The sequence below is a fragment of the Delphinapterus leucas genome, chromosome 21 (assembly GCF_059928025.1).
Source record: "Delphinapterus leucas isolate spDelLeu-1000000601 "Yukka" chromosome 21, BTC_Dleu_Yukka2, whole genome shotgun sequence".
Taxonomy (NCBI): Eukaryota; Metazoa; Chordata; class Mammalia; order Artiodactyla; family Monodontidae; genus Delphinapterus; species Delphinapterus leucas.
Genome location: NC_143149.1, coordinates 27,494,129 through 27,782,486, shown reverse-complemented (window position 1 = coordinate 27,782,486; position 288,358 = coordinate 27,494,129). Strand labels below are relative to the sequence as shown.

At 41.1% G+C, this 288,358-nt stretch overlaps 1 protein-coding gene and 1 pseudogene across 1 annotated transcript; both read right to left on the bottom strand.

Moving 5' to 3' along the window:
* Positions 1-79,027: 79,027 nt before the first annotated feature.
* UNC5D (unc-5 netrin receptor D) lies at positions 79,028-271,986 on the bottom strand. The gene is made up of 14 exons (XM_089903552.1): positions 271,951-271,986; positions 192,681-192,861; positions 189,671-189,911; positions 156,391-156,576; positions 155,087-155,241; positions 154,471-154,656; positions 142,555-142,932; positions 137,401-137,485; positions 114,527-114,695; positions 112,749-112,976; positions 103,861-104,010; positions 96,455-96,619; positions 82,869-83,047; positions 79,028-79,166 (listed from the first exon to the last, which is right to left on the bottom strand). The coding sequence occupies exons 1-14, from the start codon at positions 271,984-271,986 to the stop codon at positions 79,028-79,030; spliced, it is 2,478 nt and encodes an 825-aa protein (XP_089759678.1).
* A 6,798-nt stretch (positions 271,987-278,784) lies between these two features.
* On the bottom strand, positions 278,785-279,832 carry LOC111173498 (C-Jun-amino-terminal kinase-interacting protein 3 pseudogene; annotated as a pseudogene).
* Positions 279,833-288,358: the final 8,526 nt, after the last annotated feature.

Below are 288,358 nucleotides of genomic sequence, written 5' to 3'. Positions count from 1 at the left end.
AACTAATAGACCCTCTTCAAGTGATCACAGATTTCAAATTAGTAAAAATAGAGTCTATCAGAGTATTTATTCCATTGCCAGGATGATTTGTTTCTGGAGGAATAGAGTTCAGATTCCATCATGACAATTACTCATGTAAGATTTAATTTTCTGAACTTATGGAAAATGAGTTTGAAAAAATGGAGGTGCCTCTAAAATTAAACAACCTGTTTCTGCCAACCTAGAGGGAGCTCCCCCTACGTTTCCCAGTGCCAAGCCCTCCCTCATCCCAAGCAGGTTCTTCTCCAGTGCATCTGCGCTTTCTCATTTGAAGTCAAAATCAACCATCCTTTTGTCTTCATGCAAAATCCCACTAGTTCAGCCTCCTGTCCCTCCCAGGGACCACCCCTATCTCCTCCATTAGATCCACTGGGGATATTTCCCTAAGCCCAAATCCTCATCTTGATATTTCTCTACTCAGAAACCTTTAGCGGTCACCATTGCCTGAGGCGTAAACTTCCAATTCATGAACATTAAGTGAACACAGGTTGAGTAAGACAGTTACCCATCTGTGTTAGTAAAGGGGACAAAAATTGCCCTTGTTTTGGTGATTTTGCTGTGTGTTAGTATTCTCTTCTTTTAAAATGGGATACCAGCATCACCGGCTTTTCAAAATAATTGGGAACGTTAATTAAAAGTATGGAAGTGAAAGTACTCTGAAAAGTGTAACACCCTGAACACATTGGGTGGTCACTGTAAGTAGTTCCGTAAAGCCTGTTGGCTTCTTTCCTCACTGGTAGTAGCAGGTTTCTTGGATTATCAAATACAACATGAGGTGACATGCTTCCTTCACTGGTCCTTAATTTCTGTTCTGCCTCAGAGGTAAATAAGCTAAAATCAGAGCCACTTAGCCCCTTGCTGTGAAAACCATTACTACTTTTTGCATAATTATTGCGCTTACAGATTTTATAGTTCTTCCTTTGCGTTTGACATTTTACTTGGTACTCTGTATCCAATTGTCGTGTAAATCAATTCAATTTAATCTCACCATCAGCCTCTTGAAACAATGGTTTCCCAACACGAGGCTTCAAAGCCTCTCTCATTTTCTCCTTTCTCTGATTCTTTACTTGGTATTTCCAATATTCGTATGATCTCCTTGGAGATCACCGCATAAAAAGAAGGATGCAAGGGCTTCCCTGGTGGCGCAGTGGTTGAGAGTCTGCCTGCCGATGCAGGGGACATGGGTTCGTGCCCCGGTCTGGGAAGATCCCACATGCCGCGGAGCGGCTGAGCCTGCGCGTCCGGAGCCTGTGCTCCGCAACAGTGAGAGGCCCGCGTACCACAAAAAAAAAAAAAAAAAAGAAGGATGCAAAAAGGCCAACAGGAAACATTCCAAGATGCTTGTAAACCTAATTTTCTGGGTCCTTACTAAGAGTCACATTTATAAAATGTGCACTCACAAAATCTCAGTTACCTGTTATAGTGCATTAAACTTAATCCTCTGTGGACTTTTCTATTAGACCGACCTCCAATTTGATTAGGCAAAGGAGATCACGAGACATCAAAGCTGTCTAAAATGGATGGACACACACACACACACACAAAATCGAGCGGCTTGAAAACCTTGCAAAGCATTCTCAAGGTTTGAGCTTGGCAGTTTTGACCTTCTGCATTTATGTGGATTCCCATGTAGCAGGTAATTTTGTTGTATTTTATTTTTTCCCCACCCAAGAAGAAAAGATGGAAGGAAGAAAGGAGGGAGCGAGAGAGGAAGGAGGACAAGGCAAGTGAAGAAATAAGGAAGAAAAGAAAATGGCAATGAGTAAATGATAGAATTTTTTAAAATTCAAGAATGAGATAAGAGCAAAGGAAATATCTCTTTGAAGGGTCGACTTTAATGCATCCCCTTAAAAAGGACAACTTAAGCAGTCATTCATTTCCTGAGTTCAATTCAATTCTGATTTTCATTTCCATTAATGAGAAAGAGGTTCTCTCTCTCTGCGGCTGAGAAATATAAGAAAATAATAAGAAAGTGCTGTTAACATGCGTATTTGTGAATTAGAACAAGCCAACCCTGCTTTTGCATTAAGGCTCTGAGTAGTTCACCAGGTTTAAAATTTATTGAGGGCTTCCCTGGTGGCGCAGTGGTTGAGAGTCCGCCTGCCGATGCAGGGGACGCGGGTTCGTGCCCCGGTCCGGGAAGATCCCACAAGCCGCGGAGCGGCTGGGCGCATGAACCATGGCCGCTGAGCCTGTGCGTCCGGAGCCTGTGCTCCGCAATGGAAGAGGCCACAACAGTGAGAGGCCCGCGTACCGCAAAAAAAAAAAAATTATTGAAATGCAAACACTTAACCTTTGCTCCCTTCCGTTCCTCAAGTAGAGTTATTTGGTAGTTAGGCTAGAAGCATCAATATAATATATGTCTGTACTTCCTGATGTTCACCTTCTCTGGTTGCTGCTGGCACTTTCCATTGCATTACAACGTAATGACAAAATATGAGTTGTGTTCAAAGTCTTGACAGAGAACATGAAATAGAAATTTCAAAGGAAGGGAAGGGTTAGGACCATCTGTACTACTTCAAAAGGACCTTAGTAGGTGCATTTTAAAATACCTATTATTAATTTGTTTGGTCTTTGCATTTGGATGATATATTAAAAGGGAGATGCAGTGATAAACAATTATCATTAAGATAATGTATGTTTCTTCCCTAAAAAGAGTATTGAAAGTTATTCTAGTTTATTATGCACCTGAATGACACCATGAACAAAGAAACTGAAATCAACAAACAAAGGGAGGAAAGTGAAAACCTGCTGAATTGCATTATAAAATATAATCTACATTACAGCAGGAGTACATTCATTTAGGAGAAAATTAGCAAGGTTCTGTTAACAGAATAATGAAGAGTTTCAAAGGTGTACCATATCAAAAAAAGCCCTAATTGTGTTCATTAATTCCCAGCCCAACATTACTGTGGAAAAACTAAATGTGAACAAAGCAATAAGATGCCTCCTATTCTCAGAAACCTGCACAAATGCTTGCCATCCATTAAATTTACTTTGGTATGTCCCATCTTAATTATTATAGGAGTATAATGAAGGCAACAGTCTCTAAAGATGAAGACAGGCATTGATTTGAAATATGACTTTCAAGAGTTGTATGGGGAGCGGTAGGAGGGATATATGTGACCTTAGAGGTCAAGATAGAGTCACTGAGGAAAAAAAAACAGGTAGTATAAATGAAGAATTTATACCGAATAGTATATATAGATTTCAATACACTATTGAAATACCTAAAAATGCTATTGTACCCTAAATAGGAACAAGAATCTAGGCTCTCAGAGAAGAACTGAACTTATACAATTAGGTAGGAAAATAAAATCAGTCCAATTGGTAATTTAAAGACGTGGGTGAAATGTCCAGATGAGAGACTGGCTTTTTCCCTTCTCAAACTGGCTGTCTGGGCAATAGTCGATGCGATATTTATGTCTGTGTTCTGGGGGAAATCAGTTTCTCTGTTGCAATTTTTCATTTTTAATAATATTAGTATGAATTTCTCCAGTGCCTTTCATTCCATTAGCTCAAAGCACTTTTCAAACCACTAATGAATTACGCTTCCTGAGATTCCAGCAAGGCAGAAAGCATCCCATCCATTTTCGAAGCAAAAAACTTCACTTCTAGCAGCATCAGCCATTAGAGAATAGCCACAATTTTAAAAAAAATATTTTTATCACTTTCTCACTTCCCATTTTGTCTCCTGCTTAATAGGTACATCTGAGGCATTAAGAAATTTAACGAGATCACCCAAAGAGGGAGAGGTCAAGCCCTTGATTCTCACTAATGTTTTCTGTCCTACACCATAAAGTATCCACAGGAAATGGATCCACTCAAGTTTCCAGAACTCTCCACGGGAGGACAAAGAGCAAAGAGGGATGCCCTCAAATCCAGTCTCTTATAACTAGGCATCTCCATTATCTTTTCAGTATTCATCAGCCTGAACCATAAAGCGCTGAAAAGAAGAGGTTAGGTGACAAAAGTTTTTTCCCAAAACTGAGTGACTCATTGACAACATCATTCATTACACCCCGAGAGAGTAGGAAATTGCTAAAGAGAACGTTAATTTCAGGTCCATTTAAATTCCAAGTCACTTCTTTTTAGAAGTCTATCCTGAGTGAGTCCTTTTAGGCGTTTAAGCAAACAAATGAGATGATGAGAGAAACTGAATGAGTCCATTTGTTTCCACTTTAAACAATAAATTATGATAAGTTCTACCGTTACCATTTCTGAATTTTTTTATTTTTAAAACTTTTTATCAAGGGTAAAGGGTGACTTTTATCCGTTCTGTGTCTACCATATTGACCATATTAAAATATGAAAAATAACCATGATATTGGTGCCTGCGACTTACCTCCCACAATTACTGCATTAGAATATTTAATTGTATGTTTCCATCACTTGAAAAGCAGACACTGTGTTCTTTTTAAAGCACATAGGCCTTACATTTTTCCAAACGGAGTTGGGAGAGGTCAAGATATTTCTGATCTGCACAAAGTGGAGCAGAAGAGAAGAGCAGAGCGAGAGGACTCAGTGGGAAAATGGAACGACCTGCTAGAATCTTCTGAGGCAGAACTTTATGTAACATGGTCAAAATATACAATAAAATCTCAAATTATCAGTTATATCCATAGCGAAACGGTCCTTCAAACATATTCTGAAGTCAAATCTAAATCCTATAAAAATTATACCATAACATAATGAAAACAACACCAGAAAGGTACTATAACTGCCCCCAGTTTGCAGGGATAAGAAAAGGCAGGCTGTACAGACTTGTCTGGATGTGCAGAGCCCTTCTCAAAAAAACACACACGCGAAAGCAGAATGAGGTGGGAAACACATTTCCTAAGCTTCCACATAAGCCCATAGTTACTCCCTATCGACACCAGATGGCCTTCCATAGCCAAGTGTTCACTTATTTTATCCCCAACGTTAAAAAAAAAAAAAAAAAAAAGACAGGCTGCTGCAATAAATACTATATATAAATGTGCTGTAAGCATTCTTAGATAAGTATATCAGCCAAATTTAAAACTATAGAAAAGCAAAGACTGTATAAAGTTTTTTCCTTTTACATGAAGAGCTCAGCCTATTAGTTTATGGATTTAATTCTAGTACATCATTGATAGTTATAATAATTTCCTTTGGAAATAAAAAAATGGCTATAACTCTATATGACTAACATAGATCAATGAGATACATAGAAATCAAATTCAGAGCTAGAAGTCAGTAAAAGAAAAAAGAAAGAATTCGGGGGAATAAAAATTACTTGAACCTTGGAAATCTTAAAAAATGGATTAAAATAAAATAATAAAGTCACCAATATGTCATTTTCTATCTTCTTTTTGAAATCACCATTCAAAGAAAGATCAGTCTCAGGCCTCAAGCAAAATAGGTTAAGATCCCAGAACAAAGCAGACTTTTCTTTTTTAATACAGCAGGTTCTTATTAGTTATCTGTTTTATACATATTAGTGTATACATGTCAATCCCAATCTCCCAATTCATCCCGCCACCACCCACCCCCGCCCCCACCACTTTCCCGCCTTGGTGTCCATACATTTGTTCTCTACAACTGTGTCTCTATTTCTGCCTGGCAAACCAGTTCATCTGTACCATTTTTCTAGATTCCACACATATACGTTAATATACGATATTTGTTTCTCTTTCTGACTTACTTCACTCTGTATGACAGTCTCTAGGTCCATCCACGTCTCTGCAAATGACCCAATTTTGTTCCTTTTTATGGCCGAGTAACACTCCATTGTATATATGTACCACACCTTCTTTATCTATTCATCTGTCTATGGGCACTTAGGTTACTTCCGTGACCCGGCTATTGTAAATAGTGTTGCAATGAACATTGGCACGCATGTGTCTTTTTGAATTATGGTTTTCTCAGGGTACATGCCCAGTAGTGGGATTGCTGGGTCATATGGTAATTTTCTTTTTAGTTTTTTGTTTGTTTGTTTTTGCTGTACGCGGGCCTCTCACTGCTGTGGCCTCTCCCATTGCAGAGCACAGGCTCCGGACACGCAGGCTCAGCAGCCATGGCTCACGGGCCCAGCCGCTCCACGGCATGTGGGATCTTCCCGGACCGGGGCACGAACCCGTGTCCCCTGCATCGGCAGGCGGACTCTCAACCACTGCGCCACCAGGGAAGCCCTGTTGGAAGATTTTTAATCACAGTTTCAGTTTCATTACTTATGATTGGTCTGTTCATATTTTCTATTTCTTCCTGGTTCAGTCTTGGAAGGTTATACCTTTCCAAGAATTTGTCCATTTCTTCCAGGTTGTCCATTTTATTGGCATAGAATTGCTTGTAGTAGTCTCTTAGGATGCTTTGTATTTCTGTGTTGTCCATTGTAACTTCTCCTTTTTCATTTCTAATTTTACTGATTTGAGTCCCCTCCCTTTTTTTTTTGTTGAGTCTGGCTAAAGGTTTATCAATTTTGTTTATCTTCTCAAAGAACCAGGCTTTAGTTTTATTGATCTTTGCTATTGCTTTGTTTCTATTTCATTTATTTCTGCTCTGCTCTTTGTGATTTCATTCCTTTTACTAACTTTGGGTTTTGTTTCTCCTTCTTTCTCTAGTTCCTTCAGGTGTAAGATTAGATCGTTTATTTGAGATTTTTCTTGTTTCTTGAGGTACGATTGTATTGCTATAAATTCCCCTCTTAGAACTGCTTTTGCTGCATCCAATAGGTTTTGGATCATCGAGTTTTCATTGTCATTTGTCTCCAGATATTTTTTGATTTCTTCTTTGATTTCTTCAGTGATCTCTTGGTTATTTAGTAACGTATTGTTTAGCCTCCATGTGTTTGTGTGTGTTACTTTTTTTCCCTGTAATTGATTTCTAATCTCATAGCGCTGTGGTCAGAAAAGATGTTTGTTATATTTCAATTTTCTTAAATTTACTGAGGCTTGAGTTGTGACCCAAGACGTGATCTGTCTTGGAGAATGTTCCGTTCGCACTTGAGAAGAAAGGGTAATCTGCTGTTTTTGGATGGAATGTCCTTTAAATATCAATTAAATCTATCTGGTCTATTGTGTCATTTAAAGCTTCTGTTTCCTTATTAATTTTCTGTTCGGATGATCTGTCCATTGGTGTAAGTTAGGCCTTAATGTCCCCCATTATTACTGTGTTACTGTTGATTTCCTCTTTTATAGCTGTTAGTATTTACCTTATGTATTGAGGTGCTCCTATGTTGGGTGCATAAATATTTACAATTGTTATATCTTCTTCTTGGATCGATCCCTTGATCATTATGTAGTGTCCTTCTTTGTCTCTTCTAATAGCCTTTATTTTAAAGTCTATTTTGTCTGATATGAGAATTGCTACTCCAGCTTTCTTTTGGTTTCCATTTGCATGGAATATCTTTTTCCATCCCCTTACTTTCACTCTGTATGTGTCTCTAGGTCTGAGGTGAGTCTCTTGTAGACAGCATATATATGGGTCCTGTTTTTGTATCCATTCAGCCAATCTGTGTCTTTTGGTGACCGGGAGCATTTAGTCCATTTACATTTAAGGTAATTATCGATATGTATGTTCCTATTACCATTTTCTTAATTGTTTTGGGTTCGTTATTGTAGGTCTTTTCCTTCTCTTGTGTTTCTTGCCTAGAGAAGTTCCTTTAGTATTTGTTGTAAAGCTGGTTTGGTGGTGCTGAACTCTCTCAGCTTTTGCTTGTCTGTAAAGGTTTTAATTTCTCCATCAAATCTGAATGAGATCCTTGCTGGGTAGAGTAATCTTGGTTGCAGGTTTTTCTCCTTCATCACTTTAAATATGTCCTGCCAGTGCCTTTTGGCTTGCAGAGTTTGTGCTGAAAGATCAGCTGTTAACCTTACAGGGATTCCCTTATGTGTTATTTGTTGTTTTTCCCTTGCTTCTTTTAATATGTTTTCTTTGTATTTAATTTTTGACAGTTTGATTAATATGTGGCTTGGTGTATTTCTCCTTGGATTTATCCTGTATGGGACTCTCTGTGCTTCCTGGACTTGATTAACTATTTCCTTTCCCATATTAGGGAAGTTTTCAACTATAATTTCTTCAAATATTTTCAGTCCCTTTCTTTTTCTCTTCTTCTTCTGGAACCCCTATAATTTGAACGTTGGTGAGTTTAATGTTGTCCCAGAGGTCTCTGAGACTGTCCTCAGTTCTTTTCATTCTTTTTTCTTTATTCTGCTCTGCAGTAGTTATTTCCACTATTTTATCTTCCAGGTCACTTATCCGTTCTTCTGTCTCAGTTATTCTGCTATTGATCCCATCTAGAGTATTTTTAATTTCATTTATTGTGTTGTTCATCATTGCTTTTTTCATCTTTAGTTCTTCTAGGTCCTTGTTAAATGTTTCTTGCATTTTGTCTATTCTATTTCCAAGATTTTGGATCATCTTTACTATCATTATTCTGAATTCTTTTTCAGGTAGACTGCCTATTTCCTCTTCATTTGTTAAGTCTGGTGGGTTTTTATCTTGCTCCTTCATCTGCGGTGTGTTTTTCTGTCTTCTCATTTTGCTTATCTGACTGTGTTTGGGGTCTCCTTTTTGCAGGCTGCAGGTTTGTAGTTCCCTTGTTTTTGGTGTCTGTCCCCAGTGGCTAAGGTTGGTTCAGTGGGTTGTGTAGGCTTCCTGGTGGAGGGGACTAGTGCCTGTGTTCTGGTGGATGAGGCTGGATCTTGTCTTTCTGGTGGGCAGGTCCACGTCTGGTGGTGTGTTTTGGGGTGTCTGTGGCCTTATTATGATTTTAGGCAGCCTCTCTGCTAATGGGTGGGATTGTGTTCATGTCTTGCTAGTTGTTTGGCATAGGGTGTCCAGCACTGTAGCTTGCTGGTCGTTGAGTGAAGCTGGGTGCTGGTGTTGAGATGGAGATCTCTGGGAGATTTTCACCAGTTGATATTATGTGGAGCTGGGAGGTCTCTTGTGGACCAGTGTCCTGAAGTTGGCTCTCCCACCTCAGAGGCACAGCACTGACTCCTGGCTGCAGCACCAAGAGCCTTTCATCCACACAGCTCAGAATAAAAAGGAGAACAAGTAGAAAGAAAAAATTAGTAGAAGTAGAAAGAAAGAAACAAAGAAGGAAAGAAAGAAAGGAGGGAGGGAGGGAGGAAGGAAGGAGGGAAGGAAGGAAAATAAGAAAGAAAGAAAGAAGATAAAGTAAAATAAAGATAAAATATAATAAAGTTATTAAAATAAAAAATTATTAAGAAAAAAAACGGACGGATAGAACCCTAGGACAAATGGTGGAAGCAAAGCTATACAAAATCTCACACAGAAGCATACACATACACACTCACAAAAAGAGGAAAAGGGGAAAAAATCATAAATCTTGCTGTCAAAGCCCACCTCCTCAATTTGGGATGATTCGTTGTCTATTCATGTATTCCACAGATGCAGGGTACATCAAGTTGATTGTGGAGTTTTAATCCGCTGCTTCTGAGGCTGCTGCGAGAGATTTCCCTTTCTCTTCTTTGTTCGCACAGCTCCCAGGGGCTCAGCTTTGGATTTGGCCCCGCCTCTGCGTGTAGGTCGCAGGAGGGCGTCTGTTCTTCGCTCAGACAGGACGGGTTTAAAGGAGCCGCTGATTCGGGGGCTCTGGCTCACTCAGGCCGGGGGTAGGGAGGGTCACGGAGTGCAGGGCAAGCCTGTGGCGGCAGAGGCCGGCGTGTTGTTGCACCAGCCTGAGGCGTGCCGTGCATTCTCCTGGGGAAGTTGTCCCTGGATCCCAGGACCCTGGCAGTGGCGGGCTGCACAGGCTCCCCGGAAGGGAGGTGTGGAGAGTGACCTGTGCTCACACACAGGCTTCTTGGTGGCGGCAGCAGTAGCCTTACCGCCTCATGCCCGTCTCTGGGGTCCGCACTCTTAGCCACGGCTCGCGCCCGTCTCTGGAGCTCCTTTAAGCAGTGCTCTTAATCCCCTCTCCTCGCGCACCAGGAAACAAAGAGGGAAGAAAAAGTCTCTTGCCTCTTCGGCAGCTCCAGACTTTTCCCCGGACTCCCTCCTGGCCAGCCGTGGCGCACTAATCCCCTGCAGGCTGTGTTCACGCCGCCAACCCCAGTCCTCTCGCTGCGCTCCGACCGAAGTCCAAGGCTCAGCTCCTAGCCCTGCCAGCCCCAGCGGTTGAGCAGACAAGCCTCTCGGGCTGGTGAGTGCTGGTCGGCACCCATCCTCTGTGCGGGAATCTCTCCGCTTTGCCCTCCGCACCCCTGTTGCTGCGCTCTCCTCCGCGGCTCCGAAGCTTTCCCCCTCCATCTCCCGTCTCCGCCGGCGAAGGGGCTTCCTAGTATGTGCAAACCTTTCCTCCTTCACGGCTCCCTCCCACTGGTGCAGGTCCCGTCCCCATCCTTTTGTCTCTGTTTATTCTTTTTTCTTTTGCCCTACCCAGGTACGTGGGGAGTTTCTTGCCTTTTGGGAGGTCTGAGGTCTTCTGCCAGCGTTCAGTAGGTGTTCTGTAGGAGTTGTTCTACGTGTAGATGTATTTCTGGTGTATCTGTGGGGAGGAAGGTGATCTCCGTGTCTTACTCTTCCGCCATCTTCCCCTTGTCCCTAAAAAAATTTTTTTAAGATAGAGTAGCAAAATCTCTAGGACATGTTTAAAATTTTATACTATCATTCAGCATTTGTCTACCTGTTCTTTATCACCAGAGAAGTACAGTGGATTCAACCAAACCTGAGATCAAAAGCATTTGCGGGGGGAAAAAAAGAATAATTCCAGAAAGTTCCAAAAAGCAAAACTTGAATTTGCCGCATGCTGACAGCTATTTACACAGCATTTACATTGTATTAGGTATTATGAGTAATCGACAGATGATTTAAAGTATAAGAGAGAATGTGCATGTTATATGCAAATACTATGCCATTTTATAATATATAAGAGACTTGAACATCCACTGATTTTGGTATCCATAGGGGTCCAGGAACCAATCCCCTGAGGATACCCAGAGAGTATTCTTTATTCTATGGCTTTCTTTTTTTTTTTTTTTTAATTTGGCGGTACGCGGGCCTGTCACTGTTGTGGCCTCTCCCGTTGCGGAGCACAGGCTCCAGACGCGCAGGCTCAGCGGCCATGGCTCACGGGCCCAGCCGCTCCGCAGCATGTGGGATCTTCCCAGACCGGGGCACGAACCCGTGTGCCCTGCATCGGCAGGCGGACTCTCAACCACTGCGCCACCAGGGAAGCCCTATGGTTTTCTATTTTAATAAACACAGTCAAAACCTTCCTGTTAAAAGACAGCCTCCTCTCACTTACTGAAGTGAATGTGCTATGCTCTGCTTGAAAATACACCATCCTTGTACCATGATTAATGTTTACCCCTGGGCTCAGAGTGCTCATGCAGACTGCCAGGGCTTATAGGCACAAGTCAGGAAAATACAGCCACAAATCATTCTCCCTAAATAAAAAGGTCAACTGGTATTAAATTAGTTCATTTACAGAACTCATTGAAATTAGCAGCATGTTCTTAAATTGCTTCTTGTTTGAGGACATTTGCCTCATTAGTTCTAAACAACCTGAGAAGACTATTAAAGTCTCATAGAAAAAATTGACCAAAGGACAAGATTCACAGTACACTTTACCTAGAGGACAAATGGTAAATCCCAGAAAGTGTATACACAGAGGGAGAAATGCAAGGTGAGGGAGTTTAACTTCCACATTCTACATGGAAATCCTCATCTTTTTTCCATTTATTTGTGCTTTCAATTTTCCAGCCAGGGAGAACTTTCTTTTTTTTTTCGAATGGTCTCATTGACTTCATTTTTTTGTTTTTTTTACATGTCTATTCTTTTACAAATTCTTGTTACAGAATATTGAGCAGAGTTCCCTGTGCTATACAGTAGGTCCTTGTTGGTTATCTATTTTAAATATAGTAGTGTGTATATGTCAATCCCACACTCCCAGTTTATCCCTCCCCCCACCTTTCCCCTTTGGTAACTCCTAAGTTTTTTCTAAGTCTGTGAGTCTATTCCTGTTTGCAGCAACATGGATGGACCTGGAGATTATCATACTAAGTGAAGTAAGTCAGACAGGAGAAATAAATATTACATGATATCACTTACATCTGGAATCTAAAAAAAAAATGGTGCAAATGAACTTATTTACAAAACAGAGAGAACTTTCTAAAACACAAACCCAGTTATGTAATTCTCCAATTCAGTGGTTCCCCTTTGCCTTTAAATTGAAGGTGTGGATCTGGTTTCCCCTCCAGCTGCCCAGTTACTCTTCAGCATGCCAGACCCTTTCTGTTCCTTGAGTTTGCTATTCTCTGGCTCACCTTTGAGCATTTTTACAAGCTTTTCCTTCTGCTTTCTTAGCCTAGGCTAATTTCTACTCATCTTTTAGGACTCAGCTTAAGTACCCCTTTCTCTAAGAAGCCCTCCCTGAATCCATAAGCCTGCCATAGGTGCCCCTTTGCTGCACCTTACCGTAACCTGTCACCCTAACACGATTGCCGGCTAATTCTTCTGTGTCACTTACTCTAGGTTTTGTAAAGAGAGAGACTGTGTCTCATACACCATTTTATTCCCAGAAGAGTTGCCCGGGCCTTATTGGGAGCTCAATAAATAGTTAAGTGAATGAACAAATGAATGATTTGATTAGCTTGGCACTTCTTGAGCCCTTTCCCTGTACAAAGCTATGTTCTTGTGGAGGACTCGTGTATCACTCTCCTGGAACGTACCCTCAATAAGCACTCAGCATTTTCCTGGAGAAGAGTCATGCACTCAAGTTACTAGAGTGTAAGGCACGAAAAGTTTCTAATAATGAGAGTTCTAAGGAGGAAGCAGTTATTTTCACTTGGAGACACCAAGGAATCCTCTGGTGTGGGAGAAGGTGGGCAGTTCGATACAGTTCATTTGAATATCAACTGATGCTATGTAAGATTTGGATAAGAAAAGGAGGGGGCTGGGAAGGGCATTCTGATTACAGAGAAGGAACAATAGGAGGAAAGACTCAAAGGGAGAGCATTATTCATACATTCCTTCATTCATTCATAATATGCAAATATTATTCATTCTTAATAATCAATCATCAACAAATTATTAAAGGTTCTTGTTTTTTAATCCAATCTGCCACTCTGTGTCTTTTGATTGGAGCATTTAATCCATTGACATTTAAGGTTATTATTGATATATGTACTTATTTCCATTTTTTTAAACCTTGTTTTCCAGTTAATATATGCAATGGAATACTACTCAGCCATAAAAAGGAACGAGATAATGCCATTTGCAGCAACATGGATGGACCTAGAGATTATCATACTAAGTGGAGTAGACATAGAGGACAGACTTGTGGTTGCCTGGGTGGAGGGGGACATGGCTTGGGAGTTTGGGGTTAGCAGATGCAAACTATTATATACAGGATGGATAAACAACGAGGCCCTACTGTACAGCACAGGGAACTATCTTCAATATCCTGTGATAAACAATCATGGAGAAGAATATGAAAAAGAATGTATATATATGTGTAACTGAATCACTTTGCTGTACAGCAGAAATTAACAACATTATAAATCAGCTGTACTTCAATTAAAAAATTATTGAATACCTCCCTGCAATAGGTAGGACACTGTGCTAGGCACTGGATATTCAGTATTGAGTTAAACGAACTCAGTCCTTGCTCCATAAGACTTTTACTACGAGAAAAGAAAAACATTATATGACTAATTTTATAATTATTATCTACCTATAATCATAAAGATATACTATAGGTAAGAGGAATAGTGAGACTGAGGGAGGGGATTTTTATAATGGATGAAATCTAAGTGTGTTCTAATCCTGATAGCAGGGATCTAGAAGATAAAGTTAAGATACAAATGAAAGAGCGAGTAACCATAGGTTACTATCGCATAAAATGCAGAAGAGAATGGTGTCTGGAGAACGTGGATGACCTTAGATTAAAAAGCAAAAAAAACCCCCCAAAAACCCCAGGAAAGCTAAAGAAGGTGAACCTGAACATAGGGTTTGGAGGTTTCACCAGCGGTAGGTTGAAGTGACACCTGTGGTTTTTTTCTCTGTGAAATTGGAGACCAGATTGTTTCCTGATGGTAAAAAAAAAGAAAGTTAGAGAAAGGGAATGACTGAGAGGTTTGAAGAGCATGACAATGGGCACTTGTGGCAAGAAAGATGCAGTTCACTTTGGCTCAGGGTTTGAGCTGTGGGAGATTAAATTGGGAGGAGAAATCAGGGCAAAACTGTACGGGCATCGGCTATACAGCTCAGCATGCCTGCCCTTCAGCTTCTGACTGCCTTACTGGAGAAGAAGTAGGATAGGAAATGTAACCAAAAGCTACTTTTTTTAACTTAAATAAAGGAGATCCTTTTTTTTTTTTTTAACACCTTTATGCGTCTTGGTTGTGCTAGGGGAGAGGAAAAGCTCTTGTCTTTCACTCTGTGCTATTTCTGGACTTGAGAGAAATCCTTGGAAGAAAGGATATCACAGAGCACCTCTTGCTGAAAAAGTACATAGACCACCTCACATCTCTGCATCATCAGTGGATGGAGATGGCCCTTATCAATGTCCGTCACAGATGATCAGATAGTACCATCACAACAGCTGGAACAGAACTTAGAGACCATTTCATTCATTGACCGCATATCCCAGCTCGCAAAGCACTGTTGGGAAGTGAAAACCCACTGCAGCCTGCATCAGCGGATCAGGGTTCTGGAGCACTTTCTGTAGGGCATGAAAAAAGATCACTTAAATCCTGTCTTCCTCATTTGTACAAAGGAATCCTTTGATTCGTCCAATTTTGAGTACTTTAAATTGCAAACGTTGTTAAATCGCTGCTTTTATCCCCAGTGCAACCTCCAGTCAGTCATGTTTTAGCCATGACTTTCTACAATATACAGTTCAAAGAATTTTCCTTGGCCATCTTATAGCAACCTCTTAATTCTTCCAATCAATGTAGTGCCCTTCTCTTCATCCTATTAAGAGGTTATATCTATTTTGAAACATGATCAAGTACATCATCCAATCCAGGAAAGGCAAACATGGTTTGGGAGAAATGTAGGGTTCTGTTTTCTATTTTCAGGCTAACCTATCTCCATGTCTTTCAGTCTACAGAACAGCTGTAAGCTAGTGTCTTCAAGGGGCCTATCTATTATGTCTCCAAGGTATCATATTTACTGTCGTTCTTTGACATTCCCCCCACCCCCCGGGAGCCTTCCTTTAACATATGTACAACTGAAAAATACAGGTAAATAGTCAACCATATCTTTAACCTGACTTTGGGAAATCATCTCAATGTTCCTCGTCCTGAAATGCAAAGAAATAAAGTAAAAGAAAAGCACAGTCATAAGTCCAGTCAGCGTCTTGCTCTGCTCCTGAGCTTTACCTAGACCCTCGCTGACACTGACTTTGCAGGGAATCATTTGGAGAGTAACTATAGAACAGATGCCTGTTTGTTTGCACATATAAATACGTGCAAGATCATTATTAATTTTTTAAGACAACACACAGGCACACACATCCTGTGGACTGAAATATGCAAGTACATTCTGGGCAAAATTTGAATAGTGGTTGTCTCACCAACCCCTTATTTTCTGCCCCCCAACAAAAGGTGATACTTGCAATGGAATAGTCTCAAACATTTTTTTCTGTCATATCTAGTGATCCTTTTATGTCACACTACATAGTTTCAACCCTAGAGGAGACAGACTTACTGTAAAACGGCATATGCTCCGTTTGAGTTATTAATTTAGCCCCAAATTTCAATTTCAGGCAGCCTGAGGCTAGCCTCCCTAGTTTCCAATGCTCTAATCATCCAAAAGCCCTTTGCGACCCCTATAACCTTTGGCTACCTCATTACCCTCTTTTGCATAAATATGAGCATCAAGTAAATGAGTTGGAGAGAAAATGGAGCAAAGCAATGCATGAGACAGCCTGGAAGGGGTTCTCTACTCCACCACCCGCAACTTGGTGACAAACCGGTCAGCGTAACGTGAGTGCCAAGATAATAAGTGGGAACGCTCTTTGTGGCTGCATAATTTCTAGCACATCTTAAAAAATATATCTCCACCTGACACTGTGTTCCAAGGTTACTTTTTTTAATGAGCTCTTATATGTGAAATATTAATCCTGACACATAAAAATGGAACCACCGCTGACAAGCCCAGTGTGGTTTTTCAAATCTTTATTATTTTTAATTCTTAGTTTTTATACATATATCATGTGATCTGGAGACATAAAAGATGCCAAAATCCAAAACTACAAATTCAAAGTGTTCAGACCAATCGAGTGAGTTACATTTCATGGTTTAATCACAGCAGGATTTTATTCATGCACTGATTGAGAGTCTGAAAATCCCTTCCTTTTGGAGAACAACATACTTTTGCTGCCCCATAATTTCCACATTTCTTCTTGCAAAGAAGTAGAAATACGTAAAGATATGAGTCCCATCTACAGCTGGTATGTTTTCTTCTTCACATGACCCAGTCAAACTACTAATCACAAAAGACAGTTGAAAGAAAACACTGAAAAAAAGAAACTCTAAAATAGTCTTTGGATTCATTGATCTAATTCCACCTTATGGAGATGTGTCACTTGGGAATGCTTCTGGTTGTATGCCTAAGAGTGGAACAAACAGTACATATACTATATGGTCTCCTTTAAGTGATCTAGTGGTAGACACTCCTGGGCTGATTGTTACTTCACTAGGGGCAATGGGATTGTTTTCACCATTCTAGCTACCCAACCTCACGTGTGTGGTCCCTTGACTGCATGACAGCTACCAAACGCCTTCTACAGTGTAGTCAAGGCAGGACATAGGAACTGGGAAAGGCTTATTCCTAGAAAGGGTCTGTCTTTTTATCCTGGAAGTGAAGTCCCCGCATCTTCCATACCACACTCTATGTCTCGTTGGCCAGAATTGGACCTTGAGCCCATACCCAGGATGATCACTGGACCAGGGGATGGGACCGCCATGCCTGAGTTAGACCAAGCATGGTTCATCCCCAGAGCTAGGAACAGGGCTGACTTCCACTGGGATAGAGGACCTCTTTCTATCTTAAAAATACAGGAGTCTGTTGGCAGAAAATAAGAGAAGGTGGCTCTTGGGTAAATAATTGCGTCAGCCACACAGGGTAGGTATTGTGTCTCCAATCACTTGGATCGCTAGGCAGTTCTTTCCTCCGTTGCATACTGGGTGTATGCCTTCACCCAGTAACTTGAGCTTGCAGTTCGCTCCTGGCAGACCTTGGAGCTTCACAACCAGGACCCTCATTCTCAAGACTTCCATTACTTAGATTACAACATCAAACACCTTCTCACGACATGTAGCAATCCTCTCGCAAACAGCGCTCACCGATAGAGCGTCCAGGGGACGATGCTTGAGGTTCCTATCAACTATCTGTAAAGTTTTTCATAAGCGTTATTTCATTTTACCATTAAAGAAAGAAATTGCAATTTAGGCAAGACCTAAACTCAGGGGAGGAAATTGGCTTGCTTGTCCAAGGTTAAAGAGCTGTTTTGTTACAGAGGAAAAGCTGTGGTTATTGGAGAGTTCACAGCAAATAGAATGACCTTATAACTTATTATCCTGATTAGGACATTTTTAAATTTATTCGAGTATAATTGATTTACAGTGTCATGTTAATTTTGATTGGAATATTTTTTTATATTTTATTAAAGTATAGTTGACTTACAATGTTGTGTTAATTTCTGCTGTACAGCAAAGTGATTCATTTATACATATACACACATTCTTTTCCATATTCTTTTCCATGTGGTTTATCACAGGATATTGAACATAGTTCCCTGTGCTCTACAGTAGGACCCTGTTGTGTATCCATCCTATATACACTAGTTTGCGTCTGCTAATCCCAAACTCCTAATCCAACCCTCCCCCTCACCACCCCTTGGCAACCACAAGTCTGTTCTCTATGTCTGTGAGTCTGTTTCATAGGTAAGTTCATTTGTGTCATATTTTAGATTCCACATATAAGTAATACCATATGGTATTTTCCTTTCTCTTTCTGACTGACTTCAGTTAGTATGATCTGATTGGAATATTTTTGAAAATAGAAGAAAGTGCTTTACTAAATTATATCAGGATAACACGTGTAAACAAGAATTGTCCTAGGAAAATAAGGACATATGGTTGCCTGAACTACAAACTATAAAAAATAAAAGCTTACAGAAAACAAAACCTAAGAGGGACAAAATCAAGAAATATCCAATTGAAGATTCTGGCATCGATGTTCACTTTCTGTGCTCCAATTCTATCTCTAAGAAACGATTTCCACTACTGCTCCATGTACAAAGTGCATCTGAATTGCTGTTACAGAGTGTAACTCTCCTTATAAGATTTAAGTCAGGGATGTTCTGGCTTTTTTGTTCTAGCAAATCTTGTTTATCTGCCTCTCCCATCTCCCCAGCCTCATTCTGCAGGACAAGCTTTTAGGGAGGGGAGGTTCCAGGAGAGCCATAGGTTGAAAAGAGCTTTAACCACTGAAACTGTGGGAAGCATGCACCATGGATCTGAAAGAGATTTTAAGAGTTGTGTTTGTGCTGGTTCAGTGCGCTCTGGGGGAAACTCTCTGGGCAAAAAATTGGCACTTGAGCCTGACAGGATAGTGGGAAGATCTTTGTTCGACTTTATAGAGCGTGTTGAACTATTTGGGGGGCTTTAAGGAAATCCAGCTGGAAGGGAGCTAGCGAAGAGCCCCTATCAGGTGTGATTCAAGAAAGATCTAAACCCTCGGGGGTTTTTCGTTTGTTCACTTTTTGTTTTTCATTTCTCACTGACTGTGTAAGTGAAGTGAAAGCTTTCGGTCTTCTGGTTGCTGGGAAAATGGGGAGGGGATGAAAACATCTAGCGGTCTGACTTTCTGGAAATGCTGGAGAAAATCAAAGGTACCGGTGCCAAAGGCAGCTCTGAATCAGACTGTCCAGGACGGAAGTTGCTGGCTGGGGAGAGGCACATGCTCCAAAGACAGAGGGATGATTGAGCTCTCTGGTCCCGTTCACTCTTCTTACGACTGTGGTGGCATCTCATATTCACGCCAGCCCTGACTGCAGAAACGGGATGCATTGATCGGAACGGTCCAGGCCCTCCGTGGTCCTGCAGGGATGGACGAACACACTTAGGGCTCTGAACAGGCCTGCCGAATGTTCCACATGCTGCTTCCCTGCTCCTCAGCCCCTGATTGATGAGAGAAGGTGGTTGGAGGGGAGAGGGAGGTGGTGGGGAGGGCCTCAGGTGCTCCAAAATGGGCCTAATGCAGCATATTAGCCCAATGAAGTCAAAAAGTTAATTTGTAGCTGCCAGCTGTTGAAAAGAAGGTTATAAAGCTCCACAGTCCCGCGCAGCCCAGTGGGGGGAACCCTGAGGGAGAGCGAGACACACAGACTTTGAATAAACACAATCCACACAGTCAGCTGAGAAGAGCCGGCAGTGGCCAGGTGGCTTCATGGAAGAAGAGATAATGGAAATAATGACAGTAGGTGGCCAGAGCTCCAGTGCGGAGAGAAAGGAGTATTTCTCTGCCCTGGCACTGGATCAAGTCCCTGGCTTACAGCACGCTGTTGGTGCCAGGCTTAGAGGCCCTGTCACTACACGGGTAACAGTCAGCGTCAGTTCTTGGTCTCCAGCCTCCTCCGGCAATTTATATTCAGCTCTCTTATTCTCCTTCTGTTTTTTTTTTTTTTTTTTAAGTCCACCGACTCGATGCTTGTTTAAAGCTGGCTCATTCCCTGCACTGACTCAGGACATATGCATTCTAAGACAAAAGCAAATTTGCAGGTGTCTTGTAGGAAAAGAGAGTGGGTGCTTTCCTAGCTCCTTGTTAGGTCCAGGGCACTATGGCTCTTGGACTTATCATTCCCTGTCTCCGTGGAAATCCTACTGGGCATCTAGGTGGACTCCTACAGAAAGCAATTATCCACCTTATTTTTGACCCTAGAGAAAACACAAGTGGTCTAGGAAGGTAGTAAGTGCACTATGCGCGTCACAAAGTATACAGGGGAAGAAATGAAAAGAAAGCCTGCTTCATCTGTAAAGATGTATTTTAAGTCTCAGCCCCTTCACAGCATTTGGTAAATATCACTAAGAAAGCACATGGCCTATTGTATTGAGTTTATGTGTCTATGCATGTTTCCCTCTAGTAGATTACCATTTCCTCCAGGGGAGTTCCAAGTGCCTGGAATTAAAAGAGAGGTCTGAATAAATACCTACTGAAAGATTTAAAAGAATCCCTTTAGATGTCTCTGTGTGTATGAGCCATCCCAATCAACCCTAGTCCTTATTTTTTACTACCTTCGGATATGGAAAGCTGTGAAGTTGTCTAATTGCCTTGCACCCTCCCCTGCCCTGAATACTGCCCCTTAAGAGAGTTGCAGCACATTTGAATGCCTATTTAACTGTCCTGCCGACTCTGGACTGAGCTTGGGTCTTAACCTTAGATAAGAAAAATGCTTTTATTAAATCAGGGACTGGTCCTATGCAAAAAGATTACCCCCTTGCTTGTTGGAAAGTTATGTAATGTTGTGGTTGTAAAAGTGGGTCTTAATATCTGGCTGGTGATTAAGTGTATAATTGCCCACTCAGTGCAGTGATTTAGCGTAAACCTAACTGTTGAGGCTTTCTCGCTGGGGTGAGAGGCTCCACCAGCTGCACTGCTGGTAATGGCAACTGAGAGTTTCATAATGCTTAGATCTGGCCGGGACTTGGTCTGTTTCAATTCATTAAGTCCTTACCACACTCCACAGTGTTGATTTTCTCATGTGAACAGTGAGAATGATCATCATTTTACAAGAAAGAAAAATGGAGTTCAGAAAGGTTGAGTAAATTACCCATGTGTGCGTAGCCTGTAAGTCGTGAAGCTATCATTTAAGCCCAGAACTATGTAGGTTCTAAAACCCCATTATATCTATGTCTTCTAATCTGGGGCACAGGACTCCCATTCCCTCAGGCCAGTGAGATCTTTAATAAAATTTGTTAAGTTGGGGTTTAGTTATAGTGATCATCTACATGAAAAAACATAGGCCCTTTTATCATCACTTTGTCCATCTACATAACCATGTGACTTCAAAGTCTGAGTTTCTGAGCATATTCCTGCCAAGTGATAATCAAATAATGTCAGGAAACACCTTACAAATGAGTATTTTACTTTGATTTAAATAGGGAAAAGGAGTAAACAAATGGAGCCATCCCAAGCCTTGCAACTTCATACACCTGAAGCTGTACCAAAGCTGTGGGGACCACAGGCAGATGGATGGCCAACATCCTGCAAAGATGCCCATCTCTGTGTATCAGCACAGTAACGTAAGGTAGTAGTAAAAATGAAATGGTGATTATTTATGCCTAGCAAAAATTGATTATTTGAAAGTAGATTTCAATAATGCAGCAATGCTATGATTACCGGGATCTGTAATTGAATAAGACAACTCTGCAAAATCAAATTTCATTAAAATTTGCAATCCTGAATTGATTGGTGGCAGTTTTAAGTATGTGGTCTGATTAACTTGAGCTAGCCAACAATACCTTAAAGGTATTAATACTCATTTGTAAAAACACAATTACAAATTAACATTTTTTGTACTACTGAAGTAAAAACACTCAGAGAAGTTAAATTTAGGCTCAAACTTGAGGCTATATCATTCAATCATTAAACCAAATGTTAGTAATTTAGTTTCATCAAAATAGCACCATGCATCATATTAAATTAATGTTATTAATTTGAATTTTATTGATTTTACAGTGTTGCTTCTATATTTAATTTATAAACTTGCTTTGGTTTTACATGGGAGTGATAAACATAAGAAACCTATAAAGTTATACATTAGTATATATTAAGTTACATTTTAACAAAATCACTAAAGTCAGTACTCAGGTTTTACAGTAATTGTATTTTTACTTTAAAATAGGTTCATAATACTCGAGTTTGAGAGAGATTGCACTGCTTCCTTCAGGAAAAAACAAATAAGCACTGAAATCTCAACTTGAAAATGAAGCAAACTGAAGAATGTTATGGAAAACTATTATATTATATACCAGATTAATACCCTGGTTAGAGAAGTCACATTTTTATTTATTTTTAAAGAGCTCCAATGATAAAGACAGCATTTATCATGCTATCCTCTTTCTGCAAAAAAATTATAATATATGTATATACACACATACGCATACACACACATATATACAAATACATAAAGAGATACATATAAGGATGATCACCAAAATGCTGATGTGGTACCTTAGGTGGTGAGATTTTAATATCTCTTATTTTTATTTTCATATTATATATGCCGTTCATTTAGTTTTCAAGAAGCATAATGGTTGAGGGGGGGGAGAGGGGAGCCAGTTTCATTGTGGAAAAACTAAGCCAAAAAGTGAAACATAAATGTCATATCTATGTTATGTTCATGATTTTAAGATCATATCTGCATATGAATAATGGTTGGGAAGGAACCTTGGATGTTGAAATCAATATGGAAAGGTTGAGCAGGTGAGAATAGTGTTTGATTTTGTTACATATAGATTTCTATTAATTTTTCTGTGCCATTATAAAAACAAACACTTATTTCAAGGGCTATCGCAGAGAGAAAGGAAGTAAGGGAGGGAGGGAGGAAAGGAATGATTAAAAAATGAAGCAGAAATTGGATTCCAGAACAGGTTCCCCAACTGTAAGTCCAGAGTACTTTTCATAAATAACTATTATTCGTTCAATAAGCGTGTATTGAATGTCTGTGCTGTTGTAGGTATCCAGAGACCAAAATCCCTGCCCTCATGGGGCTTAACTGTAGTGGGGAGAGAGATGATAGGCAATAGTAAGTTATATAGTACATTAGAATCCAGTGTTCTACAGATGTAGAGAACAAACGTATGGACACCGGGGGGGAAAGTGGTGGGGGGTGGGTGGTGGTGGGATGAACTGGGAGATTGGGATTGACATATATACACTAATATGTATAAAATGGATAACTAATAAGAACCTGCTGTATAAAAAAATAAATAAAATTCAAAAAATAAATTCTTCTTCTGCTAAAAAAAAAAAAAGGAATCCAGTGTTCTATAAAATAAAATAGCTGGGAAAGCAGGCTTGGGAATGAAGGAGGAAGGGGGATATAAAGTCTTAAGCGGGGACCTCATCTGTTTTTTGTTTGTTTGTTTTTGCGGTACGCGGGCCTCTCACTGTTGTGGCCTCTCCTGGTTGCACAGCACAGGCTCCGGACGCGCAGGCTCAGCGGCCATGGCTCACGGGCCCAGCCGCTCCGCGGCATGTGGGATCTTCCCGGACTGGGGCACGAACCCGCGTCCCCTGCATCGGCAGGCGGACTCTCAACCACTGCGCCACCAGGGAAGCCCCCTCATCTGATTTTGAGTAAAGGTGAGACAGCAAGCCAAGTGAGGAGGGCGGGAGCCCTGTAGATATTTGGGAGAGCGTCTGGCAGGAGGCATCGCCAGTGCAAGGGCCCTATGACAGGAGAAAGCCTGATGGGTGGCAGTGTCCCTGCGGAAGCTCAGGAGCCTGGGGTGGAGTGAGGGGAGGACGGCAGGAAGTGAGGTGAGACCGATGGTAGCAGAGGGCAGGTCTCACAGACCACTGCAGGGCCTTTGGTGTTCACTCTGAGGGACACGGGAGCCACTGGAGGTTGGAGCAGTTGAGTAACATGAGTGGATGCCGCCCATCTTAGCAGGATCATTGTAGCTGCTGTGCTAAAAATAGACTGGGTGACGGAGGCAGGGTGGGCACAGGGCTACTGCTATAATCTACACGTAGCAGTCAGGATCCCAGAGGACGCTGTGGCACACTAAAGTGGGTTATTTGAAGAACAGTTTAGTAAAGGGACGATTACAGAACAATGGACTGCATGTTGGGAAACCACAAGGAATAGAATATTTGCTATTACCACCCTCAGCGTGAAGGGATGAGGGAGAAAGTTGTCACCAGGACCTCGAGATGGAGAGCGATGCCTAGAGTGAGATGCTTGATGTCAGCTGAGCCTTTGCTTGAGGGATATAGCCAGGCTGCAGTGACCCTGCAGGTGCCTGTGGAATACAGATGCCAACCTTCTCTCCACTCTCCCTCTCATTTCTTGCCAATGTTTCCCCATTGACCAAAACCAATGGAATCCATTAGGCAAGGGGAATCCTTGATACAGCCCAACCATTGGCCCAGTCTGGTCCACTACTGGTTTTCATAAAGAAAGTTTTATTGAAACACAGCCATGCTCATTCGTTTTCTTATTATCTACAGCTGCTTTCAGAGCACAACAGCAGCACTGGGTAGTTGCAACAGAGACCATCTGGCCTGTGAAGCCTTAAACATTTACCATCCAGGCCTTTACAGAAAAGGTTTGTCGACCCCTGATCACCCCCACCAATTTGCCTCCAGGGTAACAAGACAGAAAGGGTGGTAGACAGTGCATCATGAGGAGTAAAGGGAAGCTAGCTGGTGCCTCAGGCACAAGGTAATGATGGCTGAGATGTGTTCTACGTTCCAGTATATGGTCTATTTTGGTAAGTGCTTTAGGAGCAATGGAAAAGCGTCTTCTATAGTTTGGGGAAGTATCCTATAAATGTCAACTATGACAAATTGACGGTTAGCAGAGGAGATAGTGAGAAATAATGGGATTCTGGAATTATTATTATTATATTTTGTGTGTGTGTGTGTGTGTGTGTGTGTGTGGTATGCGGGCCTCTCACTGTCATGGCCTCTCCCGTTGCGGAGCACAGGCTCCGGACGCGCAGGCTCAGCGGCCATGGCTCACGGGCCCAGTCGCTCCGCGGCATGTGGGATCTTCCCGGACCAGGGCACGAACCTGTGTCCCCTGCATCGGCAGGAGGACTCTCAACCACTGCGCCACCAGGGAAGCCCTGGAATTATTTTGAAGTTGGACCCCACGTGATTACAGATGAGTTGGATCTGGAGTCTGAGGGAAAGTGAGGAGGCCAGGATGCCTCCAAGGATGTTGGCCTGAGGTATGGGAAGGCGGGCTTGCCCCAAATGAGGTTGACCACAAGAGGAAAGCGGTTGATGAAGGGGTAAATACAAAGAACTCAGTTTGGGATATGTTAAATTTTACATGCCTGCTAAACATCCAAGAGGTGGTGTCTATTGTTCAATATACAGGTCTGAAGTTCAGAGGCAAGCCCTGTATTGGAGAGATAAATTGGGACTCATCGGCATACAGATGGTATTTGAAGTCCTGAGCCTACCCAAGACCACTATGGGACTTAGTGTAGACAGAGGAGACAAGAGGTCTAAATCCCACTCCCGGCCATTTTAAGAGCTTTATACATAATTCATTCTCACAATAATCCCATGGTGTCACTAAGTTATTATCCCTACTTTATAGATAAGTCAACTATTGTTCAGAGGTCAGGCTAGTCAAGAGTCACGCTACTATGAGTATTCCAATTAGAATTGGAACTTGACTCCAAACTTCAGAGCCCATTTGTTGCCCTGTAAGGTTTGCCATTTCACAACCCCAGGCAGGACCCTCAGGGTCTGCGACTCCCCAGCCTCATTTCTTAGGTTCTCCCTGCGTCTCTTGGTGTTTTTTCTGCTCCAATACACACCTTCTGTGAGTTCTTTAGGCTGTCGACTGAAGAACTGAGTGTGAAAGGAAGCAGAATTAATGAAAAGAAACAAGGAAAGGAGGAGAAAGATAGAAAACATATATTTGGTTACAATAGCATGCTCTCTAACTTACAGTAATAATGCTAATTTTTATAAAATGACTATTAAAACATCTGTGAAGAGTGGTTCCAAAATGTGTTTGCATGGTCATTGGATGAGTGGGTAGCTTCTCAATTAAGCTATACTACAGGTGAAGTCAATTTGCATGTAAATGCCATACACACATATACACAAATATATATATATATATACTGATACCTCACCCCAAAAGGCACTGAAGGATGATGATAATACCCAACTATACATCAATACGTAGAGTCTCTATAGTTGAATTGGTAAGTGTTTAAAGTTATGACATCAGAATCAATTTCAGCACTGAACACTTTGGAGATTTTTTACTATTTAAGCTAGCAGTATAAGATCCCTCCATAACACCAGAGTGTGAGGCTAAGTATCTAACATAAATGAGATGACAAAGTAAGAAAACCAAAGGGCATTCTGTTCAAAAGCAGAAGAACCAACACAATGTCTAATACCTAGTTTTACTGCAGGATTCAGTAAAGTACAGAGACAATAAGATCTCAAAACAGAACTTTGTCAGATACTCATAAAGACATGATGTGGCTCTGAATATAACTGTCAAACTTCCTCAAAAACACCTGTGGAAATATCTAAGGAAGCCATTCATCAGTTCTGATAAACTTCTTCATTCACCTTCTTATTAACAAACAGTTTAAACTGAAAATTATTTTGGGGGGACTTCCCTGGCGATCCAGTGGATAAGACTCCGTGCTTGCACTGCAGGGGGCATGGGTTCGATCCCTGGTCGGGGAATTAAGATCCCACATGTCATGCTGCTCAGCCAAAAAAAAAAAAAATTATATTTAATAGACTGTCAACTAAAAAGAAAGCACAAACGAACAATAAGAATTGTATAGTGGTTCAGATGACCCTGTGTCTCACTGAATATAAAATTCTACAATTGCTTACGATACTTTTCTCTTTTCTCACCAATTTATATACAATGTTTGTAACCCATACAATATAATATAAATTATATATATTATATTTTTATATTATAATTGTAATATAAATGTGATTTGATGACAGTTCTGGAAACGTTGCTCCTTGGCCCCTTAGCCAGAGTAACTAAAGGCTAGTCTCACACTATATTAGAGTTTCTACAGGAAAACCATGTTGATAGAGAGCATGCTATGTGTTGGGGGCTCCTCTCTCTTTGCACAAGGGCTTCCTCGATCAGCATCGGCCTGTTGCAATAAAAGAAAGTCAGCCAGCTAAAGTCTGCCACCTCTACTACAAGGATATATGAAGACTTCTTCCTCCGGATCACCAATTTATGCTCACCAGGCACATAAGACTCCCTCCAGGGCTCTCACGCCCGGGGTCTGGGTGGGAGCAAGTGATGGCTGTGCCCCGCCAGCCAGATTGCGTGAGGAGAAATCAGTGGAACGGCTGCAGGTCCAGCTGCTTGGGCTGGTGTTGAAAAATGTTCAATAATCAAATTGCCCATTTCTGCTCAATTGCTCTAATTTATTATCCCAGGCATTGTGAATGCTAATGAAATCTGCCTATCCTGCCAGTCCATGTCACTCTACTTTATGATCTTATTAAAATCTCAGAATTCCTTAGCCCGGTGACATCAGGTAGAGAGTGGGACAGCTGCCCTCCTGACTCTGGTGTGGTTTAGACACCCGCCCTGATACCACTAACGGCTGAATGATTTAGACCCAATGAGCAGCCTTGGAGTGATATTTTTATACCCCGTGACAGGAGAAAGGCCATTAGTGAACACAAAGGAATAAGCAGGAGCGGGGAAGCAGGTGAAAAATGGGCAAGTAAATCTTTGGATTTGACTCTTCATAATAAAATGCCCTTCACATGTAGATTTAATGAGCTGGTTATCTCACCAAAAGGGAAGGGGGAAGCTGTCGCCTGGGCTTTCCAGCTTTCCTCAAGATATACCCAATTACAAAAAAAAAGGGGCTTCCCTGGTGGCGCAGTGGTTGAGAGTCCGCCTGCCGATGCAGGGGACACGCGTTTGTGTCCCCGTCCGGGAGGATCCCACATGCTGCGGAGCGGCTGGGCCCGTGAGCCATGGCCGCTGAGCCTGCGCTTCCGGAGCCTGTGCTCCGCAACGGGAGAGGCCGCAACAGTGAGAGGCCCGCGTACCAGAAAAAAAAAAAAAAGAGATACCCAATTACAAAGGGGAGATGCAGTAGACAATGGATGCCTGGCTCTTTCTAGTTCTGGGTGGCATTGTAGCCAGAACACAGCCCTGTGGGAACGTTAGCCGTCCTCGGATCTCAAGACGGTGACTGGGAGGGGACCCCGGAGTTCACGTGTGTGACCCAAATATGATATAAAGCTAATGAACTGTAGGCTGTTTAGGCTTTCACTGTGGCTGCCAGTTCTTTGTATCCGCTTCATTGAAATGGAAATAACACCATTTCCCTAGCAGCATATGGTGAGAGCTATTTGACAGAGAGTCCTAAAGCCATCTGACCCCAGGCGTGTTGCAAGGGTTCGGGGGTCCCCTCCTGACAAACCATTTCAGTATTAACTATGAAAACCATACGATGTGAAAGCTTCCAGAGAAAACGTATCACTGCCATTCAAGTATCACTTGAATGGAAAGTATCACACTTTCCATTCAGCAAGTACGTGCATTTTGTTTCCTCCTGGACGTTCTTTGTTTGTCAAAGAAAGATAATATATTTGAAATTTATGTGCACATATTACATTTCTCAAATTTCTTTGTTTTTTAGTTTTAGAGCAAACATTCGCCTTTGTTTTAGCTGAGGCTCATATATAAAGCTGTGTCGTTTTTATTGTAAATGATATCTAAGTAATATATTTATTTGTGTGTGTGTATGTATAAGTACTAGATAAAACTCTTTAATGCCCCCTAAGCTCACCGGCGTATGGGTCCTAAGTCAGATTCCTGTAGTCATCAGACCCTACGTCCATAATATTAATAATCTTCTCTTGCTGAATAAGCTGTCCATTGTATTTCTCCAGGTGTTCAAAGACAGTTGTAAATAGGACATGGAATTTGACCTTTATTTGGGCCCTGGCCTATACCTTGCTCTTCTTGCGAGCCCACTATGCTTTCGTGCTTGCCCCAGGTGATGCCACCTACACCTGCTCAAAACGGGCAGTGCCAGTCTTCTGGCTTTCCATCCCCCCGGCCATCTTCACACTCCCTATTCACAGACCTCTGGCCTTCTGTGCTCACCTCTTTACTATTTGGAATTTTTATCTCTTTTCTCCACATGTCTGACGTTCATCTCCTTCTGGCTTACAGGCAACTTCCTTCTTTTCTAGCATCGTCATTTTTACCCAGGACGTGGGCGATGGTTAAGCAGTAGGGCATCTCCCAGCACAGGTGCTTGCCACCACCTGAAAGGGATACAGTCAGAAGTTTAACACAGAGACCTCTCCTCCCAAGGGAGCTGAGTCACCTTCCGGGCGCTGAATTGAGATGCTTTCCAACGTAGTGTAGTCAGAAATACTCTTCCCTCCAAGTTGTGCCCCTGTTACTGGGCCAGGCTACTTCCTTCTTTATGCTGATGCTTCTTTCCTCAAACCCCTGTAGTGCCTCCCTGCAATCTGGTTTCTATCAGGCTCTATTTAATTTCTCATAAATATCTGTACTACACTGAATCCCGGTTGTGGTCAGGGTTTACATCCTTACCCATTGGCTCCTTGATCCCAGGCAAATCATGGGTTGTGGCTATTCTTAGGGGTGAGGCTTAAGAGAATGTTTCCTTAACTCCATCCACACTCTTGCACATCCTAGATTGAGCTGTATCCAGCTGGAAGCATTACTAGATGGGGAGAGGGCATAGAGGAAAAGCAAATAGAGCGAGTGAGTCTAGAAGTAGCTAGCCCTGAAATTAAATGTTTTATCTGGACAGTCACTAAGTGATATATTAAGATCCAAGATAAACAAGGGGAAATGTGATCATGTTAGCTGTGTGATGTTAAACCTTAACCTAATGATCATGTCAATATTGACTTTGGGGATGTTGCATTCTCAAATTTGTCAAATTTAACCAAAAACAAAGTGACCAAGGGAAATACAGGTTGTTTGTTTTCACCTGAAGATCCAACTTTGTTTTATATGTCTGAAGGTACCTAGGTGGATACCAGGAAAGCAAAACTGTTTTAATGTTAGACTTTCAGCTTTTTCATTCTACTAACTCACTACTGGAAACACTGCCACAGAAGGAGAAAGACAGGATACAGCATGAGTTCTTACTCAGTGGGCCACAATCAAGCCCCCATGTCTATTTCACCTCTCTTTGGGTGGCTCTGGTGTGTGTAGAGGTATGTTTGTGTGTGCATGCATGAGTGTATTTGTGTGTATGTGTGTGCATGTGTGCATGAATCATCATTGACATTCACCCATGAAGAGAAATCTTCAAAGAGAGATGAGACTAATAATTGTGGCCTTTAAAGTCAAAATCCATTTTATTGTGCCTTCCAGAGGATGAGGTGCCATAAATGTTACTCTCTTAAAACTGACTAATACTCCCTCCTTTGCCTGGTGCTTCAACAAGCGTATAGAATCTTATGGTAGAGCTGGGCAGGATGAGTCTGGAATAGGAGGAGCTACCTTCCCTTTTTTTTTTTTAATATCTTTATTGGAGTATAATTGCTTTACAATGGTGTGTTAGTTTCTGCTGTATAACAAAGTGAATCAGCTATACATAAACATATATTCTCATATCTCCTCCCTCTTGCATCTCCCTCCCACCCTCACTATCCCACCCCTCTAGGTGGTCACAAAGCACCAAGCTGATCTCCCTGTGCTATGCGGCTGCTTCCCACTAGCTATCTATTTGACATTTGGTAGTGTATATATGTCCGTGCCACTCTCTCATTTTGTCCCAGCTTACCCTTCCCCCTCCTGCTGTCCTCAAGTCCATTCTGTACATCTGCATCTTTATTCCTGTCCTGCCCCTAGGTTCTTCAGAACTACTTTTTTTTTAGATTCCATATATATGTGTTAGCATATGGTATATATTTTTCTCTTTCTGAGTTACTTCACCCTGTATGAGAGACTCTAGGTCCATCCACCTCACTACAAATAACTCAACTTCGTTTCTTTTTATGGCTGAGTAATATTCCATTGTATATACGTGCCACATCTTGATCCATTCACCTGTCAATGGACACTTAGGTTGCTTCCATGTCCTGGCTATTGGAAATAGAGCTGCAAAGAACATTGGGGTACATGACTCTTTGAATTTTGGTTTTCTCAGAGTATATGCCCAGTAGTGGGATTGCTGGGTCATATGGTAGTTCTGTTTGTAGTTTTTTAAGGAACCTCCATACTGTTCTCCATAGTGGCTGTACCAATTCACATTCCCACCAGCAGTGCAAGAGTGTTCCCTTTTCTCCACACCCTCTCCAGCATTTATTGTTTGTAGACTTTTTGATGATGGCCATTCTGACCAGTGTGAGGTGATACCTCACTGTAGTTTTGATTTGCATTTCTCTAATGATTAGTGATGTTGAGCATCCTTTCATGTGTTTGTTGGCAATCTGTATATCTTCTTTGGAGAGATGTCTATTTAGGTCTTTTCCCCATTTTTGGATTGGATTGTTTGTTTTCTTGATATTGAGCTGCATGAGCTGCCTGTATATTTTGGAGATAATCCTTCGTCAGTTGCTTCATTTGCAAATATTTTCTCCCATTCTGAGGGTTGTCTTTTCGCCTTGTTTATGGTTTCCTTTGCTGTGCAAAAGCTTTTAAGCTTCCTTAGGTCCTATTTGTTTATTTTCTTTTTATTTCCTTTTCTTTAGGAGGTGGGTCAAAAAGGATCTTGCTGTGATTTATGTCATAGAGTGTTCTGCCTGTGTTTTCCTCTAAGAGTTTCATAGTATCTGACCTTAAATTTAGGTCTTTAATCCATTTTGAGTTTATTTTTGTGTATGGTGATAGGGAGTGTTCTAATTTCATTCTTTTACATGTAGCTGTCCAGTTTTCCCAGCACCACTTATTGAAGAGGCTGTCTTTTCTCCATTGTATATTCTTGCCTCCTTTATCAAAGAGAAGGTGACCATATGTGCGTGAGCTTATCTCTGGGCCTTCTGTTCCATTGATCTATATTTCTGTTTTTGTGCCAGTACCATACTGTCTTGATTACTGTAGCTTTGTAGTATAGTCTGAAGTCAGGGAGTCTGATTCTTCCAGCTCCATTTTTGTTTCTCCATATTGCTTTGGCTATTCGGGGTCTTTTGTGTTTCCATGCAAATTGTGAAATTTTCTGTTCGAGTTCTGTGAAAAATGCCATTGGTAGCTTGATGGGGATTGCACTGAATCTGTAGATTGCTTTGGATAGTATAGTCATTTTCACAGTGTTGATTCTTCCAATCCAAGAACATGGTATATCTCTCCATCTGTTTGTATCATCTTTAATTTCTTTCATCAGTGTCTTATAGTTTTCTCCATACAGGTTTTTTTCTCTTAGGTAGGTTTATTCCTAGGTATTTTATTCTTTTTGTTGCAGTGGTAAAGGAGACTGTTTCCTTAATTTCGCTTTCAGAGTTTTCATCATTAGTGTATAGGAATGCAAGAGATTTCTGTGCCTTAATTTTATATCCTGCTACTTTACCAAATTCATTGATTAGCTCTAGTAGTTTTGGTAGCATCTTTGGGATTCTCTATGTATAGCATCACGTCACCTGCAAAGAGTGACAGTTTTACTTCTTCTTTTCCAATTTGTATTCCTTCTATTTCTTTGTCTTCTCTGATTGCTGTAGCTAAAACTTCCAAAACTATGTTGAATAATAGTGGTGAGAGTGGGCAGCCTTGTCTTGTTCCTGATCTTAGTGGAAATGGTTCCAGTTTTTCACCATTGAGGACGATGTTGGCTGTGGGTTTGTCATATATGGCCTTTATTATGTTAAGTTCCCTCTGTGCCTACATTCTGGAGAGTTTTTATCATAAACGGGTGTTGAATTTTGTCAAAAGCTTTTTCTGCATCTATTTAGATGATCATATGGTTTTTCTCCTTCAATTTGTTAATATGGTTTATCACATTCATTGATTTGCATATATTGAAGAATCCTTGCATTCCTGGAATAAACCCCACTTGATCAGGGTGTATGATCCTTTTAATGTGCTGTTGGATTCTGTTTGCTAGTATTTTGTTGAGGATTTTTGCATCTATGTTCATCAGTGATATTGGCCTGTAGTTTTCTTTCTTTGTGACATCTTTGTCTGGTTTTGGTATCAGGATGATGGTGGCCTCACAGAATGAGTTTGGAGTGTTCCTCCATCTGCTATATTTTGGAAGAGTTTGAGAAGGATAGGTGTTAGCTCTTCTCTAAATGTTTGATAGAATACACTCGTGAAGCCATCTGGTCCTGGGCTTTTGTTTGTTGGAAGTTTTTTGTTGTTTTTTTTTTTTGTGGTACGCGGGCCTCTCACTGTTGTGGCCTCTCCCGTTGCGGAGCACAGGCTCTGGACGCGTAGGCCCAGGGGCCACGGCTCATGGGCCCAGCTGCTCCGTGGCACGTGGGATCTTCTCAGACCGGGGCACGAACCCACGTCCCCTGCATCAGCAGGTGGACTCTCAACCACTGTGCCACCAGGGAGGCCCTGTTGGAAGATTTTTAATCACAGTTCAATTTCAGTGCTTGTGATTGGTCTGTTTATATTTTCTCTTTCTTCCTGGTTCAGTCACAGGAGGTTGTACTTTTCTAAGAATTTGTCTGTGTTTTCTAGGTTGTTCATTTTATTGACATATTGTTGCTTGTAGTAATCTCTCATGAGCCTTTGTATTTCTGCAGTGTTAGTTGTTACCTCTCCTTTTTCATTTCTAATTCTATTGATTTGAGTCTTCTCCCTTTTTTTCTTGATGAGTCTGTCTAATGGTTTATTAATTTTGTTTATCTTCTCAAAGAACCAGCTTTTAGTTTTATTGATCTTAGCTATTGTTTCCTTCATTTCTTTTTCATTTATTTCTGATCTGATCTTTATGATTTCTTTCCTTCTGCTAACTTTGGGATTTGTTTGTTCTTCTTTCTCTAATTGCTTTAGGTGTAAGGTTAGGTTGTTTATTTGAGATGTTTCTTGTTTCTTGAGGTAGGATTGTATTGCTATAAACTTCCCTCTTAGAAATGCTTTTGCTGTGTCCCATAGGTTTTGGGTCATTGTGTTTTCATTGTCGTTTGTTTCTAGGTATTTTTTGATTTCCTCTTTGATTTCTTCTGTGGTCTCTTGGTTATTTAGTAGTGTGTTGTTTAGCTTCCATGTGTTTTTATTTTTTATAGATTTTTTTCTTGTAATTGATGTCTAGTCTCATAGCCTTATGGTCAGAAAAAGATACTTGATATGATTTCAATTTTCTTAAATTTACCAAGGCTTGATTTGTGACCCAAGGTATGATCTATCCTGCAGAATGTTCCATGACCACTTGAGAAGAAAGAGTATTCTGTTGTTTTTGGATGAAGTGTTCTATAAATATCAATTAAGTACATCTTGTTTAATGTATCATTTAAAGCTTGCGTTTCCTTATTTATGTTCATTTTGGATGATCTGTCCATTGGTGAAAGTGGGATGTTAAAGTCCCCTACTATTATTGTGTTACTGTTGATTTTCCCTTTTATGGCTGTTAGCATTTGCCTTAAGTATTGAAGTGAGGAGCTACCTTCTTTACCATTGCTGCTGGCCCCTTTCTTAGCCTATCCATGCCTCCCCACTTCCTCTGCCATAGAGGAAAAGGTATGCATAATCCAGTCATGCTACCATGTGGGTTATTCAAATTGTTTCTTCTGTTAAACGTGCCCATATTTTCAAAGAAGGTCATCAGGAGAACTTAACAGCTAATAGGAGGAAAGGAAGTGTTGAAAGTAAAATCCAAAATATCAATAAAGATAGTAAGGTAGGCATCTAAAGGGGTGCAAAGAGGGACATGCTGCCATTCCTCCAAATTCCACTATGGAGGCTATCAGTTCCTTTGCCAACATCGATATGCTGGATGAAAAAAAAATGGAGCTGATAGATTGTGAGTCTGACTATACTGAGAGGTTTTCCAGTTTTGGCAGAGAGCTTAGAGATAAAGCAGTGACATATATCTTAAAACAAAACTACACAAAGGAAAAAACTAAGATGATTGTGAACTCCAGGTAAAACAAGTGGTATAAAAAGACAATGTAAAAGTTGTCTTACTCAGCTCAGCTGTAAACACCAAATACTTATTTAATTAATAAATATATTGGGAAAATAGAGGTGGTGGTAAAAGTTGTGTGGAAGTTTGGTGTAAGAGTTAAATCCTCATCTTTTATCAAGGGAATTTAAAAATGTCTAAAACTGAAAATTGAAGAAATAGCAATAATATTTAGAAACATCGAAGTAAAGAAAAGAAAATTAAATGAGTTTAAAGAAGCTGCCTCCACTGAATGAATGATTGGGAATGAGTGTGTAGGGAGCTTCTGTTTATCATTAGAATAATTGTTGCAGATCTTTTTCAAGTACCTACATGTATTTTGATAAAAACTAGATTAAAATGTTTTTGGAAGGCCTCAAGGCAGGGAAGGCAAGGGTTTCCATTTACAAAATATGCTATAGTTCCAGAAATCCAGACCAGTGGAAGAAAAAGGATTGTGTTTTCCTTGTGTCTCTTTTTAGGAGTGAGGAACGAGAAAGCCCCTTGCAGTTCTCTTCTCATATCATGGTGTCTAGAACTGGTCAGCTACCCATCTTTAAACCAGTTGCTGGCAAAGAAATGAGACACTATGATTAACTTGGACTAGTCAGTTATTAGCCTTGGGTTATGCGGGGGAAGGAGGAGGAACTCCCGGATTCAACAGATGCCCTGCAGGTAAGGAAGAACAGAGCCCAGTCAGTTGGGTTGTCAACTAAAACCATCTGTTGTCAAACAAAAAAGTTTTATAAGACCCCTCCTTCATTGCCTTTTCCTTTTTGTTTTTGTTTTAAATCAATGGAGAAATGCTGGAAGGAGTAGGATATATTTGGAATCTTACAACTGTGAGTATATAAGTATCCGATGTTGATGGGTCTTGGACCTATACTCATAATGAAGGAAAGGTGTCACATACCTAATGCCAATAGGCCTACACCTGGAACTGTGTGTTATTCAATTTTCTCTAGTTTGACAAAGGGCATCTGCCTTTTTTTTTTTTTCTGGTTATATATTGGTTCTCATTGTTTATAGAGTTAAACAGTCCTATGATTTTCACAACTAATATTAGTTCACCAACGGCTTGAGGTGTTTAAAGGATGTGTGAACCACTCATCTGTGATATGTACCTCGAGAGGATCTTGACTTTTAAAACCACACACTTCCAGGTAATGCTTTGCCAGAAATGAGGCTGAAAACTGGGCCACTGTGCATTGGTGCCAAATCGAATCTCAGAGGCAGAGTTTTGGGTGAAGTAGAAAAGCATAGCTTTATTGCTTTGCCAGGCAAATGGGAACACAGCAGGCTCCTGCCCTTGAAAACTGTGTGTCCTAACCCGGGAGGATTTGGTGAGGAGTTTTATAGCAACGGTTCCAGGGTAGAACTGCTGATAAGACTATTGTGTGTGCAGGGCCTGCACTCCTTTAATTTGGTTTCAGGTAATCTCTTGATGAGCTTCTCTGGTTCCTTTAATCTGGCCTCAGGTGGGCTTCTCTGGAATGAAGAATGCTGACATCTTCCACTTGTTGGGTTTTCCGACCTATAAAGAGCTCAAAGATATCGTTATGTGTATCCCTTGCGGTGGAACCAGGACCCTGTCCCAAGGCTGCACTATTCTTTCTTGGCTACTTCTCCCTTTTCTCTGCATTCCCTCCCTTCCCTGATTAGCAACTGTTCAAATCTGCCCTTTAGAACTCAGGGAAGGTCATGGAGGCTGGAGCCTGTTCCCTACAAACAAGGAACGAGGGACACAGAAGCGCTTCCATGCCCTGGAGCCCCACAGGGTCCTGCTCGGTTTCAGAAACCACACTTCCTAAAAGACCAGGATAGTTGTGTATGAAGTTGCATGGCTTTGGGGCATCGTTCACTGCCTAGACTACACAGCACACAACCTGTGTAGCTATGCTCAGTGGCCCATGTGAAGGCCATCTTTTAGAGACTCATTGTAACCAGTGAGTGCTAACTTGAAGGCATGCTTGACAGTTACTTCATGCAACATAGAATTTTGATAACAGGCTCAAGGTTGGGTAATAATGCACATCTCTTGTAAATATTTTGGAAAATACTGAAGAATGTCAGGAAGTATATAAAAATCAATAGGATCCCACCACCCAGAGAAGACACCATTAGTGGTATTAGCATGTTGAGGAATTCCCTCCTGGTCTTTTAACTGTGTGTGTACTGCAACACTGGAATAGGAATTTGTAACCTGCTTTTGTTTTCTCCAGAACTATATGAATAGTTTTCAAGTCGTTAAAATCTCTGACAACACAGCTTTAAAAAAATAGAGCAGAGAGGAAGACAGCCTGATAGACTGAAATTATCCAAATATAAAATAAAACTTGAAATTGAGGACACCCAAGAAATTCACCTCGTAACTCAACTCATCACGTATCAGTATTAATCGTAAAAATAATGGGGTAATGCCTCACTTAGGAAATCAGACTTCAGGTGTCATTGACCATCGGGGACAGAAGAATGACATTTTTTTGAAGAGAGAGAAATCCAAACACAATATACTGACTGTGTAAATGATTCTGTTTCATGAGGTCTGTAGAGATGCTTTTTTTTTTTATTATCATGTGTTATATGTATACTGCATTTCTTTTAGTAAACAGAAATTAACTTCTGTGTATATTATATGGTTGTCTCAGATCCTCTCAGTGTTCTCTTACACATGATGGTGGGGATATCAATGATGTCTCTAAATGTTTTTCATAGTATCTGATATATGCTAGGCATTCCATAAAGTGTATTTATTTATTTATTTTTGTATATACCATCCCAGTACTTGCAGCTGTGCTCAGTCGTCCATGTGTTTTCAGGTCTTTTAAAAAATATATTATTAATACCAAGTCCTTACAACAGTCCAATAAGCAAGGTGGATCTCCTGATGCTTCCATTTTGCTGATGGAGAAGTTGAGGTGCTAGGAGGATAAGTAGATTTTATAAGATTATATTGTTGGCAGGGCACATGGGTGTGACAATAATCCAGGTCCCATGGCCTCTAGCAGCAAGACGTGCTTGGAACTATAATGATCTCTACACGCAATACAAGACTTAGGACAAAAATTGTCCTTAGCCCTAATTTTACCCCAATATGATGCTCAATTTTATGTTATTAAAAATATAACTGTGTTAGAAAGCTCTGCCTCTACATCATAGAGGTAATAATGTCTTTAAATTATAACTTGGAGCCACCAAACAGGAGAACGACAACCATGGTGCAATTCCTGGGTATTCTGTGGGCCTCATGGTAATAACTAACATTTATTGAGTACTTGCTGGATGCCTATCACTATGCGAGGCACGCTATGCAAGGCAACATACATCCTCTTAGCAGGTCCTTAAATAAAACAAAACCTCATGGAGGCATGCACCATTATTTTCCCCAAATTGTAGAAGAGAAATAGGGCTTTTAGAAAGGTTAAATAGCTTCCCCCAGGTGAGACATTTAGCAAGTGGGATGGGATGGGAACTCAGATGGAGGTTTTTTCACTTACAAAAGCCAGGGTCTTAAAACAACTAATTTCTAGTTCTTCCTGCCTACTCTATTTCTGTAAGCAACATCCCCACTAAAAATGCTATTTAGGTTCAAATTTCTCTGCTAGATTTCCTGAACCTTGTCTTGATTTTCCACTCTTTTTGAGACACAGTCATCTAATCTTCATGGATTTGCTCTACAAAAGCTAACGAAAACACAGTTCAGGTGTTTTTAGGTGACCATCCACCTCCAAACCCACTGTCTAAAAACTCGATACTTCTTCATTTACACTGACTTTACCCTGCTTTGATCTAGTCCTGTTAAGCTGTTACTAAGGTGAAATGAGGATCTGCTTACTGTATTCCTTGTGATATTGTGAGTTAAAATAAAAATAGTATATATCAATATTCGGTCTTCCTCCTGGTTTCTGGCACAGAGCTGCTAAAACCTTTGAAATTTCCTATGATGAATGTGATAAGGTGCCTTTTGTTACGTTAATGAGGCTATCTTTGGAAAGCACCTAAGGCTGGGGGCTGGTTATCAGTGGAGCCTACCAGGTGATTAGAGCATTGGAATTATCAGCCCAGTCCCCGACCTTCTGGGGGCAGGGGTGAGGGGCGGGGAAGGGTGGGAGGGACTGGAGGTGGAGTTCAATCACTATTGGCCAATGACTTCATCAATCGTGACTACGTAATGAGGCGTCCTTAAAAACCCAAAAAGGAGCATCTGTGTTGATGAAGGCTTGAAGGCGGGGGTGGAGTGGCTTGCTCAGAGAGAACACAGAAGTTCTGCGCCCTTTCTCCAGACCTTGCCCTGTGCATCGCTTTCATTGGACTGTCCCTCTTTGTAACAGAAATAAGGTACGAAAAATGTTTCTCTAAGTTCTGTGAGATCTGGCAATTTAATAAACCCCAAGGAGGGGGTCATGGGAACCTCTAACCTATAGCCAGTTGGTCAGAAGCCCAGGCGACAATATGGGCTTGCAGTTGGCATCTGAAGTGTGTATCGGGTTGCAAGGGTGGAGGTGGGACGTCTTGTAAGACTGAGCCCTTAACCTGTGGGTTCAGCCTTGAGGTAAACTGTCGGGACACCCAGCTGGTGTCAGAGGATTGCATGGTGGTGTGAGGAAAAACCCACCCACTGGAATTGGTGTCATAATTGAATATCCCTCCGTGTTGGATATTCCTTGTCGGGCGTTGCAGCATTTTGTGTATTTTGTGTATTATCGTCCTTGGCTTAATATTGGGCTTCTTCTCTGACGGTCTGTCTTGCTCAGATAACTTGTACTGCTGGATTTTGTCTACCATGCAGCAGACAGTGTTAAATTCCTTGGAAAATCTACTTTGTTCCCCTGCTACCCCAGGTTTCCTTTACCAACTACTAAATTTAGTAATTAAAACAATCATCATTATCCTAAGGATTTCCAGGTTCGCATTGAAAGAAACCCCATGTACACAGCTTCCCCTTTTAGGTAGGAGTTCTGGCCAGAAACTTTTTAATTTTATTGAAGTATAGTTGATTTACAATGTTGTATTTCTTCTGTACAGCAAAGTGGTTCAGTTATACATATATATATATATATTCTTTTTTATATTCTTTAACATTATGGTTTGTCACAGAATACTGAATATAGTTCCCTGTGCTCTACAGTAGGACCTTGTCGTTTATCCATCCTATATATAATAGTTTGCATCTGCTAATCCCAAACTCCCATTCCTTCCCTCCCTTACCCCCTCCCCCTTCTTGCCTGAAACTTATTAACACTTAATGTCTCTGGCTGTATCTTAAGCAGATCTGAGAACCTAAACAGACCCCTAAGGCTCATACCTAAATTAGATTATCAACCTTACCTGGGCAAAGACAGGAATGAAAGTACCTGAGATACCCTGAGAGGCAGTTTGAGGGACTGTGTAGTTGAGAGAAGTCAAAATAAAAGTGACAGTGACCACAAACTCCAGGCAAGTGTTTCATAGGGTCAAGATATACTCACCCAGTTAATAAGAAAGAGATAGTGTGGGATGCCTCTCTCCAGAGCCCCTTATTTCCAGCCATCAGGAGAGTTCCATGAAGCCATTTTATTTTTATCACTTGACTAATCTTTGCACATATCTTAAAATCTCTTTTCAAATATCATAAAATTGGGTGACAGAGGGCAGAACTCTGAATCTGTATTATTTATAGACTAGCAGCAGATCAGTAGAAGTGTATCATTTTTTTTCCTGTTTAGCTGCCACCCGTTCTTAACTAATATATAGATGGTTTAAACAACAGCACATAGAATCAAAGAACAAGTGGATTGAAATGGTTCAGAGAAAGAGCTATGGTTCCTCTCTTTACTCAGCTTGTCTGATTAATCTGAAAATAGAGCTACCCGTGATTTACTTCTATAGGACTCCATGATTTCTTCCAGTTGTCTGCAAATGCCAACAGTGATTGGATTCTGGGAGAGGTCATGATGGCCCATTCGCACCTGCTAGGGTCTCAGGTCTAGCTTCTACAGAATGATCCCGCAAAAGCCCCAGCGGAGGTAGTACACATGTTGCTAATGGAAATAGCTGGACCTTGGAGAAGTGACGTTCCCAAATTGTGGTTAGTTTCCATCTATTTTGTTTAAAATTAATGGCTGAACACTCTCAATGCATTCTTGACTTTCTGACCCCCAACTTTCTCCTAGATGAGCCATTCAGTGGTGTGTTTAAGCCTGTACAGTTGACCCTTGAACGACACAGGTTTGAACTGTGGTTCCACTCATACTTGGATTTTTTTTCAGTAAATATACAGTTGGCCCTTTATATTTGCGGGCTTTGAATTCACGGATGCAACCGACCGTGGATGGAAATTTTCATCCACGGTCGGTTGAATTCACAGGTGCAGAATTCGTGGATACAGAGGGCCAACTATGGGGCTTGAGCGTTCGTGGATTTTGGTATACCTGGGGACTCCTGGAACCAATCTCTTGTGGATACAAAGAAACGAACGTATTTACAATGAGCAGTGATTTTTACTGGGGAGATGCTTTTAATATTAAAAAAATCACTGTTGCACTAAAGGAAAGTTAAAACTAAAACAACATTGACAAATGCAATGTCAACCTTGTGGCAGCTGGTGGGTATTAGGTAATTAATGCGGTCATTGTCTCCCAAATTAAAAGCTAAAGAAAGGGAAGGGAAATACATCCAAAATCTAGAGTAAATTGATAAAAATAAACATGATACACTTGATTCTGACCACTTCCCTGTTTTCCCCAATCTCTCCCCCGCCTCCCCCCACAAACAATGTAGTTGCTTCTAATTTCTGAACTACAAATTCCAGTTTCTAAACTACAAATAATTCAAGCCTTTTCCGGTTACCAGCCCAAATCCCTACCCCCTCCTCAAAGCCTCACCCAAAGCCACTTTTTCTAGGAATCCTGTTGCTCCTAATTCCCTTTCTCTGAGTCCTGTGTCATACACATTTGCCTTTGAATTTGGTTACCTCTTATTCATTAGAATTTCCAAATCCTTTCTTTACATTTCACACATTCTAGTCATGTCTCCCCTGTTAGACTGCATGCTTCTTGAGGGCAAGCACCATATCTTATATTTCCTTTGTATTTCACAAAGAACCTAGCACAGGTGGAAAGAATATAGGTGATTTTTGGTGCATGATCCAATTTCTTGCATAGCTCATGTCTCTTGATTAGACTACCTGAACATTCACCTTCTGGGTCTTGAAATACCTTTTTCAAATCACTCAGAACAGAGAGATGTTTGATGTATGATGGGATACTCGGTTGTTTTTGTTTCTGGTTTATAGCTCCATGTGATTTTAGGCAATTTATTTTTCTTGCTGCTATTCCAGCTCTTACCTGTCTCAGCTCCTACAGCCAGAAGTAATGTTACATCATTGATCTGACTTGGATTGAATCTTCTGTGTGTCGGAAAAAGCTATCTACCCCTAGAATATTTTTAATCAGGTTTAATACATGTAACAAATCCTAAGAACATCATGTAGATTGGGGATAATCCTAATTTTAATTGCATCTGTAAAAGTGGGCTTGGCATTGAGTGTGGTGGGAGAAGCATCTAAAACCTCAGCGTAAAGATGATCACACAGTTAATCTTTGGTCTCTTGCTGGTTTCTGCTTCGCTCAATCAAGATTAAGTGTATTGACATAATTGGAAAGCTCCTTTTCCCCCCAGTCTTTAAAGAGAACAAACACACATTGCGGGCATTCTACTTCAATTAGGCACTCATTCTTTCCTGCTACCATGAATTGCCTTTGCCATGGAAATCTTTTTGTTTCTATGAAAATGTCTCATGGTCTAGTCACGTATTAGTTGTTTTTCTTTTTTTCCCCTCTTTCTTTACATAGTAAAGTATAAATATAAATTTAAAAATGTTAAATAGTACTTCCAAACATATACTGAAAAAGTTTTCTTTTCCATCCTATTCACTCCTAATTCTCGCTACCCTGAGGAAACCCCTTTCAACTTTTTAAGCTATTCTTTTTTTAAATTTAAAAAAATAAATTTATTTATTTTTATTTTAGGCTGCATTGGGTCTTTGTTGCTGCGTGTAGGCTTTCTCAAGTTGTGGCGAGTGGGGGCTACTCTTCCTTGCGGTGTGTGGGCTTCTCATTGCGGTGGCTTCTCTTGTTGCGGAGCACGGGCTCTAGGCTCATGGGCTCAGTAGTTGTGGCTCACGGGCTCTAGAGCACAGGCTCAGTACTTGTGGTGCACGGGCTTTGTTGCTCTGCGGCATGTGGGATCTTCCCAGACCAGGGCTCGAACCCGTGTCCTCTGCATTAGCAGGTGGATTCTTAACCACTGTGCCACCAGGGAAGCCCCCTATTCTTTTATATTTGCTTCTGTATTTGCAAATACTGTTTCTATACTATTCTTTCTTGAATGTTTTAAAGCTGTATATGTTCTCCATTGAATGCCTAGTAGGAAGCATGAGAAACTAGTTCTCTTAAATACTTAACACACCCACTCACACACATACAGAATGATATGCACATACAGTGCAATCCCATTCACTCATAAACTATTCTCTCTATATAGTTATTCTCTTCTTCCAATATACTTACATCACATTTTTCTTGCGAGATCAGTATTATATGTTTATATTACTAAGACTATGAAACATTCACAGATGAACAGTGTCGTACATCCCAATCACATTTTCTTTCTTGGAGAGTAAGTCCTTCTTGAGATCCCCTCATTATCACAATTTAATTTTTCTTAGTTATCTCTGTATCAATTACAAATCTATCCCTACAGTCTCTAACAGATTTGACGATGTCGCCTGAATATATTCAAATATATTAGGTATTTTTTCTGTTTTGTTTTCTTACTGGAGTTATTGCTTCTGGAACCCACAGATTTTCTGCTCCACTTTTAAAAAATTGAGATATAGTTGATTTACGATATGATACTAGTTTTAGGTGTACAGCATAGTGATTCAAAAGAGATGATACTCCATTTAAAGTTATGTATAAAATATTGACTATATTCCCTGTGTTGAACAATAAATATATCCTTAAAATTTATTTTATACCTGCTAGTTTGTACCTCTTAATCCCGTACCCCTACCTTGCCCCTCCCCTCTTCCCTCTCCCCACTGCTAACCACAGGTTTGTTCTCTGTATCTGTAAGTCTGTTTCTGTTTGTTTCTATTTTTCTATTTTGCTATATTCATTCATTTTACTTTTTAGATTCCACGTGTAAGTGATAACATACAGTATTTCTCTTTCTCTGTCTGAATTACTTCACTTAGCATAATACCCTCCAGGTCCACTCATGTTGTTGCAAATGGCAAAATTTCATTAGTTTTTATGGCTGAGTAACATTCTATTTTATGGCTGAGTAACATTCTATTGTGTGTGTGTGTGTGTGTATGTGTGTATGTGTATATATATGCACACATATATATTACATCTTCTTTATCCATTCATCTGCAGATGGACACTTAGGTTGCTTCCATGTCTTGGCTATTGTAAATAATGTTGCTGTGAACATTGGGGTGCATGTATCTTTTCCAGTTAGTGTTTTTGTTTTATTTGGATATATACCCAGTGGCGGAATTGCTCAATCATATGGTAGTTCTATTTTTAGTTTTTTGAGGAACCTCCATACTGGTTTCCATAGGGGTTTCACCACTTTACATTCCCACCAATGGAGTACAAAGGTTCCCTTTTCTCCACCTTCTCCCCAACCTTCGTTATTTGTGTTCTTTTTGATGATACTCATTCTGACAGGTATGAGATGACATCTCATTGTGGTTTTGATTTGCATTTCTCTGATGATTAGCAGTGTTGAGCATCTTTTTATGCATCTTCTATGGAAAAATGTCCATTCAGGTCTTCTGCCCATGTTTTAATCAGGTTGTTGTTGTTGTTTTTAATTGAATTGTAGGAGTTGTTTATATATTTTGATATTAACCCCTTGTCAGTCATAACATTTGTAAATATTTTCTCTCATTCAGTGGGCAGTCTTTTTGTTTTGTTGATGATTTCCTTTGCCGTGCAAAAGCTCTTAAGTTTAATTAGGTCCCATTTGCTTGTTTTTGCTTTTGTTTCCTTTGCCTTAGAGACAGATCCTAAAAAATATTGCTAATGGTTTATGTCAAAGAGTGTTCTGCCTATTTTTCTTCTAGGAGTTTTATGGTCTCCTTTTCTTGCATTTAGGGCTTTAATCCACTTTGAATTTATCTTTATATATGGTGTTAGAGAATGTTTAATTTCACTCTTTTCCATGTAGCTGCCCAGTTTTCCCAGTACCACTTACTGAAGAGACTCTTTTCTCCATTGTATATTCTTGCCTCTGTTGTTGTAGATTAATTGACCATAAGTACATGGGTTTATTTCTGGGCTCTCTAGTCTGTTCCATTGATCTATGTGTCTGTTTTTGTGCCAGTACCATACTGTTTTGATTACTGTAGCTTTTTAGTATAGTCTGAAGTCAGGGAGCATGACACCTCCAGCTCTGTTCTTCTTTGTCAAGATTGCTTTGGCAATTCAGGGTCTTTTGTGCTTCCATTACAAATTTTAGAATTATTTGTTCTAGTTCTGTGAAAAATGCCATTGGTATTTTGATAGAGATTGCAGTGAATCTGTAGACTGCCTTGGGTAGTATGGTCATTTTAACAATATTGATTCTTCCAATCCAAGAACACAGTGTATCTTTCCATCTGTTTGTATCATCTTCAGTTTCTTTCATCAGTGTCTTATAGTTTTCTGAGTTCAGGTCTTTGCCTCCTTAGGTAGGTTTATTCCTAGGTATTTTATTCTTTGTCATGTGTCTGAAGCACAGCAGTCATCCTAGAAGTTTCATCATCCTGGGAATCTCTTTCACTTCTCTTTTGTTTTCTAGATTCCAGATTTTTCTCTTTCTAGTTTTCTCTCTTGTTTTCAATGTGCATATCTCCCTGGATTTCCCTAAGAATGGAAAATTTTGAGACATTTTCTGTCTGAAAATGTCTTTTTCTATCCTCTAATTTATTTATTTTAAATTTTTTATTGAATATCCTCTAATTTGTTGATAGCTTGGCTATGTATAAAATTCCAGGTTATAGGGGCTTCCCTGGTGGCGCAGTGGTTGAGAGTCCGCCTGCTGATGCAGGGGACACGGGTTCGTGCCCTGGTCCGGGAGGATCCCACATGCCGCGGAGCGGCTGGGCCTGTGAGCCATGGCCGCTGAGCCTGCACGTCCGGAGCCTGTGCTCCGCAACGGGAGAGGCCACAACAGTGAGAGGCCCGCGTACCGCAAAAAAAATGAAAATTAAAATAAATAAAAATTTAAAAAAAAAAAAAAAAAAAAAAAAAAATTCCAGGTTATAAATCATTTCCCTTATGATAGAGAAGTCCAGTGAATTCCTTTCTGATGTCCTTTTGTGTTTTTTTTACTCTGGGAACATCTAAGAACTTCTGTTTCAGGTGTTGTGAAATTTCAAAGTAATATGTCTAATTGTGGATCTTTTCTTTTATGTATGTCACAAGTCTTCTCAGTTTATTTCACAGTCTGCAATCTGAGTTGTTTTTTCTCTTTTGTTCCTTTGGCAGTTCTTTTTTAATGTTTTATCTGCTTTCTCTGGAATTGCTATTCTTTGAATACTAATTTCTAAGTTTAATTCCTTAATGTATCTCTAATTTCTTGTCTAATTTCATATGTTTTGTTTGAGATTTGATGTGTTCTTAACCAGTAGGTTGAAACTACAAATATTTCTATGGAATTATTTTAATTTTGGTGTATTTTTCATTCTCAGAACTCTTTTGTTCTCTTACTTTTTTAATAGAATCTTTTTCATGTTTCATAGTTTCATTTCTTATTTCTCTATAAAGATTAGTCATAATTTTTAAAGTTTTCTTTTTCTTTTTAGTTTTAGTCTTGATTTTCTTCTCCATAGATTGTCTTTTCTTATTGTTATTCTATACTCTCTTTGACTTTTGGTGTTCCTCTTTTGGTATCTTGAGGCTTTCATCAAATGTCTGGTCATCAGTGATTTTCTGTTCATATTTTAAAATGAGGCAGACACACACACACACACACACACAAACACACAAAACCCTACTCAAAAGCTTTCTGAATGGGCAGGGCTTGTCAACTGATAAGCTTCATGACCGGGTAATCAGGTTGCCCCTGCCTGTCTTGTTTGAGGGCCTCCAAATGTCAGTATCTAGTGTTCCTTTCTCTCAGCCTTGTCCATTTCCCCAGCAAGGAATCCACCAATTTCCTGCCTGGGTGATACAAGTATTGTAGGAGGGGAGTGGGAGGGGTATATGGCTGTCTCACTATTCAATATAGTCACTGTCATTCTCACTGTTCTAAGCATGGTGCACACTCCTTTCAGTAGCTGTACATGAACTCTTTTCTTTAAAGCTTGTTTGTTTCAGCTTCTTCAAAGTAAAAGCAACCTCTGTGTGGTGGGCACAAGGCAGCCAACTGGTGTGATGGGGAAGGTATCCAGGAGTCAACCTGCAATTGTTAAATCCTGTTTTAGGAGTTGTTTAAAGCCAATCCTGCTTGCTGATTACTCTGCATCCCCACTTTTACTCTTTGTTCACTGTGTATCAATACTCTTAGAACAGTACTTGACACATATTAAGCACTCACTAAATATTTGTTGAATTAATGAAATAAATGACTTTAAAAATGCTCAGCAATCAGGGGCAACAGTTATAATGTATTACTGTAGACTCCTACTTGATAGGTCCAGAGTTCAGCTTCTCAGATAGACTACTTCAATTACCACTCCTCTACCCAGAGTAATTTCTCCTTACTGCTCTTTGATCTTTTCTTGTTCTTCCTGTCTTTGGGGGTTTATAGCCTATTTATTCTTTTGCTGTCAGTTTTGTAGGCACTGGAGATAGGAGAGATGGAGAGTAATATGTATTTAGTCTGCCACATAGATACATAGATTTTCTGCTTTAATTTTGTCATAATTATGTATATATTTAAATATTTCAAGCATCGATAAAGTATAGAAAATAACATACGTATCCACATCTTTGAAAAGTCTTACCATAGTCATCTTTGCTTTGGATTTCTCTCTCTTTCTCTCCCTCTTTTATATATAAAGAACCAAAATATCACACAGATGTATAGTTAAAGTCTCTTAACATTCTTCAATTTCAGTCTTTTCCCTCACTCCTCAGAGGCAGATACTCTAAACTCACTTGGTATAACTTATTCCTGTCCATGTTTATATCTTAATGTCCATGTATATACCCCTAAGTAATCTGTGATTTTATTTTGCTTGTTTGAAAGTCTGTGTAAGTAGTGTCATGCTGTATTTATTGTTCCATATATTTTTTTCACTGAACATATTTTAGTGATGTATACATTTTGATGCACTCATTTTAACAGCTGTAAGGCATTCTGTGGGTATATTCTATATCCTTTATTTATTTATTAAAAAAATTTTTTTTGACCATTTTTTGTGTTGGAGTATAATTGTTTTACAATGTTGCGCTAGTTTCTGCTGTACAATGAAGCGAATCAGCTATATGTATACATACATACCCTCCCTCTTGAACCTCCCTCCCATGCTCTCCATCCCACCCATCTAGGTCATCACAGAGCACCGAGCTGAGCTCCCTGTGCTATACCACAGGTTCCCACTAGATACCTATTTTACATATTGTAAAATTCATACCACCCTCCCCTTCCACCCTGTGTCCACATGTCTTTTCTCTACATCTCTGTCTCTATTCCTGCCCTGGAAATAGGTTCATCTGTATTATTTTTCTAGATTCAACATATATGCGTTAATATACAATACTTGTTTTCCTGACTTACTTCACTCTGTATGACAGCCTCTACATCCATCCACATCTCTACAAATGACCCAATTTATTTTTTTATGGCTGAGTAATATTTCATTGTATATATGTACCACATCTTCTTTATCCATTCATCTGTTGATGATCATTTAGGCTGTTTCCATGACTTGGTTATTATAAATAGTGCTGCAATAAACATTGGGGTAATGTGTCTTTTTGCATTATGGTTTTCTCTGGGTATATGCCCAGTAGTGGGATTGCTGGGTCATATGGTAGTTCTAGTTTTAATTTTTTAAGGAACCTCCATACTGTTCTCCATAGTGGCTGTATTAATTTACATTCCCACCAACAGTGCAAGAGGGTTCCCTTTTCTCCACACATGCTCCAGCGTTTATTTTTTGTAGATTTTTTGATGATGGCTATTCTGACCAGTGTGGGGTGATAGCTCATTGTAGTTTTGATTTGCATTTCTCTAATAATTAGTGACGTTGAGCATCTTTTCATGTGCCTCTTGGCCATCTGTATATCTTCTTTGGAGAAATGTCTATTTAGGTCTTCCACCCATTTTTAATTAGGTCTCATTTAGTTTTTTTGTCTTTTATTAATTTACTTATTTTTGGCTGCATTGGGTCTTCATTGCATTGCGCAGGCTTCTCAATGTGGTGGCCTCTCTTTGTTGTGGAGCATGGGCTCTAGGCGCGTGGGCTTCAGTAGTTGTGGCACGTAGGCTCAGTAGTTGTTGTTCATGGACTCTAGAGCGCAGGCTCAGTAGTTGTGGCTCATGGGCTTAGTTGCTCCATGGCATGTGGAATCTTCCCAGACCAGGGCTCAAACCCATGTCCCCTGCATTGGCAGGCAGATTCTTAACCACTGAGGCACCAGGGAAGTCTCAGGTCTCATTGGTTTATTTTTGTTTTTATTTTCATTTCTCTAGGAGGTGAATCAAAAAAATCTTGCTGTGATTTATGTCGAAAAGTATTTTTCCTATGTTTTATAGTGTCCGGTTTTACATTTAGGTCTTCAATACATTTTGAGTTTATTTTTGTGTATGAGGTTACGTGTTCTAATTTCATTCTTCTATATGTAGCTGTCCAGTTTTCCCAGCACCACTTATTGAAGAGGCTGTCTTTTTTCCATTGTATATTCTTGCCTCCTTTGTCATAGATTAGGTGACCATAGGTGCGTGGGTTTATCTCTGAGCTTTCTATCCTGTACCATTGATCTATATTTCTGTTTTTGTGCCAGTACCATATTGTCTTGATTACTGTAGCTTTGTGTAGTATAATCTGAAGTCAGGGAGTCTGATTCCTCCAGGTCTGTTTTTTTTCCCGTGAAGACTGCTTTGGCTATTCAGGGTCTTTTGTGTTTCCATACAAATGTTAAGATGTTTTGTTCTAGTTCTGTAAAAAAAAAAAAAAAAAAAAAGGAAAGAAAGAAAATGCCACTGGTAATTTGATAGGGATTGCATTGAATCTGTAGCTTGCTTTGGGTAGTATAGTCATTTTCACAATATTGTTTCTTCCAATCCAAGAACATGGTATATTTCTCCATCTGTTTGTGTCATCTTTGATTTCTTTCATCAGTGTTTTATAGTTTTCTGTGTACAGTTCTTTTGCCTCTTTAGGTAGGTTTATTCCTAGATATTTTATTTTTGTTGCAATGGTGAATGGGATTGTTTCCTTAATTTCTGTTTCTGATCTTTAGTTATTAGTGTATAGTAAAGCAAGTGATTTCTCTGTATTAATTTTGTATCCTGCAACTTTACCAAATTCATTGATTAGCTCTAGTAGCTTTCTGGTGGCATCTTTAGGATTTTCTATGTGTAATATCATGTCATCTGCAAACAGTGACAGCTTTACTTTTTCTTTTCCAATTTGTGTTCCTTTTATTTCTTTCTTGTCTGATTACCATGGCTAGGACTTCCAAAACTATTCTGAATAATAGTGGTGGGAGTGGACATCCTTGTCTAGTTCCAGATCTTAGAGGAAATGCTTTCAGTTTTTCACCATTGAGGATGATGCTTGCTTTGTCATATATGGCCTTTATTATGTTGAGGTAGGTTCCCTCTATGCCCACTTTCTGGAGAGTTTTTATCATAAATGTGTGCTGAATTTTGTCAAAAGCTTTTTCTGCATCTGTTGAGATGATCATATGGTTTTTATTCTTCACTTTGTTAATATAGTGTTTCACATTGTTTTGATTTGCGTATATTGAAGAATCCTTGCATCCCTGGGATAAATCCCACTTGATCATGGTGTATCATCTTTTTAATGTGTTGTTGTATTCTGTTTGCTAGTATTTTGTTGAGGATTTTTGCATCTATATTCATCAGTGTTATTGGTCTGTAATTTTCCTTTTTTGTGATATGTCTTGTCTGGTTTTGGTATCAGGGTGATGGTGGCCTCGTAGAATGAGTTTGGGAGTGTTCCTCCCTCTGCTATATTTTGGAAGAGTTTGAGAAGGATGGGTGTTAGCTCTTCTCTAAATGTTTGATAGAATTCACCTGTGAAGCCATCTGGTCCTGGGCTTTTGTTTGTTGGAAGATTTTTAATCACAGTTTCAGTTTCATTACTTATGATTGGTCTGTTCATATTTTCTATTTCTTCCTGATTCAGTCTGGAATGTTTTACCTTTCCAAGAATTTGTGCCTTTATTCCAGGTTGTCCATTTTATTGGCATATAGTTGCCTGCAGTAATCTCTCACGATCCTTTGTATTTCTGCAGAGTCAGTTGTTACTTCTCCTTTTTCATTTCTAATTTTATTGATTTGAGTCCTCTCCCTCTTGATGAATCTGGTAAAAGGTTTATCAATTTTGTTTATCTTCTCAAAGAACCAACTTTTAGTTTTATTGCTCTTTGCTATTGTTTTCTTTGCTTCTATTTCATTTATTTCTGCTCTGATCTTTATATTTCTTTCCTTCTACTAACTTTGGTTTTTCTTTGTTCTTCTCTCTCTAGTTGCTTTAGGTGTAATGTTAGATTGAGGTTTTTCTTGTTTCTTGAGGTGAGATTAAATTGCTATAAACTTTCTTCTTAGAACTGCTTTTGTTGCATCCCACAGGATTTGGGTCATCGTGCTTTTGGTGTCATCTGTTTCTACGGTTTTTTAAATTTCTTCTTTGATATATTCAGTGATCTCTTGGTTATTTAGCAATGTATTGTTTAGCCTCCGTGTGTTTGTGTTTTTTAGTTTTTTTCCTGTAATTGACTTCTAGTCTCATAGCCTCGTGGTTGGAAAAGGATGCTTGATATGATTTCAGTTTTCTTAAATTTACCGAGGATTGTTTGTGACCCAAGATGTGATCTATCTTGGTGAATCTGAGGATTGCTTTGTGACCCAAGATGTGATCTATCCTGGTGAATGTTCCATGTGCACTTGAGAAGAAAGTGTAATCTGCTGCTTTTGGGTAGAATGTCTTATAAATATCAATTAAATCTATCTTGTCTGTAGTGTCACTTAAAGCTTGTGCTTCCTTATTTATTTTCTGTCTGGATAATCTGTCCATTGGTGTAAGTGGGGTGTTAATGTCCCCCACTCTTACTGGGTTACTGTTGATTTCCCCTGTTATGGCTGTTAGCATTTACCTTATGTATTGACATGCTCCTGTGTTGGTTGCATAAGTATTTATAATTGTTATATCTTCTTGGATTGATCCCTTTATCATTATGTAGTGTCCTTCCTTATCTCTTGTAACAGTCTTGATTTTAAAGTCTATTTTGTCTGATATGAATATTGCTACTCCAGCTTTCTTTTGATTTACATTTGCATTGGATATCTTTTTTGATTTCCATTTGCATGGAATATCTTTTTCCATCCCCTCACTTTCAGTCTGTCTGTGTCCCTAGGTCTGAAGTGGGTCTCTCGTAGACAGCATATATATGGGTCTTATTTTTGTATCTGTTCAGCCAGCCTGTGTCTTTTGTATCCGTTCAGCCAGTCTGTGAGCATTTAATCCATTCACGTTTAAGGTAATTATTGATATGTATATTCCTATTGCCATTTTCTTAATTGTTTTGGGTTTGTTTTTGTGGTTCTTTTTCTTCTCTTGTGTTTCCTGCCTAGAACAATTCCTTTAGCATTTGTTGTAAAGCTGGTTTGGTGGTGCTGAATTCTCTTAGCTTTTGCTTGTCTGTAAAGCTTTTGATTTCTCTGTTGATACTGAATGAGATCCTTGCTGGGTAGAGTAATCTTGGTTGTAGTTTATTCCCTTTCATCACTTTAAATATATCCTGCCATTCCCTTCTGGCCTTCAGAGTTTTTGCTGAAAAATTAGCTGATAGCCTTATGGGGATTCTCTTGTATGTTATTTGTTGCTTTTTCCTTGCTGCTTTTAATATTTTTTCTTTGAATTTAATTTTTGTTAGTTTGATTAATATGTGTCTTGGTGTGTTTCTCCTAGGGTTTATCCTGTTTGGGACTCTCTGTGCTTCCTGCACGTGGGTAGCTATGTCCTTTCCCATGTTAGGGAAGTTTTCAACTATAATCTCTTCAAATATTTTTTCAGTCCCTTTCTCTTTCTTCTCTTCTTGTGGGAGCCGTATAATTCAAATGTTGGTGCGTTTAGTTGTCCTCGAGGTCTCTGAGACTGGCCTCACTTCTTTTCATTCTTTTTTCTTTATTCTGCTCCTTGGCTATTATTTCCACCATTCTATCTTCCAGGTCACTTATTCGTTCTTCTGCCTCAGTTATTCTGCTATTGATTCCTTCTAGAGTATTTTTCATTTCAGTTACTGTGTTGTTCATCACTGTTTCTTTGTTCTTTAGTTCTTCTACATCTTTGTTAAACATTTCTTGTATTTTCTCGATACATACCTCCATTCTTTTTCCAAGATTTGGGATCATCTTTACTATCATTACTCTGAATTCTTTTTCAGGTAGGTGGCCTATTTCGTCTTCATTTGCTTGGCCTTTTAGGTTTCTGCCTGGTTCCCTTACCTGTGACATAATTTTCTGTCATCTTTTTTTTGATCAGTGGGGCTGTGTTCATGTCTTACTGGTTGTTTAGGCTGTAGCATCCAGCCCTGGAGTTTTCAGGCAGTTGGGTAGAGCTGGGTTTTGGTGCCACGATGAGAACCTCCGGGAGACCTCACTCCGATTAATATTCCCTGGGGTTGAGGTTCTCTGTTAGTCCAGCAGTTTGGACTTGGCACTCCCACCATAGGCACTCAGGCTCAACCCCCATCCCAGTCGCTTGGGGGTTCCTCTCATCCCCTTTGGTGTCCGAGGTCCCCCACCAGCACCTGGTGGGTGCCGTAGTTGTCTGATGTGGACTATTTCTAAAGTCTTTTATGAATTTCTTACAATATTTTTTTTGGTAATTTGTTTTTTTTTTAATGTTTTGGTTTTTTGGCCATGAGGCATGTGGGAACTTATCTCCCCAACCAGGGATCGAACCCACACCCCCTGCGTTGGAAAGCAAAGTCGTAACCACTGGGCCACCAGGGAAGTCCCCCGTATCCTTTATTTTTGTCTTAGATTAAAAGCTATCAGGCAGCACAAATCAAGTCCTTAAAGCTCACTGCATTCCCCCACTACAAAGAAGCAGCATAGTTTTAAGAGCCTGGACCTTGGTGTCAAGTAGATCTGGAAACAAATCTTTTGTTTACTAGCTCTGTAATTTAGGGCAAGTTACTTAACCTCATGGGTTTTGGTATCATTTATAAAGTTCAAATACTAAGTAGTGCAGATCCTGTCATTGTGAGTATTAACTAAGTATGTAGATTTCAGTACAGTATTTTACAATATTATGTAGTCAAATAATGGAGCTGCTATTATTATCATATTATATGGCTAACAATTCATTGACTCAGAATCTTAGAACTATTTTAGTTGAGTTCTCTTTACAAAATCCCCTCCAAGTAGTAGTCTGACGTCTGTATGAACACTTTCAGTGACTTGAAATTCTGAGAGTTCATCCTAGTTCTAAAGAGCTCTGTAAAAATTATGCTCACTATAAGGAATTAAAAACAAACAAACAAACAAAAAACACCTCTCCCTGGAGTTTCTGCAGAATTGGTCCTATTTCTACCACTTGGGACCAGGCAGAACAAATCTAATCCCTGTTCCATATGACAGACTTTGAAATACTTGAAGACAAATATCAAGCCCCCTTGAATCTAATTATTTTGAAAATAAAAAAAAAAATAGAAAGAAAAGGAGGGGAATTGGTTCATGTCAGTGATAGATGAAGCCTTACACATTGAAACAGGTAAAAGAAGAGATAAGTACCTTAGAACTTCCCCTCTACTAGTTGCTCCAAAATGAAAAGCTGTCTCCAGAACCTCCCTTTGAGGAAATCTTGTAAGCATTATTGCAATACTTTGTTACTACATTTTGGAGACTTACCTTGACGGTAATAACATAAGTGCTACCAAATGGTCTGGGAAATAATCTTTAAACATATCTTATTACCAGAATGTTTATTTTCATCTATTATTATACTTTAAGCCTGAAATGGATAATAATAGGAGATGCTCAGTTTTTACAAGGCAATAATGTGGTGTCTGAGCAGTCAAACTTTATTGTGAAGGAGATAGCAGAGTAGGTTAGCCCAAAGCCTGCCTCTCTGACAGATGTAGACCTGCTGACCCTCTAGAGGTGTGATCAGTCTCAAAGTTTTGTTAACAGATTTAGTTTTTCTTCCTACTTCTGTACTTGAGTTTCTGACTTTTATTCTAGGTATTGTGTTTGAAACATGCACACCTATCATCATATCTTCAACTGAAACCACCTTTAAAAGTACCCACTTAGATAAAAATGTGGAGCTATGAAGACTTATGACTGAACCCTAGGACTGCTCCTGTCCCCCAGCTCTCAGCAGATTCTCAGCCTATAGGTTCTCCTTTCAGATCTCAATGCATCTGATTGTGTCCTTCCGACAGGTAGTCCCTCCTTAGGGTCTATAATGAGAAGCTAAAGCGGGAGGTGTAAACTATAGCCCTTGGGCCAAATCCAGCTGGTTACCTGCTTATGTACAACTTGAGCTAAGAATAGTTTCTTTACTTTTTATTTATTTTTTTAAGGTTTAAACATTTTACTTACATATTTATTTACTGAAGTATAGTTGATTTACAATGTTGTGTTAATTTGTGCTGTACAGCAAAGTGATTCAGTTATATATATATGTACATATATATATTCTTTTTCATGTTCTTTTCCATTATGTTTTATCACAGGTATTGAATATAGTTCCCTGTTCTGTATAGTAGGACCTTGTTATTTATCCATCCTATATATAATAGTTTACATCTGCTAATCCCAAACTCCCAGTCCATTCCTCCCCTACCTCCGCTCCCCTTTGGCAACTACAAGTTTGTTCTCTATGTCTGTGAATCTGTTTCCGTTTTGTAGATAAGTTTATTTGTATAATATTTTAGATTCCACATATAAGTGATATCATGGTATTTGTCTTTCTCTGTTTGACTTAGTTCACTTAGTATGATAATCTCTAGGTCCATCCATGTTGCTGCAAATGGCATTATTTCCTTCTTTTTTAACTTTTAAATTTTTATTTATTTGTTTTTATTTTTGGCTGTGTCGGGTCTTCATTGCAGCATGCGGGATATTTTGCTGCAGCGTGTGGGCTTTTCCTTGTGGCGCACGGGCTTCTCTATAGTTGTGGCATGTGGGTTTTCTCTCTCTAGTTGTGGTGCATGTGCTCCAGAGCACATGGGCTCTGTAATTTGGGGTGTGCAGGCTCAGTAGTTGTGGCACATGGGCTTAGTTGCCCTGCAGCATGTGGGATCTTAGTTCCCCCACCAGAGATAGAACCTGAATTAGAAGATGGATTCTTTACCACTGGACCACCAGGGAAGTCCCATTTTGTTCTTTTTTTATGGCTGAGTAGAACTCTGTTGTATATATATGTACCACATCTTCTTTATCCATCCTTCTGTTATCGGACATTTAGGTTGTTTCCATGTCTCAGCTATTGTGAATAGTGCTGCTATGAATGTAAGGGTGCATGTATCGTTTTGAATGAGTGTTTTGTCCAGATAATATGCCCAGGAATGGGACTGCTGGCTCATGTGGAAACTCTATTTTTAGATCTTTGAGGAACCTCCATACTGTTTTCCACAGTGGCTGCACCAACTTACATTCCCACCAACAGTGTGGGAGGGTTCCCTTTTCTCCACACCCTCTCCAGCATTTGTTATTTGTAGGCTTTTTAATGATGGCCATTCTGACTGGTGTGAGGTGGTACCTCACTGTAGTTTTGATTTGCACTTTTCTAATAATTAGTGATGTTGAGCATAAGAATAGTTTTAAAATTTTTAAATGGTTGCAAAAATTTTTTAAATCATTCTTATGTGACACATAAAAATTATATGGAAATCAAGTTTCAGTGTCCATAAATAAAGTTTTATTGCAACACAGCCACACTCACTTGTTTAAACATTGTCTGTGACTGCTTTCTTGTTACAGTGGCAGAGTTGAGAAGTTTTAACAGAAACCTTGTAGCCTACAAAACCTGATGTTTACCCTCTGATTTACCAAAATGGTTTGCTCATCCCTGGACTAGGGAATGAAGATCTGGTTAGTGAGAGGAGTCAAAAGTCTCGATCTAAAGGAAAAGAGAAAAAAAATCCGAGTGTTGCCTTGGGAGGGAGGAACTTACCCCAAACAAAAAAAGTGTCAACAAAGAGAGCATGACACTATTTGCATGTTTCAATGAAAGTCATGAATAAAAAATGACCAGAATCTTTAAAGATTCCTTGAAAGCTTATCCCAAGTTTAAACAGCTCTATGAAAATTATGGTCCCTGAAAGGAATAATAATTTTAAACAGTCTCCCTGTATTTTCTGCAGAATTTATCCTATTTCTACCTCTTGGGACCAGGTAGAACAAGTCTAATCCCTCTTCTATATAACAGAGTTTCAAATATTTGAAGACAAATCTCAAGTCCCCCTGAGTCTAATTATACTGAAAATGGGGGGGGGGAATAGGAAAGAAGGAAAAGGAGGGGAATTGTACATGTCAGTGATGGATGAAGCCTCACACATTGAAAAAGACTCCTTCCCCTGCCACAGGCTCACCACTTTATATTAACTATGAAAAACAATCCTCAAATTCAGGATTGGCAACTGCTTAGATTTAGACAAGGATGGAGATAGGAGACTTCTGTTTTTCCCTAGTGGCTTCAGATGTTGAGTTATTGATGTCGGTGACAAAGAAGGGATACCGGCCTGCCAATCATTTTCTATCCTTCAGTGCAGAAATAACCGATCCTTTCTTCATGGTGAAATGTGGAGTAAGTCTTTCCAGGAGCACACAGACTATTTGTTTTAATGCAGTGGCTCTTAGATTGTATTGCTCCTAAAGATCTCAGGGTAAGGTTGTGGAAATGCAAGATCAGTATGATTATTAATCTCTAGTATTCATTCTAAAGTGATTGTGAGATTCAATCTGAGGTGTAAGACCCAGAAACCTACATTTTTAATAAACGCTCTAAGTGATTCTACTTCAGAGGGCTCATACTTTGAAAAATACTGCTAAATTGCTTAGATGAAGAAAACAAATTTAAGTTGCACCCTGGTTCCAAACTCACTGCCTATAAACTTTTGTATTAAAATGTCCCTAGGTACATTTTAACATGGTTACTCGGACCAAAACCTTGGGGTCATCATTGATTTCTTCCTTTTCTTTCCCAACATCCATCCATTGTATAAGCACGTGCTGCCAGCTGTACCTTCAGAATATATCCGTGATTCAAACTCTTCTCATCACACCTAAGCAACCGCTTTGAACCAATCCACAATCATCTCCACTCCCCATCCTGCAACTAAGTGGTAATTGTCTTGCATCTACCTTTTCGTCCCTACAATGTATTCTCAAGCCACGCCAACGCTGCTCGGATCCCTCAAGTGTCTTCTCACTTCACATGATTACAAGCCCAAACCTTGTGGGATCATATTTGATCCACCCCCTGACTTCTCTGAGCTCATCTCCTCCTACTCTTACTCAGACTGCTCCAAGCCACCCAGACTTCCTTGCTGTCCTTTGAACAGACCAGCATACTTCCGCCTCAGGACTTTGGAACTGACATTTCCCCTGTCTTCAGTCCTCTTCTCTCAGGGATGATCTTGATTCACTTGTCATCTCCTTCAGCTCTTTAATCAAAAGTTGCCTTCTCAGTGAGACCTTGCCTGACAACTGTACTTAAAAATACAACTCGAGTCTCACCCCCAGAAATCCCATTCCTCTTTCCTGTGTGTAACTTACTCTATATTTAGTTTTTATTCTTTGTCTCCGCCTCCAGAAGAATGAAACCACTGTGAGAGTGGGGTACTTAGCTTTTATTTATTGTTGTAGTCCACTGCCTAATATAGTGTTTCCCTGATAGTTGGCAATAATAAATATCTTAAATATTTTTTAAATATATATTTTTAAATAAACCCAACATTTGGGTAAAGCAGTGAGCCAGTAGAAGGTACAATTTAATGGTAAGTTGTGTTTCCTTTTTTTGCCAAGATTGTAAAGGATGATAAAAAGAAATGATAGTTTGTGCCCATAAAAGACAGAAGAGAAGTATTAACCTCTTTCAGGGATGATAATAAATGTAGAGTTGACCTTCGCATTTTATATAATTTTTCACTTATGATGTTGTCAAAATACATTCATATTGATAATCCTTCCCAAAGTATTTGGATTTTGAGAGCAGTGATGCTAGGAGAAGAGATCATCTCTGTTTTCCTGGGCATTTTAACCAAATTATTTAACCCTAGGTATCAGCAAAGACGAAGGAACAAGTATGGGTCACTTAGAATTTTTTACCTGCATGTCTAACAATAATTTGGTCTAAAAACATTCATTTCAGATCTTTTATCATTGACAGTAAGTGTGCAGTTCTCATTCTGTTAAAATACCTGCATAGCATTTACTAGAATATAAAGTTATTTTTCACATTCAGTATTTCTTTTGATCCCTGCTGTAGACATATATGGGAAGTGGGACAGGATATTCATGATGCTGATTTTACAGATGTGGAAATTGAGACTCAAAATGTAAAATGAATTGTCTGATACTCCACTGGTAGGCCTGAGAGCTAGGAGTAGAATTTTCTTCAGATAGTGCCTTTTTTTTAAAAAAATTGAAGTATAGTTGATTTACAATGTTGTGTAGTTAGCGCCTTCTTAATCTACTCTGGGCTCTGTCCATTTAACTTCACAGCATCTCATCCATGGCTGGACACCAAAAACACCTTTTTTGAAAGGAAGTATAGATTGAATTTTTCTCTGAGCTTAAAGAAACCAAGGTTATTTGATACAAACCATTTAATTGTTTGGAAAGGTGCCTCCAGCTTTTAAAAGTGGTCTTTATAAGATTGAACAAAATAGAACTCATCCCCATGAGTTTTAAGGATGCATTTTTAATTAGTTATAGAGGAACTTAGTTAAATCAAGCATTCAGAGGCAAGAATGAAAATGTTAAAAAGGTTGCCATGGGTTTATCATATGTTTGGAGATAAGAAATTTTGCAAAATGCAAAGAAATGGATTGATAGATGAGAAAAAATGAAAGATAATCTGGACTAAATTAATTTAAGATGGAGGACCCAATTCATTTCTTATATTTCTTTAGCAAAGTGGATCCCAAAATGTGAACTGTGAGGTGTTACTACATATTCATTAAATGAGTGTTAGTAGTGATATATATTTGGAAAATGTTGTAGACAATAGGCTTGGCTGAGTGATTAAAAATGCACGTTAGCATAACTTCTTTCTTCAGGTTCCCTACTTCCAAAATGTGAACAAAACTTCATTGGTTGCTAGGGGATTAAATGCATGAATCCATGTAAAGTGCCTAGCACATTGAAAGTATTCAGAAAGTGTTGATTACTATTATTATGCAAAAACCTTTGAGAGGTCTCACAATAAAGAAACATCTAAATGTGATGAACTCAGCTTTCCCCAAACATGGCTAACCATAGGGTCAGTACCTAATAACAGCATAGAAGTTTGGAAGGTGCTATTGTAGAAAATCCAGTGGGTCCTAAGGACTAGAGGCATGAAAAACTGTATGACAGCCTCCTGAATAACATGCTTATTATATATTTATCAATGCTAATCTTCCTGTTTGAAAGCTCTCCCTCCTTTATCTTTTTAATGATTTTTATTGAAGTATGTTGATTTACAATATCATGTTAGTTTCAGGTGTACAACAGTGATTGAGATATACAGTTTTTTTCAGATTCTTTTACCTTATAGGTTATTAGAAAATATTGAGTATAGTTCCCTGTGCTATACAGTAGGTCCTTGTTGATTATTTTATATGTAGTCATGTGCATATGTTAGTCCCCACCTCCTAATTTACCCCCCATCCCCAATGCCTTCCCCATTTGGTAACCATAAGTTTGGTTTCTATGTCTGTGAGTCTTTCTGTTTTGTGAATAAGTTCATTTGTATTTTTTTTATTCCACATATTGATATAAGTGATATCATATATTTGTCTTTCTCTGTCTGGCTTACTTCACTTAGTATGATAATCTCTAGGTCTATCCATGTTGCTGCAAATGGCATTATTTCATTCTTTTTAACGACTAACATTGTGTATATGTACCACATCTTCTTTATCCAGTTATCTGTCAATGGACATCTAGGTTGCTTCCATGTCTCCCCTCCTTTATTTTTTTTCCCCCTCCTTTATTTTTTGTCTGACAAATTCTTACTCATCTCTGATGGAGAAATTGAAACCATGACCCAAATTCTCCACCCCTTTCTGTATCCACACTCTTTGCACTGTGATTTTGCAGCAATTCTCATCAAGAGGCGGATTCTATTTCCCTGTCTCTTGAATGGGTTGGTCTTGTGAGTTATGTTGGCCATGAGAATATTATAGAAATGGTGGTGTTTCAAGACGGGGTCTCCAAAGACTTGACATGCTTCTCTCTCTCTGCCTTTACTGTGAGAACATAGCCAGCCTCACCTATTGGATCATGAGACACATGGAGCAGAGTTTAGTTGGTTCTATTCTAGCCAAGGCCCAGACATGTCAGGAGTCCAGTCTGGAAGAGCCAGCCCAGCTAACCTCCCTGCTAACTGCACATACATGAATGAGTCCAGCTGAGATCAGCCAAGCCGGGATCAGGTCAGTAGGACCCCCCAGCTGACACATAAACTTGGAAGAATGAGAAATGTTTATTTTAAGCCACAAATTGTAGGGATTTTACCAAGTATTATTGAAAGAGCTATATTAATACACCATCTTTAAATCTTAGCCCAGTGGCAGCTTGACCATGTAATGTTCCCTCATACAACACACCCTGGTCTCCTCCCCCATTCTCCCTTAACAATCTACACTCACCTCTTTCATCTGATGGTATGATAATCTTCTGGATTATCAGAGAGTGTGAGCTTCTTGAAGGTCGAGCCAATGTCTTTCATGTATGAATGCCCAACTTGTAGAAGAGGGGTTGGCACATACAGGTGATAGTGCCCAGGTAACTCTTGAATGTTGAAATTGTGAACACTGTCACGTTTTTAAGGCCCTTGTGTTGTTTGAAAACCAGAAAATGGGTCATCTCACTGATGGAGCATCTATTCTATGCCATATTTCTATCATTTTAAACAAAATGTTATGTCTCTTCATGATAGCTACCCTTTTAATATGGATTTGCCTCATTCTTTCCCTCCTCAAACCATTCTATATGGGTGGAAAATAGGACCTCAGTAGAGTTTTTTTTTTAAAGCTCATTGTATTAAGCCTTAACGTTTATATTTGAAAACAAATTTCATTTAACTTACTTCAGGGATAGTTTAAGACATAGTTGTTTTTTGTTTTTTTTTCTTAAATAGCTTTCAGGTATCAGAACGACACTAAAGTTGAGTACGTCTTTGGCCCTTGTTGTTACTTTACTATGTTTATGCAGTTGGTCCTCTGTATCTGTGGGTTCCCCAACTGTGGATTCACTCAATCAAGGATTAAAAAAGCTCCAAAAACCAAAACTTGAATTTGCTGCACACCAGCAACTATTTACCTAGTATTTACATTGTGCAGTTGACCCTTGCATAACGAGAGGCTCAGGGGCTCAGTTGAAAATGTTTAACTTATAGCCGGCCCTCTGCATCCATGGTTCTTCTGCATTCACGGGTTCAACCAATCATGGATCATCTAGTACTGTAGCATTTACTACTGAAAAAAAACCCGTGAATTAAGTGGGAACCACACAGTACAAACCCATATTGTCCAAGGGTCAACTGTATAGATATTATAAGTAAGCTAGAAATGATTTAAAGTATACAGGAGAGTGCTCGTAGGTTATATGCAAGTACTGTGCCATCTTATATATGGGACTTGAGCATCCACAAATTTTTGGTATCTCTGGAGGTCCTAGAACCAAGCCCCGTGGATACCGAGGGACAACTATATAATGAACACTCTAGGACATCTCTGTTCATAACCCGAACTCGCCAGTGACAGGTGGAGATGCTTTTATCACTACACTATTTCTTGAACATTTACTTTGTGTCCAATGAGCTTGATATGACCATCTCCTTTTAATGATAAGTTTCTTGATGAAGGTCATGTATCCAGAGAATGGCAGAATCCGGATTATTCCCCCAGACTGTGCTGATCTCAAAAACATTTTGTTGGGCTTCCCTAGTGGCGCAGTGGTTGAGAGTCCGCCTGCCGATGCAGGGGACGCGGGGTCGTGCCCCGGTCCGGGAAGATCCCACGTGCCGCGGAGCAGCTGGGGCCGTGAGCCATGGCCGCTGAGCCTGCGCGTCCGGAGCCTGTGCTCCGCAACGGGAGAGGCCACAGCAGTGAGAGGCCCGCGTACTACAAAACAAAACAAAACAAAAAACCCCAAAAACATTTTGTTAACTACTATGCATACTGCCTCTCTAAAATAAGACAAAACCTAACTCTCATTGGTCGCTTACTATTATGTAGTGCGCTAAGGGCTTTACATGTATTTTTTTCCTCTCATCTAATATTCAGACTTTGGAAAGAATCTAAACTTCTATTATCATCCCTGTATTATAGATAAAGTAGAAATGCCAAGTGTCTTGCTTGATATCAAATGCTAACTGGTAGAGTGAGAATTTGATCGTGGACTCTGTTATCTATAGAAAATGCTAAATATTTTTTAAATGAATGAGTAACCCCTATCAGAGTAAGTTTGATCAAATTCTAACAAATGAATGTTGGCTACATCAAACAAACCTAGATTAGCCCAAAGTAGCTTTAATCCACTCAGAATTAGTTCTTAACTAGATAAAACATTTTTATAATTTTTTAAAATTAGTTTGAACAGTTTATTACAGGTTGAAGCTGATCTGTTAAGTTTTCATCAGGACGAGCTAGTTATATCCGGATCTGTATGCCAGCCCACAGCCTCCATCTAGTTAAAACTTGTTCTGACCAACTCAAATTGGATTTATTTGCTCTAATGATACAAGTAATTCTGAAATTTTTGGTGTGGTTCTGCCTAATCATACTAATTTACCTAGGTTAAGTTAATTAGAATCACTTAACATTCTATCAGTAACTTAAATACATTTTAATCAGCTTGAAAGCGCTGCCTACCTTAAAATGGTCAGAAAGAACAGTTGAAACCACTCACAGCCACTCTGTGAATATTCATACCCATTCCTGCTAAGTCCCATCAGATGATCCCCCCAAAGCTGAGGAAATGTTGCCTGTACTCCTCCCCTCTTAGAGCTCCATCATATCCACTAGATCCATCATACACATAAAGGTGTTCAGAAATCTAGAGTAGGGAATGATATTTCATTTTATTCTGTAGATTTCCAACTTGGGGAAAAAAACTGTTACCTTTCTGTGAAAATGGTTTTAAAAAACCAAATTTGGAAAACACTTGGTTTAAGCCAACTTTTGACCTTTTCATTGATAACCAACTAGTCGAAGCAGATCAGAAACCATCTTCTAGTAAATCATACTGTTTAAAATGGCTCCAACGAGTTGTAAGTAGTTATGATCGAATTCTTGGGAACTTCTGGCATTTTAAAAACCATGCAAAACAGATTCAGTCTGTGAAGATGTATTTGAAATGTGCAGCATTGTACTTATTTTCTTAACCTTTTCCCATGGAGAGGCAGAACACTTTCTAGAGTGTCTGTAAAAATAATGCAGGCATTTTGAGGAAAAAGATGAACAGTATCCCAGTTATGGTATGGTGGGTATCTCAGAGTATATTAAACTATATCCCAAGGATAGTGGTAAGTGTGTGCATTGGAGTGGAGTAGGAATATTTAGAAGATCATCTAAAAAAAAAAATCATCCATATTTGCTTCCATTTGCCTCATTTTAAACTCCTTCTTGAGGACAGAAGGAGAAATTAGGTTCAATATATAGCAGGTATTAGGAAATTGACCTTGATGTGAAGGGCATTCCAGCCCCTGGCTGACTGTGGCAGGAGGTGTGTAGAGGGGATCCTCATTGCCAGTTCAAAGTTCCACTCGTGGAGTATCCTAAAATGTCAATAAAAGACTCTTTATTCATAAATAACTGATATGCAGTAATTTATGTCTGTACATTTATCTCGAAAAGTCTGTCATCATCCAGTTTTTTTGCAAACTCTACATAAAACATCCAAACCGTCCATTTTTGTTCGATACAATATAACACAGCTGTTTGGCATTACCAAATATATATGTATATATATTTATAGATATGTACATGTGCTGAAAAAGAAGCCAGTGCAGCCTTTTCTAAGAAGTCCATCCAAGTATTTACTGTACAACATTCAGAATTTACATTGATAATACAAGGCACAAAAAGTGTGGTATGAAGCCAAGGCCATGCTTTATTCAAACTCTCTCCTCTGGCTTGTTCACTCCTTCAGCTTCATGTCAAATTAAGTATTCAGTTCTGCTTTTTTTTTTTTTCGTCTTTGAACACATCAAATGAAAGTTGAGAGTGGAATGGGTTTGAGATATGAGTCACTTGAAAGAGCTACCCTCCACATCCCCGAGACACACACACACACACACACACACACACACACATTTCCCAAAATAAATAGAACAAAATGAAGTCTGTTTTTAAAATTCTTCCATACAGAAATGGAGGTAAACCATTGCTTATATATATATATATATATATATTTTTTTTTTTTTTTTTGAGTTTGGGTCAGGAGAATCGGCCAGTTTTCCTCTAACTGCTTATATTTGCAATATTTCTAGGTCGAGACTTACTGGATTGCATGCACCAATTAGATACAATTCTGAAGAATGGGAAATGTTAAGTCAGTCTTTATTCCAATTTAGAAAGGGAGAAAACTGTTTTCCTTACTGGAAAATTCCCACAGATGGAGTGTTTCCCACCTTCTTATAGAGAAGTTTTGAATGGGAGTGGCCAGCATCATCTAGGGCGGGCCTTGGAATGTGTTTCTGATTGAAATATTTTAGTCACCCTCTGTTAAGGCTTAAATGGAAGCCTCCTGGGAAGGGGTGAATCTCCCTTCAGTATCATCAGAGCTGCTAATGGAGGGATATTAGAATTATTAGATCTATTTCTGATTGCAATATCTGTTCCAGTAATGGGACAGCAGGCATGATATTCTGCTTACAAACTCCCCTCAAATAGCACGATTCAGTAGAATCACAGTCAAGTTTCTATCCTATATATCCAATTTTAATGGAATTGTATAATTTGTCCATTTTGGATGTAAGTAATGCTTGAGATAGGGAAATACTTTTGGGGTGAGCACAATTTGAAGCAAAAGGACATTTTCACTGTAATCATGCCTTTTGTAAAATTATTTATCCCACATTTCCATTCATGCAAAGAACTACATTACCAAATTTAGTTATGTATTTTCTAATTCAACTTTTTTTGGGGGAGAAAAAAGTACCCCTTGCTGAACTCAATAATAGGGATGGGGGGAGGACATTTTTAAGCTTAGGCTTAACCATGAAGCTTACTGCCTTTTTCATCTTTGGGTTCAGATGGAGGGTGGGTTCTAAGACTTAGAGCTTAGTGTTACTGTCTTAAATCCACCTCGTGAAGACATTCCAAATCCATGATCTTCACAGAAAAAGGAAAAATCAAAGTAGCTGCTTCAAAAACCACAATTATTCTACGTGAGTTAAATTTCCTACTTCAGATCACAGTACTACACACTAGTGACTAACGGCCAGGTCTGATTTCCATCCCCTTTTCTCTTTTGAAAAAAATCACAGCATACAAATTGTCATCTCGATTTTGTTGATGAGATCAGAGCTGGGGATGTGAAGAGTCCATGGTAGACACTGGCTCTCCTAGAATTACTTTTGCAAAAAACACCACATGCTGTCAACACAGCCAAACAGCTTTATAACTGCAGCTTTTGAAAGAGTTTGGAAAGGAAAAACACAAAAGATGCAACACATCTAAGATTAGTAACATTTTCACTTTGTGACATTTGACGAAATACATTTTTGCTTGTAGTTCAGGAAAATTCTATGCAGACGAAACAGTGGAAACGGCGGAAACGGTGGCCATTCAGCGTTTGGCTAAAGCATCGATTTTGCAAATACAGTGCTATGGTAACTAACACCAGAGGGATAATAAAATGTATCGCTATCTGTAGGACAGTATATTTTGTTCTCCCATTTGCTGTAGATGTCACCCCTAGTCCAGTCAATGGGAGTTACCAAGGATTCAGAACTCTGCAGTGTTTCATGAGGAAACTTAATGAAAATGAGCCACACAATGGGCCGGAAAAGCACGTTTCTCAGCTCCTTCACGGTTCCTGTGACCTTCAGGGTTCTGGAACAAAGACCCTCGAGAGAACGTCACCTTCAACACATCTGACTCAACACCTTTACAGAGGGATTAAGAAATTGAAGAGAAAATGGCCAAAAAGGAAAACCAAAAGCACATCAAAAGATTCTGTAATGCTTTGAAATTCACAGGTAGATTGGCCAGACGTTTGGCAAGTGGAGAATACCATCTTCAACCAACTATCTTTTTAATATTCTGCCTTTGCTTATCAATCCAGAAGTTGAGAATTTCTATCAAGGGAAACAGCTGCAATAAACCCAGAACTTTTAATCCAAAGAGAACCCTGTTTTAGTGATTGGATTTCATATCCTCTCTCAAAGTCAACTGAAAGGAAAATGACAAGGGGCGTGGCAAAGGAAAACACCTGCAGCTGAAGATAAAAATAACAAAAACAAGAGAGAAGTTCCCTTCCTTAAGGAGAACTGTGTCAATTCCTGTTCATCTCTTACAAAAAGACCCTTAAATTTTTTGTGGCAGTACATCTGAATTTTATGAGACTTCCTGCACCTGTAAGGGAAGTTTGCCTTTAAATCCATAGAGTGAGCTTCCTTTTGGCTTAAAGGATTTTTAATGTAAACTAGGAGGACTGCACAAGCGACGCCATAAAAACTATAAATTAACTTTAGAGACTGCAGTCTGGTTAAGCTGGGAAGTGCACCATTTTGGTGGCATCCTTTTAAGTCATGTTTAAAGCAGGACTATTAGACTTAAATGCTTCTGAGGATTGAAAGATTTGGCATTAAGTGGGCTATTCTGTAAAAATTTGAAGTAACCTACCAAGTATGAAAGACCACCTTTAATTTCTTTTTTCCTTTGGCACTAGGACAATAAGACTTCGAAAGTGAGCGCTTGGGCTGATGAGTGAGTAAGTAAATCTCTTTCAAGAGAGGCATCTGTGTTGTGATATGAAAATATTAAAATTGAACCAGGGTTTAGGTTACAGTGAGTAACCGCAAGTTCAAGCGACAGCTAAGTCTATCTGATCTGCAGTTTCATACTCCCTGCCCCCCCCCCCGCACACACACATACACACACACCTTGGTCTGTAAATCTCAAAAACATGGGTTCTCTTTGGAATCCTTTTGTAAAATACTGCACAATCCTGACATGCAATGGCCATAGAATCTCAAACTGTAGAAAACCTACAGAAATCCTACGTATGGTCCTAGCAGAAATAAGTGGGAGAAATGCAAAGAGGAAACAAAATGGACTGAAAGATGGATGTGAACCTTGGGCTGAGATCCGAGATGAATCATGTTCTATGCTTCCTTTATCACTCAGGTGCATTTATTTATAAAACCCAGGCCAAAAAAAAAAAAAGAAAAATAAACACACGGGAGGAAATTCTAGACAGTCAGGGATAATAAATTCTTATCTTAAAATAATCTAGATAGATTCTAGGGGAAACTTTAACATTTTTCATCTGTTTTAAAATATAAAAAATATATCAGAAATCCAAAAATGATCTGTGTGGATTCACAGAATAGATAAAAACAATTATAAGGCCAATTAGAAGGGAAGAGGAAAAAAGGATAGGATGTTTTAAAACAAAAATCCTCCAAGATGGACAACAACATATGCTCTCTACACTGTACTTTCTATAAGTTCCTATTCAACAGTTTAATGCAGATTCTTTCTGCATACCACCCATGCCAATCAACCCTCTGGTTTATTTTGGGTGGATGACCATCTACTTCCACTTCTATCTCAGAAATTATATCCCATCATTATGTTAGATGATTAACACTTAGATGCTTTCTGTCTTTTGCTCCCTAGAAGGAATAAACAAGTTGAGTATACTGGCAAAAAGGGTATTTTCCTGATCTAGTTATGGTATTTTGAAAATATGCTCAACAGTTCTAAGAGGACTTGTTCTGTATAATATGCCTTTGGTTCCTGAGAAAAGCAAGATGCTTTTTGAATTTCATGTAGCAAAGCCTTCCATCGATTACAGGGGACCTTCTGTACCACACATTCATTAGAGAGAATGGCCAACACATTCAAGAGTTACTTCTTCAATGCCTTACCCAGGATATCATAAATTCAACCTATTTTAAGTCTTTTTCACTTAGGTGGAGATTCACAACATTTTTTTAAACATGGGATCTACAAAAACATTGTTTAAGAAGTTGATCACATCCCTACTGCCAAGTACTCCCTACCTCCCCCATTCCCTGACTATATTTATTCTAATGGGGCCAACCTCTAAGCAGCTAATCAACCTTGTGGTTAATCTAGGTCCTTGACTTTGGTTGTCCTGATTCTGGACAGCTAATTAAAACATCCAACAAAAGGTATTCAGGAGTAAATCTGTTCATCTGTAGTCTACCTGGACATCTTGTCAAAAATGATTAAATAGGATAAAAGATGGAGTGAAGTGTTAAGATGGGGGTTATGTATTATCTGTGGATTTCAATTCTCCACAGTGTCACTGCCTCGCATTTAAAATGTAAAACAATATATTAATGGTCCTGGAAAGAAAGCATACTTGGTGAGGTTGAATTATCAGAGCTTGAAGGCTGCTTGAACAATGCATATGGTTTCTCAGACACTGTGGTAGAGGTATCCCTCAGGTCTATGTACTCGGATATCATTTAGAGCAAAGACCATCTGCTAATTTCCCAAGAGGCAAAAGGAGGATGGCCTATAGCCCCATGGAGAGATTTTGTGATAACATAGTACCAAAAGGCTAGAAAATTCAAGAACTGGATTGTGAAGGACAGTAAACCCCCTAATCCCTTCATAACAACTGCACTGGGGAACTAAATCAACATCTACATCCTAGAATAACAGCTTATCTGAGGCCTAAGGCGTCTGCAGTTCATGTTTCCTTGGACCTGATTTGACCTCCCTTGTCTCTAAATCTGTATGGTAAGCTGTGTTCTGATAGCTTTTGCAATTTGAGTGGCTTAGCTAGGAATAGAGATGGTCCTGCTTTGAGTTAGAAAAAAATAAATTTCCATATTGAAAAGTCTATGCTCCTTGAAACTTTCCCCCTAGTGTAATTCGTAAGGAAGGGGAAGAAAGAATGTGGATGGATTTGGTCCTTGGAGAAAATGAAGGAGGGGTAGGTACGCTGCTAGAGCTAGCTTGTGATCTCTCTGCCTCTCGATCTTGTTTCCATTAAGTGGCTAGGATAGATAGGGAATTGGTGCTGGTGTGGTGTACTCAAATTCGAAATTCTAAATGCCCTCCTTGACGTTGTTGAAGTCCTACAGATGGGTTGGCAACCGTGTTTCACTTCTAAAAGCCAGTTGACAATGATTGCTCGCATCCCGGATGCCAGTTGGTAGAAAACTCAGACAATTTGGTGCCAGAATCAGCTAGTACTTTGGGGCACATCATTAAAACTCTGTTGCAAAACACGCACTTATTCAATCTCTGCCTTCCCAGCTTTGCTGTAGCTCATCTTTTCCCACAGTTACTTTTATCTAGCTACGCCCTCGCTTTTATCCTTGCCACTCCAAATCCGAGAAGTTCCTCAACTGTGAACCTGAGTGTGGCTTCAGAGGAGACACATATATTTAAGAGAGCTTGTACTTTTCCCTATTAACATATTTTACCTATATAAAATGCAATTTCTTCAATCAGGGATGCTCACTGATTGTAAATGAAGGCTGAATTCCCCAAATGCCACTGGGCAGAAAGCAGCCTCTTTCTTTCCCCTGTAAAGCAAATGTCCCGAGGTTGGCCATCACTCTCTCATGAGAGGAAGTGGACTAGAGTCCATTTTGCCTGCTGTAGCTGAAGTCGGCTTCATCCAGCTGGGATTCCTTAATGTTCGAGAGTTTCGTGTGTGTCCTCCCAATCTCTTCAAGGGCACAGGCCAGGGAGTCAAGGTCACCATCATGCTGATGACGAGCTTCCCACAGGTTCAGAATGACAGCAGACGGGCTACTTTGTGTAGCAAAATAAGATAAATTCCTGGACAGAGAGTTAAATAAACGAAATGACAAAAATAGAAATAAAGGTACAAATCACTATAAGGGAATTAAAAATGAATTGGAACAGATATTATTAAAATAGGAATAAAGAGCTCCACGAACGCAGGTCTGGGGACAGTCCAGTTTGTATCCCAACGCTAAACTGAAACTGTACTTTGGAGGGTTACCAATGACCTTCTTAATCCTCCATGCCTTTTTTTAGTCCTCACTTTCCTTGAGTTGTGTGTGTATACATGTACGTGTGTTTCTCTCTTGAACACCCTCTTGAAAAGCTCTACTTCATTAGCTTATGTGATGATATAACTCATTCCTATTTTTTTTTTTCCAAAATATCTGACCCCTCTTTATGTCTCTCATGGTAAACCTAAGGGCTGTCAAAATTTTATCTGTGTCTTCTTGGGTTCGTATACTAAATGGAGTACTTAATCAGCTCCAAGTGGACAGTGTCTAAGTCGGCATCTCCTGTTTTATAGGTTAATAATGAGCTAGTCACAGATCTCTGAATGACCTTGGGACTGCTCCAGTTAGATATAGCTTTCCACTTCCTCAGACTCGGTGCATCAGGAATCCATTGGCCTCCATTCTAACTATAACAAATATCCCAGTAATTACAGCCATCCTTCTAATCTCTCACACTAGGACATTTATTTCTGAGTCTTCTCTTTGTTTCTTTTTGACAAACTCATCAGCTCCACTCTTCCTCTCCATTCATACTATTTGTATTTGATTTATGCTCTATCGTTTTACGACTAAATTCCAGCAGAAGCCTTATGGCTCTTTATTTCTCCAAACCCTCTAATATACCTTGCATTCTATTTCATAAATCATCATGTATCTACTCCACTTGTTTTCAGTGCCTGCCTTGGTCTGGCATCAAACTAGCTCTGGTAATATATATATTTTTTCCCTCAATATTCTTTTCTCCTTTGAGCCATTAACACTGACTTAGGTAATACTTTGTTCTTGCTTTCATCCAGTGTATTCTGTTCACTAGGAAATGCCCACTTTCCCTCTTTCTCCTCTGTTTATCAAGATCCTATACTCCTACAATGCCTGGATTATAGATAATTCTCATGTCCTCTCAAAGTAATTTATTTCTTTTCTCAACTCTTTTTACGCTTCTGCTTAAATTTTCATGTGAGTAAAATGCTTATATATTCCATGTGTGTGACCTCTGCCTTCTCAGTGTGATTGCAGACGCCTGAAAGAGAAGGGTCATAGCTAATCATTTTCTGATTCTACAACAGCACTTATAATACTATGACAGGTATTTATTCCATATCCATCAACTGAGTAGTTGATTGCTAGGAGCTTGTTTCAGATGATATGGGATCTTCAGTGAAAACAAATGATAACCCTTTGGACAATAACTTTGCTCTGATGAAGACTGAGACAACACAAAGGATTAAAAGGTCACAGCTTTTCACAGGTACTTCTGCAGCACGGATAGAAGTGTCACCTCTGGTAAAATTCTGATGAGTTGAAAAGATTTTCCAGAGTCAACCAAGAATTGCCTATTTTGAGGATGGTACAACTTTCCATCACCAGACTCAGCATATAATCACAAAGCAGACTCATGTAGCCAAGAGCAAGTAGAAGAGAAGACAAGCTTTTAAGGGCACGTTATCATTCACAAGTAACATACACACATAGTAATTCTGAGTGAATAAAGTGCTATTTTATTCAAAGGTCTTACGACACTACTTAAAGCTAGTTGGTTGCCAAATAGCACAAATATCAGGGTACGATATATGCTTTCCACTACATCTGAATCTTTAATTGAGAGAGGGAGAGGGCCAGCTTAAAACTATTCTCTCCAGTTTCTTTTCCTTTTATCTTTCCTTCCTTCTCCCCTTCGTCGCCCTCTCCATAGCTGGCCTTCGAATCGAATATAGTTATTTATTTCTACACTAATAGAAATGGCAAAGCAAATGTTGCTTCTGTAGTTGAAGGGATCCTCGTTCCTTTTATTCAAAACGTTGTTTTGAATACTGCCACTTCCTTTTAGCTGTAGGGAGCTGTTTTGGGGGGGAAGTTGCTGTATCTCCTGGTCTGTAAATAGACTGGTACACCCCAACCAATGTGCAGGCAGAATACAAACTGGAGGAATAGCTGAGAAAGAGGCAAAAACTGAGAGGCTGTGTGAGTGGATTCTGGGTGGGCTGTGTGATAATGTCTTTCCATGTAATTTATGAGAATAGACCATGGACACACATTGTTTCCTGGAGGGGGGAAATAATTCTTTATGCTCTCCCTTGTCATTTCAAAAGAAAAATAATGCTGGCAAGCACAAGAAAAAGAAGCACAGATTTCTCATAGTATTGAAGGTTTATATTTTGTATTTCCTACTGAACTACAATGGACTAGTGTCTGTTGGAGTGACTAGTTCCTTGTGATCCTACTAACCCCAAAGCTACCCTTTATTCTGTACCAGGGGTTGGCAAACTATTTCTTTAAAGTTCCAGACAGCAAGTATTTTTGACTGTAGGGGCCACATCTGGTCTCTGTAGCAGCTACTCAACTTCGCCATGGTAGTGTGAAATGGCCATAGACAATACATAAGTGAATGTGCATGTCTGTGTTCCAATAAAACTTTATTTAGAGACACTGAAATTTGAATGTCATACACTTTTCACATGTCACACCATATATATCACTCTTGTTTTGTTTATCCTCCTGAAACCGTTCTAGCTCTGGGGCTACAGAAAAGCAGGTGTGGGGCCAGATTTAGCACCTAGGTCATGGTGCTGACCACGTTCCATGTTGTCTTATAACCCAAACTAGATTTCCAGACATACTAGCAATTTCAGAGAAGATGAGATTGAACTTTCATTTTGTGCTGCATCTGAAAATAAGCACCTAGAGGGTGAAAGTTGCTGGGTCCTCAAGCTACATGTCCTGCCCCAAGCACTCTGAGACTTTTATCCTTGGTATCATTTGGGGAGCTTTGACATTTCAGGACATGAGAAGAAGATCTGGGCATGAAAATGCAAAAACAAAACTTGAGGAGAGGCATACAGACTATGTTTTGGAGGTTGTGATGAATCCTTGTCCCAACATGCTATTCAAAATATTCATGAATCCAGTTGCAGTGTGAAGGTGTTTTAAGTGCACCTGCCTAGAAGAAGAAGAGAAGAGCTGGAGGATGACTCTTGCCAGCCACTTGGTTCTGAGAAGTCCTGCAAATGCCCCGATTTGTAGACTAGGCACCCAGGCCAACAGGAAGCTAAATGATCAAAGAGGCAGAAATAGAACTCTCCCTTGGCATGGATCTCTGAACATACTGTAGCAAGTGAAATGTGCTCCCCAAAGCATGTTCCAGATTGATGCTCTGAATTTATACAAGTACACTCGGCAACACACACAAATCTCAAATTCCACTTAATGTTAGTAAATACACGTAGGAGCATATCAGCCTTATTAAAAATGATTCAGTCAGCTTTGTGATAAACAGACATCCTATCAAACTACACTTACTTGTCTACACCAGAAGAATTAATAGACAAAAGACACTAAAGGGCTAATGCTATGGGCTATTTCTCAGACACAGTAGGATTATTTTACTGCTTCCATGTGTGCAAATGCATTATGAGTTTTTTGAAAATTGGTATACCCTATATCCATTTGGTTATCTCCATACCTCCCTTTTGAAATTATTTTGACCCCAATCTGTGTGACCCATTTCTCTTCATAATAATGCTGGTGCATTTTGACACCAGCAGGTAAATGCACACACAATTCAGGGAACATTGTTAATACTAGAAAATAGAATTCATAGCAATAGTTGATTTCCTGAGTCTTTGATTATTATTATTATTTTTGAAATGAATAAAGAACATTTGGCAAAAGCAGTCATCTTGAAATTCCAGTGGATGGCTCAAAACAAAACCATTTTTTCCTTTCTCTTTGGAAAATGTTTAAAGAAGTAAATGTTTATTATGCTTGCCTTAGATGCTTCATACTGTTACTTCTTTATGCACTGAATCTTTTGTCATAGCCTTTTCAAATTCTGATCGACTGAGGTAATTCTGAAAAATAAGATTTATTTTTTTGTGGTTCATAAAGATGCTGCATACTGTGTACATAAGATTATTTACTCTCTAAATTTAAAGAATTTACTTTAGAATCATCCTATGTCTTCAGTTTATTTGTCCTAAGTCCTGTAGACTCAGTGACTCCATCTTTTTCTTTGGAACTCTCACTGAAAAAGTCCAGATGAACTAAAAAACCACATGCTAAGACAGCTGAATAGATTTATCCATGTAAATTCATTGAGTAGTAATAGTTAATTAAGTTTAATTTCGTTTTGTTGAGCCTACATGCTTTCTATTCACCTGAGCCCCTGAGGAGTTGTTTTATTACTATGATTAATTTCTTCTTTCTGAGACTTCCTTATCTGCGCTGTCCCCCAGCCCAATTAAAATTCCATTCTTTATGTGGAAGCCAGGGCAGAATTGGGAACATGAATCTAGCAATTTCACTAGCTAGACAGAGACCAACTTATAATGGTGTATATGGGTCAACCACCAAATTTTTATATAGAATCTCAGTTTTCAAAATACATCTTCAAATGAATGACCACATTAAACTAATAACAAAAATTAGGTTATTTCGAGAATTTCTGGAAATAGTTATTGTGCCATCTGTTTTCTTTTTTTGGGTACAAAGAGGAAGAGAGAATTGAGGACCATGATAAAATTCTGCCATATAAGTCTTTATATACTGTTGCAGTGCAGGGCTCATTTTATGGAAAGGAAAGGTGTCTAGGTATCCAGTGTGAATTGAAAGATACCACCCTTTCTTTAGTACTTGAAAGCAGTATTCAAATACAAATGTCTTAGGGAATAGTAACATCTAAATCCTCAGTCAGTTAACAAAAAGATTAGATAACAGTAACAGGACGGGGCACAGGTCTGAGACTCTATCTGAGCCCTGGGGACATGCACGCAGGAAGAGCTACCAAGGGCACGTGGGAGCTTAAAGCTGGAGTCGGCCTGCTTAGGGTCTTAGTTCTGTCTGACTATGTGTGGCCTATAAGGGACTTCCCTTTCATTCTGAATTCCAGATAACAAAGCTTTTATCTTAGTTACTCAGAGCCATGCTACCAGGGGGCTGACATGCCTATTTGAAAGCTGTAAGCTCTTCTTTGTAACTAATGGTGAGAATGAATTTCCTCTGTAATAAAACCTAGCAGGGGACCACATCTGCACTGCAGCCTAACATCCTTAGCACAAGAAGACGCCTCATCCCAGGTACATGCCATACTTTCATGCAGAATTTAGGATGTCACCCAGCACTTCCAAGTACAAGGGAGCACTTGCACCTGTAACATTAAGGCAGCAAGTATGTTTCTATTCTATAAGCTGTTGCCATTTATATCTAAGTCAACTATTTTTTTTTTTAAAAAAAAGCATATTTGAAAAATATCTTCCTGGTAGGTTGGCAGCATAGAAAGTGAAAACTAAGTTAAACTGCCTATAATAAATTGGGAGACATCATTACAAGAATGGTGCATAGTCCTACTGTATAGTACCAAATAGGGAACTGAAACATAGTCACAATGAAAAAAAAAATTAATATCCCCGCTATCATCGTAATTGTCTCATTTAATGAAAGCCTCTTATGTGACCAAAACCAACCCTCCCTATGGTTCTTTAAATGCAAATAGAAGAGAAAAGCCATTTATACTGGACAGCGGTAACTGGACCACAGCATAAGCATTTGGTCCATTCCTCAAGCTTTCATCCCCAAGCTTCATCCTCACTGGGTACTCAACAAACAGCAGAGAGCAGCTTTCAGGATAAAGCAAGTCTGTTTCATTTCCTAAAGAATAAGCAAAAGATGCTTGCCATTATGTCACCTCTGCCTGTTGCCCCCCTGTGCCTTCAAGTGAAATGAAGCTGGTATGGGAAACCCAAAAGGAAAAGATACAGGCAGTTGAAAACATGCTGAGTTCCACTCTGCCGTGCCCCAAAGGTGGTACATTAATTCTTTTGGACCAATGAATTTGGCAATAAAATTCCCCTCATAGTTCTTCCTTTTGCCGATTTCATTATCTGGCTCCTGAAAGGGACCAGCAAGGATTCTTCCTTCTTTGGAAAATATATGTTAGCCCTGGAGCCTTCAGAACCCGCTGTGGGTTTCCAAACAGGAATAAAACCAGTTGTAGACTCTCGTTTTCAATTCTCCAGTTTCATTCCTGATAAGGCTCTGACAGTTTCTCATATTTGGCAATGAAAGGCAATGAAAACTGCAAAATCAAAGCTCAACTTTTCTTTGAATTGGGATATAGCATAGAAAAATACGTCTCCTTTAATGTTCCTCTTCAATAACGTTGAGACATTTTCAAGAATCCTGAGGGTAAAGGAGAATGACCACTATTTGTTCCAAGAGAAAAGACCAGAGTGCTAATCCTGAAGGGGGAAAGGGAGAGATATTGATACCTTTCCTTTTGCAAAATACTCAGTGTGTTTCAATAAAACCTCACAAATAACCGCAAAGAAATAGTTAAGCACTTTATCAAAGGACTCTCTAATGAATTAGGCAAAATCCTTCCCATAATTTCATTTTCTCAAATTATGAAAACATCACATCCGGGGATTGTGACTTTGTCAGCTTTTCCGGGTCTCTTTGAGACAGACCCGTGAAGGGGATTATTTCGGCTATAAAGGGGCTTAGGCATGTCCATCTTATCTGAAAACTACATTAGCTTAAAGGAGGGAAACCTAGTCCTTCAAAGACCAATGCAAACTTGCCCCTTGTCACCACCCCTGCAACTTAGAGTGGGAGCGTGACTTTGGTTCTCTTGGAGGGATAGAAACAGCTTCTCTCCCTTATTGCCTTTAGGAGAAACACCTGCCACTTATAGTTTGTTCATGGCCAAACTGGCCCTAGGCTGTCTTCAGATTCATATTAGTAGGCAGTTTCATGAGTCCCTAACTTAAGTGGAATGAACCACTTGGCTGTGTTTGGTCCCTCTGGCTTCACACTGAGGGCTCTTCAAATCCAGACTCTGCACAAGTCCATTGGGCCAGAACCAGAAAATCTGATTTGAGCTTTATCATATTTTGCCTCCAAGGATCTGTGTAATGAATGCTATCTTCCTGTGCGTTAATTCTCCTTAGAAGAGTCATGAATATTGATTTTTGGAAATGGCAGCCTCACATCCATTTTTATTATTTAAAGGTTAGGATGTGTTTTCTAGCCTCTAGTCTGCAGAGCCCAGACAGCTTCATTTGGTGTAATCCTAGCAAATCCCAGAACACAAGAGTGAAAATATCTAGTCTCACGGGTCCCTGAGTGACCACCCTCGGCGGTCTGCCTGTGAAGCAGGCATTCTGTATATATTTTGTAATCACTTTCTCTCACTTTTTTCCTCCTCCTTCCTTCACCCCAAAAGAAAGCTGGCCCCGGGACTTCCACTTTTAGTGAATTCTCAAGAGTTACTCAGATTAGTAAACTGTCTTGCAACCTTCCTCTGTCCTTTCCCACTGTCCTCTGGCCATTCACTGTTCCTGTGTATCCAATTAAGAGGGCGGACAGAGGGAATAAAAGGATTTGACCTCAACTGAGAAGATTCTGCTTCTCATTAGAGGTCCTGTTAAAAGATTTGGTGGAAAAACAAGTTACTGTAGCACCGCTGATCAGCCATGAAGTTTGAGAAATTTCATTTGCTCATGATTTCTCTAGCATCACCCAAAAACATTAACATCCAAACTACATTTGGACTATTTTACCCAGCTGACCAATAATAAATAGGTTTCTCTGGCAGTGCTTACGCAGTTTCAAGCAAGTATACTATTACGAGAAACTGTTAATAAGGTGTGGTTCATCTACTCCTTTCCATCTCGGAATCCTTTCTTCCATTTTGGTCACTTCCCTTCTCATCCTCTTGTATCTCATGCACTTTATCCAACATCTGTTCCCACGGCAACTTGGTCAAGCTGGCTATGTTTTCACAAGGGTTTCTGGAATATGAAAATCATGAGGCCTTAAAGAAGAATGATCCAATAGTAGAATTTCAGGTGCTGAAAGATAGGAATCCTCCACAGTGTCAGCCATGTAACCTGCTCTCTTTTGAGACCAACTTTCAAAATCCTTTGACACTTAATTCAATTCTATTAGGAGACAAGTTTTTTGTTTGTTTGTTTGTTTGTTTTGCGGTACGGGGGGCCTCTCACCGTCGTGGCCTCTCCCGTTGCGGAGCACAGGCTCCGGACGCGCAGGCTCAGCGGCCATGGCTCACGGGCCCAGCCGCTCCGCGGCATGTGGGATCCTCCCGGGCCGGGGCACGAACCCGTGTCCCCTGCATCGGCAGGCGGACTCCCAACCACTGCGCCACCAGGGAAGCCCCAGGAGGCAAGTTTTTAAGGTCAAGTGTACTATCCAAAGAAAAAGTTCATGTCATTCATTCAAGACAAATTTCTTGAATTTCCCCGAACTAGACAGTACTATCTAGATATGTCTAACTGTAATTAAAAAATAAAAAAGTACCATAAAAATATAAAGCGCTATGGAAGTTTAGATATGGAAGATTACGTCTAGCTGAAGCAGTTAGTTTCTGATATTATTTAATTTGTTTAGTTCTCAGCAAAGCTCCCCACCATCTACTCCTATGTGATCAACTCTTTATTAGTCCCACCTACCTACCAATCACCTGTGACCAAGAGCATTGAAGAGGAGAGTTATTGCAGCTGGATTTGTAGAATAAATGTGCAATCTCAGCTCTAAAATGCAGCAAGTATGGACTCTGAGTAATCGTCAGTTTGCCCACAGAAACTGTAATTGCAACTGTTAACTATGACATTCTTTGCTAGGCTGTGTGGCTTATTTATCATAATCGATATGCCAAGCAAGTTGCAGAGCCACCTGCGTTGCTGCCTTAAGTGCACCCACTGACATGTCTCACATTCTAAGCCTTTAACTTCCTATTTCATGTATCTTCTCTCCTATTCAGATCTAAGTAGAAACTTGTTAGGCAAAAAGGCAAATTATCATCAGTGACATTTGCATTCACCGAAAGGAGAACATTTCCACTGGCAACACGGTAACAGTGAATGTTTCCTTCCACTCCCTTTGAAAGTGCTTCCTTCATGGTTTGAGGGCTGTTGCTTTACTAGCTTTTCACTTTTGGAAATTGAAGGGAAGGGGAGAGTCAGGTAAAGGTGCTGTCACAAGATCATGGTAGGTGAATTCCCTAATAGAAGACCGACTCTGTGCTTTGTGATCGTCTTTCTCTCGTGATCCCAGGGTTGATGAAATCTCAAGCTATCCAACAGCTTTCTTACCCAATAATACCGGCATATTGACAACGTCGGATTCCTGTGTTTTAACACACATTAATGATCACATTAGCGACTTATCATTATGTAGTATAATAAGTACTATGTTATTTGTAGCCCTAAGAGAGCAAGCCCAGTGTGAGTAGTTGCAATAGATCATATATGGCCTAAACTATTTACTGTCTCTGGTTCTTTAACAGAAAGAAGCCTGCTAACCCCTAGTTTGAATCGTTCTTACTCCATAATGAGACTCCTATTGGAGAGTTAAGCTAGAGAATAAAGAGGAAGGAAATGCCATTCACTGAAGTCGAATATGGTAACTAAACAAGGTTTAAAGATGAAACCTTATTTAACTACAAAGATTCCGTGCATTCATGCTATTCTAACTTGCTATTAATTGTGAACATTTCAAAGGGACTAACATTTATTTAAAATGGACATTTTCTTAGAACCATGTTAGAAACTTTCCATAAAGTAGGTTGTTTGAATTTTGTACACTAAGGACGTTTAGGCTTTCCTGGAGAGAGGGGTCTTAGGGAGAAACAAAAGCAAGCAAAAGCAAACAGGCACATCCAATGGTTGCCTTTTTTGACCCCTGACATTGGAGGGGACAAGCGTGCTCCTGTGTAGCTATTTACTGCTCATTAGAGCCCAGACACAAAAGGATGCTAACCTTAGTCTCCCAGTTTGAAATGCATTTTCCCTACTGTGCAAGGTCAGAAACTGATGGCTTTGGAGGCAGCCTGTGTAGTTCTCGTATGTTTACTGGAAGTGGAGAATAAAATGAACAAGGCAGGAACGTGCACACGCTTCTTTAGCAAATGAAGGCCAGCAGCCAGGAGTAGGTAGATACTTTGTGGCAATTACTTTCTTGCAAGTGGTGAATTAAAAATCATAAACTCTTATTGCCAGACTGGATTAGAGAGTTAATGTAGTTTGAATTCTATGAATTGCATCCGTAGAAAAAGTAACAGAGGGATGGTAAGTGATGTGTTTGGGCAGACTGGTATTAGCTGTAGAACCAGAACAGAGCTCCTGAGTCCCTGCCCAATGTTCACTTTCCTTTCTTTAGACCAAATTCTGTCCTCTGGCTTAGTTTTTCATTCTTGTCCCCAGGTGGGTCAGAAAGCGAACCTGACATAGTCATGGTGTTCATAGGTTATACGTGACACATCTCATCCTTCATCAAAGTTGCTGGGAAAAATTCAACCGAATTTTTTTTCCCCTATACCCTCAGACATTTTTGTATTCTCTCATTTTCACTATGTGCCTTTTTCAAGAATGTGTTCTTTTTGGGCCTGCCTGTCTGTAAATTCCATTTTCTCTTACAGCCATGCCTTCTCTCTTGATTTTCCTCTCTGAGTCTGACTGCTTTCTAGTTGGGCCCTTCGTTCTTGGCTTCTGGATCCCTTTTGAAACAGGGAGCGGCCCTCTATCCTTTCTTGGCAGACATCTACCTTCCTTTCAGAGAAGAAAGAGTCAGGTAGGATGTCTGTGAAAACAAAGAACAAAAAAAATGGAAATGACAGAGTAAGCCAGTGAGAAAAATAAGGCTTTGTCTCAAAAGACATAAAAAGTACCAAAGGAAAGGGAAGGAAAAGGGTGCTGGGAAAACTTGTTCTCTTTTCATTCTGGGGTTTGCGGGGTGGGTTAGTGAGAGAGGAGATCCTATTTGTCAATGCCTTTTCCCCACCAGTCGTCCCTCCAGCTGAGCCCTAACTGGCCTCCCCATCAGTGCCGCTCTGAATAGCATCACCCCTGCTTTTTCTCATCAAAGTACGAGCGCCCACTATGGATCTCTCTCTTCTCCTTTCAACTCAACCACAACAGTAGCCCAGTAATGAATAGTGTCGGTTTAAGCAGGAGACTTCTGCTTTTGCTTGTTTGATGCCCTCCGCCTTCAGACCTGAGAGGTGTCATCTCAAACTTCCTTTTTTATATTCACGCACCCACTTCTTCAGGCTGAGCATATCCTTATTAGGGGTTAAATAACACTTAAGGTTACCCGATGGGAGGGAGGAGGTGTGAGAAACTTGCTTCTTTGTTTCTCCATCACTCTCTCAAGACTCTGGGATCCCTCACCAGCACCAAGATGACGAAGTCTAAACCTCCATTATGGTGGCCCAATTAGCACACCTGGAGATGGGACCAGGACTAAAGTAGGACTTTTCCGTAACGTCCCCAAAGGCAGAGTGGGGTGGCAGGAAGGGCCACACACTGTGTCATATTTTTGTTCTTTTCCCACTTCCTTGTCCAGATTTCACATGAAATACAGCCAGAGAAATCCATACAGATATCAGGGCCTGGAAACCACGTAGATACACCCGCCCCATTTTAGTTTTCAAGCTCTTTCAGTAAAATCCTCTTTTTGAAGTTGCCCCCAATTACCTGTTGATGCTGTTTTTCTGTGCTAACATCTGCCAGTCTTTGCCTTTGGCATTGGGGGTGTCAAATGTAGCACAAATCCGCTGTCTGATGGAGTAGGGAATTTTGAAGGCTTTGGGGCCAGTCTGTGCAGGGAAAGTGCTGTCCTCTTGCGCAAAGAAAGTGATGGTCTCTCTTTCATTCTATAAACAAAATAAGGAAAGCAGGATCAGATCTAAGTAGAAGCCTTACTGGTCAACACTTTTATTTTTTTAAGAGAAGTTGTGTTAACACACATGCAAAAAATGCTTGCCTGTTGTGATGGAGTCTATAAAATACACTGACAAGTTCCCCTCTCTTCTAAAATAGTAAATAGTGTCTCTAGTAGCCTAGGAAACCGTGTACTGGAGCTTTACAAAAGCCTCTTCCACTCAGGGGAGTTCAGCTTCCTACATCCAAGGAGGTGTCAGGTGAGAGCAGAATTAGATTTTTTTTAATTCTCAAAAAAAAAAAAAATCTAGAATCAGTAGGAAGAAGCTACCAGATGACAGATTTCAGTTCACTGTAAGGAGACCTTCTGAGAGTCAGAGCTGATCAGAGAAGAATGCGCTGATCAAAGGAGCTGGCTGGGAAGCCACGTGTCAGGAAAACTACAAAGGGGACCTGATTGTACGTTGATCATTTTCAAGTTTGTGTTTCTCCCAGGCCTCAAGTGTGATTCTATAGGAAATATTTTGGTTTTGTTGCAGAATTAAATTGATTTTGTAAAATGGGAGGCAGCCACGAGTCAGCGACGAGACCTGGACTAGCCGGCGGAGTGCTGCAGGCTGGAGAGCTTCTGCCTGCTCTCTGCCCACTCTTCTGACTTAAGAGCTGTCCAGTGAGGATTAGTTATACATCATAACAATGAGATCATCATATCCAATGTGAAATCACACATCCGTCCATCATATCAGAATAGCTGCTGAAAGTTTATATGGACTAACAGAATTTTAAGGCTTGAAAGGGAGCTGAATCACTCCTGTGATTATGATGGGATACAAGGCAAAAGGGATTCTGCAAGTCCTTAATCAGTTGACTGTGCATTGACGAAGAGAGATTTTTCCGGGGTGGACCTGACCTAATCAAGTGGCTCCTAAAAGAGAGAAGATGCAGCTCCGATCTGGAGGTATCTCTCCTGCTGGCCTGGAAGAAAGCAAATAGCCACGCTGTGAACTGCCTATGGTTGGGGGTGGGAGGGGCTGAAGCTAGGAACTGAGGGTGAGCCCTGTCCAACAGCCAGCAAGAAACTGGGGACTTCAGTCCTGCAGCCACAAGGACCTGAATTTGTCCACGCGAATAAATCTGGGGACAGACCTCTGAGCTCCAGATGAGAATGTACTGCTGCCACCACCACCTTGACCCCCGCCTTGTGAGATCCTGATCGGGGAACCCAGTTAGGCCATGCCTAGACTTCTGCCCTCAAAAAATGTGGGACAATAAGCGGGTGTTGTTTTTTTCTGATAGATTTGTGGTAATTTGTTATGCAAGAGAAGAAAACTAACGCAAAGGGAAATTAAAACACAAACCTGAGGTCGGGTTAAGGGACTAGTCAGCACTGTTTAGACGCCAAGAAACTATCCTTTGCATTAGGAACTTGTCTACTTGGGCTGTCCTTTAAGTCAACACATGCCCTTCCTGAACTGCCCCTGTGAGCTTCCCCTGATGTTTTTCTGACCTTTTACACATCTCCTTCTGTGGACACCACAGCCATGGAAGCCCTTCTTGGCTAGGGTCCAGGCTCATGGAGCTTTAAGCCTTCAGACTTGGTGTGTCTTACATCTTCAAAAATCTGTTAACTGAGGAAACTAGTTCATACAAAGATCTTATTAATGAATGATCATGTGTTTTGTCTTTCTGTAACCATTTAACACAGTTACATAAGGGAGGATGTTTTGGAAACACAATGCCTTAACCCAGTATTCCCACAGGGTATCTCAGAAGATGTTCCAAGAAAGAGCAGTCATATGGTCAAATACTTTTTGAGAAATGCTGCACGTTGTATCTTACTCTTGGAACTTCCAAGTACATGTTATCAGATTAAACAGATTCTACTTACTGGTTTTAGTTCTATTCCCTGGACTATTATAGAACAACGCTCATCAAAATTCTTCCGGTTTTGGAGGTTAGGATGGACTAACGGAAAAAATGTGGTTTTCAGAGTCAGAAATATCTTGCTTTGGAGTGTAAGTTCACATTTCGTGGCTCAGTGACCTTGGATGCTACAGGACTTCCCTCAGCCTCAATTTCCTAATCAGTCTGACATTTTTTATAGACTCCACAGGGACATAAACTCTGGTAGAAGTTACCCAGGTAATTGGTGCCATAGCTAAAACTAGAATCCCGATACCCTAATACCTTTACCAGGACTCACTTCACTACATCACCCTGCATCAAGACAAGTACCGAAAGTCCACAGAGCAGGGTGGTTCGGAAAAATGCTCTCTGAGTGATATTAGCATTGTATTTCAAGAATTAAGAGTAGTAGAGCTTCATGGAGGAGGCATCTGAGTTGCCCTTGAAGGATAGGTAGCTACTGAGTGAACAGAAATTGTTCTGTAGTAAGCAGTTATTTTGGGCAGAGTAGTCAATTCCTTTCTTTTTTTTTTTTGCCTTTATTTTATATATTATTTTGTACAGCAAGTTCTTATTATCTATTTTATACATATTATATAATGTCAACATAATATATATGTCAACACCAGTCTCCCAATTCATCCCCCCCACTTTACACCCTTGCTGTCCATACGTTCTCTACATCTGTGTCTCTGTTTACACCTTGCAAGCCAGTTCATCTGTACCATTTTTTTAGATTCCACATATATGTGTTAGCATACAGTATTTGTTTTTCTCTTTCTGACTTACTTCACTCTGTATGACAGTCTCTAGGTCCATCCACCTCACTACACGTAACTCAATTTTGTTCCTTTTTATGGCTGCGTAATATTCCATTGTATATTTGTACCACATCTTTATCCATTCGTCTGTCGATGGGCATTTAGGTTGCTTCCATGACCTGACGATTGTAAATAGTGCTACAGTGAACACTGGGGTGCATGTGTCTTTTTGAATTATGGTTTTCACTGAGTATATGCCCAGTAGTGGGATTGCTGGGTCATATGGTAATTCTCTTTTTGGTTTAAGGAACCTCCATACTGTTCTCCATAGTGGCTGTATCAATTTACATTCCCACCAACAGTGCAAGAGGGTTCCCTTTTCTCCACACCCTCTCCAGCATTTGTTGTTTGTAGATTTTCTGATGATGCCTATTCTAACTGGTGTGAGGTGATACCTCATTGTAGTTTTGATTTGCATTTCTCTAATAATTAGTGATGTTGAGCAGCTTTTCATGTGCTTCTTGGCCATCTCTATGTCTTCTTTGGAGAAATGTCTATTTAGGTCTTCTGCCCATTTTTGGATTGGGTTGTTTGTTTTCTTAATATTGAGCTGCATGAGCTGTTTATATATTTTGGAGATTAATCCTTTGATTCATTTGCAAATATTTTCTCCCATTCTGAGGGTTGTCTTTTCGTTTTGTTTATAGTTTCCTTGACTGTGCAAAAGCTTTTAAGTTTCATTAGGTCCCATTTGGTTATTTTTGTTTTTATTTCCATTTCTCTAGGAGGTGGGTCAAAAAAGATCTTGCTGTGATTTATATAGTCAAAGAGTGTTCTTCCTATGTCTTCCTCTTAAGAGTTTTATAGTGTCTGGTCTTACATATAGGTCTTTAATCCATTTTGACTTTATTTTTGTGTATGGTGTTAGAGAGTGTTCTAATTTCTTTCTTTTACATATAGCTATCCAGTTTTCCCAGCACCACTTACTGAAGAGACTCTCTTTTCTCCATTGTATATCCTTGCCTCCTTTGTCATAGATTAGTTGACCATAGGTGCGTGGGTTTATCTCTGGGCTTTCTATCCTGTTCCATTGATCTATGTTTCTGTTTTTGTGCCAGTACCATATTGTCTTGATTACTGTAGCTTTGTAGTATAATCTGAAGCCAGGGAGTCTGATTCCTCCAGCTCCATTTATTTCCCTGAAGACTGCTTTGGCTCTTCGGGGTCTTTTGTGTCTCCATACAAATTTTAAGATTTTTTGTTCTAGTTCTGTAAAAAATGCTATTGGTAATTTGATAGGGATTGAATTGAATCTGTAGATTGCTTTTGGGAGTATAGTCATTTCACAATATTGATTCTTCCAATCCAAGAACATGGTATATCTCTCCATCTGTTTGTGTCATGTTTGATTTCTTTCATCAGTGTCTTATAGTTTTCTGAGTACAGTCTTTTACCTCCTTAGGTAGGTTTATTCCTAGGTATTTTATTTTTTTGTTGCAATGGTGAATGGGATCGTTTCCTTAATTTCTCTTTCTGATCTTTTGTTGTTAGTGTATAGAAATGCAAGAGATATCTATGCATTAATTTTGTATCCTGCAACTTTACCAAGTTCATTGATTAGCTCTAGTAGTTTTCTGGTAGCATTTTTAGGATTCTCTACGTATAGTATCATGTCATCTGCAAACAGTGACAGTTTTACTTCTTCTTTTCTGATTTGGATTCCTTTTATTTCTTTCTCTTCTCTGATTGCCATGGCTAGGACCTCAAAAGCCACGTTGAATAACAGTGGTGAGAGTGGACATCCTTGTCTTTTTCCTGATATTAGAAGAAATGCTTTCAGTTTTTCACCATTGAGAATGATGTTTGCTGTGGCTTTGTTGTATATGGCCTCTATTATGTTGAGGTAGGTTCTCTCTATGCCCACTTTCTGGAGCATTTTTTATCAAAAATGGGTGCTGAATTTTGTCAAAAGCTTTTTCTGCATCTATTGAGATGATCATATGGTTTTTATTCTTCAGTTTGTTAATATGGTGTATCACATTGATTGATTTGCGTATATTGAAGAATCTTTGCATCCCTGGGGTAAATCCCACGTGATCATGATGTATGATCCTTTTAATGTGTGATTGGATTCTGTTTGCTAGTATTTTGTTGAGGGTTTTTGAATCTATACACATCAGTGATATTGGCCTGTAATTTTCTTTTATTGTAGTATCTCTGTCTGGCTTTGGTTATCTGGGTTATGGTGGCATCATAGAATGAGTTTGGGAGTGTTCCTTCCTATGCAATTTTTTGGAAGAGTTTGAGAAGGATGGGTGTTAGCTCTTCTCTAAATGTTTGATAGAATTCACCTGTGAAGCCATCTGGTCCTGGACTTTTGTTTGTTGGAAGATTTTTAAGCACAGTTCAATTTCAGTGCGATTGGTCTGTTTATATTTTCTCTTTCTTCCTGTTTCAGTCTTGGAAGGTTATACCTTTCTAAGAATTTGTCTGTTTCTTCCAGGTTGTCCATTATATTGGCATAGAGTTGCTTGTAGTAGTGTCTTATGATGCTTTGTGTTTCTGAGGTGTCTGTTGTAACTTCTCCTTTCTCATTTCTAATTTTATTGATTTGAGTGTTCTCCCTCTTTTTCTTGATGAGTCTGGCTAATAGTTTGCCAGTTTTATCTTCTCAAAGAACCAGCCTCTAGTTTTATTGACCTTTGCTATTGCTTTCTTTGTTTCTATTTCATTTATTTCTGCTCTGATCTTTATGATTTCTTTCCTTCTACTAACTTTGGGTTTTGTTTGTTCTTCTTTCTCTAGTTCCTTTAGGTGTAAGGTTAGATTGTTTGAGATTTTTCTTGTTTCTTGAGGTAAGATTGTAGTGCTATAAAGTTCCGTTAGAACTGTTTTTGCTGCATTCCAATGAAAACGTGTTTTCATTGTCATTTGTCTGTAGGTATTTTTTAATTTCCTCTTTGATTTCTTCAGTTATCTCTTGGTTATTTAGTAATGTATTGTTTAGCCTCCATGTGTTTGTGTTTTTTATAGTTTTACCCTGTAATTGATTTCTAATCTCATAGTGTTGTGGTCAGAAAAGATGCTTGATATGATTTCAGTTTTCTTAAATTTACTGAGGCTTGCTTTGTGACCCACAGTATGATCTACCCTGGAGAATGTTCTGTGTGCACTTAAGAAGAAATGTAATCTGCTGTTTTTGGATGGAATGTCCTATAAATGTTTTTGGATCGAATGTCCTATAAATGTCCTATCAATTAAATCTATCTTGGTTTATTGTGTCATTTAAAGCATGTGGTTCCTTAAGAGTTTTCTGTCTCGATGATCTGTCCATTGGTATAAGTCAGGTCTTAATGTTCCCCACTATTATTGTGTTATTCTCGATTTCCTCTTTTATAGCTGTTAGCAGTTGTCTTATGTGTTGAGGTGCTCCTATGTTGGGTGCATATATATTTATAATTGTTATATCTTCTTCTTGGATTGATCTCTTGATCATTAGGTAGCGTCCTTCCCTGTCTCTTGTAACATTCTTTATTTTAAAGTCTGTTTTATCTGAGTATTGCCACTCCAGCTTTCTTTTGATTTCCATTTGCATGGAATATCTTTTTTCCATCCCCTCACTTTCAGTCTGTATGTGTCCCTAGGTCTGAAGTGGGTCTCTTGTAGACAGCATATATATGGGTCTTGTTTTTGTATCCATTCAGTGAGCCTGTGTCCTTTGGTTGGAGCATTTAATCCATTTACATTTAAGGTAATTATCGATATGTATGTTACTATTACCATATTCTGAATTGTTTTGCATTTGTTTTTGTAGGTGCTTTTCTTCTCTTGTGTTTCCCACTTAGAGACGTTCCTTTAGCATTTGTTGTAGAGCTGGTTTGGTGGTGCTGAATTCTCTTAGGTTTTGCTTGTCTGTAAAGCTTTTGATATCTCTATCAAATCTGAATGAGATCCTTTCTGGGTAGAGTAATCTTGCTTGTAGTTTCTTCCCTTTCATCACTTTAAATATATCATGCCACTTCCTTCTGGCTTGTAGAATTTCTGCTGAGAAATCAGCTGTTAACTTTATGGGAATTCCCTTGTATGTTGTCATTTTCCCCTTGTTTCAATTTTTCTTTGTCTTTAATTTTTGTCAATTTGATTACTATGTGTCTCAGCATGTTTGTCCTTGGGTTTATCCTGCCTGGGACTCTCTGCGCTTCCTGGACTTGGGTGGCTGTTGCCCTTCCCATGTTAGGGAAGTTTTTGACTATAATCTCTTCAAATATTTTCTTGGGTCCTTCCTCTCTCTCTCCTCATTCTGTGACCCCTATAATGCGAATGTTGGCATGTTTAATGTTCTCAGAGGTCTCTTAGGCTGTCTTCATTTCTTTTCATTCTTTTTTCTTTATTTTGTTCTGTGCAGTGAATTCCACCGTTCTGTCTTCCAGGTCACTTATCCGTTCTTCTGCCTCAGTTATTCTCCTATTGATTCCTTCTAGTGTATTTTTCATTTCAGTTATTGTATTGTTCATCTCTGTTTGTTCTTTAATTCTTCTAGATATTTGTTAAACATTTCTTGCATCTTCTCAATCTTTACCTCCATTCTTTTTCCTAGGTCCTGTATCATCTTCACTATCATTATTCTGAATTCTTTTTCTGGAAGGTTGCCTATCTCCACTTCATTTAATTGTTTTTCTGGGGTTTTACCTTGTTCCTTCATCTGGTATATAGTCCTCCGTCTTTTCATTTTGTCTTTCTGTGAATGTGGTTTTCCTTCCACAGGCTGCAGGATTGTAGTTCTTCTTGCTTCTGCTGTCTGCCCTCTGGTGGATGGGGCTATCTAAGAGACTTGTGCAAGCTTCCTGATGGGAGGGACTGGTGGTGGGTAGAGCTGGGTGTTGTTCTGGTGGCCAGAGCTCAGTAAAAGTTTAATCCATTTGTCTGCTGTTGGGTGGGGCTGGGTTCCCTCCCTGTTGGTTGTTTGGCCTGAGGCAACCCACTGGAGGCTACAGGCTCTTTGGTGGGGCTAATGGCAGGCTCTGGGAGGGCTCATGCCAAGGAGTACTTCCCAGAATTTCTCCTGCCAGTGTCCTTGTCCTCACGGTGAGACACAGCCACCCCGCCTCCCACCGTCTCTGCAGGAGACCCTCCAACACTAGCAGATAGGTCTGGTTCAGTGTCCTATGGGGTCACTGCTCCTTCCCCTGTGTCATGATGCACATACTACTTTGTGTGTGCCCTCCAAGAGTGGAGTCTCTGTTTCCCCCAGTCCTGTCAAAGTCCTACAATCAAATCTCTCTAGCCTTCCAAGTCTGATTCTCTAGGAATTCCTCCTTCTGTTACCAGACCCCCAGGTTGGGAAGCCTGACATGGGGCTCAGAACCTTCACTCCAGTGGGTGGACTTCTGTGGTATAACTGTTCTCCAGTTTGTGAGTCACCCACCCAGTGGTTATGGGATTTGATTTTATTGTGATTACGCCCCTCCTACCATCTCATTGCAGCTTCTCCCTTGTCTTTGGATGTGGGGTGTCTTTTTTGGTGAGTTCCAGTGTCTTCCTGTTGGTGACTGTTCAGCAGTTAGTTGTGAATCCAGTGCTCTAGCAAGAGGGAGTGAGCGCCTGTCCGTCTGCTCTGCCATCTTGAACCAATGAGCCCAGTGCTTTTCTGATATATAAGATGTTCATAAAATAAACCACCTCAGGCTTCTTACTGCATCAGATAGGTTACAAGATACGTCACTTTTCATCATGGTATGTAAAATTTCTTCTAGCCTTTAAAAATACAAATCAAGTAAGAATCATTTCTTTAAAAATTTTCCTGACTTAAGGCAGGGTAATGTCCTTAAAAAGAATAGTAAAAAACCATTGAGAGAGAGAATAAAAGGAATTCTGTACAGGATAACATGGTAATTGTCATTGTAAAATGGCACTAAAGGGTGTTAACATGTGAAAAGGTGGCTTGCCAATGAAACTGAAAACACAGTGTATCCATGTGAAAAGATGGCAATAGACAGAGACAGATGCCCTCATGGCATCTATGATTTGACCAACTTGACCAAGCTCTGTCTTTCGTGTTGGCAGAAGAAAGAGCACCCTGATACACAAAGTCTTCAGAAAAAAATGGACAGAGTGGTATGATTTAAAGGTGAATAAAGTATTACATGAGACTGACTTGTAAAAATATGTATTTCTTCTACTTACTGCACTTTAATAAATGGGTCCCCATGTCCCTCACAGAGTTTCCTAATTTAAATATTTCCCATGTGTAAGGATGACACTTTACATAACGTTTATTATGCATTCTAAAAGTCATCTGGGCCGAGTAATAAGAATCCAGCGGATGCATCACATCTTCTGATTGTTTAAATTAAATATGCAGAGGAACAGTAGATTTTCATGCTCTGAACACAGGAGATAAGGTGCTGCTCCCTGGTTAACGTGGGAGCTGTAAATCAGTGAGGAATTCCAAGTATTCTGTCTACTTTGTAACAGACACATCATCCCCCAACTTCTACCACTTTTGGAAGAAAGATAAGAGAATTTCTTGAAGGGAAAATTTTAACATGCAAGATTCCCATTTTAAGTTGTTTCTACCAAAAGATAGATTCTTTAATATTATTACATTAATAAGGAAGGAGGAAATAAATGACTTGGGGATTCTTCCCTTCTGCTCAACATTAGCAAACTTACTTTGCTTTAGTCCACAATACTGTTGCTTTATAGAGTATCAATTGGCTATCTTCATTAGGTAATGTAGTTGGGTTAAATTTAAGGAGAACCAACCTGCTTCCAAAGATTGACACAATAATGGCTACTCTAAAGAACAGAAAAGATATATTACCTTGATCACTGAAATAATTTTTAAATTTGAGAAGGATATGAATGATTATTTGGAAAACCATTTAGATAAGAGGCATGAAGGAATATGATGGATGTGGAGCTGAACATAAAGAACCAAATGCCTTCACTGAGGATGCTCACTGCATTAATTTAAAATCAATGTTTTGTATTTCATATATATATATATATATATATATATATATATATGTATGTATGTATACACACACACACACAGAGACACATACATATTTTACCTCTCATGGTTCCATTGCTAAAATCTCGAAATATAGTGAGACTAAGGCAATCCATTTTAAAGTAAGGTAGGAAGGGGGAGCTCTGAGCCCAGATATGTGAGGATTCTTTTTTCTTTGGTGGGTCAGATATTAAAATACATATTTCAAAGATATCTATTGAACGTTTCAAAAATTTTAGTTCTTTATTATTATTAATCAATGATACCTTATTATTAACTTATTAAAACCACCTAAAGCAGAATCTTTCAGCATAGTGGCCATGAAGTATGATGACCTTTAATAACTGATCTATTATTCTTGACTCAGTAATTGATATAGACCCATGTCTTGAATATATCCTGCCTCTTCTCTCCAGCTATTCCCAATTTCTCAGAACTTTATGTATCTTCATTTTTCTCGAAACGTCTACCATAAAAACCAAGTCAGTTTTAGGGAGAATAAGATGGTTTTTTATCACCAGATATATGCTTTTCCCAGGGATGAAACAATCCCAGGGTTGGAAGGGCCTTGAGTGATCGTTCAATCAAGACATCCTTTTGCAGGCAGATCTACATGTAGGGAATCAATTCTATTTGTGAAGATGTACAGAATGAACACTTATTCTAGCCCAACACACAAACAGGTACATCTCATCCTTCTGCAGTCTTGAGGAAAGAGCGTCCCAATTTTCATCTACTTTTAGACTCAAAGGCAAAATTGCTGATGCTGTGATGTTTGTCACTAGTGCTTAAGCCCCCAAAGAGAGGGCTTATATTATGGACAAGGCCCATGGTTAGGACGAATGAATTAAACCTCCTCGGTTGGGTTCCTGGAGTGGTATTGAACAGAAATCCAGACTTTGGTCTTAAAGTTTAGTATCTCAGCTGGGAACTCTGGCTACCCATCTTATTAGCTCTATGATCTTGGATAAGAAGGTTGACTTCCTTGAGACTGTTACATCATGTAAAACTGTGATGATATAATACTAATCCACAGAGCTCTGATGGTTATATGTGAAAGCACATGAAGTAGTGCCTGAAACATAGTGGCTTTCAAAAGTCATTAATTTTCCTCTGATGTAGAAAATGATGGCCAATGAAATTTGCCTAAGAAACAGAGTTTGGTACAAAGAAATGGGGATGCACTGGGCCAAATTTCAGCAGGGACGCTTAAAGCAATTACTTAAATGATCCTTACAGGATCAAACAAGTTAATAAAGCTTCTAAAATGCAGTAGCCTACAACTTAGATTGCTGTAGTCCACCACTGAATGTCTAAATATTATTCTGCTAACTCTGCCTCCATTTACCAAGAGGTACTGTGATGTCATGTTCTTTAAGGCTTTCCAAAGTGATCGTAAACTTTGTTAAGCATTAGAAAAGGAACTGGAGAGTAAAGAAGATTATGTTTATTAGCTCATTTTCTATTTTTTTAAATTAATTCATTTTTGGCTGTGTTGGGTCTTTGTTGCTGCGCGCGGGCTTTCTCTAGTTGTGGTGAGCAGGGGCTACTCTTCGTTGCGGTGCACGGACTTCTCATTGCGGTGGCTTCTCTTGTTGCGGAGCATGGGCTCTAGGTGTGCAGGCTTCAGTAGTTGTGGCTCGTGGGCTCTAGAGCACAGGCTCAGTAGTTGTGGTGCACAGGCTTAGTTGCTCCGCAGCATGTGGGATCTTCCCAGACCAGGGCTCGAACCTGTGTCCCCTGCATTGGCAGGCAGATTCTTAACCACTGCGCCACCAGGGCAGCCCCTATTAGCTCATTTTCTTTCCATGCACTTCAAGGGTTTATTAAGCAAGGAGCAAAGGTGCCAGGATGTGTCAACCTTATCACATTCCTTTCACACAAATATCCTGTAATAGCTGAAATTGATCCTCAATATCTGGGTGCCTTAGATAGTAAAAACCTTTTAAACCTGGAATTCTTTTGTCGACCTGTTGACAGGTATTTAGGGCAATTTTCATCAGAGGCATCTTTATGTCCTGCCTTTTCACTCTTCCTTCTGAAGTGCAGCTCTTCTTAGATTTTCTTTTTTGTTTTTATTTTAAAACTCCCATACAATTTGTATTTTACTTTGAAATAAATTGTCTTAAATATGCCATGACTGTTCAAGAAAGAGACTCTAAAAATATCTTGCCTGAGGTTTCTGGATCTACCTTCCCTGTCAGAACTATGTTAGCACATAATGCTAACTGGCAATAACAAATGCAAATATGGTAAAAACATGTCAGTTAAGACAGCTATCAATTTTGAGAGACGCTTCTTTGGAAAGCCATCCGCACTTCAGAGAAAACTATTTGGGGAATTAGCCACACTCATTTTGCATAAACAGTGAGCTGCAATGAGAAAGGAGGGAAGTGATAATGCTTGTAGGCTACAAGTTTTTGTTTGTTTGTTTGTTTGTTTTGCTGTACGCGGGCCTCTCACTGTTGTGGCCTCTCCCGTTGCGGAGCCTGTGCTCCGGAAGTGCAGGCTCAGCGGCCATGGCTCATGGGCCCAGCCGCTTCGCGGCATGTGGGATCTTCCCAGACCGGGGCACGAACCCGTGTCCCCTGCATGGGCAGGCGGACTCTCAACCACTGCGCCACCAGGGAAGCCCAAGGCTACAAGTTTTGAGAAAAAACCGCACCTGAAATTGAGTTGTACGGATACAAAATGCATTAAACCTTCTGCTGAGCTTATATATTATTTATATATGTATACGTGAATATGTATGTGTGTGTATGTATGTATATGTATATATACACATACACGTTCTAAGGTGAATGATCCAGTATGTGTGTTTTTCTAAACTAGCCAGGGATTACCTTGGAATTGCTAAACAATGCGTTACCAGCTCCCCTGATTCTCCCCCTCAGCTACTCTCTCCCTCTACCCTCAAATAACCATTCAGGAGGGAATGTCATTGTCTACTTGATAAACTCAAGTCCAGAGCCATGGAGTCATTCAGTGGTTTAGGGCCAATCAAAGCCATGGCATTTCAGGTATCTTTTTGCAAAAGTTCCCAAGTGAATTCTCCTCTGACTCCCATTCTAACCCTGCCCTTCAGTTATATGACCTTGGAGGAAGTCCTATCCCTTTTTGCACTGCTATGTCCTTACTGTGTAGAATGAGATTATTATCTACTCTGTCTTATATTATTGTATTGATGAAATCTAGGCTCAATGGAAATGAGGATGTGTAGAAACCCTGATCCTGGAGGGTAAGAGAAATTGTAAGACAATCAGGAACCAAGGCCTTGAAAATGAAATAACACAGATTGGGCAACTGACTTCTGAACAACTAGTCAGAACTGGCAGAAAAGCAGCCCACTGGTGACCTTGTGTCTTCTTAGGGTATGTGTCTCAGTTCAATAATAAATCTCAGCTGATATTCCATGTCTGCCATGAACTGTTAGATTGATTGTAGTTTTGTGTGTAAAAAGCCCTGGACAAATTCCTTCCGCAAAGGTCCCTCCACAGAGCCTATGCTCTGATGGGTTGCGTTTCCCCGCCCCAGTGGGCAGCTCAGTTCCATCCTCAGCCTGAGAAAAAGTTAATTTTCCCTTATCAGTAATGAGGATTGAAAGAGTGAGTGCCTTTCGAAGCTCTTTCATGCTATATGTATAGCCCAACTGAGACAGGTATACAATCCTTAACGTCCTTTAGAAACGGGGTCGGATGACCTGTAGACGAAGGACTCACCTCAAGGATTGACGTCTGCACTTGGAGGATCTGTTCATGGCCTTTGAGCTGCCGGATGCAGATTTTGCAGGACAGCTGGGTGGTGGTGGGCGTGTAGCGTTCCAGGGAGAAGGCACAGTGCAGGGGCTGCCGGTTACCGCACCACACGCGGGAGAATGGGACTTCCTGCGGGGGAGACGGGGGAGAGAAGAGGGCAATGGTGTGCAGAGCCCGGCTGAAGTGAGCAGAGAGCAGGAGGGACCTAATCACAGTAATTAGGATGATGACGATGGCGGTGATGGCAGGAGAGGTAATTGCCTAAGCGACTCTGGTGGAATTGTAGAAATAATGTTCCAGCATATGCCGAGCAGCACAAAAGTAATTAACGTCAATTCCAACGGATAACATTTGAATTCCAAAACCACACTGCAAGAGCTCAGCTTTCACTTGGTGACTCACACAGTTAGAAAGAATACCATCAAAAGTTAATCGTCGTGTCTTTCCATGACAGAAATATTCTAAAAGACTCCTATGGGTAGATTCCTAGGATTAGATGCCTACTCCATCCTTCTACCTAAGCCCGGGGTAGGATGACATCTTCTCACTTAAATGAAAATTATGCTGAAGAACTGACTGGCCAGAACTTATGCCCATACCACAAACAAATGCCAAATTGTATAAACATAATGTTGCTAATGTATCCGGCATAAAAATTATACCTACTGCAGAATCATACACACACACCCGAGAGAGACACACACAAACACAACAGGCTACCCCAGAACGGTCTAGTTTGCCAACTCCTCATTCATTCAATTCATCCATTCTACAGTTACGTGTACAATGCCTACTAACAACCAGACACTGTACTAGATAAACAAGAAAAGAACAGTATGAATTGAGGTCTGGTCCCCACTTTCAAGGGACTTACAGACAATTGAGTGGCAAAAGCAATTTTCACTAAATGAGGGGGGAAATTGTAAAATCTATACACATCTCCCTTTTCCCCATGACCAGCTGGTGCTTGCCACCAATTGGCTCAGGCACGTGGCTTTACACTAAAGTGAAGTAGAGGTCAGTCACTGATAATCTTCCATGTACTAAAATGTCTTTCATTCCTACTCAGATCAGGCTGTGGTCCTTGGCAATGACCTCATATTTCCAGCCTATAGTAATCTTCATTCTCCCTTCTTTCTCTTTTCCGCATCCCATTCATTTGCTCTTTCACCTGTTGCTACAAATACAATTTCCCCCGATACTGATGCTGAAAGGCAGCAAAAGATGTATCTAGTCTAGAAGTCTGAGTCTCTGAAGTGTGACTGGCGATGGGCTCAGCAGGTGTCTTAAGCCCAAAGGCCATGATCAGAAGTCAATCTACCCACTTTGAGGAACTATGAGTTACCTAGTTATCCCTGAGCTCCAATCTGTACACTTGTTGGTTTCCTCATTTTCTCTATAGGAAGTCTCACAGACCCTGATTTTGGTACTTGCTGGGGGCGGCGGGGGTGGGGGGGACCAGCAGGGAGGGACGGAGTTTAGATTGTTGCAGACTTGAGTACAAGAGAGCCAGCTTTAGGGATTATGAAGGAACGAACTCACGCATTAAACCCTACCACACATCCCAGCAAGGGATGTAAGGGTGTCGTGTTTTGGTTTTGTTTGTTCTGAAACCTGAACCAAGGGAAAGGCAGTGGATCTTTGTCTCAAGAAGTAGAGACAGGGACTCAGAGAAGGTCTATATGTTGACACTGCAGACTTTCATCGACTTTATCCCCGTGCAGAATGTGCGCTGTTAGGAGGCAACTCTCTCTCCACCATCCTCAGTTCTCCCCTACATGGCAGGGGCTGGAAGCCTGAAAACTACATTTCACAGCTCTCTCCAGCAGGGGGTTCACATTTCCATTCTGCCAGTGAGAAGTACTTGTTTTAAACTTGGAAGGAAGAGGAGGGAGCAGAAGCCTCTTCCTCGCTGCTCCTCTGACAGCAGCGAGCAAACCCAAAGGGTTCAGCTGACAGCACATGTGAGGTTTGCAGGGGCTTCCGAGAGCCATCTGCTTCAGGGGTGTTGTGTTTTCCTGAAATCACCAAACTTGCTGGTTTCCTTATATCACTAGTGGCTTTCTCTGACCTTGGCTCTCCTAGGCTTTCCAAAGGCTTTATAAGCACATAAATCCTTTGATTACATTTCCCCTTGATTGAAATATCTTTTCTTGACCCAAACCATTCTCTAATGAAACACCAGTGGCTTAGAAGAAGTTCTCTTAGAAACTAAGATGAGCTGGGCAGCGCTGGAAGGTTCACTAGTGGGTTCCACAGAGAGGCTCTCATCCAGGGGCAACTCTGGGAGAAGCATGAAGCTGATGGTCACTAAGGAAGCATGTGGCTGTAGCACAGCTTGCTCACGCCTCCAGCAAGACAGCACAGGTCCAGCCCACTTTCTTCCTAAACTGAGAGTTTTTCTTATGAGCTCTTCCCTCTCTCTCCTAGCAGCAGAAGGCACTTCGGATCGGTGTGGCCTCCCAGCAGCCTTTAGAGGAAGTCATTCCCTAAAACACTCAAAAATGCCTTTTCACCTGCCCCCAGTCCTATAGCAGATAAAACAGTAATAATACGTATTTACAAGGTCTGCCGTTTCTCCTCATTGTGTAATCTGACACTTTCCACGCTCCTCCGTGGTTTAGGAAACCACGGGTAACTCTCACTTCGTATCTCAGCCTCCAGCTCTTGTGTCTCTGTCTCCTGAACTCTTCAAAACCCCATCTGCTCACATACGCCCAACTGCCATTTCTCTGTGGAGAACTCCAACAGCTACATCTCTGGTTTTTATTTCATTATCATCCATCCCTGACATTATACCCCTAATCAATTATAAACATTATAAACAATTATAAACATTATACCCCAAATCAACCAACAATTTTAGCTGGCCTTTCCCTTCTCAGACAGGTCTACCTTTTGAAAACGGATTATCACCATCTCTCTCTCATCGTCATTCTCCAATTTTTCTACCTCCACGCGTAATCTTCTCTGATGTCATCATAGCTAACTGGGAGTAAAGTGTTCAGCAACCTTCCTATCTTCAGTCTCTACTACACGGGTTAATGAGGGGGTTGAGGCTTGACTGGGGAGGAAACAGAAAGCAGTTGATTGGTATTCTTTAGGGAAGAGCTTATGGTCTCTCTTTTACCTGTAATCATGAATTGAGGGGGGGGCACTGATGTGACCACATCACCTGGGAACTCTGCTTTCATTACATGATTCCTCTGCTTGGGGGACCAGAATGGCCCCAGGATGCCTGCGTGATAAACACAGCCCCCTGGGACTTCCCTGGTGGCCCAGTGGTTAGGACTCCGTGGTTCTGCTGCAGGGGGAACTAAGATCCCCCATGCTGTGCGGCCAACAAAACAAAACAAACACAGTCCCTTGCCTGGCCTTCAAGGGCTTCTTCCATCCTCGATCACCTCATCCTGACTCTCTCCAGTCTCAGTGTACAAGCCCTCAAGCTCACTCCCTTCCCCAAGCCAGCACATTTTGATAGAGTTACTCTGCACCATCCCCTTCAACGAAAGTAACTATAACAGAGGGCTCTACGGTTCATAGGTGTTTTTGCCTAACTAAGCTAACTAAGGAGGTTTCTGTTTTCTAAATCTGAAATTTGAGTCATTACAGTATAATATCAATGTTTGCACTTCAGGGCTCTAGACAGAGCTGAATTCAAGGTCCCGATCTTAAACAAACCTACATTTCTTCTGCAGTAGCTTTGAATCCTAGGTAATGCTTACCTTCCTTAAAAAAAAAAAAAAAAAAAAAAAGGCACTGACCACTTATTGAAAAGTATCTTCTGTGGTGTCACTTGCTAAATTTTGTATATTTTCTCCTGAGAACACTGGAAAAACCCACCACAGAGATAATGTTTTCTTGCAGAAAGACGTGAGAATCAGCAAACAAAAAAATTCTTCTCTTTTCTCTTTCCATTCTACGGCACACAATCAAAACATTTTAAAAATCTGATATTGAGACAGTGTCAAAAGAATATCTTTTAATTGTTGAGTAGCAGCTACCAGTAGTGCTCAACAAAACACTGAAAAATAACAGAATTAGAAGCACTGTGATTAGTGTGTTTTCAGGGCAATCATCTTTGCTTTCATTTATTCCCCAAAAAAAAAAAAAAAGGCAAAACACCAAGCTGCTCACTGAACTGAGAGGAATTATGTGGAAAGTAATACAAAAGGACAAAGTGTAGCAAAGTTCTGGGTGTTTAAAGAATTCCGGAAATGTTTTCATTTTGAGTCCCATTATAATTAGTTTCCTAGCAGATGGGGACCATGTAAATCATATCCTAGCAGGAGACAGACACTGGGTTCTCCGAGATACGTAGCATGCTGTAAGACAGCTGCTTTTATCCTACAGAGGTGACAGCCTGGCTTGGTGTTTTGTAGGATTTAGACAATAAATTAATATTTTATCGCATACTGTTTACTACAGCTTCTTCACCCCACAGGCAGCAAGGAATAAAGGAAACGATGATGAAGTAGCTCTCAGGTCCCAGTAACCTACTGAGAGCAGAGTTATTTCCCTCTAAAGGAGGATTGCTAAGTCTTCCAAGGGGACAATAGCATATCACTAACTGTGGTAGAGTCTTAAGAAAAGGGGGCATAATTAATTGCTTATTTTGGAAGGACTAGTGTTGTGGGCTTCATTTTTTTCTTTGAATCAAGGTTAGTGGGGGCTATGGTAACCAGATCTCCTAAGAACTCACATACCCTTCCCTTTCACCCATCATACCCGGTTTCACAAGCAATAAGGGTTGTAGCCTAGCATTTTATAAACTGTCGTCCTCCAGAATCGAAACCAACAAGATTTAAAATCTAGTTGGTCCTAATATGTAGGCTCTCATCACATAGCTCTGGACCCAGTCTTGAACTCACATCATTCTAAAAACATCTCTTGGTTGGTGTCTGATAGCACAATTATTCTATGCACTAGATACCTCCCTGAGAAATTCCACCTTTCCCGGAAGAGAAAAGGAAGGTTTTTTTTAGGAGAGTAAGCTTTGGGTACCAACTGGAATATGTCAATTCCCAGATTCCTGATTTGAAGTTAGAGAAAGGGAGAGAGGAACAAGAAGACAAGAATACCAGAGGTCTTCTACCCACTGACTTGGAAGATGACAGAAGATGACAGGGACATTTACCAGTTGAAGGAGAGACCTATAAATGATGTCAGGAGTAGTGAGGTTTTCTGTCTCCACGATAGTGCTCTGTGAGTCCTTATCCACTAAGCCTTAACAAAAAGCCATTCTCTATTATCCACACCGAGTTTGTCAGCGCACATGATGTTCTCCATGAAGTTCAAGCATTCTGAACACAAACCCTCCCCAGAGTGTTAGAATCTGATGCCTAGAGCAAACACAGCACGGCCATTAAGACAAGCACAACATGTAGGCGTACTGCTGGGGGTTCAGTGATCACAGGAGCAAAGAAATTGGTTCTAAGGGTGGTGAAGAGAAAGGAAGAATAGAGCAGAAAGCCATTTGTGGGGAAGAAAAATGAAGTGGAAATGAAAACTCAGTGGCAAGCCTCCTGGTGCAGAGAAAATTAAATTGTTTCTCAGCCGTCCAAGACTCTTTCAAATTATGCTCAATTACAGAAGGCAAACGCTTCTAGTTGTTCACAACCTCTATGTAATCCAAGCCATCCTGGCAGTAAAGCTGGTTGGGTTTTCTTGCTAGCCAGTGCCCTTTGCCTTTGGCCGGCCCTGTTGCATCCTCTGGGGTGGGCAGGCATTAACCTCCACCAAGCCTTTTCTACCTGAGGCTCTCTTTGGAATCCCTGGTGTTGGTATTGTTGTTTAAGTGCCACTGAGAGGTTATGGTTCTTTCATCTGATTTTTTTTTTTTTTTATCTCCAAGCATTAAACTTAATAGTTACTTTGGACTGAGTCACTTGTACTAGATCCAGTGAAATGATGCCCTTAAATCAATAAAGATTAATACACAGAGGAATTTGCATGACTCAGGATTTGTTTTAATAATACCCTGAAGTTCAATTTGGACTAGAAACTTTGAATACTGCTTTCTGGGAAACAGAGACACCTAGGTCTAGAACATCATAAATAATACACTTATTCATAGAAAACCTATCTCCATAAAAAGAAATATGGTAAAGTTTTCAAAAAAATTGTACAGGGCCCTGAGAGAGATTCTTGTTGCTTTGAATGTGCTAAAGTTATACATAGAGGGGGCAATTCCCAAGGTAATGAGAAATCTGAAAAGTAAATATAAAAATATGGCCTTAACCAATTTGAAAATTCTGAAGTTTAGAAGTATAAGGTGTTGGTCGTACAACTTCTTTCTAACTCTCATGGCATGGCCAAGGTTTTTCTCTTTGAGATTTGGCTTATTTCCATCCTGACAAGCCGGTATATCTTGTGCATGGTTTTTAGAAAATGAATGCTGTAAAGGTGGAAAGGTTACAAAACCACAAGGCTCTGCAGGTTATGCTGATGGGAAGAACAGAGAAGTCTGAAAGCGTCCTATGAGTCCAGATCGATGTGAGTCTCCCAGAAGCTTACCCAGAGTGAGGGAAATGTCCTGTCACTTGAAGCACAGATGACTCTAGCTTAGGAAACGGTGGTAGACCAGCTGGCTGCTTCTCATGACAATACTTATCACTGGAAATTTTCATAGAATTCAGTGACAAGATCACAAGTTGATATCTTTTCATGCTAAGCAACTACTCGAAATCCCTACAAATGATCCAAGGAGACTCGTAAGTCATCCTGCAGTTTTTTTTAAAGTCTCTAATAATGAGGTGTGTGAACAATCATACATAAATATTTTTATAGTTATAAAAAGATTCTAAGAGGCATTGACATTGCTTTGTTTTTCAATTTGTGATTTCTTCTTCCCATCTTGCTCAATTCATCTGGCAGCAAGCACTTCATATATTCAGGACAGAATCTCTTGTTCCCATCTGGTTAGCCAGAGCTCTCTACAACTCAAAATTATCACCCTTAAAAGGTTTCTCCCTGACAATCCAGTTCATCTGTACTTGAACAGGATTAAAACTGTGTCTCATAATGAACTGATCTGAATCAAAACAAACCCACAAACACATCCTGCTCTAAGTTGTTACATGACCACCTTCAACCTATCCCGAGTGGCGATTTAAGTAGGAGAGAGGAGAAATGTCACATTACCTGACACACAAGCCCCTTTTCCCCCCACGTGTTAGAAACCCAGGGATTTATGACAATAGGTTTCATCCCCTGGGTGTAGTCCAAACTGTTACATGTCTGTGACAGCTTTGAAATTAAATCCATAGTTTTAAAGGAGGAGGAAAGTCAAGAGTACCCTCACCAGGGCTTGTGATCTACTTGCTGGTTAAAGCAAAGCTATTTCTGTCAGAAACCCATTTGGCCAGTACCTGGCATGCAGTGAATGGTTTAATTCTCCAGAGGAATGGGGGGATATCAAGGACAGAGATCTGAAGACTAAAGGTATTCCCTTTGAAATGCAGCAACTTTGGTTCTTCCAGGAGTTGTCCGCCTTGATGCCTTTCATCTGAAACCACTTCCTAGAGGGCAAGAAAAAGAAAGAAGCACAACAATAAAGTACCCAATTTCCTCCACGTTTTCCTTCCACAGATACGTATACTCCCTCTCACGTGTCTCCCAGGAAGAGACAAACAGCATGATGGGCACACTCTACTTTTACACCCCACCCCCATCCTTGCAAGGTCAGGACTAAGGGGCTACATACAGGCTGCTGAGAAATGAGGATCCGGACACAAAGAAGCAATTGTTCTTCATTACTGTATTGTTGAGGCTTTTACACACACTGCGCCTGTCTTTAAAACTGGGAGACCTCGTTTGCCCCAAGCAAACTGTAATACTATTGAGCTTTCAGCACTGTGTGAACTTCATCCTGATATCGCCATAATCAAGGGATGTATTTGTACTTAACACATCATCATATTTCATGAGAAAGGGAGACGCAGCCCCTCCTCCGCTCTGGTTCCCTCGTTTGTCACTAACACAGGCATCATCCAATATTTATCCTTTAGCTCAAAATAAATGTTGCAAATGCATGTATCATGTTTATTTGTAGTAATGTTCACAGAAGTTATGCCAAAAGGCCAAGAAAAAATAAGTTGCCGAGTCAGTTTCAGCTCAGAAAAAAAAAGAAATCAAATTCCTGAGATAAATACTCCTTTATCTTTCACTGACAAATCTTTATAATTATATCTCATACAAACACAGTTCACATACATTCTATTAAGCAAACCATTTAACTGGTTTCAAATTTGTGGCGTTTAGAATCATCTCCATAAGACAAGTGAAATAATAGAACAGATATGAGTGCTATAAAATGTCAGACTACTGTAGGGGGTGAGGTTTTCAGTGTTAGTGGAGATGAAAGATTTCCCTAAATCCCCATTTAAAAAAATCACCGTTAACTGACTTATAATTTCCTTGCAGAGCTAGGATAAATAGGAAAACTGAAATCCTTTAATGATGTCCTATAATCTTCCCAGAGTTTCAAAAAGGTTGTAAGAAGCCAAGCAAATAGGTTTATAAATACAATAAAACTTACATTTCAATTATCAGGGAGTGAAAACAGCTTCAGAAGTTATCTTTCCCATCTCTTGTCTACGTATAGATTAACATTAATGAAAATGTTTCTAAGCGGCAGCTTTCCAGCTTTTATCCTTCATGTACACACAAACTGTTAACAGGCTACTAGTGTCTCTTCTCAGGACTAAACGATTCCATTCCAGTGTCATTTTGTCCAGCTCTTGGGGTGTGGAAGGGGTGTGTCTTGGGGCCCTGAGTCAGCACTGAACTTGCTGCGATGATGGAAGTGGTCCATACCTGTGCTTTCCAATATGGTGTCCACTAGCCAGAGTGGTTAGAGTGACTAAGGAACTAAGATTTTCATTTTAGTTAATTCAAATGTAGATACGCACACACGGTTGGCAATTACCGCACTGGACAGGGCGGTGCTAGATAATTCATTACCTTGTGGGTCTAAGCGTTGGACATAATAACACAGTGGTCAGTGTCTAGTGAGGGCTGCAAGCAGTGGAAGGAAAGAGGCAGGGTGGGAGGAAAGGGAATTAATGCCAGACGCTGACTTTAGGTCTTTACGGATCCTGGTCTGTTCCCTCTTTTGAGATTTAATGAGCGTCCAGTGGAGCAGTGCTTGAGCTGGGCACTGGGTGGACAGAAATGAAACGCCAAGGAGCTCAAAGTCTAGAGAGAGGGTCAGAACAGCAAGCATATGAGTATAATATAGTATCTAACTATTACAAATATGTATATTCCCAAAGGTTAAGGCAAGACAGAGGGTGCCTAACCCAGATGGGCAGAAAGGCCAGGAAATGAATTGGGAAATTAATAGAGGAAGTGATATTTGAACTGAGCCTGGAAGTAAATATAGGGGCTACTCATGGGAAAAGGAGGGAGAGTGCATTCCAGACACTGAATGGGCTCTGCACAAAGGCACGGAGGCCAGACAGAGCTGGGATAGAAGGTTAGGGTGGAAAGTGTATGGCTGGAGGTGATGAATATTATAGGGCAGGGGCCAATCACGAATTCTCCCTTACCATGCTAGGGACTTGTATTTTTGTTTAGAGTAATGTTGTTCGGGTTTCAGGGAGTATGAGAATTTCCTGAGGGTTATATATACTCAAGAGGGCACTCGTCTTGTAAACCAAAAATGGAAGCACAGGCTTCTAATCACATTTCTGCATGGTCTTGGGCAAGTCACTTAATCTTTAGGCTTCAGTTCTTTACTTGGGTTTATCCACAGCCAAGCAAAATCATTAGCATGGTAATATACTACCTGCTCTTTGCCATTCAAGGTTAGAAACAGGGACAAATAAGAAATTTGCTTATTCAAACCATATTAAAGCCATGGAATAACAACGGTGTTGACTTGTCAAAGTATATTTGACTGGGTAGGCTCTCTGAAGTGTATCCCTGTTCTTTAAATCTGACTTGCCTGAAAGTACAGAGAAATAAACCGAGGTCAGGCGATGAAGTGACTTGTTCAAGGCCATGAATTACTTTGTGTAGAGCTAGTCTATTTTAATATTTAGAAACTACATAGCATCATCACACTTGAAGGGAACTTAAGGTAGTTAGTGATTTAAAACTTGATTATTTACAGAGGAAAACATGGAGACCCTCCCCCTTACCCCCAAGAAAGTGATTTGCCTGAAGCCACATGGCTAGTGACAGAGCTACTATATCAGTACCTGTTCATGGTCTAGTATTTTTCCTACTAGATTTCCCTGCATTTTCCTATACTATGCTTGATTTTTTTAAGAGTCATGTGAAGGTCAGACTGCTATTAACACTGTCCCATAAGTAATTTTTCATTACTGCAAGATATATGTAAAGATGATATAAGTCAGTCTGTTTTTCAATAAATGCTGGAGAGGGTGTGGAGAGAAGGGAACGCCCTTGCACTGTTGGTGGGAATGTAAATTGGTGCAGCCACTATGGAGGACAGTATGGGAGGTTCCTTAAAAAACTAAAAACTGAGCTACCATATAACCCAGCAATCCCACTCCTGGGCATATATCTGGAGAAAAACATGGTCCAGAAGGAGACATGCACCCCAGTGTTCACTGTAGCACTGTTTACAATAGCCAGGACAGGGAAGCAACCTAAATGTCCATTGACAGAGGAATGGATAAAGAAGATGTTGTACATATATGCAATGGAATATTACTCAGCCATAAAAAAGAATGAAATAGTGCCATTTGCAGCAACGTGGGTGGACTTAGAGATTGTCATACTGAGTGAAGTAAGTCAGACAGAGAAAGAGAAATATCGTATGATATCACTTATATGCGGAATCTAAAAAGAAATGATCCAAATGAATGTATTTATAAAACAGAAATGGACTCACAGACTTCGAGAGTGAATTTACGGTTACCGGGGAGTGGGGGGTGGGCGGAAGGGTGGAGGGAAGGGATAGTTAGGGAGTTTGGGATTGACATGTACGCACTGCTATATTTAAAAAGGATAACCAACAAGGACCTACTATATAGCACAGGGAACTCTGCTTAATGTTATGTGGCGGTCTGGATGGGAGGGGAGTCTGGGGGAGAATGGATACGCGTACATGTACGGCTGAGTCGCTTAGCTGTGCACCTGAAACTATCACAGCATCGTTAATCGGCTATACTCCAATATAAAATAAAAAGTTAAAAAAAAGTTTTTGCCCTGTGGTTATATATACTATCTAAGCCATCCCTGAGGATATTAGGAATTTTTAAAATGGATATCCACTTACAATTATCACCGAGGAAAATGGCACCTCTTAAAGATTTCTGCTTTAGGGCCTCCAATTTAAATATAACCATGATTTATTTTTACTTTTGTTTTTTTGATTACTTTAATCTCCACATACTGAACCAGCTACATACAATTAACAGTGTCTTGTAACCTTATACAAAATATTAAGCAATTATAGCTATTTTGTAACAAACCAATTACTCATTAAAATGAAGAAGCCCAATAATGAACTCATCACTGTATTTATATATTTGTAAAGGCACAACTGGCTTCAGAGTGCAAGCTTAAATCCCTCTCCAAATAGGATAAATTGTACTTAACACAGAATTCCCGGTTACGCCCCTTAAACCTATTGTATTCCGCTCAGGGGCTGGGCCTACACATTGTATTTTTAAATACTTCTCAGATGACGCTGATGTCCGGCCAGGTTTGGGAATCAGTGGTACAAACAACTCTGCTGAGCTCCTTCGGAGTCATTCACACGGATGCATCACCCCGAGAGTGGAATCTGATATCCATTTGACTTTTTCCTATCTGCCTCCTATGTGATAAAGGCCCTTGGCTAAACCTCTGAGTCTACTGTTAAATTGATATCTGTGTTAATTAAAGTAGAAAGTAGGGTCTGGCTGGTTTCTTGTATATAAGATGTACCTAAAGGCTATGGTTGGTGGTTTTTCTGTCTCTTCTGTTTCATCATTTCACATTGGCGGTTGCTAGTCATCCAGGGCTAGGAGTTGTGGCCAGGAGAAACTTGTGCTTTGTGCCTCACTGAGCCATTTATATTGATTTAATGAGACAGGCAGCGATATTCAGGTGTGCTTCAGGGATACTAAAACAAGCAGGCTGAATTTACATATTTATGAGACAAAACTGTTTAAGTGCACACACACACACACACACACACACAGAAGTTATGTCGCTGTGGTGTTTTCCTTTAACTGCTTTACGTGAATGATATTTTCCAAGGTTGTATTATTGATAAACACAAGAGCTACATCTGGAGGAAATCCTCTGAAATTAGATTCTAAATCTCCATTAATGCCAAGTAAGTAAGGAGGACCCAGAGGTACTGAATAGGAGTGCTGGGAGAAATCGAGAAAAAAATTAGTTGTGTTTTTTTTTTCCCCCCCTAAGATAGGGCAAGTGCTTAATTCCTTGCTTTCCGTATGTTAAGGTTTGTTTGAACTGTGTGTGAGTGTGTGTGAGAGAGAGAGAGAGAGAATGTAACAAAATAACAAAAACCTAGGTCTTAACATGTTACAACTTTGAAAATATATCACCGTTCCTCAACCTTTGGTTTGAATTCATCAAAAGTGCCAATGTCAAACAAAAACATAAAATTGCAGCTCTAATTATTACAGAAATACAGGAACAGGAAGGACAAGAAGTCATTGGTCCCTTTCTCACCTTAAGGCAGATGGCATTTGTATTTTTTTTAAAAAGCCTATCTGAGCGGATTTAATTTTCCATTGAGATGGTTTTAGATGTATTTATTAGAACATAGCTTCAAAAATCTGAAACCAAATTAATTATGCCTTACCAAGGTGCATGAGGCATTTTGCTTCTGTGATTCAAAGAAATTGCTACTAGGATTCAGATGAAATATCCCCAGAGCAAATGGGAAGCAGCCCTGCAGGAGGCAAAGGAGGGCATGGCAAAAAAATGAAGAATGTTTGTTTGATTACTAAAATCCTATAAAGGAATATTTTTTGGTGAGGCCACTGTCTTGCCAGGTCCCCACCTAGTTCTAAGAGGACAGGAGAGTTGGGTCTGGAAGCTGCCCTTCTTCCAAGGATTTCCAGTGAGAAGGTGGGCTTTTGCGGGGACATAGTTTCCCAGGGAGATGGAAATGGCGTGAAAATGCAACCATGTCCTTTAACCAGGCTTCCTTCTTGGTTACAAGCCCAGGTCTAGCTGGGCTCATATGTATCATTACTTTGAGCTACGAAAGATGTACTACAATAAATACAGCAACTGTCACAGCCACGCTTGGTCTCTATTTCCAAATCATGACAAACATTTTCATTACAGTGATAACGGAACAGAGGCAAATTCCAGGGTAGGCAATTTCTGCAGAAATGCTTCATGAAAAAAAAAAACTACCTATGAATTTTGATTAAGAAGTTAGGGTTCTATTTGAGTTATAGAAGGTGAGTCATCACTGCATACAAGATGTTCAGCTCATACCACACAAGTTGGGAGGAGCGAATATTAATGTGTGAAGTCTTTTAGAGGTTCCGAAAGTGTCCTGTTGCTACGGCTTTCTTCAAGTGGAACTGTTTTAGTGGGTTAGTAACTATATAATATTTCCCTCTAATTAAATACCATATATGAAGCCATGAAAAAATATGACATAGATGATTTGGGATATGAAGGACGTTTAAATGAACCTGGGGAGGAGGTCCTGAACACATTCACTTAGCAATATAAAAATCCAGAAAGCAAGATTCCTTTCTTGCATAAAACTCAGAGACTAAGACCGCGGAGTAAACGGTTGTGTTCAGAAAAGCTACAAGTTATGTTCTAATCTTTCTGTGGGCCAGAAAAGTTATTCAGCCAAGGCTGATGGTCTCTCAGAAGCCCAGGGGAGAAGCATGCCCTTTGCTGTTCACGACAGCTGTCACATACATTCTGTCAATAACAAGTACAACCCAACTCAACTTGAAAATCAGCTTTATTTGACATAATAGGAGAGGGAAAGAATCACTGGAGGTGATCAGATTCCGATCAATGGGGCCAAAGGTATCTCCACTGGAAAAAACATTTCTCTACAGCAAAATTAAAGAATTTTAAGAAATCTCTCTCAGTGATGAAATAAAGACATTTATATTCAATACGAGGGAGTATACCAGTTTCTCGAGCATTGATTAAGAAGGGTCTACTACCCACAGGGATGGATAGTGGTTTGAAAAGCTGTGGTTTGAGCCTCACTTTCATGATTCCCACTGCAATTCAGCTGTTAACGGTTGAGCTCTTCTAGAATCTGAGAGCAGTGAATGGGAATGAAAAGACATTATCTGCAAGTCCCTTAGAAGAAACTCCTTGGGCAGATGTCTAACTCACTGGTATATACATCAGCAGTGAGACTGTTATTCAAAGGAAATCCCAGACTGGTTATGACGGCTGGCTTCCAAGGCAGTTGTGATGAACAGATCCTCAACAGTAACCCTAGTTAGCAGTGGGTTACTCATATGAGCCCGGGAGATTGGAAATCCTCCCCCCGCTCCATGTTTACTCAGCTTTCAAAATCTGGCTGAGTTACTAAACATCCAACTTGTGTGATGGTGCGTTTTACAACTCTTCAGTGGCGGTAGGAACCTCAATTTTCTTTTTGAAGTACAGTTGATTTACAGTGTTGTGTTAATTTCTGCTGTACCGCAAACTTTTTTTTCTTATTAGTTGTCTATTTTATACCTATTAGTGTATAACATGTCAATCCCCATCTCCCACTTCATCCCACCACCACCACCACCACACCCTGCTCTCCCCGCTTGGTGTCCATACATTTGTTCTCTACATCTGCGTCTCTATTTCTGCTGCCTTGCAAACCGTGTACTGCAAAGTGATTGTATATACATATATATATACACACACATTGTTTTTCATATTCTTTTCCATATGGTTTATCACAGGATATTGAATATAGTTCCCTGGGCTATAAAGTAGGACCTTGTTGTTTATCTATTCTATGTATAATAGTTTGCATCTGCTAATCCCAAACTCCCACCCCCTCCCTCCCTCCCCCCATCCTCCTGGCAACCACAAGTCTGTGAGTCTGTTTCTGTTTCGTAGATAGGTTCATTTGTGTCATATTTTTAGATTCCACATACAAGTGATATCATATGTCAATTTATTATTTTTGATTACTGAATGTCAGGTATTTTATCTTGGAGAAATCCTCTGATTAGGGGGTCTCAGAAGCAGGTGAAGAGTTTAAAATGCCATTCCTAGGAAGAGGTTTAACAGTTTGTAAAGAACAAACTGTTCTTTAAAGAATGGCACCCCTTATGAAAAAGGTCCCTTTTGTGAACAGCCAAATATGAAGCGTGCCCTTTATAATGACCTGTGCTACTGAAGAGGTAGTCAGGGAAGATGTGGGCACATAGGTTGGCACTGTGTCACCTTTATTGATTTATATTCAGGATTCAGGTCACTGTATCTCTTCTGTTGGTAAATATGAGTTTTCCAGCTCAGTGTCTTAAAAGCTAGTTCCTGAGGAAAAGCTCTGCATCATGGACTTAATGATCCAGAACTGGAATAGCTGGCATCTGGGATGTGTCAGGAGAGCTATTTATATAAGGGCAGAGCTTACACAGGCACTTCTGCATTATCTTTGCTGCTATTAATAAACTTGCACTCTTTGTGAGTAGCTAATTTAAAAGGAATCATGCATGATTAAAAGGACCAAAAATGGAAAGGAACCATCTCTGCGCTAGTAACCCTAAAAATTAATAGACTGTGTGTCCAGGATGTCACGTGACAGCCTGCTGAGAGGTATGCTTTATAATTGTTGTTCCCCCACTGCAAACTTCAGGTGACCAAGCACTTTTCTTACTGCTCGCCGTACATCAAATAACTCTTGTTCCTGTGGTTCACGCCATTCTCTTTTCTGGACATGGTATCCCTTCCTCTTTTGCTCTTAAATCTCATTCATGCAAGAAAGTACCCTGAGGGTCCTCCAGAACTCTTCTCCAATTCCTCTCTTGCAGTTGGGTCTCTGTTTTCTGAATCTCAACTATACTTCTAGTCAATTTTCTCGTTTAGCACACAGTGTTCCTTATGTGTTAATTTAACTCTTCTCTCGACTGGCAAGTATCTTGTACCCTCAGCACATTGTTGGACACATAGTAACACAGCTCTTGTTTCGAGAGAGGTTTCCCCATCTAGCCAGTGATGTGGGTTCATTTTCCAGACCCTCTGCAATCAGATTCTCTATTGATACCGATCTTCAGGAAACCCCATGCTTTCATGACACCACAGGAAGAATTATAGAGAAAAGGCTGACCTGAAATGCACAAGGGGTATTGTCCACACAGTAGACCCTCAAGTTGTAGTCCAGAGAGTTACAGGACATGCAGCCAAAAACCGCAACCTTGAGGTGCTTCACGGCACAGTCTGTGATTGGTTCTCCAGTGAGGGCGTATGTTCCAAAGCTGTCTAGGAGCACGTGGCACGCAAAGGGGTCCAAAAGGCAGTAACAGGATGTGGATTCATCCTCCACCGACATCACTTCCTGTTGGGAAAAGGTCTGTTGAATTCTCTCAGCTTGGGAAATAAGATGTGATTTAACAGTCACTTTGCAAGGACATAACATTTTTTTTCAGAATATTTTTATTGAACTCATTTTCTCAAAATAACTGCTGACATCAGGAACTGAATGAATGGCTATATTCAGGGTGTTGGGATTCGATTTAGTAGATTATAACAAACGTCACTTTCAAAGTTCTCCAATTTTCAGTTAATTTGTTCAAGGCCAAATTAAAAACAACAACAACAAAAAACAGCCCTGAACATTAATATCAATGAGCAAACTCTTATGTTTTTATAAAGGTCTATTTCTGAAAACCTCTTTCCCTATCCTTAAGGTAATATTTCTTTCAAATATTTTTTCCTCTTTCATTCCATCAAAATCATTCACGAGGGACCATTCAATAAATGGTTTGGATAAGACGTATCAGAATATTTCACCCTCCCTGAGAAGGTATGGGTGGCATGTGACAGGGCACGAATCTGACACCATCTGGATGTAAATGACAGTGCGGAAGTGCTGGGAAGAAAAACAAAGATGGTAAAAATCAAGGCAAAGCAAGACGTAATGGAAAAGAGAAAAAACCTGGTCCCTTTAGGAAACCCATGGAACTTAACACCCCGGGAAATTTGCCTGTGGATGTATCACAACTGAATAAATAGCAGAATGCATTTTCAATAAAGAATAGCGACGAGTTTCAAGACATAGCCGGGCAGGGTAAATGTCATCCACTGAAGCAACTGGGAATTTTCTTCTCCTCAAGAAACATGATTTTCCTTTGACTTCTTTTGCCTGAAGCACCGACTGGGGAGGTAGGATCCCAGGGCTGGACTAGGTCATTGTGTTCCAGCAAGATAATTCACCTACTTTCATGCATACTGACCTCAGACACCAAGGAATCCCAATCAGACAGATAAATCAGAGGTTTCCCTAAGAATAGTCATTCCGCTGCCATCTTTCTTTGCTGTGGCTGTCTCCCTCGTCCTTACTCTCCTCTTGTGGATTCTCATTCTGTCCCTTTTGTTCTCTCCTTGTACTGTTTCTTACATGTACTCATACACACAGGGCAAGACAGAATGATTTTCAATGCATTCATTAATTCATGAACATCTATTTAGCAGCTACTCTGTTTCTGAATACTTCAACATAGATTTGTTACAATCCCTATGATGGCAAAAACAGATAGAGTGATTCCTTTTATGAATCCAGCTTGCTTGCCCTGGGCCTCTTCCCTAACCCCACAGAAGCCACAGAGGAAAGTCAGCTCAGACAGGGACATGGCCTGGGAACAAAGGCGGGAGTCACAGTCTTATGTACCAAAGGCAGATACACAGGGTACATGTGCACACACACTGCCCCAAAACACTAGCCAATACCTCGAGGATACTGTGAACGCTTGCCACCAACCCTCTGAAAAACAAGTAAATGCTCACAAATTTCACGGCTGGCTTGTGTGAAGAGAGGGTAAAAGTTAAATCCATTCCACGGGTGGAACCCAAACCCCGTTTTTTAAAAAAGAAAGGCTCAGGTCTCACCTCCCACTTGCCCTGCTGGGTCCTCTTCTTCAAATGGATATTCCAGTGCTCAGAACTGACGTCTGCACAATGTGGAATGGTCAGGGCAAAGGGAGTGGTGACAATCATGTCGGGGGGACCACAGGTGACTTCCGGACTCAGGAGCACCTCAGAGCCATCTGACTGGAGGCTGTACGGTTGGGAAAGGATAAAAGAGAGAAGCATGTAAAGGAGCGGGGCATATTTGAATGAGAATTTAGTTGCAGGTTTAGCAAAATCCTTTCCCGGGACTCCCTCCTGAGTAACACCACCTCCTGGAGGATGGCTCTTCTAGACCACAGCCATCTGTCCTGAACTGCTCAAGCACACAGGCTGAGGTTGAGCCTAGATTTCAAATCTAGGTTTTGAAAAACAAAATGACAAATGCTTCTTCAGAAATACAGGGCAGAGCAGGAGAAAGCAAAGACCTGGCCGGCGGGTCACACACCAGCTGCTGAATCCTTATTCTCACTGATAACGTTATCAATGACCAAAGCCAAGGACCTCATAGAAATGACCGATCTGGTAATCTTACCATCATCACACTCCTTTCTCCCAACAACACAAAGATATATAAATATCTTTAATGCTACTTAGCAACAAAACAAATTATTTTTGTAAACAAAGCAACACTTCAAACGTACCAGGACTGAGTATGTCTCTTCTGGTTTTGAAAACATTTATTTTCTGCCAATGCACAAATACACAAGTTATATAGCAAGAGCACAGTAGACAGTTATAAACGGCATAATCAAATACATAAATATATATGATGTTTCATCTCTTTCCTATTTTAGCTCTAAATTTAAAATCATTCTACCTAAACCTGGTGTTCAGATTTTTCTGTATTGTGAATAATTTACAATACGAAGGCAGAGCCACGAAACAGATCAAAGAAATTTAACTAAAAGGAAATAATACCACCTTACTGAATGCCTCCCTCTTCCATTTTTACGTCTTTTGTTTTTACTCTCTGCCCCAAAGAGTAAATGGGGTAGTTCACAGGACAGCAATCAGTGAGAACCCAGAAGTCTCCTCATTTTCCCCAACTGCTTGTATGTTTTTGAACAAGCCAGTTGATTTTTTCCCCCTTTATTTTCACTTGTAAGAAATATACTGATACAGAATATAGTCCATAAAGCAGTTTAGGACGCTCAGATGAACAATGGAACATGAGAGCTAGGACTGGTATTATTACCTAAGCTTTCTCTCATCTCACCTAGGAAGGACATTAAAGAAATGTCATCCCTGGTCCAAAAAGCAGCCCTTTGAGCAGGATGGAATCAGTACTGAAAGATACTACCTTGTCTGTGATCTTGTGTGAACAAACAGGTTTTCTATGAGTACGCCTAACATGTTAATTTCTGAATTGCTTTTGATGACAGGACACTGCTTGTTCCCTCTCCAGTTGGTCATGGCCACACTTTAGCTCATTATCTATAATTCACTGTTACCATAAAAGGCACGGCCTATAAGCTAGAAGGAGCATCTTGTATCTACTGTATCTAAATTAGACCTGAACACCATCACAGCGTCTTCCTCCCTCCCCAAGAAGCACTGGAGCTGCCTTCCGAAAATTCAGCCTTCCACGTAGGCAAACCAAAGTTACCAATTCTTCCCATACAGGCAAAGCACAGACTAAACTGAAAATGTCTTTTATGCATTTATATGTTGAAGCAGGGCAGGCAAGTCGGGGAGGTGGGTGGGTTTGGAAAGTCCTGTATTAGCAATGACAAATGCTCTATGAACAGCCTAGAACGCTATACTTGAGGTTTGAAAAAAATGTAAAATTCCAGTGTAAACTGTACCCAGCACGAGGTGGCAGCTTGCGTGTGGATGCCTGCCAGCGGCCACTGGAGAGGGTTAAGTGCTTTCTGTGTAATTGCCGCCTGCCTCCTTCACAGACAGGGATTGCAGGGGTGCTTCTGAGTGACCAACGACAAGCTCTCCTAAAAGAACAATTTAATCGCTTTCAGAGAATGATCCCCCTTGTTGAACGTATTATTCAAACATATGGGAATTGGGGGAATTATTTAATGCCAAGTGAATGGAAAGTAGCTAATTAGGTGAACTCTCACACTCATTGTGAATAGCAGGGCTCCTTTCGGTAATAATGTCAGCAGCATTAGGAGTCGGAGGTGGTGCCCATGGAAACTTAACGTGGGGACTGGGATGGGGCTTTGCATTAAGCAGCCGTCGGGCATTTCCGGAAGTGCAAAGGAAGTAAATTAAGACATACCTAATCCTCCTACCGTGAAAAGGGTGTCCGTGCATGTAGGTCTCTCTCTGGTGAAGGAACAAAATTTAATCTCTCCGTTTTTTTTCCCCGACAATTAATAATAATTTGCCCTTTTCTGCCACCTTCTATCTGTGGCAATCAGGGAGATTTACAGATATTGGTTAAAGCTCTCCACACGCCTGTGTGGGCAGGTGGTAACAATATAAGGTCACAGAAAAGTCAATCAAAGAGATGGCAGCCGAATCACCACAGATTTCTGACTTCCAGGCTCCTGACCCCTGTGAGCAGATGCACTTTGCTTCTCTGTTAGCACTAGGAGATTGCTGGTCGAACTGCTGGCTCTTGTGACATCCCAAGTAAAGATGGAGGAAAAGATGTAGTGCAAGTGTAGCCATGAATACAGACCTAGGACATCTAGGGACAAGATAGCTGAGGAGAGGAGGCTTAATTGGGCAAAACCAAAGATTTGGGAGGAAAGCATGGATGGCATTTAAGTTTGCCCACATTACATAGTATATGCCAAGGAAGTATTCGTGCTCTTGCTAGGTGTTAAAAAAAGAAAAAAGGCAACACATTTTTCTAAAACTGCTGTGAGCTAATAATAACTGGGAACTAATAACAGCAGCGATTTCAGGACCGTGATATGAACAACGTCAGTGCATCACACACCCTCCTGTATGAAAAGTCTGCTGGCGTGAGACTTTTGCTATTTAATTTTTTCATTGTGTCCCCTCCCCGGCCCTTTTCTCCATATATATGCTGTGCATGTTTACGAATGCTTACGGATACAAAAAGATCAATAATTTAAGAGCCAGGTCTGTGTAAGCAGGTGGCTTGTTGAGTAACTATATGGAAACATGGTTGTGAATTCCAACTTCTGCTCTCGCAGTGCAGCTGAGAATTCTGGAGGAAATTCTGCCAGCTTTGCAGCTTTCATGCCCCCAACCGCAAAATAAATATACATGGCAGGAAAGGGTGCTGGTAAAGGGCTTGGGAGCATCTTGCCTGGGAATCTGGCAAGACAGAGAAAGCCCCACGCGACTAACCCTGTTTAGTTACCGGCAGGGGAAACCAAGAGGAGCCGCAGAGGACACAGAATGTGGATGAAAAGAACATTCTTGTGTCCTCACTGTGCTCTTTGTGGCATCATCCCTGATATTACACCCCTCGTCTGACTTTTTCTGTGGCATGAAAACCAGACACGGTGGCAGAAGGCAAAGGCTTTCGGAGCCTCACTTGCCTCCCATGCAACGTAATACCTACTCTAAGATTGTTCTAGAGTTAAACGAAGTTAAGCCTAAAAAGCACCTAGTGTGTGCTCCATGCATAAAAGTTCTGCTTCTCAACTGAACTCCCACCTCTCCTACCTTTTTATGAGTCTTATTTCTATAGCAACTGTGTTTCTGAGATGGCCACTTTATTCACTAGATGGTTCTTATCTCAGTACGTGCCTTAGGGATGTGCACTATAAGAAATGAAGGCACCTTGGCAGTGCTTTCACGCTTCCCTTCCATGGTCTGTCCTCAACTCATGATATTGAGTTGAGGAATCCCACTAAACATGCCAGCTTGTTCCCCCTCGAGGAACTGCAGCTGTTTCTGCTGCTCTGGAATTTTCCTCCAGACGTCCCCATGATTATCTCCCTCGTGCCCTTCAGACCTTTGCTGCAATGACACCTACAAACAAGGCGTTCCCCAATTATGCCTAAGCCGTGGAACTGCAACGTTCCTACATCAAAACCTGATCTTTGTTTTTCTTTCTTTTTTTCTTCCTGCGGTACGCGGGCCTCTCACCGTTGTGGCCTCTCCCATTGCGGAGCACAGGCTCCGGACGCGCAGGCTCAGCGGCCGTGGCTTACAGGCCCAGCCGCTCTGCGGCATGTGGGATATTCCCGGACCGGGGGCACGAACCCGTGTCCCCTGCATCGGCAGGCGGACCCTCAACCACTGCGCCACCAGGGAAGCCCTGTTTTTCTTTGACTTCACACTCATTGCCCTCCAATGCACTATACCATTTGTTTATTTTTCTCTTCCACAGACTGAAATGTAAGCTCTATGAGGCCAGGGATTTTTTTTTTTTCTGTTTTGGTCATTGTTGTACCCATTTCCCGCACCCCAGTGCCTAATATAGGCCTCAAGCACTCACAAATATTTGTTGAAGCAAGCTTAGGAGCCAGTGGTTTTCACTGATCAAATCTAGAACATCTTGAGCATCAAAGTGAATAATGGTGGTAAAGGATGATAACCCACTGAATAACATAAGAACCCACGAAAGATACAGATATAAATGAATGGATGAGTGGGAAGGGAAAACTCTTCCATACAATAGGAAGCCAACTAATAAATGTAGGAAGTCATCATTTGACAACCAATCATATTAATAACTGACTCAGTTAAGAATTATGAACGGGATGCTAATATAATTGGTGAAATTTTTAAGAAAAGAACTATTTATGTGGTTTCAAAGTATCTTCCCACACTTAAAAATTACAAAGGGTAAACATGACTTTATACTTGAGAACCTTGGCAGATACCACCTAACCCAAGTCATCAAAGTTAATCTTGCCAGTAATGGGATGAATTTTCAGAACATACTTCCCGATAAGAAAAAGGGAAAAGAACTCAGCATCGCTTCTGTAACGTTCCTGCCAATAATACATAACCTGAATCTAATCAAGAGAATTATCCGACAAATACCAGCCCAAACTGAGGGACATTCTGCAAAATAGCTGATGTGCACTCTTAAAAGTAGTCAGTATCATGAACTAGAGACAGACTCAGGAACTACTCCAGATCAGAGGAGACCAAAGGCATGTGACAACAAAACGAAGTGAATGGAACTGGATTTTCATTTGCCATGAAGGACATTATTCAGATAAGAGGTGATATAGGAACCAAGTCTGCAGAGTAGATAATAGTATTGTATCAGTGTTAATTTCCTGATTGTGATAACTGTGCTGTGTTTATGTAAGAGTTTGTGTTTAGAATATACACACACTGAAGTATCTAGGGGGAAAAGGGAACATCTTGTTCACAATGGTTAAAAAAATACAGGTGGATGTGTATTTATTAATTCCTCTCTCCATATGTGCATGTCTCTCTCCATGCACATGAGGAGAAAGAGTAGAACACAGTAAATGTAGTAAAACGTTAACATTTGTGTATCTGGATGTGGGAGAACTGGGAACTCTTTATACAGTTGACCCTTGACCCACATGGGAGTTTAGGGGCGCCAACGCTCTGTGCAGTCGAAAACCGTATCCGTGGTTCCACATGCATGGATCCAACCAAGCACAGATAGCAGTGTTTACTATTAAAAAGTGAACCCAGCCAGTTCAAACCCGTGTTGTTCAAGAGTCACCTGTACTATTCTTGCCACTTTTCCTTAAGTTTTAAAATTTCGTCAAAACAAACAAACAAAAAAATATGAATGAATGAATGAAGAGAGGCCCAGGGAGAATCTGTCCGGAACTCTTAAAATGAAGTCAGCAGGGTCGCTGACAGCCGCACACAATGTGTGGTGGAGGTGATGAGCGTTCTGCACTTGGTGGTGGTGAGGTCACGGTCCAAACCTTGGCACACCGTGACTCACATTCTGTAGCGCCAAAGTCACAACGTAAGGTCACGGTGAAGGTCAGCCACAAGGTGGCAAGTTGCTAACCACGGCAGGTCTGGAGGTGCATCCGGGCACATTTTGCTTTTGCTCTCAATATCTCTTGACCTGACCCTAGGCTCGTAGCGTGTCACTCTCTTCAAGCAAAACAATCGGCTCCATATTTAAAGACGAGATTTTCACTGTTGTTGTCGTCGGCCATGCTGTGCTTGGTAATTATCGTTCCCTCCTTTCCTCCTTGTGGTCTGTATTATAGATGAATGTAGGTTTGATCACCTTTTCCCAGAGCATCACTCAGGAATGCGGGCAGGAGAGTAATGATAGTTTTACTATGCCAGACCCTGGGTCGATCCATAATTAAAGCATATTTTAATGGAATAGACATAAAAGGCCGATGGATGGAAGCTGTACTTAGTTTTAAAATTGGAGCTCTGAAAGCAAGCTGGCTCCAGCCTCCTACAGTTTTGGGCCTGAGATGACACAGTTTTACTATTATTATTCTCTTTTTCTCTTTTCATTGAAACCCTGGTACACTGACGTAGAGTGCTAACTTTGCTATGGATAAAAATCAGTTTGTGGTTTATGATTTCTCATTTTACTCGAGTCAAGACACCTGTCTCACTCTGCAGCTCTGACCAGATCTTTGAGATCAGTCCCAGGAAACGATAATCACAGAATCTCTCGGAGATATGGGCCCTTTAGAAGGCAGCGTGGCTCATCAGTCCATCCCAATAGCATGACTAGGTTTCCTGGGGGATTTATCTCTAGTAACTGCTATGTATGATTTAAGAAAATAGACTTCTGGAAAGGGAGAATAGGGGATCAGGAGAAGAGAGGAGAAAAGAGAGAAGTTGAGCAAAATCTCTTCATCACAACTGATTCCTCTTTCAGTCTTTAAGTGGCCCTAAAACTGTAACGTGGTTTCAAACTCCTTGGGTAGCTTGTTTACAGTTATATTCGTGGATACCACCCATGACGATTCGGATTCAGTATTTCTGAGGTAACGCTTTTCACTTGCGTTCCTTGCTTGCAAGTTAGCCCTGGCGCTAACGTTTGAGCAAAGTTGTGTGGTTCTTGAGAAAATATCCGAAGCAAAGCCTCACGCAGCTGGGGCTGGGTGGTCTGTCAGATATACATCGGGTAGGCTTCTGAAATGGAATTCAGATGACGGTCAAGTTGAAATGCTCACGATTATGGCTTTGGATGATGCTACTATGGTCGAAAATGCAAATGCACAGGGACTGTTCCTACATCCTCTTTCTCTAAGGAGCACGTGTATTAATATGGAAGGCTCTCAGGTTGGGGGGTTGATGAGCAGTAACTGGAAATAACGTTACAGCTCTTCAAGCCATTCTATGCCATTAGTTGGGGCGGGAGAGGGGCAGTTAGAAGGGTGGATTACAATAAGCAACAAGCTCAATTAACTGAGGATGGAAGCATACATCTCTGCTATTAAAGGGTTTAAAGATCTGTGTCACCCACTTGGTATTATCTGCAGTAGGATCACGGGAAGGGAGTTGGCACAAGGGGCTTGGGGTGGGAGGGCAGTTACATACAGGCTGGAATGAGGATTTGACCTTGCTGAAGTTTGAGTAACACCACACTGAGAGACTAAACTGTTTGCTGGATGTTCAGGGCTTTAGTTTACACACACTTCACAGGGTGTTTACCAATTAATATACTAAAGGAATCGCAAATCATGTGTAAATCACCAGTTCCTAGACACAATTTAAACCTCATCTTTCATGCAGTGTTGGCGTTTTAGCTTTGTTTACTATGAGAAGTGGAATAATGATGGCTCAGGGAGAGTGCTTTAAAGTGCAAGACGGGGAGGGGAGAAGATCTAGGCGGCATGCTGCTATGACAGTTTTTATTATCTGCTAAGTGGTTTACTCATTGGCATTTTGAATGGGCAAAACAGGCTTCCCTGGAGGAACCTGAGTCCTATGTCGTAGAATCATTTCATTTCGGGGGCTGGGAAAGGACCTAAGAGTAATCAGGCCAACACCATCACCATTCAGATGAGGAAACAGAAGGGCATGCTACGGGGTGGAGGGACGTGGCCGAAGTCACACCCACTTGTGACAGAGCTGGGATTAGAATCTCCTGTCCTGTGGTGGTCCTGGGGTGTGTGTCTGTGTGGGGCGGGGGCGACAGGCAGTGGGAGAGACGGATGTTCCCTGGGACATGGTCTCCAAACCTGGAACTTCGAAGGTGTAATGTTGGCATGAGAATTGCTAAGATTGTTTTCATAGGCCCTGGAGAAAGCCTTAGGAAAACAGGGCTTTGAGATGCGTAGACTGGTCACAGAGGCCTGTGTTGGTTTCCTGTTATTGCTGTTCCATAGACTTACTGGATGAAAACAGCCCAAATTCATAATGTTACAGTACTGTAGGTAGAAGTCCCATAGAGCTAAAATGAAGGTGTCAGTGGGGCTCTGTTCCTTCTGGAGGTTCTAGGAAAGGATCCATTACCCTGCCTCTTCCAGCTTCTAGAGGCTGCCTGCATTCCTTGGTTGGAAACCCCTTCTTCCATCTGTGAGCGGTAATAACATCAGTGTCCTTATCTGAGTCTGGTATTTCCGCCTTCCTCTTATAAGGATCCTTCTGTGGGCTCACCTGCATAATCCAGGATAATCTCTCCTTCTCAGGGTCCTTAACCTTCATCACATCTGCAAAGTCCCTACTGCCATGTAAGGTTCCGGGTATTAGGATGTGGACATCCTTGGGGCGCCACTCTTCTGTCTACCACCGGGACTTTCATGGCTTGTTCACTTTGAAGTCAGGACCTAAAGACCCCTCTGTCGCTGCCTCCTGACCCACTGCCGTCTCCCAGACACCACACGATCTTGGAGGTGTCGGTTGACTTTTGGGTTATCTTCACACTTCAGCTGCAGAAGTTTCTATGCAGAGTGAAGCTCCATATCTGCATATAACTTTATGGGGTCCTGGGAAGTTGTTAAAAAGACCGTAACCAAGGAAGTGAGGCGGTTGATCATCCAGGTTTTCAAAGGGCGTGTTTTAGTAAGCAAGGAGGGCAGCCTCAGTGTGGGTTGGCATCTTCTCCCGGCATCTTTATTAGGCTATAACTAAGTGAAGTGGAAAGGATGATATATATTAAATATCTTAATAGGACAGGTTATTTCTGTTTCCAGCATGGGCAATAAAAGAGATGGCACATACAAAATAAAAATAATTATAGTATGTGCTGTTCCTTTACAATGTGCAATCAAACTCATGAACCAATGATTTTCCTCTTATTGAATTAAGGTGCCCCTTCCATTCAGACCTATTAACCATGTTCACAAACCATTGTTATCTTGTCAATGGCGTCTTTAATTAAAGACTCCTCTGGACCACTCTAATCACTTCGCTTTGTGAGCTCACATGGGCTTCAAAAGCACTTTGATTAGAATGACGGTAATTTTTATTTATGCGCGTTTGTTTGGGGACCAAGGGGGTGGTGTGAGGTAGAAGGATGGGTAAAGGCCTTGATATGAAGAAATTCTCCTTTCCAAAAAGAGCAGATCATAGAATGACAAAGTGAGAATCTCCCCCCGCCTTTTCTTTTCCCTGTTTCACTATTTTTCTCTTCCCCTCCTCATTCTGGGGGCTAATGGCATTATATTCTAACCTAAATGACTTTGTGAAGAAACCACTGTGATTTTACTGCGGAAAAGAGCCCAATCTTTAGCTAAAGTTGCATTAACCCTTCTAGGCCATTAAGGTACCATTTGATAAATTGCCCCTTTTATTACACTGCATGACACTGGCAGCCTGAAAGAATTAATGTGTTTCCCATATGGCAGCAATGTACTCCCTCTCGCTAGCACAAGTAGTACCTTTGTTACTTCAGAGCCGCTCTCCTCCTCAGTGGTCCCTTATGCCTGTTATAGAGTTAATTAATGCCAAATCTCCTCAAAGGGATAGGTAGACGCCACTAATTTGATTCTTCCAATAAAGATTTCTCAAACTCAAAGCAACAAACCAAATTCAAATCCATGACTGACCGCCAAACAGAAATAGTGACAGGGATAATTCGTTCATTTATATCCATCAGTATCTAGCACGGAAAGCCTGGCAAAGTGGACAGGGACAAAGCTTGTTTAAGGTGGCATAAGCACCCACCCCAGCCTGACTGGTCATTCATCTCCTAATCTAAATACCAGCCCGCCCAGAGTCCATGGTTTGGACCCATAGGATATACCTCTAAAGTACCAATCATAGGCCAGAATGTTATGAGAAACAGAGGCAAAGGAATTGATGCAGGATGTCCTTTGTATCATCACAAGGCTCTTGATTTTACTTTTAATTTTTTATTGAAGTATGGTTGATTTTCAATGTGCTAATTTCTGCTGTACAGCAAAGTGACTCACTTATATATACATTCATTTTTTAAAATATTCTTTTCCATTATGGTTTATCCCAGGAGATTGGATATAGTTCCCTGGGCTATATAGTAGGACCTTTTGTTTATCCATTCTAAATGTAATAGTTTGCGTCTACTAACCCCAGACTCCCAGTGCATCCCTCCCCCTCTCACACTCCCCCTTGACAGCCACAAGTCTGTTCTGTATGTCTGTGAGTCTGTTTCTGTTTTGTAGATAGGTTCATTTGTGCCATATTTTAGATTCCACATATAAGTGATGTCATATGGTATTTGTCTTTCTGACTTACTTAGTATGATAATCTCTAGTTGCATCCATGTTGCTGCAAATGGCATTATTTCGTTCTTTTTTATGGCTGAGTAGTATTCCATTGTATATATGTACCACATCTTTATATCTGTCAATAGACATTTAAGTTGTTTCTGTGTCTTGGCTATTGTGAATAGTGCTGCTATGGACATTAGAGTGCATGTATCTTTTCGAATTATACTTTTGTCTAGGTATATGCCTAGGAGTGGGATTGCTGGGTCATATGGTAACTCTATTTTTAGTTTTCTGAGGAACCTCCCTACTGTTTTCCATAGTGACCGCACCAACTTACACTCCCACCAACAGTGTAGGAGGGTTCCCTTTTCTCCACACCCTCTCTAGCATTTGTTATATGTAGACTTTTTAATGATGGCCATTCTGGCCGGTGTGAGGTGGTACCTCACTGTATTTTTTTTTTTTTTTTGCGGTACGTGGGCCTCTCACCGCTGTGGCCTCTCCCGTTGTGGAGCACAGGCTCCGGATGCGCAGGCTCAGCGGCCATGGCTCACGGGCCCAGCCGCTCCGCGGCACGTGGGATCCTCCCGGACCGGGGCACGAACCCGTGTCCCCTGCATCGGCAGGCGGACTCTCAACCACTGCGCCACCAGGGAAGCCCCTCACTGTAGTTTTGATTTGCATTTCTTGAATAATTGTGATGTTGAGCATCTTTTCATGTGCCTACTGGCCATCTGTATGTTGTCTTTGGAGAAATATCTATTAAGGTCATTTTTTGATTGGGTTTTTTTGTTGTTGTTGAGTTGTATGAGCTATTTGTATATTTTGGAGATTAAGCCCTTGTCAGTTGCATCATCTGCAAATATCTTCTCACATTCTGCAGGGTGTCTTTTCGTTTTTTTTTAATTAAAAATTTTTTTTTATGCTTTCCTTTGCAAAAGCTTGTAAGCTTGATTAGGTACCATTTGTTTATTTCTGTTTTCATTTCTATTGCTTTGGGAGACTGACCTGAGAAAACAGTGGTATGATTTATGTCAGAGAATGTTTTCCTACACTCTCTTCTAGGAGTTTTATGGTGTCATGTCTTATATTTAAGCCTTCAAGACAAAGCTCTTGATTTTAGAGTGAACACTTAATATGTTCGCGATCACTGAATTAAACTTTCTGCTGAGTCTAGGCATGTGTTAGTAGTTAAATGGGAATGACTCAGTATCATTGAGTCAGAGCTCAAGCAAATTCCATGGATTTTGTATCTTTGTAATTAAAAAAAAAGGGTAGACAAAATAATATCAAAATGTAGCATGTAGTTTGCACAGGACTTCTCATATTTAAAGTCACTTTACTGTCCTTACTCAACTCCTGGAATGCAGTCAATAACACACAAAATTTATAGATGATAAAATTGAGGCTCGGAGAAAGAGAATGACCAGCTCAAAGCCACCCAGGCTGGACGTGGCAAAGGGGATTGGAACTCAAGCCTCCTGGGTCCCTGTGTTGTCCCCGCTCTGCTATATCATCTCATTTCTGATAATTCTTTATTTCTCACGCAGTGTCAATGACTGAGTCTGTACTACTTTCCTGACAAGTTATGTATGTCATTAGTTTACTTCAGGATTGGCAGAGTCTTACCTAGCTAGGAAGGCAAAGAAAACAAAAGGAAGGCAGAAGATCCCCCTGTGCGTGAGGCATACAAACATGGTCCATGCCCAATAGTGGGACATTTTGCTGTAAGTAGCATTGTTGTCACATGCTCGGGCCAAATGTGGGATTTCAATGCAGCAGTTGTCTGTTTTCTTGAATATGTTACATATTATTTTTGTCTTTTATTTATTTATTCTTTAATCAGTTTTCTTCCTGTCCCTTTTCTTGTTAAGTCAAAGAGCTGTGTTTATTCCCTGGAAAGAAATCCAGAGCTGCTCCCAGAGCAGCTGTTATCACAAACTCTCAGGTGACTTCAGCTGGCAATTCTGGGAATTATCTCCAAGTCCTTCATCTCTCTCACCCCACGTTAACACACGCATGCGCACACCAGCGGACCTGGCCGAGTTTCTCCCCAAGTCTCTCTCTCAAAGCTCTCCATTGGGCGAGAGCTCTGTGGCCCCCAACTAGGTAGGGTCTACAAGGCCCTTGGCAACCTGAAGAAGCTACAGAAGACAGACCTTTATCCTTCCTCCTCCCAATAAAGATTTCTTGGGGTTCATGTCTCTCAGGGGGGATTTGAGGCAGGAGGTAGATGGACCCCAGTCTGAATAGTTTCTCCCTTGTGGACAGAAACTCCATAATAGCAGAAACTCCATAAAAGCAGGATGATGGAGGAGGCTGGGCCCTGCCCAGATAGAAGATAAGAGACCACATATTCCTCATTCTTGAAGTCAAGGAGACCTCCCTGACTACACATACGCAGAAAGGCTCCCTGGAGGTCAAAAAGGGAAGGGGTGCCACCTCATAGTAAGTGACGAAAACTACCCATAGCCTTCTTCACTAGAATCCATCTTGGCTAAGAGATGTGGACGCACACAGGGGAGGACCCTGATCACAACCTGGCAAAGCAAGATGATTGGTCAAAGGAAATCCAGAAGAAATGCCCCATAAAAGTGATTCAAACTGCCATGAGGGTGCGACTCTCTCTCTCGCTCGCGCTCTCTCTCTCTCTCTCTCCCTCCCTCCCTGAGTCCGCCCGTGTCTATCCACACGTGCTGTACTCTTTTTTCCTCCTAATAAACACTTGCTTCACTTAAAAAAAAAAAAAAAATCCCCATTGACAGCAACGTGGGGATTAGAGAAAGGATTTAAAACGTTTGCACCTAGAGACAAGGACACTCAAAAGTGGAGTGACTATAATTTACTGTCCAAATTGAGATACTTTTGAGTGTGAAAAGGAGGGCTATTAATATCTGTGCTAGGCAAAGTGAGGCATCTTTTCACTGTGCTCAGAAGGAGACTAGTATGATGAAGACTTGAACGCGGCCAGGGGCAGTGGAGTTGAAGGAGAAGATAGTACATCTCAGGTGTAAACGTGACCGGGCCTCCCGAATCTTCAGCCTCAGCAATCCCCACCCATCAAGCACATTTCAGTGTCCCCTAGGCGGCAGCGAACAACATTCTACGTGGCCAAACCTTTATCTTTTCAGCTGCATTCCTCATCACTCTTCCTTTCATATTTTGTTCTGATTGGCTTAGTTCCAAAATACGCGATGCTACTTATTTTTTAATTAATTTGTTTCTGGCTGCCTTGGGTGTTAGTTGCGGCGCGCGGGGGTCTCTCTCTAGCTGTTGTGCGCGGGGTCCAGAGTGCGTGGGGTCTGTAGTTGTGGCGCACGGGCTTAGGTGCCCTGGGGCGTGTGGGATCTTAGTTCCCTGGCCAGGGGATTGAGCCTGCATCCCCTGCATTGGAAGGCGGATTCTTATGGAAAACCAGGGAAGTCGCTATGTGATGCTACTTCTACCTCTGTGCCTTTGCACATTCCGGAATGCCCTTTACTCTCTGTCTGTCAGGTTTTAAGTCAATTGTCAATTCCTCTCTGAAACCTTCCCTGTGCCTTTACCCAGGGTTCATCCCGTCACTCCTGGTTAGTATTTGGGTATCTTTGTCACCACATGTAGCGCACTGCAACATCATCATTCATTTAACTGGGTTTGCTTTCGGGGTTTCATCTATTATGGTATGAAGTGGCTCTAGTTTTCCTAGTAGTCACTCTAATAGTTGTGCTTCATGGAATTGTCCATGGTAGCAGGGTACCCTGAAGATATTTAATTTTGAGTCCATAACTTTTCAGTAACATCGAATCATTAAAATCGTTTGTTTTGGGGACTGATTTTTGTTCGTTTAAAAACTTTAATCTCACATCTGATTCAAAATTCCACCCACGCCCCCAGGAGCTATGCACACGGACACATCTGTGCCCACACACTCATGCATATTTGCATGAACACACACAAGGTTCTAGCTACTGGGTCTGAAGCAGACAACTTGCTCCCTCATGCATTCCCTCTTCCACGAGCTTATCTCTGTGGCATTAGGGTAGAGAAAAGGAAACTATACACCATCTCCTACTTAACTGTGGCGTATTTTCCTTGGACGGCTTAAGTTTCTTAAGATAATCCTTAATGAATTCAGGATAAATAGGTGATGACTCCAAAAGGCCTCACTGACAGGGTGCAGGTGACTGGACTGCAAACAGCGCCCCTAGGCATCTGTTGTTCCTTGTGTGTTTCAGGTACACCTGCCAACCAGCCCCCAGCCGGCAGCATCTTTACGTGCTCTCTGAGCCCCTGAAGTGGCCTCTGGCAAACCTGTTTTCCATCTCACTTAACCTCTCTGGCTCCCACTTCCTGGCCCATCTTCTCTACCTCTTGGGGATATGGGGAATTGGAGATTACAGAAGCACTCTTTGCCCCTCTCTCCTGTGCTTTGGCAGCTTGCCCTCTCTTCTCAAAGCTTTTTATTTTTTCCCTCTTCCCTGGAAGCACTGAACAAGTCAACAAACTGATAAACAATGAGAAAATCAGGTATCCATATCCATTTCCTGCAGATGACCTGAATTTTATGAGTAGTTCTCCTGGGCTTACTCTCTTTGGCTTTGGCGAGCAGAGGGACAGCCATCTTTGATCCCCATACTTCTCCAAACTGTGACTTCTCTTTCTCTCTCTTCACGTGCAATTCTTACATCAATAGGGAGGGATAAGGCATGATGTGTAGGTGGGCGGGGGAGTGGTGGTGCCCATTCTGATGAAATGATGCTTCTCAGCAAGTTCCGCAGGGAGGTGGGAAAATTAGACTTGACTTTATCCTGGCGAAATCTCTGAAATTAGAGAGATCTTCCAGACACGATCTTCCTACATATACACAATCTGTCCTCCAACCAGCACCTCCGCCAGAGTAACCTCCTTACATATAAGGACTCCTGTTTTTCTTGGTTCACAGTACTGAGTACATTTGGCCCTTGTCACTGACCGAACTGAGCTGGTAACTCTTGCAGTGAGAAGGTGTAGTATTCTTTTGTTGTTGTGTTTTTGCCTGAGCTGCTGTAGGATGGCTTGAGACGTAACCTAGTGGGTAAGTCCTCCAAGCTGGAGAAGGCAAACAGAGATGGAAATCATCCCAGGGGTTTTGGCCAGGTCTCCTCCCTGCAGTAATGTCCTGATCAGTCACCTGGTGTCAGGGTAGAGCCAAAGGCAGGTGCCCTTATTTTATGCTCAAGAGGTAAGGTTTTGACTGGGACCCCTACACTAATTGCAGTAGCCTGATGGCAGGGGTTTCTTAGCTTCTGTGAAATAGAGCCCTTGGAGGCTCTGATTCATAAAATATGAACTCAGTTTCATATTTTACTGGGATGGGTGCTTTTAGAATGGCCTCAAATGTCTGCTTTGACATAAAGAGTAGTTTACTAGAAACAGATTCATTTCATGAAGACCATTTTTACAAGTAGAATGGCCACACATATCTGTTTTCTTTTTAGCCTTCTAGAAATGAGGTCCTCCCAAACAGCCTAAGGACATTTCTCAGTGCTTGTATCCTCTCTCTCAGGCATGGTATGTGAGCAAGTGTGTGTTTATAGTTTTGTTTGTGTGTGTGTCATTCTTGCAACCATGGAGGAAAGGCCACATGAAGCCATTCCATAGAAGTAGCTACAGTGCGGTGCTGAATGGTGAGCCTGTTACCAGAGAAGAAATTGTCTACTCCCTTCCATTTCAGGCCTACTTTTTCTGTCTTCCTAGTCTTATATTTGGTCTTATTTCATGCTTTGCTATCAAAGCTATTGTACCATCAAGGCACCACTCCCCCCAAAAGTTAATGTTTCCTACCACCACCATGTCTGCCTTCTCACTCCTCACCCCAAGAAATCCTCACCCCAAGATGTACCCAGTGGGAAGACCATACCATTTGAGAGAAAATAAAAGCACAGGAGAAAAACAGTGGTTGAAATACTCCATCTAGGTTGAGCCCAAATTCCAAATATGTGTCCTTTTGTAAATTCTTCAGTAAGATTACATTTCCAACTCTAGTCTAAGCATTTGGTCAGGAATATCCACATGACAGTGTAATTGGAAAAAGAAATGAATGTTGGTCTTTGGTTTCATTTTATTGCCTCTCAGAAGAAAGCTCCATATAGTAATGTTCTGGTCCATTTCTCTACTCACCAACCATGGGTGGGAAGGGGGGGGTACAAAACAAGAGCTGGGAGTGGAATGATTGTGCTACATCCGTATCATTTTCTTATTGGGGTGTATGTGGGGGAAATCTCTGAAAGGAGACAAATGATTTTTTAATCCTCTTGTTTAAACACCTTAATTTAAAAAAAAATTTATTGGAGTATAGTTGAAATTTTATTGGAGTATAGTTGATTTACAGTGTTGTTTCAGGTGTAAAGTGAATCAGTTACACATCTATCCACTCCTTTTAAGACTCTTCCCATACAGGTCATTACAGAGTACTGAGAAGAGTTCCCTGTGCTCTACAGTAGTTTCTTAATAGTTAATCTATTTTATATATAGTAGTGTGTATATGTCAATCCCAGTCTCCCAATTTATCCCCCCCTTTCCCCTCTGGGTGACCATAAGTTTGTTTTCTACATCTGTGACTGTTTCTCTTTTGTACATTAAAAAAAATGAACTTTTTTTTTAAGATTCCACGTATAAGTGATATCATAAGGTATTTGTCTTTCTCTGTCTGACTTACTTCACTTGGTATGATAATCCATCTATGTTGGTCCATCCATGTTGCTGCAAATGGCATTATTTCACTCTTTTTTATGGCTGAGTAATATTCCATTGTGTATGTATGACATCTTTATCCATTCCTCTAACACTTAGGTTGTTTCCATGTCTTGGATGTTGTACTGCAATGAACACTGGGGTGCATGTATCTTTTCAAATTATGGTTTTCTCTGAATATATGCCCAGGAGTGGGACTGCTGGATCATAGGGTAGTTCTATTTAACACTCTTTTTTTTTTTTTTTTTTGCGGTACGCGGGCCTCTCACTGTCGTGGCCTCTCCCATTGCAGAGCACAGGCTCCGGACGCGCAGGCTCAGCGGCCACGGCTCACGGGCCCAGCCGCTCCGTGGCATGTGGTGTCTTCCCGGACCGGGGCACGAACCTGCGTCCCCTGCATCGGCAGGCAGACTCTCAACCACTGCACCACCAGGGAAACCCTAAACACCCTTTTTTAACAAAAGTTACCAAAACCTGTTTAGAGAGGATGAAAAATCCACATCCCCCCAAAGCTCCTGAAGAAATGTTAGAAAGACCCAAATTCTTTCAAATTCAAGTTTGGGAAAAGAGGCAGCCTTGTTGAGAGTGATCACTGCTGGTTTCCTGCCCTCCAAAGCCGTCTTCGATAAAGGTGGCCACATTTGGCATTGACTGAGCTTCTTAAATACACTTGATCCAGGAGAATCCTAAGGGCCTCTCACCAGCAAATACTTCTGGCAGCTCCAAGTTTATGCCATTGCCTTTCGGTGAGGCTACTCTAGCTTCTGTGACATCACAAAGCATCCTCTATTTTGTGAGTGGAGCAGTGCCTGAAACTCAACCCTTCTGTCTGTCGGTGGCTGGGCCTGGGGTAGAGTTGGAAGGAAGCTGCTTAAGGCAATATTCGGGCATCAGAGTGACTTCAAAGCAGAGAATAAATGCTTGGATTTGATACCTACACCCCAATGTTCATAGCAGCACTATTTACAACATCCAAGACATGGAAGCAACCCAGTGTCCGTCAATAGACAGATGGATAAAGAAGATGTAGTACATATATACAATGGAATATTCCTCAGCTATAAAAAAGAATGAAATATTACCATTTGTAGCAATATGGATGGACCTAGAGATTATCATCCTGAGTGGAGTCAAAGACAAATATTATATCACTTATACGTGGAATCTAAAATAACGGACTTATTTATGAAACAGACTCACAGACATAGAAAACAAACTTACGGTTACCAAAGGGGAAAGCTAGGGGGAGGGATTAATAGATAAACGACAAGGATTTACTGTATAGCAAAGGGAGCTACATTCAGTATCCTGTAATAACCTATAATGGAAAAGAATCTGAAAAAATATATGTATAACTGAATCACTTTGCTGTAACCTGAAACTAACATTTTAAGTCAACTATACCTCACTTAAAAATAAAAAATCCTGGATTTACCTACTGTTCTATACCCCCTTCCTACCTTACACTGTATAAATACTGGAAAATGTATCCTGGAGCTGGAAATCACTGAGTTAATAACCCTTATACCTTTCTTTGTCTGGTGAATTTCTACTGATCTTTTAGCCACCTTCCTTCCCTACTATGCCCCTCTGAATCTATCCTTAGAACAGATTAAGGGCCTCCTCTATTTTTCCCATTGTTTTCTGTGAAATCCTCTACTGCAGTGTCATTCCACATTGAAGTATAAAGTTACTGTCTTCGCCAAGTCTGGGCCCCATTCTGTATGTTTCACAGTGTATTTCCATTATTAGGCATAAGCCCCATCTCTCATCAAACATGTCTTACTGGACTCAAGAATAATACACTTAATTATTCCTTAAAGTGGGGAGTGTGACATAGTCTAAAAGTACATTATTAGTCAGAAACTTTTGGTGCCCAGTCCTGCTACCACCTAGGCAAACCTAACTTTTTTTTGGTCTTCAAGTCTACAAAATTAGGGTAATTATTATTACTTACCACAGCAGGATGGATGAGAAGATTAAAGGAAATCTTGTAGGTAGAATACTTTATCAAATTTAAATGTATCAATTAGGTGTTCTTATTTTATCTTTCAAATTGTAGCATCACTGTAGGTCATGCAATCCTACAACATCCCTATGAGGTAGGTACCTACTATTGTTTTTCAGATGAGGACGCAGAGTCAAGGAGCTTCATAAACTTACCTAAGGTCACATGAATAAAACCAGTGAGTCTTAAGTCTGAACCCAGAGCTCAGATGCCTGAGTGCGCACTCTTAGCCCCTGAACTCAAATGTCTCCTAACATCATGTCCACTAAGTTTCAGCACTGAGGTGACACCTGTTTCCAGACCTTTTTCTCTCAACTATGATGATGTAACAACAGCCAGTTACCTCTGTCTGGTCCTGCCTAATTCTCGGTGCTCTTACAGAGCGATTCCAGGCGATGCCTCTTTACAGGGGCCAAACCTTGGCATGCAACGTCAGAAAGCTGTTTCCCTAAAGTCTCCGACGTCAAGGAGAGGTGGCATCCTTTAGTCCGTGAGCACCGCAATTGGAGTCAGATATCCTGAAGTCAAATCCCAGCTCACCGGTAAGTAACAGGCCCTCGCAAAGCAGCCTCACTTCTTTGAACCTTCATTTTTCAGATCTTTTTTTCTCATCTCAAAAATTGGGACAAAATCCCCTTCTTTTGAACATAACTGGGGAGATTAAATGAGTTAAGCACCTGAGAGCACCTTTGCAAGTTATACTGAAACAGAGGTAAGTAATTACTTTTCCAAGGATGCGAAGTCCCCTTCTAGCGAACCATTTAAGGTGTATATATGTACAAAAAGTCAACAGAGTTAATTCCCTCAGCATTATAACCAACCAAAAGTCCAGATTGCTGGAGGAGGTTAGAAAAGATTCATTAGGATGGTTGTTCAAGTCTGAGAGTGTAGACAAAGCAGGGATATTGAGGAAGGAAAGTGACACATCATTCCACTTAATGGAAAGTACAGACTTGCCACGTACTCAAGTAGGACATCCCAAGAGAGACAGAGCACATTCAATTCAAACAATGAACAACCTCCCTTGAAACTTACCAGAATATTAAATATATCCATCTGAGACTATTTGAATACAGGGGCTTGTTTTGAGTCTGTGGTTAATGCCACACACCCATACCCCTGGAAATCTGGTGCAAAGTTTGGATACTTGATTTCCATTATGGTTCCACTAAATCATCACCCTGCTACACCAGGGGTGTGTAACTCAGAAAGGAGCAACAGAAATAAATCATCAACAGCAAAATGGAACAGCCTTTCAACACAGCATAAAGATGGTGTTCAGAGAATCCCGCTGTGATTCTGTGTGTGTGGAGGTGATGGAGACTCAGAAAACCCAGTTCTCACACCTGTGACCCGAGAGGGAGGGAACTCAGATGGCTCTAGAGGAAAAGGTGAAAGAGCCAGAGCAGTGCCGTACCAGCTCCACGAACTTTGAGGAAATGCGCCTTAATCTGGACACAAGTTCAGAATAACAGAGAGCATGAGATGACCATGGGTTTACAAGTGGCCTTACAAAGAAAAGTTGACACTGAAGAGCTATATCAGTTGTCTTCTCCTGATTCAGCACAGGACTAAAAGCAGAACTCGGATGCAAGCAGCCTCTTGGCAAGGATGGAAAAACAAATGTACCTGAGCTTTAGAAAAAGTAACTAAAAGGCATTTACTATTTTTAGTGTTTTTGTAAGTATGCAGTTTGGAGCTCCTCCAAAAGGAGTGAGACTAGCCAAGGAAGCTAAGTGGGCTGTAGTCTAGTGGTGTGAAGTAGGAACATCTGGGAAGGTTTCAGCAACATGGAAAAAAATGTGTGCATTCTACAATTTTATTTCATCTTCTGTTAAACAGAGAACTACACGCTTACTTCATAGATCTGAAGTCCTGGAGGAACTCTTCTTGCTTCCATCCACCTTCCTGAACAGCAGCAATGAACCTGCGCCTCAGATACACATGGATAAACCAAACTGATTAACGTGGAACTTACAAAGCTTAGCAGGGGGCGATCCCAGGAGGCCAAAGCTGTCTTTCAAAGTCTTTGAGCTCTGGTGAGTTTTTATGTATTTCTCTTTCTTATTTTTCAACTGCAGGATGTCCCAAGTAATATTTCCCTCATTTTTGAGCTATTGTTAAGTCCCTGTATGTTTGATGCCTTTGGACACATGCTAGCTCTGACCTCCTAAAAAGAAAGTTCTAGTAAGAGATGGGGATTGAGGTGAGCTGTGCATTAGGTGCCTTTGAAAATGTGGATGAGCCCTAGGCTGGTTCTTGCATAATGAGGTGAAAGATCCTGGGGGTGGGTTTGAGAGGAAGGAGCTGAACACAGGCTCCGTGGACTCGTTACCTCTAAACCACTAAGGGAACAGGATGCAGCGGGGAGGAGGGTTTGCAGGAGGCCATGATTTTCAGGCAAGGTTGACTGGATTCTGCCTCAAACTTGATTTTTGAAGGGTGATGCATTTAAGAGCATATGTATAATTGACCATGACCTCAGTTTTGAACAGGTACAGTCGCTTAAATAAATCCACCAAAGAGAGAAAAACGAGGTGACTCTCATCCAGAGAACTCCATTTTTAGGGCTGCTTAGTTGAGATTTTGAATAGAACCTCTTGCCCTTTTTGCCAAGTGGAGATATTTAAACACCGGCATGTTTTCAGGTAAAGGACCTAGGTCTACAGACCTGAGGAAATAACATAAGAGCCCGACATAGCACAGCTTATGTGCAAGTCCTCTGAAAGTCTCCCCATCAACCAACTAGCAGAGCCTTTTCTTCCATTTTTTTCTCAAGCACCGTAGAGCAGAAAGTTAAAACCACTGGTTACCAACAAATCCTCTTATGGAGATAGCTATCAAAGTCTGTTCAAACCATCTGTTTCTCTGTTTTTCCTTTCAGTGTTTTTCCTTAGTGTATTTTTTTTTTTTTTTTGCTAAGAATGACAAAATCTATTCTAAAATAACCAAGATGTTATGACTGAAAATGCCAGAGGTATACAGACCCAGTTTATAAGAGAAATTGCTCTCAAGAGGAGTTTGGTTTATCTTGTGTGGAGGCAGGCAACATTTCTACAAATATTATAGTTGCACTAGGAAGATAACCAACTCCTTTCATTAAGAGTATGTGGCAAGATTTGTATTTGTTCATGTAATTGAATTTAATGCTGCTGAAATTTGTCAGACCTGAAAGCTATTGAAGTATAGACTATTTTTTTCTTTGAGGAATATTGCCTAAGAAATTATCTCTCGGCTTTAGGGCAGGTCTTCTGTTGATATTAAAAGGTCACAGGTCAGTTATTCTCTGCATTTTCATAACGTGTAGCACCAAAGGGTACCTCCAGGGATGATATTTTCTTCTTTTGAGAGGAAGGCTCTGTGACCCAGTCACTGTTTGTGGAGAGACCCTGATTATGCCTTGCCTATGGATTTACTGTTTCAGTGTCTGCTGTCTAGATGTTGGTGACTTGGGTTAGCTGCCTACAAAATGGACAGCCAACAGTTTTGCAACTACTTTTCCCCTCTATATAGTCAAGTAGCTCACTGTTTCACACACCACGTCACATTATCTTAATAACTTCAGATTTTCTGCAGAAGTTCCATTTCATACTTAAGATGTCATTAATATGCCATCCTTCTCTGTCTCTTACCTGGGTTCACCCTGGTTGATGGACATGTAAATCTCCCAAGAATTCTCCTCCGGGATGGCACCATGCGGTATCAGTAAACTCACCCCTGAAACAGAAAAAGCCAAGAAATCATTTGTAGATGCTCCAATTATCCTGAAGCACCTCAGCTGAACAGCTTACAGCTGCTCTCAAAGAGGGACCACCTCACAGCACTTTATGAAATTCCAATCCTGGCAGACACTGTTTCCTAAAGTGACATAAAGGACTGCATATTAGTCAACTGTGTACTCAAATTAGATTTTTATTTAAAGTCTTCCTAATGTAAATTGGTGGAGCTATTGTGGAAAACAATATGGAGGTTCCTCAGAAAACTAAAAATAGAGTTGCCATATGATCCAGCAATCCCATTCCTGGGCATATATCTGGACAAAACTCTAATTTGAAAAGATATACGCACCCCAGCGTTCATTGCAGCACTGTTTACAATAGCCAAGACATAGAAACAACCTAGATGTCCATCGACAGAGGAACGGATAAAGAAGATGTGGTACATATATACAATGGAATATTACTCAGCCATAAAGAAGTAAATAATGCCATTTGCAGCAACACGGATGGACCTAGAGGTTATCATACTAAGGAAAGTAAGTCTGACAAACACAAATATGTGCTGTAACTTATATATGGAATCTAAAATACAACACAAATGAACCTAGGAAAGAGATTCACAGACATAGAGAACCAGACTTGAGGTTGGGGAGGGATGGATTGGAAGTTTGGGGTTAGCAGATGTAAATTATTACATATGGAATGGATAAACAACAAGGCCCTACTGTATAGCACAGGGAACTATATTCAATCTCCTGTGATATACATATTTATATTCTTTTCCATTATGGTTTAGCTGAATCACTTTGCTGTACAGCAGAAGTTAACACAACATTGTAAGTCAACTATACTTCAATAAAATAAGTTAAAAAAATAGTCTTCCTAGCATTTCAAAAATTCTCTTATAAGATTTGGTGTCCTGAGACCTGGCACTATCAAACATATCTGAGAATATATGAGTTTGTCAGTTAATCGACTCTAAAATTTCAAAAGGTACTTCTCTGTCTCTATCCATTCATTTCCTGAAAAGGTATCTGGGATGATGCGTGAGCCATCTAACTAACATTTTGCTAGAGCCTGGTGTGTAACTGTCTTCTAAATGGTGCATCTTGAAGTCAGTTTAGGGAGGTGACCAATGGAGTAGTGCATTTTGTCAAGAAAACTGGAGAAGGAAAAAGCATGGATAAGCTTAGGAACTTATACGTTGTTGTGTAGCCACTATTTGGCCCCATATTTGCAAACAGAAGCTAGTAAAGGGTAAAGGTGACTTAACCATATTCATTCAAGGTCAAATTGAAAAAAACTCACTAGCCTTACTTCAGTAAAATCATATAATGAAGGGAAGTGGGGGCACAGGAGGGCACATCACACTGCATTTGAAAATTCCCCTTTCCTCCTGAATGCTGTGAACTAAATATTTCACTTTGGCCAAGAGGGAAGAGTCTAGAGCAGGCAGAGATTCTCTTTAATGTACCTTCTTGTTTATATAAAAAGAAATGAAATAGAGACACAGTAAGAGCTTTACAAAATAAAATCTCAGGGTAGTCTCCTATTCTTTGAACAATGCAGCACTCACCTTTTCTCCTTTCATTAGAGCTAATGTAATCACCCAGGAAGCTTTTGGGTTGTTGCTGATAATTTAAACCTAGAGATGGCAGGCTTTACCGATATCCTTCTATGTGCCTGTTAGCTGCTATAGAACCAAGGAATGCAAGACTCGGCAAAACAAGTTATTTGTGATTCACATTTGTGAACGTTATTCAGTAAGATGCTAGTTACCGTCAGTATCCTTCACTAATACTAAGAATGAGGCCCATTTAAATCTTGCTTACAGCTTTTCAGCGAGGGTATTCATTATGTCAACAGTAGGAGAACTGTAATTGCCATACTTGGTGGCCTCTGATCAGGCTCCTCCTTTAATGGCCCATTCTTCCTTACATGTAGTTGCCAAATGAAGTGGTCTCCGTTACATCCTTCCCTGCTGGGGAGCAGAAGTTGTAATGCAGGATATTCAGTGTATGTGGATGTGAACTTGAACACACACTAGACATTGTGTATTTAGTTTGGCATCGCAGTTTCTCTCTGTTGCCTCTCTTTTAGACTATGATGACAACAGAGACATTTGGACCCTATTTTTTAGACACAGAATAGCACGGGAGGTTATCGTCAAGAAGTAATGCCATCTTAGGCAATTAACCCAGAATAAGAGTTTTGTCGTGCTCCTGTTTCCCATTTTTCTTTTCCTTTTTTTCCCTTGATTTGGGGTATAATTCACATGCTTAAAAACGGACCCATGTTAGGTATACGAATTGATGAGTTTTGGGGCAAATGTATACTCTCATGTAACCACCGTCGAGCTCAAGATACAGAACATTTCCACTGCCACAGAAAGTTCCCTCATGCCCTTTAGAAGTCAGTTTGATCGCCAGCCCAAATGATCATTTATTTGTCTTCTGACATGTTGATTAGTTTGTCTTTTCTATAGCACAATGCCTGACTATATGAACAGGATTCAATATTTTGAGGGGGGCAAAAAAAAGCCAGGCTTTGAGACATGCTGTCTGTCTTCTGCAGACCATCAGGGCCTGACAATCAATTCCCAGATCGAGTCAGAATAAATATGCGTGTGGACTTTTGAGAAAGGGCTGTTTGTAGAGCAGATCCTAGCACATTCCTTTGAAGTCGGCTTAATTCTTGTGTTTACAATGAAACATTATTCGTAATACTCCTAAATTCAACCTGAATGTACGGGATCATTGGCGCTTTAAACAATTTTGCATGATTATCCTTTAGACATACTTCCCTCCCCCCACCCAAACATGTAAATTGTATACGGCAACTGCAGACAGTCAAACACAGAGGCAAAGGTCATGAGAGGTGGTACTGCTTGTAGCAAGTTACCCCTTATGAAGAGTGAATGGCTCTGTGAATCTTTATGCCTGTGGTCCCCTAAAGACGTATCTATTTTCAACATGTCATTCACGAGTTATCTCTGATTAAAGAAAAATACACTTTCCCCCAAACTCCACCTGCTACCCTGACAGCCTTTTATTTGATAGGACAACAGAACCAACTGAGTTTTTCAGTTCATGTTTTGCCTAATCATTCTGAGAATGCGGGGACCACTGCCAGGCACCTCACAATAATTTGGGATGGATGACAACAATTTAATTTCTGTGCCTTGTTTCTTTATACTTTAGCTCCCCAGGGCATATTTTACATTTATGTTCTGCAAATAACAGAGCATATGTTTCAATTCCCTACACTTATTTTTCCTCAAACTCATTCCCAGTGAACAGCTTCAGTCTTGTCTAGGGCTTCTTGTTCAGAGCTCTGAAAATGCGCCTTCACAGAGGAACCGTTTGGGAATCATAGGAGACGCTATCAGAACTTTGAGTTTTCAACCCAAGTGCCTCTCAAGTCAGAAGGGAAACAAGAAAAAAATCTGTTTTCGTCGCGATTTCATCTCACATTCTTCGATGAACGTTAAACAAACATGGCCAATAAATGGGTTGATCTTGGCACTTCCTCCATGTGTGTGTAAATGTACACACACAGACACACAAGGATGGGAAGACAGAAGAGTGGGCCAATCTATTCAACCAGTAACTACTGAGAGGCACCTGAGTGCCAAGCACTAGGTAAGAAAGTGGAAATCAAAGTATTGAAACTCAACATGCAACTTCATATAGCTCTGATGTGTATATATATATACTCTTCTTTTTGAAAGGGCAGGGTTCGTATCTTTTCCAGATCCCACACTTCCAATTTACAGATTCTTACAAGAACAGTACCTGTTAATATGGCCGCCTACTCGTGTCCCATCAATCTCCTATCTGCCAAATCTCACCAGGCGGAAGGCATCACACACTGACACTCAGACATACTTAAACAACTTTTCTTACCACATCCGAGAACACTGACCGAGGAAGATTTAGAGAACTGGAAGTTTAGAAAACAAAATCATCACTGGGGCTGTACTGGAGGGCTATTTGCCTGAAATGAAGTTTTTAAGGAAGCGATTGATCTAGGAAAACCAAACAATCCTCAGCTTGAAACAAATTGCAGGCGCAAGTCACTAAGCTACTTAGATGGTCAGTTAGTGGAATGGTAGCATCAGACTAGTTCTACTACAGAATTCATTGTATAAGAGAAAATGTTTGATATTTTAGGTGGGTTGGTTCTACCCTACAGAGAAATCTGCCAAGGCCCTGCTGCTGGTCCTGACTCAATGCTAGCCAGTTCGTTAACAACACTTGCAGATCTGATATATTCCCTTTCCTCTCAGCCAACAGTGATGATTCAGAGCACTCCCTAAATCTCGTTGCTCAGAAATCGGAGGAGAGATGGCTCTCTTCCTCCATCCAGTTAGTTAGGTCTTAGATGGCAACTCTGAAGACTAATCTATAGGTACGGTGTCATTTTCAAAGTGACCTGGGCTGTACACCTTGTCAAAACATCAAGAAAATCTTCCAACCCAAAGGAAGAAAACACTCTTGAGAACTATATGGCCGTGGATCTGAAGTTTGAATTCAAAAGAGCAACCCCATAAGGAACCCTCATCACTGTGCATCATAAAGCAACATTACAGTAAGGCTGACTGACAGACACCGATGGTGTTTATTAGGTCAGTTACTGAGGAAGTTTGAGTGTCATTGCAGTAAATTATCGACTAGAGCGTAAACCATGCTTCGCTATAAAAATGGTATTTTTCAGTCATGTCAAAGAACGTTTTCAGTGCTTCCTGATCATGTTCTAGGAAATATATTTCAAGGGGGCTTAAACTCTGGGGACCACCCAAAGCTTTTGAGCCAATATGGCTGTCAACCCTAACAGAGCATCTGATGGAGTGTACGGTCCATGCTGAGATGAAGATGGCAAAATCTAATCTCAGTGCTGGTTCTGGTTTGCCATATAAATCAAGCCAACTTATGGAGCCACGGTGTTTGTCACTCTGACATGGGAACAGTCAACATCTTATAAATGAATCTTAAGGGACATCATTATGTAAATATAACACGTTCAAACAAACGCGAGAAAATACACAAACGCACACTTACCACCCACCTGTATTTGGCATTACTAAGCGTCCTCCTAAATGGCCAAAGACACCAGTGGTCCTCAGTTCTGTCCTTGTAGGAAGTGATGACAGATTTTGGACGTAGGGTGTTTTATTTCTGGGATGCACTGTAGTGAAGCTGCGGTTGTTTCCATGGGGAAAAGTCCCAGAATGATTCTTGCCGTGGTACTCAGCTCTCTCAGACACTCCCAGGGAAACCATGAATGAGCTCTGCACTTTGACTCTGATGTCCGACAAAGGGTTAAAGAGTGAGGACTCCGTCATGAGTTCCTTGTCCAGGGGGTCCTGCAGACAGATGGGCCCACTGTATGTTCGGCTTACTGTTAGGTCTGGTTGCATGGAGGAATTCAAGAGCAGGGAGTTACCTGGTTAAAGAAGATTGATCTGTCACTCAGAAACCGGAAAGCATCACAGTTAGGACTTTACATCTGCTTCTCCTAACTGCACAACAAAGGCTCGCCAGCTGCTCCGGTCAAGCCTAGCCCTTCAGACCCACCCTGGGCATCTAAAGCACCTCTAACGGGCTGATCATGAGTGCCCAGAGCCTTGGAATCAGGAGATCTGGCTTTCACAGTCAATTCCCTGGATGCCACTGACCAAATGCATCACTTCCCAGAGTTCTTTACATGCTATCATCTTTTCAAAACAAGTATTTCTTGCACTCCACCAGGCAACTCACTCAGGTATGATGGTTTATGGGATTATTTTAACTGGCGAAGAGAAGCTTCCAAAAAATAAAAAAGGAAAAAAAGCTGTTTTGGAAGCCAGTTTGGAGCAAAAGTAACATCTGTTCATTTTAAATGGCAAGAGATGACACAGCATGGTGACGAGGGGCTGCTGTTTATAACCGAGGTCGGGTGGGTGCCGGCACGTCTCACATGGGATTCTGGGTAGTTTCTGGGGCTGAGGGAGGACATGATGTGTCCTCGGAGCAAAAGGGTCAGGGGACTTCTCAAACTGCTCCATGTCTGAGTAGCCAATTGGCTCTAAGAGCATGTATGTCACTCTGAGAGGCAAAGAGGGTACCACACAGGGATAGGAGACTCAGATTCCACACGGGGAGCATCTTAGAACGGCTTCCTTTCTGACTCAAAACAAATGGAGAAAAATAATCCTTACAAAAACATGAGAAATTGGACCTTCTCATCTATTGTGACTTACCACTATATTTTTTTTTTGCCAAGTATAAAAAAAGAAATGCTGTGACATTTTCTTGTGATGAAGTAATCTCATTTATTAGTAAATAACAAAATAACCCTCAGTTCCAAACTTCCCACCCATATTAGTCCGTCAATGTGATATCTCAAATTGAAACCAAACCATATTAAACCATTTTCCTCTGGGGCTTGACAAAACTGTTTCAAGTATGATATTTTTGAAAATGTTGCAATGGCAGGCCACAGCGTATTAGCCTCTATTGTTTTTCCATTTTCATAATTTGTAACAATGCCAGCAGGAAATCTATAACCCTGACTTCTCCCACCTCCTTGTTCTGATGCTCTAAGAATCCAAAATCATAGAGGAGGAGGTTTAAAATGAGATGAAATGACCTTATAGATCTAAAGGCACCTTGATGAGGCATTTTTTTCATGTTTGAGGCTCTTGTGCTAAGACACAGACATAATAAGGAGCTGAGGTTTGTAACAGAACTGCATTGAACTCTACAGGTACCAGCCTTACCCTGGGTTATGGTTTTCCCGGGCAAGAAGCGGGATTGAAGAGCCCTCTCACATCTGAAAAGAGTTTGGAGCCAGATACCAGATACCTGAAAAAGCATCTCTCTGAGTCTCATGGCTCTTTTGTCTTACCTTCTGGAGTTGGCTACATTTTTTTACACGGTATGCTGGCCTCTCACTGCTGTGGCCTCTCACGTTGCGCGGCACAGGCTCCGGACGCGCAGGCTCAGCAGCCACGGCTCACGGGCCCAGCCGCTCCGCGGCATGTGGGATCTTCCCGGACCGGGGCACGAACCCGCGTCCCCTGCATCGGCAGGCGGACTCTCAACCACTGCGCCAACAGGGAAGCCCCCTGGCTACTTTTAAGAGTAAAGCCAAGGAGGGGGACCTTGAAGATGGCGGAAGAGTAAGACGCGGAGATCGCCTTCCTCCCCACGGATACACCAGAAATACATCTACACGTGGAACAACTCCTACAGAACACCTACTGAAGGCTGGCAGAAGACCTCAGACCTCCCAAAAGGCAAGAAACTCCCCACGCACCTGGGTAGGGCAAAAGAAAAAAAGAAAAAACAGAGACGAAAGGGACGGAACCTGCACCAGTGGGAGGGAGCTGTGAAGGAGGAAAAGTTTCCGCACACTAGGAAGCCCCTCCGCGGGCGGGGACTGAGGGAGGCGGAGAGGGGAGCTTCGGGACCACGGAGTAGTGCACAGCGACGGGTGCGGAGGGCAAAGCGGGGAGATTCCCGCACAGAGGATCGGTGCCAACTGGCACGCACCAGCCCGAGAGGCTTGTCTGCTCACCCGCCGGGGCGGGCGGGGCTGCGAGCTGAGGCTCGGGTTTCGGTTTCGGACGGAGCGCAGGGAGAGGACTGGGGTTGGCGGCTTGAACATAGCCTGAAGGGGTTAGTGCACCACGGCTAGCCGGGAGGGAGTCCCGGGAAAAGTCTGCACCTGCCGAAGAGGCAAGAGACTTTTTCTTCCCTCTTTGTTTCCTGGTGCGCGAGGAGAGGGGTTTAAGAGCGCTGCTTAAAGGAACTCCAGAGACGGGCGCGAGCCGCGGCTAAAAGCGCGAACCTCAGAGACGGGCGCGAGCCGCGGCTAAAAGCGCGGACCCCAGAGACGGGCGGGAGACACTAAGGCTGCTGCTGCTGCCACCAAGGGGCCTGTGTGCGAGCACAGGTCACTCTCCACACCCCTCTTCCGCGGAGCCTGTGCAGCCCGCCACTGCCAGGTTCCCGGGATCCAGGGACAACTTCCCCGGGAGAACGCACAGCGGGCCTCAGGCTGGTGCAACGTCACGCCGCCTCTGACGCCGCAGGCCCGCCCCGCACGCAGTGCCCCTCCTTCCCCCCCCCCACCCCCGGCCTGAGTGAGCCAGAGCCCCTGAATCAGCGGCTCCTTTAACCCAGTCCTGTCTGAGCAAAAAACAGACGCCCTCCAGCGACCTACATGCAGAGGCAGGGCCAAATCCAAAGCTGAGCTCCTGTGAGCTGTGAGAACAAAGAAGAGAAAGGGAGATCTCTCCCAGCAGCCTCAGAAGCAGCAGATTAAAGCTCCACAATCAACTTGATATACCCTGCATCTGTGGAATACCTGAATAGACAAGGAATGATCCCAAATTGAAGAGGTGGAATTTAGGAGCGAGATCTATGATTTTTTTCCCTTTCCCTCTTTTTGTGAATGTGTACGTGTATGCTTCTGTGTGAGATCTTGTCTGTATACTCTTGCTTCCACCATTTGTCCTAGGGCTCTATCCGTCCATGGTTTTTAAAAAAATTTTTTTTCTTAATAATTAATTTTAATTGTAATAACTTTATTATACTTTACCTTCGTTCTTTCTTTCCTTCCTTCCTTCCCTCCTTTAGACAATGAATCACCCCAAATTGAGGAGGTGGGCTCTGAGAGCAAGATTTATGATTTTTCCCCCTTTACCTCTTTTTGTGAAGGTGTATGTGTATGCTTCTGTGTAAGATTTTCTCTGTATAGCTTTGCTTCCAACATTTGTCCTAAGGTTCTATCCGTCCCTTTTTTTTTTTCTAAATATTTTTTAATTCAATAACTATATTATACTTTATTTTATTTTTACTGTATCTTCTTTCTTTCTTTTTTCCTTCTTTCCATCCTTCCTTCCTCCCTCCCTCGCTCCCTCCTTTCTTTCCTTCTTTGCTTCTTTCTTCCTTCCTTCCCTCCCTTCCTTCTTTCTTTCCTCGTACTTCTACTAATTCTCTCTACTTTTTCTCCCTTTTATTCTGAGCCATGTGGATGAAAGGCTCTTGGTGCTCCAGCCAGGAGTCAGGGCTCTGCCTCTGAGGTGGGAGAGCCAACTTCAGGACACTGGTCAACAAGAGACCTCCCAGCTCCACATAATATTAAACAGCGGAAATCTCCCAGAGACCTCCATCTTAACACCAGCACCCAGCTTCACTCAACGACCAGCAAGCCACAGTGCTGGGCAACCTATGCCAAACAACTAGCAAGACAGGAACACAACCCCACCCATTAGCAGAGAGGCTGCCTAAAATCATAATAAGGCCACAGACACCCCAAAACACACCACCAGACGTGAACCTGCCCACTAGAGAGACAAGATCCAGCCTCATCCACCACAACACAGGCACTAGTCCCCTCCACCAGGAAGCCTACACAACCCACTGAAACAACCTTAGCCACTGGAGACAGACATCAAAAACAACGGGAACTACGAACATGCAGCCTGCAAAAAGGAGACCCCAAACACAGTAAGATAAGCAAAATGAGAAGACAGAAAAACACACAGCAGATGAAGGAGCAAGATAAAAACCCACCAGACCTAACAAATGAAGAGGAAATAGGCAGTCTACCTGAAAAAGAATTCAGAATAATGATAGTAAGGATGATCCGAAATCTTGGAAGTAGAATGGACAAAATGCAAGAAACAGTTAACAAGGACCTAGAAGAAATAAAGATGAAACAAGCAACGATGAACAACGCAATAAATGAAATTAAAAGTACTCTAGATGGGATCAATAGCAGAATAACTGAGGCGGAAGAACGGATAAGTGACCTGGAAGATAAAATAGTGGAAATAACTACTGCAGAGCAGAATAAAGAAAAAAGAATGAAAAGAACTGAGGACAGCCTCAGAGACCTCTGGGACAACATTAAACGCACCAACATTCGAATTATAGGGGTTCCAGAAGAAGAAGAGAAAAAGAAAGGGACTGAAAATATTTGAAGAAATTATAGTTGAAAACTTCCCTAATATGGGAAAGGAAATAGTTAATCAAGTCCAGGAAGCACAGAGAGTCCCATACAGGATAAATACAAGGAGAAATACGCCAAGACACATATTAATCAAACTGTCAAAAATTAAATACAAAGAAAGCATATTAAAAGCAGCAAGGGAAAAACAACAAATAACACACAAGGGAATCCCCATAAGGTTAACAGCTGATCTCTCAGCAGAAACCCTACAAGCCAGAAGGGAGTGGCAGGACATACTGAAAGTGATGAAGGAGAAAAACCTGCAACCAAGACTACTCTACCCAGCAAGGATCTCATTCAGATTTGATGGAGAAATTAAAACCTTTACAGACAAGCAAAAGCTGAGAGAGTTCAGCACCACCAAACCAGCTTTACAACAAATGCTAAAGGAACTTCTCTAGACAAGGAACACAAGAGAAGGAAAAGACCTATAATAATGAACCCAAAACAATATAGAAAATGGGAATAGGAACATAACATATCGATAATTACCTTAAATGTAAATGGACTAAATGCTCCCACCAAAAGACACAGATTGGCTGAATGGATACAAAAACAAGACCCTTATATATGCTGTCTACAAGAGACCCACTTCAGACCTAGAGACACATACAGACTGAAAGTAAGGGGATGGAAAAAGATATTCCATGCAAATGGAAACCAAAAGAAAGCTGGAGTAGCAATTCTCATATCAGACAAAATAGACTTTAAAATAAGGACTATTACAAGAGACAAAGAAGGACACTACATAATGATCAAGGGATCGATCCAAGAAGAAGATATAACAATTGTAAATATTTATGCACCCAACATAGGAGCACCTCAATACATAAGGCAAATACTAACAGCCATAAAAGGGGAGATCAACAGTAGCACATTCATAGTAGGGGACTTTAACACCCCACTTTCACCCATGGACAGATCATCCAAAATGAAAATAAATAAGGAAACACAAGCTTTAAATGATACATTAAACAAGATGGACTTAATTGATATTTATAGGACACTCCATCCAAAAACAACAGAATACACATTTTTCTCAAGTGCTCATGGAACATTCTCCAGGATAGATCATATCTTGGGTCACAAATCAAGCCTTGGTAAATTTAAGAAAATTGAAATTGTATCAAGTATCTTTTCTGACCACAACGCCATGAGACTAGATATCAATTACAGGAAAAGATCTGTAAAAAATACAAACACATGGAGGCTAAACAATACACTACTTAATAATGAAGTGATCACTGAAGAAATCAAAGAGGAAATAAAAAAATACCTAGAAACAAATGACAATGGAGACACAACGACCCAAAACCTATGGGATGCAGCAAAAGCAGTTCTAAGGGGGAAGTTTATAGCAATACAAGCCCACCTTAAGAAGCAGGAAACATCTCGAATAAACAACCTAACCTTGCACCTCAAGCAATTAGAGAAAGAAGAACAAAAAAACCCCAAAGCTAGCAGAAGGAAAGAAATCATAAAAATCAGATCAGAAATAAATGAAAAAGAAATGAAGGAAACAATAGCAAAGATCAATAAAACTAAAAGCTGGTTCTTTGACTAGCCAGACTCATCAAGAAAAAAAGGGAGAAGACTCAAATCAACAGAATTAGAAATGAAAAAGGAGAAGTAACAACTGACACTGCAGAAATAAAAAAAATCATGAGAGATTACTACAAGCAACTCTATGCCAATAAAATGGACAATCTGGAAGAAATGGACAAATTCTTAGAAATGCACAACCTGCCAAGACTGAATCAGGAAGAAATAGAAAGTATGAACAGACCAATCACAAGCACTGAAATTGAAACTGTGATTAAAAATCTTCCAACAAACAAAAGCCCAGGACCAGATGGCTTCACAGGCGAATTCTATCAAACGTTTAGAGAAGAGCTAACACCTATCCTTCTCGAACTCTTCCAAAATATAGCAGAGGGAGGAACACTCCCAAATTCCTTCTATGAGGCCACCATCACCTTGATACCAAAACCAGACAAGGATGTCACAAAGAAAGAAAACTACAGGCCAATATCACTGATGAACATAGATGCAAAAATCCTCAACAAAATACTAGCAAACAGAATCCAACAGCACATTAAAAGGATCATACACCATGATCAAGTGGGGTTTATTCCAGGAATGCAAGGATTCTTCAATATACGCAAATCAATCAATGTGATAAACCATATTAACAAATTGAAGGAGAAAAACCACATGATCATCTCAATAGATGCAGAGAAAGCTTTCGACAAAATTCAACACCCATTTATGATAAAAACCCTGCAGAAAGTAGGCATAGAGGGAACTTTCCTCAACATAATAAAGGCCATGTATGACAAGCCCACAGCAAACATCATCCTCAATGGTGAAAAACTGAAAGCATTTCCACTAAGATCAGGAACAAGACAAGGTTGCCCACTCTCACCACTCTTATTCAACATAGTTTTGGAAGTTTTAGCCACAGCAATCAGAGAAGAAAAGGAATCCAAATCGGAAAAGAAGAAGTAAAGCTGTCACTGTTTGCAGATGACATGATACTATACATAGAGAATCCTAAAGATGCTACCAGAAAACTACTAGAGCTAATCAATGAATTTGGTAAAGTAGCAGGATACAAAATTAATGCACAGAAATCTCTGGCATTCCTATACACTAATGATGAAAAATCTGAAAGAGAAATCAAGGAAACACTCCCATTTACCACTGCAACAAAAGGAATAAAATACCTAGGAATAAACCTACCTAAGGAGACGAAAGACCTGTATGCAGAAAATTATAAGACACTGATGAAAGAAATTAAAGATGATACAAATAGATGGAGAGATATACCATGTTCTTGGATGGGAAGAATCAACATTGTGAAAATGACTCTACTACCCAAAGCAATCTACAGATTCAATGCAATCCCTATCAAACTACCACTGGCATTTTTCACAGAACTAGAACAAAAAATTTCGCAATTTGTATGGAAACACAAAAGACCCCGAATAGCCAAAGCAATCTTGAGAACGAAAAAAGGAGCTGGAGGAGTCAGGCTCCCTGACTTCAGACTATACTACAAAGCTACAGTAATCAAGACAGTATGGTACTGGCACAAAAACAGAAAGATAGATCAATGGAACAGGATAGAAAGCCCAGAGATAAACCCACGCACATATGGACACCTTATCTTTGATAAAGGTGGCAGGAACGTACAGTGGAGAAAGGACAGCCTCTTCAATAAATGGTGCTGGGAAAACTGGACAGGTACATGTAAAACTATGAGATTAGATCACTCCCTAACACCATACACAAAAATAAGCTCAAAATGGATTAAAGACCTAAATGTAAGGCCGGAAACTATCAAACTCTTAGAGGAAAACATAGGCAGAACACTCTATGACATAAATCACAGCAAGATCCTTTCTGACCCACCTCCTAGAGTAATGGAAATAAAACCAAAAATAAACAAATGGGACCTAATGAAACTTCAAAGCTTTTGCACAGCAAAGGAAACCATAATCAAGACCAAAAGACAACCCTCAGAATGGGAGAAAATATTTGCAAATGAAGCAACTGACAAAGGATTAATCTCCAAAATTTACAAGCAGCTCATGCAGCTCAATAACAAAAAAACAAACAACCCAATCCAAAAATGGGCAGAAGACCTAAATAGACATTTCTCCAAAGAAGATATACAGAATGCCAACAAACACATGAAAGAATGCTCAACATCATTAATCATTAGAGAAATGCAAATCAAAACTACAATGAGATATCATCTCACACCAGTCAGAATGGCCATCATCAAAAAATCTAGAAACAATAAATGCTGGAGAGGGTGTGGAGAAAAGGGAACACTCTTGCACTGCTGGTGGGAATGTGAATTGGTTCAGCCACTATGGAGAACAGTATGGAGGTTCCTTAAAAAACTACAAATAGAATTACCATATGACCCAGCAATCCCACTACTGGGCATATACCCTGAGAAAACCAAAATTCAAAAAGAGTCATGTACCAAAATGTTCATTGCAGCTCTATTTACAATAGCCCGGAGATGGAAACATCCTAAGTGCCCATCATCGGATGAATGGATAAAGAAGATGTGGCACATATATACAATGGAATATTACTCAGCCTTAAAAAGAAACGAAATTGAGTTATTTGTAATGAGATGGATAGACCTAGAGTCTGTCATACAGAGTGAAGTAAGTCAGAAAGAAAAAGACAAATACCGTATGCTAACACATATATATGGAATTTAAGGGAAAAAAAAATGTCATGAAGAACCTAGGGGTAAGACAGGAATACAGACGCAGACCTACTGGAGAACGGACTTGAGGATATGGGGAGGGGGAAGGGTGAGCTTTGACAGGGCGAGAGAGAGTCATGGACATATACACACTAACAAACGTAGTAAGGTAGATAGCTAGGGGGAAGCAGCCGCAAGGCACGGGGATATTAGCTCGGTGCTTTGTGACAGCCTGGAGGGGTGGGATAGGGAGAGTGGGAGGGAGGGAGATGCAAGAGGGAAGACATATGGGAACATATGTATATGTATAACTGATTCACTTTGTTATAAAGCAGAAACTAACACACCATTGTAAAGCAATTATACCCCAATAAAGATGTTTAAAAAAAAAAAAAAAAGAGTAAAGCCAAGAAGCAAAAAACATTTCCTAGAGTTAGACTCAAGTCTAAAATGCTTGATTATCATAATATATACATATGACAGAGTCCACGGTTGAAGAAAGTTGGCAGCCAACTTGATTCAAGTTTGATCGGGGACAATCCCCCAGTGACCCCAAGTTCTTCTTTGGATGTCCTTCGAGGTCCCTGATCTACTCTACGTGTGCCATTCTATTTAAGCCTCACAGTTCACCTTGCTGGGGCTCCATCCATATTTGTTCAAGAAGGGATGTCACTAAGACAACAGAGCATCAGTGCACGGTGCAGCCTCACCATGAATATGGAGGAGAGTAGAATTTTAATAAAGGGTTTCTGCTTGTATCACTAGTTTTGTGAATTCTTGGTCAAAGAAAATGGTAAAGTAACTTTGGAAAGGTTACATCCTCTCCTAGAAATTCACAGTGCAAGTACATCCTGAGAAGCGTCACCCTAACGAGATGTGTTTCGACTTATACAAGTCAGCCTTCCCCAAATGTTCAGGTCAGGGACCCACTCCTCTCACATGCTGCCTGGTGCTCTATGGAACTCACTGGTGTCCTGTACCAAGGTAAGAGGAAACAACTGGCTTCTAGAACGATACTCACTGCATTTACTGAGTCCCTTCCATAAGCCAAGGGTTTATGACCCACGTTATTCCAGGTGGTTTCATCCTTACAAGAACCCCCCGAGATAGATGTTAGTATCCCCCCTTTATAGCTATAAGAATTGAGGCTGAGAGAGAATAATTGATTAACTAGGTCCTACAGCAATTCTGGATTCAAGTCTATCTGATTTCAAAGTCGTGCACAAAGCTACCTCTCACACTAGTGTATAGTCTCTATTTTTCAAGTGTTAGGGTCAAAGACATTGACATCTTATGATTTGATGGAAATACAGTTCTAGTTTCTTACACACTACAAAGATCAGCTCTTGGGCTTCCCTGGGGGCGCAGTGGTTAAGAATCCACCTGCCAATGCAGGGGACATGGGTTCGAACCCTGGTCCGGGAAGATCCCACATGCCGCGGAACAACTAAGCCCGTGCGCCACAACTACTGAGCGTGCACTCTAGAGCCCGCGAGCCACAACTGAGCCTGCATGCCACAACTACTGAAGCCCGCGTGCCTAGAGCCCGTGCTCCTCGATAAGAGAAGCCACTGCAATGAGAAGCCCGCGCACCGCAACGAAGAGTAGCCCCCGCTCACCGCAACGAGAGAAAGTCCACGCGCAGCAACAAAGACCCAACGCAGCCCAAAATAAAAATAAATAAAATAAATAAATTAAAAAAAAAGATGAGTTCTTCACTGGATGTATTTCTAATTAAATCCTACATACTAAGCTCTATAACCACATGGAGGGGATGTGCTCTCATCTGAGGTCAACCAGACTCAGACCCGGACCTGAAGCCGAGGTGCCAGAAGTGAGTGGTAAGCAGTCACGCATCCTGTCTCTCCCGGCCATCTCCCAATTTCTAGTCTGCTTGGGTTCCTGCTTCGCCATCCTGTCCCTACTCCATCCCTGCCAAGCAGTGAGACTTCTTGTCGTGTGCTGCAGCTGCTACTGACAAGCAGTAAACAGAGATAAAAGGGACAATGTTGACCACGAGGGTCAAGGTAGAAAACTTCATCTATGGAAGCGAGACAATTTCATTTTGTAAAATAAAAGCCATCTGTCTCACCCCCATCTCCCAATCAGGAATAGAGTGGTTCAGATAAGAGAATTAAATGACTCTGTATTTTAAAAATGAATATTGCTCTAGTTTGACATGATACATTTTCTTTCCCCACAACAAAAGACCACCTTAACTTGGCAACAGCAGAGTCATTTAGGCTGGGAATTTCATTTTTTCCCTGGCTAACTGGCCCATCAGAGATCCTTGAAAATCCTTTTACTTCTTTAAAATAGAAGCCACAAAAATAACTTCACCTAATAAGTGGTGTAATAAATATGTCTGGTATAGTCGTTGGCCCTTAGCCTTGAATAAGCAGTACTTTCGTTAACTAAATATACATCCCCAAAGCAGGCTGGTTAAAATAGAAAGTTGGGTGATCTGAGATAAAATAACTTGTTAGGCTCACTACATATCAAAGATTTAAATGAGATGCCTCATATAAAATGTCGGTAGGAGTAAATCGAGACCCATTGATCCTCACAGCAGCCAAGGACTCAGGCAGACTCCTCCGTCGAACCTGGTGTCCTAAAGAGTGAAGACAATTTGGTAGCGGCTCCCAGTGCCAAGAGCTACCCTCACACAGGACCAAAGAGCGCCAGGGTCTTGCGTGAATGTAGTCTACGGTCCTGGGGACGCAGTGTTGGGGGGGCCCTATGCCGCTGACCTTGACGGACTGTTTTGAAGTTGAAGGTCTGGAAGCCACCTGTCAATGCAGAAGAGTCGATGACGTCCACGCCGTAGTCACTCTGGCTCCGTCTGTAAAGCGTGATGCCGACGACCAGGACTGTGACGGCCACGACCGCAGCGCCCAAGCCTGAGTACAAAGCGATGTCGCTGGCATTCTCAATGCCTGAAAGACACAAGAGAAATTCTAAATGGCCAACATGGGCACAGGGCCAAAGACCCACCCCGGGACACAGAATGAAATGTTATCGGAATTTTGGGAGATACTGATCAGACGAAATGACAAATGTAGCTAGCTGCGAGCTGGACTCTCTTTCACACAATAATCATGTTTCTAGAAGGCCTTGTATAAATCAAAGGGATGCTAGTCAAATAACGTAACTGCATTAAGGTAGCTCACCACATAATGGAATCTGGAACAGAATCAATTTTGCAAAGAATATATTTTTCAAGGAAAAACAGGCAACTCCTTAATTTGCTTGTTTTAGGACGTCCTATTGCCCTGCCAAGTATTTTTTATATTTTATTTTTGTTGGAAGACACGAGACCCACGTACAATGACAAAATACAGGTGAATTGCTCTGCTTGTCTATGACCTGGGGCGCATGCATTCACAGAGAGCGGTCTAGGGTGAGAGGGTAACGCATAGTCTATGAGTCGAGAGAGGAGACCAGAGCTCACAAGTATGAACTTGAGCTTCATCAGAATAGTGACAGACATCAGGGTATTTACAATCATTATGAGCGACTTCCTATTGTGAGATATGAAAAGGGTTTGGTCCCAGGCGCTCTTATGTCCACGGTAAATGTTTTCTGGCACCAATTAAACGCTCGAGTCTAATACTTTTTTTTGTGGAAGAGGACTGGTCTCTAAGAGGGCACATGCTGTTTCTCCCATACCTCTCCTACTCCATCCTATTGAATGCATGGGCAAAGCAAAAATAAAAGCGTTAGTTTGAATTTAGATGGTGGGTGTCTCCCCATACCCCAAGGTAAGCTGTAGCTGCTTCCCAACCCTTTTGCTAGATGTACACTGGGTGTGGTTCATTCCGGAAGAGATTCATAACGGCTACTGCAACTCAGCATGACATTTACCCAAGACCACATAATCTTAAAAACATGTGTAAAAATGGAAGGTGGCAAGTACTAACTACGTAATTGATTTCCCTACAGATTATGCAGTAGGTATACTTAACAGGTCCAAAAGTAATTACTATGTCACCCCTTTTGGGCTTAGCAGATAAAATAAACCCATCATATATTTACCTTGTAATTGCACGGCACTCACTCTGCATTCACTGCACCCTAATATGGTACTTACGTTACCGACTGAGTAATACTAACCATACAAGTCCATTTATTTTCAACGAAGTTAGTGGACTATAAAATAAGGTGCCACCAAATTAAAGAGGGAACAAGGAAATCAAGCAGAACCGGTTCAGTAATAGGGCGGTCAACACATAAAAATAATTCGTGAGGAGAAGAACACAGTCATCCCAAAGAACAGTAACTGAAAGGTCAGAGGATTATCAGACACTTTTCGTAACCACAACAGCCTGGGAGGTATGGAGAAACAGGGTGTGATTTAGGCTTTAGTTCAACTTCATGATGGACCAAATGGGAGAGGGAGAGGGATGGGGCATTGGTGGTGGTCTTCCCTAGACACCCAGAACTATGGGGATGATGACTGATACCAACCCCAAATGTCTACCTATGTCACGTGGGGAGAAAGGACGGCAGCTATCACCCCACTTACAGTCTCACCCTCCGTCTACTCAATTAAGTTCCTTGGAGGGAATCGTTAGAGCAGAGAGAGGACACGGAACGCGACAGGTGCAGCCAGCCAGGGTACCAGGAGCAGTGAGAGAACTTTGGATTGGGACCAGTTAGCCTTCCCCCACCCCTCCCCTCCAGGTCCTTGGGCGCTGCTGACTGATGACATCACCGTCTTAAAAGGTGTATCTGGGGAGAAGACACCTGCTCGGCAACCGAGCACACAGAGCAAGAGTCTGACGGTGTCCTGAATGCAGCTGCTCTCTTGCTGAGTCGGCGAAGTAGACACAAAGGCATCTTTAGCTTCCCAGGTACTAAAATAGGACCAGGAGCCAGAGGATAACCAGGGTGAAAGTACTTCTGCTGAAAATGGACATCACTGGACACGAAATCTGGAAACAAGACTAAGTAGCAGGAACAAGCTGTCTTTGTTCCCCTGGATTCCTATCTTGTTCTTTATGTGTCCACCCTCTTGCTACCTAGGTAACCAGAATTCTCTGCCCTCCAGATACAAGTCCTGGTTTAGGAAAGGACCCTACTTATGCCTTCAGACGGAGGTATGGATGTTGGATATAGCTCATTGTATTTCCTCTTCCAGGAATATGTGCAGAATATATTTGACTTAAGAGAATGAAATACTGAATTACAGGATTTTAAAAAATGAATACGGGGACTCTGGGGATAGGGTAGGGAAAGAAGGGAGAGAGGTTTGTTCGGAGAGCACTGCTTCCTTATGAGGCTCACCCTGGCACTTGGCGGGACAGTCTGATCTAAAAGCAGAAGTCCATGGACTCCTGCAGAAAGATAAGCAAAGGGGGATTTATTTTACAAGAACAATCTGTCCGGGGAATTCGAAGGTTCAGGATCTAATAATTTCATTCAGTCAACATACACTTGTGGAGGCTCAACCATGCAGCGGAAATGATACAGGGGTGAATTAATATGTGGTCCATATTCTCAGTTGTTTCTTGTTTAAAACTGATAAAAGACAAGGTGGTGATGGGACCCTGGTATCCAGGTGCAGCTACAGAGGTAGACACGTCATCAAAGCCACGTGTGCGCGTCTCAAGAGATGTAATCAGGCATCCTTATAGCTCAAATTCTTCTAAAGTTGGGTCACCCTGCTTCTTTTTCCTCTTTTTTTTTTTTCTCTTCTCTATCTATCTGCTTTCACTTCACCTCATTCTTTCTTCTTTTTTTTCCCCCTCTGCCCCACCATTTTCTAATCTATTTCTCCAGGACAGTAGAGTGGGTTTCCCTATAAGGGTTCCTGTGTGCTCACAAACGTAATTGATTCCCTTTTCATGTGTGTGCAGGACAGGCCCCAGGAGAACCTGAGGTTTAGTTCCACGTTTTTCACCACAGTTTCATGGGAGAAGGGGAAGGCTGAGTGTAGGTGTCTGTGAGCACATGGGCACTTGGAGGGGTGCCACTGCAGAATCACCCCAAGACTGAGTGCGTGCGCGTACGTGTGCACATGAGCACACACTCGGCTCTCGTCAGAACATCAGAAGCCACTGCTGGCTCCTTCCCAGGGGAGCTGCTCCAGTCACATGCCCACAAGGTGCAGGCTCTTCCCAGGACTGGGAAGCTTTCTCTACATCCAGCCCTGCGCTCCTGCGCTCCACACTGCCTACACTCCAGATTCAACGGTCATTAACCTACCGGCTAGGTGGACCTCTGCTAGCGAAAAGCCCCGTTCACCTTTCAGATTATAATGACGGGTCATTGCCCTGTACCCCCCATACCACTAGGCATCTAGGCCCTACCCATCTCTATCTACCCATCTGTCAGGTGCCAGCGCAGGGCCTCGTCCTCCAAGAAAGTGACTCTGTCCTGGCCAATCCAGCCAACCCTGCCAACCCATGGTTTTCTAAACTCTTCTGTCACTTACGGTTCCTAGAACTCTTTTTGGATCTTCTGATGGTTAATGATCTGACTGCCAGCGCATTCTGTATAACTGCTTTAAGTTCTTCACAAGCAGTTCTATCTCTATCATTTCCCACAGAAACTTGCGTTGAATCATTGTGCGACTGTTTGTTGATCGCTTGCCTGGTCTCAGACTGCGGGAAGAGAAGTAGGAAAGAGATCCCGGTCTGAGGCTGATTGTAGAAGCCCTGCCCCAGAGACCCTCTTTTTCCTTTACGTCCACACACATACATGTCTATACCTGTCTGCTTGCTCTCATACTCATGTGGTGCTGGTTTGTTTCCTCCAAGTGATTTTGAACAAAAGCCTTGATACCCCCTGACTGATCAGGCTATCCTGCCTTTTGTGGGCATAGGGTACTTTTCTCTGAATTTCTGTTTACCTATCAACGTGTGATTGATGTCTTTCCTGTGTCTTCATCCCTATTTTCCTCTCTCCGAGAGTTGCGAAAGTTTTAGGCCAAGCTCAGAAGGAGACAACATGTGGTAGAAAAACTTGTGTGTAATCTATAGGCTAACAAAAAGAAAAAAACAAGGACTGGGAAATCTCTTATATTCCAAGTTAGTCAGAAACTACAGAGGAATCTGTTCACTCCTGGAAGGAGTGTGAAACATCTACAGAGAAAGGCTACAAAGATTAATAGTTGGAAGCTAGGACCCTGGAAAGGAAATGTTTACGGGTTCATTTGGCCTGGAGAAAGGAGAACTAGAAAGTGGCTTGTGCGGGGCTCTTTCACGCATGAAGCGTTGCTCTAAGAAGAGGCCACAGTAGGTGCCCAGTGAACCTTCATTTTACGATGAGGCTAGTAACGAGCTCTCCACCAGCTCTAACAAGGGCTGAAAAGGAGGACATGGCCTGTTGTTATAGCACTTGGACTCTGCTTAGATATTAAAATGACCTTTTCTACAAGGAGGGTTGTTAAAAAAAGCCACACTGTATTTCTGAGGGAGCTTATGAAATCTCCTTTCAGAGGCTCTGAAAACCAGCGTCGCTTGACAGTAGTCTGCAGTTATTTCATTTTTGGGCAAAGTTGGCGAGAAAGGCTAAGTGACCTTTCAAAGCCCCTTCGAACTTCAGAGTTCAAGGACTGGGCATTAGCAAGTTCCTGTCTTCATGAATTATAATCACAGCTAGTCATTCACAGTAACTTATGTCCCCAAAGGAATAAAGCGAAGGGCTCTTTACTTAGCTTGCCTGCCACTCTCCACAGGACTCTCACTGGAAGAACATATTAATGCCACTTAGTTATGGAAATTTAGCTCAATTCCCATGTTATGAGGTTAACTACGTATCAGATTAGAGTCTATTTCACAGGATCAGATAGGTACATCAAATGAACAAAGGAGCACAACAAAATACCTTTCAAGACATATAGTTAGGGAGTTTGGGACTGACATGCACACACTGCTATATTTAAAACGGATAACCAACAATGACCTACTGTATAGCACAGGGAACTCTGCTCAATATTCTGTAATAACCTAAATGGGAAAAGAATTTGAAAAAGAATAGATAAATGTATACGTATAACTGAATCACTTTGCTGTACACCTGAAACTAACACAACATTGTTAATCAACTATACTCCAATGTAAAATAAAAAGTTAAAAACAATATGCTAGGGCTTCCCTGGTGGCGCAGTGGTTGAGAGTCCGCCTGCCGATGCAGGGGACACAGGTTCATGCCCCAGTCCGGGAAGATCCCACATGCCGCGGAGCGGCTGGGCCTGTGAGCCATGGCCGCTGAGCCTGCGTGTCCGGAGCCCGTGCTCTGCAACGGGAGAGGCCACAACAGTGAGAGGCCTGCGTACCGCAAAAAAAAAAAAAAAAAGCTATTCTGTTTTATCTCATTAGATATTATAAAATGACCACTGCTCCCGTTTCAGGGAAAAAAAAAAACCTCAGCAACTTGAATTGGCATACATGAGAGGCAGTGAATTACTAAGGAATTAACACTATAAATATTCACAAAGAGAGGGCTGAGAGAGGCAAAATAAATAGGAAGCTAAAGAACCAGCTGCTGTGCTGGGCTCCCGGGAAACAGCCATCTCTGGACCAGTCCCTCCTCATCCCAGCACAGGCAGTGCTATGTAGATACAGAGTGATGTACCCAAGTATTTAATTGCACACGGAAACATAACAAGTTATTGTTCGAGTTGTTTATACTTGCTGTCATTGAGAAGCACCATTTTTTTCTTTAACACATCAGAAAATAGCTTTTAAATGGTCAGCTATGGTCAACCACGGTAAGCAATTCCGATTATATCTGCATTGCTTGGACTCTCAAAATCCCGTCACCAATCACCATCTCGCTTTTCCAACTTGCCATCCTCCAAAACCTCGTTATTGTTGTCATTAATAACAACAGCAGCACATTCTTAAATAGCACTTACTACGTGCAAGGCACTGTTCTACTACTTTACACTTATTAACTCATTTTAATCCTTCCAACAACCTTGTAAAAATGTGCCCATTTAAATGTGTAAACTGAGGCCAGAAAATCACTTGCCTTGCCCAAAGCCTCACGATTGGTAAGTAGCAGAGCTGGGATTCAATCCAAGGCAGTTGGCTCCAGAATCGATTCTCTGGCTCATTCTCTATTTAGCTGTTAACCTCTGTCCTGGTCACACTGCCTGATACTGAAACCACGTACCAGCCCCTGTGTCCTTGTCTTCTGAAGTAAAAGTTCGACTCCAAAGTTAATGATTGGGCAACGTTAAGATGTAGAAATAAAGAATAGCTGTTGGGCTGGGGAACTGGAAACAATTTAGATGATAATTCTGCCACATAGCAGAACTCCCAGTTCCCTGAAAGATACAGATAAAGGCCTGACACACATTCCTAAATTGCTTTTATAGGAAGTAGACCGCCACCAGATGAAGACTGCTGCCCACAAGAACACAGACCCTAGACCGGTTGGAACCAGAAGGTTGATGAAGCTGACTCCCAATTACCTCACCACCAGCCGATCCGAAGGACGTCCACGAGCTGATCACGCCCTGCTCCTTGAACCACTCCTATGAAACTCCTCACTGCCCCCTCCAGGGCAGGACACACAGGCTTGAGGGCGTTAGCCCGTTGTGGTCCCCTTTGCCTGCCAAAGCAAAAAAGCTCACTCTTTCTATTTCATCCCAAACTCTGTCTCTGAGATTTCATCCGGCACCAGTGTACACAGGCCGAATTTCGGCAACAATACCTCTTGCTGGCAAGGGTCACCCAGTAAAGGAGCACTAAGCTTGTGTTTGCTTCTCTGAGAGCTACAGGTGTGATCACATTCTCATCCTCACAACCAAGTCTATTGAGGTAGGTATTATATTTCCTCTTTCACGATGATGACTTAGGTGCAGATAAGATAGAGACTTGCTCAAGGCTTTGCCATGAGAAAATGGCCAAGGCAACATTTGGACACCCATCTGTCTTCACTCCCAAATAGCTTAACCATTAGAGGGTGGCTCCCTGCACTGAGGTCAACTTGCCCCGCTGGAGAAACTCACCAACTAGACTGGTGGGTATCATCAAAAATCCGATGCTTTGCAAACTCACCGGGGCCTTCCTTGCAGCCGAGTAATTATTGTATTCATGTCCTATGACCAAATAATGCTTTTCATCGAAACAGTTACTCTGAACTTTGTTTCCTTTCTTCAACACCGCTGCTTCTCACTGGCCCCTTTTCTAGTTGAAAAAACAGAGGCCCTCCTATGTGAGTTCCCTCCTCCACAACTCAGAATTCCTCTGCTCCTTCCCACGTTTTTCCTTTCCTTTTCCCTGTTCCCTGAACAGCTGCTCCTCTGTGTCAGGCCAGCTCTGTTCCGCCCTCTCCTGCGTCCGCGGGGGCCTGGCTTCGTTCATTATTCCCTTTCGGCCTTGCATCTTTCAACTCTGCCTCCACACATGAGCCTTGCCTTCTGCCTGCAGACACAGCCTGGTCTCCCTAATCACCTCCCACCCAAATCCTTCTCCCGACTCTGATAAACCTTGCAAAGATGCAGTATCTTTTCACATCCACGAGATCCTTAGCTCTTTGTTGAAGAGAACTTAAAGCATTTTTTTTTTTTTTTTTTCGGTACGCGGGCCTCTCACCGCTGTGGCCTCTCCCGTTGCGGAGCACAGGCTCCGGATGCGCAGGCTCAGCGGCCATGGCTCACGGGCCCAGCCGCTCCGCGGCATGTGGGATCCTCCCAGACCGGGGCACGAACCCGTGTCCCCTGCATCGGCAGGCGGACTCTCAACCACTGCGCCACCAGGGAAGCCCAAAGCATTTGTTCTTAACATTGAACCTTTTGTGATCCATGTTCCATAATTTCCCTAACCACTTAACCTCTGTCCTGCTGAAACAAAAGAATAAATAGAATACATGCATATGATGAGAAAATGTTTTAGGAACTATAAAAAGTTACACTACACCAAGAGAAAATTTATCCTCCAACTAAGCCAGACAGAGAAAGGCATATAATACCATATGATATCGCTTATATGTGGAATCTAAAAAAAAAAAAGGATACAAATGAACTTATATACCAAAGAGAAATAAACCCACAGACATAGAAAACAAATTTATGGTTACCAAAGGGGGAAGGGGAGGAGGGATAAATTAGCAGTTTGGGATTAACATATACACACTACTACATATAAAACAGATAAGCAACAAGGACCTACTGTATAGCACAGGGAACTCTACTCAATATTTTGTAATAACCTATAAGGGAAAAGAATATGAAAAAAACCTGATATATATGTATATATAACTGAATCACTTTGCTGTCCACCTGAAATTAACACAACATTGTAAATGAACTATACTCCAATAAAAAAAATAAATAAAATTGAAAAAAATAAAAGTAACCATTCTTGATAGTATCTTTGAGATCTTTCAGGGAAAAAAAAGTAAATTTCCTTTTTTTTTTTACTCGAAAAATTCTATTATCCTTATATTTCTAAATTATATTTCCTTTCCTGTATGTTGCTCTTTGCCCCCACCATGTACAGTATCTTGTAGATCTTTCCTCTATCAGAATCTACAGACCTACTTCACTTCTTTTTACACGTGTCTAAGCCCATTGCCAGGCTGTATAATGGTGTAACTCGTTCACTATTTCTGTCTTATTTGGTTGTTCTCTTACCCTTTTAGAGTCTGGCTCTTGCACAAACCACTGTTCCCTCTTGAAGACTGGTCTCAAACACTCCATTAGTAGTAATGTTCTTTTTCTTATTCTTTTCCACTGCTCTGCAGTAGAAACACAAGAATAGCCAACCCTCCCTCTAGGGGAAAGAAAAAGTCCCTTAAATTTGATTCTCCTAACATCTCTTTTCTTATTGTTTAGGAACTACTCTTCCTTCTCAAAGTTCTATAAAAGATCTTTAAAGCTCAGTTCTTGGCCCCTTTTGCTCATCTAATCGGATCATCACTCACACGCAGACAGCGCTAACTATTCCTCCGATGACAAACAGTCTCAAACCAAGATCTCCTGCCTCATCGCGTATGTGAAGACCTCATCCAACATTTCCTCCGGCTCGATGGATAATACCATCACGCAACTATGTGTTGCGCTAACATCTCAAATTTGTCATCTGATTGATGAATTCACCATTCTTATCTCTTCAGATACTTTCTTTTCTTGAATTCCCTTTCTCTAGTAATGACATCACCAGAGACCAGGCTTGAGACGGAGAGTCATCTTTCCTCTTCTTTCCATCGACCCCTTCCCCCAGACCACTGACACGCCTTACTGATCGGATCCCCAGCGCCTCTCACATCTCCGTTTCAACAGGAGGCACCCACACTGCACAGTCTCATCTTACCTGGTACCGAGGCCCCAGTCTTTGTTCACTCTGAACCACTTTACACATGGATTACTCTCTCCAAACACGGTTCTGGCACTGACCTTTCAATAACTCTCTAGTAGGTGTGAGTTCACTCCAACAGGGACTTTCCTTACAGCTCAAGACACTTTCTGCTCTGCCCCATTCTATTTTTCAACTGCTTTTGCCCATTTCTCATCCATAGGGACCCTACTCTTTGGCTAAATCTGACTACAGGCATAACTCAAAGATATTATGGGTTCAGTTCCAGACCACTACAATAAAGCAAATATCGTAATAAAGTGAGTCACACAAATTGTTTGCTTTTCCAGTTAAAAGTTATGTTTACACTATACTGTAGCCTGTTAAGCGTGCAATAGTATTATGTTTGAACAAAACAATGGATATACCTTAACTAGAAAATACTTTATTGCTAAAACATGGTAGCCATCATCTGACAACACAAGGTGTCCACAAACCTTCAATTTGTAAAAAAAAAAAAAAAAAAAAAAAAAAAAGCAGTATCTGCGAAGCTCAAGAAAGCAAAACACAATAAAATGAGGTCTGCCCATATCCATTTTTTTCAAGTAGAACTTGTACTTCAGTAGACTTCTTTTTGTTCAGACTTGCTTTCACTGAAAGGTTCTCTCCTCTAATATTTGTTTTAATTCTAACCATTCTTCCAAGATTGACAGTAAAGATAATCTATTCTATAAAATATATTTCTTTTAATTAATTAATTAACTAATTTATTTATTTTTGGCTGTGTTGGGTCTTCATTGCCGCACGCGGGCTTTCTCTAGTTGCGGCGAGTGGTGGCTACTCTTCGTTGCGGTGCACGGGCTTCTCACTGCAGTGGCTTCTCTTATCGAGGAGCACGGGCTCTAGGCGCACAGGCTTCAGTAGTTGTGGCACGCGGGCTTCAGTAGTTGTGGCTCGCGGGCTCTAGAGCGCAGGCTCAGTAGTTGTGGTGCACGGGCTTAGTTGCTCCGCGGCATGTGGGACCTTCCGGGACCAGGGCTCAAACCCGTGTCCCCTGCATTGGCAGGCGGACTCTCAACCACTGCGCCACCAGGGAAGCCCCAAAAATATTTCTTGATAATGCACATTCACGTGTTTTATTCTTCCTTCTGAGTAAAGTTGCCAGATCAAGCAAATACAAATACGACATAGTTAAATTTGAATTTCAGATCAAGAATGAATAACTTTAGTAGAAGTATTTCTCACGCCATATTTGGGACATGCTTATGCTAAAATGTATTCACTGTTGATCTGAAATTCAAATGTAACTAAGGGTTCTGTATTTTATCTGGTAAGTCTACCTTCAGACTGCAAAAAGAACTGTGTTTTTTCCCATCAGATACGAAGACCAAGGTAAAATGAGAAATAGAGTCAAAAAGCAGGATTTGAACTCCAGTCCTTGAGAAAATGACTTCACTTTCATTTTCTATTCTGGAAATTAAAGATATAAACTCTAACTTTCAATATACTAACACGTGGAAAGATGGGGCCTGTGAATTCACATTTTTAGCGAGTACCCTGGGTTCCTCTGATGCCGATGAACACATTGGTCCGTCACTTATTCACTGTGTCTGTGCTTAGTTCCGAAGTATTTAATGAACGAAATCCCATCACGTCCAGTAAGGTCAATGATATTCTTGAAGATGGTAGTAAGAAAAGGTATACACTTACAATGGAATAAAAATTAGGTAATAAAAAGATTGAAAGTAGTAAGAAAATTATAAATGTTGCACATATGCATGGGTTGAATTGATTCACAGTAGGAGTGATTCTGAAGGACAAAGCAAGTCATGCAATTTGTGGGAAGTGCTGTTTATGTAATGGAAAATAATCAGCAGGAGATGAAAAATGCTGGGTAAAATAGAAAAAAAATGTGCTTTACATCATGGTTAGATGATTAGCATTGATGCCAGTTGCCTCATGTTAGTTTAGAAGAATCTAGAAGTCTATTGAGAACTTAAAGATATTATGGTTCAAAGTCGCAGATCGTTCTATGGGTTCAAGGTACCATTCAGGTCTACACAGCCTGAAAGAGAATGGTCCAAATTACCAGTGCAGACTGTGCATCTTCTGAGGAGTTCCCTAACCCTATGAGGATCACAAAGAATGTGTATTCCCAGAATCCACATTGTTCCACTATGGATGAAAGCAGTGTACTTGGGGAAAAGATGTAGAATGGAGTGTTAGTAAGGAGACGAGAAATACCTAATTTTCAGACGTAAGGACACATTTGGGTCATTCTTTGATAGAAATGATTCTGGGAAGCAACCAGCTTAGACTTTAACCTAGCACCTGGCACAGAATAGATGATTATTAAAAACTATCTCCTTACTTCCCCCTCTTCTCAAATCCTTTATTATCTTCTACCTTGTATTGAAGTTGTGGGGAAGAAGCCTTTCTTACTGTTTCCTTCACACTTCACTGGGCCAGGACTATTTATATAGAATAATTGTGCAATAAATATCTACTACATGAATGAGTTAAAATAAATATAAAGAAGCAAAGTCTTTATTTTCACCTTAACAATAAAAGGCTCCGTGCAGAGTTAGCAGGAAGATGTAAGACCATAATAACAAGTATGAATTGAACATCTAATACATACTAGGCACAGTGGTAAACACCACAAGCATAAGGGTGAACAAGATCCTATACCATCTACCAGATGGCAGGAATTATGTCTAGCAGAGAGGGAATCCAGCCTGGGATAAAGGCAATGAACATATGGTGTAGAAATAGGGAAACTGCTTGATACTGAGCCAATTACAGGAGTAACTAACTCAGACTTGGGGGCTGGGGGGAAGATGGTGAATGCTTTGCAGAAGTGAGACCCAAGCCAAAACCTGGAGGAAGGATAAATTCAACAGGTTAAGATTAGGGGGAGAGAAAGTTTTCTGGCAGAAGTAACAGAACGTATAAGGAAGTTTATGCCAATATGGGCCCAGGGTATTCAGACAACTAAGAATCTTTGTTTGGCTGAAGAATACGAGAAACGGTGAGAGGGTAGGAAGGAAAATACCTAATGATTCAGCGGCTTGAGAGAAGCTGATACGCTTAAGAAAAGCCATCTCAGACCAGATCACAAACATTAAGTACTTTGGACTTTATCTTAAAAATAATGGTCAGCTAACGAAAAGGCTTAAACACAGAGGTCATGTGACCAGAACTGATGTTTTCAAAAGATCAGATAAATTGATGTCAGCCAAGATTGGATATAGGAAGCAATGGTAGAAATCCTGGTTAGGAAGAAAGGTGGCCTGAACTTTAAAACATTTTTGTCTGGGACACCCCTTTCTTTTCACTTGGTTTTTCTCTTACTACAACTGGCTGTTACTTTTCTGTCTCCTCTGCAGTGACTTCTGACCTTCTCTACATCTAAATGTTGATGTCCTCCAGCGCTGAGTCCTCAGATACCTTCTCTATTCACACTCATTATTCGGTGATCTCATTCAGCCTAATGGCTTTAAGTATCATCTGGACAGTGACAAGCCCCAGATTTATGTCACCAGCCAGGACTCTCCTCTGACCTCCAGACTCATATATTCAGCTGCCTGTTTAACCTCTCCATTTAGATGTTTAAGAAGTATCTCAAATCTAGCATTTATAACAATGAACTCTTGAAAGTCTCCCTCCAGATGTGCTAAACCAAGTTCTCCCCAGATCGATAATGGCAAGTCCATCCTTCCAGTTGCGTAGCCCAAATTCTGGAATCATCCCTAATGCTTTTCCTTCTCTCAAACTCTATATCCAATCCACCAGCAAATCCTTTTGACTCTGCCTTCAAAAGATATCCATAATGGATTATGGCCCGTTTCTACAATTTCCAATGCATTCTGTCTGGCCCAAGCCACAGTCATCTTGAATCTAAGTTATTATAATAGCCTGGGTATTGTAAACAGCCTAGATTATTTTAATAGATTATTGTTACAATAGATCATTGTAAGAGGTTTTCTTGCTTCTGCTCTGGTTCCCTGAATGTTTACACTCAACACAGCAGGTAGAGTTTATCCTTGAAAATATTCACTATGAATAAACACCCTCAATGGCTTTCCATCTCGCTCACATGAAAGGTCAAAGTCGTTACAATGGCCTATGATACACTTGGCAGTTTTTCCCTGTGCCCCACTTCTTTGACCTGAGCTATTACGACTCTTCCCTTTGCCGCTCTGCTCCAGATACCTGCCCTAATTGTTCCTCGGATACAAGCTCCCGCCACACAGCCTTGGCATCCTGCTGTTCCCTTGGCCTGGAATGTTCTCCTCTCAGATATCTAGAATGTTTTTGTCCTTGTTTTTTTTCAGGCCTCTTCTTAAATGTGATTTTATTACAGAGACCTTCTCTGAACATCTTATACAAAAAAGCAACACTCCCTCCATCCCCGCCTGAACCCCTCATCCTGCTTTATTCCTCTTCACAACACGTCACCACCTCCACAGCACTGAGCACTCTTATTTTCTGGTTTTTTCCATCTCCCCTCACTGTAAACTTTGTGGGAGCAGAAACTCTGCTCTGTATCTGTCTGGCTCAGGTGTTGATTCTCCACCACCTAGAACATGTCCTAGCCCCTGGGAAGCACTTTATGAATAGCTGCTGAATGAATGGAGGGATGGATACGCAAGAGGGAAAAGGGAGAGGGTCAGTGAACTTGATCTATGTAGGTGGCAGAATGGTTAGACGGTAGTGATTCATTGGGTACTGAGCTGGAGAAGGGAGAGGAAGAAGACAGGGGTCTAGGAGGCTGTCCAAGTGTGGGACCCCGCTGAGTTAAAGGCGTAGTATTCACTGAACTAGAGAAGATGGGAAGAGGCCTGGGTTAAAAACAGGGACAGAAAAGGACACATTCAATTTTGAAAAAGCTGAGATTCAGGTTATTGGGAGACATTCAACCGGCGAAGTCCTGGAGGTAACTGACTCTAGAACGATTAATGGGATTCGTGTGTAGCGTGTGTTTCTACTAGTCACAAAACAACTACGTGGAAAGGAGATGGAGAAAGAATATGTTCTGAGTTATTTTCTAGGGGGAAGCTGAATCCTTTTCATCCCTAAGGTGAACTTACTGAAGCAGTCGCTCCTTGGGGGCTCACAGCCCCTCAGACAGCCTCATCCCCAAGCCTCCAGGAGTCTGTCTGCACATGACCATCCATCTTTCAGCCTGACTCTGGGGGTACGTGTTTGCCATTCAGAACCTACTATATTTTACTGCACTTCCTGACATTGTTACACAACATTTATTGAAAGCACATTTGCTGGTAATGAAGTTTCTATTAACTATGATTAAATCTCCTAAAACACCTGAAGATAATTTAAGATGTGCCGAAGCAGAAAATAAAACATTCGGTTTAGTACATTAGGAAACGTAATTGATTAAATTATCTCATTTACAATAAGTGCTTTCAGGAGCGATGCTGTGCACATATTTCCCCCCGTTTGTCATTAAGATTTGCCAACAGGCATCTTAAGATTTCACTTTCTTTTCACACCTCCCCGCAACTCAAAGCCGGATCCTCAGCCCGCCTCACACGGATCTGCCCGGGAGGCTCCGAGGGATGGTTTCCATCCAACCAGCCTGGCAGAGGATCATGTGCACAGCTATATATAGGAGCAGGTTGTTTCTCAATTATCTTCATAATTGACTTTGATTTTGCATCAGTGATGACTCATGGAATCTTCAGCGAAGCCCCTCTCTTTCAACGAACGACCGCAGCCCGCCTTCATATAACGCACTCCTAACCGTGCAGCCTCCAGAACCCGGATCCGATGCCTCTGGGAGCCTTTTGCAATCACATTGATTCTGTTAAGGTTTTATTTTTAGGAAATCACAAATTAAAACAGTTTAAGCGATTCCGTGGCAGTATCCAGCAATTAAGCATGGTGTAGAGGAGCGAGAACCCCAAGCAAAACCTCATTCACGAGTCCCCGAGGACCAGAACTAGCTACTGTGGGGCTTATGGCTGGAATGTACCCAAATTTGTACCCAAATTAGAACGGCACAGGACTCACAAACTAAGCGTGAAATTAATGTTCAAAAAACACACATGCATTTCTGAGGAACTCTCCCATTGGCCGCCACATGGATACCCATAATCTTGCTTGGGCGGCACACAGGGGCTAGCGGAGGGTGAGGGCTCTGTGACCAGGAAGCCCTGGGGGACCACTTACTCCAGCAGTCCCTCTGAGGCCCTTGGCCCAGACACAAGCCGAACACTCAGTGCCCCCTTTTCTCCTCCACCCTCTCATGCGTGTGCACGCGCACACCCCCCAATCAGGCTTCCCCACCTTCAGTCTTCCCATGAGCTCCAAATCCAGCATGCATGACTCCGGAGGGCCACTGCCTAAGTCCCAATAACGACTTTATGGGCAGCAGACAGCAGGGAAAACAAGAAGGTTTGTCTCTGTTGTTCTGTAAAGTTCTCAGGCTCCAGAAGTCATGGCATCTTTCTATCTCAAGCCTGCCCGAAGCAACAACTGAAGTATGAACATCACAGCTTTACTGCATCTTTCTTTCATGTCACCTGACCCCCATCCCAAGGCACCGATCTCTGTCTATTTTCACAGGGTCTTAATTCTTTCAAAGAAGGTGGTTAATCGAAGCTGTTAACGCTCCCATGCTATTTGAATTTTAATACCCTAGGATTTAAAAGATCAAAAGCCATTCATTTTCGACCAAAATAGGAGATACTGGTCAAGAACGTCTTTCACAAGATTTACAAACCAAACTGGCCAGGGAGCTCTCTCTTTCTACCATTGCTAAGAGCTGCAATGCGGATGCCCTTCTATATGGACTCTGACGTCTATATGATACCGTGGTATACTTTACACATTTCTGAGAATCATTGGGGGAACATATTAAAATGTAGATTCTCAGGAGCTGCCCCTGCAGTGGGTGTTCAAATTAATCTGTTCTATTCTGAGGGGGGGCATATTTAACAAGCTCCCACCATAACTCAAGATTTTGATGCATGTGGTCGCTTATCTAAGTTTCGAGAACTATTTTTCTAAGAAAAATAGTTCTCAATCCAAGCTGCACATTGAAATCACCTGAGGAGCCTTTAATACTAGGGATTCCTGTGTTCTAAATCCCCTCTTCCCATTTTGATTTCACTGGGGTACAGCCTGGGAGTTGGGATTTATAAACGGCCTCCGGTGGCCCTCAATTTCAGCCGGGGTTGAACACCCTGGGGTTGAATGCCGAGCTGCCAATCATTCAAGCTGTGCTCTGTCCCCCAAATCTACTGGATGCGTAAGATGGAGAGAATGCAAAGGCCTCTCCAGGAAGCAAGCCAGTGGACAGAGACCTCGAGCCAGCACCCACCCACCAGGTTCAATTCCTGGCCTTTTCACTGTGGAATACTGGTTCTTCGTCTACCCAGTTGCCATGGATTTCAGGGTTCTTCTCTTAGGCGCCCCCTGCCCCCTCCCAGGTGGAGAGTCTTGGAATCAGGCTATTGCCCAAGGCTGCTCTCATGAAAGCCTGTACTGACAAATAGTTATTAATTTTAATGAGATAAACCTCCTCAGAAATAAGAGTCCTAGATGACATTTGCAGGTAAATGGACTGCTCTCGGCAGGCGGAATCAAGAGGAGAGATTTACTTTTACTCTGAAGGATGGGAGGGGGTGTGCATATTTCTGTTCCATTTAAACCTCTGATATGTGACTCCAAACCCAATGAGAAGCCCCCCGAAAGCCCTGGATCTTTCGAAGGAACTTCAATTCTCTTTGGCTCCTAAACAAATACAACAGCAAAAATATGAGAATAAGTGATATTCACAAGAGGAAGAATAACTTACTTTGGGGTTTTATTTCATGAAGAGGTTTTTTATCTAAAAGAAAGAAAGAGAAAAAAACAAAGTTGCATTTAATAATTTACACGGAACAGATATATTTCCTATATCCCTTTACGTCTACCTCCATAAAGGAAACATTTTCTCTCTTTCTGCAGACAATACGGGTTATGTTATTCATATTTATCCTTTTCATTCTAATTTTTAAAATTTTTCTCTTTTGCAATATTTTTCTAGGATGACTGCTTCACTCCTTCAAAAAAAAAAAAAATCCCTCAGGCTTACTGGTTTCTTTCTCTTGCACTTGTTAGGTTCTTATCGGCATGATGAGAGTAGTGAGCTTGTCGCCGTCCGTTTTTTATCTACAGCCAGAAGACTGCTCAGGTAAGGGATGCTATTTCACTATATATGATGATAGAAAAAATGAACCACGAATAAATATTTAAAGGGATCCTGCACTGGTTTGCAGTTATCATGGTCTGGATAAAATGTTCCAAACTCTGCTTTTCTTCCGTTCTCGTTGGGTAGAGGTGCTACGGTATTGTGAGCGCGTTGAAGGTTTATTTTTAAGAAATCACACTTTTTTGTTTCAGATCTTGATCATCTGTTAAAATGGGGATGATCTCTCTTAACGGAAAGGTGTCCTTTTTAATCATGCTGTTGAGCAGGGCAGCGGCCAGATGAGACGGATACAGAGAAAAGACACTTGGTCTTTTCTAAAGCAAGTTAGACATTCTTATCCATTCTCTTCATGGCTGGCCGTTCATCCACCATCCCCCGCCATCTTTCATCACCAAATATTTTGCAATCATCTTGCAAATCACTTGGAGACGTGGTGCCTGTGGCTTGCTCTGTCTCACACCACAGTCCCTCCACTAACCTTTCCTCCTGCCCCTGGTCCCATCCCAGGCCAACACAACTCCACCACATGCAGAAACCTGGGAAGACCAGGTCTGACACCGTGTCAAATTCCAGAGGATTTGCAGGGTGCACCATCCCTCTCATTCGCGGCTTCTTAGGGTGTAGATGGAACACAGTCTGACTACAAGCACGGGGGCTGTTGCTAAGGATTCACAGACTCCCATAAGGCAGGGGACCTTGAAAAGTCACCTTGTGTAGCCTCCTTCCTCTCTTTGCCTGAAGGCGAGCCAAGCGGGGTGAGATCCTGTCATTTTGGATTATGTTTTTAACTGAATCAAAATCTCGCACGGTACACATTTGAGAACTTCATAAATATTACCTGGCTGACTGCACCGTAACCCCTCCCAGGCAGACAGACACAGCTAGGTTCCGAATCCTTCACGGAATATCTCTTAGCCTAACCCACTCTCTGCACTTAATACTGATTTTGACAGAAAAGCCTTGCCGTGTGCTTTAGATACAACTCTTGTGTGCTCTGCCATCTGATTTGTGATGGAAGTAGCTTATAAAAGTTGTGTGTAAATCACACTTTTGCAAAGGGGCCACCATTGTTTTTTTTTACAATGAGGGGAAGTTAACAGGCAAACGGTAATATCTGACAAATCTTTCTTTAAAAAAGAAATCCTCATAAAATATAATAATTTGTTCAAGTTGATATGATCATATTCAGATTCTTACAGTCAGGTTTCTTAAAACCAAAACCTTGCATTTCCCTTACTGCACAGATTCAATGCCATACTAGTTTCCTTAGAGCAGGTGGTACCGCCCAAAGTCCAGATGCTAATGCACTGAAGAACTAGAACAAAACGACTTTGGTGGTTTTAACCTGACTTCAGTTTTTGCTTATTGTACGCTCTAAGCATTTGGCATGGGCAGAGCCATGCTGGCAGGCCAAGGCTAAGACATCTGAGACTGATGCATTGCTAGGACAACACAAAGAGACATGCAGAACATCTGTTTAGAACTCTGGCTGAGCTTAACAGTATTTTCTTCCTTCTAAGCCACAGGAACGAAGATTATGCCAGGTAGCAAAATGAAACTCCATTAAAAACAGGTGAGATGTATAACTACTCCTCAGAAAAGCAAATCGAATAGAGCCAAGATGTGAAAAAACTGGGGTAGTAGAGTTCTACCCGGTACAGCTCTGAAAAAAAAGACAGAGTGAATGGAGCTGAAAATCCCAGGGCTAAAGTCCCCAGATAGAGGGCGGGGGCCACATGGATGCACAGAGCAGCAGAAGAGGGCATCCTCCGCTCTGACCTGATGACTCCCAGCTCCGGCGTCGTCATTACTGACACGGATTAGTGCAGACTCTCAGGATCAGAAATGGATTTAAATCTTGGATTGTCTTCATCTATCTCTGTGACCTCAGTGTTCCCCACAGTAAAATGGGAATAAAAATGTCCTTGAAGCTTGGTCCCGGGGGGTTAAACATGATAACCATGAGGCCATGCAGCGTTGGGCCAGCACATGTTCAGCCATCAGTAAGTAGCAGCTGATGAAGAAAAACTTTAACATGTTATGAATATGATCATCATACTTGTTCAGAGGACCACAATGACTCATGTGCTACTGCGTGGAGACAAGGCACAGCTCCAAATCAGAAATTCCAGTGAATTTCAGGGGTCCTTGAACGGGAGTTAAGAGACATGTGCCTAATCCTGTCCTCTGCTTGCTGACACCAAGGGCAAGTCGAAACTTCCCTTTCCTGCCATGTAAAGAAGACCCCTGTGCTACCCTGCTTTCACTCCTATAAATCTTTAGAATAACTACCAAAGACGTTCCACAGAAATCCACCTGAAATGAATTCTGAAAGCAGAGTCAAAATTATTCAAAGGGCCGCTCCTCTACCATCGCGTGTGTTATGCTGAGATCCAGCACGTGTGTTAGCCTGCATCGTCTCACGGAAAAGGATGGAAGTCTCTGGTGCCCAAGAGCTTTAGTCCTCTGGCACTGGCATCAACATTGGGTTCTGCTGTATTTTGTGAAAAGCAGTATCTTGTCAGCAAGCTGCTGTCATAGACCATTTTTCCCAGCTTGAAATGTCTGATTAGAGATTGTTCTGCCGTGAGCTCAAGAGAGGGCTACCACGAACCTCGCTATGTTTTGCAAGAATGGCCCACCCACAGTTCATGTTCTTTTATTGTTTGCATAATCATTTTCTCACAAGGCTCAGGGCCATGCAGTCACTGGCCTTGGTCAACCAAATCCTCTCTGTTTTAATTTTACCTCTCTCCAAGGCCATGTTCAAATGGCCCCTTAGTAAATTAATCCATTAGGGCCATGGTTCTTCACATGGGCTGCATATTAAAATGACCTGGGGAGCTTTTTTTTAAAAAAAAATACCCATGCTTAGGCCCTTCTCCAAGAACTCCTGATAGGGGTTTGTGTTTTTGTGATTATTGAGGGCACCACCACTTCCTGGCAACAAATCTGGGGTTCTGTGTACTCAACTCCAGTTCCTCTCTGCCTCCCAAAAGGCTTTGGGTAGCTGGAGTGCACAGAAGGGCCCATTTTCCCTTACAGGAAGAGAAATGTAATTCTGAGCCAGTGGCAGCTGAGCTGTAGTTTGGGAAAATCACAAGTTTTCCCAGGGTCTAACTTATACACCAAGAGGTACCTTCTGGGTAAATAGAAATTGATGGTAATTATAACTCAGTCCTATAGTGATTTTGTGTATTTACAGGCTAAAGATGTGCAAGTGTCTTTTAAATTTTATTTTTAATAGTGTTTTAAATTGTGTTTTCTTTTAAAAATCATTTTTATTATTTACACTTACCATATCAAAAAAATACAGATAAGTGCAAACCCCCCCCCATAATTCCACCACCAAGAGATAACCACTATTATGTTGTTATATATACAAGTCTAGGCTTTTTTCCTCTGTGATTTTATATACATATAAGGTTACGTGCACACATATATGCTTATACATATATTAGCAGGAAACTACATGAAATTGACAGTAATTGATCATTTTTACCTACAAAAACATGGAATTGTCTTTTATATACTGTTCGGCAATCTGCTTTTGTCTCAGTGCTGTATTGCCAATATTGCTTTGTGTCTGCCGTGCGTGTGGTGAGTGTGTGCATAGAGGTATATATACTTATATATGAGGCAAGGGAAGAGAAGCGGGGAAGAGAGACAGAGGCAGGGGGGGGGAGGGAGAGGGAGAGAGGACAATCTACCCTTTTTTTTTTTTTTTTTGCGGTACGCGGGCCTCTCACTGTTGTGGCCTCTCCCGCTGCGGAGCACAGGCTCCGGACGCGCAGGCTCAGTGGCCATGGCTCACGGGCCCAGCCGCTCCGCAGCATGTGGGATCCTCCCGGACTGGGGCACGAACCCGTGTCCCCTGCATCGGCAGGTGGACTCTCAAGCACTGCGCCACCAGGGAAGCCCACAATCTACGTTTTTATTTTTGGTGGTGATTCATTTCTTTTCCACCTTTCTTTAAATTTTGGCTTCCTTTTTATATGGCATTCTCCCAAAGCATTTCCATTGTTCTTAGAAGCTATTTATGGCTGCATTCCTACCTTCCCACCCACCCTCATCCAGCCTTATCCTTTCTCTGCCAGGGAAAAACTGTGGCCAGCTGCATGCAGCCCACATCCCACGGATCTGAGTGAGCCAGAATAAGGAGAGATGACACATGTGTAAGGCGAACGTGCTGACAACTACACTACAGAAACGTTGCAAGATGACACATGTGGATGGATGGATTCAATCTCCAACCCACAGACTGGGCAAGGGGCTGCCCTCAAAACCCGTGCCTTGTGATTATTTGAAATCGGCTTCTATGGGTTTTGGATACCACACATATACGTTTCTTGAGACTCAGGCATCAAGCCACTCCGTGTGGACTAAATGCCCACCAGGACAGTAGCCGGAACAGCTCTCTCCTGCTGGGCAGCAGCTGACACATGTCATTAGAGTTCACGATCGTCATTCTTTTCACTAAACCAGACACGTCCCATGTTTTCATCTCCAAAGACCATTTTCGTTATTTCCTTCTTCATAGATCATATGCTTTGGAACCTTTTTCACCCCCACCCCCGTGCGCAAAAGATATGTCTTGAATTCAGTTTTATTTTAATTTATCCTCCACAGTCTGTGTAATCACAAATTATTTAGGAGCTGATTCTGAAGTGTGTGGCAGATTCAGTCTTCTCTGCCCATTCTCTCTGGCTAGTTCCTTGTTTGCTGGAAGAACTCTCTAGCATCATTACGTAGGAATCTACCATGACTCCACAGCCTCCATGTCATGGCCAATTTCTCTGTCTACCTTTATGGTCTTCTATTAACTGGTCCCACCACATCAAATGTGACTCAGTTTCCGCTGCACCTCAGCAAAAATGCATATTCTAGTCCGATCAATCCATGAACTCTCAGTGCTTTTGCCCAAGCTCTTGCCTCTCCAAGGACACCCTCCTCCCTCCAAGCCTCCTATATAAAAATGTCCTCTCTCCAATGCCTAGATCAATTTCTGATTCCCTCATGAAATCTTTGGTGATTACTACTCTGTTGGAAGAAATCTCTCCCTTCTCTAGACAGTTTATCTTACTTATACTCGCTAAAATACTATGCAATTTCTTTCAAAATATATTACTTTGTAAGTGTTCATCTGATTGATTTTATACTTTTGTCATCACCACTAGTTATGGGCTCCTAACATGAAAATCATATTTAAATGATGCGCTCACAAATAACTGGCACTGCAACAAAGGATCATGGCAAGAAAAACAGTAGCAGGAGAAGTGAAATTCAAAGCTATTTGCTTGATTATTTACTGATTGGGAGAAAAAAAGTTGAAGTTATTGATTATCAGTGTGTTTCATTTACTCATGCTTTCCCTCTTCTCCCATAACCAGAAATAATTAAGAAGCCCTCTGAATGCTCTCCAAAGCTGCAGGAAATCCCAGGATCTGGTGGATTCTGCTTTGTATTAGCACTGGCAGATAATCAGATAAACACGAGGTCTGCTTTCGCTGGCAACACCACCGTGATTGAACGTGTCAGGCAGACACTGAAGATGACAAGCAGGGATTCTATTCTGTTCTCCTGTGGTTGGTGAGAGCTCACTAAGGCTGTAGGACATGCAGGAACACAACCACCAGCTCTCGAAAAAACCATGAAATTCTTCCGGCGATGGAAAACACAGCGCATCTCTCGTTCTTTACTCTTTTCAGTTGTTAATTTCTGCATTGCGTTTTTCTTTCGGGTTTTTTTTTTTTTTTTAATTTAAAGATCCTGCTCAGAAATGACTCTTCAGAGACCGTATTTACCCCACGTTACTGAGTTAATTCAATTCTTGCTTCCTCTCCCCACTTCCCAGCCTGTATAGACCATCGTAAGCTCTACTGCCCCTTTTAAAATGCACTGAGCAGAGTTTCCTGTGCTCTACAGTAGGTTCTCGTTGGCTACCCATTTTAAATATAGTGGTGTGTATATGTCAATCCCACACTCCCAATTTACCCCTCCCCATGGGAAAAGAATTTGAAAAAGAATAGATACATGTATAACTGAATCACTTTGCTGTACACCTGAAACTAACACAACATTGTTAATCAACTATGCTCCAACATAAAATAAAAATTTAAAAAATGCACTCTGAGCACATCCATCCATGCAGGACAAGTACAGAGAACAGGAGGTTTTGAGAGATTCCTCCCAGGGTTTTCCAGTTGGTTACGTCTGTTAGAGGCATCGCTGGTTTCCTCAGAGATATCTGGGTAATTAGAGAAATTCCAGGACTGAATGGCAAAACCCTCCACCTGAATAAAAACCCGTAAGATCTGAGATGTACATCAGTAAATGAAGATCAGTTGTATTAATATGTTCTACCAAAGAACCGTTCAAGATCCCATCGAATTAATTAGGGGAAATCAGATGGGTACTACAAGAGACAGCTCATGGATATGACTTACGATGACAAAGACCTTCCACAATTGCCCCTCAGCCAAATCACACAATTTGTGTGCATGAGATGATGTCGTCTTCCCTCTTCCTTCTTTCAAAGTTGACGTCTCTTATAGGAATGTCTTTTGTATTTCCTAAACTCAGATGAATAAGTATCCATAATGACCATACTCTCAAGGGGCATTTGCATATTTCATTTTTGAACTAAATCATTTCAATGTCTAGATTTCTTACCACCTTTGTCCATTCCCACTGATTCACTGTGGGTTAGTTTGTTTTTATGATGGATATACAGGGTACAGTATGCTTTGGGGTTACAGCAAAGATGTTTAAGCATCTGTCTGCAAAGACTGTCTTATCGGCAATTGGCCTCAAAGTGATAAAATGCACCGTTTCCAATTCTGCTCCGAGGGAAGATGCATATTAAAATTCTTCTATGCTGTAAATTGTTTTGCTTTGATTCCCTCCTTTCTATCCACAACAGGAAAATATATGTATGTGTATACAGACATACACACTCAAAACTAACCATAAATGTTCAGGGTCTATAATTCAAGCTTAAGGGAATAATCTATTGATAAACGTCATCACGATCACTTTCCTTACCTTAAGGGAGGAGTGATATTCAAATTATTTAAAAATAGTTTAGAAGCACCCTGTCAGTGTAAGCACCAGCCCTGACATAGGGTCATGGTGACTTTCTGCTGTGTCCAGGGCGGTCCCTTTAGTTGCTGGGTCACAGGGAGGTGTCGGTAGGGAATGGGTTGGGGGTGGGGGTGGTGAGACTGGGGAGGGTGTTATGATGACTATTCACTGACTGCTAAAGAAATACTTAGCAGCTGATATACACAGGCCATCAGTCCTGTCTTACCAAAAAAAAAAAAAAAAAAAAGCTGAAAAAGAAACTGTGAATTGTGAATCTTTGACTTGTAGATTTATTCTAAGCTTCCTCAGGCCTCAGGCATGTAGAGTCTATATCTGTGTTTTTCATCTATTCTCAGTGCCTGGAACAGTAAGTGGAATATGGTAGGTACTCAATAAATATTTGTTGAACAGATGAGTGCTACTCAGCCTTGTATGTACTTTCAATAACGATCATTACAAAGTCAGGGTCCCTAAATTTCCTAATTTCTGTATGAATTCCTAGGACACTGTAGCTTCTCAATGAAGGGAATGGAGCAGATGCTAGAGGCCTGCTTTGATGACTCAGTTCTTAGGGGTGGCTGGCAACTGGCTTTGCTGGGTAGGGGATGGGGTTACCTTTGTTTCAGATCTAAAAGATGTCCCCCTATCACCCTGCATATTCATCATCCAAACGGTGAATTTTAGGTGTGACTGAACTAGAATATCTCCTCAAAGCTGGCTAAAAGACAAGTATCTGTAAAATCATAATGGCTTCAAGTTTTTATACTGAGATGAAGCTTAGAGATCACCCAGCACCCCGTATCCCGCCTCCCCTCCCCCCGCCCCCTGTTTGATAGTTATGGACAGAAGGCAAGGGATGGTGAGAGATCTGTCAAGGTCACACGCTAGTAACAAAACAACTGAACTAAGACCTAGGACTCCTTACTCCCGGTTCAGAGCCCTTTTCCCTACCCCATGATCTGTTTCTAAATGATCATGGCAATTTTCTATTCCACCGCACACTAACATTGTCCTCTCCCAAACACATGTATGCAAGGCCGGGGCTTCTAGGAGGATGCTGAAGGATCCTTTTTCTAGGATCCTTTCTAGGAGGATCCTTTTTCTCTGGAAAAAGGACAAGGCCAGGGTTAAGGATAATGCATGCTGGTGATGTGCATATCATCTTCGCTTTCTGGATCACATGTCTCAATGCTCTTGAAGACACACACGTATTTAATTTGTAACGTAAGGAGAAAAGATAGAATCAAAACAAAGACGTTTCCTCCACCTCTATTAATTCACTTTGTTCAGCACACCCCAGAGAGCACTGAATCCTTTACAGGAGTAGATTACTCTGTTTTAAATCACTTCCCTGGTTGGGTTCTTGCCGTTTCTTTTATGGCTGGTCCACTCTATGATCTCAGACATTAAATCTTTCTCTAATCCAGACTCATATTTCTTACCCAGGGTTTTGTGGAGTCCTGATTAAATATACTGCAGAGGTAGGATCTGGAATACACAGAACTGCTGAAATGGGGAGAGTCTGTTTTATATGACAGAAAGCCTAAATTTTGGAAACTTCCTGACTCTGGATATCATTAGTTACTGACCAAATCTATTAGACAGGCTTTTAAAAATACAAAAAATAATGCCCAAATCGCTAATTTGGGGATGTGGGAATGTCGAATGATGGAAGTGTTGACATGTAACAGATATCATTGATCCAGAAGAGCTGGCACCAGGACGATAACCCTGGGATGTGGAGATTGTGTATGGTCTAGTAGTGCGTATGGGGGATTTTTCCCCCACCAGTGAGAAAGGATTTTTAAATGAGCGTTGACAAATTAGAATTTGCTTTATGAAAATTTATTTTCTAACACAATTGTTAGAACAGGTGTATTTCATAACACGAGGGAAGCTCTCAGTATAATGAAGAATGATTTTCTCACTTGGGGACCATCCAGGCTTCTCTCCTGGGCCTTCCCCTTGAGTTATTTTTAATTAGCTGTTACAATCATAGAATTTTAGGACTTGTTGGGACCTCAAAGATCACCTGGTCTGTCTCCTCCTCCTAACTAAATCCCCCCTGCAAAGGAAGACTGGAAAATCAAGAGCTGTTCTCTCAGCTACTTCTCAGACGTTTCTGGGAAAGGATATTGACACTTTGGTCTGACACCAAGTTGAAGAATCCTCATGAGTTGTTAGGGTCCTTGTAAACCGTGTTCCTCCAACTAACGGTATGTCTCAAATTACCCCTCAGAACTGGTTCATACAAAGAACACAATTTGTGTCCCATAGATTTTAATGTGAAGCACATTTTATTTCATTAGACACTATATTAGTCAGATATATTAGGAAATGTTTTAACAAAATATCTAAAGTGTCACTTGTCAATTCTTCCACAGAACATGGAAAGCACACTTTTTCTGCCACAGGAATCCCTTTACTAGAACACACACACATTATTTTTATTTACACAAATGGAGTGCTTACTACAGATGTCAAATGCTTTGCATGGTTTAGGTCATTTCCTCCTCAAAACGAACCCTTTGTAATAGACACTATTATAACTTTTATTTTATAGAGGAATAAATTTAGGCTTAGAGAAATGAAGAAATTTGCTCATAGCATTGCAACCGAAATTCAAACTCAAGCAATCTGATGCCAGAGCCCGGATTCTTCAACCTGTTACCTATAGGATAAATGTTCAAATCCTATAGGCTCAGCTCATTCATTTCTCTCAATTCTAGGTTCATGTCCATTTCTAATTTTTCAGAAAGAGAATAACATCTCAACTCAGAATCACAGAGGACACTGGAAGGCCATTCAGCCTTTGCTCTCAATGCCAGCTCAACCCAGGCCCATCCTGGGCCAGCCCTCATGGAAACTCAACCTCTGTACCTTCTCGCAATCCCCAGTTAGGAGCCAGTGCCTTCCCTGTGCTTCTTGGGGATGCCATCTACAAAATATTTCTCTTTTCTTTGTAATGAATTTGTATTCCCATCAACTATCTGGCCCTGTGGCTAAAATTTCCCGTCCTTAAGAAATGTTTTTAAGCTTTCTACTGGGTTTTCTGTCTCCAGTTTACACTGTCATGGGGATCTGTTCTTATTTGTCTATCTGGTTTTCTTGGGGTTTTTCTGTTTTGTTTTGTTTTAGTCTTCTTCCTCTCTCTCTAATGTGATGTGTGTACCGTGTGTACCCTCTCTAAGTAATGTCATCTGGAGGTTAAGTATCCTGTTCTCCAGCTGCCCAAATTTAATGTTAAAGTCCTTCCTATTTACAGGAGAGGTGTTTTATTTCAATTCCTCTCATAAAATGAACAAAGTTAACAAGATGCCTCAGAGATAAACAATCTTCCAGACATGTTTCTGGAGTATGACAGCACTTCCTGTCCAATTCCACCAAAAGAATGTAAGCCCAGTGTAAACGTTCATAGGGAAATATGGTGGTGGTGGGTCAGGGGGAGTTGACAGGAATAGGAAAAAGAAGAAGAAAGAAACAGAATAATTGCATTGATTTCTATTAGCTGCGAAGGAAATTTTTATGTAGGTTACTCTGTCATGACTACGTACACGTGGCACACGTCTGGGAAGAAATAAAGAGATGATGATGACAGAGGGAAAATTTCCTGCATCACAAAAGGTATCTTAGGGCTTCCCTGGTGGCGCAGTGGTTGAGAGTCCGCCTGCCGATGCAGGGGACACGGGTTCGTGCCCCGGTCCGGGAAGATCCCACATGCCGCGGAGCGGCTGGGCCCGTGAGCCATGGCTGCTGAGCCTGCGCATCCGGAGCCTGTGCTCCGCAACGGGAGAGGCCACAACAGTGAGAGGCCCGTGTACCGCGGAAAAAAAAAAAAAAAAAAAAAAGGCATCTTAAGTCCTTGTTTCAGAGCTGGTTGAAAAGAAAGGCCACAGATTTTTTTTAATTGAAGTATAGTTGGTTTACAATGTTGTGTTAGTTTCAGGTGTACAGCAAACTGATTCAGTTATATATATATATATTCTTTTTCAGATTCTTTTCCCTTTTAGGTTATTACAAAATATTGAGTATAGTTCTCTGTGCTATTCAGTAAGTCCTTGTTATTTACCTATTTTATATACAGTAGTGTGTGTATGTTAATTCCAAACTCCTCACTTATCCCCCAGCCCACTTTCCTCTTTGGTAACCAAAAATTTATTTTCTATGCCTGAGGCCATAGATTTTTAGTGGTTTACTGAATACATATCAATCATCAATGGGCCAATGGATGAAGGTCAGTCCTTACTTGGAAGGGGGATTATGCTCAAAAAGACAATCAGATGTCTTTATCTTCTTGTTAACAAGGTATAAATGCAGAAAAGTCCACAGGGGGTGGATAACAAAGCGGAGACATTTTATGGTAATTTGCTGTATATGGCTCATTCTTTTTCCTTTTTATGCTCAATTCCACTCAGGATGTGGCACTAGAGTTCAAATCCTCTTATCACAAGGCACAAAAGTAAAAGTTTTAGCCTTGCAGAATTTAAAAAAAATGCTTTCACTAAGACATATGAGTATTGAGCTATCTCTATTTTCTTTTTTAATTAAGCACAACGGAAACTTCTGTTATGAGCCACTTCACTCTGTCTCGTTAAAGCGTGTTATTCACTGGTCTTCTTATTGGGTCTCATAACGGGAAAGCATTATTGGGGCACGGGAGAGAGATCGTGGCTAAGTTGCTAATGACACCACATATGTCCAAATCTACATTCTTATCACTCCTGTGGGTCTGCAATATTATATCCACATTTTCTATGCTGTATACATAAAGGCAACTCTGAATTAATCAATTGTTTGTTATGCAGAAAGGTAGCTATTGGGTATTTCTAGGGAAAATCTCCATGGAAAAAGGAATACCTATTATGTACAAATGGAATGGAAATGGGTTTTTAACATTAAAACTACTTGGGAGAATTAACAAGCAGTAGGAAACTTCGTGACAACTTAATGCATTGTGCTAGCATGTTATCTTGCTGACGCCGTTTTTATTTCTTTGCTATATAGAATTTCACTGTGCTATAATTAACCAATTATGTAGTGCAGCAGGCCCTGAAATATGACCTTATCCAACAAAAAGGTTTTAGAAGAGTCCAATATGAGTCCTGACTCTCTGCCCAAAGAAAGGACATGACGGTTTTCGTTTTGGTAAAGGGACATCCATCTGTTATAATCTCATATATGAAACAGATATTCTGTAAACCACTAGCAAAAAGTAAGAGTTGTTTCAGATACACTTAGCTAACTCTGGAGTGAATGTTCTCTTATTCAGTGCCCTAAAGAAATACAGGGAAGGGACCCGGGTAATTACTGTAATGGATAACAATGAGGCTTAGAATATGATTCAAGAGAAAACGCTTACCAAGGCAACCTGTACTCTGATGTGATTACAGGCTCACATTTTCAGGTGCTTCCTTTAGGTCACTTAAGTAGATGGTTCAACAGACAATGTGGTTAGATTATGAGATGTAGCTTGGGGATGTTTATTTGAACCTGCTATTGTATAGACATCTTTATCCTTGATGGGGTTTCCAAACTGTCACCTCCAACTTTTCTTATCAGTGTACTCAGGAGAAATGAAAACAAAGCACCATGTAACTGATCTTTCCATTTCTGAACTGTCAGTGTTGAAATGACCTGTCTCACATCCTGACAAGAAGGACTGATTAGCTCTCAGGCAGCTCAGCCTTGAAGATTTCCTCTCTCTTTTGGGTCCCTGTGACATTTCTCTGGCTTCGTTCTCACAGCACATCTGGGCACTAATCCCCTCTGAAGCAGATTCACTCAATCCTCTGAAGCCAAAGCCCTTAGTTTTTCATCTGCTGGAATAAAAAGGAGAGGGAGCAGGCTCCCCTTACTTCTCAGACTCTAACTAAACACCCCACTATTTTCACCCTTCTGTTCCTGCCAATGAGGAAGGTACATATCATTTACATGGACATTTCTGTGATCCTCCGGCACAGAAGCAGCTAAGTTCAGCAAGTAGAAAGGACAGCGGTCAGAGAACTACCCGATTTTGATGTTAATGCTTAAAAAACATGGATCCACAAGTTCTTGTCTCTCGACGGTCATCCCATGTAATTATCTTCCTCGAAAAGAACTGTTCTAGCGTAAAGGCCCTGATGTTTAGTTTATGCTTGTAATTTGGAACCTCGGACTCACTGCTATTGGTACCAACTGCTTAATCTTACCCTCCCTGGTCTTGGGGCATTTCTTTCCTTGTTGAGGGCATTTAGGTGTGGCCATCTGTGACAGCATAACACTAAGGTCCTGTGCTACAGTCACAACTGACCTAGCAACAAAATCATACCCCAATATTAAAGTGATCACTCAGAGCTGGCAGCTCCATCTCTAGGAGGAATGCAGCCCTCAGGGACAACAAAAGGAATCCAGATGCTTTGTTGAGAGCTAAATAAAATCAAAGAATTGTAGGTCATCCAACAGCCCAAGCAATGTCATCGTGTAACTGCCAAGAGAAGTTGGGAACTGAGGACTTGCTTTAGGGTCGTATCTGGCATAAAGGGAAGAAAATTTAAAAGAAGGAAATCCCCAAATTGGAACATGACCTAGATCTTTCAGGAAGCGACTGCTCCATAAAGCTGTTGCCAAATGCTATTTTAATCAAACCAAACCTTCACTGGATCTCTATCCTGAGAGCACAGCTAGTTTCACCAAGAGCACCCTGGCGAGGTACCAGCTAGAAGCTCAGAGTGATGCTGGCATCATCTAACTAGACTGCTGTTCATTGATTCCCGCAGAGATAGTAAAATGCTATTCATTTTTGTTGACATGAGTGGCCACTCTCTGTCTAAAAGGGCAGAATACATCCCAGTGTTGAGCTCTTAGAAACATACCCCTTTCCCACTGATGTGTAAATACATCTCATTCACCTCTATGATTTCACAGGCTTCACTCTTTTTCCATCACAAAGCTTAGTCATTGTAGCCATCAAGAGTCTCTGATCATGTCTGACAGACATCTTAATATGCATATTACAGAGGCAAAGAATGCTAGAAAAACTCATGCTTAAGTAGGAAAGGGAACAGGGGAACGAATAGATTGAACAGAAAGGAAAGGCTTACACAGCATTTTAAACTCATGAGGGGATTTAACAGAGCTCTCAACCTTCAGTGCTGAACATATTCTAAACCTCACTGTTTCCCTACCCGTTTTGTTTCCACTGTTGGAAAATGTAAACAGAATATCCACTAAACTGCACATGTGAGACTAAAACCACACATGGCCAATGTCCAAAGAAGGGTTTCATTCAGTAATTAAAGCAATTTCCTGAACCTCGGCTTGACTGGCTCCAAGGAAAGAACTATGCTTTGGGACTTCCCAAGTACATATGCGTTTATGATGGTTAATCTTATGTGCCAACCCAACTGGGCCATGAGGTGCCCCAATATTTGGTCAGACATTAGCCTGTGAGGGTGTTTTCAGATGAGACCAACATTGAAACGGACAGGCTGAGAAAAGCAGATTGCCCTCCATCACGTGGGTGGGTCACATCTAATCAGCTGAAGTCCTGATCCTTCCCAAGTAAGAGAGACTTCTCCTGCCTGAAAGCCTCTGAACTGGGCCATTGGCTCTTCCTGGTTCTATAGCAGCCTGCCAGCCTTTGGACTTGAACTGGGACATTGGTTCTGCAGATTCTGGACTTGCCAGCCTCTATAATAACATGAACCAATTTCTCATAATAAATCTCTTTACATATGTATGTATGTATGTGCGTATGTTTATAGCCTGTATCTTATATACGTATCCTATTGGTTCCGTTTCTCTGGAGAACCCTGATGAATACAATATCTCAGATTTTAAAATTGGGATCTAGACTGGTCACTATCCTCTTAGTGCTGGTGATTCCTTTTAGCCCTAAACATAACTCTTACTCAACGAAAAGATAACTATATATTGCAATACAAGTGCAAATGAATAATATTTACATATTTGATAACAATTCTTTCTCACATTAGGAGCTAACCATTGTCTGTCTTCAATCAGTAACTCTAAAGTGTCAGTCAACCAAGGTTGAAGCTTGACATTCATAGAATTTTCCCCAAGCTCAAGCTCAGTTACTGGCTGTTAGGAAAGGTTATTACTATGGTCATCTAAAATTCAACCAGTACTTTCTTATTTCTAATATTTCAGAAGTGTCTAATGACCATCTAAACTATAATCAGTACCCACATAGTTATCCTGTCAACAGCCTTTTAGAAGATATATGAGATTAGAGTCCTAATCAATGGAAAAATATGTTTAAAAACATGTTAAAAATAGTCATACCTTAAAGGTATATTTCACATAAATCTGGTGGTAGTCAAGGGTGGCCAGAGACACATTTCCTTAAACTTCTTGCTAATGAATTTGTGTTGTTTCCTTACATTTGAAAAGACTGGAACAGACACTTCATCAAAAAACATAGATGAATGACCAATAAACACAAATGAAAATTTGCTCAATATCGTTAGCCATTACAGAACTGCAAATTAAAATCACAAATCTACTTACTCATTAGAATGACTTACTTTAAAAAGACCAATACCAAGTGTTGGCAAAGATGTGGAACAATTAGCACAGTTACATCTTAGTGGTAAAAATTTAAATGATTACAGCTACCGTGGAAAGTTTCTTATAAAGTTAAATATCTAATTATGATATGACCCACCAATCCCACTTCTAGGTATTGACCCAAAAGAAACGAAAATACAGGTCCACACAAAGATCTGTACACAAGGGTTCATAGAAGCTTTGTTCATGGTAGCCCCCAAATGGTAACAACCCTATGTCCGTCAGCTCATGAAAGGATAAACAAATTGTGGTAGATCCATACAATGGAGTACTACTTAAGAATAAGAAAGAACTAATTACTGATAGAGGTAACAGCACGGAGGAACGTCAAAAGCATTATGTCAAGTGAAAGAAAGTAGAAGGTGGTTGGGGTAGGAGGAAAGGGCTGACTGCAAAAGAGCATGAGGAGACTTTTGGGATTCATGGAAATGTTCTCTGTCTTATTTGTGATGGTGTATACAACCGTACATGTTTGTCAAAATTCATCCAACTGCACAATTAAAATGGGTGGACTGTATCATGTGTAAATTAGACATCAGTAAAGCTGATCTTAAAAAAATGTTTCCTTCCATTTAGGAAGGGGACGGAACGTATTTATTCGAGAGCAGGCCCTTTCATCGCTGAGACTGGTGGGTAAGTTCCCTTTAATTGCAGACCCTTGTATTGTATCTGACGCACGCAGGCTGCTCAGCAGTAGTACCAGCAAACAGAGGAGCTATGGGCTATGAGAAAGTGCTTCTTTCAATGTTTCACTGTATGAACCATTCAGACTTATTTTGAAAATACGACTGTTTGTAGAGGCTTGCTTTCAAGCATAGCTAGTCAAATTGATACAGAAAAATAAATGCAACTTAGATGTTTCCTTCCTACCACAATCTTCCCAAATAAAAAGGACATATATTCCTGAAAAGATGACACACTATTGAACTACACTGTTTCTTTTTTGCTGGATGTTTTCCAAGAAGGCAACCTGGTTCCAGAGAATAGGTATGCCCTGAATCTCCTGTTTTTGAAGGATCTAAGAAAAAGCAAATACACCTTAGCACATCTGAGTGGGCAAGTAGAGAAGGAATTGATATTTACTGAGCACCTATTCTGTTCCATGAAATATTCAAATACATTATTTTATCACTGAGCCTTGACAATAACCAAAAATAGGTACTTTTTTGGTACTTACAGTCAGAGAAGTTAAGCAGCTAAATGACTTGCCCAAGACCACAAAGCTAGTATAGGACAGCACCAAAGTAAAACCAATCTCTATGTGGCTCTATTTGACCCTCCCATACTTTCATACCCAGGCAGACAGTCACTTGAAGATGGCTGTAATGTAATCTCGGGAATAAAGCAAAGGCTTGGGAGTTCTGAAATGAGCATTCTATTTCCTGCCTTGCCAGACCAATTTGATACAAAACCCACCCACCCCCTCAGTGCCATATTTTCCCCCCATTTGTAAGGCAACAGTCACAACACATCCCTTTGTTCCAGAACCACGGTCCCTGAGGACCATGAAACACTTTATAGTGCTGTAAAATTCCTGGGAGAAATACAAGCATATGGTGATCCGTATCAGAATTTCACCAAACCTAAAAATGCTGGCCCCTAAAAGAAAAGACTTGCTAAGCTCAAAAGTCTAACTCATTTTCTTTCATCACGTATCTTCAAATCATATCCAGTTACGCCCATCATAAACGTACGCATCTGTGGAACTGACAGTGATAACGATGTTTAAAATGACCCCACCTCTACTAAACATCTCTTTGTCTACTTTTCGACCCTTTTCTCCCATATTCTCTTTGCTCTGGGAGATTCTGTTTTCTGTGAACTTACTGCACCGAATTAACGGTCATGGCATTTCTTTTCCTATGCCGGACAGACACAGAAGACGTGCAACAGAAGGTGTTACCTAGGATGCAGAGACCATCTGTGCAGTTCTCGGATTCCTGGCTTAGGCCTTCGCAGAATTTGCCCCCATTTCTTGGGGCCGGGGCTGTGCACTCGCGGATCCGCAGATGCTCACATTCTGGGCTGCAGACTGACCACTCTCCCCACACCTCCCAGCTCCCGTCCACTTCAAAGGGAAACAGAGGGAACCATCGTTAGAATGAATCTGGCAGCTGTTGGGAGACTCACCCCAGGGCCGCTGTTGTCCTCAGAGCTGGATTTTAAACCGTCACCACCACCACAAAAACAAAATAATATATGTGCTTATCTTCTCTCCGTGGTTTCTTTCCTAAAGAGACAGGCTAACAAAAGCAGTGGCGTAATTCTCTTGCTATTTCAGGATGAGACCAATTTACTGAATTTGGGCAAATATTTGAATTACCCGTGCCCTTGGGTTAGCTAATAATGTTATTACCCATTCTTTCCCCACCTTTCATGCCCAAATGCATCTTAGATGGACAGATACACTATATGCAGGAACGACTGGTAATCACCGCTTCCTTGTGGGTTGATGGTTTAGAACAGAGAGTAGGATAAATGCTCTTCAATTCCTAAAAGCCCCTCAATAATAAAAAGTTAAACCCACATATACTGACAGTATTAAACTAAAACAGGTCAGCCAAATCCCAAGATGCCAAGACTTACACAAATAGAATTTCTTGGGTCGTGCACTGCTGTATGTAGAAACGAACAAACTGAATCTAATTCCCCTAGAAAACCACCCTAGAGATTATAGCAGCTGTTGGAGACAAGTATCCCACTATCTCCCAGGAACAGGCCAACCATGCTTATGTGGGTTACTGAAGACACTGCCATTTTTAATCTAGAGCAGCTAGTCAAGAGCAGGGTAAAATACAAATACTGAACTTGAAGCAAAACGTCTGAGTCCTTACCTTGGTTCTGTCAACTTCTTGGTGGAGCAACCCTAAGTAAGCACTTAGCCTGACTTCACTATTTCTGTCAACTGGGGGTCATAAAAATCACAACACAGAGCTAAATGACATTACATGTATACATGTATCTTGCACAGTACCTGGCACATAGTAAGCACTCAATAAATGTATATTGAGTGCAAATTCAAAACAAAGCTCCAAGCATATGCTGCTGGTGAGAGCCTGGCCTTAGCTTTGAGTGGAACTAGACTCGCAATTTTAAAGACACGAGTCTCTGGTCCAGTGTCCTTGGAGCTAATGTTTGATCATGCATGTGAGACCCAGGATCAATTCATTTCTCAGTGGGAGGATATGCTTTTCATTCAGAAAGTCATCTTCCATCTCAGCTACTCCTCATTGTATAAATTCAGTGAGAGCCAGTAAGATAAGCAAAAGAACTCATAAAAGCCATATTTGGTAAATGAAGCCTCTCTCTATTCAGAGAGGAAGGCAAGCAGAGCCCACATTCGAAATGGAAACTGCTGTGATACAATCTCTGCCAATTATATTGCCAATAAATACAAAGGTAAAACCGATGAGGTTAGTTGATTGGTGACTGATGAAAAAAGGTCAAGGATTTGGTACCTGTTTTGTGCTCACAGACAACTCACTTAATCCCTATTATACAGATGAATGCTACAAAATGGGAGAACCTGAAAGAAGGGTTTTAAACACTGGTAGTATAAAAATACGTCAAAACATTTGGCTTATTGATGGTGAGCGTCTAGGGTCATCTGAGTATTAAGAAAAAAATTATGCCCCCAAACAGAGGTATTTCACCCACGTTCCTGCTATTACAATGAGTTCCGCATTAGCACTTTGGACAAAGCCTCCACTCGAAGAACTTGGAAGATGGTAACTTTGGAAAGGAAGGTTCTACTGAAAGCTTCACACCAGCCCAATAATGTTGGTGGATCCGAAGGGAAAAGGGAATCTACATATATCTCACCAGGACAAAGAGAGGTGCAGGTTATTTTCTGCACTGACATTCCCTCACAAAAGGCTCCACCATTGAGAGGAGCTGGGTTGGTGCAGGTCCGGGAACGTTTCTGCCATCCTCTACCACAGCGAACATTGCAGGCTGACCACTCTGTCCAGGAAGACCAGCCTCCATTTACTGAGAGAGAAAAATGGGGAGGGGAGAAAAAAAAGGAAAGAGGTATTTACTGATTGCCTACTATGTGCAAGCCACTTGTGAGTTGTGTTGTGAGTTGAGTACCAAGAGACTGGAGGGGACCCTCCCCGGCTGCCCCATCGTGAGGCAACAGTAGGGCTGATCTAGTCTCCACCCCTCAGTCTACTCTTCTGATACAGGAGGGATACAGAGAATTTGCATTGCAAGGAAATGATGAACCATAGGAAGAACTCATCAACATATCTCTAAAGCACTTGAAAATCCAGAGTATAAGAAGAAAATATCAGCATTTGAATTTCTATTAACTTTAAGTGCTTCAAAAATAAATCCCAGGGCTCTTCTATTGTGGAAGGGAGTGCCTTTACTTCAATAGCTGGGAATTTCATTTATACAATACCTGAGATATTCAGCAAATAGTCATGTTTGTTTTTGGTGGATTTCATATGCCAGGAGAGGAGGTGCCGACAGCAGGTCTGGGGAAGATGGGGGGTTGGTGGATGTTGGGTTTGCGAAGAGTGGGAAGCAGAAGTTGCCCACCTCATTTCGTTTCAAATATAAACACAATGGAAGAAAACAAACAACTTTTTAAATTATTTTGAAAAGAGATCGAAAATGTCACTGACTATCTCCAGAAGTCCAATTCTGGATGAAAGAGAAACAGGCATCTGCCTTCACCTGTCAGAGGGGTGAGGCAGGAGAGAACGCTATAATGGATAACCCCCAAAGTCCTTTCCGTGCTAAACACTGAAAGCTTTAATGAAATGCACCTCCCTCTACCTCTCTGCTTTCTGTCCTCTCTATCCATTCCTAGCCTTTGGGCTGGTCTTACCATAAACCACCACTGTGGCTGACAGGCTCCTCCTCTTGGCTACGATGTTGGCCGCCATGCATGTGTAGTTTCCGGAGTCCGAGAGCCGCGCCTGCCGGATGATGAGGTTGTGGTCTGCCCTGGTGTCAATGTTCTCATCTTGTTCAGAGTCAATGGGCTCCTCGTTTTTCAGCCATTCCACCTATCAGAAGACAGCAATGTTTATAAGTCATTAAAAAAAGAGAACTTTCCTGGAGTTGGAAGATGAGCAGTTAGGGCATATGGGAGAGAGCTGTACCTAACATAACAGAGTAGCAGCAAGGATTTTTTAAAATCTTTATTCCATATCCCATCCTTTTTGGTATTCTCAGGACATGAACACTCAAGCTAATAAACTGGAGGCCGGAAGAGAATGTAAATATCCTATTGACTTTGACCTATTTTCTAAAAATGCAGTGGGAGAGAGGAAAGACTGTAATTAGGTCATTTCATTATATTTCATTGTGTTCCAACTCTGACGATAAAGATGATGATATTTTAATAACTGGCCCAAAATGGAGCTCAGAAAAATCAACACATGTATGTGGACTTTGTAATTTGTGCGGAGAGGATATTATGTTGTCAGACAGGGTTTGAAGTCAATATGTTTCCATTTAAACACATTTTAACAAAGGTGCGATGATGTCTAAAGGCCAATGTAACACAGATTTGGGTAATCATAGGCACATAAATGAAACTCAGATCTCAATATTCCCTGCTTTTGGAGATATGTTTCTTTGGTGATCATTTATGTTACTACTTCAGTGATTCAGCAGACATTTAGGTCGGATCAGGCACCCCAGACATCTAAGCCTCAGTCTCCCTTCCAAAGGAGCTCACTTTTCACAACCTCTGAGCGTAGGCTAGTCCCATCTTTGGTTTGTTTTCTCTAGCTTGCTCCTAGAGAACCTACTTCCCCCTTTCCATCTCCACCCTAATCCTATCCTTGGTCCAAAGTTCTCTTTCCTTGGACACCTGAGGAAGACCCAGATGAGACCTTCTACTCCCTGGATTCTCATCCTCCCCACAGCTGGGCTGCACCATCCCTACATCTCTTATTTCATCAAGCAGACCAGTCTTCCCAGACCAAACTGCCTTCCTTCCCCATTTTGTCCTTTGCTACCACATCTAAACAACGTCTCCACTCTCTCACGCCATCTCGGTAGCACCTGACGCAGCTCTTGTTTGACAATAACCATTTAGCTCTAGTTATCAGCATGTGTTATACACAGGAATTTAACAGACACATCAAAACGGTAATTCAGGGCTTCCCTGGTGGCACAGTGGTTGAGAGTCCGCCTGCTGATGCAGGGGACACGGGTTCGTGCCCCGGTCCGGGAAGATCCCACGTGCCGTGAAGCGGCTGGGCCCGTGAGCCATGGCCGCTGAGCCTGTGCGTCCGGAGCCTGTGCTCCGCAACGGGAGAGACCACAACAGTGAGAGGCCCGCGTACCGCAAAAAAAAAACCACACACACACAAAAAAGTAATTCAACACAAAAAGCAACGGCAATGACTACAACAAAAAGACACCACATGGAAGCACATGCATCTGGGTTCTTTTCACCATACCCTCCCTGCCCACCACTAGCATAGATAATTGAAAGTTGGCTTTAGTTGGCTCATTTCATGTTTGTATCTAAAGAATTCTAATTTATTGCCAATAATCAAGTAACGTCTGTTAGACAGCAATTTGGTCTAATAAATATTTTTGGCTTCTATAAAAAGAGATTTATTGGAGACTTCCCTGGTGGTGTAGTGGTTAAGAATCTGCCTGCGAATGCAGGAGACACAGGTTCGAGCCCTGGTCTGGAAAGATCCCACATGCTGTGGAGCAACTAAGCCCGTGCTCCACAACTCCTGAGCCTGTGCTCTAGGGCCCGCAAGCCACAACTACTGAGCCTGCGTGCCGCAACTACTGAAGCCCGCACGCCTAGAGCCCAAGCTCTACAACAAGAGAAGCCACTGCAATGAGAAGCCCACACACCGCAACGAAGAGTAGCCCCCGCTTACCACAGCTAGAGAAAGCCTGAGTGCAGCAATGAAGACTGAACACAGCCAAAAATAAATTAAAAAAATTTTTTTTTTAAAAAAGAGATCTATTTATCAGAAGAAAACCTATAACGATCCTTCAATATTTATCCCAAGTACCATCCCATTAATGAGAGTATAGAATACCAAAAGTCATCAGCCATCCAAAATGTAACCTAGATGAGGTCGATTTTTAGAAGAGAAAATGATGCCAAAATAGCCAAAAGAGGGCAGAGAACTGCTTTAAAACATGAAGAAGAGCTGAAAAAGCAACATGGTACAGGACCGCGAAGTAAGGAAGCAAGCCTGGCTAACCAACCCCAGGAGCTCCTCAAGGCATCACCACGTGCCAGCCTGGTGGGTTAAGAACCAATGATGACCCAGAGCCCAAAAGCACTGCTCTGTTTAACAAAGCAGGACAGTGGAGCCAATTTTAAAACACAACTGACCACCGGCCCATGACAAAATATCCTTCACTCCCCACTAACACTGCATATTTTCCGACCACTCATTCATTCATCTGACAAATATTCCAACCTTTACTGAACGTTGGAGGTCGTCCTGAGAGTTGAGTAAAGTCAGATAAACAAAACCAGTATAGCCTCTTTTTTCATGGATCTTACTTTTAATGGACAAGATGGAAACAAAGAAGTTAAATCCACATCACCACCAGAAAATAAGAGCTGTCACCAATATGTGGGATGAAACACTGTAAAGCCAATAGGATTGGATTTTTTTTTTTTTTTTTGCGGTACGCGGGCCTCTCACTGCTGTGGCCTCTCCCGTTGCGGAGCACAGGCTCCGGACACGCAGGCTCAGCGGCCATGGCTCACGGACCCAGCCGCTCTGCGGCATGTGGGATCTTCCCGGACCAGGGCACGAACCCGCATCCCCGGCATCAGCAGGTGGACTCTCAACCACTGCGCCACCAGGGAAGCCCAGGGTTGGATTTTTTAAACCACCATCACTGTTGTGTCACTGGAAAGAACAAATTGGTCGGCTTAAAGTAAGTCTGAGGAGCTCTGGTTCCACTCCACTCTCCTCCTGGTCCAGAAATTCTGAGTGTAAATTGCCTGACTTTCTGACTGTTAATTTCCTATCCTTGTTACTTCTAGCGCCTACAAAGCCGTTCTCTCCTGTCTCCGCCTCAAGTCATCTTCTTTTTCCATACTTTCCCCCAAAACAGCCGGTCAGGAAGTCGGGAAAGTCTGGCCATGGTCCATAAGTAAATAATTCCTACTGAGGAAATAACCAGAAAGAGCCCTGGGGGCAGTGACCCTGGAAACAGAAAAGGAGTCCCAGCACCTGGAAATCAAAGAAAGCTTTCCTAAACAAATCTTGGCCCAGAGAAAATTAAAGCCACAATCATCAAGTAGAGGTCTGGTTTCAAATTGAAAACTTACATAAAATACATCATACATAAAATTAAGTGGGCAACAAACTAGGAAGATATTTGCCAGAAATTTGATATATAAAACAATAATAGGGCTTCCCTGGTGGCGCAGTGGTTGAGAGTCTGCCTGCCGGTGCAGGGGACGCAGGTTCGTGCCCTAGGTCCGGGAGGATCCCACATGCTGCGGAGTGGCTGGGCCTGTGAGCCATGGCCGCTGAGCCTGCACGTCCGGAGCCTGTGCTCCGCAACCGGAGAGGCCACAGCAGTGAGAGGTCCGAATACGGCAAAAAAACAAATAATAATACGATGATCCGAGGGATACTGATCTGAATCACTCAAGCTCTCATATCAGTTGATGATAAAATGCCATCCAAGATAAGACAGAGAAAACACATGCTAATTAAACAATTGAATATTCTATACCACTAATAAAAAAATTGAACAACAATAAATGACATTTTTCTACCCAAAGAGCAAAGATTAAAGTTACACAAGCATACACAGACACACACATACATATAGTATTTTTTTTTTTTTTTTTGCTGAACTCACAGAGCATGGGGCATTTCTGTTATTGCTGCTCTACGATTATCTCCTTTCTGGGACGACACTAGTAGCCTCTTAACTACCTGGTCTGTCTGGTGCTTCCATTCCTGCCTCTACAGTTGATTCTCCACAAAGGGATCAGGTAGTATCACTTTCTGGGTCCAAGTCCTTCAACAGCCTTGAAGCCCACTAAGAACAAAATTGCAAATCCTTACCATGGCTAACAAAGCCCATCTTGGTCTGGCCCAGAGTTAATTCCCCACCTTAGATTCCCTAAGTAACCTCTGCACAGTCTACTCCAGCCCTACTGGTCTCCTTCCTGTTCGAGAAAACTCAAAGCCAGTTCCAACCTCAGGACCTTAACACCTGCTGATCCCTCCACCCGGAAGGCCTTTCCTGCAAGTATCCCCACGGTTCAACCCTACTTTTCATTCAGGTCTCTAATCAAATATTTCCTCCTTAGAGAGGTCTTGCCTAACAATCCTTTCTAGTATAGCAAGGCTCCTTCACTCCCGGTGTCCTGCTTTAATTTTCTTCCTAATATTATCTCCATCTAATAGGCTTAAAGATAGTAAAAGCCTTCTGTTCTTGTAAATGTGATCCCAGGAATTTACCAAAGGAAATTATCAGGGCTACAAACAAGGATTTAAACAAAATAAACTATTTCTTGTAGCAAAAAAGAATGAAAGAAAAAAAAAGTATGCCAAAGCTACAGGCCAAATAACAGACCTTTGTTAAAATAAATGATTCAGTAATAAAATATATTATATAGCACTAAAAGTCTTGATTTCCACTAGTGAAAGCACTGAAAATGCTCATAATATATGGAAGAGTCAAAATGCAAAACTATGTTCGTTGTTATCATAAATTTGCAAAAGCAACAAAAAAAAGAAATCACAAACATACATACACTTTAAAAATGGTTGGAAGAAAATGCAATATGTTTGCAGAGGTTTTTAAGAGAAGACTTGGGGTAACTGTTGTTTTTCTTCTTGGTGGTTAATTGTGGAACATTCAAGGAAAGAAGTATTTAGTAATCGGAAAAAATCACTTTAGCTTAAAAAAACTCCTTTACTTATGTAGCACAGTGGTATTCAAATTTATATTTAACCATAGACTGTTTCCTCAATTTAAAGCTTATGTGATCATAGGATATATATGATATGTATCATATGATATTGCTTATATATGGAATGTAAAAAATGATACAAATGAACTTATATACAAAGCAGAAATAGACCTACAGACACAGAAAACAGACTTATGTTTACCAAAGGGGAAAGGGTGGGAGAGCAATAAATTAGGAGTTTGGAATTAACAGATACACACTACTATATATATAAAATAGATAACTAACAAGGACCTACTGTATAGCACAGGGAACTCTACTCAATATTTTGTAATAACCTATAAGGGAAAAGAATCTAAAAAAGAATATATATATATATCTGAATCACTTTGCTGTATACCTAAAACTAACACAACATTATAAATCAACTATACTTCAATGAATAAATTAAATAAATAAATAAAAATAAAGCTTTTCAGAAAGCCCCAAGTGAACAACAGATAAATAAGGAAAGCTCTTACAACAGGTGCAGAAGTGAGGGTATTGGAGTTACAGAAATGAGGGGCCCTAAGCTGCAATGGCCCACACCCAGGGCCACTGTTTGTAAAATTCCAGGAGAGGTAATTCACATCCTTCCCTGTCTACGTCAATCATGCCCAATGGAGATGTTCAGCGCACCTGTACCATCATATAAGTTGACCCTGCCATACAATCTACTGCCACCCACCTACATGTGTACTATGAACACGTACAATGGTCTGCTACTTGGTCTCCCCAGATCATAGCTTGAAAACCATCAATACAGGATGAATGAGGTATCCCAGGTACATACACATTCTGGTCTACCTGGTGTTCACGCTGTCATGACTCAGGTTCATCAACCCAATTATGTCTATAAACAATCGGCACATTAGGAGACACCTAACTGCGGGGCTGTTTTTTATTTGTAAACTAATAGTTTATCCATTTAACTGATGGCAGGATCTTTATGAGAAACTCAGTTTGGTATTTTCTGGGCTTATAAAAGTGACAAATTGCTCTTTGATTTATGCTTTTGTCACTTAGAGAAATGTTAAAACATTTTTGATGAGCTAAGTGCTCCTAATGTAGAATAGTTTAATAAATAATAGAAAAAAAGCATTCCTACAGCAGCAGTTGCAAACTCGAATGTTCCTAGGGGCCAGGGAGGTAACGTAAACTACTGAAGTGGAGCTGGGGGCAAACATCCACGTGTGTTGCTTACATACTAAAGACAAGGGGCTATTCTTCGTGCCCACGAAGGAATGAGCTCACGCTCATTTTTCTTAAAAAATGTTATTTTCTTTCTCCTTTTGTTTCCCCACTTTAGATAGACACGAGTATTTTAAAAAATTAATGATTGTGTAAGGAAAAATGACCGTGAACTCATTTTTGCATTAAAATTTCTGTTGCTTTTAATGTATCACAGTGGTCTTCACATTTACGGAGTATGTAGCTTCAGTATCAGGATGTATGGGGACCTGGTGCTGATAATGACAAAAATGTAGATTCCATGGTTTGTGCAAATAAATATGCAGCCCACCAGTTGGGTCCACACTACTGTGATTAGTGTAACTAGATCCTTCCATCTTTCTTGAGAAGCCACGGCTGTGTTTCTTCATGTACTGTTTCTTGATTCTAACATGATGGCTCATATATTACAAAATATATTGTGAGGGTCAAACAAAACATATCCGTGAACTCCCTCTTCTCCAGATACTACAACACACCAGCTTTCTGGCCCTTTGTGAGCGTTATCACAGAGGAGCTCAATGTCCTTCACTGAAGTTAACTCCTTTCTGTAAATCCGCTTCCCCCATCATCCTAGAATGTTCCAGCTCATATGTATCAGGGCCCATTCTCAATGCTTTCTCATGTCAAGCACCTAAGAATTTTTGAACTTATATACAGTATCCTACAAGTATCATAAGGGCATGAATACTGAGTTCAGAAATGATTTTATAAGAGGTTGTCAACACTGGAAAGCCCCCATTAAGCTCTTAAAAGCAATTCACATTTTCAAATTAGCATGATGGGATAGATACAGTGATCACCTGAGGCTAAAGAACAATTTTTTTTATCACTGATCCAAATGACCTCATACTAACAGGTCATCTCTTTGACAGAGAGGCTTAACTTTCTGGAATGTCATGGGAGGCATTCACGCCCTGAGAGGAAAAGAATTCTTCATCTGGTTCCTACTTATTTAGTTTAGATGGATAATCCCAGTTAGGAGTGTGGGAAGAAACCAGCTACTTAGAGGTAATGAGCTAATGGATTTTCAGGATGCATGAGTTCATTAGCATAGTGTTATGTGCAGATGGTCTGCAATTTGTAGATTTTTCCAGTTTATAAACAAATCTGGAAAAGCAGACCATCAAAGACAATTAGATTTCATGCCCAACAGCAGGTTCCTGATCAGTCATTCTGGTTAGCTGGGGACAGAAGGTATGTAATTGACGACCCTGTAGATTTCCTCAACAATAGGCAGCATGGTAATTGGATGGGAGGCAGCCTCCTTTGGAAGAGTGATGCTTCATGGGAGATTATCTTATCTGAGACATGGGTTACATTTGAAAATCTCTGCATGAGTCCTGACATTTCGCTTCTTCTGACCTTTTGTCAAAGACGTCCTGTGCAGGTATACATATAAACTCTACGCCTAAAGGTTTATTTCCATCAGACACATGTCAGGTTCTAATGCTCCTGTTCTTGTTCTTAATATTCCATAAGAGCATGAGAAGGTGAGTGCTGTTATTAATCATTTAGGAATGTAAAAGCTAGATGAGAAAGAAGCCACTTTAATAGGCCAGCTCTCTTCCCATACAAGATCCCAAGCCTGTTGTCTTTTGAATTCTAGATAGTATCAAGCTGGAACTCTCTCTCCCCTCCTATCCCACAGAAAATGCTAATGGGGGCCATTTGTTGGTATCATCTAACAAGTGTTCTTATCTCCCCCACCCCCAATTCCAGTCCTCTTGGGATTTGCTAGATGAAATATAAAATTGAGTTGCTCATATATATTAAAGATGTAACCTCAGATTTCTGACTTTAGAAGCTTTTCAATTCATCTACTCATTGCTTGGGGTCATTTTCTTCTTGCACAACTCAGTGGCAAGCTCCTTAATAACAAAAACAGTATTTTAAAATGTTCTTGTATCTTGCACAGAACCTTCTTCTGAGGATATGCAATGGCACCTGTTGAATAAATTTTTTAGCCCAAATTGATATACCTGCAAGTTTAGAGACTGGTGTGATATACATACACACATACAATACAACTTCAAACTGCATTTTAGGGGTTGGACCAAGGGAGGGGATACTATTCTTTGCTTTAAATTCCAGGATCAAGCATAGATATGATCTAGAAGAGAGACATTTTTAGCGTAGTTGTTCTTAACTATAATCTGGGAACCACTAATATTTCATAATGGCTAAAAACGGTCTTATCATGTAGCTGCTCAAGATATGAGCTATGTAAGAGTAATAAATGCTTTTTCTCCTCACTACAACTAAGAATGGCTTGGGAAGGCAACCTTGTCTGATAGGACAGGGTGGAGAGACAGGGCTACACGAGGGTGTACGAGAGAGGTCGAGCTAGGGAAACACTGGAAAGTCACCATTCACAATGTGGTCATTCCCTACAGAACCTCTCAAACTTTTTTGTGAAGTTACCACCTTACCAAATAACAAGTGTGATTGGATTTCTGCGGGAAAACAAGAGAAGGCTGTAGCGTGCATTCTAGCTGTTGGGGGCTAACCAGAGATGGTACACAAGGACACAGGAGTGGGTAGGAGGGGACCAGGCAGAAGTAAAGATGGGGCTCCATAGGACCCTGGGGAAGCCCCTGACTTCCACACCCTAGGACATTAGTCTAACCAATGTTTCTTATTTACTTAAAGCCACATCATGAATTTTGATCAAATGAGTATTTCCCAGCCTAAAAAATGAGACCTAGCATTTCTTGTATACTATGTGCCAAGTACTCTTTTAAACACTGTACATCTGTTAATTTCACTCTTAAAATGTCTCTATGAGGTTGACACCATTTTCATTACCCCCATTTTGCAAATAAAAAAAACAAAGATGTTAAGTACTTTGCCAAAGTCATATATTATATATAGTTAATGGTAGAGCCAGAATTTGAATCCAAGTTTCAACTCCAAGTCTTGCTTTTTTTTTTTTTTTTGGCCAAACATCACGGCATGTGGGATCTTAGTTCCCTGACCAGCGATGGAACCTGCACCCCCTGCATTGGAAGCGCGGAGTCTTAACCCCTGGACCGCCAGGGAAGTCCCTCCAAGTCTTGCTTTTAACCACTGTGTTCAGTCATCCATATCATTTGCCAGATTTGGGTGGAATGACCCTGTGCCATTTGCAAAATTACATTAAACATAATTTTGAAAACGTATTTGGGGATTTTACAATCATTCCTAAGGACGGGGTGCAAAAAATATCTTGACAAAAGCAACATTGTTGAGTAAGTATATTGTCTCCCAGAGGGTTGATTTAAAGGCCAGCTCTCATTTGAATGCACACATTTTGGTTATAATATATTAGCATGTCAGCATGTTCAGAATGTGACCAGAACTATTTTAACATCAAAGAATTATTCAAACTTAATATCTGTCCCTGTATAGCTCATTAGAAGTTATGGTAGCCCTCACCAAGTTATCTGGTGTTTGATTTTGCTTTTGAGCAATGGGCAGAAATGAATGGAACAAGTAGTCCCTGAAATCTTTGTGATGACAGCCTGTAGTCTTAAAATACTAAATACTCAAGAAGGCCAATTGTATCTAAGTCTATTGGGTGACTTACAGGAAATCATTTGCCTTCCTGAGAAAAGGGATAGGTATTTCTGGCCTTTTACCTGGTTGGGCATGGATGTGATTGTGAAGCTAGGGCGGGCATCTTGTGACCACGAAGAAAAGGCAAAGGAACCCACAGAGATACTGATCGCTGTCTTTCCACTCTCAAATGAACACACTGCTATACAACACTTTATCTCATTTGATCCTCACAACAACCCCAAGACAGGCAAAGAAAATCTTATCCTTCCCATTTTACAGATTACATGATTCACCTAAGGTGACATACTTGGAAAACGGTAGAACTAGAACCGGTAGCGTTCAAATCATTTTCCTGCCACAAAACATCAGCCATTTTCTTGTCGCTTACTGACCCCATGCAGGGCCGGCCGCTCCTTAATCTTTCCCATGATTTGGCTCGGCATTCTAAAGCAAGTCTTAACTGGGACTCAACTATCGCAATAGAGGGACATATGCCTCTACTCAGAACGGAGCCAATTACCTTCTCATGTTAGTTTAGGCCATCACTTGTTTTGCTACTTTCAGATTAGATGTCATCTGTCCTCCCTGCTCTCCTTGATAATATTTCCTTCAAGTTACTTATAACACTGCTCTCGTGTTTCTCCTTTTGTCTTCCTTTTCTCTCCAGGCTGGACAGCTTGACTTCAAAGCCACCTATACTGGGGTTGCTGCCATTTAGCTCCACTGATCTGATAATGCATCACAAAAGGAAGCAGAAATTCAGCTTAATTGTGAAGCCACAGCTGCAGAACCAGGCAAACGAGAGAAACCTAATGATCACAGACAGAATCACACTCACTGATGCTGAATGAAATGACAGACAGGAGTTCCTTTGTAGAAGCCTGAATTCCGATTATGGAACTTTATGTTCTGACATTGTATGCCCCTTGTCAGATCAGTGTTGTCCTTTGACTTCCCCATTTCAGTTATGAAAGCCAGGTGCAGCCTCATTTTTTTGTTTGTTTTAATTCATTTTGACAGGTAAATGGTCTCGGAAAGTAAACACCCTGATCAACTGTTTACTGAAACTGTAACATTGTCATGAGTGAAAAATGAGACACGTTTACATTAATGTAAAGCATTTACAAGAATGATGATGAGAGGGAAAAGACAACACTGAACAGATGAAGTAGAAATATAAAAATGGGGAGAGATTTGCAATCAAAGGATGATCCGTAAGGGGGGGTGTCTGCCACCATCAATTTTTCAGCTGTGCTTTCCCTAGTGCAATGGATCTTGCTCTTTGCTAATTCTACCTTTGCTCACTCCCATCTGCTACGGGAAAAGGAATGCTGGTTTTTGAATATTTGATAAAGCAACCCCTAGGAGATGCTTCCAAAGCTTCTCAAGCTTTGAATTGGATTGGATATCCCAAGGAGTGACCTAAAACATTGTATCTTGTGCCTCTTCATTTTAAGGGATTATTTTAGGATAGGAAGAACTCTTTAACAACATTACGAAGAGCTGGCTTTCAGAGAGACTCAAAATAGTTTCTGCATTCACATTTCCTCCCGTAATTGCTGGTATGTAAATCAGGTTTTAAAGTGGTAGTGAGGGGATATTAATTAACAGTTCCCTTTTTCTGTTCCTTACAACCAGGTAACATATACTCAAGTGTTGAGAAAATAGCCATCTTAGTAAGGATTAAAGACTCAAAATGTTCATATTGTAACTGGTTTTAAAAACTGGTATCTTGAGTTACATTCGATAAAGAAATGCAAACATACCGCTGACACGTGCATACACGCAAACCATCGGAGAAACCAGATCTGTTCAGAATAAAAATGTTTCTATCAGCTACACTGAAAGGCTAATCATGTAATGATCTACAAAGGAAACGCAGGGACAGATATGGATGAGCTCAGCTTCCATATATTGGGTGGCTGAGAATGAATTAGCATAATCGTAAATTTGTTCCAATTACAGAAGGCAATTATCAGAGCCCAGCTTACAGCATTTTCAAAATGAAATCAGCAAAGTGCATCTACAGCCCAGGTATATGCCACTGAGTTAATGGTGCTTAAAAAAAAAGGCTCTATGCTCATTCACCTTTCATCCCTTTGATACTCCATGCAAGTCTCCTTTTAGCTGACAGACACAAAGCCACCATGAAAGAGGAAAAAATACATGCTGTACAAAAAAAAAAAAAAAAAAGTCGTGCTTAGTATAATAACTCAAGTGCAAAATAGCCAAATTCAAACTCTGAAGTCTTGTATGGATGATTTCTCTAGATTAGTGGTTCAGACAGTGCTTTTACATTTTAGACAGTAATTCACATCACCCCTTGTGTTCTCTCCAAAATGTTGATTAGGAATAAAACTGTGAGTAAGCCTGTCATTACCTGCTCCGAACAAAAGTTCTTTGTGCAAAAATGTAATGCTGCTGTTTTGCAAAGGTAAGCCCACCACTATTCCTGTTGTTTTCATGTTGCTCTCCTGTTATAAATAGAATAGAACCTGCTGCCTTGTTAATTAATCATTGCCAACCTGGAAGGAGTACAGGAGAGTCAAACATATTTTGTACAGAAGGCAACAGATTTAGTCTCCTAATTTTAAAGCTGAAAAGGCAATTCAATTTAATCAGTTAAGATTATGCTTATATATACCAGAATGTGCCCAGCACTTAGGAAGACACACACTAAAGAGGAATATTACTCAGCCATAAAAAAAGAATGAAATAATGTCATTTGCAGCAACATGGATGGACCTAGAGATTATCATACTAAGTGAAGTCAGATAAAGAAAAATATCATGATATCACTTATTTGTGGAATCTAAAAAAATGATACAAATGAACTTATTTACAAAACAGAAATAGACTCACAGACATAGAAAACAAAGTTACAGTTACCAAAAGGGAAATGGGTGGTGGGAGGGATAAATTAGAAGTTTGGGATTAACAGATACACACTACTATATATAAAATAGATAACCAACAAGGACCTACTGTATAGCACAGGGAACTATATTCAATATCTTGTAATAACATATAATGGAAAAGAATCTGAAAAAGAATATACACACACACGTGTCCCTGAATCACTCTGTAGTACACCTGAAACTAACATACCCTTGTAAATCAACTATACTTCAATAAAAAAATTAAAGAAAAAGAGATAAGAGATTGCAGATTAGTAAGAAAGACAAAAAACAATTTCTACCGTAACTAAATGCAGTGGGTTTTACTCTTACATAGGATGATAGGCCTACTGGAGCTGAAGCAGGGGAAGAGGAGGAGAAGGGAAGAGAGACTGCCACATGTCAGAGGCTAGTCTAGGCTCTTTCACATCTTAAACCACTTGGTGAGGTGGCCATTGTTAACTACGTCTTTACAGTTAGGAAAATAACTAGCACGAAAGAGCTGAAATATTTGAACATGCTCAAAATTCTGCCACCTTAAACAAGTGAGCAAACACAAAACCCTTCCTTTCCTTGCATTTCAGGCATCTCGCTTGAATTCTTTAGCAATTACTCCTTATCATTACATTTCAATCGGGCTTCCACCCCATCAACTCACTGAAATTGCTCTTGCTGACGTCACCGATGTTCCCCATGTTGCTACATTCAGTGCAAACTGTTCTGTATTCTTCTTTGACTCTCAGGGGTAATGAGAACCATTCTTGAATTGTGTCTTCCATTGGTTTTGATGATGCCACGTGTTCTCTCTTTGTAGCCTCAGGTCACCCCTGCTCTGTCTCTGTGTTGGCATCTTCCCTATCCAAACATTAAGTGTTTTTGGGGGGCCCAAGAACATTCCCAAATTATCTTTAGTTCACTGACCTTCTTGAGTTACAGCCTCTTATATTTAGACATCTACTCAGCATTTATTTTTGTAAGCTTCATAGATGCTTCAAGTTCGACAGGTGGAAGTGGCTTTGGAATTTTTTCTTGCAGAATTCAGAAAGTGATAGATGATTTCCTTACCTATTTGACATTAAAATATATGAATCTCATCATCTGAAAATAGGGATTCACTGAAAAAGATTGGACGGTTGTTGACATAATAATTTCACATTAAAAAGATGACTCTGGATACGATGTATAGAATATATGGGGCGGGGCAGGCAAAGTGAGGAGCAGAAAGATCACTAGGAGGCTGTGACCATAACCCTGGGGAGTGACTGTGGTGGGATGAACTGGATATTACAATGGGTATACAGGCATACCTTGAGTATGTTGAGGGTTTGGTTCCAGACTACCAGAATAAAGCAAATTTCACAATAAAGCAAATCGCACAAATTTTTTGGTTTCCCAGTGCATGTCAAAGTTATGTTAACATTATACTGTAGTCTATTAAGTGCGCAACAGCATTATGGCTAAGAAAACAATGTATACGCCTTAGTCAAAAAATATTTTATTGCTAAAAAGTGCTAACCATCATCTGATGACACGATTTCCACAAACATGCAATTTGCAAAAAGAAAAATGAAACAAAACAAAACACACATTATCTGCAATAAGGTGAAGCTCAATAACATCAGGTATGTCTGTACAATAAAGAGTCTTAACAATAAGTTAAGGGGTAAAACAGAATGAATAGAAATTTGTGGTTGATTTGATAAAATATTTCAAGAGAAGGCAATCAAAATTTGGCACCCATATATCTGACTTGGGTAACTGATATAGAGAACACCAGATAAAAAGGTCATTTTTGGATGGTGTACTTATATTTGCTGACTGAATATTCCCTTGGTCCCTAATATAAAAAGAACATTCTGAAGTCAAAAGAAAGTGAGAAAGAAAAATCAAATGAACATGGCAACCGCAAAATAGGCTAAGTACTCGAATAATTAACTCAGTGACGCCTTTAGTTAAACTTAAGATGTATACAGTAACTGAAATAGACAACTTCAACCCAGATCTCTCTTCAGCTCCAGACTTACATAGTCAACAACTTTTTGGGCATACTTACTCCAGTCTTCAGGATAACTGGTATCCAAAGCTATAAGCATATATGAAATCATGCAGAAAGATGAAAAAAAAAGTTTAAGATACAACACTGAAGAAAAGTAGCAGAAAAGGGAAAAAGAGGCTGCAGAAATACATTGATGACATTGAGGTAAGAGAAAGTAGAAATGTATGTGTCATGGAAGTCGAGAGAGAAAAATATTTTATGGACTTAAAATTACCACTGAAGTAAAAGGTGAGTGTATGTCAAGTCCCAGGCTCCATTTCAACATGAAGCTCCTTCTACAGCATGTTAATAAAAGGACTCCACTTGTCTTTGTTACTTTTAATGTAAATAATAATAATAAACCTACACTGTCCCCCTCTGTTCAGTTTCCTCAATATTCACTGAAACTTCCCCAAAGTTAATTGGCCACTTGAAAAATAAAGTGGTATCTCTAGCTCACTCCTTACAGCAAAACAAACCTCAGGCATATAAAATATTAAAAATACAGTAAATGAAGCCACAAAAGTACCATGAAAAAGCATGGGTGAATATTTTTGTAACTTTACAGTGGAGAAGGATTTCTTGCATGATATAAAAGCCAAAGCCATAAAGACTATTAAAGTGTAAAAGTTCAATATACCAAAAAGATGCCATACACATGGATAAACATGAAAAAACGTTTGCAACATATGACAAAGTACTGACAAAGTATTATTATACTAAAACCAAGGGAGATAGTAAATACATTTTGCAACTTATGCAGCATGATGCCCATACAATAGAAATGGATGTTGGTTATTATGTTCTACCAGAATGTACTGAATGAATACCAGCCTGGTTTCTAATATATAAAGATCATGATAAAATCAACAGAAAACCAGCATTGCAACAGAAAATGAGCTGCGAACTCAAGCAGATTATTTAGAGGAGAAAAATACAAATGGAGGACTAACATATAAAAAGTCTTTCAACTGCTCTAATAATGAATATGAAAATGAGATATTACTGTTAGCCTATTACTTTGGCAAATAGTGAAACTATATAGGTTTGGCAAAAGTGTAAAGAAATAGATGTTTTCAGTGACTTTAGGGTTATAGTAAAAATTAGTACAATTAGTAAATCCTTTTGTGGGACAATGTTGCAAACTTTACCCAAACTGAAAACACTGATATCATCTAATGTAAATTTCCACTGGTTGCAGTTGAATAATCATTAGTAAAAATCCAGAGATATGCACTAAGATGTTAATTACAGCCTTGTTTATAATAATGAAGAACCTGTAAACAACCTAAACGCTCATTAACAGATTAAATCAATTATGCACATTTACTCAGTGGAATACTATGCAACCATCAAAAGAACGATGCAGTTCCATGAGACATAATTGAGTGTTAAAAGCAGATCATAAAACTATATTTTTATTATCTCTACATTCAAAGACACTCATAAATATCTTGAAGGCAGTTCACCAACTGTTATTTGGGTACTGGAATTTTCAGTGATCAAAATTTTCTTTTTTACAGATTCCTAAATGGATTTAATTTTCAGTATGAGCCATTCACCAAATATATCTGGCCATCTCCTTTACAAGTATGGCTGTACTTCCAGAATTCTTCTGGGTTTGGTGGGGTTATGTGACTAGTTCTGGGCCAATGAGTTGTCAGTAGAAGTGACTTTGTCAGTTTCAGGCCTGAGTGTTTAATTTCCTGCATTGAGATGCTCTCGTCTTTTCTCCTTTTCCCTCTGCCACAACAGCTCATAGGGTTTTGAAGAATGGCTACCCCGTTAACCTTGGAACTGCAGTAGGAGTGTCCATGAGCACCCAGCTGAGGCGTGATGGACATGTAATGTGACAGAGAAAAAAAATTGTTTTAAAGCCACTGAGATTCCCAGGTTGGTTGTTAACTTTACCATAATGTACATTACCCTATTTTCTACCATCTATATTATGTTTTTAAGCAGGAAAAAAAAAAGCTATTTTCATTAAACAAACAAATATTTGTCCTCAAAAGGTTTCTAATACTCCTGGTCTCTGAGAGATGAAACAAATTGTCTTAAATTGCATCTTTCTTTTCCTAAACTAATACATTAACTAGAAAAACAATCCATTTCTAGATGGCTAGCAGACTAAGTGACTGTCCCATATCATATTCTATCTTCACATCTGTCTTTACCCGGCTATTTTAGACAACTCCTTAACTTCTGCATAATCTCACACTGTGCAGATCACAGATAATAAGTCACTATGTTAAAACTCTAACCTCTAAATCCATGGAGGGAAATTTAAATGAAATTGTTACTTTCACATGTCATACTTAACTTCAGTTGACCATACAATTTCATTAACAGAAGTGAGTTTTTCATTTGTTTTTATTTTTTAAATAACATAAGTAGTTTCATGGATTACAAACATTCCAAGAGGAATCTAAAGAGAAGTGACTTTGTACATCCAACATTTTCTCATTTGGGGATGGTGTTTACGTTTCTTGTTTTAATCAGCCTGGTCAATTAAATTGGACAGTTTCCTATTTATTTTCTATCCAGTTTATCCTCCTTGTCTGTGCATGCTGGTTTTTATGAACTAGCTCAAAGCTGTTGTTTGGTCTTCATAACACTACAGGGAATGTTTAAAAAATAAACTAAATTGCCTTCGTGACTTTTTTTCAAACTTGCTGAAAATGAGATTTTTTAAAAGGTTTTACTCCATAACCCCTTCCTCCCTTTTTAAATTTTGGTACTAAAATGAGCTTACAATATTCCATTAATATCACTAGGGGAGACACTGTTTCCTATACAATGTAGAGATTAGCCTGCAATTCTCACCACTCCTATCTTTCATTGTTCTATCACCTTACAATGCCTGTATATAACATATTTAGCAGTTTATTTGCCTTAAAAAATCCACCTGTCCATCTTACTTATTGCTTCATGGACATATGTTTACCAAAACCCAAAATTACTCTGCAAGCCCTAGTGTACCATAAACTGTGTTGGGAAAGAGGTGGTGATTCTAGATTTATTTCCGAACACTTGGAGAGTTGATCCTATTAACACATTCAACAAAGGAAAACCATGATCGAAATTGTCAAAAAAGAAAGTACAACCTACTTGGGAATTAAATATTTGATTATTTATTTTGGGAAAAATAAATGTACATATGTGTATCTTAAATGGGTATACAGTTCATTAAAAAATCAGCTGTAAATTGGTGCAGCCACTATGGAAAACAGTATAGAGGTTCCTCAAAAAACTAAAAATAGAGCTGCCATATGATCCAGTAATCCCACTCCTGGGCATATATCCAAAACTATAATTCAAAAAGATACATGCACCCCTATGTTCACAGCAGCACTATTCACAATAGCCAAGACATGGAAACAACCTAAATGTCCATCAACAGATGAATGGATAAAGAAGATGTGGTACATATATACCATGGAATACTACTCAGCCATAAAAAGAAAATAATGCCATTTGCAGCAACATTGGATGGACCTCGAGATTATCGTGCAAAGGTAAGTCAGACAAAGACAAATATCATGATATCACTTATATGTGGAATCTAAAATATGGCACAAATGAACTGATCTACAAAACAGAAACAGACTCACAGACTTAGAGAACAGACTTGAGGTTGCCAGCGGGGGGGGGGGGGGCTGGGGGAGGGACAGAGTGGGAGTTTGGGGTTAGCAGATGCAAACTATTATGTATAGAATGCATAAACAACAAGATCCTATTGTACAGCACAGGGAACACTGTTCAACATCCCGTGATAAACCATAATGGAGCGAGTTCCCTCTTGGTCCAGTGGTTAAGAATCCACCTTCCAATGCAGGGGACGTGGGTTCGATCCCTGGTTGGGGAAATAAGATCTCACATGCCGTGGGGCAACTAAGCCCGTGCGCCACAACTACTGAGCCTGTGCACTCTAGAGCCTGTGAGCCACAACTAGAGAGCCTGCACACCGCAACTACTGAGCCTGCGTGCTCTAGAGCCCATGTACCACAATGAAGGGCCTGCACGCCGCAACAAAAGACCCCGCATGCCGCAACTAAGGCCCGATGCAGCCAAATAAATAAATATTTTTAAAAATCATAATGGAAAGAATATGAAAAAATGCCTATATATATATAAGTGAATAACTTTGCTGTACAGCAGAAATGAATACATTGTAAATCAACTATACTTCAATAAAATAAATTTTTTAACAATCAGCTGAATGTAAGCTGCAGAAGACCAGTAGTCTGCTAGATGGTAAAAGCATACATCACACTTTCTCCACCAATCATTCAAAAATTCTATAATCTACATAAGTATTATGGTTCTGTGTAGTACCTATGTAGTACCTATGGTTCGAGAGCTGGTTCTGTGTAGTACCTATGATTATGTCAGCATGGAGATAATGCTGTATTCTTACTCTGTAAAATGAGAAGGAAAGGTACCTTCTTTCCTCTGCCTCATGGGGATATTGGGAGTTTGAAAGTGAACCTGAACAAAAGGATTTTTGTGGAAGGGTGAGGAAAGAAATTAATGTAATGTGGTCGCAGATTCCAGGAACACATCATCTCACGTGGTTTCACTCAGGATGCAGAGTCAACAGTTCAAAAACATGAGACCAGAACAATTGCAGGTTGAACGTGGGCCCTGCATGCCACTCAGAGAGGCTGAACTTAACCTTCAGGCACTGAGCGGCCACTGACGGATGCTTTTTTCCAATTGTTGCTTTTTAAATTTTAATTTTATTAGAGTATAGTTGATTTACAATGCTGTGTTAGTTTCCGGTGTACAGCAAAGTGATTCAGTTATACATATACATATATTCATTCTTTTTAAGATTCCTTTCTCTTACAGGTTATCAAAGAATATTGAGTAGAGTTCCCTGTGCTATACAGTAGGTCCTTGTTGGTTATCTACATTATATATAGTAATGTGTGTATGTTCATCCCAAGCTCCTGATTTATCCCCCCTTCCCTACCAGCCACGTGTCCCCTTTGGTAACCATAAGTTTGTTTTCAATATCTGTAAGTATTTTTCTGTTTTGTAAATAAGTTCATTTGTATCATTGTTTACAATTAGATTCCACATATGAGTGATATCGTAAGATATTGTCTTTGTCTGACTTACTTCACTTAGTATGATCATCTCTAGGTCCATCCACGTTGCTGCAAATGGCATTATTTCCTTCTTTTTTATGGCTAAGTGATAGATTTTAATTAAAGGAGTTTTGCTGAAGAAAAATCATTCTGGCATCCATGTGGAAGGTGCCAGGTGACACTGGGGATTAGAAAGTCATTACTCCACTAAGAAAGATGGAAAGTCATTACTCCGCTAAGCAGGAGAAATGATGAATAAGGCAGTGAAGTAAAGATAGAGAAGACATAAAGCAGAATGAATAGAATTAATAAGTAGCCATAACTGAAAATGAGAGGAAGCATGAATCAAGGAACTGAGGAAACGTGCATAACTCACAAGTTCCCAGCTTGGGCAACTGGTACCCTTAACTAAGACAAAGGGTCCCAGAGTTTCAAGGTGAAGTATCTGTTTTGTACATGTTATCCTTAAGGTGCTGTGGGACGCTTTAAAGAACTGATCACTGACTTAAGCAAATGGACCCATCCAGTGAAACAGACATCCCCCAAACACGCAACCACCGGTGTCTCTGATTTGAGGATAAAGTACTTTTTTTTTTTTTTTTTTGCAGTATACGGGCCTCTCACCATGGTGGCCTCTCCCGCCGCGGAGCACAGGCTCCGGACGCGCAGGCTCAGCGGCCAGGGCCCACGGGCCCAGCCGCTCCGCGGCACGTGGGATCTTCCCGGACCGGGGCACGAACCCACGTCCCCTGCACCGGCAGGCGGACTCCCAACCACTGCGCCACCAGGGAAGCGCCACCAGAGAAGCCCTAAAGTACATTTTACACCAGGCACTGTTGAGTCCTCATCAATGAAAACAAGGTTTGTTTGTGGGCTTCAGGTTGGTGGTGATGACTTCATAGGTCAAACTATAAAATAACGTTACAATTCTTGAGTGAAGATATATCACACCCAGATCCAGAATATCAGCACTCCTTGAAAACAGCAGTCCATCAATCTCTGGACACAAGATAAAACTGGAACCAGTTTAATATAAAAAAGGTCAACAGCTAGCTGGTGGTCACACGTCATTTTCTTAGAGCCTGTTCTTTTCAGTTTATAAATCATCCTCTTGTTAAAAAACTAAAAAGTACAAGGTTCTTTACCCTTTATTTTTCAACCAACCACTTCTCATCTGCATTTTCTAATGTAAGTAGGACACAGCCAAATAAACAACCGCTCCATACTTCTTTTAATCGTTTTACAAAGTACATAGTACCTAGGATTGAAATGAGGGCATTCGACTGGACAATTATCATCAAATTCTTTTCCCTATTTTGAAAAACATCGCCCCCCCCCAATCTCTGTCTCTCTCCCACATCTACACATATTCACCCTCATCCCTACATACCACCCTCTTGACAGCCACTGCCACCATCACTGGCACCCGAGTGGTCTAGGCAGATACAGATGTGATTCCTGAAAGGGGTACCTCCCTCATCTTCCTGTGGATTTTTAGCTTGTCATGAATACTCATTTTACCTTTAGGCCAAAAGGCTCAAACCACCAAATACACTACAGCTACCACTCCAATTAACAGTACCAATGTGTCTAGTGCTTAAGACCAGCAAGAGTGCAAGCTGACTAGATCTGTCTTCAGACTACAATGAACTGGAGTAAGGACAGGATGGCTGTTTGGCGAGGAGGTGCTAAAAAGATCAATCATTTTCTACCAGGCTCCGGCCATCTAAAGACAAGGAATGTGTCAGCTGTTTTTCCTCCGCCATGAGCTCTGTTATCGGTACATGTCTATTAGCTCAAGCCCATCTATTCATTGATGTATCTGTACACACTGGTTGGTAATAAGTAACCCCCCTAAAGGACACACTAAAGGAGATGCGTGGTAACAGCCTCTCCTCTTCCAGCAAACTTGTGGCTGCAGACTGACCGTTTATGACTTCTTTTCCTTTTTAGGGCTGTTCTTTTTTAGTCTGGATTTGCTTGTGTGAAAATGTGAGCAGGGGTGTGATAGATTTATAAAGGGAGGGCTTGGGGTAACCTGCTCTGGGTTCCTCCTATCCCCACCTCAGGACCCTGGAGCTATACGACCCTTTCCCTTTCTATGTATTTATTTTGCTTTAAAGCAAGACTCATCTCTTAAAGGCTCATAATTTTTTACACAAATCACAGACCGAGGGCAGCTGTTCATTTTCTCATCCTCACATGTGCAATCCCTATCAACCTTGGCGGTAATGCAGTATCAACAGAGGGCATCATGTGCTTTAGGAACTACTGCAGGTTCAATAAAGCACAGGGCCTGCCTTCACTCCACCAGGCTACTCTGTAACTCTAACTGCTGGACCACATCTTATTATAGAACCAGATTTCACTTACATCAGTCTAAACTACAGGGCACAAGTTTTTTACGCGGGCCTCTCACTGTTGCGGCCTCTCCCGTTGCAGAGCACAGGCTCCGGACGCGCAGACTCAGCGGCCACAGCTCACGGGCCCAGGCGCTCCGCGGCATGTGGGATCTTCCCAGACCGGGGCACGAACCCATGTCCCCTGCATCGGCAGGCAGACTCTCAACCACTTGCGCCACCAGGGAAGCCCCACAAGTTGTTTTCAAGTTTTTTTTTTAAGCTTTTGTTTTGTTCCCTTTTGACTCTGCTAAAAGCAAGAGATACGAGGAAGCACACCTCCTAGAAAGTTCATACAGAGCAAGTGCTGGAATTGATACAGGTCTATGAGGATCCTCAGGCCTGGCAGCAGAAAATGTGTTCTGCAACCCATTGTCCTTTTTCCTAGGAGAAGATAATGCTGACAGAATGATGCTAGGTCCTCAGCCACAGAATGTGGAGAAGCGGAAAGAAAGCACATACAGCTGGAAATGAGTGACTGCCCCTCTCCCTCGGTCAGAACAGCCTCAGGTTTCATTGCAGGGGGGCACCCAGGAGTCCCAGACTAGAAGCTTCTACTAGAGTGAGAAAATCATTAACAAAATACAGATACTGGTTTGAATGTTTGCTTATTAAATTACATGTACCTCACTTGGGACTGAGGGTGGTTACAGGCTAGTAGTCACTGTGGTAAGACAGGAACAGAGAAGTGGAGATAAGCTCTACTCTGGGCTGGTGGGAAGGCTGGTGTGCCCTGTGTGTCTCGTGGATTGGCCAGGGCTCCTCAGAGCTCCCCAGCCTAGCAGAGGATTGCTTCTGTTTTTTTCTTTTTCTTTTCCAGTATGGTTTATCATAGGCTATGGAATACAGTTCCCTGTGCTCTACAGTAGGACCTTGTTGTTTATTCATCCTATATATAATAGTTTACATCTGCTAATCCCCAACTCCCAATCCATCCCTCCCCTGCCCCTTCCCCCCTGGCAACCACACGTCTGTTCTTTATGTCTGTAAGTCTGTTTCTGTTTCGTAGATAAGTTCATTTGTTTCATATTTTAGATTCCACATAAGTGATATCATATGGTATTTGTCTTTCTCTTTCCGACTTAACTTTGCTTAATAAGATAATCTCTAGGTCCATCCATGTAGCTGCAAATGGCATTATTTCATTCTTTTTCATAGCTGAGTAATATTCCATTGTGTGTGTATACACACACACATATACCACATCTTCTTTTTCCATTCATCTGTCAGTGGACATTTAGGTTGTTTCCATGTCTTGGCTATTGTAAAGTGCTGCTATGAACATAGGGGTGCATGTATCTTTTTGAATTACAGTTTTGTCTGGATATATGCCCACGAGTGGGACCGCTGGATCATATGGTAACTTTATTTTTAGTTTTCTGAGGAACCTCCCTACTGTTTTCCATAGTGACTGCACCAATTTACATTCCCACCAACAGTGTAGGAGGGTTCCCTTTTCTCCACACCCTCTCCAGCATTTATTATTTGTAGACTTTTTGATGATGGCTATTCTGACCAGTGTGAGAGAACAATGAGAACTACTCCTTGTGGTTTTGATTTACATTTCTCTAATAATTAGTAATGTTGAGCATCCTTTCATGTGCCTATTGGCTATCTGTGAGGATTGGTTCTAGAACCTGACATAAAGATCAACCTACAAGTGGGGATAGGGTCCTGAGCATTACGTCAAAAGCTGCATACGGGGGCTTCCCTGGTGGCGCAGTGGTTGAGAGTCCGCCTGCCGATGCAGGGGACACGGGTTCGTGCCCCGGTCCGGGAAGATCCCACATGCCGCAGAGCAGCTGGGCCCATGAGCCATGGCTGCCGAGCCTGCGCGTCCGGAGCCTGTGCTCCGCAACGGGAGAGGCCACAGCAGTGAGAGGCCCGCGTACTGCAAAAAAAAAAAAAAAGCTGTATACGGGCAGGAAGGAAAGCTAGTCATTGCAGATACAAACATTACGCTAGGAGAATCTTTCAGTGGTTTCTTGCCTTCATAGGCAGCCATTCAGGGCCCATTCCCAACCCTTTCCTTCCTAGCCACAAATACCTCCTTGGGGATTTAAACCAGAAACAAGGAAATTAAAAATTAAACTAGAACAGTGATAAATTCGGAGTTTGGGATTAACAGATACATACTACTACCTATGAATAAATGACCAACAATGACCTACTGTATAGCATAGGGAACTATACTCAATATTTTGTAACCCACAAGGGAAAGAATCTGAAAAAAAAAAGATACATATGTAGGTATAACTGAGTCACTTTGCTGTATACCTGAAACCAACACAACACTGTAAATCAACTATACTTCAATAAAAAATTAAACTATATATAAAAGCTTACATCTGCTAACCCCAAGCTCCCACTCCATCCCTCCCCCACTCCACTCTTCCCTTGGCAACTACCACTGTTCTTTATGTCTGTGATTCTGTTTCTGTTTCATAGATAGGCTCAGTTGCATATTTTAGATTCCACATATAAGTGATATCATATGGTATCTGTCTTTTTGACTTACTTCACTTAGTACGATAATCTCTAGTTGCAGAAATTAACATAACATTGTAAATCAGCTATATTCAATAAAAAATTAAACTCAAACAATATTTTAAAAATTAAATTAAAAAGTGTTTTAAACTAAAAATTAAACCAGAAACAAAGAAGACATTAGAACTGGCAAGCCTAACCCAAAATTTAGATTTAAGATCCTGAGTTTTCTCTATTCTCACCAAAAGAGGTCTCAGTATTTCAACCACTAGAAATGAACAACAGAATCATTCAGATAAGCTCCTCCCTACACCAATGATTCTCATAAACATTTCTTGTCTGAGGCAACTCTATGTGTATAATGCCATGCCTTGCAGTATTTAACCTGAGAGGAGTGTCAGAGGATTTACAAGTCATCCTTAGTCACCAAGTGATCAGAACTCCTAAATACACACCTCAGGCCTAGAATTGTATGGGGGAGGGGAATGGTGGCTTGGTCTAAAGTCAATTCATGGAATAAGAGCAATTAGAACCAGCAGAGTTGGGCGGTGGGCGGTAGGCGGTAGGTTATTGTTAGCCAGAATTTGCTGTAAATAGACAGCCCTGGGGAGAGAGAATCCATCTATTCCCACCCCTCCTCTCTAATCGTCTAGTCCCATGGTGTTACTTTATCTCAATAGATTACTGTATATACGCAACTCTGCTTCCCTTCTTTCCCATTTCCCGTTTTACAACATAAACCAACTCGCAACAGAAGCAGAGTGATGAAGGGTGTCTTTGACTCTGCATACATTACAGGGATCAAAACTAAACGCTGGGTGATAACCACCACTGTAGAGCACAGAATGCTCCGGGAGAAAATGATCTTTAATGAAGTTGCTCTTAAAAGTATCTGTATGTGGCAATGCTAAGCACCATGACGTCTCGGTTACACATCTCAGACCTCCAATGCATGAATATTAAAGTAGGAAACAGCAGCGGAGCAACTAGAAGTGAGTGCAGGAAGCTACCAAGAGAAAACCACATTCATCAGGCTAACTTCCTTTCACACAGCCAGCCCTAGGCAAAACTAAAACACAGATAAAACCTTTTGTTCTGGATTCACTGTTTCATCCTTTCTCTCTTTTTATGCTCCTTAATTGTTCCATTTCTATCATGTTCTGCCCACAGAGATAGGATCTGAAAATAATTATTTTAAAAAAATTTTTATTGATGTATAATTAATTTACAATGTTGTGTTAATTTCAGGTGTACAGCAAAGTGATTCAGTTATATATATATATATAAAGTTCTTTTTTATATTCTTTTCCATTATGTTATAAGATATTGTGTACAGTTCTCCATGTTACACAGCAGGTCCTTGTTAATCACCTATTTTATATATAGTAGTGTGTATATTTTAATCCCAAACTGAAAATAATTATTCAGAAAGTACATAAATGACACATACCCCCAAATATTTGCATTTTAATTGCAACAAAAAGCTTAATCTAAGAAACGACTCTCTAATGGTGAAATTTCAGGCAAGGATGGGAAAATGAAGGCGAGGTGGAAATGGATGGACATTTTGGGAAATGAAATCTCCTTTAACTCATTCCCCCATAAATGGTTTTCTTCATTCGTGATATTTTCCACAGGGCTGACTTCCTAACTCTATTTTTTTCCTTTTCAAGAATAGGTGGTGTGGTGGGATTTACCAACATTTTATTAGAGCTGGGATTTACCAAAGTTTTCAAGTATTGACCCTTTAGAAGTCCAGTTACTACTAAGACCTTTCACAAAACTCCCTCCATTGCTCCAGCAACATGGAGGTACCATGCAGAAGCTATTCTTGTTGAACTTGTAGTTGTGGTGAGGCCAATACCCATTTACATTGCCATCACCTTCAAGATAAAGCATGAGCTCAAGCTTCTGTGTATGTATATGTGGGTGTGCAGGCACCTGTGCACGCACACGCTTGCAAAAATGTACCTTGAACTCCAAACTCATGAATAAACAGAGGCGCACGACCAAACTGCTTTGAGGAAGTCAGCAGTCACCATAAAACAGAACATAGGTGATTAATCTATACAAACCTCCACAGTACCCACAGCACGTCACTCGGTTTACTACTTCCATCTTGTTCCTCTTTGCTTCTATGATCATATTGCTATGTCACTGGAATAATAACGGACATACATCATCATTTCACAGAACTGACCACAAACCTAGGAGAAGAGGAGGTCACTTCACCCGCTGTATTGTCTGAACAAATCCATCGCGGGATTTGAGTCGTTTAATCACAGTGCTGTTGTTTGGTTTGGGTAAGCATATTTTCCCTTCATTACATTTAATGTATAATCTTATTATAGAAATCTGACACTCTTACTGACTCTCAACTCATAAATCAGCTTCTACTTCTGTTACTAAGGCCCAAGGAAGAAAAAAGAAAAGCAACAAAGTGTGATAAAAATGCATAGTATAATTTTAGCCATTCAGATAATGCCACGGTGCCATTCCACTTCTTATTCTCTTGTCGATGCACCCTAGTTCTACTGCCACATGGGCTATCACACTGACTTCCATTTTTCCATGCAATCAGACATTTAAAAAATATTTCACTCATGAATCTTTCCAAAAGGTCACTTCCTAATTTTCCCCCCATCTAATCACATCAGCTATTCCTATTTTATAACATCATGTAACATCTGGGTACTCTCAGACCACCAACATATCTATTTATAGAGCATCTACAAGTGTGTCCTATACTTGGTCCAGTGATAAATGGGATGGGAAAGAGCAAAAGATATGTCCTCTAGCTCCAAAGATGATGTAATACATTTGGAGAAAAAAAAGACCCTAGTTTTAATCCCAGTTAAAGTGATTTTCTAAATGTTGGTATGTATATGCTGATACATCTATAATGAATAGACATCACTTATAAAATACCTCTATAAGGATGGATGTAATATACTTCTAATTAACATTTTAAACATTTTAAAAAGTTTTAAAACAATTTCCTAGACAGACAAAATAGTGTCTCTTTTTTGTAATATTTTAACCCTTAAAAAATCATTAGTCTATTGAGGCCATGTCATGTTTCAGCTCCAAAGAGAAATAGAGTCAACCTAAGAAGATGTGAATTCTATTAAGGATTAGAAGGATGTTAAAAAAAAAACCACATTTGCCAACTCACACATAATGTTAAGATGCCTTCTTATGTCACACGTATGTAGTCATTATGTCTTCGATGGTAACAAATTACAGAGCAACCGTTCTCGGCTTGCTGCCTGACTTTCCCAAGTTCATTTAAATTTCCATTTTACATATGAAGTCATAATAGTTTGCCTGGTTGAGTTAATAATTCTTTACAGATGAAAAATTCCCCTCTCTTGATGTCAAATTTGTAGAAATTCTGCTAATTTTAAAGTACTGTAAAAAGTAATCACAATCTCAGGCAAAATACTGGAGATGTTCAAGAATTATAATGTGTAACTATTACTTAGCCCTTCAGGTTTCTTGGATAAGAACCATAAACCTTTGTACTGCCCCTCTTTTGCATATGGAGATTAGTGTAAGTGCCTATTGTACCTGAGAATCTAATCTAGCCTGAGATGCATGCAAACAACACAAAACTCCCAGCAATTTCAAACTTTCAGCCAGATCTTTGTATGGACAGAGAATGGGCATCAAAAAGCAATTGATTCTATTATTTTTTAAAACTACAGTATCATCTGTGGTGTGTGTGTATACACACACACACACACACACACACACACACACGGCATTAGTTCATTCCTTTTTATGGCTGAGTAATATTCCATTGTGTGTATATACATACACACATATACACGATGGAATATTACTCAGCCATAAAAAAGAATGAAATAATGCCAGTTGCAGCAACATGGATGGACCGAGAGATGATCATACTGAGTGAAGTAAGTCAGACAGAGAAAGACAAATATTACATGATATCACTTATATGTGGAATCTAAAAAATAGTACAAATGAACTTACTTACAAAAGAGAAATAAACATAAACATAGAAAGCAAACTTATGGTTACCAAAAGGGAAAGGTGGGAGGGATAAATCGGGAGTATGGGATTAACAGATGCACACTACCATATGTAAAACAGAAAAACAACAAGGACCTACTGTATAGCACAGGAAGCTATATTCAAAATCTTGTAATAACCTACAATGGAAAAGAATCAGAAACAAAATAATATAGATATATACATATATATGTATAACCAAATCACTTTGCTGTATACCTGAAACGAACACAACATTGTAAGTCAACTGTACTTTAATTAAAAAAATATATATATAATATGATAAAGGGCTGAATGTGGTTCTAGACTAACCTATCTTAAAAGTAATACTTGTTTTGGGAGGAGCATGTGTGTGTGTGTGTGTGTGTGTGTGTGTGTGTCTGTGTGAGTGTGTGTCTGCCTGTTTGTTCTATTATTAAAAAGCTTCTGTAAGCTAGAAAGAATAAGGAGGCATATGTGCACTTTACAGAAATGGACAAACCATAGCACCCATTCCACTCTGAGCTGCGCTGCTAAAGCTTCCCTGTGCGCAGTCCAGAGTGAAGAACCCAGACTTCGGGGAATGTACTGTTCTTGGTACCTGCACTGCCACGATTGAAAACTAACGGGAGGGAGGCGGACTCCGGACTAGGGCTCAAGGCTACAGTGGTGGAGCTTTGGGGTGCAGCTCCCTGAAGATGGTTAAGGCTTGCATGACAAAAGTTCAAGGAAACTGACTCTCTGAGGTCTGACTTGATGGTCTCTCTATGGAGAGAGAGGGAGGAGAACAAGGAAAGACAGGAAGTGGGGTATGTTCCAGAGGGGAAACCCTGTGATGGGGTTAACTCAATCCTTTTCTCTTGCAAGGTGAGGAAAGCCCTATGTCATCTACTGTATTTGATGTTTCGCTTCTATGCTAGAATTCCCTTTGCGTTAACCTTCGATGTCTCAGGAAAACCTGATCCACCTTTTAGCTTTGGCTGGTGCTACTGGGAGGAGGAAAGGCTGGAGATAATGAAATCAAGTGTGTCCTGCTAAACACACATCCCTTGGCCTGAAGTTGACCGTACTGTGACAGGTTCAGGAGGCCGGGGGCAAAGCAAGCAGAGATCTGTACTGAGAGGGGAGCAGGCAGCAGGAACGCACTGCACCCTCACATCACCTGAGAGGCAGTTGGCTCAGGAGACAGATCCTGGCTCTAACAGGTAAAGAAGAAGGTGATTCACTGAGGAGGCTTACACTTGGGTCACCTAAATATAACTTAAAAGAGTAACTGTTCTTCCTGTTGAACAAAGAAAGGGTTAATATCAACAGTGCCTAAGCTGAGTATTATTCGCACACAAACTCAGATAGCATTTCGTATAAATATATGACTAAAGTTGGGCCCAGCTTTAAATATTCAAACTTAGAATATAAAGTTACACCTAGCAAAATCTGTAAATTCTAGACAAAAGCCTACACGTTATAGCTGTTTATTATAATTTGGCTGTTGGCATGTTTTCTTCTCGTTTGTACAAAACTGGCAAGAGGGACTGTGTTTCCTCATGATGATTTATTCATCTGTATCAGACTATTTTATCTTCCTCCTCAAAATTTCTAGAGCACTTCCTGTCTTACACCCCAAACTGGGCCTTAGCATCTTCTGTCTTCTATTGTTAATACTTTTTCATAAATTCTGTCTCCTCGACTAAATTAGAAACTTCTTAAAGGAATAAAATCGATCTCTGGGGATCCCTAATACCTAACTATGTTTATTATGAAGTAGTTATTATTAAAATGATGACCACGAGGCTTCTTTTTAAGAATAAGTACAGAAATGATCAATGTTATTCTAATAGAGCAGCTGGAATACACAAGGAATGAGAGAGTTATAAAGTCTATCATTTCTAGGCATGACTCCTTAGATACCAATTAAATACCTTAAAGAAATGGGCACTCACCCAATATCACCAACTGAGAAAACAATGTATGTGAAGACTTGGTTACGTAACCAGAAGACTTTCATCTCAATAAGAGAAGATGACAATATTTTGGGCTAATATCCATGTGATAATTGGCTAAAACCGCAAGAATATGAAAAACTTAATTATGGAGAGAATGGTAGCTTGAACATTTTTAGGATCCATGTGAAACAATTTATGATCCAATGAACTCCTAAAACATGGCTATAGGAAGCAGGCTGGAAGAAACTTTTGTAGAATTATTACCATTTTTCTTTTTAGAAAAAAAAAAAACTGAAGAGGTTAATTTTATGAGCAAGCATATTCTATATGGCCACTAGTTTCTGTTGAATGTCATAGGACATTACGAAGTAGATTTTGTGCATCACTTTCACCACTGTCAAATCATAGGATTTTAGAGATGGAAGAGACTTAAGAGTTGATGTAGCTCAATTCCCTTGCTTTTGATCTGAGAGACCCAGGGGCAAAGGAGTGACACAAGTTACTTGAAATCACACTATCGATCTGTAATTTCTGGCCTCGTGTATTAACTTAAGTTAGCTACTCACACCATGGAAAGATATACCAAGCTCTGTCCCCCACCCCTGCCCCCCCCCAAAAAAAGTTTGGAAATTCTGTTTCTGTAAATTAGACAGAGCAGATGTGCAAAGACATTCTTACTAGCACAGAATAACATGCTTGGTAGCATGTGGAAAAAAAAAACTCTTTAAAAGCATGGCTAGACTGGTGATAAAGTAAGGTAAAAATTAGAGGCCAGACATCTCAAGATGTTTTCTGGGTAAGTGAGCCTAGGAGTAGGCATTTTGCATCAGTATGCCTTCCAATCCCTGGGGTAGTGAGAGACACACACAGGACAGAGGAAAAGCTTGACATCTAAGTAGAACAGGAGGTCATCAGAGACCCTGCACAAAGACGGTAACAACGGAGGGCAACAACTCAGAGAAGATGCACTAGAAAAAAGTGCAGTCCACAGAAAACTTGGCTTTTCTTGGAATTGACATTGAGCGGAACAGGGAAAATAAAAGCGTCTCTTGAGAGTTCCTCACCCAAGGTCCATTTTCCAAAGAGTGAGGCCGGGATCCATATAAGAAAAATCTCAAGAAAAAATTTAAGTATCAAATAAGCAGTGTCTTGAAGTACCTAGCAAAAACAATCTCCAAATCCTATCTAGAGAAACATATTCCAAGCATAGGTCAGAAAGAATTCCTTTTGATGAAATCCCACAAACACAAGCTCATCATAAAAAATACCTCTAGAGCACATGAGCCAACAAGTCCTATGAATCAATCTGCAGAAACAACAAAAAAAGAAGTATCAGATTCACAAGACTGATGATACGTAATTCACAAGTACAGAGTGTAAAATAGTCCCAATCTATTCCAATAAAAATTATATGAATGTATAACACATGAAAATGAGTCTATCAGAATTGATCAGAAAACACTGAAATAGAAACAAATGGAATTTATAGAAGTGAGAATTATTCAAATTTAAAGCAAATGAATAAAACTCAAAATATAAAATTGACATAGCTGGAGAAAAACTTTGTAAACTGATACATGCGTCTCCAGAAATGACATGCAAAGTAGTAGCACTGAGAGAGAAAAAATGGCATATATGATAAAGTGGTTAAGAGGCATGGGGAAAGAGAGTGAGAGGTTCTAACAGAGTTTGTTCCAAGTGTGGTCCAAAGACTGATAGTATCCTTACCGGCACATTCTCAAGACACAACGCAAACCTACCATGTGGTAGGAACTTGTTCCATAACCAGTCATCCAGCTGACTTTTTTTGTAGGCTAAATATGAGAAGCACGGACCTAATGTAGCGCTAATGTAAGGTCTAACAGAGAACATATAAAATATTGGACTGGTAACATTGAAAAAATAATAAAGTTCATTAAATTAATGAATGATACCAACCCTCCTACTCAAGAAATTCAATGGATTCCAAACAGGATAAATAAAAAGAAATCCTCATAGTGAAAATGAATACCAAAGACAATAAGAAGATCTTAAAAACAGTCAGTGATGAAATTCAATTTAGAGTCATAGGAGACCGTAAGAATAAAGTCTAGCCCAGAAAGAGATCACTCCGGTTAAAAGCAGATAAGGCTACAGGAAAGATTTCTTCAAGATAGTAACATTCACTAAACGTTCAATATCTAATATTCTTGAATATATAAAGAGAAGATTTTCATACCTGGCAAAAATCGGGGTGTGTGAATAGCTGATAACCACATAGAAAATTAAGAAAATGAAAAAAAATCTAATAATTACTCTCCAGGGAAAACAGAATATTGTGTAATAAAAGTAATCATGCTATAACTTGCACATTTGTGAATAGATTTTATATACTCCTACTCATATACATCATAAGATAATCTAACAAAAAGTATACTGTAACTAGATTGGGGCTGGAAAGTACTTAATGAGGGTCAAAAGGAAAGAGAAAGGTAGATCCTCCTTTTCTATGAGTAATACAGTAAGCAGTGTCTCCACATGAGAAATCAAGACAGCAACTGAAACATGGATGGAAATAGCAAAAAAAAAATCTAAAATGGTTATAAGTAGTCAACGCTGAGGAGCAATAGATAAGGTTTCTTTATAGCAAGCTTTCTTTCTTTCTTTTTTTTTTTTTTTTTTTGCGGTACGCGGGCCTCTCACTGTTGTGGCCTCTCCCGTTGCGGAGCACAGGCTCCGGACGCGCAGGCTCAGCGGCCATGGCTAACGGGCCCAGCCACTCCGCAGCACGAGGGACCTTCCCGGACAGGGCACGAACCCGTGTCCCCTGCATCGGCAAGCAGACTCTCAACCACTGCACCACCAGGGAAGCCCTATAGCAAGCTTTCTTAAACTAGTTGACTCTTTAAATAAATGCAAGCATGTTTAACTTCTATAAAAGACCAGTTTACCCTCCCGCTTGCTGGCAAAACATGGAAGGTTTGAAAATAAGAGGTGTCTGCCGAGTATGTGGAGCCATAAAGATCACGTAGAGCTGCTGAGAGTTTACTTTTATATAACCACTCTTAAAAATAATTTGGCATTGCATGGCAAAGGTGGATATGCACAAACTGTATTATCCAGCCTAATCTTACCTCCGTACCTCAGAGAAACTGCAGCACATCTGGACAGGAAGTCTGTCAAGAGTGGGAATAACAGCATTGTTTGCATGTATCTCAAACCTGGATACGATCCAAAGGTCCTTAAGTAGGAGAATGACTAAATAAACTGTGACATATTCACATAGGAAAACCGTACACAGCCGTGAGCATGAATGAACCAGAATTACACACATCAACTTGGGTGCATCTCAATCACTTAAAATTACATTAGATAAGACATGGAAGAGTACTATTTCACTTACGTAAAATTCAAAACTAGACACAACTAAATAACACATCATTTAGGGATGTATCTTCTAGGTAAAACAGAAAAACAAACAAAAAAAAAGACAGAAAAGTAAAGGAATGAGTAGCCCAAATTTCAAAATCGAAATGATCTTTAGCAGGGAGAGACAGGGACTAAGGTGGGTAGGCGGGGTCCACCCAGCAGTGTTTCATATTTTAAACTGTTTTGGTGAATTTTCTTATTCTTATTTAAAGCTAAAACTGTAAGTTATATACACTCTTTTATAGTTCTCAAGTAGAGCATATCCTGATTCATGCCACATAACTAGAATTTGATTTCTCAAACTGTCTGGTTTCATCCTCTCCAAACCTAGCTTCCACTTCTGTTCCTGACCTTGTTCTCTTCCCTTTTTTTTCCCATTTCCTGCTTCCATCATTCTCGTCCTTTGTGCATCTTGCATGGTGACTCTTAGCTTCTAACCTTGGGTCTCTCCAGCCATGCCTTTCTTCTTCTTTGGTCCCCTATATTTACACACAACCTTCCTGCTCTGGCCTGGCAACTGGGAAGTCCTATTCACATATACTGTTTCCATGGAAAATCCTACCTGGATTGGCCCACCTTATATGTAGGCACCAGAAACATAAAGATTGTGTATCTTTACTCCCCACCCAGGGCCATCCTTTAAACCACACTGGGACTTTCCTGGTGGCACAGTGGTTAAGAACCTGCCTGCCAATGCAGGGTACACGGGTTCGAGCCCTGGTCCGGGAAGATCCCACATGCCGCAGAGCAACTAAGCCCGTGCGCCACAACTACTGAGCCTGCGTGCCACCATTACCGAAGCCCGTGTGCCTAGAGCCCGTGCTCCACAACAAGAGAAGCCACCACAATGAGAAGCCCACACACCGCAACAAAGAGTAGCCCATGCTCGCCACAACTAGAGAAAGCCCGCGCGCAACAACAAAGACGGAAGGAAGGGAGGGAAGGAGGGAAGGAAGGTAGGAAGAAAGGAAGGAATTAAAAAAAAAAAACCAACACACTGACTCTGTTGTGTGGAACAGTAAATACAACAGGGGCCAGACCACAGGGACACCCCACTATCCCTGATAGATAAGGAAGGTTCTATGAGCAGACCTGTCACTTGACCACAGAGCCAAAAACCTGACAGGATGAGAATATAAGATCTTGAAGGGATTCAAAGGAACAGAGTTTTTTTAAAGCCTATTTCTTGACAAGGTATCTCATTCTCATTAAAAATCATGATTTGCAAAGATGCTCATGAGTACTAAGCAATGCAAACTCAAGTTCTCTGGCTTCTTCGCTGCAACTGCCAGCCCGGTACTGCATCAAAACAGAGCAATTGTTTTCTACAGTGTCTCCTCTTTGTAATCCAGGGTCGTGATGATTAAGGAGGAATAAAAATACTCCTGCTCTCAACAATCTACCACATTAGAAACTGCTTCACCTAAGGTAACGGAGGATCTGGACACCCACTGTAAGTTAACATTCCCTCAGAGAGAAAACAATACGATGGGCTAAGTGACAACAAGATTCACATCAAGTCAGTAATGGAGCAGAAGCTAGAGTCTTAATCATCAACTAGTCTCTATCCTAAATGCCTGGTGCTATGGAATTTTTAGATATGGGTTCAGTGGTTGCTTTTTCAAATCTCCGTCTTCATGGTCTGAGTTGCAGGTTTGCAACTTCTTTTCCCTGTTAACTACAATAGTTCTATATTATTTTGAGAACTTGTCCCCATTCCAGAAATAGTTTCATCCAACAATTCTAAAAATCTGATGCCTAAATGTGATTATGAAAATATGACAAGCTCCCTTTCCTTTGTTCTGTCTCTAAGAACGTAATCTCAAAGCTAAGCTAAAACTTATGTGATAAAAATGCAAAATCACCCCCTTCTGATAATTCTTGTTCTTGACATTGCATTGCCTTACGAGATCCTAGAGAGTTGCTTGGACTTTCTGTGAACGTTGAAATCTGCGTTCGGTATTTAGATTATAATCTATTAGCTAGAGAGGCATCGTTCCCCTTGTTCAGTGTTCAGTAGACTTCCTTAGCACCACATCATGCCAAAATATAATGAACTCAATCTGTCAGTGACATAACTTTACATTATTAGATCCTGACTTGAATATTGCCGCAAGTTATCTTGACTCTTGTTCTCTGAAGCTTCTCTCACTACTGACTTTAGAAGGAGCTGGGGATCTTTAATTTCCCTTAAGAATTCAGACCTATGAGGATATTGTGGGAACAGGTACCCGTGTCCCACCTGTTAATGATGGTTAACAATCCTAAAATATTATCTCAGGGTAAAGGGTTCAAGTTCTAGATTTAGGCCACATCACTAAATAATAATTTTGTACTTTAATGATGAGATCAAACAGCTAATGGAAGACCACAGTCTATAAAGAAGAGCTATTTGACTTTTTTTTCTTTTTTAATTGGAACACTCACTCATTCTTTCCTTTCTGTAGATGCTGTCCTAGGATTCACTGTTGGCAGAAGGGACTCCAGATGGTTCAGTAGGTGTATGTGATACACTCTGAAGTGATGTACAACAAATGTATCAGGTGACTTCAATTATTTTCTAGTAAGAAATAAATGACCCGACCATAGCAGAAACTCTGGATCCCTTGACTATATAGTTCATACGAATGAGAAGAGCAAATTATCCGAGTTGCCTCCGGGATACTACTTTATCTTGTTAACTTGGGAAGTAAAGATGTAGAGAAACACAAAGCCTTCCTTTCCACAATGCTTAGGTAAGCAGATTTCTTGAATCTAGAGCAAAAGATAAAAGAATTCCAAACCCATTGTCTATAATTATTTCTGGTTCGCTTTCATTTCCAATTAACCAGGAAGTGCCTGCATGTTGCCAATAGATAAACCAGGCCAAAAGACAACTGTAGATAAGAATGTGGCAACTGTATTTTTGTATAATCTACAAAGAGGGCATCTGTCTCTACAGCACTCATTTCAAAGATTAGGATCCAGACAATAATCATAGAAAACTCATGCTAAAAAACCAGTAAACTTCTCCTTGCAGATCTCCTTTCCCCTAACATGAAAATGAAGTATTAAAAAGACTGAATAAAATTTAGGAAAAAAAATGTAATACTTGTATAATGTTGGATGTAAAGACACATCATTGAATGTACACAAACACAAGCTCTTGCATGCACGCTGTCTCTCTCTCACACACACACACACATACACACACACCCCACACAGGAGCTCAAAACCAGGATTTTTTAATGATAATGAAGCATCTTGATAAATGTACCATGGTCTCAAGAAATAAATTATTTTCTACCGCTGGCTTATGTGGTCCTCATTTTTGATTACAGCAGCAACTTGAATATTTCTTCACTGTGTATAAAAGCGATAGAGTCTACGTGTGATTATGTTTAGAGTTATAGCTAACCAGGAAGGCACAGATATCAGACATTTTCTCTTGATAAACAGTTACTTTCAAAGGGTACATTTGTTGTTTGTTTATAAGATGCAGGTGAAGTCAAACAGACAGAAACATCATTAAGATCTGCTAATGAATCATCCTCCTATTTGCAGTGGTAATAAGTGTTTGACCTCAATGCTATATCCATGTTTGAAGAAATACAATTATTGGTTAACAAATGTGTTACATTTAGATGGTAGGGCTGGATGAATACTAACGAGAAGTAAGCATTGGCTCTCTGTGCTAGAAAAAATACAGTACATCAATGGTAGTATTCCATTTTCACCTAAGCAAATACACATTTATATTGTTATGTTAAGTATATGTATCAAGTCAGAGTTATTACTTTAAAATTCATACTACTCTTTCTCACTGGTAACGCGTTTACTGTAAAAGAAAATGTAGAAAATAAAGGACAAATAATCATCATCAATGATCCCATCATTCAATGATAACCACGGCTGTAACTTTGTGTCTATGCTATCTTTTATGACAGATACACAAACTCATTTATATGTACATGTATACCTCCTCTTGCAGCAGCAGAGGAGGTATATGTACATATAGTAGTATTAGTCTTAAAGTACTAAATACCATCATTTAATTCCCCCCTCCTAGTGCATTACTGACAAATATCAATCATGAGACAGGTGACCGTAGTTTTACAGTCCTGATTATTTCAATGACTGGGTTGAAGCCGTGTATTAGTAATACTGTCCAAACTAAAGATGACATCAGGAAAAAACAGAGACGACAATGGTGAGCTGATTTTAATTGGCTCTTGGCCACCTTCCAATGTTCTTCCAATGCTCTCTCGGTGCTTCATTCCAGAGTCTTTCTTGATTCAAACTATTTCTCAACTTCACTTATCCCCTAATTATGTGAGTTTAAAGCATAGATTGTTTCATCTACCTTTTCCAAACCTAGCATGATACCTGATAGGTAGTAAGTGCTCAGAAAGTGTTAAATTTGCTAAATTGTAAGCCAATGCCCTGCCTTCAATAAAAACTTTACTTAATATTACTCTAATCTTTCTTTTCCCCATGTGTTCTCATGTCATTTACGTTACATGGGTCAACAGTCTTTACTGAACTCAACAGAGAGAAAATACTATTGGTTTAACTTGGGAATCCTTCAGTCAAGAAAACAGACACACACACATATACAGATATTCTTAAAATAAAACTCTAAAAAGTAAAATGATTTTCAGGAATTCAAGCCTGAAAGAACACAGACTTCACTCTTATCAAGGACCAGTGGGCTAAAGACATAAAGGGAGTTGGGTCTAAGTCTTATCAATGTCTCATCTGTCTTGACCTTGACCAGCAAGAGTCTAGGAGGGCAGAAAACAAAAGTCTCAAGAGAATAATGTCATTCCTCTGCCTGTCATTATGAATTTTCCAAAGAACACCCATATGTACTTGGAGGTGTCCTAGTTCAGAGACCCTCATTCATATAATGCTTCCACAAGTAATAAGACTCCAGGATTCCTGCCCAGGAAAAACATTCCCCCTTAGGTGACATATGCTAACAGAAGGCTGGGAATACTAAAACAAGCAAGAGTTCACCCCCCTTTTTTTTTTTTTTTTGGTATGGAGAAATGTTGCACATGGGTTCAAGGAATCTAACGATTTGCGTGTGTTTCTTCCTCCAGTTTCTTTCACTGTTCTGTTAAAGGGTCACCTGGAGGCTAAAACTGCAAGCAGGCAGCATGCATGCATCTTTTTCACAGAACTCTATGCATGCCCAATGGATTCAATAATTGATTAATTAGGGAGACCAACTGCTGCTTCAGCTTCCTCCAAAACAGTAAATTAAGCTCAAATAAGGGCTCTGTCACCCACCAAGAGGAAATTCCTCTATGTAGCTAGCTCAGGCAAGCTTGTCCAAGGATTCCAAAGTGCCTGCAAGAGACATTTATATTAAGAAAGCAAAATCAGATTTGTGTAGAATGAAGAGTTGGGGTGGTGAGTAGGTTGCAGTGTGTGTGTGTGAGAGAGAGAAAGAGAGAACTCTCAAGAAACTAGATGTGGGAGGCATTAAACACAGCTAGGGGATATTGTGCATACCCTGCCCAAAAGTCACTCTCTGATGGTCTGATTGCTTGGATTCTTAAATTGTTCAAACAGATCCATGGAATGGATCTTTTTTTAGCTCCAAAGACCTTTGTTTAGAGTCCCAAGATATTATTATATTTATATCAGCTATTCCAAAAAGAAACCATATCCAGAATTCCACTAGTTACTGTTCCAAGTCTCTCTGCTTGACATGTGTCTATGTCAACGGAAATTCCCGGTGTAGAACATCTGACCGAGTGATTTCACCTCCTTTAGATTACACAAACTGAAAAGAAGAGGAATAGTCCTAGAAGCAAGTGAGAATTCACTTAAATATATTTGTTTTGATGGAGAAATGTTACAAGTGGGTTCAAGGAATCTTGTGGTTTGCATGCATTTCTGCTAGCTAGGCACATATGTGATTAACCATAACCCTTCAAGATGATCCAAGAAGAATTTTCACAGGAAGGGAGAAAATGCTATGCTTTCTTGAACTAGAATCTCAGATGGTCTTCATTAATGAGGGCAGAAATAGGCTGGTAACGGGTGGACCACCTGAGTGAGGGTGACAGCATGCACCCACTGACTGCTCACTGAGTCATTCTCAGTATGATAAATTAGCCCAGAGAGCTTTAAAAATGCTCAAAATGGTTCTAGGTTGTGGACCCAGGAGCTGAGGGTGATTGAGAAGCTTTCCATTCTGAAGCCCATAATCAACTTTAATTCTCAAGGTCATATAAATAACTAGGGGGATGGAAGGAGGGAGAAAGAAGATGGTGAATCAGCATAAATCAACACAGCTATGGTGAAGACAAATTTTTTGGCCCCCTGTGGATGGGTTACTGACATCCAAGGTGCTGATGAGAAATAAGGGTTTTCTCTAAATGCTCAGAGGATGGCCATAGATCTGTCTTCAATAGACCCAAGAGAAACCCCATCGCCCCTTTCTCTGTTAACCATTTGCATCTCAACTTTTCCTTCCTATTCTTACAGAGAAGCATCAGGAGATCAAAACCCCTGATGCTATACCAACCTCAGTTTCAACCCTGCAGAGCTTGGATGTGTGACGATTTGTTAGCGATTACAAATTCCAATGATGCACTGCAGTTTCTAATTTGAAATGTGCATCGTGAAGCTGTGGGCAGGAGTGGATCTTTCAACTGGTGACAAACGTAGCAGATGGCCCAACACCTGGGACAGCTTCATTGGTCCCCCTTGTTTCCTGTAGGTACCATGAGTAAAATGACGGGCTGTGTTTGAGGTTGGGGAATGATGATGGTCTTAGGATATTATTAGCCTGATAAAGACCAGGGGTTTATTCCTTATCATATTTCAATTTTGTTGATGCAGCTAAATTAAAATGGTAAAACAGCCTCTCCAGACCTCGTTCTCGTTCCCATTCTCCTTCCTTACCCATCAGCATTCCAAAACGTTTTTAGACAAGTAGGAGCCATTCAATGATTTTGAAGCTATGCAAGGACCAATCTGCTTCAAAAAACTCAACTGTAGAGCTTTTAAAACAGATATGGTCTCCATGAAGGAGAGTCAGGAGAAAAGGACAGAATTAGGGCACTGTTTCTCAACTGACGGGTAACTGTTTCCCCAGCGCCACCATGGGACTTGGTAATGTCTGGAGACATTGTTAGCTGTCTCAGCCGGGGGGAGGTACTAGTGCCATCTACTGGACAGAAGCCAGGGGTGCTATTAAACATTCTACTGTGCACAGGGAAAGCCCCCGACAAACAGACTGATGTGACCCCAAATGTCAATAGCGCTGAGCTTGAGAAACCCTGAATTACGGAGACTAAAAACTCGCACTTTCCCATAGCCAAGAATTAGCAGCATGACCAGAAGCACTGAGTCTCTTCCATTAAGTATTACTTTGTAGTGTCTTCCTCAACCGGAGATATTGAACCACTCGGTGGGTGTTACGCTAATTCAACAAAGGACACGTATTTTACCAGTTTTGGGGCGGGAGAAGGGGGAAAAAAACATTCCTTGTAACTAACGATAGGGGGGAAAAGTCATTTGTAATTATGCAAAGATGTATCTTCTGTGAGCTTAGTTCATCATTAAGATGTTTTATAGGTGCTTAATACCTCATTAAAATTAAATCTGTACCTGCCAAAAACCGGTACTTCCCAGTAATCTGCAGAGTATGTACTAATTAAATTTAGCAAATGCTTTGAGATTAGCCAGGAAGCCCAGCTAGGAAAGCAATCTGTTGATATGCCTCCTCTCCTGATCGATTTGATGACTTGGGGTCCAGAGGAACACTGTTAGCCAGGGCCCTTGGCTTATCAGGGAAAGTATAAGCCTACTGGTTAAAGCCTGAGTGTCAATCTAGGCGGACAACTAAGATGTGTCCACTGAAAGACCTGGAGTAAGTGAGAAGGCAGAAAAATCTCTAAAAACAATGCTGTTGTCATGTTGTTTCTATTGCTTTTGTATAATAGAACTGTGAAAACTCAAGAATATGATCTATACCATTAGCAAAATATGGGCAAAAAGCAAAGATACAGTAAAATAAAAATCTCTTGATCCCCGGTCCTGGGTTCTAAAACTGCCTTCAGTAACACACGGGTCCCACAGATCACGTGTTTAATTTAACGGCCATAAAACAAGGCAAGGCCTCAGCACTCATGTTAATGCTTGCTATTTTAATGTGAGCATATCATGCTTAGATCAGCCGTTTCTGTAGCTCTGCAAGACTAAAATCAGCTCCAGGAGTAGCAGGGTCAGAATCTCGGCCAGAGAAGTCATTCTGAGGCCAGTGAGTCAGGGGAAAGGTAAAAGTCTCAGACAGCAAATATAAACTAATGGGAGTGGGCTTTACAGAGATGCCCCAGCTCTTTGCTGACCACAGGGCTTGGAGTGTCTGAGAGGATTATCAGGGTATTAAAATGTGAGATGATGCCACCATATGTATCTGAGAAAGGACCTGCAGAAATAAGCTCCCTATGAGATTGTGCCAGCCCTTTGTTTAATTATGAAAATCTTAGACAGCACTTGGAGCTGAGATCTGTTAGCCCAGAGTTTCACATAAATAATACCGTTTTCAAGGTCTATCGCCTTAGAGGTCCCATTCCAATTTTCCCAAGTAGCCTTTAAAATAGCACTGTTTTTGCACAGGCTCTGCGAATGGCACACAAGAATTTGAGTCCTAGCTTCTCCTTTCCTTTCTACCTATGAAATAATACAGAATGGGTTATACTGTCATAAGATATTACAAATGATAATGTATGACACTCTCTAATGAAGGCTAGCATTTCTTTTAAAATGAAAGCTATATGTGTTCTCACCAAGGGAGACATAATTACACCCCTGAAAGCCACTGACTTAAAAATTTGGCAAGGGGCTTCCCTGGTGTCGAGTTGTTAAGAATCCGCCTGCCAATGCAGGGGACACGGGTTCGAGCACCGGTCCAGGGAGATAGCACACGCCTCAGAGCAACTAACCCCGTGCGCCACAACTACTGAGCCTGCGCTCTAGAGCCCGCAAGCCACAACTACTGAGCCCACATGCCACAACTACTAAAGCCCACATGCCACAACTACTAAAGCCCACGCACTTAGAGCCCGAGCTACACAACAAGAGAAGCCACTGCAATGAGAAGCCCTTGCACCACAACGAAGAGTAGCCACTGCTCGACGCAACTACAGCCACGCAGCAACGAAGACCCAACGCAGCCATACATAAATAAATAAATAACTTCATTTAAAAAATAAAATAAAAATTAAAAGTTGGCAAAGATCTGATGAGGCCCACCGTCCGAGTGACCTCTGACTTCCCAAATGTTATATTCTCTTGTTTCCGGGCCCACCACCCCAGTTATAAGGTACGTCATATTGCCACAAATCTGCTGGCCCAAAACTGAAAAAAAAAGAATGATTAGAAAATATTAGCAGCTGTAAAATATTGCTTAGTAGACATTGCTTTCATATCAGATGAGGAGATAAATACAAAAAATTCTGCTCATTAGTCATATATGTTAATATAGATACATGTGTCAGTTGTATGCGTGTGTATATATATGTATACATTTTTCTAGAAGTGTGAGATACTTTTCTCTTTGAGAAACTTTCTAAACCCTAAACAATACTTTGTGAATGTCTATATTAAACAACTTACAGCTCTAGGCTTTGACTGGGCCCAGATCTAATCCACTTTCATATCTCAAAAAGGCCATCTTACAAGAAAAAGAAACCCAAACAAAGACATGCTCTAGGTGGTTAAAATTAGAGTTCCAAGAATTATTAGAGAGAGAATGAGCCAAAGCGGGGGTGGTCAGAGAGGCATAAAGGACTAAAGACAACTAACAGAGAAAAAAAATTCTAAAAAAATCTATTCTATAGAAAATATTCCTTTACTCATACAGGGGGACTCAGGCGCATACACATATATATATATATTTCTTTTTTTTTTACATCTTTATTGGAGTATAATTGCTTTACAATGGTGTGTTAATTTATGCTATATAACAAAGTGAATCAGCTATAGGATACATATATTCGCATATCCCCTCTCTCTGACATCTCCCTTCTACACTGCCTATCCTACCCCTCTAGATGGTCACAAAGCACCAAGATGATCTCCCTGTGCTATGCAGACGCTCCCCACTAGCTATCTATTTTACATTTGGTAGTGTATATATGTCCATGCCACTCTCTCACTTTGTCCCAGCTTACCCTTCCCTGTCCCCGTGTCCTCAAGTCCATTCTCTACATCTGCGTCTTTATTCCTATCCTGCCCCTAGGTTTATTAGAACCTTTTTTTTTAGATTCCATATATACATGTTAGCATATGGTATTTGTTTTTCTCTTTCTGACTTACTTCACTCTGTATGACACACTCTAGGTCCATCCACCTCACTACAAATAACTCAGTTTCGTTTCTTTTTATGGCTGAGTAATATTCCATTGTATATACGTGCCACATCTTCTTGATCCATTCTTCTGTCGATGGACACATCGGTTGCTTCCATGTCCTGGTTATCGTAAACAGTGCTGCAGTGAACATTGTGGTACATGACTCTTTCTGAATTATGGTTTTCTCAGGGTATATGCCTTGTAGTGGGATTGCTGGGTCATATGGTAGTTCTATTTTTAGTTTTTCAAGGAACCTCCATACTGTTCTCCATAGTGGCTGTATCCATTTACATTCCCACCAACAGCGCAAGAGGGTTCCCTTTTCTCCACACCCTCTCCAGCATTTATTGTTTGTAGATTTTTTTGATGATGGCCATTCTGACGGTGTGAGGTGATACTTCATTGTAGTTTTGATTTGCATTTCTCTAATGCTTAATGATGTTGACCATCCTTTCATGTGTTTCTTGACAATCTGTATATCTTCTTTGGAGAAATGTCTTTTTAGATCTTCTGCCCATTTTTGGATTGGGTTGTTTGATTTTCTTGATATTGAGCTGCATGAGCTGCTTGTATATTTTAGAGATTAATCCTTTGTCAGTTGCTTCATCTGCGAATATTTTCTCCCATTCTGAGGGTTGCCTTTTCGTCCTATTTATGGCCTCCTTTGCTGTGCAAAAGCTTTTAAATTTCATTAGGTCCCATTTGTTAATTTTTGTTTTTATTTCCATTTCTCTAGGAGATGGGTCAGAAAGGATCTTGCTGTGATTTATGTCATAAGAGTGTTCTTACATTTAGGTCTCTAATCCACTTGGAGTTTACTTTTGTGTACCGTGTTAGGGAGTGTTCTAATTTCATTCTTTTACATGTAGCTGTCCAGTTTTCCCAGCACCACTTATTGAAGAGGCTGTCTTTTCTCCATTGTATATTCTTGCCTCCTTTATCAAAGATAAGGTGACTATATGTACATGGGTTTAAATTTGGGCTTTCTATCCTGTTCCATTGATCTGGTTTTGTGCCAGTACCATACTGTCTTGATTACTGTAGCGTTGTAGTATAGTCTGAAGTCAGGGAGCCTGATTCCTCCAGCTCCGTTTTTCTTTCTCAAGATTGCTTTGGCTATTCAGGGTCCGTTGTGTTTCCATACAAATTGTGAAATTTTTTGTTCTACTTCTGTGAAAAATGCCATTGGTAGTTTGATAGGGATTGCATTGAACCTGTAGATTGCTTTGGGTAGTATAGCCATTTTCACAATGTTGATTCTTCCAGTCCAAGAACATGGTATCTCTCTCCATCTGTTTGTATCATCCTTAATTTCTTTCATCAATGTCTTATTGTTTTCTGCATACAGGACTTTTGTCTCCTTAGGTAGGTTTATCCCTAGGTATTTTATTCTTTTTGTTGCAATGGTAAATGGGAGCGTTTCCTTAAGTTCTCTTTCAGATTTTTCATCATTGTATGAAATGATGTATAGGAATGCAAGAGATTTCTGTGCATTAATTTTGTATCCTGCTACTTTACCAAATTCATTGATTAGTCCTTGTAGTTTTCTGGTAGCATTTTTAGGATACTCTATATATAGCATCATGTCATCGGAAAACAGTGACAGTTTTATTTCTTCTTTTCCAATTTGGATTCCTTTTATTTCTTTTTCTTCTCTGATTGCTGTGGCTAAAACTTTCAAAACTATGTTGAATAATAGTGGTGAGAGTGGGCAGCCTTGTCTTGTTCCTGATCTTAGTGGAAATGGTTTCAGTTTTTCACCATTGAGAATGATGTTGGCTGTGGGTTTGTCATATATGGCCTTTATTACGTTGAGGTAAGTTCCCACTATGACTATTTTCTGGAGAGTTTTTATAATAAGTGGGTGTTGAATTTTGTCAAAAGCTTTTTCTGCATCTGTTGAGATGATTATATGGTTTTTATCCTTCAATTTGTTAATATGGTGTAACACACTGATTGATTTGCGTATATTGAAGAATCCTTGCATTCCTGGGATAAACCCCACTTGATCATGGTATATGGTCCTTTTAATGTGCTGTTGGATTGTGTTTGCTAGTAGTTTGTCGAGGATTTTTGCATCTACGTTCATCAGTGATATTGGACTGTAGTTTTCATTTTTTGTAGTATCTTTGTCTGGTTTTGTTATCACGGTGATGGTGGCCTCGCAGAATGAGTTTGGGAGTGTTCCTCCCTCTGCTATATTTTGGAAGAGTTTGAGAAGGATAGGTATTAGAACTTCTCTAAATGTTTGATAGAGTTTGCCTGTGAAGGCACCTGGTCCTGGGCTTTCGTTTGTTGGAAGATTTTTAATCACAGTTTCAATTTCAGTGCTCATGATTGGTCTGTATATATTTTCTGTTTCTTCCTGATTCAGTTTCGGAAGGTTGTGCTTTTCTAAGAATATGTCCATTTTTGCCAGGTTGTCCACTTTCAGCATATAGTTGCTTGTAGTAATCTCTTATGATCCTCTGTATTTCTGCAGTGTCAGTTGTTACTTCTCCTTTTTCATTTCTAATTCTATTGAATTGTCTTGTCCCTTTTTTTCTTGATGACTCTAATGGTTTATCAATTCTGTTTATCTTCTGAAAGAACCATCTTTTAGTTTTATTGACCTTTGCTATTGTTTCCTTCATTTGTTTTTCATTTATTTCTGATCTGATCTTTATGATTTCGTTCCTTCTGCTGACGGCGTTTTTTTGTTCTTCTTCCTCTAATTGCTTTAGGTGTAAGGTTAGGTTGTTTATTTGAGATTTTTCTTGTTTCTTGAGGTAGGATTGTATTGCTATAAACTTCCCTCTTAAAACTACTTTTGCTGCATCCCATAGGTTTTGGGTCATCGTGTTTTCATGGTCATTTTTTTCTAGGTATTTTTTGATTTCCTCTTAGACTTCTTCAGTGATCTCTTGGATATTTAGTAGCGTATTGTTTAGCCTCCATGTGTTTGTATCTTTTTTACAGTTGTTTTCCTGTAATTGATATCTAGTCTCATAGTGCTGTGGTCAGAAAAGATACTTCATATGATTTCAGTTTTCTTAAATTTACTAAGACATGATTTCAGACCCAAGATATGACCTATCCTGGAGAATGTTCCATGAGAACTTAAGAACGAAGTGTACTCTGTTGTTTTTGGATGGAATGTCCTATAAATATTAAGTCCATCTTGTTTGATGTGTCATTTAAGGTTTGTGTTTCCTTATTTATTTTCATTTTGGATGATCTGTCCATTGGTGAATGTGGGGTGTTAACGTCCCCTACTTTTATTGTGTTACTGTCGATTTCCCCTTTTATGGCTGTTAGCACTTGCTTTATGTATTGAGGTGCTCCTATGTTGGATGCATAAATATTTACAACTGTTATATCTTCTTCTTGGATTGATCCCATGATCATTTTGTAGTGTCCTTCTTTGTCTCTTGGAATAGTCTTTATTTTAAAGTCTATTTTGTCTGATATGAGAATTGCTTTCTTTAGATTTCCATTTGCAAGGAATATCTTTTTCCATCCCCTCACTTTCAGTCTGTATGTGTCCCAAGGTCTGAAGTGGGTCTCTTGTAGACAGCATATATATGGGTCTTGTTTTTGTATCCATTCAGCCAGTCTATGTCTTTTGGCTGGAGCATTTAATCCATTTACATTTAAGGTAATTATCAATATGTATGTTCCTATTATCATTTTCTTAATTATTTTGGGTTTGTTATTGTAGGTCTTTTCCTTCTCTTGTGTTCCTGCCTAGAGAAGTTCCTTTAGCATTTGTTGTAAAGCTGGTTTGGTGGTGCTGGCTTCTCTTAGCTTTTGCTTATCTGTAAAGGTTTTAATTTCTCTGTCAAATCTGAAGATCTGAGATCTGAGATCTGAGATCCCTACTGGGTAGAGTAATCTTGGTTGTAGGTTTTTCCCTTTCATCACTTTAAATATGTCCTCTCACTTCCTTCTGGCTTGCAGAGCTTCTGCTGTAAGTTCCGCTGTTAACCTCATGGGGATTCCCTTGTATGTTATTTGTTGCTTTTCCCTTGCTGCTTTTAATATTTTTTCTTTGTATTTAATTTTTGATAGTTTGATTAATATGTGTTTTGGCGTGTTTCTCCTTGGATTTATCCTGTATGGGACTCTGTGCTTCCTGGACTTGATTATTTGCTTCCCCATATTAGGGAAGTTTCCAACTGTAAGCTCTTCAGATATTTTCTCCGATCCTTTCTTTTTCTCTTCTTCTTCTGGGACCACTATAATTCAACTGTTGGTTCGTTTAATGTTGTCCCAGAGGTCTCTGAGACTGTCCTCAGTTCTTTTCATTCTTTTTTCTTTATTCTGCTCTGCAGTAGTTATTTCCCTTATTTTATTTTCCAGGTCACTTATCTGTCCTTCTGCCTCAGTTATTTTGCTATTGATTCCTTCTAGAGAATTTTTAATTTTCATTTATTGTGTCGTTCATCATTTTCTGTTTGCTCTTTAGTTCTAGGTCCTTGTTAAACTGTTTTTGTATTTCCTCCATACTATTTCCAAGATTTTGGATCATCTTTACTATCATTATTCTGAATTCTTTTTCTGGTAGGCTGCCTATTTTCTCTTCATTTGTTTGGTCTGGTGGGTTTTTACCTTGCTCCTTCATCTGCTGCATATTTCTCTGTCTTCTCGCTTTGCTTAACTTACTGTGTTCGGGGTCTCCTTTTTGCAGGTTGCAGGTTCGTAGTTCCCGTTGTTTTTTGGTGTCTACCCCCAGTGGGTTAGGTTGATTCAGTGGCTTGTGTAGACTTCCTGGTGGAGGGGATTCGTGCCTGTGTACTGGTGGGTGGGACTGGATCTTGTCTTTCTGGTGGGCAGGTCCACGTCCGGTGGTGTGTTTTGGGGTGTCTGTGAAATTAGTATGATTTTAGGCAGCCTCTCTGCTAATGGATGGGGTTGTGTTCCTGTCTTCTTGCTAGCTGTTTGGCATGGGGCATCCAGCACTGGAGCTTGTTGGCTGTTGCTTGGTGCTGGGTCTTAGCTTTGATCTCTGGGAGAGCTCTGGGAGGGTTCTCGCCGATTGATATTACATGGGGCCTGAAGGTCTCTGGTGGACCAGTGTCCTGAACTCGGCTCTGCCACCTCAGAGGCTCAGGCCTGACACCCGGCCGGAGCACAAGACCCTGTCAGCCACACAGCTCAGAAGAAAAGGAAGAAAAAAAGAAAGAAAAATAATAATTAAAAATATATATATAAGTACAAGAAATAAAATAATACAAAAATGTTTAAATTATTAAAATAAAAAAATAAGATAGTAATTAAAAAAAAGAGAGCAACCAAACCAAGGAACAAATCCACTGATGATAAAAAGTGCTAAAAACTATACTAAGATAATATAAAAATCAGAAACAAGTCAGTCACAGGGAGGAAACCCCAAGTGTACAGTTGCTCCCAAAGTCCACCAGCTCAATTGTGGGTTGATTTGTTGTCTCTTCAGGTATTCCACAATGCAGCGTACCTCATGTTGATTGTGGGGATTTAATCCGCTGCTCCTCAGGCTGCTGGGAGAAATTTCCTTTTCTAGTGTTTGTTCCCACAGCTCATGGGTTCAGCTTTGGTTTTGACCCTGCCACTGCATGGAGGTCACCCCCAGGCATCTGTTCCCACCGAGACAGGACAGGTTTAAAGCAGTGACTGATTGGGGGCTCTTGCTCACTCAGGCTGGGGGGAGGGAGGGGTATGGTAGTTATACTTGGAATGTGGGGCAAGCCTGCAGTGGCAGAGGTCAGCATGATGTTACACCAGCCTGAGGTGCACCATGTGTTCTCCGGGGGAAGCTGTCCCTGGATCATGGGACCCTGGCAGTGGTGGGCTGCACAGGCTCCTGCGGGGGGAGGTGTGGATAGAGACCTGTGCTTGCACACAGGCTTCTTGGTGGCTGCAGCATCAGCATTAGCATTTCATGCCCGTCTCTGGGGTCCAAGCTGATAGCCATGGCTCACACCCGCTTCTGAAGCTTGTTTAGGTGGTGCTCTGATTCCTCTTTCCTCATGCACCCTGAAACACTGGTCTCTTGCCTCTTAGGCAGGTCCAGACTTCTTCCCAGACTTCCTCGCGGCTAGCTGTGGCGCACTAGCACCCTTCAGGCTGTGTCCACACAGCCAACCCCAGTCCTCTCCCTGGGGCCTGACCTCTGAAGCCCGAGCCTCAGCTCCCAGCCCCCGCCCGCCCTGGCGGGTGAGCAGACAAGCCTCTCGGGCTGGTGGGTGCTGGTCGGCACCGATCCTCTGTGCGGGAATCTCCCCGCTTTGCCCTCCGCACTCCTGTTGCTGCGCTCTCCTCTGTGGCTCCGAAGCTTCCCCCCTGCCCACCCCCCATCTCCGCCAGTGAAGGGGCTTCTTAGTGTGTGGAAACTTCTCCTCCTTCACAGCTCCCTCCCAGAAGTGCAGGTCCTGTCCCTATTCTTTTGTCTCTGTTTTATTTTCTTTTGCGCTACCCAGGTACGTGGGGATTTTCTTTGCCTTTTGCAAAGTCTGAGGTCTTCTGCCAGCGTTCAGTAGGTGTTCTGTAGGAGTTGTTCCACATGTAGCTGTATTTGTGATGTGATGGAGGAAGATGATCTCCACATTTTACTCCTCCGCCTTCTTGAAGGTCCCTATCTTTATTTTTTTTACAGTTTGTTCTCTGTCCTCTAATAAGGAAAGGATGAAAACTTAATGTAATGTATCCTGAGACTAGCCTCAGTCACAGTACCATGAGGAGGTAAAGAGTAATGAAATGAACAATCTTTTTTTTAAAAATTATTTTATTGAAGTATAGTTGATTTATAATGTTTCGTTAATTTCTGCTGTACAGCAAAGTGATTCAGTTATACATATATACACATTCTCTTTCATATTCTTTTCCATTATAATTTATCCCAGGGTATTGAATATAGTTTCCTGTGCTATACAGTAGGACCTTGTTGTTTATCCATTCTGTATATTATAGTTTGCATCTGTTGATCCCAAAGTCCCAATCCATCCCTTCCCCACCACCCTCCTTTTGGCAGCCACAAGTCTGTTCTCTATGTCTGTGAGTTCGTGAAATGAGCACTCTTAACATGGAAATGTATTTTCGTTAAGACAAGGTAAAAGCAATAGAGGGTATATGACTTATACCTACTCTGGTTTATTCCATTTTTCCTACTAACATTTGTTAAGTCTCCTATAGGTCAGATTCAGGAAAGATGCTGTAGGTATCATGATAAATATGCCCTTCCCACGTTGAACTGTGTACCCAAAGCAAACTTCAAGTATAAGGGGAAATAAAAAATTTTCAAACACGTACTGGATCCAGTATAAGAGAGAGGTAAATTGAATTCCGAGAATTACGGTGAATGAAATCCAAACACCATGACTCAGGAAATCGTCTGTGCAGCAGGCCCTGAGGCAAGTATAGCCCTGACTAGAACTTAGGGATAGGGAGATCCAGAAAGAATGTCTCAAAGAAGACAATGGAACTGTAGGTTACTGTCAGGAAGGAAGAAAACTTCCCTCCACCCTTCTAGATTCTTCTGGCTGGTCAAAGAATGAAATTGACATGAGACAGATTAACAGGAGAAAATAAAATTTCATTGTGTAAGTCTGGGAATCCCACATACATGAGAGGTTCAAAGACAGAAGGGTAAAATGAAGTCTGTATGCCATTCTGAGCTAAGGAATGGACTAGGGGCCTGGGGCTTCCAAGGACAGAAGGGTCATTCACAGGACAGTAAGAAGAACAGCAGATGTATGGTAATTAGATATCTGCCCTGCCACAGAGATGGAGCCACTTAGATAAAATCTATCTCTGGTAATAAGTCTTTCTTGGAAAAAATCCCAAATTTAAATTCTTCTAGGTAATTAAGGGACAGCCTGTAGTTTCTCTTGAACCCACAGGATCTTCACTGCCTTTAGCCCAAAATAATCCTCATACAAAAGTGCCACATTTAGGGGAGACTCGTTCTGAATCCTTACATAACGTAATTCATTTGTACATATTGAGAGGTTTACATTTCTTCTGGAACTGAATTTGGAAGAAAAATTGCCTGCATCAAAAATTAATGGAATTATTAACTCCAGGGGGAAGAAAGCATCAGGAAAGAAAAGTAATCACAGCAAATTAAGTAACTTAAGTGCAAACAGTGCTAAATATTTCCAATACTGTAAACCTTGAATATTAATTTAATCAAATGTCTAATATATTTATTACACTGGCAGGCTGGTGATTGAGAAACGTGTTGCTGACGCATAGTACGATACTAAATCCTCCTCCTCAGTAGCGAGAAACAAATAAGTACTATAATCTGAAATCCAACTAATACCCAGAAAAGCACATTAATTTTACCTACTGATATAAATCCTAGAAGTTAAACTCAAAAGTAGGTAGGAGTTGGGGAGGGAAATTAGTCTTTTTCATTTAAGTCATATAAAATCTTTTGACTTCTAAAACTACGCACATGGTGCACTTTCTTTTTTTTTTTTTTTTTTTTTTTGCGGTACGTGGGCCTCTCACTGTTGTGGCCTCTCCCGTTGCGAAGCACAGGCTCCAGACGCGCAGGCTCAGCAGCCATGGCTCACGGACCCAGCTGCTCCACAGCATGTGGGATCCTCCCGGAACGGGACACGAATCCGTGTCCCCTGCATCGGCAGGAGGACTCTCAACCACTGTGCCACCAGGGAAGCCCCAGTGCACTTTCTCTTGAAAAATATTTAAGATCATAGAAGTCATAAAATTCAAAAAAATTAAAGAAATTGAAAATAGTCCTATAGCAATTATACAAGCCCAGTTCTCACTTATACTTTAATTCATATTTTGTATGTAATGAGGTTAAACCCAAGCTAGGCCAAATATTTTCCAGCTCTCAAAGTTCCTCAGTTACACAAAATTGAGGATTCATTCACTCCCTGGCTTTTAATTTTTATATTCTGATCTAATTATGATGTCTGCCCTCAGGGCTGTGGAGTAAAAGCATATAACCCTTTAAGAGTTCATGTGCCCACAAGAAAGTAACTGGAAATTAATATGAGGTCAAACTGCTTTTGCTCCATGGACTGAGTAGCTTAAATTCAGATTCTGGACTTTGATCTTTAGAGGATTACATAAAGCTGTCATGAGCCACTCTACATGAGTAAGAAGGCCTGGTGTTAAAAACATTAGGCATCTTCCATTATCACAGACCTACCTGGAGAAAGATGCCCTAGAAGGATACAGCAGTCAAAGTTGAAACTAAAAATTCTGCTCATTCCAAATAACTGTGTCTTCCAAAATCTAAAATTTCTGGAAGCTCAGATGTTTTCAGACTTGTCACCTTAACTGGCATTTTTTCTAAATTCTGACCTACTGCAAAATATGCCTGACCTGTGCAGCCCGCCACTGCCAAGGCCCTGTGATCCAGGGACAACTTCCCCGGGAGAACACACGTAGGGCCTCAGGCTGGTGCAACGTCACGCTGGCCTCTGCCGCCACAGGCTCGCCCCGCATCCGTACCCGTCCCTACCCCGGGCCTGAGTGAGCCAGAGCCCCCTAAATCAGCTGCTCCTTTAACCCCAACCTGTCTGGGCGGGGAACAGGCGCCCTCAGGCGACCTACATGCCGAGGTGGGTCCAAATCCAAAGCTGAACCCCAGGAGCTGTGCGAAAAAAGAAGAGAAAGGGATATTTCTCTGTGCAGACTCAGGAGCAGCGGATTAAATGTCCACAATCAATGTGATGTACCCTGCATCTGTGGAATACCTGAAGAGACAACAAATCATCCCAAAATTGAGGCAGTGGACTTTGGGAACAACTGTAGACTTGGGGTTTGCTTTCTGCATCTAATTTGTTTCTGGTTTTATGTTTATCTTACTTTAGTGTTTAGAGCTTATTATAATTGGTAGATTTGTTTACTGATTTGATTGCTCTCTTCCTTTTGTTTGATATATATATATATATATATATATTTTTTTTTTTCCTTTTCCTCTTTTTGTGAATGGGTATGTTTATGCTTCTTTGTGTGATCTTCTCTGTATAGGCTGGCTTTTACCACTTGTCAGAGGTTTCTATCAGGTTTTTCTGTTTTTTTTTTAAAGTATAGTTCTTAGCACTTGCTATCATTGGTGGATGTGTTTACTGGTTTGGGTGCTCTCCTCTTTTTTTATTACTTTTTAATTTTTTTATTTTAATAATTTATTTTAGTTTAATAACTTTATTTGGTTTTATGTTACTTTCTTTTTTTTTTTTTTCCTCCCTTCTCTTTCGTGCCATGGGGCTGACAGGGTCTTGGTGCTAGGGCCAAGGGTCAGGCCTGAGCCACTGAGACGTGAGAGCCAACTTCAGGACATTGGTCCACCAGAGACTTCCGGCCCCACGTAAAATCAACTGACGAGTGCTCTCCCAAAGATCTCTGTATCAAAGCTAAGACCCAGCTCCAAGCAACGGCCAGCAAGCTCCAGTCCTGGATGCCTCATGCCAAACAACTAGCAAGACAGGAACACAACCCCACCCATTAGCAGAGAGGCTGCCTAAAATCATACTGATTTCACAGACACCCCAAAACACACCACCGGACGCGGACCTGCCCACCAGAAAGGTAAGATTCAGCCCAACCCACCAGTACACGGGCACCAGTCCCCTACACCAGGAAGCCTACACAAGCCACTGAATCAACCTAACCCACTGGGGGTAGACACCAAAAACGATGGGAACTACGAACCTGCAGCCTGCAAAAAGGAGACCACGAACACAGTAAGTTAAGCAAAGTGAGAAGACAGAGAAATATGCAGCACATGAAGGAGCAAGGTAAAAACCCACCAGACCAAAGAAATGAAGAGTAAATAGGCAGTCTACCTGAAAAAGAATTCAGAATAATGATAATAAAGATGATCCAAAATCTTGGAAATAGTATGGAGGAAATACAAAAAAAAGTTTAACAAAGACCTAGAACTAAAGAGCAAACACAAAATGATGAACGACACAATAAATGAAAATCAAAAATTCTCCAGAAGGAATCAATAGCAAAATAACTGAGGCAGAAGAACGGATAAGTGACCTGGAAAATAAAATAAGGGAAATAACTACTGCAGAGCAGAATAAAGAAAAAAGAATGAAAAGAACTGAGGACAGTCTCAGAGACCTCTGGGACAACATTAAACAAACCAACAGTTGGATTATAGTGGTCCCAGAAGAAGAAGAGAAAAAGAAAGGATCGGAGAAAATATCTGAAGAGCTTACAGTTGGAAACTTCCCTAATATGGGGAAGCAAATAATCAAGTCCAGGAAGCACAGAGTCTCACAGAAGATAAATCCAAGGAGAAACATGCCAAAACACATATTAATCAAACTATCAAAAATTAAATACAAAGAAAAAATATTAAAAGCAGCAAGGGAAAAGCAACAAATAACATACAAGGGAATCCCCATGAGGTTAACAGCGGAACTTTCAACAGAAACTCGGCAAGCCAGAAGGGAGTGAGAGGACTTATTTAAAGTGATGAAAGGGAAAAACCTACAACCAAGATTACTCTACCCAGTAGGAATCTCATTCAGATTTCACAGAAAAATTAAAACCTTTACAGACAAGGAAAAGCTAAGAGAAGCCAGCACCACCAAACCAGCTTTACAACAAATGCTAAAGGAACTTCTCTAGGCAGGAAACACAAGAGAAGGAAAAGACCTACAATAACAAACCCAAAATAATTAAGAAAATGATAATAGGAACATACATATTGATAATTACCTTAAATGTAAATGGATTAAATGCTCCAACCAAAAGACATAGACCGGCTGAATGGATACAAAAACAAGACCCATATATATGCTGTCTACAAGAGACCCACTTCAGACCTTGGGACACATACAGACTGAAAGTGAGGGGATGGAAAAAGATATTCCTTGCAAATGGAAATCTAAAGAAAGCTGAGGTAGCAATTCTCATATCAGACAAAATAGACTTTAAAATAAAGACTATTACAAGAGACAAAGAAGGACACTACATAATGATCAAGGGATCAATCCAAGAAGATATAACAATTGTAAATATTTATGCACCCAACATAGGAGCACCTCAATACGTAAGGCAAATACTAACAGCCATAAAAGGGGAAATCGACAGTAACACAATAAAAGTAGGGGACTTTAACACCTCACTTTCACCAGTGGACAGATCATCCAAAATGAAAATAAATAAGGAAACACAAGCCTTAAATGGCACATCAAACAAGATGGACTTAATTGATATTTATAGGACATTCCATCCAAAAAAAGAGAATACACTTCTTCTCAAGTGCTCATGGAACATTCTCCAGGATAGATCATATCTTGGGTCACAGATTAAGCCTTGGTAAATTTAAGAAAACTGAAATCATATCAAGTATCTTTTCTGATCACAGTGCTATGACACTAGATATCAATTACAGGACAAACCTGTAAAAAAAAAAATACAAAACACATGGATGCTAAACAGTATGCTACTAAATAACCAAGAGATCACTGAAGAAATCAAAGAGGAAATCAAAAAATACCTAGAAAAAAATGACCATGAAAACATGATGACCCAAAACCTACGGGATGCAGCAAAAGCAGTTCTAAGAGGGAAGTTTATAGCAACACAATCCTACCTCAAGAAACAAGAAACACCTCAAATAAACAACCTAACCTTACACCTAAAGCAATTAGAGCAAGAAGTACAAAGAAACCTCAGCATAAGCAGAAGGAAAGCAATCATATGAGATAAGAAATAAATGAAGGAAACAATAGCAAAGATCAATAAAATGAAAAGATGGTTCTTTCAGAAAATAAACAACATTGATAAACCATTAGCCAGAGTCATCAAGATAAAAAGGGAGAAGACTCAAATCAAAAGAATTAGAAATGAAAAAAGAAGAAGAAACAAGTGACACTGGAGAAATACAAAGGAGCCTGAGACATTACTACAAGCACTATATGCGAATAAAATGGACAACCTGGAATAAATGAACAAATTTTTAGAAAAGCGCAACTTTCCGAGACTGAACCAGGAAAATAGAAAATATAAACAGACCAATCACAAGCACTGAAATTGAAACTGTGAATAAAAACCTTTCAACAAACAAAAGTCCAGGACCAGATGGATTCACAGGCGAATTCTATCAAACATTTAGAGAAGAGCTAACACCTATCCTTCTCAAATTCTTCCAAAATATAGCAGAGGGAGGAGCACTCCCAAACTCATTCTACGAGGCCACCATCACCCTGATAACAAAACCAGACAGAGATGGTGCAAAAAATGAAAACTACAGTCCAATATCACTGATGAATGTAGGTGCAAAAATCCTCAACAACATACTAGCAGACAGAATCCAACAGCAAACTAAATTGATCATACACCATGATCAAGTGGGGTTTATCCCAGGAATGCAAGGATCTTTCAGTATACACGAATGAATCAATGTGATACAGTATACTAACAAACTGAAGGAGAAAACTATATGATCATCTCAATAGATGCAGAAAAAGCTTTTGACAAAATTCAACACCCATTTATGATAAAAACCCTCCAGAAAGTAGGCATAGTGGGAACTTACTTCAAGATAATAAAGGTCATATATGACAAACCCACAGCCAACATCATTCTCAATGGTGAAAAACTGAGACCATTTCCACTAAGATCAGGAACAAGACATGGTTGCCCACTCTCACCACTATTATTCAACATAGTTTTGAAAGTTTTAGCCACAGCAGTCAGAGAAGAAAAAGAAATAAAAGGAATACATATTGGAAAAGAAGTAAAACTGTCACTGTTTGCCGATGACATGATACTATACATAGAGAATCCTAAAGATACCACCAGAAAACTACTAGAGCTAATCAATGAATCTGGTAAAGTTGCAGGATACAAAATTAATGCACAGAAATCTCTTGCATTCCTATACGCTAATGATGAAAAACCTGAAAGAGAAATTAAGGAAACACTCCCATTTACCACTGCAACAAAAGGAATAAAATACCTAGGAATAAACCTACCTAAGGAGACAAAAGACCTGTATGCAGAAAACTATAAGACACTGATGAAAGAAATTAAAGATGATTCAAACAGATGGAGAGATATACCATATTCTTGGATTGGAAGAATCAACATTGTGAAAATGACCATACCACCCAATGCAATTTACAGATTCAGTGCAATCCCTATCAAACTACCAATGGCATTTTTCACAGAACTAGAACAGAAAATTTCACAATTTGTATGGAAACACAAAAGACCCTGAATAGCGCAATAAATCTTGAGAAAGAAAAATGGAACTGGAGGAATCAGGCTTCTGGACCTCTGACTATACTACAAAGCTACAGTAATCAAGACAGTATGGTACTGGCATAAAAAACGGAAATACAGACCAATGGAACAGGATAGAAAGCCCAGAGATAAACCCACGCACATATGGTCACCTTATCTTTGATAAAGGAGGCAGGAATACACAATGGAGAAAAGACAGCCTCTTTAATGAGTGGTGCTGGGAAAACTGGACAGCTACATGTAAAAGAATGAAATTAGAACACTCCCTAACACCATACACAAAAATAAACTCCAAATGAATTAAAGACCTAAATGTAAGGACAGACACTATAAATCTCTGAGAGGAAAACATAGGCAGAACACTGTATGACATGAATCACAGCAAGATCCTTTTTGACCCATGTCCTAGAGAAATGGAAACAAAAATAAACAAATGGGACCTAATGAAACTTAAAAGCTTTTGCACAGCAAAGGAAACCATAAAGAAGACAAGAAGACAACCCTCAGAATGGGAGAAAATATTCCCAAACGAAGCAACTGACAAAGGATTAAGCTCCAAAATATACAAGCAGCTCATGTAACTCAATATCGAAAAAACAAACAACCCAATCTAAATATGCACAGAAGACCTAAATAGACACTTCTCCAAAGAAGATATACAGGCTGCCAACAAACACATGAAAGGATGCTGAACATCATTAATCATTAGAGAAATGCAACTCAAAACTACAATGAGGTATCACCTCACACTGGTCAGAATGGCCATCAGCAAAAAAATCTACAAACAATAAATCCTGGAGAGGGTGTGGAGAAAAGGGAACCCTCTTGCACTGTTGGTGGGAATGTAAATTGATACAGCCACTATGGAGAACAGTATGGAGGTTCCTTAAAAAACTACAAATAGAACTACCATACGACCCAGCAATCCTACCACTGGGCATATACCCTGAGAAAACCATAATTTAAAACGAGAAATGTACCACAATGTTCACTGCAGCTCTATTTACAATAGCCACTGCATGGAAGCAACCTAAGTGTCCACTGACAGATGAATGGATCAAGAAGATGTGGCACATATGTACAATGGAATATTACTCAGCCATAAAAAGAAACGAAATTGAGTTATTTGTAGTGAGGTGGATAGACCTAGAGTCTGTCATACAGAGTGAAGTAAGTCAGAAAGAGAAAGACAAATACTGTATGTTAACACATATATATGGAATTTGAAAAAAAATGGTTCTGATGAACCTAGGGGCAGGACAGGAATATAGACGCAGACATAGAGAATGGACTTGAGGACACGGGGAGGGGCAAGGGTAAGCTGGGATGAAGTGAGAGAGAGGCATGGACATATATACACTCCCAAATGTAAAACAGATAGCTAGTGGGAAGCAGCCGCTTAGCACAGGGAGATCAGCTCGGTGCTCTGTGTCCACCTAGAGGGGTGGGAGAGGGAGGGTGGGATGGAGACGCAAGAGGGAAGAGATATGGGGATATATGTATACGTGTAGCTGATTCACTTTGTTATACAGCAGGAACTAAGACAACATAGTAAAGCAATTACACTGCAATAAAGATGTTAAAAAATAACACAGAGGATATAGTCCATCTTTGTAGTTGTCATTCATTTAGTCAAACTGAGTATTTATTATGCGCTGGATACCATTTGCTGGCATTGAATCCTTACTGAGGGAACTCTTTCTGTGCCTAAACTGGTGTTCTCATGCACACACTGTACCTATATTAGCTGATTCCCATTAGCATCTTTCTCAGAGAACCACCATTTCAGTTCCTCTGCCTTATGGTTTAAATGCTACAGAACAAGCATTTGGTCTTACAACAAAAATATGTGCAGGAAGTGTAGGTGAAATATCTTCTTTCACTGTTATGGATAAAAAAGCACATAACTACCTTTTCTTAAAGATGAACAAAGTTTGCAAAACCTCACGTTGGTACACATGTAGTTCTTGGAATAAAAATATATGAAGGAAAGATGCTGTGCAAGGATGTACCACAGGCTTTTTCATTTTTTCCTTCCCATCCATCTCAAGACCTAGAGAACACTGTCTCAGAGACACACTAGACGGCAAAGGCCATGAGTGACAGCTGGTCCCAAATCAGAAACATAATGAAGGGACTTCATCCACCATTTTGTACGTTGGTTGGTTGGTGCATGAGGAATAAAGAGCAGGGCCAGTAAACCCCAGTTCAAAAAGCAGCTCTTGAATAATATCAGAGGGTGAGTGTCTCTCAATAGCATCCTCATTACCAGGCAAGAGTGAAGAAGCTCTCTCCAGGGAAATAGAGCACACCACTTCCCCGCACCCTTTTGATTTAAACCTGTGAAAAACTCCAATTAGCATCAAGATACACCAGTGCCAACAGAGTAAGCTGAATTCTCCTGTTAAGATAGGATCTGTGTGTGTTTATTTCATCATCAGAGTTTAATATACTGGTACTGCCCAATCCTAGACTGCCCCAGACCAATTAGAGAGGGCTATGAAAGTGGAAACCCTAATCCCATTGGTCACATTCATCTATAAAATGGGCTCAGTATCACCGGCTCCCTCTCAATTTTACAGATGTATTATAAAGATAAAAGGGCTATTCCACAAAGTGCTTTGGGGATTTTAGATGAAAGGTGAGGCAGAACTACATACAAACTCATTTATTCTACGTACCTGGGAAACTTGACCTCTAAAACATGACATCTAAATAAAACAATGTTTGTTGTGACGACTGAACCTGAGTTGAGCTAGAATACGTTTGTGACTCAATCTTATAGAAAATGTGTGATTATTACAAATAAGATGAAACAGGTAAACTCCTTCAGAGTACAATTCTGTTTACGGACTTCACATAAAAACAAAGAGTGCTACAAATTAGGAACCATGTTAGGAAACTAGTTATTGGACCTTTACTTACAAAACGAAACAATTCATTATTTGATATGCTTGGGCATGATCCTATTATAATCTAACCTTCTATGTTGCAAACATTTCTTCCTTATCAGTTGAATGGGAGAAGATTTATTAGAGTTTTCCCCATAGGAAATCAGAATGACTACAGGAACAGACCTCAGGCAGACATGTAGAACTGCTCCCACTAGGGAATAGAGTCTGTGAAAATGACTTGTGATTTATCGACTGTCAAGAGTAAACACACAGGAAGGTGGCCAGGGTTATTTTCAATGGTACTGGTGTTCCTTGCTGAGTTAGCAGGAGTGCAGCGGGGGGTCTCCAAAACGTTTGGATGGGCAAGATACACAAAGACCTCCTGAGAACAGGAGGAAAGGATATCCTACTAGGGGAGCCGATGGGAATCTCCACACCTTGAGGCACTTCCTTGGCAGTGTAATTCCCTCACTGGGAATGCGAGAGCCAGGGAAGGATTCTGTGGTGTCACCTGTCTATGGGGCAGTCTCTGTATACGTCTTTACCTAAATCAATGGTTATCCTGGGGGCAATGATGCCCACCAATTAAGGGGAGACATTTGTCAACGTCTGGAATCATTTCTGATTGGCTCAACTGAGGTGGGAGGGGTTCTACTGACATTGAGTGGGTGGAGCCCATGGATGCTACTAACCTTCCTACAACTCCCCCTGCTGAAAAACATCACTGGGCTGCAAATATCAATAGTGCTGGGGGCTTTCCTGGTGGCGCAGTGGTTGAGTCCACCTGCCGATGCAGGGGACACAGGTTCGTGCCCTGGTCCGTGAAGATCTCACATGCCGCGGAGCGGCTGGGCTCGTGAGCCATGGCCACTGAGCCTGCGCGTCCAGAGCCTGTGCTCCGCAACGGGAGAGGCCACAACAGTGAGAGGCCCGTGTACCGCAAAAAAAAATCAATAGTGCTGAGGTTCGGGAAACCCAGCCTAAGTCAAAAGAATGTATCCTTGATACAAATGAACTTATTTACAAAACAGAAACAGGCCCACAGCTTAAAAAACAAACTTATGGTTACCAAAGGGGAAAGGTATGGGGAAGGGATAAATTAGGAGTTTGGATTAACATATACACACTACTATATATAAAATAAACAACAAGGACCTACTGTACCGCACAGGAAACTCTACTCAATATTCTGTAACAAATTATAAGGGAAAAGAATCTGAAAAAGAATGGATATATGTATAACTGAATCACTTTGCTGTACACCTGAAACTATCACAACTTTGTAAGTCAACTATACTCCAATATAAAATAAAAAATTAAATTAAAAAAGAAATAAAAGGTGATATCAAATCACACACAGAAAAAACACTGTATCCTTTATTTGTTTAATTTTAGGTCATTCACCATCTCCTTTGTGACAGATGCTCAGTTACTAAAAACTATTTATTTTTATTTGTTTATTTATTTTAACATCTTTATTGGAGTATAATTGCCTTACAATGGTGTGTTAGTTTCTGCTTTACAACAAAGTGAATCAGTTATACATATACATATGTTCCCATATCTCTTCCCTCTGACATCTCCCTCCCTCCCACCCTCCCTATCCCACCACTCTAGGTGGTCACAAACCACCTAGCTGATCTCCCTGTGCCATGCGGCTGCTTCCCACTAGCTATCCACCCTACGTTTGGTAGTGTATATATGTCCATGCCGCTCTCTCACTTCGTCGCAGCCTACCCTTCCCCCTCCCCATATCCTCAAGTCCATGCTCTAGTACGTCCATCTTTATTTCTGTCCTACCCCTAGGCTCTTCATGACATTTTTTTTTTCTTAGATTCCATATATATGTGTTAGCATACAGTATTTGTTTTTCTCTTTCTGACTTACTTCACTCTGTATGACAGACTCTAGGTTCACCCGCCTCACTACAAATAACTATTTCGTTTCTTTTCATGGCTGAGTAATATTCCCTTGTATATATGTGCCACATCTTCTTGATCCATTCATCTGTTGATGGACACTTAGGTTGCTTCCATGTCCTGGCTATTGTAAATTGAGCTGCAGTGAACATTGTGGTACATGACTCTTTGAATTATGGTTTTCTCAGGGTATATGCCCAGTAGTGGGATTGCTGGGTCGTATGGTAGTTCTATTTGTAGTTTTTTAAGGAACCTCCATACTGTTCTCCACAGTGGCTGTATCAATTTACATTCCCACCAACAGTGCAAGAGTGTTCCCTCTTCTCCACACCCTCTCCAGCATTTATTGTTTGTAGTTTTTTTTTATGATGGCCATTCTGACCGGTGTGAGATGATATCTCATTGTAGTTTTGATTTGCATTTCTCTAATGATTAATGATATTGAGCATTCTTTCATGTGTTTGTTGTATTGTAGGTATAAAACCTATTTTTACACCCTGCTTTCCATGCCCTCCACCCCCGAAATCGATTTACACAAATAAGTGTAGATCAATAGCTCCTGCATAAAGCCAGGCAAGTGTAATATAGAATTGGGCAGTAGGTAATCAGAACTCTAAATGACTAGGAAAAATCTAATCACTACATAGTTTTGCTTATTCTGTGGTCTTCCTGCTATACACCTCTTTCTCAGTCAAAAATAAGATCATCCAAGATTTCTACTGTCTTCGATCAGAAGCAAGAAGAACTACAATCCTGCAGCCTGTGGAACAAAAACCACATTCACAGAAAGATAGACAAGATGAAAAGGCAGAGGGCTATGCACCAGAGGAAGGAACAAGATAAAACACCAGAAAAACGACTAAATTAAGTGGATATAGGCAGTATTCCAGAAGAAGAATGGACAAGTGACCTGGAAGAGAGAATGGTGGAATTCACTGCTGCAGAACAGAATAAAGAAAAAAGAATGAAAAGGAATGAAGACAGGCTAAGAGACCTCTGGGACAACACTAAACACAACAACATTCGCATTATAGGGGTCCCAGAAGGAGAAGAGAGAGAGAAAAGACCCGAGAAAATATTTGAGGAGATTATAGTCGAAAACTTCCCTAACATGGGAAAGGAAGTAGCCACCCAAGTCCAGGAAGTGCAGAGTGTCCCATACAGGATAAAGGCAAGGAGAAACACACCGAGACACATAGTATCCAAACTGGCAAAAATTAAAGACAAAGAAAAATTACTGAAAGCAGTGAGGGAAAAACAACAAAAAACATACAAGGGAACTCCCATAAGGTTAACAGCTGATTTCTCAGCAGAAACTCTACAAGCCAGAAGGGAGTGGCATGACATATTTAAAGTGATGAAAGGGAAAAACCTACAACCAAATTACTCTACTCAGCAAGGACCTCATTCAGATTCGATGGAGAAATCAAAAGCTTTACAGACAAGCAAAAGCTAAGAGAATTCAGCACCACGAAACCAGCTCTACAACAAATGCTAAAGGAACTCCTCTAAGTGGGAAACACAAGAGAAGAAGAGGACTTACAAAAACAAACCCAAAACAATTAAGAAAATGGTAATAGTAACATGCATATCAATAATTACCTTAAACATGAATGGATTAAATGCTCCAACCAAAAGACACAGGCTTGCTGAATGGATACAAAAACAAGACCCATATATTTGCTGTCTACAAGAGACTCACTTCAGACCTAGGGACACATACAGATTCAAAGTGAGGGGATGGAAAAAAGGTGTTCCATGCAAATGGAAATCAAAAGAAAGCTGGAGTAGAAATACTCATATCAGATAAAATAGATTTTAAAATAAAGATTGTTACAAGAGACAAGGAAGGACACTATATAATGATCAAGGGATCAATCCAAGAAGAAGATATAAGAATTATAAATATATATGCATACAACATAGAAGCACTTCAATACATACGGCAAATGCTAACAGCTATAAAAGAGGAAATCGACAGTAACACAATAATATTGGGGGAATTTAACACCTCACTTACACCAATGGACAGATCATCCAAACAGAAAATTAATAAGGAAACACAAGCTTTAAATGTCACAATAGACCAGGTACATTTAATTGATATATTTAAAGGATATTCCATCCAAAAACAGCAGATTACACTTTCTTCTCAAGTGCACACGGAATACTCTCCAGGACAGATCACCTCTTGGGCCACAAATCAAGCCTCAGTAAATTTAAGAAAATTGAAATCATATCAACCATCTTTTCTGACCACAATGCTATATGATTAGAAATCAATTACAGGGGAAAAAAAACCGTAAAAAACACAAACACATGGAGGTTAAACAATATGTTACTAAATAACCAAGAGATCACTGAAGAAATCAAAGAGGAAATCAAAAAATACCTAAAGACAAATGACAATGAAAACACGATGATTCAAAACCTATGGGATGCAGCAAAAGCAGCTCTAAGAGGGAAGTTTAGAGCAATACAATCCTACCTCAAGAAACAACAAACATCTCAAATAAACAACCTAACCTTACACCTAAAGAAACTAGAGAAAGAAGAACAAAAAAACCACAAAGTTAGGAGAAGGAAAGGAAACATAAAGAGCAGAGCAGAAATAAATGAAATAGCAACAAAGAAAACAATAGCAAAGATCAATAAAACTAAAAAGCTGGCTCTTTGAGAAGATAAACAAAATTGTAAACCATTAGCCAGACGCATCAAGAAAAAGAGGGAGAACACTCAAATCAATAAAATTAGAAATGAAAAAGAAGTTGCAACAGACCCCACAGAAATACAAAGCATCCTAAGAGACTACTACAAGCAATTCTATGCCAATAAAATGGACAACCTGAAAGAAATGGACAAATTCTTAGAAAGGTATAACCTTCCAAGACTGCACCACGAAGAAATAGAAAATATCAACAGACCAATCACAAGTCATGAAATTGAAACTGTGATTAAAAATCTTCCAACAAACAAAAGTCTGGGACCAGATGGCTTCACAGATGAATTCTATCAACATTTTCGAGAAGAGCTAATACCCATCCTTCTCAAACTCTTCCAAAAAATTGCAGAGGAAGGAACACTCCCTAACTCATTCTATAAGGCCACCATCACCCTGACACCAAAACCAGACAAAGATACCGCAAAAGAAAATAAAATTACAGAACAGTATCACTGATGAATATAGATGCAAAAATCCTCAACAAAATACTAGGAAACAGAATCCAACAACACATTAAAAGGATAATACACCATGATCAAGTGGGATTTATCCCAGGGATGCAAGGATTCTTCAATATACGCAAATCAATCAGTGATACACCATATTAACAAACTGAAGAATAAGAACTATGTGATCATCTACATAGGTGCAGAAAAAGCTTTTGACAAAATTCAACACCCATTTATGATAAAAACTCTCCAGAAAGCGGGCACAGAGGGACCTACCTCAACATAATAAAGGCCATATACGACAAACCCACAGCAAACATCATTCTCAATGGTGAAAAATTGAAAGCATTTCTTCTATTATCAGGAACAAGACAAAGATGTCCATTTTCACCACTATTATTCGATGTTATTTTGGAAGTCCTAGCCACGGCAATCAGAGAAGAAAAAGAAATAAAAGGAATCCAAATTGGAAAAGAAGTAAAACTGTCACTGTTTGCAGATGACATGATACTATACATAGAGAATCCTAAAGATGCCACCAGAAAACCACTAGAGCTAATCAATGAATTCGGTCAAGTTGCAGGATACAAAATTAATGCACAGAATTCTCCTGCATTCCTATACACTAATGATGAAAAATCTGAAAGAGAAATTAAGGAAACACTCCCATTTACCACTGCAACAAAAAGTATAAAATACCTAGGAATAAACCTACCTAGGGAGACAAAAGACTTGTATGTAGAAAACTATAAGACACTGCTGAAAGACATTAAAGATGATACAAACAGATGGAGAGATACACCATGTTCTTGGATTGGAAGAATCAATATTGTGAAAATGACTATACTACCCAAAGCAATCTACAGATTCAATGCAATCCCTATCAAATTACCAACGGCATTTTTTTACAGAACTAGAACAAAAAAATCTTAAAACTTGTATGGAGACACAAAAGACCCCAAATAGCAAAAGTGGTCTTGAGGGAAAAAAAACGGAGCTGGAGGAATTAGTCTCCCTGACTTCAGACTATACTAAAAAGCTACAGTAATCAAGACAATATGGTACTGGCACAAAAACAGAAATACAAATCAATGGAACAGGATAGAAAGCTCAGAGATAAACCCACGCATCTATGGTCAACTAATCTATGACAAAGGAGGCAAGGATATACAATGGAGAAAAGACTGTCTCCTCAATAAGTGGTGCTGGGAAAACGGGACAGCTACATGTGAAAGAATGAAATTAGAACACTCCCTAACACCACACACAAAAATAAACTCAAAATGGATTATAGACCTAAAGGTAATACCGGACACTATATAACTCTTAGAGGAAAACATAGGAAGAACACTCTCTGACATAAATCACAGCAAGATCTTTTTTGATCCACCTCCTAGAGTAATGGAAATAAAAACTAAAATAAACAAATGGAACCTAATGAAACATAAAACCTATTGCAAAGCAAAGGAAACTACAAACAAGATGAAAAGACAACCCTCAGAATGGGAGAAAATATTTGCAAACGAATCAATGGACAAAGGATTGATCTCCGAAATATATAAACCACTCATGCAGCTCAATACTAAAAAAACAAACAACCTAATCCACAAATGGGCGGAAGACCTAAATAGACATTTCTCCAAAGAAGACATACAGATGGCCAAGAAGCACATGAAAACTGCTCAACATCACTAATTATTAGAGAAATGCAAATCAAAACTACAATGAGGTATCACCTCACACCAGTTAGAATGGGCATCATCAGAAAATCTACAAACAATAAATGCTGGAGAGGGTGTGGAGAAAGGGGAACCCTCTTGCACTGTTGGTGGGAATGTAAATTGATACAACCGCTATGGAGAACACTATGGAAATTCCTTAAAAAACTAAAAACAGTACTACCATATGACCCAGCAGTCCCACTACTGGGCATATACCCAGAGAAAACCATAATTCAAAAAGACACATGCACCCCAATGTTCACTGCAGCACTATTTACAATAGCCAGGTCATGAAGCAACTAAATGCTCATCGACAGACGAATGGATAAAGAAGATGTGGTACATATATACAGTGGAATAGTACTTAGCCATAAAAAGGAAAGAAATTGGGTCATTTGTAGACACATGGATGGATCTAGAGACTGTCATACAGAGTGAAGTAAGTCAGAAAGAGAAAAACAAATATCGTATATTAACGCATATATGTGGACCCTAGAAAAATGGTACAGATAAACCGGTTTGCAGGGCAGAAATAGAGATACAGATGTAGAGAACAAACGTATGGACACCAAGGGGGGAAAGTGGTGGGGGAGGGGTGGTGTGATGAATTGGGACATACATATATACACTAGTATGTATAAAATGGATAACTAATAAGAACCTGCTGTTTAAAAAAATAAATAAAAAAATTAATGTGGTTGTTCACCCCACACTAAGTAATCATTCATGCTTATAATGAAGGGACCCTGGAAAAATTCTGTCACTCATTAGCTCTTATAACTACCTGGATGTTTTTGACTTCTGAGGCTATACGACACTTTATGCTAATACATTTGAAGGAAAACACATTTCATCTAATCAGGCATTGTTTAGACATCTGCCACCTAACTGATTCCTATATATCCTTCATCACCCTGTCTCAGATGAAGCATTGGTTCTCAAATTAATTCTCTAGCTGTGTAGAATAGCACTGGTTTGGGGAGGAAGGAAATGGATGATTTCTTATGCCATGGTAAATAAAATGTCATGGATGTATAATTAGCTTCAATCGAACTCCTTAAATCTGTATGAGAGGTTTCTTAGTCTGAGCAATTTAATCCACATTTTCTTTCTGACACTCCCACTAAGCCGGCTTTGAGAAAGCTCATGATCCCTTTCCATTAAAAGACCAGTAATACAATATAAATGACAAAAAAAAAAAAAAAAAGGAGGAGAGAGATTTCTACTCTCTTCTTTCTAAATATAATTTCCTCCCCTGTGTCCACCATATAATTTTACTGGGTTTATTTCCGTGAGGAACGAATTGCATGTCTCCTCTTCAGGGCATCTCAGTGAGTCTGAGAGAGGGAACCTAAGACCATAACCTACGTCTATCGCCTTGATGAGGAGGAAAACACTACAAGCATAACTCTTTTCCTCTCTCTTTCCATATGATTCTTGATCTCCCCTTTCTACATACATAACAGTCTTACTGTATATGCGTCTTTTATTATCAGCCAGCTCAAATCCTTTTGTGAATGTAAGCAGGGTATAAATCACAGATAGATAAATGCCACACAGAAGAACCCTTTGCTACATGCATCATGTGCTGTTTATTGCAGTTTTCACATAGCCTTCATCAATAAACTGCCAACAGTCAGTGTTGTTAAAATGATTTCTTACAACTAAGGAGCATTATCATGTTTTCCAAGCAGCCAAGGCAATGAGTTATTATAACTTCTGCTTGACTTCTTATTAAGAGCTGACCTACCTCAGAGCTAGAGCTAGTCTCCTGGGTAGGTGAGTAGACCCTAGATGAGTGACAGGTAAAGTGGAAGCCACACACTTAATGCGTTAGGATAAAATGTGCATCACTTTCAAAGTCAAAATATTTTTTTGTGTGTGGATGTGGTGGGTGATAGCAACGGAGGTATCACTCTATAGCTGCATCGCTGGAACCCAAAGGACACACCTGGGTGCAAATACACCCTGGGACTGAGGTCGGGAGGGAGAGTCAGGAGTAAGAAGGGAATGAGGAGGTAAATACTGCCCACAATGGGATGTAGATTATGGTGCCCAAGGACAGTAGGGGAAAAAAAATAAAATGCTAGTGGACTCTTCTAAGAAGTCTGTACGTGTTTTGTGTAACTTTGTAGAAAAATCCAGAGAGGGAAAAAAAATAACCCATAAGAATTGTTCCTTTATTTACCTTATAATTGCACAAAAGGCACTTTGAAATCAATATATGTTGTCACGTCACCTGTTTCTTCCCTGCATCATAAAGTGTAACCTTTCAAAACTAAATAACTTGTCTCTCTGTACCCTGGAACTCAGTATACTTCTTCTAATGCTCTAAATTCTCTCAAATAGATCCATTTAGGTCACCCAAGGCCCAGGAAATGAATTCACACAGCTCTACCAGGAGCTCTCTGGTCAGTGCCAGAGGACCTTGGGATGGAAATCATTCTCATTTTAGCGATCCCATTAGTAAGGATGTGTACTGCAGTGTCTCTGTTCTGTAACCTTTGCTACTCCTTTGTGTGTTGCCTAGTTTAGTTTACAGTTTAACACTGAAGTAAAAATATGCAGGCTTCTTGCTTCTTGGGGAAAATGAGCACCGTGTACACAGGCCTTGATTGAATGGAAATTCTCTGTGATTCTGGAAGAATGCTTAAGAGCACAACACAAACAAAACGGTGAATGTTGTTTAGTTTTTTGTTTTAGTCTCACTTATGAGTTTATAAACCATTTTCCAAACCATCCTGATTTAAAATTTTAACAACAACATAAGGAGATAGATGTTATCTGGACTGAGATTCAGAAATCTTAAGATCACATAGGACAATGAGTGGTACAGTTAAAATGAAGTGCCAGGGTTTTGTTTGTTTGAACTACAAAGCCTGTGTTCTTCTCTGTACATTCCAATGGGTGACTGGTTTGGACCAACCACCGGGCTTTGATCTGGCTTCTTGTCAAGATTCTACCTTCCACATGATCGTTCTTGTGGATTCCTGCCTGTGGGTAAGTGGCCCTGCCTCGTGCCTAACCCAGGCTCTGTGACACTACGTTGCTGCCGGCACTCATTACTCTGGGCCTCCGTGTGCCTGGAAGTGTGTACTGGACATCAGAAAATGTAGGCCTAGCCATTCTGACCAGATACTTTAAAGGCTATACCTGGGATCGAGACAGAAAATAATTCTTCACCTCAGGGAACAAAAAAAAGCATAAAATAAATTGCTTAGTATTGGACTAGAAGGGGTATGTGCACCTAAAATTACTGACCGTGGTCTAGAAAAAGTCTTTGTAAATCAGAAAAAGGTGGGACACGGGCAACCACCACCAAGGGAATATTTAGATCTTGAACCGGGCAGCAAGTTAACAAGCATGTAAAGATAGACAACTGGTCTACCTGAACACTGGGGAGTTGGGATCCCAACGTTTTGCACACTGAGTCATGTCCCCAGGGGAGCAGAGAATGCCAAGGAATACGGCAGGCGGCATGGCTGCAGGCTCTACTGTCAACGGTACTATTGGAGGGAGGTGGAGAACCCTGCAGAGGAGACCCCAGACTCCAGGGGAATTAACTGGGACCCAGACTATCCGAACTGCAAGTTGGCACCTGAGAACCAACTTCTCTTCTGTAAGGAGGGAGCCGATTATTAAAGCTAGAGTCTACTGGTGCAGCCACTGTGGAAAGCAGTATAGAGGTTTCTCACAAAACTAAAAATAGTTTCCTACTTGGAAACTACCATATGACCCAGCAATTCCACCCCTGGTTATATATCCAAAAAAACAAAACAAAAACAAAAACACTAATTTGAAAAGATACATGCACCCCTGTGTTCATAGCAGCATCATTTACAATAGCCAAGATATGGAAGTAACCTAAGCGCCTAACAACAGATGAATGGATAAAGAGGATGTGAGATACACACACACACACACACACACACACACATCATGGAGTACCACTCGGCCGTAAAACAGAATGAAATTTTGCTATTTGCAGCAACATGGATGGACTTGGTGGGCATTAGGTAAGTGAAATAAGTCTGAGAAAGACAAATACTGTATGATATCACTTATATGTGGAATCTAAAAAATACAACCAACTAGTGACTATAACAAGAAGCAGACTCGCAGAGAACAAACTAGTGGTTGCCAGTGGTGGGGGAGCAGCGCAGGGGTGGTGGAGTGGGAGGTACAAACTACTGGGGGTAAGACAGGCTCAAGGATGTATTGTACAACACGGGGAATAGAGCCAATATTCTGTAATAACTATAAATGGAAAGTAACCTTTAAAAATTGTATGAAACTAGGGGCTTCTCTGGTGGTGCAGGGGTTGAGAGTCCGCCTGCCGATGCAGGGGACACGGGTTCGTGCCCCGGTCCGGGAAGATCCCACATGCCGCGGAGCGGCTGGGCTCGTGAGCCACAACTACTGAGCGTGCGCGTCTGGAGCCTGTGCTCTGCAAAACGGGAGAGCCCGCCATAGTGAGAGGCCCGTGCGCCGCGATGAAGAGTGGCCCCCGCTTGCCACAAGTAGAGAAAGCCCTCGCACAGAAATGAAGACCCAACACATCAAAAATGAATAAATTAATTAATAAACTCCTACCCCCAACATCTTCTTTAAAAAAAAAAAATTGTATAAAAAAAATTTTTTTTAAAGCTAGAGTCCAAACAAAGGAGGTGAGAATCCATCGACAGGCAGTTTGCCGACATGTGGGACGTCAAGGGCTAGTTTTGGACTAGGAAAGGGGCTCGAAAGGAACCACAATCAGTAGCTGAGAACTAGGAGGGCTCCTGGAGCAGGCGAGACCTCACACACGTGGCGGGAGAGGAGGCGGCAGCCTAGACCCATCTGAGCCTTTCTGGTCTGAAGGTGGCTAACCGCTGGGAGGGGCAGAATGCCCACAGTGAGTCTGAGGACACCAGCGTAAAGGCGAGGTGTGACTTTGCGCTGACCTCCTTGTGCACCGTCCTGCAGTGGACGGGACTGCAGTGAAAGAGGAGCAGGGATGTGATCTTCAGAAAGGAATTCCATGTCCCCTCCTACCTCTGAATGTGACAGCCATAGCAGCACAGGGAGGAGGCTGTGGCTGGTGGCAGGTTCTCGTATTTCCTTGGATAAAGGTGACCTGGACAGAATGAAGACCACCAGATGGATGTGAAGTCAAATGACACTCAGCCTTCAGGGATCGAAGGCCCCCTTCCTCAGTCTTCATAACCATTGAGGTCACAAAGACCCCATTTCTAGGGGCTTCCTTGGTGGCGCAGTGGTTGAGAGTCCACCTGCCAATGTAGGGGACATGGGTTCGTGCCCCGGTCCGGGAGGATCCCACATGCCGCAGAGTGGCTGGGCCCGTGAGCCGTGGCCGCTGAGCCTGCACGTCTGTAGTCTGTGCTCCGCAGCAGGAGCGGCCACAACAGTGAGAGGCCCGCGTACCAAAAAAAAAAAAACAAAAGAACCCATTTCTACGTCTATGTCATTCCATATAACAAACAAAATAAAAGTAGCTGGTCTTTCAGCTCCAAGTTTTGGAGGGAATCAATGCCATGTTAAAGAGGTTTGTTTCCCAAATAATGTAGGCTTTCCTCATTCACATACTGAGAAGAAAGCACGAGTGGAAAAGAGACTGAAGCTCACCCCAAATAAGAGAAAAACAGAAAACTTTTCTGTCCACTATGAACACAGATCCAGGGCAGGTTTATAGATTTGCCACTGGTTGCATCTCACATATGCAGATATCAGTCAGTCATCTGGTTTCAGCTGGGTCTTGGTTTTAAGTGCAAGGAGGCCCTGATTGCTCTGTGGCAACGCAACTGATTTCTGTGCTTGAGTCTGGGAAGCAAGGCTTTGATGATGAGCCTGGCGGAATAGTGGGTGATGCCAGACACGTGCAGATGCCTACACGGACCCCAGTTAGGAATTCATCTTGTCCTTAGAAGACTGGATAAATGATGCCGAGGAATTCTTTTTCTGGCTAATATAAAATCATATTACATAGGAAAATAAGTTAGCCATGTTAAAACACCCTCTGAAGAAAGTACAAGAGTGAGGGACCATGGATCCCAAAGCTCTATCGCAACTACACATAATCCCTGCACATAATCATATAAGGTCAGGCCTAAGGGTGATCGTCGTCAATATCCTCATACTACAGGTGAAGACACTAAGAGCTCTAAGCAAAATCAGAGGAAGTTCCTCTTCATCTGCCCTGTTCAGACTACTGGTCACGGAAGTGAACAGCTTGAGCACTTTTCTGCTTCCATAGACTTGAATTCCCCTGGTCCGTACATGTGCTGGGGTGACAAAGTCGAACGAGGCTGAACACCTAATGATCTGAGGCCACTGGGTCAACAACTTTCCAACAGTGTAGAGTGGAGCCATCCAGCCGCGAGTGGTGCAGGTGATCGAAGACTTGACCGAGAGCCAGAAGAGGTGTGTGAAGTGGCTGCCGTAACACCGACTAGCTGTGTGACTTTGAGTAAAGCATCAGGCGTCTCTGGATCTCATTTCACCGTCCCTAAAGTGAGGCAGTCAGGTCAAATGGTTTCCGAGGCTCCTTCCTTCCAGATCAAATCGTCTGCCTTTTCACAAAGCAGAGATCAGAGACCCACCATCCAGAGAAACTGCTGTCATTCACAAATGAGGATCGCTGAGCAGAGATATCCAGGTGCTGTCTTGAATCCTTGAGACGCAAAATTATGCCCTTGGGAGAAGCCTGGCTTACAGTAGGGATGAAGTTGGCAACATTCTGGCAGATTTTTTTCTCCCTTGTAAACTATTCTGGCTCTGATTCAATCGTATCTTTGGTAGCACTTTAAACCAGTTAACAGAATTAGATGGGGAAGATCTAACTAGCCTTTTTTTTCCCTCTCTCTCTAAGAATCACTAGATGAAAGTGAAATTGGATCAGAAGGTACAGTCCTAAAATTCCAGAGAAAATCCTGGGAAATTCTACAAGACAAGAGTTTGCAAGGCTGTCCCTAGGGAGAGCCAGACCATTCTCAACACACTTAACTGCCACAATATTTCTGGCTTGATGACACAGAAACAGAGGACTCTGTTGCTTCTTCAGGGCTAATAAGACTTAGCTTTGGCTTTTTCTCTGCTCCTGGTATAACCAGGCTGGATGACTCAGCCAGTGTCAGAGGAATAGTAAACTATCCCTAATGCTAGCCTTATTTTCTGAGATCAGGACTGCTCAGAATTCAAATGAGGGCCTATTAATCCCTGATCATATACTGATCATACAAAGTAATTGCAAGCGGGGGCGGGGGGGGAGAAGTACAGGTCAGTGAATGCAAGAGTGTTTGTAGATGCTCCAAGTCGCTGAAAGAGCTTTACCACGAATTCCAATATCATAACAACCTTTCCTATAAGTAGATAAAGTCCAGTATAAAAGGTCCAGAGTTCTGCTGTCAGGGAAGCAACTCGTTACATTTACTTCATTAGATTCATCAACTTAAATCCAGAAAATAAAAGACAAAATTAAAGCCTTTTGCACATGTAACTATATTACATATTTCTTATTTTCAAGGTATTAAAAAAACAGGTTGCCAGGTAAGAAAGAGTTCAAATAATTCAATAAGAGAGGGAAATCAAAAAAGCTGGGAAAACCAAAATCTTATGGCTACCCCCAAATTAAAATAATTCTGGGTCTAGGCATCATACAGATGACCTCATTTATAATGATCTCAACACTTTTATGACTCAGAGGGGAACTTAAGACTGATAAACAGACAACACATTACAGCACAGAAGTTACAGCTGTGTGCTAAAATTTGTACGCACTTTTGTGAAACTGAAACATAGCCCTTCCTAATTATGAGATGACCGAGTGATTGAAAAAGTGCCCATATTTAGGTAGCTTTTCACTCTTCGATTTAAAACAACAGAAAACATTGCCACCATTATTTAGGGGAAAATATAGGTTTGCTATTGAAACAGCACTGGCAGTTTGGGAGAAAAATGGCAAATACAAAAGGCAAGAGGATAGAAGCTTTGGATGTAAACTGTACCCTGGGTCTGCTCCCCATTTCTGCACCAAAGAAATCCACAAGAATGTCCACAGCAATGATGGAGCACCAGCCTGGAATTTGGCTGTGTTTGCATTCTGAGGTTGATTTCCTCATCTGTATAAACAAGGGGTTGGACAAGTCTGGCTAATCATTATGATCCTATCCAGATTTAACAATCGCTAATTCTATGATGTATACAGATATTTTCTAGAAGGGGCCACCCTGTGGGAAATCTCTAATTATTATATCATCAAGAGTGAGTCTCATACTGTAACACAGCATTAAGCCAGCTCCTCATAGCGCTTATGATAACAAGCTTGTTCTCTATCCCCTTCATAAACCTAACTTCTGTTTGAACCTATAAAACCTATCACTCTAGGGTTATGTAGGACACAGTCATTTAATACGTAATCCATTTCTGAAAACATTAAGTTCAGAGGATCTTTTTAAAAGACAATTGTTTGTGCGTTGGAAAGTTTCTAAAATATAATACCAAGGAAAAGCAAAGAAAGAAGGACAGAAATATTTCTCTGATTCTAAAATATACAAGCACACTTTGCACACTGACATCTTGGAAATCTGGTTGTGTTTATAGTTGATAACATCTTAAAATTAAACACTGGCTTTCAGTGGTATACAAAGTAATTGCTCTTCTTACACTTGATGGCATCTTAAAGTCTATTAAATGCAGTATTGCCTGTCACCTAGACACCAGACTCACACCTTTCTTCCAACCACAACAAAAAAAGACAGTGCAGCAAGTACAAAAAGAGAGCCTTTTTTTTTTTTTTTTTTTAATAAAGTGCTATCAACTGGAGAATGGCAATGGCATTTGGAATTTTCTGCCATGATGACTACTTGAAAATCCTGGGTTACTTCCCACAGAAACAGGAGGGCTAGATTTTGCTAAGTAAAGATGGCTGCATTCTCAGACAGAAGACCCACAGACTATAAATTATTCACCAGGGGAAAAGGCTGCATGCTTTGCTATGAAGGGAATGGTGACAAATCAATATAATAAAGGTGCCCTGAAAGTACTAAGCGTCTCCCCCCAACGCCCGGCCCCAGCTCCTCTGTCTTCACAAGATGAATCAAACAAATTAGGGCAGAAATTACTAGATTAATTAAACCAGGTGATTATGTCTGAACGTTAATGTTTAGAACTCTATCTTAAAGGTTACTGGGTTTTATTCCGGGGGTGTGTACAAAACTGATAAGAAAAATTGGGGAAGAGGCTAATATGATGGACTCTATGAAAAGCTTTTTTTCACTTGTTTCTGTTTTATATTTAAAAATCCCTGGGGAATTTCCTGGTGGTCCAGTGATTAGGACTCAGCACTTTCACTGCCATGGGCCCGGGTTCAAACCTTGGTTGAGGAACTAAGATCCCACAAGCCGCTCAGCGGGGCCAAAAAAAAAAAAATCCTTGATTAAGGGGAAGGATAAATTAGGAGTTTGGGATTAACATATATGCATTACTATATATGAAATAAATAATCAACAAGGACCTACCATATAGCACAGGGAACTCTACTTAATATTTTGTAAAAACCTATGAGGGAAAATAATCTGACAAATAATGGGTATATGTATAACTGAATCACTTTGCTGTACACCTGAAACTAACACAACATTGTAAATCAACTATACTTCAATAAAAAAAGAAAAATCCCTGAACACATTTTGTTGACATCTGTGTTTAATTTGGAAAGATGAACGAAACTGTCAACCCTTTAACCATTTCTTAGTAGAGGGGTGCTGAGGGGTCGGTAGGAGAGAGGCATCGGTCTCTACAGACTAGCAGAGTTAGCGCATACTAGGTTATGAGTACTAAGTGTTCTGCAATGTGGTCAGAGCCAGTCTAGAGTTTTACTAAGTGAAATAACCTCCAATACCAACAAATGCAATGTCTGGCAGAAAACATAAGCAATTACAAACTAGCAAAGCAGTTTCATAAGCAGATTTGGTCCCTACACGGACACACAGGTTTGCTTGATAGTATTATCCAAAATATGTTTGAACTAGTACAGAGAAATAATGAAACGTCCCTTTTGCTAGAGCACTGAGGCTGCCTGGATGATACATATTCCCAGTCTGTGCTCTAGGGAAAGTAATAGCAACACAGCAAGTGGAAATCGTACCTTGCTAGCTCTGCTTTAATCATTTTCAAGCACTCGTAATCTTTCATATGGCTTTGAACCCAAATGTGCTGAAGGCTACGTGTGCCCTGCTATCAACGCAATACCTTACAGAATCGAATTAATCATTTTCATTCATTTCTAGCCTAGGAGCATGGTTTACCAAGCACCATCATCACGTCTATGCATATAGCTCATCAGAGTTAAATTCCAAGGGGAGGCTATATTTTAATCTTTTGGTTATAATTACAATCTGAAACAAAGTCCTATACAAAACACATATGGATCTTTTATGAGTTTCTAAGATATTATGATTATTATTTTAGCGTTTATAAGATACTCTGAGAGTACCGCATAGAATTTATAACTTGAGATTTTCTTATACATTGAGATTTAATTCTTTGTTTTGCATTTAAAAACAATCTGAGTAGCCCAAGGGGGAAGAATCCATGCGGTATTTTACAGACACTGTGGGACATGGGGTCAGCTGCCCCCTTACTGCATACCGTTCCCATTAGTATTGATGAGAAGGCCAGACATACAACAAAAGGAAAAAGAGAACCCGTGGGTTCTAAACCAAAGCCGAGAAATAGTCCCACTATCTGCCAAGGAGCAATTTAATTAAACTCCTGTTTACTGCTACTCACTCCACTTTCATGCATCTCAGCAAGCAGCAACAGCATCTGTGTTTGCTTATCACCAAACCAGTCTTGCTTACTTTCGACAGAGTTTCCAGATCAATAATCATGGGCATCGATTGCACACTCCGCCTTGAAAACTGAAGCCAGTATGTCCTCAATGAAAAATGAAACACGCTTATTGTATTTGTAACTAATGTTCCCTGAAAGTAAAGCAAATATTGATATTCCAGGCACACATAAAAACCTAGACGTATCACGAAGTGTGTAAAATGCACACTGCACGCATTTAATAATCATACTACATTGTCAATAACGGGGAACAAGGTACAATGACTGCTGTAATTCACCAACCCCATTTTTTCCTTCCAGGAGCACCACATTGTTTTATTACAATATAGCAATCCTGCCACATTATATCTTACAGTATGCGTACAAGAACCGTAAATAGACTAGCCCATCTACAATAGGCAGCAACGACTCTCCCAGCTTTGGCGATACTTGCGACTTGGCTTTTATGTGAATTTCACATTTTGTTGATGGGTTTGCAATGAAATTCGGTACTGCCCAGAAGAGAAATTATTCTACATTTCTATTAAAAGCTATAGTAGTAAATAAACCGTAACAGTTTATGTAGATATCCACTGGAACATCAAGGGGAGACCATCTAAGTGCCAGACCCTGTGTTAAACATCTGATAAACGAGCACCTATAAGGCACATTTCTAACATTTTTTTCAAGTGATAGAGTTTTAAAGATATTTTAGAATACTGTACCAACCTCTGCAGAACACTCAAAAATCAAAGGAGGTTTATGTTTGTCAGAAAGCAGCTGTATAGCTCATCACCGTGGAGTGCCCTGTGAGGGCTGGAAATGAAAGTGTTATTGGAAAGCAGATAAAAAGCTACCATAGGGCTTCCCTGGTGGCTGAGAGTCCGCCTGCCGATGCAGGGGTCATGGGTTCGTGCCCCGGTCCGGGAAGATCCCACATGCCGCGGAGCGGCTGGGCCCGTGAGCCATGGCCGCTGAGCCTGCGCGTCCGGAGCCTGTGCTCCGCAACGGGAGAGGCCACAGCAGTGAGAGGCCCGCGTACCGCAAAAAAACAAAACAAAAAAAGCTACCGTAGGCTGCTGAAGTTCACAGACTACTGGGTTAAAACACACAAACACACACACACACACACGCATGCACACTCAAAATATGACTGTAGCAGATTACAATAATTAAGGGTGATAATAATTAATATCCCTGTAATTGAAAAAGGCCCTATTTTAAAGAATAAATTAACAAGGAGGTGTATGTAGGCAAATACATATATAGAACACGACCCAAAACAGGTGGCTGATGGAGGAGAGGGAAGAACCACAGCAATTAGTTAATTTAGAGAGAGACCATGAACGGTTCTGAGATGCCCTATTTAGGTTTTCCCTTTTAAACGGGGTTGCAATGAAAAAGGATAAGGGAGCATCTCTGTATCCCCAAAGGCTTTGTGCCAAGCACTGTACCAGTCATTCTTACTACCTCCTTTCATTTAAATCTTAGGACTACCTGGAGGTGGGCATTATTAGCATCTCTTTTGTTTTTATAAGTGAGAAAATCAGCGGAGGAGGAAGTCGTCCAAGATCACACAGCCAGTGATTGACAGATGCAGGGTTTGAATTCCTCGCTGTTGATTCCAGAACCCAGGGCTTTTGTGCAGGAAGGTACAAATCAAATATAAAACTAAAACCATCATCACTGGTGCATGCATGCTGTGAATGGATGATATACGATAGCAATTTTCAAGGCCCATCCTGTTCGCTCATGGAGAGCTAGTGGGCAACACAAGGTCTGGCTGTTTCTCCATGTTCTAGCAAATCTCTACACAAAGTTTGATGCTTTACTCACGACTGTAGCTTCTAATGGAAATGTAAGCTCATTTCTCTTTTGGGCAGTACTGATTTCATGGCAAACACGTGGACAAAATGTGAAGAAAGGTATTCCTGAAAATAAGAAGAACGCAGAGGAACTGATTAAAGAACTAAAGAGATCTTTGATTGTTCCTTCCACTATAGATAGCCTTGAGCACTATTCTTAACTCTAATCCACCAGCGTTGTCCGAGGGAAGGTGACAGGTGCCTTGTATCCCTCATTCACAAGATGCATGGACTACAGTGACTTTGCTTTTAGTCTTGTAGAGGAAAAAGGAAAACAGTAAAATTCATTATAAAGCTAATTTAAAATGTATAACTCTGAATGAAATAATGCCACTTGCAGCAACGTGGATGGACCTAGAAATGATCCTACTAAGTGAAGTAAGTCAGAGAAAGACAAATCTCATATGATATCCCTTATATGAGGACTCTAAAAGAATGATACAAAGGAACTTATTTACAAAACAGAAACAGACTCACAGACATAGAAAACCAATTTAAGGTTACCAAAGGGGAAAGGAGTTGGGTGAGGGATAAATTAGGAGTTTGGGATTAGCAGATACACACTACTACATATAAAATAGAAAAGCATGGACCTACTAGCATAGCACAGGGAACTATATTCAATATCCTGTAATAAACCATAATAGAAAAGAATATGTATATATATATATATATATATATATATATATATATGTATATCTAAATCACTTTGCTGTACACCAGAAACTAACACAACATTGTAAATCAACTATACTTCAATTAAAAAAAATAAAATAAATGTATAATTCTGTGATTTTATGTTGTTGTTAAACGCCCTTTTCTGAATGAAATAATAGTTATGGAAAATGGCTCTTATGTCTTAATGTCCTTCCTTGAAAAAAACAAAGAAGTTGGCAACACTCGGCTAGCCCATCCTCTTACAGGGAGGGGAGGGGATTAATTTGATTGGTCTGTGAAATGCAGAAGTCCGGGAGCCACTGACTGCTCTGAAGGAGGAAAGCCAAGCCATGGCACCAGCTCACTACCATGCAGCTGGACTAAACAAATGGGGAAGCCAAAAGAAGAGGGCACTGAAGAAAGCAAAAGGGAGAAAAACAATCTGGGGAAGAACTCACACATAAGGGAATAATGAAGTCATCACAAAAAAGAATAAAAATACAATAGAATGTGCGCCTCGGGTGTCCACAGCACATTCTCTGTTCCTGACCCCAAAGTAATAGAGATTTTACTCAGCAAGAGGAAGTAATAAGGGGAACAAACATAAAAATGACTCAGAGTTTGATGCACGGGATGTATTGACCAAATGCTTCCCAGGCTTGGCTTGTGATTGGTCTGACAGCTGCTGTGGCAAACACAACGCTGGCCATCACAGATGAGACAGTGAGAAGAAATTACCATCCGAGAGGCAGGGTGATACTTTATCCTTTTTGCTGACTCTACCACCTGGAGCTCAGATCCATTCCTCATATTGATCCTGATCTCCCACCTTGACTGGTACAGAGCACTTCCAATGACAAAATCAAGTTGTTCACATGCCGCATTGTTTTACTTTGAAAATAAATGAATTTGTCACTGAGAACACATGACTCCCACAGTCTCTACATCCTTAAAACCGAGGGAGATCATGATCGCCTGGAAAGAAGGCATTAGCCTGGATGGAAATAGGATGAGGACAGGTTAAGCCGGGTGGGAATGAAGTGGGACCACATGGTTTAGGAAGAGAGAAGAGTGGATGTAAACCTCAACACGACCTCACATCAACAACATATTAACAATGTGAGAACATCACAGAGGCAGATCTGGTTCCCCAATCATACACTATGGAGAAACAGTAAAAATAAAGCAATAAAGTGTTAATGGATTTTATTATCTATCTAACACAACTACTATTAACAATAACCATTTACTATGCTACAAGGTAGGAACTCAGGTAAATGTTATAACCACATGATCTCATTTGAATCAATCTTCACAGCATCCCTACGAGACATTAGTGTCCCATTTTGCCCATGAGGACCCTGAAGTTCAGAAATGTTACAGAATTAGCCCAAGATCAGACAGCTAATAAAAGGAGGGGCTTGGATTGAACTCTACCTGACTCATGATTCCAAGGTCCATGTTCTTAAATAATGTGATTTAGTAAATAATGCCTCCCTTGGATTTTAAGGGCCCCCCCCAAAGATTGCTTTTTTCCAGCCCCCTGTCTTTTCAAGTAGAAAAGGTAATGGTGTCATTAAAGCAAAACAAAACAAGGGATTTAGCTTTTCTAATTATGAGTTAGAGAAAGGGGTCTAGGAGCCAGGTCTACCACCTTCAACATGTGACAGTCCCTTGACAGTCCCGTCAAGTGAAGCTGTGGAATAAGCATGCCCATCTTGGGTTTGCCCTGGTGGAGAATGAAGTACAAGCTCCAAGAATAGGTTGTCCCCCCCCAACGCCCCCACTGTGTCTCTGTCAGCGTTCTGATACAGTTCAGCAGACTTCCTACTTGGAGACGACTTCCTCAGCAGGCTGGTGGCCTCATGTGATTCATCCATGGCATGCATTTTTGACCCACTGGTTCAAGGCCATGAATGCGGTCTACAGCTGTGCAATGCGGCTTTTTAGTTTTTCACGTGAGGCGATTTGGGCCGCTTGAGAAGCAGAGGCGGAGTGTAGACTAGGACCACCTCCTTTGGGAACAGAACTTCTGTCTGCCTGACTCACCCTGTTGCTCACACTGGTTTTCTCTTTATCCAGCTCTTCTTACATGGATTCATCACATCCTTCAGAGCCCAGGTCATGTCCACCCAACACATGTAACTCCTTGATGAATCAGTCTATCATTTTTTTAAATTTTATTTATTTTTGGCTGCGTTGAGTCTTCGTTGCTGTGCGCGGGCTTTTCTCTAGTTACGACGAGCGGGAACTACTCCTCGTTGCGGTGCGCGGGCCTCACTGCAGTGGCTTCTCTTGTTGCGGAGCACGGGCTCTAGGTGCGCGGGCTTCAGTAGTTGTGGCTCATGGGCTCTAGAGCGCAGGCTCAGTAGTTGTGGCACATGGGCTTAGTTGCTCTGCAGCATGTGGGATCTTCCTGGGCCAGGGCTCGAACCCATGTCCCCTGCATTGGCAGGCGGATTCTTAACCACTGCGTCACCAGGGAAGCCCTCACCACCAGTTTTATTCTAAAGACACACAGATTCACGAAACCAAGCCAGGACTGAAGGAAAACTCTGCCTGTGTGGGCTCAGCGGCTCCCCAGCACTAAGGACGAGCCTCCTTGGGGAGCTGGAGAGTCTGAACTAAGGAGATAGGCAGACACACGTCTGTGCCCGAAGGATCGTAGCTGTGGCAGGCAGGGTACACCCCAGAGAACAGCAGGCCAGAAGGGCAGCACGGGGCCTTCCCTTCACCTGCTGCAACAGCACAGGCCACAGTGGGACATCTGCACCCTCTGAGCCCTACAGAGGCTGACGCCCGGCGCAGCGAGAGCAGGCCCGTGCTCCCTTCTCCTTCCACCACCATGCCCTCTGGACACGGGAGGCGTGGCTGCCGCCCACATCCGTTCACCCGGAAGTGGGCCCGGGGCAGTCAGACATGCCCTGGGAACTGGGCCCTGGGAACATCTCCATCACAGCCCAGTGTCCAGGCTGGGGGGGGGCAGGGGTGGCAGCAGGGCCAGCAGAAGCCCAGAGTCTCATACGCTGTGGCAGCAACCGCAGGGCAAGCGATTCTGGGCGCCACTGTGAGGTTAAACGTCGCCAGCCAGCTGGCAGAGCGATGCAGGCAGCCCAGACGCGGCCCTGCCTCTCTGCTTCCCAAACAAGCGCTGTGCCGGCCACATTCCCTGCAACACACGCACACAGGAAGGCGGCTGTTCACTGCCAAGGCACAGGACAATGGACACACAGCCACGGACACCTCGGCCTCGGGGACGCCCTGAAGAGGATCACATGGGGACACAAGGCTGGGTGGGAATCTGGGCTGGAGCCCAAACTCTAGGTAATGCCCGAACGGCCAGCCTCTGCAGCCCCAGAACAACACGAGGAGCTCCCGATTCCACGCTGGCGTTCGGTGCAGTTCCTTGGAAATTCCCTCGGTGACTCCTGAGGGCCAGGAGGGAGGCTTTCATCGTGTGTCGGGAAACGGTGGCCTGAAGACGGGTATTTCCTACCTTCAGATAAAACAGACCCAGAAACAGTATCTGCCAAGGGTTTTGTAGTTTAACACCCTCTTTGATCCACATTCCCTCACTTAATTCTCAGAGAGCCGGGGTTGGGGGGTGGGGCTAAGGACCCCCTGATACCCTTTCCTGGGGCGCACGCATTTACAGAAAGAAAGCATCCACAACGGCTGTATCTCCTACTCCCCACTGGAAGCAGCGACACTGTCTAAAAACATGCCAGTGGTCCCCCTGGATGACCGCCCTTCCTAGGCCCTGCTAGGCCTCCGCTGACATACTACACTTTCCGTTTTCAAAGGAAGACTCCACAGCTCCGCCCACCATGGCCCAGTGAGTAGTGGAGGATGCCCAGCATGGAAGGGCCTGAATCTCCTTGTTTGCAGACATCACCCACCAAGGAGACAGGTGCAGAGAAAACAGAGCCTTTCCGTGACCAGATCCGGGGCTTCGGGTGTTCGCGGCAGGAATAAGGGGCCGCAGCCGCAGAGGCACGAACAACGAGCTCCATCCGTTGGGCCCTGGGGTTCCGGCCTCGGGCGCCTCCTCCCTCCTCCAGCCTGATGGAGGCGTGGCCTCCCACGCGACGCCCTGGAGAAGATCTCCGCCAGTCTGCTCCCGGGGTACAGAGGTGCGGTTTTATCCTGACTGAAGATGGAACAGAAACCTGGCCTCTGCAGGCTTCTCTCTGCTCCCCGAATAAAACCAGCACGGCGGGGCGCGTCTGCTGGTCACCGAGGTGTGCGGGCCTCCCCACCGCCTAGAGTCGATCCTCGCGAGTCCAGCTGGTTGTATTCTACAAAGTTACCGCAAACACGGCGTTTGCTCATCATAGAAGAAACATGTACACAGGTACGTACGCATCTCACGCAGATTAGAATTTTCATTCCTCACTCATCCTGGTACATTCTGTTTCCTTTATTTTACAAAACAGAAAACGAGGCGCCGCAAGTATTTACCATGTCTTAGAGGACAGGGGCCAGAGCTGGGTTCCATCCAGTCCCCAATGACCAGCCCCTGGACCGTGAGTGGTGATTTTGAGGCTACAAATAAATTTACAGAGTAGGCGAATTCAGAAACACGGAACTTGCAGGTATTGGGATGGACGACGCGGTTTTCCCTGGGTCTCCGTGTCGGCCTGCGGGCCCGCAGCAGGCCCATCCCAGCCCCCCACCTGCTCGGCGCCGTCCTCACCACACAGCCCGACTCAAGCCACACACTCCGACCTGACGCCCGGGGACCATGGCTCCTCTAGGGGGAGGGCACCAGGCTCTGGCGTCCGGCTTCCTGCTCTACCTCCTCCCCGGCAGCGTGCTCTCGGTCTGGCTGTTCCCCGCGACCTGCCGCATCTCGGACCTCCCGATGTGCTCCCCGTAGGTCTGGATCACCTCAGTGTGCCGCTGGTGCAGGGCGTTGCACTCCTCCTGCATCTCCGACGCCGGCTCCTCCAGCCGGGAAATCTCATCTGCAGAGTTTCTGGCCTTCAATTCCGGCTGGCGGGGTCTGAAACTCGCAGTGTTCCACCTAGATTTGTAGCTCTTCCTTCTCTTGTTCCAAGGCATCTTCACACTCCATAAACTTCTCCTCGGCCTGCTTGCGCAGCGCCTTCTCCGGCTACTGCTGGGTGAGCAGAGGCTCGTCCTCGCACAGCGGCTCCAGCGCCGCCTCGTGCTCCTCTGCTTCTCGCTGAGCGCCGAGTCCAGGTGCTCGAGGATGCTGACCACGAGTGGCATCAGCTCCTTGACCACCTCCTCGGTGCAGCAGTGGATGAGGCGCTTGGACTCGCGGTAGATGGACACCCGCTCCGACAGCACCGAGCCAGAGCAGTAGTCGCCCTGGTACACAACCACGCTGCCGCCCTTGTCCATCTGGATCTCCATCATCGCGGCCACCGCCGCCACCAGCTGATACGGATCTTGGTCTCATTCCTGAGACTTTTCTGCAAGTTTGAAGTTACTTATTTACAAATAATTTTCAGAAAGTCACTTCCCATGATGACACAGAGACACACACATTTACAACTTCCTACACGCTTCCTTGTTGCCACCTAACTATTGGGTCCTTGAACTAAAATATATATGGACGTTGAAAAATACAGACAGACACATAAATCTGGCATCTCACTTCTCTGATTCAAATCCTTCACTGGCTCCCTATCACCTGTGAGCAAAAAGGCCAAGTTTTTCTAAACAACAAAGATTTATTCTATAGCACAGGGAACTATATTCAATACCTTGTAATAAACTATAATGGAAAGGAATGGGAAAAAGTGAATATACATATATACACATATATATGTATAACTAAATCATTTTGCATTTTGGAAACTAATACAATATTGTAAATCAACTATACTTCAATAGAATTTTTTTTAAATTTAAAAAAGAAGAAAAATCAAAGTTTTTTAGATGGCCAACAAGGCTTTCCATCAGTCTTCACTTCAGTGATTCTTCCCCGTGTCCTTTAGGCTCTCTCAAAATGAAACTAACTGTACTTCCTGGCCAACCATGCTGTTTGATACCTGCCTGCTTTTAATCAAGCTGATCCTGCACCTTGGAACTTTCTGTGTAACTTTCTACCATGGTGACCTCTTATTCATCCTTCAAAACCTCTATGGGAGAAATTGAGTTATTTGTAATGAGGTGGATGGACCTAGAGTCTGTCATACAGAGTGAAGTAAGTCAGAAAGAGAAAGACAAATACCGTATGCTAGCACATATATATGGAATTTAAGAAAAAGAAAAATGTCAAGAAGAATCTAGGGGTAAGACAGGAATAAAGACACAGACCTACTAGAGAATGGACTTGAGGATATGGGGAGGGGGAAGGGTAAGCTGTGACAAAGCGAGAGAGAGGCATGGACATATATACACTACCAAACGTAAGGTAGATACCTAGTGGGAAGCAGCCGCATAGCACAGGGAGATCAGCTCAGTGCTTTGTGACCGCCTGGAGGGGTGGGAGGGCGGGAGACGCAAGAGGGAAGAGGTATGGGAACATATGTATATGTATAACTGATTCACTTTGTTATAAAGCAGAAACTAACACACCACTGTAAAGCAATTATACTCCAATAAAGATGTAAAAAAAACCAAAAACAACAACAAAAAAACCTCTATGGGAATTACATTCGGCAAGGTCTTGGTTGACCACTCTGGCCAAAAGAAATAAACATGTCCCTCCTATTTTATTAATGTTCTATTATTAGAGGTAGCACACTCTGTTTTAGATAGTTATTTACATATTCATTTCATTTATTGGATGCTTGGGCTTGTCAGGAATAGAGACTGTGCCTCATTCCTGGGTATGCCTTGAGGCAAAGAAGCCATCTATTGAAGTAGTGACAGATTAAAGCTATATTAGACCAAGCAAGAGACTTGTCCATGAGCTGTCTTTAAATCACGCTCTGGTGTCAGTTACAACAAAGCTGACCCAGCACCAATGGGATGGTCGTGTGATGTAACAGAAAGGATCCAACAAGGGAATCAGATACACCTCTGCTGGAATCACTGCTTCCTTGCTTACCAAGCACAGGGCACACGGTTAAACAGCAAGACACTGTAGGGCTGTCTAAAGATGTGGGCTTTGAAATCAAAGAGAACTAAGGCCCCTCACTCTCGCAGGAACTTTGGGGAAGTTACTTAATTTAAGCCTCAATCTCCACATCTGTAAAGTGAAAATGATAACAGTACCTAACTCAGCTGTGAGAATGAAGTAGGATGACATACGGCAAGTGCCTAGCAGAGGGCCTGGCACGTGGTCCTCAGTGTAGGGCAGCTAACAACCATGACCATTCGTGAGGATTCTAACATCGTGGCTCTGAGTGAAATGACCTATACACACAATCCAGCATCGGTCAGCTCCCATCTGCTTTGAGGTCTTTTCTCCCCATTAGCTTTGTTATCTTTTTTCTTTATCTGCCATTACCATCACCCCTCTACAGCGCCAATTCCTATCAATGACTATTTGAATGAGTTAATTAAAAATGAGAATGTGAGTTCCCTGCCTATCAAGGAGGCACATTTTTCCGGGCAAATGCATGACGTTCATTAACACGTAATACTCTACTCCTTCCAAACATACACGGATATGATAGCTAAGGTATTTCAAGCAGTACATAGATGACAAGGAAAGGTCAAACTGACCACCTAGCCTCATACAGAACTTATGTACCAGTGACTGCTCCTGTCCAGCTGGGGTGGTATTAGGCAGATCTGCTCTTCTGTTCCCCTGCTGTGGCACACCTCCCAGAGGTGATCTCCAAATGCTACTGTGGAGCTGGCACACGAATCATCCATCTGACACTTCCTGCACACAGAAATCGATGTTTAGACCATCACTTGTAACTAGCAAGGGCCAGTGCTGGTGGTGCACGGAGGATGACAACTCTCACACATGATAAACGAGCACATCTAGACAGAGAATCTGTTGGGATGACTGACAGCCAGGTCTGTAAGGCAAGACTGAATCAACAATTAAAAGAACAGTTCCAATTCAGTTAAGCCCTAGCCAAGGCAGACTCAGTTATATTTAAATCAAAAGTCACCACAGCAGGGGATGATCAGCTGTTCGGCTCTGAACGCTGGATGTTTTTTCTTGGAAGCTTAACTGACAGAGGCAAGTGAACTGGACTTATATGCAGATGTGAGCTGTGCTAAGCTAGAGTGGCAGGCCTGTCATTCAGGGTGTGGAAGCCACTGTGACTTGCACCAGCTAAAGCTCTGGGAGTTTCATGGAGTTGCTCTTGCACTCAATGTACTTACTGCGCTGAATCTCAGGTGGCTCCGTGGGAAGATCACAGCTTCTTAAGATTTTACAGAGTGAAGAAGCGTGAGAGCTGTACAGGGCGATGAAAGAGGCCATCTAGGGTTCTTGAAACAGACACAAATTCTGGATCTGAAGCTAACTTGTCATAAGATGAGCTGGGCGTATCTCCACAGTACCTGGAGGCAGGTGCTTATTCTGTGGGTCTCTAATGACCCCACGAAGGAGAAACGGGCACACTCTATCTGACTAGCAGTTACGTGAAAAATCATGCAGGGTGCTGTTGTACCTTTCAGTTGCCCAAAGTTAAACTAAAAACAAAAGGCATTAGAGAAGGCGGCATTTCTTCCCCAAGAGACCAGACAGGTAGCCATCAGCATTTGGGAATCACAGCAGAGGATTACCAGGAGAAGCTGTGATGGCACTGGTTGGTGGTTTCTATTTGAATAAGTTCTGCCTAAAACACAAAGGCAGTCTACATTTGCTAAGTGTATCAGGATGGCATGTGGTGTGCTTCAGAGAAGCATTAAAATCCATGCTCCCTCAGCAGGATCAGGACGGAGTGCTTGATTCATGCCCATGGAGCATTACTGCTGAATTACAGAACGCCAGGTCTTTATGTGGAAGCCTCCCAGACTGCTTTTACGTCTGCATAATTCAAGACATAAAGACTGTTTATGGCTGCTAAACTGTGTAAGGTGGCACAGGACAGAGAAATCGCTCTACACCTTCGCTATGTTAACTCAGAAATTACGCATTTCCTTTTCTTACGTGTTTTTCTTTCAATGTTTACTACTGATTGACTGCTGACCTTCTCATATTTTCCTCCACACTGCCTTCCCTCTTGATCTGTTTGTTTGTGCTCCCAATTTGAGAAACCTTAAGCACAATACAAAAATTTTATATTTTGAAAGGATAAAGCATGTAATTTTCTGCCGGAGGAAAAAAAAGAGGAGGGGACGAGAGGGCGGAGGGTAAAGAGATATTTTGTCAACTGCTTCTGCATCCCATCGAAGTTTGTTCAAAGTGGTCACCGGCACTAAGCAACTCTGCCAGTGCATCTCTGGGACTTGAAAACAAGGCAGGTTCCAAGGCCATCGAATGATGGGGTTTCATTGCAATTGGGGAACAGTAAGGCTCAGCCCTGGAATCACAGCCAAGAGTAAAGAAAGGGAGGAAACCGTATGATATCACTTAGACGTGGAATCTAAAATATGACACAGATGAACTTATCTACGAAACAGAAACAGACTCACAGACATAGAAAACAGACCTGTGGCTGCCAAGGGGGGAGGGGGCGGGGGACAGATGGATTGGGAGTCTGGGGTTAGAAGATACAAACTATTATATATAGGATGGATAAACAACAAGGTCCTACTGTAGAGCACAGGAAACACTGTTCAATAACCTGTGAAAAACCATAATGGAAAGGAATATGAAAAAGAACGTGTGTGTATATATATATGTATAACGGAATCATTGTGCTATACGGCAGAAAGTAACACTACATTATAAATCAACTATACTTCAATGAAATAAGTTAAAAAAAAAAGAAATTGAGGAAAAGCAGTAGGCTTGCATGTGTGTGCCTATACACATATGCATTCACTTATGCCATTATCTTGTGTCCATACTCTTAGCTGCATAAGCATGAAATAAGATGGTGGGCGAGTAAAGGACAGGCTTCATATCTTACTCAGCTTGTGCTCAGCATACAACGTCCAACACATAAAGAAGCTTCATCAGGTCGAGTTTAAGAGAACAGGCTCGGAAGCCAGGCTGTCTGGATTCAACGATTGGCTTAATCATTCAGTCACTGTGCCCTTGAGTAAGCTGCTTAATTATTCTGTGCCTCAGTTTCCTTATTTATAAAACTGGCATGTAATTGTCACCTACCTCAGAAAGTTGCTGGGAGAATTCAGTGAACAGTGCCTGGCATGGAGTGCAAATGCAATGAAATGTTAGCAATAGAGTAGTTTCTCCATGAAGTTATAGATGGAATCAATGATCCTGTAAAACAGAGATACTGCTATATTTGGCTACCCACAAATGGTAGCTTTAAGGATCAAATGAGTCAATATATATGAAAATCTTTGTAAATTTGAAAGTGATCATTTGAATTTAACAGTTTATTGTTATGTATACCAAAGAACGGTTGTTCATCCACGAAGACATAGAGGCTTCCAGACTATTCCCAGAAGCCTAGGTGTTATCTGCTAAGGTGGGAGGTGGGAGGGATGGGGTGGAAAAGGATACTGAAAGGTATCATTTGCATTTCCTATCCTGAAGGGAATTAGCTTGAGGAAATATGACATACAGTCATAGAATTTAAATATAAGAGGTAGGGAGGAAAAAAAAGAAAACAAACAAAGTGCTCATAGCCTTACGCTATAAAAGTGTTTTGGAAGGGGCTTTCCTGGTGGTGCAGTGGTTAAGAATCCGCCTGCCAATGCAGGGGACATGGGTTTGAGCCCTGCTCCAGGAAGATCCCACATGCTGCAGAGCAACTAAGCCCGTGCACCACAACTACTGAGCCTGCGCTCTAGAGCCCATGAGCCACAACTACTGAGCCCGCATGCCACAACTACTGAGCCCGCGCGCCTAGAGCCCATGCTCTGCAACAAAGAGAAGCCACTGCAATGAGAAGCCCGCGCACCACAATGAAGAGTAGCTGCTGCTTGCTGCAATTAGAGAAAGCCCACGCAGCAACTAAGATGCAACACAGGAAAGAAGGAAGGAAAGAAAGGAGGGAGGAAAGAAAGGAGGGATGGAGAGGGAGAGAGGGAGAGAGGGAGAGAGGGAGGGAGGGGGAGGGGGAGAGGGAGGGAGGGGGAGGGGAGGGGGAGGGAGGGGGAGGGGAGGGGGCGGGGAGGGGGAGGGGGAGGGGGGAGGGGGAGGGAGGGAGGGGAGGGGGGAGGGAGGGGGAGGGGGAGGGGGGAGGGGGAGGGAGGGAGGGAGGGGGAGGGGGAGGGAGGGGGAGGGGGAGGGAGGGAGGGAGGGAGGGAGGGGGAGGGGGAGGGAGGGAGGGAGGGAGGGGGAGGGGGAGGGAGGGAGGGAGGGGGAGGGGGAGGGAGGGAGGGAGGGGGAGGGGGAGGGAGGGAGGGAGGGAGGGGGAGGGGGAGGGAGGGAGGGAGGGAGGGGGAGGGGGAGGGAGGGAGGGAGGGAGGGGGAGGGGGAGGGAGGGAGGGAGGGAGGGGGAGGGGGAGGGAGGGAGGGAGGGAGGGGGAGGGGGAGGGAGGGAGGGAGGGAGGGGGAGGGGGAGGGGGAGGGAGGGAGGGAGGGGGAGGGGGAGGGAGGGAGGGAGGGAGGGGGAGGGGGAGGGAGGGAGGGAGGGAGGGGGAGGGGGAGGGGGAGGGAGGGAGGGAGGGGGAGGGGGAGGGAGGGAGGGAGGGGGAGGGGGAGGGGGAGGGAGGGGAGGGGGAGGGGGAGGGAGGGGAGGGGGAGGGGGAGGGAGGGGAGGGGAGGGAGGGAGGGAGGGGGAGAGGAGGAGAGAGAGAGAGAGAGAAAAAGGGAGAAAGAGAAAAAGAGAGAGACAGAGAAAGAGAAAAAGAGAAAGAAAGAAAGAGTTTAGGGAATTCCCTTATGGTCCAGTGGTCAGGACTCTGCACTCTCACTGCCGAGGGCCCAGGTTTAATCCCTGGTCAGGGAATTAAAATCCCACAAATTGTGTGGCATGGCAAAAAAATAAAATAATATTAGAAATGGAGTTACAGATATAGAAGACAAACTTACGGTTATCAGGGGATAAGGTGGGTGAGGGATAAATTGGGAGACTGGGATTGACATACCTACACTACTATTTATATATAAAATAGATAACTAATAAGGACCTGCTGTATAGCACAGGGAATGCTACTCAATACTCTGTAATGACCTATATGGGAAAAGAATCTAAAAAAGGGTGGATATATGTATATGTATAACTGATTCACTTTGCTGTACACCTGAAACTAACAACATTGTAAATCAACTATATCCAATAAAAATTTAAAAATAAAAAAAGTGTTTAGAGAAAGAGAGAAACTGCGGTCCTTACTTGAGCAGGCCACACCAATTAAATTAGGTATTTCTAAGAAAGAAAAATGAGTGTCACCTGGGACAGCCAGGAATGAAATCAGAGATTGGCTGGGTTAGTACAGATCCTCCCAGACTGTGAAAATGACAGACAGATGGAGGATGTCAAGGACCTTCCAAAGAGAAATGGTTACGCGGACACAGAGATAGGACTGTAAATAATACAGCCAGAGAGTAGTGCTTGGAAAGAAAGAAAGCTGAGCGTGTGAAGCTGACCTAGAAGAATGTAGAAAAAAAAAGTTAAGAGGCGGCAAGACCAGTAACTACATTACCTTTGTCATCTCATTGTGTGTCTCTACCCTTGGCTTTGAAAAATGTAATTCTATCTTCCATGTTTCGCCCCCCCCCCACTCCAGGAATACAGAACAAGAAGAAAAAAGAAAATAAATACGAATCAGGAGCTTTAGATGGCTTCTTTTCTTCCTCGGTAAGGAACCAGAGCTTCTCAGATCAGGATGTGGTAAAAGTTGGTCCATTAATAAGATTTACTTAAGGACCAGTATTAATGATGAGGGTATTTGGGCTGTAGACATTCACTTTTTAAATAACTTATATTAACCTCATTTTCCCATCTCTCTTAAGATAGCAAATTTCTTTTTGCAGGAATGTTTTCAGAGAAGTAACTTACGGGCACTTAATTACTAACATTTAAACAATTCAACATTCCCTTTTCTAAGAGTCCAGTAGGTTTCTGTTACAATATTATACATTCCAATCAAATGTCACTTTCTGTAAAGGTCTTCATTGTCAGTCTCCTCAAAGCAAAGTTTATCTGGACTCTGAGACATTCTCTCTCTGCTTTGGCTGTACCAAATTAATTATTTATACCTGAGGTCCACCGCTTCAGAACTTGGGCATCTCAACATTTCTCCAGTGGATTATTAAGAGTCTCATTTTTTAAATAAAGTCCTCATTTCATAGTCTGTTTGCTTGAGGTTAAACATAATAGTCTAGTGACTCTTGTATGAAATAGTTCAATGTCATAAGATTCTCTCCTGGGTTTTATGGTGATGAACACATTTGAAACAAACGAACCTTTAAGAATACCCTCACAGGGAAGAAGGGGAAAAGGCTTCTGACTTGAAAACTGTCTGGCACCAGTCTCGCAGAATTATTAAAACAAGTCAGAGGGCTTCCCTGGTGGCGCAGTGGTTGAGAGTCCGCCTGCCGATGCAGGGGACATGGGTTCGGGTCCTGGTCTGGGAAGATCCCACATGCGGCGGAGCAACTAGGCCCGTGAGCCACAACTACTGAGCCTGCGCGTCTGGAGCCTGTGCTCCATAACAAGAGAGGCCACGACAGTGAGAGGCCCGCGCACTGCAATGAAGAGTGGCCCCACTTGCCGCAACTAGAGAAAGCCCTCACACAGAAACGAAGACCCAACACAGCCAAAAATAAATAAATTAATAAGTTTATAAAAAAAAAAAACAAGTCAGAGATATTATGCAGATCCTACTGTTTATACATCAGGAATAATGAGAGGTACGAAAGGGACCTTAGGGGGATTCTAGCCCCTCTCCTTATTTTATAGATTAAAAAAAAAAAGAGAGAGATCACAGCCCACAGACAGCCTTT

Coding starts and splice junctions, on each gene's coding strand:
- UNC5D (XM_089903552.1), bottom strand. CDS start 271,986: ATGCCCATGATTATTGATCTGGAAACTCTGTCGAAA. Junction 192,862..271,950: donor ATCTGGAAACTCTGTCGAAA/GTAAGCAAGACT, acceptor GTCTTCTGATAG/GTGGAATGGCTGAAAAACGA. Junction 156,577..189,670: donor ATGACCGTTAATTCGGTGCA/GTAAGTTCACAG, acceptor GTCCTATTTTAG/TACCTGGGAAGCTAAAGATG.